General features: G+C 46.1%; 2 protein-coding genes and 1 pseudogene across 3 annotated transcripts; all 3 read right to left on the reverse strand.

Annotated features, from left to right (window-relative positions):
- Positions 1–6,793: 6,793 nt before the first annotated feature.
- Chchd6 (coiled-coil-helix-coiled-coil-helix domain containing 6) lies at positions 6,794–221,886 on the reverse strand. 2 transcript variants are annotated; one of them, XM_052722105.1, is made up of 8 exons: positions 221,711–221,886; positions 200,855–201,092; positions 197,198–197,267; positions 195,447–195,591; positions 102,075–102,158; positions 49,157–49,227; positions 8,242–8,377; positions 6,794–6,994 (listed from the first exon to the last, which is right to left on the reverse strand). In XM_052722105.1, exons 1-8 carry the CDS (start codon positions 221,795–221,797, stop codon positions 6,989–6,991), a joined length of 837 nt encoding a protein of 278 aa, XP_052578065.1. In that variant the 5' UTR covers positions 221,798–221,886; the 3' UTR covers positions 6,794–6,988. The 2 variants fall into 2 exon arrangements, 1 of the variants encoding a protein (XP_052578065.1); XR_008214651.1 differs by lacking the exon at positions 49,157–49,227.
- A 1,671-nt stretch (positions 221,887–223,557) lies between these two features.
- Positions 223,558–224,419, reverse strand: LOC128099354 (60S ribosomal protein L17-like; annotated as a pseudogene).
- Positions 224,420–244,869: 20,450 nt separating this feature from the next.
- LOC128098973 (60S ribosomal protein L26-like) lies at positions 244,870–245,369 on the reverse strand. Its single transcript, XM_052720564.1, is given in 2 exon segments — positions 244,870–245,116; positions 245,118–245,369. Coding segments are annotated over 2 exon segments (435 nt in total). The 5' UTR covers positions 245,321–245,369; the 3' UTR covers positions 244,870–244,884.
- Positions 245,370–269,118: the final 23,749 nt, after the last annotated feature.

Genomic DNA, 269,118 nt, shown 5'->3' on the forward strand with positions numbered 1-269,118 from the left:
AGCCAGCCTGAGTACTTCCCACTCCCCATCAGATGCAGGATCTGGTACTCAGCCTGTATTTCCTGGAGGGAGGACTCAGTGCAGGACTACTAGCAGTGTACAGTGGCAGGTCTTGGAGGAGCACGGTGGGGGTCACTGCCCCTTCCACTGGCAGGTTATATCCGTAGATATAAAGAGAGAGGGTAGGTGGCTCAAGAGCTGCTCATGGCCAGTGGAAGAGCTGACTTGGGCTGGTCTATCAGGCCTTTACATCATGGCCTGAGCAGACACCTGGATCAATGCTGTTATGCATCCATGTGAAAACACACACACACACACACACACACACACACACACACACGCACGCACGCACGCACGCACGCACGCGCACGCATGCACAAAAATCCTTATTTCTAGCACCAGTTCTGAGAACCACTGGGCAGCAGCAGGCACGCAAACCTTGAATCTGTTAATGCCAGTGTGGGCTTCCTTAGTCCATTCTGCAAACTTGGCTTCCTGTATTTTGCAGCTTTCATGTAAGGTGTGTAAGGGTTCCTGTGAACTGTCCTTCTATTGTCCCAAAAGTCCCTTCACATTGTCCCTTGCAAGACTCAGTCTGGAAGTATCCTCTGTCTCGTGTTACAGCCTCCTCTGCTCTCCTGGAGGCAGCTGCAGGCATATCTTTTTCTATTCTTTTCTTTTTAGTCACCCTGTGCCCTCAGAACTAGGGTGATGTGTCCTGTAAACAGTACACAGAAAGCTTTTGTTTGCTTGCTTTTTGTGAACGTGGAAACTGTTTCCAGTCTGGGGCAATGGACCCAGAGCCTGGCTGCTAGGGAAGTGCTCTACTACTGAGCTACATCCCCAGCCCTTTTGAAGGTTTCAGTTTTGAGACAGTCTTGTTAATTAAGTTGCCCAGATTGGTCTCAAACTTGCGGTCCTCCTATCGAAGCCTCACAAGTAGCCAGGATTACAACTATGAACCACTATGCTCTATGGGATTATGCATTTTATTTACTCAATTTTATATAAATGGGTGTTTTTCAACCACATATGTCTCTGTGTGCCTGGTGCCAGTGACAGCTAAAAGAAGGTGTCTGATCCTGAGACAAGAGTTACAGAAGGTTGTGAGCTACCATGTAGGTGCTGGGAATCAAATCCAAGTCCTCCAGAAGAGCAACCAGTACTCTTAACCACTGAGCCATCTTTTCTGCCCTGGGATCCTGTATTTTAAAAGACAAAGTCTGTGCATCTCACCCAGCACACTCTCCCAGGAAGTAACGGTGACCACCCTGCCGTGTACTGGGTATTGTCCTCTTGCAGCTCCTTGCACTAACTCTGGATATGCCTACTGAGGGTGACAGTGGCAGGACCAGGTGGGGCAGAACTAGTCTGGTCTCAAGGCTGCTGATACTGGGCTCAAACCTGACTCATTGTCATGGAGCTCTCCGGGCCAGTGATGCCATGTAAGGAGAAATGGGCTGCAGCCATATAGCCTCTATAGCCAACACTGGACTTGTGCCAGAGACACTCTCTGGGTAGCCAGGAACAGGCAAGGGCATTCTAGGATCAGGTTAGAGGGTAGTTCTGCCCCTGACACTGGTAGGGTCCATCTCCAATAGAAGGTGCAGTGTTAGTCTGAGGGCAGGGGTTGAGGGCCAGGCTGCTCTGGGTCCTGTCTCTGGATCTTCCTGTGTGATCTTGGCAAGTTATTCATTTTCTCTGTGGCATCCTGTCCTCATCTCTGAGGATGATTATAGTAGTAATTACCCCATATTGCTGTGTGAGGCTTTAAGCAAACATGCACTGATCTGGTTCCTGTTTAAAGTCTGCTAAGTACTAGATTTGGCTGTTGGTATCATTCTCTGCCAGCTGTCCACTACCTGCCAAGACAGTATAAAACACACAGGTCCATGTCCGTACCTGCACTGACACCCAATGCTCATGGCCATCATCTAGGCACACATGCCACCACAGAGCAGTGAGCAGCTGCTGAGCACCATTACTCAGACCCTTCCTTCTCAGCAGGGGTAGCCACAGCTCCCCCAGCTGCCTGAGCCTCTGGCTCCCTGCTGTGTCCAGCTCTGGGAGGCACGATGATGATGGGATGAAGCGCACTAACTAAGCAGGGGACTGCTCCTTCTCCCCCACAGGCAGCCCTCCCTCTGGTAGCTGAGCCTCTAGCTCCCTGAGCAGCACTCCCTACCGCACCCCCATGGTGCCAGCAAGCCTTTCTCCTTGTGTCTCTCTCGCCCTGGTGGGCCAGGCGCTTCCTGCTGCTGCTCATCTAGAGTTTATCACAACACCCAGCTGAGGTTTCCGCTCCTCTGTCTCCTTTGTGATCAGCTCTCTACCTTCTGTTCCCTCTGGCCTCAATAACCATGGCTTTCTCTGCTTTCCTGGTTGGACGGAGAGAATGACACATCGAATTGCTCCTCAGCAGCAGGAATTACCAGGACATCCTTGAGGTGCACTGTCTGACACAGCCCTCTCTCAGGCAAGGTAATGGATGTGCCAAGTATGTACACAGAAACGCACCCTGCATCAGTCTCTCTCTCTCTCTCTCTCTCTCTCTCTCTCTCTCGTCACACACACACACACACACACACACACACACACACACACACACACACACACACACATATACACACACACCCTAAAGAGACGCTTGCTTTTGCTATCAGGGAAGTCATGGAAATGGGATGAGGTCCAGGCTGGGGACAGCCTGTATTAGCAGGTGTGCTGAGGGAGGCTGGTCACCTGTGCACAGATACACAGACCTAGGCACACAAAAGCACACACAGGAGAACGTACACCAAAGACATACAGACACACACAAGCATACTCCCCTGCCCATGTGAACACAGAACTCCCACATTTGCATACTCCTGTATGCACATGCAGAAATGGACATGTGCATTCCCACACCTGCATACTCGGGCACCTTTGCATATACCATCTACACCATGTGCACATAACCTCTATGGCCCAAGAGCAAAGTGCCATGAGCGGTCAGCCACTCCTTTCTCACCCAATCACACCCATGGGGAACAAGAAGAGACAAGGAGTCTGATGGAGTTAGCTAACATACCCTCATGCTTTTGGGGTACAAAGGTTGGTGTATAGGCCTGGCTTCCAGCTGCTCTAGTGAGGAGGGTACGGCGCCTGCCAGCGCTGGCCTCTGTGCGGTGTACTGGGTGGGAACACAGGGCTTTGGTCAGCATCCAGCCTCTAGGGGTGGGCAGGATGCCGAGGTGAGGTGACGGCTCAAGTCTCAGCTGGCCTGGCCTAAACAGGCTCCTCCGAAATCTCCCCTCCCAGCACTAGCACCTCAGACTTGACTACACCGGAGTCCAAGTGCCTTGGGTGCCTGTGGAAGACGGTGTGGCCTCATCTTCTCAGACAGTATAAATTGGTGCCCTCTCTCCAGCCCGACAGCTCAGCTTGGCTCAGGAAGAAGGGGAGTGAGGATATACTGTGACAGGGTTTTTCTATAGTCATGCTCTTTCCTGGGGACTCTTCTGGAAGTGACAGAAAACCTGCTACCCACACACCTGCGAAAGGAAACAGCTAGCTGTGTTAACTTCAGCTCTGACTCCTCCGGATTCTCTGACCACAGGCCTTCCTCAGCTCTACTTTTGGGTAATCTCTTTCCCTGTGGGAGGAGGGGACAGGTGCCGTTGCTGACTGGGGTGGAGGAGGGGAGATTCCTCAGCAAACATCAGCTGTTTGTCAAAGAAAACAGAGGAGGCCACAGACATTCCCTAGAGACCCTGGACATTGCTTTAGCAATGGGGAAACTGAAGAAGCCCAGGGACTTGCTGAGCCGAGGTCCTTAGGGCTGAGGCCTCACTGGTAACTACATACTCACTTCCCTGCCCTGCGTTGGAGACAAGAGCATCCCAAAGACAAACAGGTACAGGAGATGCTGGAGACTCCGGTGATGGGCAGTCTGTCCACTCCTCAGTCCTGGCCCCTCCCCAACCCAGGCCCAGGAGCTGTGGAAGCTCAAGGACCTCAGTATGGATGAACTAGCTTTGTTGGGTGGCACTGGAGGTGGAGGTAGAGGCGTAGTGGAAAGCCTCCCCTGAAGTTCTGCTGCAATGAGGAGTGCTAGGGGTACAGTAGGAAGGGAGGGTGGAAGCTTAGGAGGAGTGCTCTGAGTTCTGGGGAGGTGGTGGGGGCGGGCAGGCCCACTTGCAGTTGGAGCAGTACAACCTGCTCTTAAGACCAAGCATCAGCTTGTCCGTGTGTGTGTGTGTGTGTGTGTGTGTGTGTGTGTGTGTGTGTAGATGCTCTGCTGGGGGGTGGGGTGGGCAGGGCTAAGAGCACAGTTACAGTTCACAGATGGCCATCTTTCAGATTAGCTTCTATAAGCCCTAGCAGACAAGACCTTTCTAGAATGAAGCTACTCCTGCTAGGTGCCAAGTCCTCAAGCTGAACTCTGAATGGACCAGTCTTCCAGGAACAGGAGCCCCCACGGTGGCCAGTCTCAAGGGAGGGTTCACTGTGCTGCCCCCCTCTGTGCTTTCTTTATAGAGAGTAACTGAAATGGCCAAACTCCTGTGTTGGGTTTCTGCTTTTCCAGCACTTTCCATGAAGTGTGCCTCCATTGTCTGCCTCCTGGACACTCATCATTTCATAGCACGAGGCGTCTTTCAGCTTTAAATGACAAGTGAAAGCCAATTAAGATCTTCCTTTCTGCTGTGATTCAGTGACTGCATCAGGGGGAAGAGGGGCAGGGTGGCCAGGCAGCTAGGCTGAGACTGTGCAGAGGGCACAGAAGGGTTGGGCATTCTGCACAACACTACATAGCTCTGGGGCCTGCACCCCTACACTTCCCTGACCTCTGGTGGAGAATGGAGTCCCCTAGGCTGTTCCAAGTCAGCTACTGAGCTCTGCTTTTTGGTCCCAAGAGCCTCTAGGCTTCATAGTCTGGGTAAGCCTCATGGCCACCTGTGGTTAGTGAAGCTCTTGTCAAGCTGCTCCTGTCTTCCATCCCCAGGGCCTCCTTAGGCAGGCCCCAGCTGAGGCTGGTCAGTGTTGCCATTCCAGAGAAGAATGTGGTTCTAGAGAGCTCTGAGGCCAAGGCAGCCTTCCCTCTCCCCCCTAGGCAGTCAGCAGTGCCACCAGGGCACTTGGACTAGAAGCTGTAGGCCAGGGGTGAGTGGGGGTGTGTCTGCTGGGGCTCCTGTTCAACTGGCTTGAACCTGAGACCAGTGCTGGCCTGCAGACGGACACTTGAAGGAAGCTGTGTGGCCTGGCAGTTGCTGGGCAGGAGAGTGAGAAGGAGATGCTAGGGGTCAGTGCTGTCTGCTGACCATGTCTGCAGACCTGTGAGCAAGCAAGGCACAGGGAAACTGGAAGGGACCAGGATAGAAGCTGTGCTCAGCAGTGCTGGAAGCCACATATGATGGTGCCATTTATGCCAGATCTGGGGTGGCCTGTTTCCCAGCAGATTGAGCTGGCACAGGCTTGTGCAGTCTAGTTCCCAGGTGCGCACACACCTGGCAATGTCTGCTGCCCAGCCCTGGAGCCCGACTGAGCTTGCAGAATAGGAGGGATGTCTGCAAGTTACTGCTGTGGGATTTCCAAGACAGACAATGTCTAGTAGCCCAGGTCTCTGGGGAAGGCTCAGAAAGGCTCATTGTTCCTAGACGGAGGACAGCTCTGGTGTCACTTAAGGTCAACAAGTCATGTGACCTGTGACCTGTCTTATCCCAGCAGGTCTTTCCCTCCCTGTAGGGCTCAGACCAGGCCATGGGTTAGCTTCCCTATGCACTGTGAGGCACTCACCCAGAACACAGAAGGAGGGTGCCACGGCTGCCTTTCCTGAGCACTACTCCTACAGTGTGGCTAAATAAGACCTCAGGCAAACCTTCACAGATGGTGGGTATCCCCCAAACATCAATTCTCCCTTGGGCTTTGAGGGAGAAGTATGGGGATGCCTGTGCCGCAGAGCCTGAGTCTGGGGAACTCAGCTCCAGATGGCTCAGGGACTCCCTGAACAAACCTGAACAGGAAACACAAGGTCACCAACAGAGAACCCAGAGAACCCTAAGCTCCACCCGAACCCCTGCCCTGACATGATGCAGGCCACAGTGTGGTCCTGGGGCTTGATGTGCAGTTATAGGGTAAGGCTGAGAACTGGAAGGCCAGTATTTAGACCTGTCCATCTCAGTCCTCACATTTGTACCACAGTGGTGCCACCCACACCATGTCAGAGACCTGGAAACTGACCATCCTGTCTTACTATCTCATATTCAGATACGCACTCTGACCCATCAGAAGGGCAGCCTCATCATCCTGGGCTGTGCACACTACAGTGCTCTCTGGCTTGGCCCTGCCTCAGTCTGCCCTTCTCTGTGAGAGCACAATGACATGGCTCTAGGTGCCTGAACAGCACTATCCCCTGCTCAAGGCCTGGCTTCCCCAGCCCTGCTGCCCCTTCCTCCAACTTCCTTTTCCTCTCATGCCCATTAACCCCTTAGCTATAGACCACCTTGCCCCTCCCCACCTGGGACCCACTCCTCCCAGCTCTGTTCTGTCCTGCAATTATCCACCACCCTTCCCGAGAGCAAACGGAAGGTCTTCTGGGAGCTGGCACCATCCCAAGAAAAAACAATTCCTTTATTCTTCTTATACCTGCTCCGAGGTGGCTTTTGTGTAGTCATGTAGTTATGGGTTTCCACGCTGTCCCCTCCCAGGCCTAGTACTCCCCCAGAGAAGCAGTCTGCTCTATGAGGCCCTGTGTCATTGGTGACCAACAGACGGCTGGACACAGAGTCAACAGAAGTGACTGGGTGCCAGTGAGTGAATGACTGCAAACAAAGACATCTGCTTTATTTGTTTTCGGTCAGTAGCACATACTGTTTCTCAAGCATGGTGGCCCCATGCTCAGAGGCATATGGGCACCCAGCTGGGAGCTGCAGGGTACAGGGGCCATGGCCTGGGGTCTGTGGTCCTATGATGGGTCCCTTCTTCCAGGCTCCAGGAAGGATGCTGCTCCTCAGCCCTTCAAAGAGAATAGCCAGAGTTCAGGTGAGCTTTCTTCTGTCCCAATGATGGCCCAGCCCAGGGCTGCATGAGGTAACAGCCCCATGCTTTCCAGGTTCTTGGAGACTGCATGGGACAGTGACCATTCCCCGGGAGCATGACTGGCTACTAGTCAGTCAGCTGGCCTGGGACCTGGACTGGGTCTCTCCTCATTGCCCAGCAGGACAAAGGACCTTTACTTACCACATTCTGCAGCAATAATAGCCAGCACCACCTCTTTATCTCCAGAGGCCCAGTTCCCTTCTCCACTCTTACAGTGGCATGCCTAGGCCCCACCCTGGTATAGCGCAACCTCACCCACTTCTGCTCTGTGTAAGCAAGGGCCTCCCTGTTCTCTAGTTTAACAACTAGGGGTTTTCTAAGGGAGCTATTGGGAGAGCGCACCCGTGCAATTGGGTTCACGCTATAGGGAGCTCTGCATACCTACAGGGCCTCAGGTGTCCCGAGCTGTCCCAAGAATGCCTCTGTCATCTAAGTGCTTTTGGAAACTTATCTTTTCTGAGGGTCCTTCACTCCTATCTCACCTTTGCCAGGGACTACGTTCAGTGAGCTGGCAGAGGGCAATGAGTGTTTTCAGTCAGTATGCCTTGGTCACAGGGAGCCCCGTGAGCCTAGTGCTGAGGCCTGTACTGTGCCAGACTGCATGCATGGTTTAGGGGTGGCTCCGGGGCCCAGCTGGCCTCTGATGTAGCGAGGAGCTCACTGAAGATTTGCTTTCCAGGAGCATTAGGTATAGGGCCAGGAAGGAGAGTCTGAGCCTGGAAGGTCTCAAGCTTCTTTTAGGCATGTGTAGTGACAGAGGCACATTGGAGCCTCCTGCAATCTGTCACCACCATCATCACATTTTCCATGTTTTCTCTTGGTGCAATGAAGGTACACTGGAGGGACATACCAAGGAGCACAGGGACTGGAATTGGCCACTGACACAGGGTGAATGGAACAGGGCTCAGAGCTGCTGCTGAGGGAAGCTGGAGGTAGAGCAGGGGAGCCTCCTCTCAGCCCACATGCTGAAAGGTGAGAAGTTGCCACTGGATCCAGAAAGGTGGACAGACATCATAAACCTAGCCAGGGAGAGCAGCACAGGGAACAGGTCCTAAGAGCAGTGAGGCATGGCTCCGAGCCAGGTGGTGGATAGGACATCTGAATGATGGGGCCCAGGCATAGACTGTTCTATCCCATGCTCACACACTAAGGCAGTGACCTCACCTTGCGGGCAGTGCTCACACAGTGCTGGTATGCCTTGACCAGGTCCGAACACAGAAGTACCTCATGCAGATGGTCACGGTAGCAGCGGAGGATCTGGGCCTGCAGGCCAGAACACACAGGCTCCACTCTGCGGGGCCTGGGGGATGACAAGAGCAGATGGTTGGCATCAGAAGGCATGGGAGGCAAGAGTTCACACTCAGTACCCAGAAAGACACTAGGATAAGCTCTGGATGTCCATCCACACTTCAGCTCACTCTACAAATAAGGAAGCGCAGGGTCTGGTCCTAAGGCCAGTGGCCAACGCTAAACAGACTAGGGTCTAGGGCTGTATGATGGCTGGCTGCTGCCCTAAGTCCCCAGTGCCACCAGGATGTGTGAGGGGCCTAGTGGGCAGAGGCCTTAGCTGGAGGACACAACACTGGACAGTCTCCCAGCTGTCTGGGTCACGCTCTGACCTGACACCATAGCCAGGTGACAGGAATGCCATTTTCCCCACAAAACCCTTGTTCTAATTTTACCACAAGCACAAGTGAAGCAGGAAACCTAGAGATGTCCAAAAGATAAAACAAAAATACGACCAGGTGGTGGTGGCACACGCCTTTAATCCCAGCACTGGGGAGGCAAAGTCAGGTGGATCTCTGTGAGTTCGAGGCCAGCCTGGTCTACAGAGCGAGATCCAGGACAGGCACCAAAACTACACAGAGAAACCCTGTCTCAAAAGAACAACAACAACAACAACAAACAAAAACACCCCACTTCTTAGAGATAACTGTAGTAATGTTTTGAGGCACTTCACTATCTTTTCTTTCTTCCTTTATCAAAATAGTTTTAGAATCTATAACAAGTGAATATGCTGACTTTCTATAACTATGATGCAAAACAAGCGATAAAAACGTAAACAACGGGCTGGAGAGATGGCTCAGCGGTTAAGAGCACTGGCTGTTCTTCCAGAGGTCCTGAGTTCAATTCCCAGCAACCACATGGTGGCTCACAACCATCTGTAATGAGATCTGGCTCCCTCTTCTGGCCTGCAGGGATATGTGCAGACAGAACACTGTATACATAATAAATAAATAAATCTTTAAAAAAAAAAAAAAAAAAAAAAAAAAAAAAAAAAAAAAAAAAAAAAAAAAAAAAAAAAAAAAAAAAAAAAAAAACGTAAACAACAGATCATACTGTTACAGGTGCTTCCCAGCCTCCCTGTGGCCATCTCTGAGCTGCCCACCACTTCCAGATGCCTTTTTCATTCCATTTAGGTCTCTTCCCCTCTGCCGCCCTCCCTGTCACACACCCAGTGTCCCCACCACTCACACACACATAGCTACACATACTCTCATGCACCTCACACACACTCCCACATGTATGGCTACCCCTCATTCATTCTCACACACTTACTCTCCTAAGCTCCTACATAGTCACCCACTCCCATGTACTCATTCTCACGCCCCTAACACATCCACACACTCCCACACATCCATTCTCTCACACTCCTCCTCCTCCCCCTCCCACAAACCTTTTTTAACACCTTTACTCAGGGTCCTGAGCACACTTTCTCATGCCTCAACCCCCAGCAGCTCATAGAGCAGCACACTGGTGAAAACAGGCCCCGTCACCTCTCCTGGCTATTTATTCTTCCCCACCTCCTTCTCCCACATGAAAACTGTGGTATGGAGAAGTTCCATCATGTAGCCAATGTGTGGGGAGGGTGTATTTATTGACATTGTGGTGGCGCCATCCACACATCAGCTTTCCAGTGGGTTTGTAACAGCTGTGGCAGACTTGCAGCGACACCTGACAGTTATAAAGCTGCAGCAAGCCACTCCCTAAATTCCTTGGCAATAAAAGGGATGGCTATTCTGCAAGCTGTGTTCCAGGCTGGCCTGCTGTTCTGCCCTGCACCTCTGAATTTAAGAGTGTCAGCCATGCAGTAGACACTAGAGAGGGTAGTGCTGTCATCAAAATAACTCAAGCAAGTCAAAGCCATCAGTTAAGAAGAGTCCAGCAGCAGAGTCATCAGGGGCTTAGGAAGTAAGTCAGCATGTCTCATGCCCAGGCCAGGGGTCTGGATGGACACTTCTAGCACTGCCATTTACTCCATAATGCTGCCTGGGGTCCTTCCTTCTTCCCGAACCAGCCCCAGACATGTGCTATCCTCTCTGTAGGCATAGTGCCTCCTTTTATCAGGCCTGACCCTTCCTAGAAACCTCACTCATCCAGTCCACATTTCTCTGCTGGAGGAATTTGGTGATGGCCTATCCTTACGATATGTGCCAGTCAAGGAGTGAAAGCCCATATTTGGCTGAGACAGTAAGGGTCAACTGAGGTCTGAACAAGTTAAGAAGTTTGCAACAGAAGTGGGCAGGCTGGCTGGGCTGCTGTGGCAAGCTCCCAGGCCACAGGGGAGAAAGCATACTTAAAGGGCAGAAGCCCCCTTATTCTCATAGTTGTGCTCAATGCTGCCCAGGGGAGCCTCAACCGAACAAGCTTCAGTGAGGTCACCTGGGGTCTTTGCCTCTGCATTGACATCCAATCCTCAAACACACGAGGGAGAGGTGCCTTTTGGATGTGGTCCCTTTCTCTTAAGCCTCTGGAGACCCCCTTGCCAGCTTTTACCTGCTATACGGAGGAAGCCCTGTGGGTACTGTGGTACCTCCTTTGTAACTTTCCAAGTGCTTGTGGAATGGCTGCTTTGTACTTTTGGTACAAAGACATCCAGTCATGGGCCTTTTGGAGTTGTATGGCCTTGGAGAACAGAGTTTTTAGTGGCCTCCTGTCTCAGACAAGTGTTCTCTACAAGCACTACTCTGAGGTCCCCCCAGAAGCACCCTGAAATTCCAGCTTGCATCCCTATCCCACTCTCTCCCCTCCTGGCTCTGTTCTGTGGCTCACACCTGGGAAGGTGCAGCTGTCCTCCCTGCATAGTGGTGCCTTTGACTGCCAGCTGTATTTGGTGGCCTGTATTGCTGTCCCCATGCCAGGTCTTATGTTCCTTAAACACAGCCTCTCACCTGCCTAAGACTCCAGGGCACAAGTTCAATCTTAAAGCACACTTCTCTTCCCCGTGTGATCTCTGAATATGGTCAACAGGTACCAGACAGACACCAGGGGCTATCTCAGCTATGAGGCTTACTGTCTTTATTAAGAAAGTACCCTAGCAGGCTCCTGGGCCCAGCCTCGACCTCACCTCCATACACTTATGACAGAGCCACTAATAGATTAGGCTGAGCTGCAAGTGGGCAGAGGAGTGGCTTCACTACTAGCCCCTTTTCTCACGGCCACTAGAGCTGCCCATCTTGCTGATGGCTGCTCTCTTGGCTTCAAGTGCCAGTAGGAGGGCCTGTGAGCTGAAAGCAAACTTCAGAGAACACACAGTGGGTTCCTAGGCAGGGAGAAACTGGGCTGTGTGCAATCTACCTCCTGGACAGCATTGCCACTGCTGAGGCCCCAGGGACTCAGCACAGCAGGAGCACACAAGGGCAGGCAAATGTCAATGGACATTTTACCCACTGTGCACAGAAGGTGCTGAGGGGAGGCAATGCTCCTGAAGTGAACCTTTCTCTGAAGTAGGGTAGGGCTAGCCAGGTCAGACCATTCGGAAGCAGGTGTTGGGTGGCTTCACCCCATTCAAGGTGACCTATTTTACCCTGAGTGGCTACAAAAAGCTCCAAAGGGAACAACAATATTGTGAATGGGTGTCAGCTTAGGTAGTTGTGGAAGCCCTGCTCAGCTTACCTGGGGCACACAGTCTCAGTACATATTCAGTAAATGAAAAGTCCAATAGCAAGAATGTCACAAAAATCAGGTTGCCAGTAGCCACAGCTCTCACCCAGAAGTGGACACCAGAAGCCAGGCAGTTTTCTGTTTCTGTAGTGCACAGCTATATTTCTGCTTAGCTTACATCAGTATGGATCCCATATGTCTGCCACAATAGAAACTGGTGCTCAAAGTGGGTGGCCTGGGAAGGAGTAAGCCCTGATTTCTTCTGCACACCTAGAGGTCAGGGGCTTGAGTTTCCTTCACTGTCCACATCCTTCCTGGGCCTTGGAACATGACCTTATTTGGACACAGTGTGGCTATGGTTACACTTAGTAAAGACAGGTAACAGAGAAGTAGAATGAACCAAACCCAGGGGTAATCTAGTTCACACTCTGATGAGAAGAAAAATGACAGTGATAGACACATGAGACGGTTTTGTGAGGACAGAGGTGGAGACTATACTACACTTCACCAGCCAAGGAGAGCAGGAGGCTACCAGGAGTATCTACAGCTCCCACACTGGATGAGAGGGCCAGAAACTGCTCACACCTTGCACCTGGACTCTCAACCTCTAAAACTGAGAGAATGCATGAGCCTTGGAAGGCCTCACAGGAGGCAGTGTGGACGTGGTGGAGTGCAGGATGGCACCCGCTTCTGAGCTATCAAGCACCTACTGTGCATGTACTAAGATAGACACCAGGCTCAGCAAAATCTTGACCCCAACCTTTGTGAGGCACTGTTCTCACTAGTTTCATGTCAACTTGACACAAGCTAGTCTTTTTGGAATAGAGGACTGCAATTGAGAAAATGCCCTCATTAAATTGTCCTGTGGGCAAACCTGTTGCACATTTTCTTGATTGATGATTGATATGGGAGGGCCCAGCTCACTGTAGGTGATACCATCTCTGGGCTGGTGGTCTTGGGTTCTATAAGAAAGCAGGCTGAGCAAGCCACGAGGAGCAAGCCAGTAAGCAGCATGCTATAGCCTCTGCATCAGCTCCTGCCTCCAGGTTTCTGTTCTCTTTGAGTTACTGCCCTGACTTCCCTCAATGATGAATAGTGATGTAGAAGTACAAGCAAAATAAACTTTTTCCTCCCCAAGTTGCTCTTGATCATGGTATTTTACCACAGCAACAGTAACCCCAACTAAGACAGATACCCTCTGCACTTAGAGGTAAACGGACTGTGGTCATGAGCACGGTCAAGAGAAGGAGCAGTATCTCACGAGCAGCTCTACAAAGAGACACTTTGTTCCATAAGTAGCCCACATTCTGAAAGACATCTGGAGTGAGGAACAGCCTAAGAAAAGAAGAAGGAAGGAGGATGTATCTATCCAGGTAAACAGCCTAGGAAGAAAAGCCAACTCACATGGGAGTGCATGTAAGTAAGGTCTTTCCTATTCTGATTAACCAGACCATGCTAGGGACTACTATGTCCCTGACAATATACATCACTAAAACTATAACATGTCCCTGAAATACAAACAACAGCTTTGTGAGCTAGGCATTACTACCTCATTCTGCACACAGGGACGAGTCTCAAAAAGCCTGAGTGGTTTTCTCAAGGGCATTCAGCAGTAAGACAGAGGCACGATAACAGCCTGATGTGTCCATTTCCATAGCCTAATGTCTTCACTCAGCGTATAGAAAATGTCACAAAATCCAAAAGAAGAGACAATCAAGAGTATGAGAAAGAAACAAAACAAAGCACAGGCTCATACCACAAGGTATGCAGGGCTTCTCAATGGGCCAGGAGACTTGCTGACTCCACATGGAAAAGGGTGTTGTAGGGAAGGCTTACATGAGAAAGCAAAGTAAGTGGTAAGCCAAGGGACATGACAAGGTCAGAGTCAACAGGAGGCCAGAGAGGGCAAGATCTTCCCTGTTCCCATCTAGGGTCACTATGGGAACAGCATCTTCCCCCGCTGCCCCCTGCACTGCAGCCTCAGCAGCAAGAGGAGTTCCTGGAGCAAATCCAGGGTGCTATCCTCCCCCAGCTGCCCCTCCTGAGGTGCACACTGCACACCTGCTCATGGAGCCCCAGTCCTCTGTGTCTCCCACTTACTTAATAAATGGAATCTCATCAACTTCTCCTTCTCCTATTACCACCGCCGACGTCAATCTGATAATATTGGCCTGGCATGGAATCCGGCTATTATCTGTCCTCCTGATATTTAATTTCAAGGAAACACTGGTGGGGGACCTTGGAGCAGGCTTTTTATTAGAGTAGCAGCAACGATATTCCACATGCACTAGACATTCATCTCCGTCAGGTCGTGTCCAGCTGCTCAGAGGCAGCTTCTATTCCATCCTGCAGCCAGGGTGCAGATACTGCTCAGACAGGCAGGTTGCAAGGGACTGGGTTAACTGGCTGCTATCGACCACGTGCCACTCAACCTGGGTAAGTGGGACCCAGGGATCTATCACTGATCAACATGCCACTCGGGATCACTGTCAGTCTGGTCTCGAGCTGCCCATCCCTCAGAGAACTAGAGCCTGGTAAGAGGCCCAGGGCTAAATGGAATGAAGAGCTGGGAAGGAAGGGGAGTACTACCTTTAGGGGTAAAAACAAAACACAGGGGGCCTGCTTCCTGTCACTCAGGGGAAGGACTGTATGCGTACTCCCCCCGCCCCACCAGATATGTGGAAGTGCAGGCCCTTTCAGGGTCTCAGAGGCTGGGAGGGAAACAGCAGGTTACTTAGTCTTTAATGTCTGAAGGTGGCTATATTGGGACAGATACCCCACAGTAGTCTCTGGCTGCAATCTGAGGCTCTCAGGCATAATCAGGAAGCGCCCTCAGTTGGGGCTGGAGAGATGGAGCAGTGGTTAAGAGAGCTTGTTGCTCTTTCAGAGGACCCGAGTTTGATTCCTAGCACCCACATGGCTGCTTATAATCACCTGTAAGTCCAGTTCCAGGATTTGATGCCCTCTCCTGGCCTCCTCAAGGAAGGACCATTCCTAACTCTGCTCCCTTCTCACTGGAGCCTTGATCATTTCCCATCTGGAAAAATCTGTCCTATCTTGGCTGGTTCGTCACATGCTCATCTGGTCTGCTCCTACAACCCAGCCATGCTGACACTAACTATAGAGGGGTCTTTCTAAAGCAAGGCTGTACTGCTGCTCTGAAGGACTATGGCCAACCACTTGGGCCTGTTTTTTGAGGTCTGCTTTAGTCCTAGTGATGAGCCCCAAAACCCAAGGCCTAACCAGCTATGCCCAGATCAAGGTTCTTGCTAGAGCCTGTGTCCCACTCAGCCTCCTGAGGTGCTTCAGTGAGGAAGTCCACAGTACAGGCCTAGAAATTTCAAGTGTTTGCTTAGTGATGCTGAGTGTGACAGGTAAAGACAGAGCCTCAGTCCTGTGCTCTGCCCCCAAGACAGGCAGGTGGCAACTTCTAGAGTGGATGTTGTGCACCTACCCACGAGTCTTGAGGCCCAGAGGCATACTTAGGGTGGCATCCAGGCTCCTCCATGATGCAGCCTGGGGTTAACCTCCTGCATGAAGACCCCAGGACAGTACCTCTCAGGGCACATGGAGGCATGCCAGAACCTTTCCCTGTGATTGTTGGGAGATCACCTAGGCTGCAGTAGGAAGCACTGCCCTCCACAAGGACTAGTGGGCCAGCTTGTGCTGCAAGAACCTGGGGTTGTACATGGTATAGGGTTCTAAGGGTTCTGATATAGAAGCAGCTCACAGTGGTTTTTAGTGTCATACTGTGCCTGGCCCTACAGTGGCTTTCACTGGTGCTGTGTGAAGGCTATTCCAAGGAAGGAAGACAAGTGCTAGGAATGTTGTTGGGAGTAGAGGGCACTAGAAGCCCTGGTGTAAGGGAGCCTTGGAATTTTGGGGTGGAGGTCATGCTCTGCAGGCTGGCTGACATGCAGATGCTACTGTTCTACCATAAGAAGCTGGGGTAGCATGGCTCTTGGAAGAGGGAAACCATTGGTGCTGGCTGACTAGTGAGGTAGGAAGACCCTCTGTATGATGGAACGGGATCTGACAGGGGCAGATACATAGCAGGCAGCCCACTTCAACCTCAGAGTCAAGCCACTGGCCAGCAGTTACCAGTATCTGCCAGTAAGAGAAATACTGCGAGGCCTAGACCAGTGCAAAGAGAAAGCCCATTCTTCAGGGCTCTGGCCCAGCAGCCTGAAGTAGACCCCAGAAGCAAGGAGAATCCTACTTTTAAGGGCCATAGCATGATACCCTGAAGCCTGGCATTCAGCAGCTCTGAGGGGCTCTTGGGAGCCAAACATTTGGCTTATAGACATGCAGGCTGGTTGAGCTTTTCAGATAATTTTGAGATATCTAGTAGCTTCCCTGAGAGCTATCAGCTTCAGTGTTTGAGGCTGAGGTCTTCTGGGTTAGTACCCCTAACCTATGACGAGATCTCCCTTGACTTCTTGTCTTGCATCTCTCCTAATGGTCCTGTGAGCCTCTGAGTTCCACATTAAACTTCATACCCAGAATCCATGAGATGGTCTGTAACAACACGAAGTGAGGCATGATCAGGTTGTCTATTTTGTTTCCCCATCTCCCCAACTCATTGCTAGCACTGGCATCATTCTAGACCCAGGGACACCAATTCTTGCTTAAATGATATGCTGTCTATCTGCATTGTATACACACCTACTTGTGAATGGTGTATGTGGGGGTACTGGCTCTATGTGACCAGTGGAGCACCCTGGTGAACAGACAAGCCCACCTCAGCTCTAAGGGAGCCATTCAAGCATGAAGTAGAGACCCCACCCTGAGCACAGCAGCCAAAGCAGTTGAGTCTGCATAGACTCTGATGTAGTGCAGCTCTGTGGAGTAGAAGGAGGGCACCTGCTTTCATAGGACTTGACCCTAAGCTGTCCCAGGCCAGGTGACACTAGGAAGGAAGTGTCCCAGAAGTCCAAACTGTAGAGAGTGAGACTGTGTTGGAGCTGGTGGATCCTGAATCTCACAGAAACCTCTTCTCACCTCTCTATTCTGGCCACCTGAATTCAGGCCCCAGATTCCTCAAGACTTTCTGGCTTCCAGATGCTGTGCTGATTTCTGCCTTCCACCCACCACCCACCACCCACCACCCACCACCCCTAACAGGGTGGGAGATCACTGGAGTACAAGGCAGCTCCCCAGCTTAGAACTGTTCACTGGTTCCTGCTGCCGGTTAGAATTTAGAACCCTTAGTTTAGAAACTGCTCCTATCTTCTAAGCTCCAGTTCCCAGGGGGGCTCTGGCTGTTTTCTCTGCCTCCAGGTCTCTAGTCACCCAAAGCCTCTGGTCACCTAGCAGATTGGCAAACCTACCTCTCTCCATGCTCAAACCCCCCTCTTTTCTAGAGAACTTCTTCTGAGGCTTTGCTGTGTTAGGAAGAGTTCTATAGATACAATGGAGGGCCTACTGTAGCTTACACCTTACCCGACCCTATGCCAGCAGGAGTGACCCACTGTGTGCAGAGCTTTCATTGACTGCACTTCTGTTTTTCTCTTCTCTGAAAACTCTTGGCATTGCTCATTTACTCCCAGCATCTGTCAGCACTGCATGTAACAGCTGCTGAGTAAACTGGTGGTAAGAGAAAGCACTATGGGTCATTCTCTTAACATGTGCTATGCTCTCCTGTGTCTGCACCATAGCTCCCATGCCCCCCTCTCTAGAACATTCTCTCTATCCCACACATGCTTTCACAAAGATCCTGGTGACTAGCTAGTTCCTACTATCTCACTACTGCCTACCCATGAAAGCCTGCACTGGCCTCCTACCTCTCTGGATCCCTCTCACTGAGAGAAGCATTCTTGAATCTGTCTCTTCTGCTCTGCGGCCCTCACTGGGCTACGGATGAGGGTCTCAGGCACTGCCTATCACCCATCTGAGCACCACACATGCATGCTGTAGTCTCTCTATTAAACAGGAGTGCCTGGGAGGCAGGAACCATAATATATTACCTTTGCTTCTGCAGTTCTGCACAGAATACCTAGCAGAAAGCAGACATTCCATATCTAAAATGGGCAAGGCATCAGTAATTAGGAGTCACAGGGGCTCTACTTTGCACAGGTTCTAGTGGCTGGGACTTGCATGGGCTCTTTTGTATGGGCTGGCTGGGCCCTGCCCACTTTCTCTAAAAGTCAGTCAGATAGTGTCTGTCCTAAGCCTTGCTCTCCTACCTTCTCTGGAGCTCTCTGTGTTCCTGCTGCTTAGCTCCTACCCTTCCTGAGCCCGGCAGCCTATGTCCCAGGTGATTCCCACTCCCTTCTCCCAAGATCTGAGGAACCTCCCAAGGTTAGAGTCTGCTATATCCTCCCGTGTGAGACCTTCCAGCAGCAGGTACCCCCTGCTGCCTGCTGTGAAGTGTTCTGGAGCTCACCTGCAGGTCCTGGACCAACTATATAGAGTAGCATCCAGAAGGTATCCCCCTGTACTACTATATGATGAAACACTATAACCAAAAGTAAACTGGGGAGGAAGGGGTTTATTTGGCTTACACTTCCACACTGTAGTCCATCATTGAAGGAAGTCAGGACAGGAACCTGATGCAGAGGCCATGGAAGGCATGGTGCTGCTTACTGGCTTGCTCAGTCTGCTTTTTACAGAACCCAGGACCACCAGCCCAGGGGTGGCACCACTCAGAATGGGCTGGGCTCTTCCCCATCAATCACTAATTAAGGCTTACAGACTTTCTAGAGCCTGATCCCATAGAGGCATTTTCTCCTTTTAGAGGATTCTAGCTTCTGTCAAACTGACAGAAAACTATCCAGCACAGAGAGTATCTGCATGACAAGACTTCCTCCACAGGCACCCATATCCACCCACTGTGTCTGGCTGAACTGCCACAGCCCTGAGCCCAGGTGCTGGGCATTCTCTGCTTGTTCACCACCCAAATGCAAGAGTGGATTTGCAGTGCCATATGCTCCTGAGAGAACACTGCCATCTCACAAGACACAAGACAGGGAGGCAAGCACTGGGCTTGCGATGTTTAGACATACCTCCTTGTGGGTGGTTTAAAGTTGGGTCTGCCTTGCAGGCACCCTCAACACAGCCAGACCCTTTCTCCTACTCTGACCTCTGGCAGCCTCGCTGTACAGTACACCAAAACCAGACTGAACTCCCCACAATCTGGGTTCCTAACTGCTATCAACACTCTAGTCTTCTACACATAGGCCCTGGGAATACTTGGAATTCTTTCAGTATCTCCTGCAGCCTGGCCATGTACACCCTGTCTTGACACCACCTGGGTGCCACCTATAATCTGTCCCCTCTAGACTTGACCCCACCAGATCAGTGGCCACATGTACCCACACTTGCAGCCATCCTCAGTCTGTCTTAATGAAGTCCAATGTCAATCTATTCTCTCATGGCTTGTGCCTTTGGTATTGAGTCTGAGAAGTCACTGTCAAACTCATGTCCTTTAGACCCTCTCCTATTACCTTCTGGGAGTTTTGTGCATTGCATTTAGGTCTGTGATCCATTCAGAGTTTGTTTTTGTGAAACTCACTGTCTCAGGGATTGTGGAAATGTTTACAGCTGACATCTCACCTGTGGTCCTGCCCCTCGCCTGTCACTCCTACTGAATACATGTAGACACTGAGGCTACATGGACACACCTGGATTGAGCTGTGTGTCATCCAGGAAGACACCTGGACACGGGACCTGTTCCACCATGTGGAGACAGCAGGGTGACAGACAGTCCACTCTCTGTCCTGTGATTCAAGAGGGACCAAAGGGGATCCTCTCCAGAGCCTTCCTCCCCCTGAACCTCAGGTGTCACTCAGGGCAAAAGGAGCTATAGCCATATGTTCTTAGTGCAGAAAGCACCCCGGAACAGTCTTATCCTCGAGGGCCTGATCTTAACTTTGAACCAGAGTTGACCTCCCTCAATACGGTCACAAGGCCATAAGCTATGGGGGTTCAGAAGAACCCCTGACACAATGACCCCTGGAGAGGAAACTAACCATCACCAGCTATCTGATGGTCACAATGGGGCCCTGGCTATTTTCTGAAACTGTCAACCTGGAGTCCTTGAAGGATTCTGGGGGAGTCCAGAAACAGAAGACAAGGCCTTTCCCTCCAATCTAACCCTTCAGCGTGAGGAGGAGAAGTGGAGTGCTGATAGAAGAAAGTGCTGATACTAGTGTGCTGTAAAGAGGAGAGAGGGGAAGTGCAGGTGGTGGGTAAAAAGGCAGCCCAAGGGTTTGGGAGAGGGCTTCTGCTGAGTGCAAAAGTTCACTGGCTGAGAAAGCTCCTATGCTGAGGACAGTAAGGCCAGGTCCCCCACTTTCTGGGAGGCCTTTTAATCATGGAAAGGGCTAACAACTCTCAGGTGTTGGGAATATTAACATGAACTGTAGACAGAGATAGAAATCCTGAAGGATACAGTTGTGTGTGTATGCGTTCACATGTGAACATCTATGTAGTCCATGCATACCTGTGTTTCCTAGCTTAGTTACTCAGAATACCCAGAAAAATGGGAGCAGCACCAAGCCCATCCAGCCCCAGATGCTGGTGTCCAATACCATTATCCAATCAAAGGCACTTGACTCCTTAATTGACAGGCTCCAAGGCTGGAACAGAGGGAGCTCAAGACTGCCCTGGAGACCTCATGCCAACAAGTTGAGATGTAGTCTGAGAGGGAAGAGATATGGGAAAGACAGAGGGGCAGTCTTAAAGGCATTCAAAATCCAGGCCATTCTGAACAACAAATAAGTGAGAAATAGACATTACAACCCAAATGAACAAATGTGACTTTTGGGCCTCCCAAACAGAACCAAGTAAGTGACTACAGAACCAGAGGTGGGTGGAGGTAAGATTCTCCTGTAATAGAACAGCAATCCAGAAACACAGGAGACATTCTAGATATAAACAATCACCCTTTAGCAGACATCACTACAGTGGCTGATTCAGATGAGTGTGTCAATACAGGGTTAAGTGAAGGTCTGAAGGATGTCAGCACACTGGCATCTTACCAGAGCACTTCCTGACAAAATGCCAGCTGGTAACAAAGGGAACATGGGGGTTTTATCACAAGCAGAATGGGCCCAAGTCAACATGGCCAGTATAGATGGGAGACTCAGGTCTCTCAATGAGACAACACCCTGTTAGAGCACAGCATTGGTCTCCAAGGACTTATGGCTTAACTGTGGTTGTGAGGGAACATTAGACAAACCCAGGCTAGGATGTCATCCTACAGATAAGAGTACTGCACTTACTTTAAATTGTCAAGGTCTTTAGTGACAAGAAAGGTAAAGGAACAGGCCCATGTGAAGGAGCAAATCAGAACACATTTGCAGATAGTGTCCTGGATCAGAAAACCAGGAAAGGCTGTTAGGGCAGCAGGTGGAACTTCATCTATGAGGTGACAGTTGTATTCAGATAGGAGTTTCATAGAGGAAAGGTTGTGTGGTAGCCATGGGGGACACATTGAGTGGTACATGAAGGGCACACTCAGTTAAAGAGTGATGGGCTATTAGGACAGACCAAGATGTGGCTTTCCTCTGCAGAGAAACAGTCCTCAAGCAACCTTGTGACAAGCAAAGCACTCAGGAACCCTAAGTGCTTTACTTGTCACAAGCAAGGGTCACAAGGCTAAGGGACGCAGGAGTCCTCCATGCTGTCCTCAGCCCTGCATGGGTTGGGAGTGCTTTCCAAATAAGCAGCCAAACAATAAGGATGGCAATTGGATAGGATGGAATGGATTCAAGAGGATGTGCTTATCCCAAAAAAAGACCTTGCCAGATTTTCTATTTCTTTTTCTAGCTAGGAGTGAGTGGGGTTGGAGAAATTTGACAAAATGATTCTAAATTCATCTTAAAAAACGAGCTGGAAAAAGATAATCAAGGTACAAGGGCTTGTTCTACCAGAGATTTAATATTTTGAATCATCAAAGTTTTATATATAATATGCTTTAAGTGTGTTTAAAACATGCAGGGCTGGTCCTGGGAAGGAGTCTAGAAGCAGATCCGTGTGTGCGAGTAGGCCCTAGTGTGTGATCGGTGAGACTTAGATCAGAACCAACAGGACAAAGGACTCCTACTCAGAGAAAATACAAGCCGATCTGTGCTCACGTCTGGTTCCCAAGTGGACCCCAGCGGGATATTTAGAGTAACAGTTGAAGGGCATGAAATGAAAAAAATCACACAAGTACTATTCCCTGAGATTACAGTCCTGGGGGAAGGAAAGCCTTTGCAATGTAACACAAATCACAACAAAAATATGAACAAAAATATATTTGGTTCTTATCTGCAAATCAACTCCAAAGGGCAATGGTGAAACCAAGCATTAACTAGAGCAGTCACGATAAAAGAGAGCATGGGCTAATAGTGACACTAAGGTACAGCCTGTAAGAACGAATACAGGAAAACATCAGCACAGGCTGCCAGTAAGTGAGCCACAAAAAGACTAAGTGGCCAGCAATGTAAGAAAAGGCTTGGTAATGGAAGAAATGAACTGTTGGAGAAGCCAGGGTTGTCTTCCCTTGTGAAACTGGCAAAGGTGTTTCTATGAGAATACCACACTTGAGAAGCCTTGAGAAAATGGACACCCTCCTCCATCACTGTGTGAGGTGGAAACTGGCACTTTTACTTCCTGGAGGGCCAGTTGATAAAACATAAGTATACTAAGATATGTGTATATGGTTCTCTTAGTATATATTTTGACCTGGAAACTTTTTCTAGATGAACTTAATTAAGTACAGGAAGTCACACAAATCCATTTGTCAGAATGTTGGCTATCTTAGGGAGGAGCTGGGACAAGCTTGATAGGATAGTCAAGAATTTCTGAAATAAGAACATGGAAGAGTGGCAGGTAATTAATACAAAGACACAAGTAGACATCTACTGACTAGAAAGGTGTCCACATGTGGATGAGGTTAGTCCACAGACAGATGTGTGTACTACACGGCCCATTTGCATGGTTTGTGGCTGTACTCTGTGAACTGAGTGATGGCCCCAATATATTAACAGGGAGATTTAGGGTTTTGTTTCGAATACTTTCTTTATATTTGTCTGAATTTTATTATATAATATTACGTATATGAATACAATATTCATATACCATTTTTATACCTGTTCAACTAAAAGACAACACTAGTTTTCATTTTGAAAATCTAAAGATGCAGCCTATCTATAACTACACACATACAGAGATACATGTACTCTCTGGTATGTATTTTGTGTTATTTGTAATTTGAAGATGCTACAATAAACAGCAAAAGACACGTACTGCAGATGGGAAGTGTTAAGCATGGGACCTGAGTGGATTTTAAATGTTCGTTGTCACAGTACTGTTTCATATAAACATACTTCATCTTTAGTAATTACAGAAGAATACAGATTTTCATGAAACACCAGGCACAAGAGCCCTGGCCCACAGCATGAGCTTAATAAACACTCATTGAATGAGAAGGGGCAAAGGTTGCCGGTGCCTCTGAAATTTAAAACTGAAGTCACAAATCATGTTGCTGAGAAAAGGTGTGAATTCTAGAGTATTTGTGAGGAGATGGTCTTGTTTCTCAGTATCTCCATCTTGTTCCATCACTGCTCAGGTATGTGAGAAACACAAGTCACAGCTGTCATAAGCCAGTGGCTACACAGCAGAAAGCCAGCTCCAATCAGTCTTCTGCCAAATTATGACCCCCACCCACATGATGGGTGTGTGTGCATGTACACAAGTGTGTATACACAATGAGGCAGTTACACAGACTAAAAGAGGCAGGCTGGAACAATAGGCTGGAATGTGCGTGAAATCAGATAGACAAATGTAATTTCTTGTACTTGGGTTTAGAAATCATCAGCCGCACAGGGACAGGATGGAAGAGTGTGGCTTAGTAGACAATACACGACTTCTAGAATTATCTCCTGAAAACACTCATCTGATCCTGTTACTTCAAAGCTCAGGCACTTTTGATGGCTTCCCAAGACAAAACCAAACCCAAGCCCCTGGCATTTGAAATTCCACTGTCAGTCTTGTGCCAGCCACGGTTCCTTGCCATACCTCCTGTGTGACAGCTGATGGAGGCTGGTTGACTTGGACAGAAACCTGCGGCTGCTACTCATCAGCTCTGTGACCTTGTGAGTGCCTTCACTTTGGCGACTCCTCATCTTACTGCCTATAAAATAAGGCAGTAAATGGGAGATAATGTATTCAATGTCATTTTCCAAGAGCATAGAAAGGGTCTGATAAATAGGACTGTCCTCATAGCCCTTTGTCTACAGGAAGACTGAAGGGAGAGGCATGTAGAAGGAGTCAGTTTTTGGAAGAGCACACCTAAAGGAGGGATGTTCCAGAAGGTGGCTGTAGACCCAGGCAGCTGCTCCACAACAGGGGCCTCTGATCAGACCCTGGTCAGTCCTGAGGAGGGGCCTAGGAACCTGCAAAGGAGTCTGAGGGTGGCCCTGCCTTGATACCTACTGCTGGTGTATCCTTGTTAGTCCTGTTATCAACTTGACAGACCTGGGAAGAGAACATCAACTGAAGAACTCTATCAACAGGACTGGCCTGTGGGCATGTCTGTGAGGGCATTTTCTTGATTGCTAATTGATGGAGGAAAGTCCAGCCCACTGTGGGCAGAACCATCCCTGGGCAGGTGGGCCTGGGCTGTAAAGAAAGGTAGCTAAATGTGAGCCTGGGAGCCAGAAAGTAGTGTACCTCTGTGGTCTTTGCTTCAGTTTCTGACTTGACCTCCTCCCTGCTTCCCTAGATGATGGTCTGAAACTTATGAGCTGAAATAAACCCCTTCCTCCCCGAGTTGGTTTTAATCAGTGTCTTATCACAGTAACACAAAGTGGCCTAGGACAGGGTCCCGCTAATGTGGCCCTAGGAGGAAAGAGGGCACAGGAACACCTTGATGATGAGCTGTCACTCTTTCTGTCATGACAGGTATTCACTTCAAAACCTTGGTGTTCATCTTTTAATGAAGTTGATGTTAAACACATACATGCACACGTGCATGCACTTACGCACGTGCAACTTGGAAGAGTCTAAATGGAGCACTGCATTCTATTGGTGGCAGTAATGAATGTACACAGCCTCCACACAGCGCATCCTCACCCTGTTCTAGACCCTGCCTGCTGCTTTGTGTGTTTGTACTCATGCCATGTGAACTCCCTGATCACTGACTTGTCCTCAGGTCCCTGTCTTCCCCCTTGGGCACACAGAAGGGCAGAGATGAGGGGCTCTTGTGTGTGGTGGGTTAGAGCTCAGGCCAGTGCCTGCACTAGATAAACTGGATGATATGGCTAACAGGCCCATAGGAATGAATGCCTGCTAGTTTCCCCAGTAGAAATAGATTCTGCTCTGGCCTTCCTCAAGTCAGGGTAGTATAATGACCTGGGTAAGAGACATTTCATGGAAACCTGAGGTCATGATCTGCTTCCAGCACCTGCACAGTGAGATAATTTGCAGCTTGTCTTTCGTGACAAATAGAAAGCCCCATTTTCTGTCACATGGCTGAGGAAAAGATACTCCAGGATTCAGCCTGTGAAATTCTTGCCTGGGCAACTCCCCCACTGTAAAAGCCCTACACTGTATGATATCCCTACACAAGCCTTCTACCCTCTCATGCTATATGGCTCATAATCTTCCTGAATTCTTACCAACATGAGCCTGCTATCACCAGTCTGGGAATGCAAAGCACACAGCAACAGCATGGTGCTCTGTGACCAACTGGGACCCAGGGCTCCTGACACAATGCTCTGTGCAGTGACTTCAAGCTCTTGGGGCAAGTGTGGAAGGGTGAACATGTAAACATGAGGGAGGTGGAATGGGAGCACCTACAGGCAGGAAAATAACTCACACAAGCTACATCTGTCCAGAAAGAGCCTGAGGTTAAAGTACAGAGGAATCACCCCAGTCACCCTTCCAGATCTCAAAGCCCAATATCAGAGCTCTGCAGCAGCACCTTCCTTCAGCCTCCTCTAAAACCAGGATTAGGTTCTAACAACTGCCCACCATCTACTGTTCAAACCTCTGCCCACAGTTTACTGTCCAAGTCACTCTCCTCTGGTCCCCAGCTCATCTTCTTGAATTCAGTATGGAGACTGTGTTCAAAGCCAGTTTAGTTCCTGCTATACTCCAACCAAGAAAACTAGTGGCCATACAGTGAGGTAGAAGTCACAGTACTCTCAGGGAGCAACTTGGGTATGGGTTCTCACTTGCCTACTGATGGTTTCTGACCTTGGCAACAATACTAAATTTTAGTGTAGGCTTCCCTATGCTCAAAGCAGAAACAGACAAACAAACAAAAAGCTGTTCAGAAGAACAGTGCTGTTCTCCATCCAACCCATTACTTGCAGGAACTAGTGCAATTCTCTCCACTGAAGACACAAGCCTCTCCTGGGCGGGGCTGCAAGCATGGTGGTGGGCATGCTAAAGGAGGAAGCATGCAGGTAGTGAGAGAGGGAAGGCTGCAGTACTCCCCAGCGCAAATGGAAGGCAAGCTACATGCACATTTGAAGTTTTCTAATAGTTACTTGGCAAAAGTGAAACAGGTGAAATTAATTTAATAATGCATTTCACTTAATAAGCTATAACAAAGTGCTATCCCAAAATGTAAGCACAGGAAAGAATTATGAGATATTACAGGATTTTGTTCTGAGTGGTTGAAATCCATGCGAACTTGGCACCTGCAGCACACCTCAGAGGGGACGGGTCACATGTCAATAGCTGCACATAGTGAGCCTGGACATCTGAACAGCCCAGAACCAACACTTTTCTGAACTGGGTACTCTACAAACATGACTATGTTAGTCACATTCTGTCACTGTGACAAAATTCCTGAGACACAGGGCTTGAAAAGAGGAAATGTTTAGTTTGGCTTGTTTCAGTCCATGGCTGCTCAGCCCTGTTGCTTTGGGCCTGTGGCTGCACAGTATACCATGGCAAGAGTTGGTGACAGAAAAGGCTGCTTGCTTCATGATAGCTGGGAAGCAAAGAGACAGGAGGAGGCTGGGATCTTCATATTAAGGCATGCCCCTAGAAACCTGACTTCCTTCCACTCTGCTCCATCTCCTAAAGGTTCCACCTTCTCCCATTAGCACCAGATAAAGGCCAGGCCTTCAAGACATAAACCTGTGGAGGACACTCTCCATCCAAGCTCTAATAGCAACTTCTCACCATCTTCCCATCCAAGCACAAGAACAGCATTATTGTCCCTTTTCACAGATGATAAAACTGATTTAGAGCAGAGGAGCCATGTGCCTTGGCCCAGGATAGGAAAGGGATGTGAAGGTAGGCTGGAGTGGCTTCAGATTGTGTTCCCAGAGAGGGAAGTCTGGTCCAGAGTGTGAGAGCCAAAGAACACCAGGTGGGTGCCCACAGGCATGAACTGTTGGGTTGGGAAGGGCTTTATGAGCCACACTGCAGGGATCAAATGTATGTGTATATGTATGTATATACACACACACACACTCTCCACGGGAGCAGCCAAGGCCTTTTCCTTTATGGCTTTCGAAGGTCATAAACTAGCCACTTCCTGACACATCAGCCCTAAGCCTGGCCTCTGCACCTCAACCAACACTGTGCTTCTGCTTTTCAAAACTCACGGTCATGCTAGTAAATCCAGTGAGAGCCATGTTAAGATCTGCTCTGCTGGGTAATCACCTTTGCATAATTATTAATTATTCTGCTACTTTTGAACATTTAAATGCAGTGTTGCTCATTTTTTTTTTTTTTTTTTGGTTTTTCGAGACAGGGTTTCTCTGTGTAGCTTTGCGCCTTTCCTGGAACTCGCTTTGGAGACCAGGCTGGCCTCGAACTCACAGAGATCCGCCTGGCTCTGCCTCCCGAGTGCTGGGATTAAAGGCGTGCGCCACTACCGCCCGGCCGTGTTGCTCATTTTTATCATACGGAAAAGTATCATACATTTTATATCCATGACTTGCTTCAAGCTTTGAATACCCTTTTTGCCCTTTATGTTTTCAAACAAACTTTGGGCCTTTGCTTAAATAAGTGTTTAGGCCAAGTGGCACAAGGTTTTGAGCAGATGTAGCAAGACTCTGTAGAGTAACAAAGCCCGAATGCAAAGCACCTTTCTTGTCATGGTAGTTCCTGGCCCTGCATTCTTGCCTCTGTACAACTTAATTGTGCTTCATCTGCAGGGCTGTCCTCACCTCTACAACACCAGCCCGGGACTTCCACAGAGTTATTGTGAAGCTTGATCTGCAAATCCCTGGAGTGTCTAGCATTCAAGGACACCCAAACCATCGGGTGTTAGAATGTGTTGGGCCTGATGCCCACTCCCGTGGAGGGCAAGAGACTCTCCGAGGGTGCAAGTCCTGAGAAGGACCACCTCTGAGACCTGCCCTGCCTCTGCATCCTGCCATGCTATCTTCCTGTTCCTTAACAACTCCAGGCTCCGAAGGAAACCGTGTTGAAGGGATTTGGCCGACGCAGGCTGTGCAGCCTGTGGGGGAGAGATGATTGTGCTCACTGGGGAAGCCCAAGGCTGCTTCTAAAGTGATTCCCAGACCAATGGTTTCTTGAAAACTGTTTTACCTAGAATCTATAGAACCACTTTTCTTGTCTTTATTCTAAAAATCCATGTTGCTAATCCATAGGTAATTTACTGAGCCAAGGAAACAATGTAAAAGACAAAAGGAGGGGACAACAGGACATGTGTTCCCAGCTTCAGCTTCCAGTGGAGCCTGACAACATGCTTTGTGACAGTGACACAGAGCCCGGAACACGGCCAACACTGTCTGTCAGGACTAATGACCCCAGAGGCACCCATCATTAGCCAATTCACTAATTAGGGCCTGTTTGCAGAGCTAATGGGAAGGGCAATCATTTGTTAATTTAAGTAAAACTCCCAGGCATTCCTGACAACCATCATCACAGAACATTCTGGAAAGCAATTCGCTATTCCAGTGAAATTCAAAGAAAGAACCTGACAACACCAAAGCATACATGAACTCTTGAGGAATCTGCTGTAGGAACCCCTTCCTCATAGACCTTCCTCAGCTGAGGGATGTGTGTGGTGAGTGTAGTAGGCATGTGCTCCTGCAGGCCAGAGCCTCCCCCATGCAAATCTTCCTGATCAGAGATCTGTGAGGACTATCCCTTCCCGCAGACTGTAGTCTAGAGACTACTAGCACCACAGAGAAGAAAATCACTCCAGAATCTCACTAGGGAATGGAGAGAGTTGGTGCTAGGCTGTGTGTGTGCATGTATGTGTATGCAAGCAAGTGTAAGAGGGCTTTGCACAGCTGTATCTGTCTCTGTGTAGGAAGGAGGTATTCTGACTCAGCTTTTGTGCAAAAGATAAAGCAGCAGTTTTCTGAAGATGATTGTGATCACCTTATATACAACTTAAAAACCATGAACTGTGAAGAAATCTTGTTGTTATTGGAAGGTATTTCAGTGATGTCTAAACCAATGCCTATTATTCAGAAAAAGATTCTGTAACCCATGGACATGGGATCTTACCGAATTAGCTCTTCTTAACAGCCCTCACTACTAGTACATAATTTAATTAACCATCTAAAGCTTCTAGGGCTTTCACCTGGATCCTAGAAATGGCAGGAAAGGAGAGATGGGGCACAGCCACCCCTTCAAGAGGAAGTAGGCCTGGGAGCAGGTGAAACTAACATTTCTCTGGGCCTCGAGACCCTGTGGTCCAGTTACGTCATGGAGCAGATGAGGATCTGAGGCCCAGGGTGGGAGGTGACTTCTTGGCATAGTAAGCATGTCCACTAACAAGGCAGGTATGACTCCTCACATTGCCTATGACAAAGCTCCCTGGGAGTCACCTAAGGGCTTGACCCTAGAACTTGGTTCTTGTTAGAAACAGTATGAGAATTTCCCTGTCAGATGTGGAATGCAGACCTCTATGAAGGCAGGAGTCCTGAGGCATAGTGCTTCTCAATCAACAGAGGGGCAGCTGCTATGTCTCCTCTCTGGTCTGGCACAACCTTTAGGGACTTCCTGGGTTCATACACCTGGCATGCCCACTTGTGCCTGGCCAGTGGATATGTGTGCACTCTGCAAGAAGTTGGAAGGCACATTCAAATGTGAGGCCCTGGGTCAGTGAGACCACAGAGTATAGGACAACATTTCCTCCCAGAAAGATCCATGCTCTCTACACTCAAGGTGCAGGCTCCAGAGAGGAGGTAGCTGCTGTCACAGGAGAAAGCAGTGGGTCCTTTCCATCTCCAGGGTCCCTGGGGCAACTCAGAAGCCAGCCTAGATTTAGTGGCTCTCCCTGGGGGACTTTCTGGGGTAGGTCATTAATATGTTGTCTGTAACACATTCACTTGGCAGCTGATCTAACTCCAGGGTATACAGTGGCCACGTGGGAGTTTGCAGGCAGTGCAAGGTTCTGAGATCTCTGCTTTTGCAGAATACTGGACTCTGCATTTCATGTGATTCTAAGGAGACTTGTTCATAGCCTAATATGAGCCTAGATCATGGTCGGCTGGCTTAAGCAGGCTATGAAGCAGTGGTGGGTTATGAAGACTACTGAGGGAAGCTCTCAGGGCAGCAGACTGCAGCAAAGGCCCTGAAGCATCAAGCCACACATTACCAGAATCTCTGGGAACTCATATGCTAAAGTTGACCTTTAGCAGCTATGAGATAGAAATCTACATGACTGGGCTATGGCCAAGATAGGCCCTGAATCCTACCTCTACCCTGTTCCTCCACTGAATGACCCAGAACAGGGGAGCCAAACAACACCTCAATTTCCTCATCATGACAATGGGGAAGGGGTCAGCTCCCTGATGTAGACAGGTGTAGTGCTTCATGAGACAAGGGTGGGTCTCATTCTTCCTTTTACTGGTGGTCTGAACCATATCCTCTTGTCAAGTGCAGTAGCACCAGGGCTATAAGCTGGAGTTTTTGGGTTTGGATCCATTTCTCCTGGTAATCGCCTTAGAGTAGACTACAGAACGGGAGCCTGCAGAGCTCTGGGCTGGGTATATACATTAAGGAGGAGGGGAGGACCAGGCAAGTTTCTGAAATGGTCTGGGATCAGGCAGATTGAGTTAGTAGGTAGGGCAGAAGAGTGAGGTCAGAGGTCCCCAGCTCCTGACCCCTAGCTTAGTCACAACTGCCTCACAATGAGGGCACGAGAGTCCAACAGTCAGTCCTTCTAACTAGGACTGTAACTCCAAGCAGGCCTCCAAATGACAGACTTCCTGGGACCAAAGACTGGCCCATAGGCTGAGGGTCAACTTGATAGACCAAAGTTGGCTTCATCAGCAGATCTGTGTGCCAGGGTCAGGGGAAGTAAAGGAAAATCTGGAATGGAATTTAAGCTTAAAAGACACTGATCACTAGGTAATCCTGTCTCTTTATGGGAAGGGAAGAGGGTGAGTCCTGCAGGGGTGAGGCCAGGCAGGGCTCCAGGTGTTGGACAGGACAAAGCTTCACAAAACCCACCGCTACTGCTGTACCAAAGCTGTCATCTGAGGGAAAAGGAACACACCCTGCCCTGCCAAGCTTCCTTGGCTGGGCCAAGGAGGCTGCACGGAGGCGGGTACCAGGCAGTAGGAGGAACACTGAGCCAAGGCAGTCCTCATTCTCTATACTGTGGGGCTCTTGGGGAAGGGGACAAGGAGAGCATATGATCAGATGGGCTTGAGGGACAATGAAATGAAAACAGACACAATCTCCTATCTGCTTTCCAAAAGAGATGAAGACCCATATCACAAATCTGAGAAGGGAATGGGTAGGATGGACTCAGCCCTCACTATAGCCCTGGGAGCTACTGAGGGTCAAGTGTTAGAGATAATACAACTGAGGCTGAGAGGGGCTACCACAGGAGAAACCAAAATTATTTGACTCTGAGTTCTCTGCTGCAAAGCCCATGAGCTTCTGCATATAGCTGGCTTCTTCCCAGCAAACAGAACAAACGCTAGAAGAAAGCACAGAAGGTCTTCGTGGGCAGGAGAATGATCAGAGGACCATGATTCTTCCCATGTCTACCACCCCTCCATCCACTAACTGTGCTCAAGAACACAGTGTGGACAGTCTGTAGACCACGCCACCATTGCTACAGCTAGCAGGAAAGAGGCACAGCACACTCCAGAGGAGCAAGTAACCCTGGTAGATGCTGAGTTGGCTTCAGCAGGAGACTTGTTTGAGAGAAGTTGGAAAGGGAACCACAGCAGCAGGAATGCACGGCTATGTTGAACACACACACCGCCATCTCACCTTGCCTTCTCTATGGGTCCTGGCTAGGAGAGTAAGCACCAGCGGCCTGACAGCCCCAGCCTCCATCCACATCCCTGGAAGAACTCCTTCACCATCCAGCCTGCCTCGAAGAGTGATAGCACATGATGGCCAGGAACTTAGCCAAGAGCTTTTAAACAAGGGCCTACATGGTAGAAGTCTTAATGGAGGTTTCCAGGCTTGGACAACTCACCAAGGTCACCAGTGACTTAGCATAAATATGAAGAAACAGTGACTAACAAGTTACTAGAAGGTGGAGTATGAGGACTAACAGATATGCAATTACAAAAACCAATCCTCAGGCTGGATTAAGTCCACTAGAGTGCCACTCATGGAGTGGACACTGGGTCCTGATCCTAGGCCCCAGCTGAACACTTCCTAACTGTATGTGGAGATGAACATTCAGGAAGTGCAGGAAGCTTATGTCAATGGCCAGTGGAGTCAGCTGAGGAGTCAGCAGGCTACAGCCAGTGGAGTCAGCTGAGGAGTCAGCAGGCATCAGTTCCCCAGGGAGGATCTGGTGGGTATGCTACTGTGACAGAGCGGTCTCTGGATGAGGGCGATGGTGCCCACACACACTGACAGTGAGAGCAGAGGGACTCCAGGAAGGTGTGTGCCTCCTCTGAGGGCTGAGGGAAAACAAAGGCAGGGGATATGAAAGCCCCTGTCACCTGACTGCAGGGCTGCATCATCTCTGTGTCTAGAGCTCCAGACAGGGAATAAGGATGCTTTGAAGGGAGGGCAACCCAAGCTTTCCCTACAGGTGCTCTTTGCTAACTTTCAAGCAGACAGGAGATGGGAGGTGTAAGGATGGCCACTGGTGACTCAACTTGTTACAGGTGAGTAGGAAGAGCTCTGAGTGGGCACCCAGAATGAGCCACCCTTTTGTTTGGAATAGTCAGTCTGCACTAAGGGAGTCAGACGATGTCAACTTATGGAAGGTGGAAGCCCACATGGCCTGGAGATATGATTTCTCCCAATGGTTTAGAAACTCCATCTGGGATACTTGTTTCTAAATCTCCATCTGTTATGAGCCATCTTTCTGTGCCATCCATCCTGGTCTCCTGAGAACTAGATGTCAGGGCCAGAGACAGGGCTCACCAGACTCCAGCCCAGCAGGTCCTGGGTAAGCAGCATTCACTGACAGCACCCAGCACTGAGGGGATTCTTCACTGACACTTTGCTACTCACTTGCCAGGCCATACTCCCTAGAGAAACAGCATGTGCACACCACAGGGCTGCATTGGATGGCCTGGCTCCTCCCATGTCAGGGGCGGTTGCAGCCTCAGCCAAGCTTTCCCCAAAGATTAGGAATGGGGAGGTGACACAACCCAGGGAAACAATCTAACAGTAACAATGCTAAGCAGTCACCTCTCTACTGATTAAAAAAGGAGAAAAAAGATTGGACTGTAATAACATTTAATCCCCAGAAGCTAATCTAAATGTAACACTCAAAAGAAAACAAAAGTGGCACAAAAGAGATGCGCCCAGCCCCTGCCTTCAGGGATACTGGCTTTATTCCCAAAGTGAGCGCATTAATAGAGCTGGGAATGAAATGCCATTTCTGTCTTTGTAAGGGGAGAGGATTACCAAACTGTTGTCTCTAAGCTCAGTTTTAAGTCATGGATCTCTGAACGTCAAGAAAGCCTGGGGCTGAGGCAGCACCTCCCATAAGCCCATGGCCAGTGCTTCCAAACCCACATGGTGGGTGTTGGCTGGACAAATATGGGCTCCAGGCCCTTGGAACACAGACTGTGAAGAACATGTCATCCTGTGGTCCTCAGACTTGTTCCTCTCCCTTTTCTGCTTAGGTGCTGGTAGCTTGCAACACAGGAGGTAACAGTGCACAAACAGGGCCTGGTCAGGTGTCCCCTGTTCTCCAGAGCCTGCATCTGTGCTGCACAGAGCCCATTCTGACTCTCAACTACACAGCCCTGCTCACTGTCTCCCACCTCACCTGTGCTGCACAGAGCCCATTCTGACTCTCAACTACACAGCCCTACTCACTGTCTCCCACCTCACCTGTGCTGCACAGAGCCCATTCTGACTCTCAACTACACAGCCCTGCTCACTGTCTCCCACCTCACCTGTGCTGCACAGAGCCCATTCTGACTCTCAACTACACAGCCCTGCTCACTGTCTCCCACCTCACCTGTGCTGTACAGAGCCCATTCTGACTCAACTGTGCAGCCCTACTCACTGTCTCCCACCCTGTCTTGTTGTTTCCTTCCTAGCACTTTGTATCATTCAGTACCAGCTCTCCAAGTAGTGCAATCCTACCCACCCTTCCCCATATTATTCTACATGTTTCCTTCATACATTGTGTGCTTCTGTCTCATTCACTGCTGACTTTCTGTTCTGTTGCCTGGGAGTAGGAGCCTAGGGTCCTGTCATTCTCTGTCCATGGAATACTGCAATCTGTGGCTGTGGAACGAGTGAGTCATTTCAGCTGGCAGCACTGAGCCCTGTCTCTGCTCTCGACACTGTCACTTTGTCCTTCCCAGGGCTGCCAGTTCTCTTTCTAAAGCACAAACCCAATCTTATCAATTCCCCCACTTAAAAGCTTATTTTATGACTTGCTGCAGCCTGAAGAACAAGGTCCAAATAGCTCTTGTGCACTGCTGGCCTTGTGTCCAGAACCACCAACTCCCAGCTTTGTGTAGTGAATACCTCAGCCACCCCAGGACTGCCTTCCTGACACCTCACCAGAACCTTCCCACAGGTTCCTGCACACTCCAGCGCTGAGCACAGAGCTGCCTGATCCATCTCTCTGGGGCTGCCTGGTGAAGCTCAGTGTACTCAGATGATCCACAGAGCTTGGTTCATGTTACTACCCAAAAGCTTAGGCAGAGACAGGTGTGCCATGGTCTCTGTTCCAGGAGAGCTTTACTCACATTTCATGGCTCCCATAGCTCCTAAGGGGCCACTGTGTCCCTGAGAGTCCCTTGAGTGCTTGAAATGTTTGAAGCTACAAAGATGAAGTAACAAAGCATCTCCCAGCAAGAGAGTAAAAAGCCACACTTAGGGGCATGGAGGTGTCCCACCTCAGGTTCTGTGGGCATTGTGCAGATTGGGCTGGATAGTGTGGAGGCCATGGGATTGCCAAGATGCTTTTGCAGAGACCTGATTGAGACAAGAGCGGTGGGTGCTGTGTGGGGAAAGGGTATGCATAGGCAGGGCTGCCTGGTATCAGAGGCAGCAAGGACCAAATCTTATCCTTAGCTGAGGAAGGAGGCCTGCACCAGGTCAGAGGTCACATCACTCAATCTCGTGTTTAGGGAGAATGGATGATGAAAATAGTAAGGGGAGGAAGTTTCTAGAAAACACACTAGCCCCCCAGCTTCTTTCTGCCAATGATAGGTCCAGGTCCCAGAACCCAGGCCATGGGTTAGTCCCATATAGTCCCACAATAAAATACCTGGCAGCTCTTCCGGGGGGGTATATGTTGATGGTTCACCAGGGAGGGAGAGACACTGGACAACACGAGCCACACTCTGAGTACACACTACACTACTACTTCTCCTTAAATACTTCTGGTAGAAGACGAAGGCTGGACATTATGAAGGCTCACTGCAAGTCAGGAAGTTCTTTCCTAGACCTCCCTTGAGTTTTCATAGCTGCAGTTTAGGTCTCAGATAAAGTTTGCTTCTCCAAGGAGTGCCAGTGGGTCTGCATGAGCTTCTTCTCAAGCCACAGACTGGTCCTGCCTTTCCTGTGAGGTAGCCAGTCCTTCCCTGTGGGGGTCTCTCAATGTCTTCACCCAGGTCTGCATGACCTAGGTCCTAACCAGGAGCTCACTTAGGACTCATCACTTAGGCTGACATGACAGAGCAGGGATCACAAAACTGCTGGCAATTCCTACAGTTCATTTGCGCCATCTGTCCCAAGTGTCCCCAGCCCCGCATTCTTAGGTGTTGGCCTTGGACACTGAGGCCCTCAAGCGTCAGGAAGACTCCTTGTACTCCACAACACCTACACTATAATCAGCGTATCTGTGCCTCGGGGTCTACAGTGGGTGTCGTTTTTTTCTGATAAAAACCACAGAGAGGGTCCAGGTCCAAGGGAGAGCAGGACTAGCCTCTGTCACAGAAGAGAGTAGCCATAATCTTTACTACCCCATCCCGCAATTCCCTTTAGTAACCTTCCTAGTTTGAATTATACAAGCTACCCACAATACACATTGTTTAAAAATGAGCACTTCAGAAACTGCTGCAGTCTCATTTGGCCCTGTCAAAAACCCTGAGCTCCCCTCAGGTGGTCATGGTCAGCACTGGTTTCTACTAGGAGGGTGGCTTTTTCCACTATCTGACACAGTCGTACTAACTTAAGCAGCACAGCTACGGTCTGCACAAGCACCTAACTGACCTTAAAGCAGGGTTGGACCCTGCTGCCTGTGGCAGAGGCTCCCACAGAGCAGTGTGTTTTCACTCCCAACCTTGCCTGCCACCCTGGAACATTGGCTCCCTCACCTACCCACCTGGTACACCTCTACCATACCATGTTTTAGGCTGGGTGGTGGGGACATAGAGCAGGGAGACCCTGGATGAGCTCTGGATGACAGGACAGCAAACAGAAAAGAGGCTTAAGCAAGAATGGTCTAGACAGAAAGGGAGGACATGCTACACACAAAGCAGGTCATGCAAGCACACATAACCCAACAGTGTCTGTTCTGACAGCAGGAGCCAAACACAGTCTCAGACTTGCAATTCCATCATTAGAATTCATCTGACCCAGGGGTGGCAAATGGGTTTCAGCTCAAATGCTTATCCAACTACTGTTACTAGGCACAGGAGGGCAATGCTGAAAGTAGCCTGGGTACCACATCCAGGTTCAGTGAGAGTGTACTGGGGTCCACTTGTGATTTCTATCCCATTACTGACTGGAGCGGGTGATCATCCAACCTTTTACCTACACACACCATGCTCTGGAGATAATTCCCTTTCATGGCTCTTTCCTTCCCCAAGAGACATCTCTTTGCCATTGCATGGGAGTAATGTCCTGCAGTTTAGAAAAGCTCAAGTATATGTACATGTGTATATTTCTCTCTCTCTCTCTCTCTCTCTCTCTCTCTCTCTCTCTCTCCCCCGCCCCTGATGGTACTGGTAGTCAGCCAGCCTGTGTATTAGTGAGCATTTTGTCCCTGCCTTGAGGTACAGTAAGGGGAATCATGTGGAGAAGCATGGAGAACTGCCTCCATGCCTACCCTGTGGTCACCCCAGCAGGTCTCTATAAAAATTTGCACAGGAAGACACAGGCCTGTTGGTTTCCACACCATGACACTGTATCTGAGAGGCCAACTAACCTGCCATAGCTGCCTTGTCTTCCACATGGATACCAGCCTCTGCCTTAGGACGAGAAAAAGATGGCAGATGGGGTATCACAAAGCACCTGTGTCATGGTGTTCACCCCCCTGGATGTACTGGTCCACCTCTGATGGATCTTTGGTGTGTTAACTTCTTGGAGGAAGTTATAGCTAAGATTATTTAAAACAGGGAATTGAGCCACTGCACGCTTTGAGTTCAGACGGAGCTGAATGCTACCTGGATTAAGAATGTTGAAAGAATGCCACTTTATTTGGTGTTCAAATCAATCTGTCAAAAGCTCACTAAATAGATGCAAACTCAGTCTGTGTAGTAATTCCTGTCTTTCGAGGGGGGCGGGGAGGGTGGCAGCTCAAACAGCAAGTTCGAAGGGACATTAGTCAGAGATCCTGGGATCAAAGTCCTAGAAGCACAATGACTCATCCAAAGACAGCTAATAACTCTCTTCTTCCTGGCCTGATTGTTCTAGACTCTCTAAGGCTGGCTCTTTGTGCTCCAGGAGGACACTACAAGCTTCCTGACAATGAGAAGCCAAGGCAGGCTGTGAATGAATCCCATGGGAAGAGGACTGAAGGTTGTCATAAAAAATAGATGTGACACAATAAATGCAGGATGTTCCCTGGGGTCTTAATCTCTTCCTTCAGAAAACCAGAGCAATCCTGCCCACGGTGCTTGAGTGAGGTGGAAGGGCACACACACTTTGGGTATTCTTATCTACACCTACAACTCAATTCTTCCAAAACAAAAGTCCCCAAACTGTAACTGTCAGCCTCACCAACAAGAGTCTTCCACAGACCCGGAGGCCAGAGTCATCAGGCCCTTGACTCAGGGCCTCGGAGACAGCAGGTTTCTAGGACCGTCCCCTGTGCTGGGGTAGCTCTGCCAGATTTGCTTTGGACTTCCTGTTTTTTGAACTTGCAAGGCCTTTCTCTGCTAGCTGAGTCTAGCCATTCCTCAGAGGTTGTCAGCTCTGCCTCAGCAGCAGTGGAGCAACAGAGGGAGACCTGCATTCCCTTCCCATAAAAGCCAGGCCTTGCAGGTATCGAAGTACCAAGGAAACCAGGATGGACAGGCCAGGACCTGAGAAGGGAGCCATGCAGAACTGGATGTGCATTCTTGGGCCACTTTCCCCATAGCATTTCTATCAGCTCATGGCTTCAGCAAAGGCCAGAAGGTCAGGAGGGTGATCTCATGGGGATGCAGAGAGACAGCATTCCTTGGAAGGCGGCCACACAGCTAGCTCAAGGCCCAGAAGTCTAGGTAGGAGGCTAGAAACATGCAGTTTTTTCTTCTTTAAAACACTTATAAATTCCTGAGCCACTTTAAAAGTAAGAGGCTAAGAAGCTCGTGGAAAGGCCGCAGAAAGGCCAAGGGTGTTTCCAGAAGGTTCCCATGACTGAGGAAACTAAAACCATAGTTCAGAGTTTTAAGAAGGAAACATGCTGGAGAGCCACACCCTGAGTATAGGGTGACTCACCTGACTGTCAGGAAGACTAGTCAAGCTTAGTCAAGTCAGCTGAGTCCCTGAGAATAAGAAGACCTGCTTCATCCAAGTGGCCACCAAGGACATCTCTGAAAAGAAAACATAGGCAAAGCGTCTACGGTGTGGACATGTAGTTGAGAACCACCAGGAACACAAAGAGACTGTCTAAGATGGAGAAGGGGGCAGGAGCAGACCTCAGATGGGTTCAAAATAAGCATAGCTAACATATCCAAGAAAAAACACATCAAAGGGCAGATGCTCATCAGACTGGACAGCCTTTAAGAGGGGCATCACTAATTGGGGAAATGTGATAACTGATTCAGAGCTCAGTAAGAGGCAAACTTGTCCCCATGAAGAGGGGACCAGCGAACCCAAGCTCAATTGGAACACCAGGCTACAACAATGAGATTTTACAAGATGGTGAAAGCAGAAAAAAGACTAAGAGACACATGCAGTAGTAATCCAAATCTGGAAGCCTAGAGAGGAGAATATAAGACAGCAGAGGTGAATATTTGCCTAGAGAATGCCAGAAAACTCCTAAGACTGACAAGGGTGCTAAAATCCAAAACATGAACCACCAAAAAAAGAAAAAGGAAGAAAATCCATGCCTAAATACGTTCTTATTAACAGTGCTAAAAGTCAAAGACAGAAATCATAAAAGAATGCCAGGGTAATGATGGTAGCATCAAATCAACAGAAGAAGACATCAACCTAGAAATGTCCTCAGAGGTGAAAATGGCTGCCGATTCCTTCCCAGGGACCATAAAGCACAGATGCCCCAGACAGCTACAAATAGAAATTTTTTTTTTTTTTTTTTTTTTTTTTGGTTTTTCGAGACAGGGTTTCTCTGTGTAGCTTTGTGCCTTTTCCTGGAACTCACTTGGTAGCCCAGGCTGGCCTCGAACTCACAGAGATCCGCCTGGCTCTGCCTCCTGAGTGCTGGGATTAAAGGCGTGCGCCACCACCGCCCAGCAGAAATGTTTTTATTAGGAAATTTACACTAAGAGAAACACTAAAGGAAGATTTGGGATTTGTGTGTGTGTGTGTGTGTGTGTGTGTGTGTGTGTGTGTGTGTGTGTGTGTGTGTGTGTGAGAGACTTTGTAGACCAGGCTGTCCTCAAACTCATGCTCTACCTGCCTCAGCCTTCCAAGCACTGGGGTTACAGGTGTGCACCACCAGGCCTGGCACCATCAGTTCTTCAGTCAGAAGGGAAGCAATCTCAAAGAAACAACCAATGAGTAAGTCTAGACAGCAGCGACAGCAGTGATCTACACGAGACCTAAGAACTTGACCCAGTGGATGAGTGTGGGGCATGTCCACTGCAGAACTTCCTTTTAACTGCACACAAAGACTGTATCAGCTATTCCTCCCTTTTTCTGACTAGCTGGCACTTAGAGCACTTTCTTTTTTTTCTTTCTTTTTTTTCTTTTTTTCTTTTTCTTTTTTTTTTTTTTTTTTTACCCACTCCACATTCCCTCCACCCTCAGCAGGCAGGTCTTGGTTCTTTACCTAGAGGGGTGACTCACACTTCATTCCTGAAGGGTCTGGGACATTTATCATCCTTCCTGGATTGGGCTGTTGTGGTTTCCTCCTGACCTTAATCATAAGGCATGGAAAGACCAAGAGTTATCTTAAAGGATTTCCTGCCTTCCAGGCACATTTTCCTTACCTCCATTGAGGAGAAACAGTTCAGTTTCTCCTTTGGTGATCTGGATCACCAAACAGTAATAGTAAGTTGTGAAGGACAACCACAAGCCCAAAATGGCCAGGAAAATTTGAGCTTCTAATACAATGGGATTGTTGTACCTTCTGGCAGAAACACTCCCTGCTCTGGAATCAAGAATTCTTCCCCAGAAGAACAAGAGGTTGCAGAAACAAGAAGCAGAGATATGAATGCTGGTACTCAATTCAGTTTTCCAGTTCAGGGGCCTATCCATGATGATGGTACTGTCCACATTTCGGGCAAGTCTCCCTCTTCAGGCAGATCTCTCTGCAAACACACAGAGGGTGTCCTAGGTGACTCCAAATCCAGTTAAGCTGACAGTGAAGAGTAACCATGGAGGGCTACCAAAACAGACCATATACTGGATCATAAATCAAGCTTCCAGACAATTTCAGTTTCCTGCTCTCAAGTCACTAATTAGCAAATTAAACTAAAAAGCAATCATACCAAAAGTAGAAAATCCTCCAATGTTTGGAAAATCATCAATATATTTCTTCAGCAGATAAAATCAGAATTAAAAGCAGAAAAAGATTGAATTGAATTGTAGTGAAAATATATCAGCCCAGAACTTAAATGTTGTAGCAAAGCTATATGCTCAAGAGAGAATTTACAGGCATGACTGAAGATAAAAGAAAGGAAATAAAGCTGGGCATGCAAAGTCATCCACTGCTTATCCACAGTGAGCTGTTCTGAAGAAATGTGTTGTTAGCAACATCATGTGAACAGCAGAGCAGCTTATTATTTATCCCTTAAATCAGCCAAATCACGCAATACAAACCTAGATGGCATGTGTCAATATCTTGGTGTGGCCTCCTGATGCAATTGAGACATAGTACCCATAAGATGTTGGAAACCACGGTCCATGACACACAGCAGACTACCTTACAGTTGCTTTTTCCTTTGTAAAGTGGAATGAGCACACACTAAAATAATGACAACAGTAGTATGGCACATTGAACGCTAAACTAGCAACATGGCCACATACGATCACCAACATGGTGTGCTATGTACAACAACAACAACTATGTTGTTTCACAGGACTGGCTGCTGGAGGTCTGTGTGCACAGATCACCACACAGTGATGTGCAATGCTGTGGAGGTTCTCAGCCCCACTGTGATCTTCTAGGGTCACCGCCCATGCAGTCCACTGTTGGTTGAGGTGTTGCTAAATAGCACATGGTTGCACTTTGCATCTTTTTTTTTTTTTTTTTTTTTTTTTGGTTTTTCCAGACAGGGTTCCTCTGTGTAATTTTGGTGCCTGTCCTGGTTCTCGCTCTGTAGACCAGGCTGGCATTAAACTCACAGAGATCTGGCTGGCTCTGCTTCCCGAGTACTGGGATTAAAGGCATGTGCCACCACTGCCTGGCACACTTTGCATTCTTACAACAAAACTAAAATACGCCATGTAATGTCAACCTGCTTACTTCTAGGAACTTCATTTGTGTCTCTCTTCCTGCTCATTACTTTGGCCACACTGATCGTCTTACAGTTCCTTTAGTGGACTACATGACTTCTTGTCTCAGGGCTTTTGCACATGCTGAAACTAGCTTCCCCTTCCTTTCTCTGGCAGCTCCGCATCTCACAGGAGTCAATTCAAACATCATTTCCTCTGCTAAGTCCAGCCTAGGTCAGGTTCCTTGGCTGGGCATTTCAAACTTGTGCCCTGTCTTTCACAGTACTATTAGACCATAGTGAACATTTGTCTGGGAAGTTGCTTTCTCTGCAATACCGTTTTCTGTATCTCAAATGTCAGTAGGCTCTTCTTGGCAGAGGCAGAAGCTGCCCTCTTCCTAGCTAGAACCTCAATTCTAGCATGCCATCAGGAACAGGAGCCACACCACATGTGGTAAACGAATGAAAACACGGACAGAGTTTATCATCTAAGTAATCATTCGGTTTACTCGGATCTGTTAGCAATGCTCCGCTGTCTTGGAAGGAAACTCCCACCGTTTCTGCCACCAGCAGCTGGCATTCATTCCTGTGACATTTACAATGCAATTTGCAATCATTTGCTAATCCGAAAAATCTCACAAACATTTTTTCCTTTGATATTTAAGGAAAATACTTTCTAACTTTGCACTGTTTACTACATGAGGGAAAAGACAGTGTTCTGGAAACTCTATCAAATTTTTCTCCACCAAGCCAGTGCTGTGAAGCAACTCAATGACTGCCATTATTAATGTCTCTTAGTACTGGCTGGAGCTGGACTCACAGACGGTTCACAAACAACATCTACTTCTTGAACTAAGTCCTGAAGGCTGGAGAGTCCATGTGGCCCAATGGTAGGCAGCTCCTGAGGAGTGAAGTCCACCACCCTGCTTCATGGACCGCACCTTTTCCCTTTGTCTTCTCGGAGTAGGAGGGACAAGGCAGTGCCCTGGTGTCCCTTTCATATGAACACTGATCCCACTGACAAGGACTCAACATGTATGACCCAATCATCTCTCAGAGACCCAGCGGAGTTTCTGAAGAATGCTGACTCAGCCTCTAGCCAAAAGTCATGCTGCTACCACCACCAGCAGCTGACGACATCCCACGGGTCCCTTTTGTATGCAGACTTGCTGTACCATCATGTAAAGTATTACGAAGTGTGTCCTATTTGGAGTTGAGGAAATGGAGGTCTCTCAGAGTGGAGTGATTTGCTAGTAAGTACAGGGCTGAGGGCTGAGCCAGTCTGCCAGGCCTGGTGGCTTAATGTCCCAACTACCTACCCTAGGTTCAGAGAGGTCTTAGAAAGGCAGCAGAGGGGCTAGAGAGATGCTCCATGGTTAAGAGCATGCAATGTTCTTGAAAAGGACCTGAGCTTGGTTCCTGGCACCGATGTGGGTGACTAACAGTTGTCTGTGACAGACAGACAGACAGACAGACAGACAGACAGACAGACACACACACACACACACACACACACACACACACACAAATAATAAAATAGATTAAAAAAAAAGAAAGACAGCAGAAACACAGACATAAGGGAAGGACAGAGCTCTGAAGCAGTCTGAGTTAAACTTTAACCCCAGCCCCACCATACATTCACTGTGTTGGTCAAATCAACTTAACAGGGAAAAGGAAAAGTCTACTTGGCTTATAGATTCGGAAGCTTTAGTATGTGGTCACTTGATACTGATGTTTTGGGCCTGTGATAACACAATAGACCATGTAGGGAACTTGTGTTAGAGGAGCCCTATTCACCTCATAGCAGCTGGGAAGCAAGGGCAAAAGATGAGGGCCAACATCCTCTTCAAGATCATGCCCCTAATGTTCTATCTCCCTTTTTCTAGATTGTATCTTTTAAAGGTTCTACCATCTACCTTATGGCTGGTATCATATCTTAAATATCTGTGACTTTGGGTGGGTGGGGCAGGTAAGATACCAACTATATCACCAACTGAGATCTCAGGCAAAGTAAGGGTCCTTGCAACCTTTTCCAGATCCCTCTCCACGTGTACACTGACAGTAGCAATAGCACACTAGAGAACCAAACTGAAAGTGGGCAAAGCTATATACTATTCAATATGGCTCAGCAAGCAGCAGTGGTTATCCAGGCATGCTACAAACATACACAAGGCCACTGACTTTCACCTGGTAAAAACCATGCTGGTCCATTTCTACCTTGTCTTCAGAGGACAGGAGGATGTAAGAGTGGCCTGTAACAATGAAGTCAGGCTTACAGGGCATATGACAGGGCACCAGGTCCTTAAGAGTGAATCAGTCTCAGCTTCCCACAGGTGAAGAGGCCCCCCATATGGCCAGAGGTTGCACTGCTGCAGTGGCTGTCACCTGGCTCTCCCTACCAGTCTGACATGAGGGTTTCACAATCCTGGGTGAAGCTAGTGTGCAAGAAGAGCCTTTCTGAAATGTTTTGCTGTCCCTCCATCAAGGCAGGGACGCCTGTAGGCAGATGACACACACTTAGAGGGCATCTGAATACCCTCTATTATTCAGGGGACATGCAATGCTCAGGCCCGTGGGGGTGGTGGGGAAGGGGCAATACACCAAAGGCTGTGTACATACCTTTCCTTATCTCCTTCTACCTGATTTGGAAAACCCTGTCCTCCCACATTTCCACATTCCCACTGTCACTCTAGGACTTAAAGTTTTAAGACTGTTATTTCCTGTCCCCAAACTGTTTCTTCCTTGGTGCTGCTTGCCAGCACTCTCCTAGCTGCAAGTGCTTCAAACACGGGAACAGAAGCCCAACACAGTACCTTATGCCATTCCACCAAACCCTCGGGCCCATTCTGACTGTACATCAATCCCATCCCATTCTCCTGGCTCTTCACAAGGTTATCTCTTTGTACACTATGAATATGTATTATTTTCACTGGCTTTATTAAGAGCTGATAACCTAGAGCTAGGCAGGATTTCTGGGGAGAGAGGATGCTGGGAGGAGGAAGGGTAGAGTCAGGAGGGTCTCAGAAGTCTCGAGAAGATGCAGAGGAAACAGATGAACATGCTGCACTAAGATAAGGCACCAAGCCACGTGGCAGAATATAAATAAAAATATGGGTTAATTTAAGTTGTAAGAGCTAGCTAATAACAAGCCTTAGTTATTGACCGAGGATTCATAATTAATAGCAAGTCTCTGTGTGGTTATTTGAAGAGCCAACTGGCAGGACAGAGCTGACCAGTGGTCTTGAAGAAAAACTCTGCCTACAAATGGCACCCAACGTGGGGCAACATATAGCCACATAAAACCCGAGAAAGCGTAGAAAAGATTCCAAACACACAAAATGGAGTCAAATGTAGCTTCCTGGTAACCACCTTCTCTCGGGTAGGCTCAGGGCTAGTGGCAAACAGAGGAGCAGCTCTTTTAAGAGGCCCTGCTACCGAAAACTTAAATGGGATTCATGAGCAGCTGACGGCATGCTACTTGGTGGCAGCATGAATCCAAAACCTTCCCAAAGTCGGGGCAGTTAACATGGCTCCCTGGTATCTCTGCCATGAGCAAGACTCTCAGGGAACTGAGTGGGGAGGAGCCAGCCACCAGCATGCCATGAGCTAAGTTGCATAGCAGTTTAAGTTTTGCTGTTACAGACAAAAAAAGATTTCAGCTGCACAGTAAAGACAGATCCAGACGAAAGAAACCTCTAAACTGGTTATAGTATGTTTAAAAATATACATAGGCTAGAGAGAGAAAGGAGAAAGGATATATACATATATATATGTACATATATATAGTCATAGAATAAAAATAGTTTAAAAGTGATAAAGTCCTTAAAAAAGGAATAAAGTAAAATAAAAAATACTAATAAGCCACATAAAGATAGGAAATACACAGAGAGTCTGGATCCTATATGTTATTGCGTTTTCTTTGAATTTTTTGAGTGCTGATGAATGATCAATAGCTGCTAAGAGATATTGGATTATGAAAGCTGCTAGATTAAACCAACCTTCATATTTAAAAAAATATCTTGACTTCAAAATGGAAGTCAAAAGGTATGTTGCTTAGGGGAAGAGGTTATGCTTTTATTTCCACAGGAAATGAGAGGCTGTGGAGTCATTCCAGGTTGATATGAATCACGTTTGATCAAGGAAAGCTCCCTGAAAATCCTGGCTACAGATATAAAGAAATAAACCTAGAAAAACTACAAAACACATAACATATATTTTACATGCCTAAAAATAAAACAAAAAATCATCTTTGACTAACTTGTGTACAATACACAGCCTATACTTGTATTAATGTAGATATGTATGTTACCTTCAAAAGTTTATATATTTTCAGAGCAAGGGAACCAGATACCAATAAAGATGAATGGCCCAGGTGATCCAGCATCTCAAAATGCCTCTGTTACAGTTTCCTCAGAGTTCTGCATCTAGAACAGCTTCAAGGCTGCTGGCTGAGATGGTCCACCCTCACAAACTACTCTAGCCAAGACTTAACAATTATCCTACATTTTCTCAGGATCCCTCAAAGATGCCAGTGCCCCCAGACAACAGGAAGCTTTATAGAGAAAACAATGCCCAAATTCTCAAAAGATTGGTTATGAATGTTTGTCATCATTTAAAGGAGTTGGTTACAAGTTTTTATTGGTCTAGTCAAGAAAAAAACTAAACAAAGGAATTAAATTCAAAGATTTCTTTCTAAAGGAAAAAAAGGGGTATATGATATAGAAATGAGATAAAAGGGTAGACTATTGATTCTGCTTTAATCCAAAAAACAAATATTTTTTTAAAGATTTATTTATTTATTATGTATACAGAAGAAGGTGCTAGATCTCATTACAGATGGTTGTGAGCCACCATGTGGGTGCTGGGAATTGAACTCAGAACCTCTGGAAGAGCAGTCGGTGCTCTTAACCTCTGAGCCATCTCTCCAGCCCCAAGAAACAAATATTAATGTCAAAATATTTTACATTGGTATGGACTCTGGTTTATTGATACAAATTTAAAGTTAATTTGTTATACAGGATGTATGTTTCTATTTTTGTTTAGGGTAATATGCTTATGTAGCTCATTTAAACATAATGTATAATTACGAAATGCAGGTTAATAGTCATCTATAATCAAATTTGTAGTCATATTAGGTATGTTTTCAAGGTTAAACAGATACATTTAGATAGAGAGATGGTCTTCAAACACTTCAAAGATCTACAGAATATGGCATTTAAGGTGTTTAATAACCTAAGGCTTTTTATGACAGTGAGATACATCTGCTCCTGACAGCACCAAATTACTTCAAAAAAGATGATGCGCATCAAAGAACCTCCATATTGGAGTTTACTTTTTTTATGGCAAAAGCTAGTCGTTTGTGCTTTTGCCCTTGCAAAGCTAGTCCCTTGCCTCAATTGCTGATAGTATACTGTCCAAACTGAACCAGCAGGATGTTAAAAAAAAAAAAAAAAGACGGCCAAACTTTGCAAAGACAAAATAGGACAGCCCTTCAAAATTCCCTGCTTCTCAAAAATGTCTGTCAGATATATTAGACCTGTAGGCCAAAGTCTGATGCCCCAATGTTGCAGAAGAACTTTGGGTGACTGTCCAGACAGCCAGATGTCCCTGTGGTTAGGTAACATTATAATCTTTGTCTTTGATGGAGTTAAAGACTAAATAATTTTCTTAAAGTTTTCCTTAGTTATGATAAAAGGTAAATTAGGTATAACCTTAAGGCTCACAAAGATAAGATAAATAAGAGAAATTTTCTCTAAATTTGCCAAATATAAATCAACTGGATATTGTAACTATAATTCTTACTTGATAACTGTTGTTATATATAGTTTTACTATGTTAAAGTTAAAACCCTCTTTTTTAATCTGACAAAAATAGGGAAATGCTGTGGAACAATTTTTTTTGTACACTATGAATATGTATCACTCTCATTGGCTACTAAAGACATGAATGCCTATAGCTAGGCAGGATTTTTGGGGAAAGAGGACACTGGGAGGAAAAAGGGTGGAGTCACAAGAGTCTTAGAAGTCTTGAGGACGTGCAGAGGAAGCAGATGAACTTGCTGCCCTGAGATAAGGTACTGAGCCACATGGCAGAATATAAATAAAAATATGGGTTAATTTAAATTGTAAGAGCTAGTTAGTAACAAGCCTGAGCTATCGGTCAAGCATTTATAATTAATAATAAGACTCTGTGTGGTTATTTGAGAAACTGGCTGGTGGGACAGAGCTGACTGGTGGTCCTGATGAAAAATTCTGCCTACAGTTATTCATAGCATTTTCACAAGTACTCTGTCACCTCACAGCTATTCAAACCTTCTTCTCATTTTGCCAGATCAACCATTTTGTACCATGTTGGGCTTTCCTGGTGACTCACCCAATTTTCTGGGAGAGAGACTGCCAAGGGAGCAGAAGGGGTTGTAGGAGTTCATTGGATAATTCTAGTCTCCTGGCACAGAGACCATTTTCACACTTAAATGAGGCTTTCCTTCCCCAGGGATCTGCACCCAAATGATTCATAAACAAGCCCACACCTCCCTGCTTCTGATGTCCTGGTTCAGAGTGTTTGTGGACAACACAGGAGCCTGGCAGATGGGGCAGAGAACCGGCCTATGAGCTTTTGACCTCTGTGAGTCCTTTTCATTTGGAAGCACAGTATGGAGTGTCCCGAGTGTGAGTGGCCTAGGCTAGAAGAACATTGTGTGTTCAGCAGGAGCAGGAAGCTCCCACAGGGAATATGCTGAGATACCCCCAGCCCTACTCTTTACAAAGTAGAGGACCAGGATGAACCCCCAGGTCCCTTGGAGCCTGTTTACTGCCCCTTACCTAGCTAGATAACAAAGCAGCTGCTGCCCCAGAGAAAGACAGTGGCTGCAGTACACTGCAACATGCCAAGGAGCTGGGAAGAGCTGTGTGCTAAGCTGGGCAATTACTGATGGCCAATGGCTACCTTCAGCCCAGCTGAGGGGCTGAGGAACAGATGGCTGTCTTGTTATTAGAGAAATTTGCCATCAGGCAGGTGGTGGCAGGTTTCAAGCCACACAAGGAGATTTTCACAAATGTAGGCAAGTTTACAAAGAACAATAAGCAGATTCTTACTTTATTGTGCTCTCTGCTTTTGAAGCCGCCTCATGGAATTGCTGGGAAGACAGTTTATATATCTCGACATTCTACAAAAAGAAAACACAGAAATGGTTACCAAAGATTGCCATCTCCTTCTGGAAGCCTGTGGGACAAAATCACACTAGAACTGGACAGATGCTAATATCTTAACTGGTGTCAGCACAGCTTAGGTCCTAGCTCCCACAGCATGCTGACCACTGTGATGGAAACCCAGAAAAGTGACTTTCTAACTTTTAGTTCAGGGCATGGCAAGCTGCAGGCTACAGGTCAAATTTGCTGGCCACCTTCTTTGTAAATAAAGTTTCATTGGCCCATGACCATATACACCCATGTCTCTGGCTGCTTGTATGCTATAGGATCAGTGGAATGGCTGTGGTGGAGCCTGCATGGTCTGAAGCATTTATTACTAGTAAAGAAAAATGTGTTGAATTTGATCTACTCCAATCCCTACTGGACAAGTGGACCATGGTGCCTAAAGAAGTCAAGTGACAAGCTAAAATAGCAAGGGGGCAGTGCCAGGGCTATCCAGTGTCTTAATTCCTAGGCTCTGCTGCTTCCCATGATGCACTGTGGGAGGTTCTGAAGGCATGTATCTTGTCCTTCCTGAAGTTATCCATTGCGCATATACTTACACAGCCAGGCTGGCAGGGAAAGCCTAGGAACAAGAACAAGCCAGCTAGGTTTGATCCTGGTGCCACATTGTGATGATGGGTAAGTTGCTTAACTTGTTAGTCACTCTGGTCACACAGGTCTAGACTAGCACTTTCTTTTTTCTCTAAAGCTCCAGCATCTTCACCTGCTCTCAGAGACTAATACTGACACCCCTTCTAGCCTTAGGACATTGCACTTCAGGTGGGCATGCTCACACCCATGCATGGTTGGATAGACATATAGGGGTGGGGGAAGGCCAAACCTGGAGGCTGAGACAGAGTGGGTCAAGTGGCCCCTGTGCAGAGGTGTAGGGTGAGTGGTCAAATGTCTTGAGTAGGGTATGAATAGCAGATGCCTATGTGTGGTGTGCCAAGGTCAGGCCCTTTGCATAGCATTCACTCCTAAGAAGGGACTCTCCCGGTTTCACAGATGAGCAAACAGCTTCAGGTTCATTAGTCAGTTCTTGCAACAAGTGGATGTGACAGTGACGGGACTGTGAAGTCTCAGAGTTGTGTTTCCGTGCATATCTGTCAGGCTCAGCCTGGCTCCACCTACCGACCTGCTGAAGAAAAGCCAAGCCAGTCCCTGGATGGACAGGAAGAGAGGTCTGGATCAGGGTTGCTAGGAGAGCACACCTTGTGGTGTGGAGCCCAACAATATCTAGAGGGAAGGGAACTAAGACAGAGGACTTCCTCTAGGGGACCACAGGTGTGCATGCAGGTCTGGGCTGCAACCAAGCTCCACTTTGACCTGCTCTCTGACATTCCCACTGTCTACACTTTCAGGGAAGGTTGACTGGGGGGTCAGCATGGAAAGGAGACTCTTTCAAGGGAGCTTAGGAACACAAAGTTCCTAAGCGGGAGGTCCTTCTCCAAGGCATGCCACTAACTCCAGCACACAACGGGCATGAAGTAAATACAGGTCTTCCTACAGCCTGGCAGTGGAAGATCTATATTAATGTTGTGCCCAAGAAGGTTTTCTGCTTCTCCTCTGGAGTCCTCACATCAAGAGAGTCAGCTCTGCTTTAGGATAGTGTAACATTCCCTGACATGGCTATCCTGGCTGAGGCTAAGGGCAGAGGTAATCTGATCAGTATGTGCCTGTTCCTCCAGCAGATATGCTTTTGTGTCATGCTTGGGATCACTGGGACTCTCTGCAGGAGCCTTCTGAGGATGTGGCCTCATCCATGGACCCACAGTATGATAGCACTTTGGCGTGTGCTGGCCACAGTCTCTGGGTAAACCATTTACTTCCTCCAAGCTTTGTTTTCTTAACTGCAGAGTGACAGAAAACCAGGAACACAGATCTCCCTCAACCCATACAGCACTGTGTAGTTTCTGAAGCCACAAAGAACCTCATACTAAGTTCCTTCCATGGAACCTGGTCTTTCTTCCCCATAAGAAATCTGCCTGGTTCAACTATCTCTGAGTTTCTTTTCTCCTATATGTGTTCACAGGGTCAGGTCACAGGCTTCCAAGCCCAGCCACCTGCTGAGTCCCTCTCAGAGAGAGGACCCAAGGGCTGAGATGGGGCCCATCCACTGTGGGCAGACACAAGAGGAGCTACTGCTCTGTATGGTAAGCAGGACACATCTGTCCCAGGGGACATGGAGCCAATTATGTGGTCAGTAGGATTTGTCATAGGAAGTGTCCACAGGCCAAGAAGTGGTTATGGCCACTCCACTGTAGCTTCCTCTATTTTCCTCAGGATGACTCAGTGAAAATCCCCAGCTGGTCTCATCCTGTCTGTGCAGACCCATGGCAATGGGCTTTGTCATAACCGCTGGTCCAGAAGCACAGGAAGGTCTCCCAGCCACAATGGGGGTGCATCATGTCACTACATTTGTTCATGAGCCCCTGGTTCTCCAGCCTTCTTCCTTGAGGACAAGAACCCTGTAGACTACTTGCCATCATTGTGGGCTTCTTGAGGACTGGCCAACTTGCTCATCCTGAGAACTACTTGGTATTGGGAGTGGGTCCAAGGCGAGTGGAGCCTGTGCCCTGGCCATGTGGGGTGCTCAGACAACACAATGTCACAATTCCAAATGAGCATGAGGCCAGCAGTCTGATGCTCTGTGGGCACCTACCAAAGCAGCCTGCAAATTTGATCAGATTGTCTTCTTGGAAGCTGATACCTGAACTGAAGCAAATCAAGGTATCTTTCTTGCTCCCTCTCATTGCCTCTGGTGGTTCTGACAATGGAGCTCATGGCCTAGTTCATGGGAGACTGACACTCCAACTTTAAAGGCACTATTTTTGTCACACCAATATTTTCCAAAAGTGAAAGCAGGGAAGGGGCCATAGTAAGTGGTGAGCTTGCTGAGGTTTGTACCCCAGCCGCCCCATCCCACCTTCCTCTTTACACCCCCTTAGGTGAGGTCATGGCACACTTGTGAGCACCTTGTTGGCAAACAGTTTGTGGGCAAGTACTTTAATTAGAGAGCGTTCTGTGAGGCATACTGTGGGTGAGCACACAGAGAGGGAGCACTCTGTGAGCAAACACACTGAGTGAGCACACTCGGTGCGGGGGAGCACAGTGTGGGTGAGGGTTCTGTGAGTAAGCGCTCTGCACCTCCCACCATGTCCTCTAGGCCAAAAAATTCTCCTACTGTTGTAAAGAGTGCTGAGGAGAAGTGCCTACCTGCAATTCTGTGTGTGAATGAGCATATCTACAGGGAACATTCTAGAAGTCAGGTTCTTGAGTTAAAGAATATATTCATTTCCAACAAACTAAAGGGTGAGCAGATATGAGCCAAGCGAGGAGGAGGTCTCATGAGGAGAGACAACAATATGGATGGTTTTCTGAGGGCAATGTGGGTATATGTGGGAAGATGGGCCTGTCAAATGGTCAGAGTGAGGGCAGGGAGGAGCCAAGAGGAGCCCTGGGTGAAGTAGTCTCAACTTCAGGCTCAGAGCCTGGGTTGGTTAGCTGGTTTCTTTTGTGTATCTGAAACAAGATTTTGCTCTATGGCCCAGGCTAGCCTGGAACTCAATATGTAGACAAGACTAGATTTGAAGTCGGATTTTCCTATCTCAGCTTCCTGAGTGCTGGAATTACAGGCCTGAGCCACTACACCTGGTCAAGCCCTGGCTTTTTAGGTGAGGGAATAGCAGAGAGCCCTATTTTTAAAAGGACAGAGGTAGCAGTAGGTGATGGATTCCTGTCCTCACAGACAGCCATCAGCAGTGGAGGGTCCTCGACCACTGAGGCCCAGGGACTGGGAGCCACAGACACCACAGAAGCTCATGGGCTTCTGGATGCTCTCTGATGGGCCTGCACTGGGCCCACATCATCAGTCCTCACCATCACTAACTGTTGTTAGTTTTGGAGACTTTTCTTCCCCATAGATTCCTCAGGTTCCCACTTCTGGATTGCATTTTTCCCTGCTCTAGACAGCTGCCCCTCCTCCTGCGCCTGCAGCTGCTTCTTGAGCACATCTGAAGGCAGAAGACCTGATCTCCATTAATTAAATCTGCCATTAAAAATTAAATAACGTGAGTAAGAAGGTGTGAGTATTATCTCTGTGGGTTTCAAAAGTCGCAGTGTTTCTTCAATTACTTCCCAAGCAGTTTTCATATTTCATACTGTCTGATTTCTCCAAGGGCCTGGATTTGCAAGATCAAAAGTGTGTGAGGGTGAGAGAAGCAAGGTGGGAAGGCGGGGAAGGCGGGAAGGCGGGAAGGGAGGACGGCAGTAAAACACGTCATGGGCAGGAGACATCTACTTGCTGTCCCCAGGCACAGCCAGGAGAAGCAGAATGGGAGGATGCCGGGGCATAGAGATCTGTGGCAAGTCTAGCAAGGGCAGATCAGGGTAAGGCCCATGTGTCCATGTATATGATGATGGTTATAAAGACAAGAGCTTATTCTTCATGCCTAGAAAAGAGCAACTCCTGGGCCAGAGCCCCAACACAGACAACTAGGCCAAAGGCATTCATGAATGACCTACTAAGGGAAGCAAGGCTGGGTATCATAGAGACCCAGCTTGAGAGAGCCCACAGTGTTAGAGAGGACTGAGGTTTCCCCAAGCTGACCAAGCACTATGGAGATACAGAGCAGGGCCATGGATGAGTCACAGAGTGAGGCTACAGGTGCTCAGGTCAGGAGCCCTCCTAATGTGTGTCATGGGCAGGACTTCCATGCCACCTCCTCTGCTTTTACTCTGCACAGTGAGAACAATGGTGGAGTAGCCGGCACAGATGGTGGGAATGAGGGGGGCAATACATTATAAAGTACTTATACAATGCCTGCCATATAGTAGACACTCAATAAATGTTTTAAGAACTTAACAAACATCCCTCGACTTCATGCATATGAACCACCAAGGCCAGCAGAGTGTCTGGAAGAGTTCTGAGTGCTGAGGAGTGAAAGAAGGCTCTTCAGGGGGCATGACCTCCACCACCAAGGGCTTTTAGTCTCTTTTGCTCATAATCTATCCCCAGAGCCTATGAGAGGGCCTGGCACAGGAACTGCTGAATAAATGCAAACCAAGGCCAGAACCACATGAGTGATGCACAGGCTAGTTAGGAGGCAGCCACTGGCTGAAGCTCTAGCAAGACAGTTTCCTAAGCTCCAGCTCTGCACTGGGCCTGCACTTAGGGATCTGGCAGGCTACTGTAGACCAAGTTGGGGTAGCACATGGTATGACCAGGGCATAGGATACTAATGGCATGGCTTATGGGGGAAGAGAAGGGGGGATTGAAGTTCAGGAATCCTTCCAAAGTAGTGGGAGTATTTTAGCACATGCTGTGGGAGGATACAAGAAGCAAGAGTCACATGTGTGCTGGCTCTAGCAGCAATGTACACAGAATTGGTATCCAATGGAGGTGAGAAGCATGCCCTTTCAGAAGGTTCAGGGGCCCTGCCTGGCCAGGCACTATAGTATGAATAGCCCAGAAGGCCAATTCCTGGAAAGCTCATAATAGTTAATCTTGAGGTAAGAACTTGGCAGATGAAGAAACTGAGGAGGCCCAGGAAGGCAAAGGGACAGCCAGGGTGAAAAGACATCAAGCCAAAGAGCAGGATGGGACAGTCACAGGTTTCTCCAACAGTCCTATACTTCCCTGCTGTGCCTAGCTGTGACTCAGGAAGAAAAGTAGTAAATAATGGGAGTACTGATACAACATAGATCTGAAGCAATTACAACCAAGAAAATATATTCGAGGCTAGAGGTGAGGTGGGGTAAGGAGCATTCCTAGCTATATCAGTATAGGCTGGAAGGGGCCCAGAGCTGGAGGCCAGAGGGAATACCAGAACTTTGAGAGATTGAACACAGGACAGTCCCAGGCCAAGGTGCTGCCAGAGTAGCCAGCACTGGCTGTCTGGGGGGGAAATCTGGAACCTACCAGCCTAATTGTCAGAAGCTTTTAGAGATGGAAGGAATGCTAAGAGAAGTAAAGATGATTAATGTATTCAGGATTTGGAGTCTCTAACCTGAAAAGAGTATACCAGCCTTTTTTTTTTTTTTTTTTTTTTTTTTTACTGGTCTAAATCTTTAGCATAATATATCAAGAGTGCAAGTGCTAGACATGGAACCACTGCACTACCCAGGAGTACTGAAAGTTAATTCTTTTAAGTGGCTGCACAGCTGATCATAGCCAGAAATACCCACCCTGTAGAGAGGAACCCCCTTCCTGGCTTGCTTCACTCTCCCCTAAAGCCTGCCTCCAGCCCCAGGTATAGGCCATCCCAAGACCGACTGTGTCCCCATGTCAAAGCCACAAGGTTCTATCTTTTACCCTCACACTCTCTATTTCTTGCCTTCAGAACCTGTCTGTGGCAACCTAGCCCTCCCTAGGCTAGACTCCAGCCTGCCTTCAACATAGTTCACAATTCTTGAGGCTCTGGGCTGGTTTCCTTGTCTATTCTCCCTGTGAGCCACTCAGCCTCACATGTCCCCAAGCTCTACATTCCCACTGCCAGAAGATGATTTTGTCTGACTCAGGATACCATTGGGTACCCCATTCCTGCCATAACACTTTCTTCCAGTGATGGACACACCGATATCTCTTACCCTTAGAGGGATACCTGCCACACATCTGGGGTGCTAATCCCAGTTTCAATGGATACAGAATGGCAGGTACCATCCTTAAGTCTGTTTACTCATGAATCTAGTGGGCAGTGATTCCCAGTGATGCTTAGAAATGTACTGAGGACACAGCCATGAATGGATCCAAATATGCCTTTCATGCCTAGCTCAACACACCATAGTTCCAGGTGTGAGGGGATGAAGTCCTTGTTCCACAGAGCTAACAGTCTGGATATGGAAGAAGTAAACAGATAATTTCACCCAGTGGCAATGCCACTTAAAAGATCACACAGCACTTAAGGGGCTGTGGTTTTCAATAGCTGTCAGGGAAGGCCTCTCCCTCTGCCTGGTCACTTCAGGCAGACAGCTAACAGACGTGAAGTCAGGGTTTGAGCAGAAGCTATGGGGTGACTGCACTTGGTGAATTCTTGATAGCACAATGAGCACAGACAGACTTCTGGGGATGAGAAGAACGGATACTGAAGGTCATCCAGGGCTGACCAAACATGCAGAGCCTAGTCTAGGGACAGTAGAAAGCCACTGGAGGGTGTGCTAAAGGGGAAATGGCACCAGAGATCCCTTCTGGAAGGACCATGCAGCATGCAGCAGCCTAAATGGAGGGCAGTGGAGGCAGCCTGGCTATCTGGAGGCTACTGCAGTGACCTTGGTGAGATGGCCAGGTCACTTAGTGGAGGACAAACCATCTCTAACAGCAGTGATGGAGAATGAGGCACAAACCTTAGCTTTGGTCTGTGGAGGTGACCAACTCAGGACAAGGCTGGCATTTTCGTCAGGGTCTATTTGCTAAATCTTGGCTGAACATAGAAAGCCTATGTCCTTATTGTCTACAATAAGTATCCTACTGACTATACCCTGTTCCCTCTTTCTCTGTCCCTTCAACAGTTTCCTTCTAGAGAGCCTCCCCAACTCTCACACCCCACCCCTGGTATTTTCATTACAGTCCTGCACTAGAGAATGCCACCCTTCCCCCAACTCTTGGAGATTAACTGTCAATTATCACTGCTTCCTGTTCCTGGGGTCCCCATGTCAAGCCGCAAGTGAATGCAGATGATGACTTTGCCTCCTGGTCATCTTAACTCCTCTCCTTGCTCCCCACTGGGCTCTTCTCAGTGGACTACTGCAGACTGCACTGTATGCATATGCCTTTGATGTCCCCTGTGGCTGTATCCTCTGCCTCCAGCTCACCATCCAGGCAGTGGTAAGAGTGATCTTTACAGACGCTCTGGACTAGGAACTTCCAAAGACCCCTAAGATTCCCTCTGGAGACATGGCCTTCTGCTAATGACCTTGGTACTACCCTCAGTCTCTGGGCTTCACTTGCAATGCCTTATTCTCAAAGCCTCCAGGATGTTCTAGACATTCCTTCCTCTGCTAATTCTTCCCTGTCCACCTGGGAAGCTCCTATTACTGCCTTGAGGCCCAGTAGCATCCCCTCCACTGAATGAACACTCTTCTTTCTCTCTAGTCAGACTTCTCATAGCCTTCTCCATGCTCTGTATTAAGATATGCTTTTCAGTAGCATTTCTCACTGTGTATTGCAATCATCTGCTAATTATCTACCTCCCCTGGGAATTGTTGAGCTCTAGGGTAGCTTTGTATCTTTATTGTCAATGCTTGGGCAAGCCCTGGGCCTAACCAATTTTTATTTATTTGTTTGTTTATTTATTTATTGAGACAAGGTCTCTCTTTGTAGCCCTGGATGTCTTGGAACTCGTTATGTAGGTCAGGCTGGCCTTAAACTCACAGAGTTCTGTCTGCCTTGGCCTCTGAGGTGCTGGGATTAAAGGTGTGTGCCATCACACCAGGCCCAACCAATGTATGCATGCTTGAAGGATGGCTGAAAGGCATTTTCAGTTCATTCTGGAATGCTCTGTGCTCATCACCTTTGGCCGATATGATTAGATCTAAGTCCCTCAACCAGCAGGATCATTCTGAAACAATTCTATCATACCCTCTCCTTCCTCTTCCAGGGCATCCCACCCTTACCTTTCAGGTACCCCTCATTCCTAGGGCATTAATCTATGCTCTTATTTCTTAACATACCTGCTATCTAAACCCCCTATACCTTTTCAGGTATGAACTGCTAATTAGAGTGGTGATGTGGTTTAGGTGAGACCCTCCCAGAAGTATTTGCATTTGTGAAGAGGCAGAGGGAGAGGGAAACCATACACACACACACACACACACACACACACACACACACACACACACACACACACTCCCTGCCATTTTGCCACTCCCTGTTGGCTCTATAATCTCAACTGTGTCTCCCAGCCTTTCAGCCACTTCTGGGGTTGTGTGTGCTTTGCTGGGTGTGTAGCTGGGGTGGAAGAAAAATTTACTGTTTTATCCTTGAGCATGTTTGCTTTTATATATGTGTACATAGCATACATATACATCATACATAGTAACCAAAAACTTGCAAGGCTGTATTAATTGACAATAACTGAACATTTTCTTGAATGACTTGCACTGAATACTAAACGTGAGCCACCAGACATTCAGGTGTGAGAGGCTTCACCCAGAAACTCCTTTTTATGTGAGGGCAAGATTTGGGTCTGGATGTGAGTAATCCTTTGGCATTTTGGTCTGGAAATGACAGAAGGTGTACCCTGTAGCTCCTTGGGTAGGGCAGACACCACAGAATTTATCAGAACTGAAGGAAAGATGACCAGTTGTGTCTCTGGCTCCTTCCACCAGAGCAAAACAGCCTGCAACAATAGGTAAGAGGGTGTTCCCTGACCCTGACCCTGACCCAGCAAGAGAGAGCCCAAGAATTCTCAGAAGGTTTTGTATTTGAGTTCGTGAGAATGGGTCTGAAAAGGTGAATTCAGGGTTGAGAGTTTGCTACAGAAAAACTTCCCAGAAGTTCCTGCTAAACAGTCAAGAATAAAAAGGTCAAAGTCCTGTTTGAAGGGATGTAAGAACTAATCTCTGAGATTGCTGCAGTACTGAGAGGTCAAATTCACTTGTCCAGACCTGAGTTTATGGCCGGGGATTGGAGTCCCTGAACTTTTTGAAGCCAGGGGACGGGTATTAGGAAGAATGGCTAGCACAGAGCTTGTACCCTGTGAGAATGGAGCAGCCCTTAACCTGGATATACAAAAGCCAAAGCAGATGGAGGGAGTTTAAGAGTGTATTTGGAGTAAGCAGGAATGACAAAATAATCTACCACTGTAATCACTCCACCGGTGGGGGATGGGGAGGAGGCCATGCAGCAGGGAGTGGTGGCACTCCAACAAACACCAGGCAGCCAGCCATGCTTTGGGACTGCTGGTTAGGTGGTTTTGTTTTTGTTTTTTGACATTTGAAAACATAATTGAATAGTGAATATCCAGAGTATGAAAATAAAATGCATAGCCTGACACAAAGAGTGTGAGTCTTAATTCTAGCTTTGCTACTGATGGGTGATGTGACCCTCAATAAAATTACATAGGGTCTCAATGCTGTGGCCTACACTGACTCTCTGTAGGAAGAAAGAGCACAAATTCTCAAGGACAAATCCATAGCTGTAAAGTTGGAGGCTGGAATGCCATGGTTAAGGAACAGCTGTAGGCCTTGGGGATCTAGCCTGCTAGTTCAAGCTGAGGTGCACAGAAGGGCTGTGCATTCAGGCCATAGAAGACATTTCAGCTTTTTGTGCTGATCCTAAAGGTTCCATTTGCAGAGGAATTACAGAAGCAAGGCTGGCTGAGACTGCACATTCAGCAATTCTCAGCCTTTTGTGACAGGTCCCTTCTGGGAGACTCCTGAGAAAAGGTCTTATCTCTCTTAGAAGACTTCTGTAAGAAGGATGTGCCCCAGGCAGGCAGCTCTGAGGATGTCCTGCCCCTTTCCTCACTGAAGCAGCCTTTCTTTCCACTTAGTTTCTAGCTGGATGGTCTTAGGCAGTGGTGGCCTTGCAGCGTGGAAGGTTACTGCAGAGCCACTAGGATCTACATGGCCCAGGAGTTCCATCAACACGGGATCCCTTGGGTCTCACACACACCCACTCTTGACAAGATTGCAGATTCATGTGTATCCGATGCCTGAGATACAAGGGAAGAAGAAGCAGGCCTCCCAGGACTCTGTCTTTAGAACATCGCGTTGCTTTAAAAAAAAAAATCTGAGTCTACTTGGTTGGGTTTTGTTCTTCGGCTTACCTTGGTTCTTATACGCTACTGTGTTTTCATATCTACAATTTCATGCGCCTGACAGCCCCACAGGGCTCTAAAGGCAGCTGTGCTATGGCCCTCAGCTCAGCCTTTCCAGTGTAGGTCTATGGTTCCCAATCCTGGCTGTACTCTGGAATCGCTTGAATCATTTTCATAAGCTGTACCTGAGTCCACCCGCAGAGGTTGGGTGCTGGTGCAGGCTGGGTCCTGTGGGCACAGGGATGTAAAAAAATGCTCTCCTCGGGGATGTTAATGTGAAGTTAAGGTGGAGAATCACAACTCGAGCTTATATCCTAGGTCTTCCACTTACTATTGTTGTGCCTTCAGGCAAGATGCATAATTGTACTCCATCTTAGTTTCCTCAACTATCCAATGACAGTGGGAAGAAAACACCTAGCAAGTTTCTTCCCTTCCTCAAAGTAATGCAAGAATCAGGAGACCTAAAGGTGGAGAACATGGTACAACTGGCAATGCAGTTGTCACTAAGTCAGTGTGACAGTGGTCACTGGTCCACCTTCACATGAGGTCCCATAGAAGAGCTAGAACATACAGTAACTGATGCCATTGAGTCTTCACTAAGTACACAACTCTTCCTCCTCAGGAAAGCTGCTTTCAAGCGATCTCCAAATTCTGCTTGCACTGTTTAGAAAAAGCCTAAGTCCCAGAGAAGAAAATTAGCCTGAGCTAGAGTCTGGAACCCGCTGCCTCCTCTTGCTTGCAGGACATGTTAGGATGTGACATGTCCCTGCAGACTCATGGGCTGAGTATGTGGTCTCCAACTATGTTAGGAGGTTCTAGAACCCTCAGGACATAGGACCTAGCTAGAGGAAGTAGGCTACTGAGAGTGTGTCCTTCTCCCTTCCTGTCTCTCTTTTCTCTTTGCTTCCTGTTTGCCAAGGAGAAAAAAGCCTCTACCACAAGCTGCTGCCACTATAATGTTTTGCTGAAGCGCATGGGGCCAAGTGACCATGGAATGAATCCTCCAGTCAGCTAAAGGAAATAATTACACCCTTAGGTTTTTTTTTTTTTTTTTTTTTTTAACGCCAGGCATTTTGGTCACACCCACACAACATCCAATATAATGCCTCTTAGAGACTATGAGCTTTCAGGGTGGGTGCACCTGAGTCAATCCATTCCCCATACTTTTTCTTCCTCTCTGACTACTCTGGATTTCCTTTGGGGAATCCACATGGGTCTACAGAGGCGAAGGCTGGTGTGAAGTGTCCATGGTCAGGCATCCAGTACATCAATGCCCTGGTCCCAGTATGATGAGTAGCTGGTGATGGTCCAGCCCAGATAAACTAAACTTAAGATGCCTGCTGGAATTCCAACCCAAAGCACAACTTATGAAGTGAACTGTATGTCCCCCACCCTGCTCTGATTATATGTTAAGTTAGCATATAACCTTACTAGAAAATAAAGGTCACTACAGATGCAGTTAGCTAAATGAGGTCATCCTGGAAAAGGGTGATCCAATCTAGCATGACTAGCATCGTTATGAGAAGTGGAGATTTGGATGTGAGACACATGCACAGGGAAACTGTCATGTAAAAACTAGAGCTGCACCTCCTCCACAAGCCAAGAGACTACCAGGGTGGAGAGACAGACCTAGAGCAGACCCTTTCCTAGCACTTTCAGAGGCTTTATGACCTGCCACATTGTGACTTGCAGCTTCCAGCCTTTGTTTGAGCTTGGGGTCCTTTGTTCTCGGATCCTAGCAAATATAGACACTTGGTGCTGCCATGGCAGATGTCATTTACCACTTAGCTGATGATGCAGCAGTACCTCCTTAGTACCAGGAACTGGCTCAAGGACCACAGTGACCTAAGACAGAAAGAGGGTCTCTTTAGGGGCCTGTGGGCTGGAGGAGTGCAGACACGGTAAACTGGCAGGGAAGGGAGGAGCTTACTGCTGCACTGCAGATGAGAAGGGACCATTTCCAAAGGGCTGAGACTTAAGTGATAAAGGAAGAAAAGGAGGAAAAAAAGTCAAACAATCCAGGCTTAGAGAGCCTGCTCCTTCACTTGTTATCGCTATTGCCATGTGGAGCCAGGCAGCAGCCCAGGCTTGGCAGGCCTGTTCCATCTCTTGCTACCCACATGACTACGTGGAGTTGGGTAGGTCAGGCTCAGTGGCCTTGTTCCCTGTTCACTTGCTCCCTGGGTATCTGTGTGCAAGAAGTATGGTTGCTTATCATGGGGTAAGGGCATGCTGCCCAGCACAGTGCCTGGTATATTCAAGTGCACTGTGTATTTATAACCATGTCTGTTAACTAGTAACTTTCCAGTTGAGGAGAAAAGGAAATCTCAGAAGGGATGAGCAAGTAGCAGACAAACTTTCCAAGTCTTTACCTTTCAGCTTTGCTAAGGAGGAAGTGGGAGGCCCAGTACCAGGTCTGCCTGTCTCAAGAGGAAGCTAGCCCATCAGGAAGTGAACTGGGCTGGAGAGGTGGTGAGTTCAGTGCTGAAGCTGTAGACCTGAGGAACCTGGCCTGACACTGCCAGACCTATATCAGCCACATTCACAAAGCTTCATCCTGACAATTGTTTAGGAGGGAGCTCTCCATGTGCCCCCCACCCTGTGGTTCTCCGTGAAACATACGGTAGACTCTATGTCCCCTCCTACAGACGAAGACTGAGGTCACCATCTTCCTTTAGAATCTCAATGGCACTTGGTCTATACAAAGCAAGTTCCATGCTCATGTTCTAATTGAGTCTACAATGCCAGGCAGCTGGAGGAGAAGAAGGTATGGAGGATACCTCAGGCAGAGGCCCCATGGGGATACCCTGGGAAAAGTTCAGAATGGCCCGAGGTTCTCATCACTCAAGACACAAGAGCTCCTTAAGATCCCTCAGCCAGAGGCCAGGGCACCATCTCTATATAGATTCGAAGAGATTCAGACAGATGGAGAAATCTGCACAAGGTCACAGATCCTGTGAGCAGCAGAGGCAAGGTGGATATTCAGGTCTGTGTGACTCCCCACATCATGCACCATGCCACTCTCCATCACACAATACTGAGCGAGTCCTTCAGTGAATAAGCAGAGAGCAACAGGGACAGGATGAGTCAGATGAGAGACAAGTATGCTCTGTTCCTAATATCTGTTAGAGGAACACCCTATCTCCAGCACGTTAACCACAGTGTTGCCACTGTGTTAGTCCACGAGAAGAAGAAAAATACTCGTGAGTTGCTAGCTACAGATAACACGACAGTCTTATGATGAGAACCTTATACATATCATGGCACACAGACACACAGGAGGGCTAATGACACTAAAACACAGCCGGCCTCCACGACAGAGATGCCAGCCTGCTGGAACAGCTGATCCATCCATGGGGCCTGTCAGCAGATCTCCTCTACCAATCAGGGCCTCCTCACACTGAGTCTCTGCTCCCTCACCCCTTCCTCCGGTTGCTGGTGACACTATGCTCTAGCTTGGCCTGGGGTGAAGACTATTTGGGCAAGCTTCTAGGAGGAAAGCCATTATGGCCACTTGTGCAGCAGTGGGCAGGCACTCCTTGTAACCACAGTGTACTGTGGTGAGGACGGTAAGGCAGGGAGGCCTGGGAGAGGATGTCCATGGAGTGGGTAGGATGTGCTAGGGGCAGAGAAGCTCACTTCTCTGGGAACACACTGGACTGAAAGCATCACCAGTGCACACACCCTTCTAGAAGTCATCCCAGTCTGCTTACCAACACAGACAGCAGCTCAGGCAAGGGTGTCTTTTAAGGTGACCCTGGACACACAGGAGCAGCCAATTCTCAGCCTGGCCAGTATTCTATGAGCATATCTAAGGAAATGAGATGAGCCAACCAGATTTCCAGAGGGATAAACAGAGAAGCAGGCCAGTAGACAATGGAGGTGACACAAGAGATTGCCATGGTGGCCAGGGCCAAGGTAAACCAAAGCCATTCGAGAGAAATGCTAAAGAGGCCGGAGAAAACCTATGCGTGCACAGACACCGGGCAGTGGCCAGCTGACACAGCCCAGTACAGAGGAGAACCATGGCCTGCCTCTTCACTCCTAAGATAAACTTCCACTTTTGGGGCAAAGGACTTCAATCTAACTAATGCACTTCTAGTCAAGTCCCCATGAGCAGAGTGGAGCTAGCACACGCCCTCCAGGGTCCGGGGGGGGCGGGGGAGCCTGACATGCCTGAGGCAAAGAAGGACAAAATTTCTTTGAAATTGCCTCTTTTATCTTGAATTGTAACTTGAATTTTCTGTGCTATTCCATAATATCAGTGTTTGCTTTAATATAAAAATAGCATTTCTCCTCTCAAAGCTTTGTGTCAATTGGATATACCAGGAAGACATGCCCTTTTTGGTCTGTGGTTTCACATCCCATATCCCAGGAGTGGGAACACATACTGGTGGACAAGTACCTGGAGGGACAAGCTGGGCTAAGGACTTGCACCTACAGATTGGGTACCAGAGCGCTCTGCTGCATACAAATTGGTCTGGATATGACCAGGGCCATTTAGGGCCAAGAGACCCAACTTAGGCCTGGCAACCATGCAGCTCTGAGCACCTACAGTTCTCAGAAAGGCTGTGGCTCAGCCCCACTCCCTCCCACCTATGCCATGTACATGAATGCCAGAGGGGACAGTAGTGTGTGGGGGATAAAGCCAGGAAACAGCGAAGGGCCGTGTTTGGAGAGAGGAGCCACATCTTCCTGCCACGATGCCCTACAAAAACCATGGAAGAGCACAGTGAAGACCCAGAGAGTTTCAGGAAAATGCTTAGATAATGGTGAGTTAGCTGCTGACCAGGACAGGAATGGGAGACCTACGCTTATGCAGCCCACAGGACACTCAGAATCCTATGAGCACCCCCTTCAGCATGTGCAGAGGGCAGCTCTGCCCTCTCCGCTGCAAATGGGCAACTGGATACGGTCACTCCTAATTGTCATCTCCAGTGTTGGCCCTGGTGAAGTTCTTCTTTCTAGAGGACTCTCAGAGGAATCTATTCCTCTTCCTATTACTCTGTGCCCTCCGGCAAGTCACCTCAGTCCTCTAGGTTGTAGCAAAATGAGGCAATTAGATCACATTGATTTGGAGGTTCTTTCCAGTTGGAAGAATTTATTATTTTAGCTAGGTTACAGTTAACAAGAATAAAAACAGCTTCTCCATCCCAACAGAAGGAACTGTAAGACATATTATTAAAGTAGAAAAAAAGCAAGTTACAGAACAATATAGTGTGATTCCATGTGGGTAAAATATATGCTTGAATATGCATTAAAAATCTGAAAGATATGCAAGAAAGCACTAAGAAAGGTGACTCTCTGCTGAGTGGGATGGGGGCTGGTATGAAGGCAGTGCTCAATTCTACAGTGGCTTGAGTGCTGGACCACATGGAGACATGACTTCTAAATGAAATAAATAAATGCACAGAGCATACCTATCATCACACGTGTTCTGGCAGGGCTCCCCATCTCTGCTTGCCATCTCTCCTGCTGGAAGCACAACCCAGTGCCCTTGCTTGTGTGGCCCAGCTACACACATCTTGTAGCCCTTTGTTTACAAAGGCGTGGGTTGTCCAAGAGAGCAGACAAACTAAGCTGCCCAGCTTCAGAGGTATTGCTCCTGGACAGCAAGCCCTCAGAATCCCCCATGGGCTCCCTGTTTAATACTGAGGAGAAGCAGAGGGGACAGTAGTGTGTGTGGATAAAACCAGGGAGTTAGGGTTAGGGCCTGAAGCATCTCTCCCAGTTTGTGTTTCAGGGAAGGGGAACATGTATCCTCAAACCAAGGTACTCAGCAGAGTGGGACCCTGAGGTGTGCCTTGGACATCTTAGGGGCAAGAATCACTGTGACATAATCAGAGGAAGGGATTGCAAAGGTGACATAGGAAATATAGTGGAGTGCCAGTCAAGCACAGCCTCCCAAATTCCCTCAGCTCTTCCGAGCTGGTCCTGGGAGGCTTTGTTTACTGCTCTCTCCTGCGTTCGCTACTTCTGTCACTGTAACCACAATACCTGACAGAAACCACTTAAGGGAAGACTTAGTTCAGCTCATGGTTTCCATCACCAAGGAGGAAGGCAGAGTGGGTAGCAGATGCCCAGGAATCAGGGAACAGGGGCCTGATGTGACCCTTTGAAAGGTCTGCCTCCTGGGGAACTACTTACTCTAGCCAGAAAACAGCCTCCTGAAAACAGTGCCTCTAGTTGGGACAAGCACTGAGCACACGAGCTCCATGGAGACATTTCAGATTCAGCTGTAACACTCAGTAATGGAACAAGGTATCTAAGAGCACAGCAGAGTCCCAGGCAGGATCAGCGGTTATCCTCTGCTTGTTCCCTAAACCCTCTGTATTTGAGGGTACTGGGACCCCTATCTCAGGAATAGCCTGCTTCTCCCACAGCTCTAAGGTACCTATTTGGGAGGATTCTCTACCAGGCCCAGGAACAGAGCCATGCTGGACACTGGTATGGCTACAGCATCTTTACTTTACTGCAAGGGTCTGGCCCCTCAAGTTATGTTTTTATCTACCTCCCTCAGGGAACTTCAGTACCTGTCTCCAGAGATCTCTGCCAACTCTGGGGCTTCCTGTCACAGACTCACTCTTCCTCTGCAGCCCTGCTCATTGTATGGCCTTACTTCATTTTTTTTTTTTTGGTAATAATAATAAAGAACTGGACTCACTGTATTAATGGCCTTCGTGGCAATTCCTGAGCAAGACTTGAGAGCTGTTAGGCATGCTTTAACATCTGTGTCGACCTCATTCAAGGTAGGCCAGAGCATGGGAAGCTGCATCACCAGCCCACAGGATGGGTGAGATGAGGTGGAGAATATGAATGAGTTACTCAGGGCCAACAGACACCTCACTAACAGAGCAGAGGATGATACTCCCATCCCAGGAATCAGATCATTACACACTGCTCTGTCAGATCTCAGAGATCACTCAATTAAACACGAATCATCTTGAAGTGACTTTCAAGCAATAAGAGCTATTTGAGAAAGGTAAAGTCAGTCCTAATCAGCATTGCTTTCACCCGAGACACAGGAAGACTGAAGTGTGGGTCAAGGAATGGACATGTGGCCTTACAGCAGAAGGCTTGAGTTTGGCATGTATCTCAGGGGAGCCAGTATGACGGGTCCTGAGGCAGGTGATAACAGGACCAGGAGGTTTCTAAACTGGTATTCCATGGAAATAAACCCAGGAAGTCAGAGACTGGAGCATCAGGGCTAATGCACAGATGCAGGGGCATGAATGCCACTATGATGGGTTATATTGTCAACTTGGCAGAACCCATAATCACCTAAGTGACAAATCTCTGGACAGGTCTGTGCAGAATTTTCTAGATTAGGTTAATTGTAGTGTAGAGATCCATCCTAAATGTGAGTGATACCATCCCATGGACTGGGATCCAGGATTGCATAAAAAGGACAAAGTGAGCTGAGCACTAGCATTCATCTCGGCTTGACAGTAAATGGCACGGAACCAGTGGTCTTACTCCTGTGTCACTATGCCACCTCTGCCAGGAGACACCATACCTTCAAACTATGGGCCAAAATCAATCCTTCCTGTCTTAACTTTCTCTGATGAGATACTTTGTGACAAGAGTAAGAAAAGTGATATTGTCATCTCCAAATCAGATGTAGACTAGGGACATATTGTGCTAAGAGTTCAATGTAGCCTAAAGCAATGAGCTGTACTATGGAGCTGGAGCCCTGGGAGAGAAAGGTTGGGGTCAGGGGCTTTTTCTGGGGATGCTGTAGGGGATATTCTGGACAGCATTGGAGGCAGAGATAAATGGTGTCCATTGATGAAGGTCAGCTTGACTGTGTTGTTGCTGTGGCTTCCAGTCTCAGGTTGTAGTTCAGTCTCTTTAGACACTACATCTACTCCATGAGAGACTTCCAGGCTATACAGCCCAAGGGCTGAGATGGTCCTGAGGTCTCCATGGCAGTCCTCTGAGGGAGGAGTGGCCACAAGCATAGGGAACACCCCTCATACTTGGTTCTGAACAGAGGCCTGGGGTCCACATGAGGAAGCAGACAACTACAGAGGAAGGTGACAATGGCTGGGCTCCTGTCCCCTGTGATGTCTAGTGTGGACTCTGCAGCATGCTTCTCCCAGGTGCTCTAGTACAGCCTCATGTGTAAAGCTTCCCAAATGCTTGAAAGCATCACCACAAAAGAGCCCAGATGTCCCAGGGGCTCTGGGCTGGATGTTCCAGTAGAAGCCTAATCTCCCTGTTCCCCACTCACCCAGCAGTCCAACACAAGAGTATCAAGACATCCCTGAGCTATCTCTTCACTGTAAATGAACCCTGGAAGCCTTTGGTATGATGTTAACCCCAAACACAGTTCAAGTTCAACTACGTCTTGGTCCAACACCCTCAACCCTGGCTCCTGTCATGCTGTTTTCACACCAGAATGACAAGCAGCTGCCTTCTAACTGGTCTCCAGCTTCTAGGCTCACTCTTTTGGTTCCTCCCAGAAGATGCAGCCATCTTTTCCAAAGCCACATGATACCTATAAAAGCATCTCATTTAATGTGTCCAGACCTTCAGAAGAACAGCGAAATACTACCCATCACTCTGTGAAGCTATTCCACAAGCCTAGCTGATGTTCCCTCCCTGCCCTTTCTGACACTACATCTCTGATGGCCTTAGGACCCCCATTAACCTCAGAAGTACCTTCTGTAATGTCTGGCTACAACCCTCCAAGGTCTGTGTGTCCTCAGGCAGGGCACTGTCCTGCTTGTTGCTAACCTCCACCACCCAGGGCATACAGCTGCTGAGAAACTCAACCTCCATCCCTCTGCAGCTAAATCCCAATCTCAGTACAGTTCCACCAACAAATCTCACACAGAATGGGAGCTCTGGTCAGACCCTTTGTCACTATCCTTGCTTCCTAGGAATTGCTGCCAGATCAGCCAGTGCCCTATGGGCAAGATCGTTGTCTTAAGGTGGGTTGGGAACAGGAACAAAAGTGAGGTTCACGGATCAGCAGCATAGTGGGAGAACCACAGTAGCAAAATGAGATGGGCCTCTAGCTGCTCGCCTGATGGTAGTGCCTCATCTCACAATCCTGACTCAGCAGGTGCTGGGCAGCATCACCCAGAGGCCTTACAGGTTAGGTGGCAAAACTACCATGCAAACAGACACTCTCACATGGAAGCCAGATATATCTGACACTCCAGGGTCTGCTGCTTTGTGTGAGCATGGAACAGGACTCAACCTTAGCTCCTATTCTTATTCCCCAACTCTGCTGTCCTAGGGCCTCAAGAAGCTTTGGGGACATCCATAGGGTCCTCAGGGGACATCCACAGAGTCCTCAGCAGGTCTCATTTGTCTTCATTTCAGGTGGAATGTTTCAGCTGCTTAGAACCCCTTGAGGGACATGGTATGCCTATGTAATTCAGCATTACAGGAGCACAGCAGTTAGCGAAGGAGCACAGCCAAATCACCTGCTATGTACTTACCTGGAATGTGGCTGAGCACAAGCCCCTACTTTACTTAGCACACCACAGCCAGCCTTGTGCTGCTGAGCTACATTTTACCCAGAAGAGTAAAGCATTTTCAGCCTTCTTAGGAACTATTTCCTCCCAGAGCTGTTGAATCCTGGCTCTCCTTGTTTCTACAGTTCCCAAGAAAACCCACTCCACTTGCCAAGCAGCTGGTGTATGAACTAGGAAGCCTCCCCTCCCCACCCCCCAAAGCTAGCATGCTACTGAGGTCAATGCATTGTCCCTTACTGACCTCTCTGTACAGGCTAGGCAGGTCACAGGGAAAACAGTGGCAGCTGTAGCAAGCATGGGCACCTGTACAAACAGATTGCCAATCAAGTGGCCTTGTGAACTGCCCATTCAGGGCAGGTGTGGCCCCTTTCCCAGCTTCTGCATCTACATGAGTGGCAAGCTATGAACAGAGAAGCAGGGCCCGGCTGGCTGTACCCCTCCCTCCATGAACACTTTCTGTGGACCTAGTTGGAGACTGCAGACCAGGTAGCAGGAAGACCGCTGGGTTGCTGTGGCAACAGGCTTCTTCACATAAATGATGTTCTTGACACTCAGAGTCCTCAGCCTCAGAGAATCACACAAAGGAGGTGGAAAAGACAGAAGGAAAGTAGGTGCATAGTGGTGATACATGGAAGTACCCAGCAGAAAGGGCCACTGAGTTACAAGGATGATGCTGGAATGCAGTGTTTCTACCACATGGAGGAGCTGGGATGATAGGTTGGCTCTAGTGGGCACCTGCCAGGACAGGGGCTCATCAGGAAAAGGCTGAACCACAGAGTCTAACAGAGCTGTGGGCAGGGTCCATTGGCACCAACAAAACCTGTTTTCCTGGGCAACATGTTCCCAAACTGTTGAAGCCTATCAGGTTACCCCTGGGGCAGGGACACAGCAAGAGAGGGACTTGTCCTCTGCAAGACACTAAGGAAAACAATGTCCCGCTGCTTCCAGCCAAGTCTAGGCTCCTCGGTGCCCTTGGCTGCTTTGCTGGGACCCCCTTCTCCCCACAGCACATCTACAGGTTACCAGCTCTGTTTCACTTGACAGCCTGGCCTCTTTTCCACGTCCTCTGCAAGGCCAATCCCCAAAGCTTCCTTATGAGTTGCCACCACACTGTCTCCTTCAAGAAGCTTCCTCTGACCTGACAAAATTAACCAGCAACTCTAGCCTGTTAGAGCCTAGTGCTGCTGGCAACAGACCCGACCTGATGCTTTCACTAGGTTGTGAGAGTCTAGGCTGTGCAGGTAGAGCCCGGTTGCCTCTACCTCCTGAACAGTGGGGAGGTGGAATCTGTCTGAGAGACGATCACCATGAAGGATCACTCATAGAGATAAGGGGTTGGCTTGTCTGCTCTCTTCTTGGAAAGAAAGTCCAAGAGAATCCCAGGGTCTGCTGGGGCCAGGGTTACAAGTGGAGGCATAGCCACAAAGGATAGACACAGCTTGTCCTGCCATCAAGAATAAGCACATGGCCTGAGATGCAGGCCAGAGAGGGTGTTTTCTCTTTATGTTTACTCACAGAGGAGTAACATCTCCTGTCCCTGGGTGTGATTGCTCAGGAACTTTCCCACTAACATTCAAAGCACATCTGTTGCTACTGCAATGTATGTAGTCCCATATCTCAAAAACCTCTAGCTCTTGCAGCCTCAGTTTAGAGGGGCTGTGGCCTCTAAAATGGATATTGGGGGAGGAAGATAAGGGCACAGGAGTATGCTGCCCTGGAGAGGGGGCACAGTAGTATGTAGGCTTTTTTTTTTTTTCCCTGTGGGGCACCTGCTTCTGGAGGCAAACTATCAGGCCACGCATAACTCCCCCACAAGCCCCATCCTCAATCTGCAGCCTATGGGCAAGAGTCCCAGTATTGCCTGAGGGCTGCATCTCCTCCTCAGCCCCAGACTCAAGGCTTGTCCTGCCTGTTAGCTCTGTCTAGTCCTCTTTGGCAGGGGGTGAGGGGATGTGCAATCAGAAAATGCCATCCCATAAGATCCAGTAGGTTGTGGAGTGGGCACAGTGGTGAGAGAATCTCCTGTTTCAGCAGTATTAATTAGAACAGAGCCATGGCATGGGCCCTACAGACTCAAGAAGGAATGGTTCAGTGGTAAACACAGGCACAGCTCCTGTCCGTGTGCAAGCTCTGTGGCTAGATGAGTGGTTAGCTATCTATCTGATAGGGTTAGATTCAGCCACAGATAACAGAGCTCGCAGTAACAGTGGTTCTAACCACAGAAACTCTTCGCTCTTTCTACAAGAAGCCAACATGTAGGTCCTGTAGTGACATGCTGATCTTGCAGGCAGCATGGCCTCCAGCTGCATGTCCATGTGACTGGCTTCAGCAAGGTCACTATTTCTGAACACTATCCCAACTCTGTAGGCAGAGGAAGGCAGTGGCCTGCAATCAGCAGTACCCTGCTCCTGTGCCTCTGTCTTAAATGAAGTTGTGTGGGCTCCGGGTGGCAGAGAGGCTAGCAAGTGGTTCTGAGCAATATTTAGGCCTCCCCAATTGCAGCTGGGGTTCTATCAGGAGAAAGTCAGAGTGGATAGAGTTAGCAGCTTACAGCTTGTTCTGTGTGACTCTTTCCTGGTAGCCCCTCTGTTGGAGCGGTGGAATTCAGAGGCCATGGTCAGAGGCTAGACTCTAAGCCCTAATCCAGCCCTGCCCCTGGACACTCCCTGGACATTCCTGGTATAAGGACCAATTCAGGTCTTCTCAGAAGCCCTACGAACGCTAGGATAGCTCCACAACACCCAGAGGCTGACAGGAATAGCAGCATCCAGGTTCAAGAAGTCCAGTGTAGGTAGAGTTTTCCTGCCTGGCCCACAGTCAGGACAAATCTCTCTCACCTGCCAGTCCCACAGCCACTCAGACCCAACTAAGTAAACACAGAGACTTGTATTGGTTACAAACTGTATGGCCGTGGCAGGCTTCTTGCTAACTGTTCTTACAGCTTAAATTAATCCATTTCTATAAATCTATGCCTTGCCACATGGCTCGTGGCTTACCGGCACCTTCACAGGCTGTTTCTCATCATGGCGGCTGGCAGTGTCTCTCTGACTCAGCCTTCCACTTCCCAGCTTTATTCTCCTCCTTGTCCCGCCTACACTTCCTGCCTAGCCAATGGCCAATCAGTGTCTTATTTATTGACTAATTAGCAACACATTTGCCATATAGAACATCCCACAGCAGTCCAGAGTCCCTACATGAAAGAAGCGACAATAATGACTACAGCAAAGACAGTCAGTGTGTGGTAAACACTTGCCATGGCCACACAGAAGAGCAGCCCACCTCACAGCTGGAAAAAACCACCCTTGAAGGAAGTGCTTGCTAAACTGGGTATTGACCAAGTGGCACTGCTAGGATCCTCATCCAGGACAGCCAGGTGGCTGGTTGTCCATCTTACTATACCAAGTCACAGCATGAAGCTCAGGAAGAAACACAAAGCTTAAACTTAGAGCAGATATGAAACCAAGAGACCTTGGGCAGAAGGCTCACTAAAGTCTGCCCTAGAAGTAGGGACAACTCCCAGGGTCAGTTCTAGGTTATGAGCTGGAACGTCAAGACAACCAAGAGATGGGAAAAAGACAGTGAGCTTGGGGGGGGGGGGTGCTGGGAGGGGCTATGGCTTCTGGCATGGTAGACTCCCTAGTGCTTTGGAAGCCACAGTGGGAGGCCTCACTTGGCAGGCTTCACTGGGAGAAGCTGGGTGAGCTTCTGGGAGTGGTCTGAAGAATAGAAATTTGGGCCCAAGTGGCACCTGCCTCTTCCCGGGGTCCTGAGGCCTCCTGACTCTGCCCGCAGGCTTTTCCTGCAGGTCCCAGGAAAAGGTGGGCTAGGATCCAGGAAACAAACAAACACTGAGAGAGCTGAGATAGGGAAACAGAGTCAGTATTATAAAGACCTCATCAACTGCCAAGCTCATACAAAGTGGGGGTGTGGGAGGGGTGCTATTGGCTAGTGACAACTCAGATTCCACTGGGAGCCAAAAAGAAACAGGATTCTGCCTGGAGTATACAGTCCCTCAGGGGCCAAGGGCTCTCCCACCAGCACCCAGGACCAGCAGTTCCAAAGGAGGATGGGGACAACTAGGACTTCTTTTTGCTACTTTTGACCTGAGTAAGCTAAGACTATCTTCCTATGGTTTCAGTCAGTGTGTCACAGCAGACAGAACAGAGGCAGATGGGAGAGTCCAGCCGCCTTCATTAACCCAGACACCATGGGACCCACAGGCACCAAAACAAGGCCCTTCATATTACTTAAATATTTCTTTAGAAAAAGTTATTTTCATTTAAAGTGTTACATATATTAGCATAATAAAGTTTTATGCAGTTATTTTTAAATGTTTAAATATAGCATTTTAAAATATTTTGTTCTAAGATATTTTAAAAATTCACACAATATTTGTACATAATTATGGCACAGTGCAGTACCCCAGTGTGTGATATGTAATGACTGAACCATGGAATTACCATTTTTGTCTACCTAAACGCTCATCATTTCTATGTGTTAAGAACCTTCAGACTGGGCTATTCTGAAACACACCATAGGTTGCTGTAGACTACGATCATCCTACTGTGCTACAGAACCCAAGCACAGTTCCTCCTGCCTGTTCAGCAACATTACTGACAATCTGTCCTGCCCCCCCCCCCCCATCCCCTGTCTTCTATAACCACTATTCCACTTTTCTGGGAGAGCAGCAATCTTAGCTTCTACAGATGAGAACACGTGGTTTTCATCCTCTGGTATCTGGTTTGATTCACTCGATGTGGTGCAGCCAGAATGAAGAGCTGTCACCCATAGAAGCACACGTTTATGCCCTTAGTAATTCCTGAGTGTAAATGGTTCCAAACCAAATGGCTTGGGAACTACTCTTTGGGCATTCTTGGAACCAGCTTGTGAGGCAGGCTACTGGCTCTTTATTCCTAGTACACTAAGCATGGGGATACTAGCAACGTTCATAGAAGCACAGAGAAAAAGGCAAAAGTACAAGATGTCAAGGTAGGCACTTCACATGGATTCTTTAAAAATGTATTATATTTATTTACCATGCATGTGTATGTCAGATGTATTGGAAGACAATTCTCTGCAGATTCTGAAGATCAAACTCAGGTCATCATCATGTTGGTGGCAAAGTGTCCTTGCCTGCTGGGCCATGTCAGATGTATTGGAAGACAATTCTCTGCAGATTCTGAAGATCAAACTCAGGTCATCATCATGTTGGTGGCAAAGTGTCCTTGCCTGCTGGGCCATATAAAGACCTCTTGACATGGATTCTTAATGAATTCGACTGTAGGAGATATTAAGCATTGGCTGTCACTGACCCCAATATCCCAGTCTTAACTGACTCTTGAGTCCTGTGCTAAAATTACATATACCTAGTGGATATGGTCTGGGCCCATATAATCTGTTAAGGTCACTGAGACCCTTCTATAATCTATGAACTATAAGTGATACACACACACACACACACACACACACACACACACACACACACACACACACACACAATGTGCCTCCTTCCCTCCCTGTTATTTTCTGCCTATGTCATTCTAGGAGTGTTAAGCCTCATCACCACCACCCCTTCCCACCCCTCTTCCTCTTGCTTCCTAGCATGCCGTGAAATGAATGGGCTCCTCCATCCCATATTCTCACCATGGTATGCTATGCCACTACAAGCTCAAAGCAACAGGACTGAGTTGTGTGGCAAGAGACCTCGGAGACCAGCTGCTCTGCCAGGTATTTAGTCCCAAGCTGGAGAGCTGGGATGCTACTCACTGTGGAAGGTCAGCACAGCACTATGGCTGAGGCTGCTGGCAGCTAACCCAGCATTTCCCTTCCTGCTTATTTACATCCTCTGCTTGTCTTTCTCCTTGATGTCTCATACTGCAGTGTGCTGAGCCATTCCATGTCCACATGTGCAGGTCCCAAGTGACACTCCAAGCCTCAAATGCTCCCTAAAGAAGGCCTCCCAATTCCATGTACCCTTACAGGTTCCAACCAAGCCCTCCACCTCACCTCACACTACCTTTAAGACTCAAACCTTAGCTTCCCTGAGTGTCATTTCTAAGTGGTTATTTGTCCAACTCACACCAATCTTCCAGCCTGAGCTGAGGAGTAAAGACTTGGAAGAGGGTTTCTTCTGAGCCACTCCTGCCCTGATCCAGTGCTTTGCCTATACCTGTTCATCTTCCCTGCAGGCAATGAGAGGCAGAGCAGGCCCTGGATAGATCTCCAAGGCTGATGAACCCAGAGAACTGAAGATGATCCTGTTACTTCTAGTCAGTGCTGAAGCAGGGTGAATGTTGCCAAGAGACTGTTAAGGTCAGCAGGGCCCCCACCTGAGGTGAGAAACTCTCGGCCCTGAAAAGGAGCAAGGGCAGTAGAGAAATAGGCCATACCCTCTTTCTCATATCCTTAGGGTGGGTGCTGAGTTCTGGGGCTGGCCCTCCAGCCCAGACCCCAGGTGTGCTCTGGCTTGATGGTCATTTGCAGACTGAGCAGTGAGCACGCAACTACCAAGCTGTGTTGGAGGATGAGCCCGGGACACTCATTCCCTTTCAGAAACCCCCATACCAGAAGAGCAGACCATCTTCACATACTACACTTAGGGCTAAAATGTAACCTGTGTCTACCAAACCACATTGGATATAGGGTTATCTCCCCGTTTCTTTCTTTTCTTACTTTAGTGCTGGGGACCAAATCTGGGGCCAAGTACAAACTCAACATATGTTGTGCCACCGAGCTACCCAGCCCTTCCTGGCTTTTGAACACATGGACAGAAAGAACTCACTAGACATCCTCAGACCACCTGTGAGTCCACCTGTCTGAAACTTAAGGCTGAGTGGGCTACTTGTCCTAGAGAAGGCTGACATGCTTCCATGATGGCACACAACTATACTTGTAAGGACATCTGTTCATGGAAGGGCTTCATGGCCAGGTGTGGGGATGTAGGCCTGAAGTCTCAGCAACTGAGAGGCTGAGGTAGGAATGTTGCAAGTTCCAGGCCACCTGCAACACGGTAAGACCATTCCTCAGAACAAAACAAGCAAAGGGAATGATCTTGAACCAGAACAGGCCTTGATTTCTTGGTGCTATTTAAGTTTGGGTGCTCTGACAAGCACAACTGATCCACGCTTAGCCATCAACACCATCAGGCAGCCTCTCTAGCTCTGTTGTCCTCATGCATGGTAAGGCCTATTCCAGAACTGCCTATGCTTCCATCCACCCCACCCCCACCATGCCTTCACTCTGACGTGGAACTGAGCTCCTAGGGACTCAATCTTGGGGCACCTACCCTGGCAGCCAGAGCCCTTCTCCTGCCTCTCCTTTCCTCTTTCTATGACTCCTAGGGTCTGGCTCCTTCCTCTGCTTCTCACTTAGGAGTAGAAGAGAGACCGTGGCAAGGTGACAAAGCACATGCCAGCCCTCCCCAGTTTCACGGTCCACACACAGTTCAGTAGCTTTTGCTTCTGTCTAAAGGAAAGAGATTTTCTGCTGCAAATGCATTCTGAACAAGAGGTTTTACTCAAAACATTTTTCAAACCATAATTTCACTGGCTTTGAGATACATGTCTCTGAACCGCTTTCTACTGAGGTACTCTATCTTCAAGTGTGTACAGCTCAGCATGAGGCATCCAGGAACCTCATTAAACTGGGGTGCAAGTTCTCACAGCTGAGAAGGGGAAGAAAAAGGAATATGGCAGCTATTGAGGAGTCAGAAGGAGGCCAGGAACTCTCAGCATTCTTTTATCTGAATCCTCAATGACCAACAGCTTCTCTAAGGAGCAAGGTATGCAGCACTTGGGGCTACAATAAGCCCAAGTGTCCACAGTCCTGAGCACCAACTGTCTGTCAATGCCTCTCTGCCCTGCTCTCTCTTTTTCCAAATGGAGAGTTACCTGGGTGAGGGTGCCATGCTGGGTCTGGGAATGGGCCTCAGGAATGGCTCTTTGCCTAATGGACCCAGACACTAGGCAAGTCCTGTCCAACTTTATGGTCCCAAGAGGGCTGCTTACCACTTACCACATGTGTGTCTATTCCAGACTGAAGGAACAAGAAGTCAGGAAGTGTGAAGGACGGGCTCTTCCAGGGGCTCCAAGAGTCAGAGTTCCAAGGGAGCCCACAAGAAACCCACTGTACTATGTGTGAAACATGCCTTAAAGACCACTGTCGGTCTAAGAATCTAACTTTTCAAAATGTGGAATGGAAGATGGGGTACTGTAATGTGGTCCTTTGTATTTAGTTTTCCAACTGCTAGTTAGGATTGGACTTTCTTTTTTAAATCTATGAAAGAAATTTAAAAAAAAAAAGACTAAAGCCCCCACTAGCGCACTTTCCTATCATTCCAACCCCACACTCGCCTCTCATGGACCCTCCCCTTGCTGCTGTCAATTCTCAGGAGAACGGCAAACTCACTTGTTTCTCTCCTTCACAGGACGGCTTTTCTTCATGGTTTGTCAACTCCTACAAATTCCAATTTCTAATTTTAGAACAGTTTCAAAATGTTGGTAGATAGTGGGATTTTGTGGGATAATATAGTTCACTGTGTATGCTGTGCAATTTATTACCTGAGTTAAAAATAATTCTCTTTTATTGCCAAAATTACCAATATTAAGCACACAAAAGGTTCTAGTTTAATGTGTATTCAAGGCTGTAAGACTCTTCTAGCAAAGAAGATTGTTGGATGCTCCCTACTACAGGCCTGGGGGAGATAACCTGCACTATTCCTAAGGGCTTCCTGCAGCTGGAATCTGGCTGGGCACAGCAGACTCAAGCCCTGTGTTCTCCCTACCCAGCATTAGTATCCATCATAGATAAGAAACAAAACAAAAACTTGTTACAAACCAAAGTAACAGACTCAAGTATTTTGCTCCTAAAAAAACTAAAGAGCAGATGATCCAAGCCCTGAACTATGCAATCGAGAACAGGAACTAAATCTGTAGCCCCAAGTGCATATTTGCTCTCCCTGCTGTGCAAAGGCAAACAGGAAATGTCACTGAACTGAGAAAACCGAGAGTCTTTAACATAATCCTAATGTTTGGGGGCTTTGAAAAGGTATTTTCTAAAAGGTTCCATTTTCATATCCACAAATACAGTCCAGCATTTGCAAAGACAGCTAAGAAGCATTGCTAACTCATAAATAAAACAGGACAGGGTGAGAAGGCACAGTCCACAGCCCTCTTGGATGTTTGACCCTCTGTTGATACAGCTCAGGTGGCAGGAACTGTGAGCCTAAGGGTGGAGGGGACAGTATGGCTGACACACCTGTCTTCAGGTGAGGAGAGAGCTTGTCCCCATGAGCAGCCTCCCACAACTCTGGGCAGTGCTAGAAATTTCAAGCTGCACTTATATAAAATGGAAGTAACTTATCTTCCTTACAGATGGCTGAGAGGAGTACAAAAGATCGTTCATAATACGTGTCTAATACAGTGCCTGGCCTCAGTAGGTGTCGAATGAATTATAACTGTCATGATTATTATTATCAACACTGATTGGTGAAAAGAAATCCATTCAAGAGAAAATGAATTAAAGAGGGAGGCCAATTAAAGAGGGAGGTGAGGAGGGAAGGCCTGTCAATCAGTACCACAGCTAGCATCACACAGCACTTTGCTTCTGTTAGTTGGCACATTCTTCCTCTGTCCTGATAATAGCTCTGAGATGTCACATCTGCATGTTTGACTCTGAGTTTGGAGAGGGGAGGTGTCCATATACCTTCCTACTTGCCCACTAGCTAAAGATGCAGGAGGAAAATCCAGGCTGGTACCTAGGAGTTTGCACTTTCCACTGCTCTATACTGCCTCCTGTGGGAGAGTGGCTGTGTCACTTTCAGATCCCTGTAAATCTGGAAGCTTGGGCAGAAGCTATAACATACTCAGCCTGTGAAACTCTACCTAGTCAGGCTCCTGCCTTCCTGTGAGGTGGGCTGGCAGTTAACTACAGATAAAGGGGCAGCTGGAGACATGAGAGGCAGGAGGAACAAGCTCCATAGGTGGCATTCCACTGTTCAGGATTGAAGCTTCACCAGGGGTCACATTTGAGGTGATCTGTCTGGTCTAGCCATATGTCCCCACAAGGCATCTCTCAGCCAGTCACACCCCAGGTCATCCTCACAGGAGAGGACATCATTCACACCTTGTCACTCAGAATTGGGGTGGGGGTTTCTTGAGATAGTTGCCATAGTGTCCCCAAAGCTGATAGCATAGCCTTCAGAACCTACTTCATTGACAAATGACCAATAAACTCAGGAATACACTCTCAGCCCTACTATTAATTGACAAGAATCCTCAGAAGACCTAAGATATGTTGTGCTGATCAAACTGGCTGAGATGAAAGGCCTGCTACACTAGGCATAGCCCTTGAGGCTGTCACACACATCCACGCAGCCTTTCTGGAGGAGAAGCTGGGATGTGCACTGGCATGGCTAACGAGCACGCTCTGTCTTGAGGAGCATATAGGGTACAGAGATGTAGATTAAAGGGATTCTGCAGCTGTATTGTTTATAACAGCAAAACACTAGTAACTGCCATGAAGGGAGTATGTAAATAAATTATGGTGTGCCCCAAGAAGGAAATGCCGTGCAGATTCTTGTATAACTGCCAATGAAAGATGTCCAGGATACGATACCAAGTCAAAATAGCTGGTTGCAAAACATCTGCTCCTATTTATATAGAAGTAAGAAATATATTCTTCAATAAAAAGATCAGGAGTCTGTTGGCAAACACATTGGTCTATGGGGCTAAGAACCTCCTATAGGCCTTCAAGATCCCACCCCTCGGGGCATTACTTCCCCAAGGACTCTGAGTAGCTGGTAATCAGCACAGGCATCTATCAGCACACAGTCTGGGAATAGTAAGCCAGGAGGGCAGACAGCCTGGAAAGAGGACAATGACTGATTGACACATGGCTGCACCTCGGATGAGCCTTGACCAGACCACTTTCTGCCACTCAACCGTCCTCATGCTCCAGAGTCAGTTTCAGGGGATAAACTAGCTGCAGGCAGATGAAGCCTCTGCTCTCCAGATATGGATACAATAGCTCTTTTTAGACTTGGGGGTGACCCATCTCCAGATCCATGTGCCAGCTTGTTTTGTCAACATGATACAAGCTAGAGTCATCCGAAGGAGGGAACCTCAGTTGAGAAAATGCTTCCATAAGTCCTGGCTGTAGCACATTTTCTTAGTGATTGATGGGGGAGGGCCCAGCCCACTGTGGGTGGTGCCACTCCTGGGATAGTAGTCTTGGGTTCTATAAGAAAACAGGTTGAACAAGCCATTATGAGCAAGCCAGTAAGCAGCACCCCTCCATGTCCTCTGCATCAGCTCCTGGGCCTGCTGCTTCCTGCCCTACTTGAGTTCCTGTCCTGACTCCTTCAATGATGAACATGGAAACATAAGCTAAATAAACACTTTCTTCCTCAACTTGCTTTTGGTCATAGTGCTTCATCACAATAGTAACCTTACTAGGACAATCCATAACGACCAGGTGACCAGTTCGAAGGCTGACGTATTACCTGTTCTGGTTTGGCCTAGGTTAACCTGCCCCATGTCTTCTGAGGACATCAGTCCTCCATGGATTACCCTGAAGCAGTGCCACACAGTGGGGCTGACCATTCACTTTAAGGCTTGCCATCCAAGAGGGTTGCTTTCCTCACTAGAACCATGAAAAACTGAGAACAATTCAGGATGGAGAGGAGACCAGAGAGGAGAGAAGGGGGCCTAGAGCTCTGTGGTTAGTACTTGGGGAACCTTACCACCACCTTCAGACCACAGATACATCTCCCAACACATATACCACATGTTACTTTTTTGAGTATTCATCTATGAAAAAGTGTGGTGAGTTTCCATGCTAATCAAAGAAAGCATGCATAGTAAGATCAAAATCCAGCAGTACTCTGCCCCCACCCTAACATCACCACCACCTCTCAGAGAACCCATTTTCCTCTCCTCAGCACTCACTCCAGGTCTCTAAATTGCTGTTTTTACAGCGATTTCATGATTTGTCAACTTGCAGTATCAGAGATGAATTTCCTATGACAGCGGTGAGGGTTCACTTTCCATGCCTCTTCCCACAGAAATGTGGCTGTACACTTAGCTGATATTTGCTATTGTGACAACATTTTGTCCACTGCTGAGCCACTCTGTAACATAATTGCATCCGTTTCCCCACAACGAATATTCCCCTCATTTAAGGATCTATTTTCTTCAGCCCTAGCTCCACTTCTTCAGTTCTCTCTGCAGCTCTGTGCCATTCTGCATCTGCCTGGATCTCTGGTCTTGGCCAGCAGTGTTCCCACTCCAGAGCCCAGGGCAGCTCCCGGCCTACAGCCTGGCCATCTTCTGAGCATCTCTTTAGCACAGCTCCTGCTAAAGAACCATTCCCTAGTTCCTGTCTGTCCTCAGTACAGCTTCTGCATCCTCCTAATAAAGGTGTAAGGATAAAGCAAATCTGAACTGTCTGTTCTCACATTCAATTAACAATTTGGCTGCAAAGAAGACTGTAGATTGAAGCCATAGCTGAGTACTTGATGGCTCTTCTGGCTCCCTCCCTCTGCATTCAGTCTTTGCTTATGATTTTCACATCTCATTCCCTTAGAAGGGTCATCACCTGCCTGAAGAGATGTCAGGAAGAGGGCAGGACACCCTTCCCACCTAGGCCTTCAACTCTGACTACAGTACAGAGACAGGTCTCCTTATTCTTGTGCAGACTCAGTTATTACTGTTTCCAGGTCCCTTCCATACCTGCCTTCTAGGAGGGTTGCAGCTTCATGGCAGTCTTAGATCCTGCATGGCCTGCAGCATGGCAGGTGTCCTGGGCAGAGCCTGGCGGTGGCTTGCCTCTTATCAGTACTGCTCCCAGCCTCATACTACACATTCCTCCACCCACTCCTGTCTTTCTGTTCTAGTGTTACGGATGTCAACATTTTGCTGTGGGTTTCAAGGGAAGTAATAAAAGTAGAGGTAAGTCACTAGAAGTAGGTCTTTGAAGGAACTGCCACCTTGGTTCCTTTTTTTTTGGTTAAGGAGGTGATGGCTGCAAGCTCTCACCCCTAGGAATGGACCTACACAGCCACTATGGTTTACTGCTATTTACCGCTAGGGTGGAGTATACTATCTCAAACTGTGAGCCAAAATAAACCTCAGGTATTTTGTCACAATGCTGTGGAAAGTAACTAATTTATTTTATATCCTTATTTGTCATCAGGTGAGGACTTCTTTGGGTTTATGTGATTCATGTTTGGTTTCTGGAATCAGAGGCAGCACTGCACTCTCCGGGTCCATCTGGGCCATCAGAGGCCAGTGGGTTTCCTGAGACCCGAAAGGTGAAAGCCACGTCCCTGTGCAGGGAAGAATGCTTCTGTTTGTGGGTTTTGAAGGGGACCCCTGTCAGTGTCACAGCTCCAAGTGTTTCAGGTGGAGGAAAAGAGTACTTCTTGGACACTCTGTTGTGGTAGCATGCCCCTGCTGATGTGATCCAGTTAACAGCTCTAGGTAGAGAATGGAGTCTGGTCCATAGAACAAAGACTGCATTCTGGCCAGAGTGTTCTTAGCTCCAAACCACAAGCTGGGGCAGGAGGTGTCTGACCTGTAGGATGGAGAGTTACTTCTGTCACTTAATGTCACCCCCTACCCCTTGCTGGTGCTTCAGGACCCACCTAGCTTTGTTGGTATGCCACTTTCAATGCAAAGGAGCACAGGTGCCTGACTCCATATGGCACTATACCAGGGTTAGGAGATGCTGGGCCTCAGACACCTGTGCTAAGTCTTGGGTCTCTAGTTACCCTGGACTTCCGCCTACCTTTCCGAGCTCTGCTTTGGTTGTCCTGGAACACTTCCAGGTTCACAGCTGTTCTCGGAAGGTAAGAGTGGGGAGAAATTAGTCTAGTCATCTTGCCTTGATCAAAAGCCTACTGATACTGTCCCTTTCTCAGGGTTATGGTGTGCCCTTGAAACAGAGAGATTTATTTCTGTCTTTGTTGATCTATGCTCTTGTTTGCTTGTCTCACTATGTAGCCTAGGCTGGCCTAGAACTTCAATATCCTCCTGGCTCATCCTCCCAAGTCCTAGAGTTTCTGGTTATGTGCCACCACACCAGCTACTGATGTAATTTTAATTCATTTTTTTATTCTTTGATAGTTTCACACATACACACACATATAACGAATTTCATTTTCACCTCCTATTAATTTATCTCACTGTCCTTTCTGCTGAAACCTTTCTTTCTAACAAGTACCCCTACTTTGATGTCATGTGTGTGTGTAGGGGGTGTGTGCATGTGTGTGTCCTAGAGTTTAATCAGGGCTGACTGCTGGAACATAGGGGGAGGTTATTTAGTGATACAATTTCTGAGTAAAGAAAACAAAATATGGTTCAAAATTCAAACTACATATAAAATTTCCACTCAGACAAGTGCACCCCCCCACGTCTTCCTCTTCCTCTTCTCCAGCCTTGTCAGTGAAACATCAGTTCATGACTATTCTTCCTGCATTTCTTTTTGAAAAATAAGCAGGTTCATATCCTTGCATCCTTGCTGCCTTGTTTTAGCAGAGGCCTGAGAGTCTGTTAGCAGTTGATGATTCACACCCCAGAGACTCCCAGTCCTCACAACCTGGAAGCATCTCCTGTCAGCACCCTCAGAGGCCTGTGCTTCAGCATAAACCCCTTCCCTCCATTCTGCTCACACCCCTCAATCTGTTCTCATGCCCTGGCTGCTGCCATCCCCCTTCTGATGTTACTGATGCAGGGTGTTTTCTTCCCCCAGACTTCCTTCATAATTCTTATTCTTCATCAATCATTTACATATATGAGTCCCTTGCACAGAAATGAGGGATCTGTGCATTCTAATGCAGTCTCCGTTAGAGTTGGCTGTGCAAGGTTTCCAGCGACTCACATTCTAGTCCACTAATAAGAGTGGCCGGAGGATACCCACACCGGGTGCTCATGTGCTGCTTATGGTTTAAGATCATGTGCTCAGGAGGAAAGTGAGATAGTTTTCACAAAACATGGTCGATAAAACATGAAATGTTAACAATTATACTTCACCACTTTTTAAAATGTCACCAAATAGAAACGACACCCAACACTGTCACAGTGCTGGCAGGCTGCTCTGTTACCTCATACCCAGTTCACAGAACAGGCAAACATCCCTGGAGGTTTGGAATTGACTCGGCTTCTTCTCACTGGAGGCAACACCCTTTACACCAGCTCTTTCTTGGATCCTCTGAAAAACCAGGCCTCTTTCCCGTTCCCTGCCCTCACAGTATAGCCTCGGCACAGGGATGGGGAGACCTTGCTTGCTTACTGAGTTCACACAACAGGCATTTCTTGAGTATTTGCTGATCTGCAGGCTGTAGGAGCCAATACTTATGAAATACTTGCACAGTGTCTACCACACACAGGAATGCAGTAAATATCAGTCTTTATTCTAGACAGGCAAAGTCACTGGCTAATATCCAAGAAGCACCAGCAAATTAGCAGATTCTACATTTTAGTCTCTTACTTTGCCAGAAGCTGGTGTTCTCATTAGATGCCATTAGAACAGCAAAGATACTTGCCAAGGCTGACCGTTTTAACAAGCGACAATGACGTGACCTACATTCCTCCAGGAGCTACAGAAAGCTCAGTCGCCTACAGGTTTTCAGGCAGTATTCCTTAGGGAAAGTCTGTGATAGTATAGGAACTTTAGAATATTCTCAATCATCTGAAACAGAAACAAAACACAGTGTGCACTCCTAAGAAGGGCTTTCACATACCCTATGACTTGGATAAGTAACTTGAACCTCCCTGAGCTTGAGGCTATAACCTGGGCTTTCAGATTTGGAAAACATTGTCTGCCTTTGCACTAATTTGCTTTGCTTAGACCAGCATGAAGTATGACGTCAATAGTCCTTACCTGATGCCCAGTACTCCTTAATGAAAACACTATAAAACATGAACACACCTCATATGGGCCTCCCTCCAACTTCACTGGCTTCCTCAATGTCTAAGAAAAGCCTCTCCTATGGTGTTTAGGTGCCACACTGCCACTGCAGCTGGGCAGTATACACCTGGCCAGCTCAAGGCTCCACTTCCAGTTTTCCTAGGCTTCCAATGGACCCTGGCAGTCTTCCGCAGCCAGTGCCTTGCTGGGTGTGCAGGCACACAAGGCATGAATCTTCCCAGGACCTGTACTGGGTCCCCACAGGACATCCATCTTCTCTCCCTCTTTCTCTGCCTGAGATTCTGGTATCTGCAGCGGTGATGTATAAGGATCACTTTTTCTGGCCTGCAGAGTTTGGGACAGGGAAAAGACTAACATGTGGAGGCCAGCACAGGACTTCTCCAGGAAGGTTCAGGGGAGGTGTCAAAGTCTGACTGGCACAGGTGGAAAAAAAGACACTTCCAACGAGGCTCAAGGAACAGAGAGGCCTGTAGGAGCATCAAGTGAACCCAGAAGCAGGTCAGTTCTACTGGTGGGAGTGGGCAAGGCTGGGGACTAAGAATCAACAGCCATGTGATAAAAGCATCCTATGAGCACGGCATAGGCAAGGTTACCTTGTGTACTCATTGGGGCTGGAGCTAAAGGCCAAGAGGCCATTAAGGTCCAGTGAACAGATGCTGGCAGCAGGGATGAAGAGAAGGTCTTCCATTTTTTACAAAGTTCAGAAATAGATTGACATGGGTAGGAGGAGGAAAGGCCCTACTAGACTCTGAGTTTCCTGATATCTGGAAGGTAACAGTATATATAGAGCACATGTACCTGGAGGTGACAGAGTGCCCTCAGGGTGTGTGGTCTCACACAGTAACACTGAATCTTAAGTGAACCTGGCTATCTTGTGTCTCTGATGACACTGGTTCCTTATAGCCCAGTCTGTACTCCTAGCCTATGGGCACAAGCTTTCATGACATTTTTCTTTTCAACCAATGACTCAATCCAGGTTCTTAAGGCTTATTTAAGGTTATTTCACTATGAACAGTTGAATCAATTCAAGAGTGTAGTAAAACTGTAGGCAATCACTTTGCAAATAAATTTCTACGATAAATGACAATGTAGATGGAGTGAATCCCACAGGCACCTTGAGAGGGTCATCCTAAGGAGCCATGTGCACCTGGGACTAATTTTTCCCAGGTGACATAGAAGCAGTCTAGAGGGGACATGATTGGGCCAGAGAAGCAGAATAATTAGAACAAGGCATCTGACTCAGCTGGCCTCAGGGTCATTTCTCATTCCTTATGGCTCAAATTCCTGCCACTGAAAAAGAGAAATTACAGATCAACATAGAGGCAAAAACAAAGACTTCAGATCAGTGAGTGCTACATTTAAACTCTTATTTCCACCACCTACCAAGCAACTCTGTGCACCAAGGCCCCAAGTTTCCACCATATAATGAGAATGTCTGTATACACTCACAAGACCTGTGGTGACTAGAGATAAAGCCCCTGGCAAAGTGCCAAGGACTGAGGCACTCCACAAATGGCAGCCAGAGAAGGTTCCCCGAATGCTGGACTAAAAGGAGACCACAGAAGAGAAGCCCTCCTCCCCATCCATTTGAGGTGATGTTCAGGCAGGCCTGTGGAGGCCCCAGAAGCAGCATGGACCAGCAGGTCTTATCACTGCACTGCAGCAGCCCTGGCTCTGTGGATTAGGTTCCCCTGGCTAGCCAACCCAAACCAAGTCCTGGCTGAATTGGCACCCCATGGTGTCATGAGCAAGTGGCCATAGGGCAGAGGAGGATACTGTTAGGATCCTGCCCTCACTCCAGCACACGCACAGCTTGGGGTCTTGTGCCTTACGTCATCAGGGGGCACTGGCAGCTACGCATGTGCCTTAAAAAGCCAGACGTGGACTCCCACCCTCTCTCTGTGTTCTCTCTCTGTTCCCTCTTTGCTCTGCTCTGCTCCCTCCCCCCAGGCCTGACTCCCCTCCTCCCCTCCCCCTTTCCCTCCTAATAAAGCTCTAAAAAAGTACCACTGGGTTCTGTCATGACTGTGACCTTTCCATGCAGTAACCAGCGCCATCACCAGTGCCACCACCAGCGTCGTTTATCATAACCATCAGATTACCCTGGAGTCCTTCTGTCATCAGATGTTGAAGCCTCCCTTCCTCAGCTCTTACTGGGCACACCCTGCTGATACCTATGAAGCACACCCTGAATTATGAGCTACAGTGAGGTAGCAAACAAAGAAAGGTAGAGATGTTTCAGGGGACAGTAAGGGACTAACTCGTATTTCAGGCATAGGGCCATCACCACAGCACATTCCAACAACACAGGATGGGCAAATAGTCCTGTGGTCTCTCTTGGCTCTTGCACTTTCTTACCCACAGAAGGTTCTTGACAAGGCTGATGACTGAGCGATTCTCCTGCCTCAATGCTCCCAGTTACAGGCATGTGTCATCATGCTTGGTAAAGCCTACAGCCTTCGGTAAACACCTCAGGCTGATGAGGTGTTGGAAGCTACTCTGCATTGGGGTCACCGGGCAATTCTGGTACCAATTGCTGTCTCATGCTAAGTGACTCCTTGCCATGGTCTCTGTCCTGAACTGTAAGGTGGAAAGCAACACCCTTGGACCCTCACTAGCTGCCCAAAGTACCATCTCCTCAACTGTCTCCAGACGTTACCAAACATCCCCTAGAGTCACAAACATCCCTGAGGGAGGACCACACTCTGTGAGGGTAAGAGTGAAAAAACAAAACAAAACAAAACAAAAACAAAACCTCTTGAGAAATAAAACGAGCACTCCTAAAAGGAGGGAGGTGCTTGTGAGATCATGAAGATCATGATACCCACCGATGCAGCTCACAGGGTGAGAGATAGGTGCAGGGCCCAGAGGAACACATCAGTGTGTAGAAAGGCAGTGCAAGGGGTTCCACCATATGCTAGGAGAGACCCCTAAGGAGATGACCTAGCCGTCACTTCCCCAGAAACACCTACTTCCAACAGAGAGCAGAGCACTGACTAGAGACGTTAAGGAATGGCCCAGGCCTGTGAGGAAAGATCAGGAAGGCTAAGGCTTGGAAAGTTGAGCCTTAAAAAAATGTAAAGGGGGAGGAAAAAGCTTTTAAAATTGGATTAGGAGTGATAAGAGCAGGAAGGGCTGGGCTCATACTGGGGTGAAAGGTGGCCAGTTAGCAAGATGGAAAGAGAGAACTCCTAAACTCCCTCCACTATCAAAGAGAACAATCTCCTGGCTGAGACCGAATCAAGACTGATATGAGGGAATTGAAACTCAAGGCAGGAGAGAGTGCAAGAGAACATCCAGTCACACTAAATGAATTCAAATCTCCCCATCCAGATGCATCCAGTCTCAGAGTGGATTCACTCACAGGACAGACCTTGGGGCTGCAGCACTCCTGGGGACTCACAGTAAATAGGAAGATGCCCAAGACAAGCAACATCCAATTTAACAAAGAAAAAAGAAAAAAAGGACAGAGCATCACAAATGACAGATAGGGGAGCAGACGTAGGATGTCAGATTCTCCCCAGCCCAGACCCATTTCCCTGCCTTTTGTTTTCATGTATTCTAATGAGAGGCAGGAGGATCACGAGTTCAGGATAAAATGGAGGCTGAAAAGCAGTTCTTCCCAATTCTTGACACAGCACACATGGCCAGATGGCAGGGGAGGACCCTGTGGCTCTGTAACAACTTCGCCATTCTTCAGGGTGGAAGCAAAACCAGTGGCCATCGTGCACTGGAAAACAGAGTTGAGTTTCATGTAACAACAGTGACTCTGAGCATGGAAGGAAAGAAAAGAAGACTGTTGGCTATCTAGCTACATCCTGGCAGGCCTGGCCACCCATGACCTCATCTGCTTGATTCCCCAAGAACAAGGACTCTAAGCTCAGCAGAGGTGACTCATTGACCTAAGGTCAGTTAGCAAGTGCCAGGGAAAAAGTCAGATCTGGGTGTGGCCATGGATTCCATCAGTGATTAATCACCTGTGAGGAGACAGCAGGAGGGTTGCAGCATCTGTAAGAGCTCCTATACACAAGAGCGTTTATGATAAGGAATAGAGTTCCAAATAAAAAAAAAAACGAATGGAACCACATAACTACTAATGAATATGATTTCAAAATGATATGATTTCAAAATAATCATAAATGACAAAAAGAGTAAAAATGAGGAAGGAAGAGCATTTCCTTTATCATAAGAAAGGTAGATTACTAATATCTAGCTGTCCAAACAGCCTGTCATCTCAGCCACTGAGGAGGCCGAGGTGAAAGGATCATTTGAGCCCACTCCGGACAACAGCATCTCTGTAAATCATAAATAAATATCATAAATAAATAAATTTCAATAAATAAATATCTATAAGGTAAACAGACCAAGAAAAAGAAATTTTTTTCTTTTTTTTTTTAAGATTTATTTATTTATTATGTATACAGTGTTCTGTCTTCATGTACCCCTGCCCGCCAGAAGAGGGCACCAGATCTCATTACAGATGGTTGTGAGCCACCATGTGGATGCTGGGAATTGAACTCAGGACCTCTGGAAGAGCAGTCAGTGCTCTTAACTGCTGAGCCATCTCTCCAGACTCCCGAAAAAGAAATTTTTTTTAACAATAAATAGTTTAACTGCTCACTAATAAACATATCATATAAAAAAGACCTATAAATCACTTAAAAAAGACAAATGACTTATAGGAAAATGTCTGGTTGATATAAAGAGGCTACTCTCAAGAGAAGAAATACAAGGGATCAAAACACTATTTTAGAAAAGGTTATTTTTGTTAACCATTGTAAAGTGCAGTCATTCTTACAGAGGATAAGATGCTGCAATGGCACAGGTATAGGGCTGCAACCTGAACAGCCTTTTCACTGGTATTATTCCTGAAGAGAAATCTGGGTGTAAGCATTAAAACCAATTGTCTGAAAGAGATGATACCCTTCCATGTCATCAACAGGAAAATGCCAAATAAAGGAATTCCCATCATGCACTTGTCAAAAGGAACACGTGAGATTGATGTGGTATGTAAAGTTCTTCAAGACATTCTGTTATGTTCAAGCTACAAAATAAGTTGCAAAATAAACTGTAACCCCATTTGTGAAAATCCATGTCTGTACTGCTGCAGGAAGGCACCCAACAGACAAAGCATCTGCAAGACCTGTCCCAGGGCTGAACTGCAGACAGAAAGCCATGCTGTCCATGCTCTCTGGTGTTTTGGCTTTCTGCAAATACACATTATATTTGTAATTCATTTAAAACGTGATGAGGAAAATACCCCAGGTATAAAGTCAGGAGAGACCAGCACAGGAGAGTGAGCTGCGTAAGCCCCTCCTGCATGTGGCAGTGTAGAATCTGAACTCCCCTGGAGATGTAAGTACTTATGACCCAGTAATTTTAGGTCTAAATATGCGTTTTCCTAGAAAACCAGTCCAGATAGTTCTAATGATGGAAAAATGTGGAGCAACACAATGCAATGACAGGTGACAAGGGGCAGGATCTTGCTAGTTAGATCGAGATGGACTGGATGTGAAAGAAGGTTGATGGCAGGCTGAGAACTGAAGGACACTGAGACACATGTGTGCTTACGGTCCCACTTTCGCAATTACTGAAATATTACAATACTACTGTAACAGTCTCTGGTCTGAGTAAGTGAGAACTAAGGTGAACAATTGTCATTTCTCTTAAGGGCAGGCTGATTCAGTCAATTTCCTTTTATTCTTTGTGCTTACCTGTTTTTTTTTTTTCTTCTTACTATGTACACATTTCAGAAATTAATAATAGGCAACTTAAGAAAAAGGCAATGTTACCCTATGGCTGGATAAGCTCCAAGCAGATGGCCCAGTAATTCCCATGACACAAGTACCCAGGAAGAGTTTGGAGACTGAGAAGGTGGCAAAGAACACTCAGTGACATTCAGAGAATACTCTTCATCTCATGGGGCCACCTTGGCCTGGCTGTGTATGCTGCTGTCTACTGACCACAGGGTCTTTCAGGCACTGAGCTGTACTCTGTGGGGAAAAAAAGAATCTGGGGAGGCCAAAAGTGAATTAGGTGAGGCCGTGATAGGGAACAGCTCTATTGGGATAGCCATCACATGCTGGCAGCACAGGGAGTCAGCAGGGGCTTCCAGATCAGGTAATGCTTGCCAGGCTGGGGAAGGGTATAGAGACATAGGCAGAACCCAGACCAGAGTCCTGCAGCCCAGGCTGAGCGAACTTGGCCTTGTCCTGACTACAGTGAAAAGTCAATGAAGAACACCAGAAAATGTGACTATACAACTGGATGTTGGATATCCAGAAGAAAGTACAATAGTGGGAGGAAGGACATGGCAGTTCATGAGAAACGAAAGGCTGCCATGATGGAGGGAGGATTAAGGTGGGCCAGCAAACACTAGCTCAGTGATATGAGCAGGACACTTGGGTCCCAGCACTAGCGGCACAGTATATTGAATCCTGATTGTCAGTGTGTCCCTTCTTGGCTCCTACTACCACACCAGCAGGAAATACTAAGAGGTTTACCTGGTCACACCCAGATGATCTAGGCCTGGGAGGGGAGCACTAAAAAGGAAAGGGTGGGAAAGGTCCTGGAGTAGTTATCCACCTAAAACTATCTGTTTAACCAAGTCTTCCCAGGTGGAATGGGTGGCTCTCCAACCTGTAAGTGTCCATTTAAGAGACTTAAAGTGCTGGGGGGACCACCATACAATGCACGTGAGCAAGAAGCACTGCATATTATGGCTACTGCAGGAATGCACAGAAACCACCTCCAGAGCAGATTCTGAGTGAGTCTGGGCTGAAAAGGACTCTAGCAACACTAAAGGGCAAATGACATAAATCAGTAGCAGCAAGCAGCAGTTTAACCACAGGGCTAGCCCTCGACCTGGGAGGGAACTCCCCTTTGCTAACAGGCTCTCAAAGCATTTATTTTAACGTTTCTAGCTCAGGTTCTATGCACTGAAGGAAGAAAAATGGAACAACTCATTGTCATGAAAAAGCCTGAACTACATGATGATGCCCATGAACTTCAGAACCAAGAATCAACTTCAATGTGACTGTTGGATACAGACTCAAACCCCAAACTAATAGAAAACCAAATATCTTGGAAGAAGATATTTTTGGAAAAAAAAAAAAAAAGCATAAGCATTAATGTCACTTCTCTGAGGTAAGATGAGGACACTGTAGTTACATAAGAATTACATTTTGTGTGAAGTACATGGGGAGAAAGGCCACGGCTGCTGGGAATTGGCTTAAGGTGCTTAAATAAACAGCTATGGCACAGCCATAAGCAAACATGCTACAGGGAGGGATGCTTGCTCTACTCCTCTGACTCCATTCAGGAGCGCTCCCCCACGAGCAGTGTTGACTCAGTCCTGCAGCAGCTGGCATGGTGCCATCAGCTGCTGAGTACTGAGCCCTGAATTCAGGTGGTAGGGTCTTAGGGCCGAAAACTCTGACTGCTACTGTGACCCCACCCAACTCATGGTACCACTGCTGTGGATGCCCATGCCAGTTCTGTATCTGCTGCCCAGTAGGCTGGTGAAAGTTCTCGCTTCCTGGAGTTGTCTGAGGCTGGAACAAATAGAATGGGAATGACCTGCTGCTTTCCCAGCAAGCACTCAAGCCAGGGCAGCAGTCACTGCTGTCACATAGCTTTCAGGGTCACTTTGAAGGGTAAAGGAGACGGTCAATGTTTTTGCATGCAGAGTGCACTCAATAAATATTAACTGCCAGGTACCAGGAAAAGCAGCTTTAGAGATGGGTTTAATTTGCTGTGTATTAACTCATGCAATTGCCCAAGTTACCTAGGAGGTCAGAGCTGCTAGTTTCCTGAGGCAGATTCTCAAGGACCTGGTTCCATCTTTGGTTGTAATTTGACAGCTAAGAAACCTCGGGCTGTCACTTAGCCTCTCTGTGTCTTCATTTTCATATGTGACAAATAATCCTACCATTCCCAAAGCCATACAACAAAACCTAAGCAATACAAGTCAGGTATTGCACCGAGCACAGAACAGCTGTATAGGTGTGTCAGTGGTCCTAGACTTGGACATCTGTCCCAAAGAATGGCTGCAAGGTTGGGGAGCAGCAGGCTTCCAAGTGTGTAAGAGGTTGTAGTTTCTGTATTCTTCATCTTGGGGAGGTGTCAGGTGGAGGGGTTCTGGCAAAGCAGGAGATAAGACTGTATGGCAGGGAAGGGAAGGGGCACAGGGACTGGCAGCAGTAATGTAAGTGGTGACAAGGGTGGCAGTGCTGGTGGAGATGCAAGAGTGGAGGTGACAGGTAGAGTGAGTGGGTGGTAAGGAGGTGCAAGCGGAGCTGACAGAAGCAGAGGTGAAGCAGAGGGCAGAGGAGGTAAAGATGGCAGTGCTGGAGTTGGTACAGGACCTGAGAGCAGAGGTGAAGAGAGATGGACATGGCGATGAAGAGGTAGATGAGATTAAAGGTAGAGGAGGTAGAGGGGTGGAGACAGTGAAAATACTGGGTTGCCTCATTCAGCCTTAATATGACGGGAGGTAACTAGTCTTATTGCCACTTGATATGCCATGTTTAGTTGATATTCCTGGGAGGCCTGCTCTTTTCTGAAGGGAAACAGAGAATGAGTGGATCTGGGGGAGAGGGGAGGTGGGAGGGGCTAGGAGGAGAGGAAGGAGGGGAAACTGTGGTCAGGATATAATATATGAATGAATCAACGAATCAATGAATGAATGAATGAGTGAAAATGGAGGTGATGGAGGTGTAGTGGAGGAGATGGTAGAGGTGGTGGAGGTAGAAGAAGCATAGGTGGTGGATGATGTTGAAGTAGGGTAGAAGGGGTGGAGGGTGGAGATGGTGAAGATGGAGGTGATGGTGGTAGAGGTTGAGATAGTGGAGGTGAAAATGGATCAGGTGGTAGAGATGACAGAGGTGGTAAAAGAGATTGTAGACGCAGTAGAGGTGGTGAAATGGTACAGAAGTGGTATAGGTGATGGAGGTGATGGTGTAGAGGTAGAGGTGCAGATGAAGGTAGAAGAAATGATGGAGGTGATGGAGGTGGAGGTAGTTAAAGGTGGAGAGATGGAGGTGGAGGTGGAGAGTTGTTAGAGATGGTGATGGTGGTGGTAGTGGAGGTGGAAATGGTAGAAATGGTGGAGAGGATGGAGAAAGTGGAGGCAGAGGTGATGGAGACGATGAAGGTGGAGGTAGATGTAGGGATGCCAATCTTGAGTGCCTACTGAGAGTTAATGCTAGAGGAGCACTTAATATGGGTTATATCACCTCTTCTCTTAATGACCCAATGAAGATACCTTATACAGAAAAGAAAATGAAGTTTGGGAAGGCCCACTAACTTGATCCTTGATAAGGTGGGTTATGGCTTGAACGTGAACTCTTGCCAACAGACTTGCTTGCATACTTGGTCCCCACATGGAAGCACCACTTTGGGAGGTTGCAAGCCCTCTGAGACAAAGGGCTTAGCTGACAGACACAGGCCACTAAGAATGGACCTTAAGGGTTATATAGTCCAGCCCTGCTTCCACGTCATCTCTGCCTCATGAGTGGTCAAGATGTAAGTAAGTTGTGCCACACCCTCCTAACGCTATGCCTTCTGTCACCACCAGAAATGGGCTGGCTGTACTCTGAGCCATGAGCTAAAATAAATCCCCACTTAAGTTGAATCTAAAAGGTTTTTGTTCACAGCAAGGAGAAAAATAACCAGCATGATTAGTACATATGGTAAGAAAGCACCTAACTCCAGAGACTGGGAGCTTAGCACTCTCCTCATACTACGACAGAAAAACTAGAGGGTCAGTAGACAGAGACCTGAGGACAACAGCCGTTACACTGTTCTATTATCCCTAGCTGGGATCACTAATGGAGGCTTCAGCTAATGCAGGGATACAAGGCAACAGGCTCTAGGCAATGCCTTCATTATGTAACCTGTAACCAAAGCTAATAGTGCTGTCCCTGTTAAGATGCAGACTCTGAACATTCAAGGTCTTCTGTGATTTGGTAACTCCACAAAGATGTCAATGGTGCTGAAAACCCAGCACTCGATACTGCACTGCATGGTTCTCAAGCCACCCAAGTGCAGGGCTATGTTCTCACAAATGGTAAGAAAAGGCCCAGGGTGTGGGTTTCCAGCTCCACTGTATCTTCTGTCTCTTACAATGTGCTAATCCATTTCCATTCAAGGCTCATGAGAACATCCAAGTGAGGCGCTGGTGGAGCAGCTGGCAGACAAATGCTTTCACCTAGCCTGGTACCGAGGTAAAAGACTTCTGGACTCAAACATTTTCAGATGTCTCCTTTAGACTATTAGCAGCAGATTCAGTGGGTGACACGTGCGCCCACTTGCTCTGGAGACAGGCTCCTTTCCTCTGTGGCTGATGTCCCTATTTGCCACTGTTCTGGTTTCAGGTCACTGTTCTGTCTTCTCCTCTGTATCCCCACTCTGGTTGCATCTCTCTCAAGCCTTCCCTTTTGGGGTCCTTGGTTTCATCTCCACAAAAGTGCCCTGCTCTGCATCTCAATGGCATCTCTGGGCCTGACACAAAGTAGGCCTCCTGTGCTCAACAGAGGAGTCTAATGGACATGCCTATACAGCTGTTCTTGCAACAAGAACAAGCTTACTCACCATGTGGACCAAACCTTCACTCCTAGAACCTGTAGCAGACTCTGAAGAAGGCAGCCGTTTGTTTACTACATGCCCTCTTCTAACTCTGGACTGGCTTCTGCTGGATTCCTTTCTAAAAGGTGATAGGAAGCTTCCTCCTTCCATATCGACAGGCTTTCCACTCCTTTCTCAACTACCAACATATTCTCCTTGATGAAACTTCTTGAAAAAATGGCCGGCCAACCTGCTTCCTGTATACATGCCAACCTCAACCCCATAAAGTCCAGTGCTAACCTCCCTTGAGATGCTGAAGGGCTCCCAGGCTGTGGTTCACATGTCCTTTACAACCTGCAAACATAGGCTTTCTTGGGCTTGAGCTCTCTGCCCTGCAGCATCAGGCCTGCTTCCCACATTCTCTTCCAAGCTGATGTAGAAAGGCAGCATGGTGTGGTAGAAGGAGCAGACTCCATCTATCAGCCACATGGCTTCTGGCAGCTTGCTCAGCCTGCTTCTGAGTTCTTCCATTTGTAGAACACATGTAATATAATCTAGTTTGTAGGGCTGGTGCCAGGACTAGTGATAACTTATGAAAGGGGTCTGGCACATGAAACAGACTGGTCTTGTAGGATCTATACTTCCTGCTTGACACTTCTCAATCATCTGCTGGTCATCCTGTCTCATATACACGTCTAGAATTAAACTCACCACTTTCCCTAAGAGCAATGGCTCACCATGGCTTTCTTTCCCTAGATGGCACCATTATTCTCCTGGGCTTTCAAGCTCAAATCTTTCTCCAGTTCTCAGTACTTGCAGACCTTAAACTACTGAAGGCCACACTTTTCAGCCAGGTCCATCAAAATCACATGCCAGTCTCTGTTCAGCCTCATCTCCATGGCCTCTGTGTGAGGCACCTCTGCTGAGGCTGGGGCCTCCACCCAGAAGCCCCCGCTGCTCCTTGTCCCGCCCTTCAGGCTGCCATGGGCATCTTGGTTATTCTCCAAATACTGTTTCCACTAGGCAGCCTTCTTGGCAAAGCTCCCCTTCTTCCTCTCCAGAAACCCGAATGCATTTGTTTCCTGTTTATGTGCACACACTTTCCTTTCTTTATTCTGGAAAATACTTACTGAGCACCTACTATATGCCAGACACTGCATTTCTGGCCCCCACTAATGAATTACCCTCTCTGAATGACACTGGTCAGGACTGTGCTCAACAATTTTTACAGGAAGAAGGGGGGGGGTCCCATAGACACTAGCAAGTACTGGTCAGCATGGTATATGCTGTGCTACGTGCTAGAATTCATGAGAGGGTCCCAGGCCCCAGAAGAGGGGGTGGGGCAGCAGAAGGCACCAGGCACTTCCTGGTAACCTGTCCTCCTCAGTGGCATCCCCTTGTTTCTAATGTCTAACATACTGACAGGTGAATCCTTCCCAGGTCAGAGAGTGACTTTTACCCAATCCATGCATCTTCTTCCAGTCAGGGCTTCTCCTCAGGTGACCAGTGTCCCACCCCTGTGCCACATAGCCTCTCCAGTCAGGGCTTCTCCTCAGGTGACCACTGTTCAACTTTGTAACCCACAGACTTGCTTTGCTGCTTCTGAATTTTATGCATATAGATCACACACTTCTCTTCCACACCTGGCCTCTTTTGCTTCCTTCGTAGGGTTTACAGTCTTCACCATTGCTTCCTGCAGATGTAGGCTGCTTATACTCGCTCCTGACTGGATAAATGAATGGACTCCATGATTCTGGTCTGAGGTTCTCCTAGGCACGGATGCTAGGAATTCCATATGGTTTCTTCTGGAGAATCTGCTGGGTCACTGGGAATGTCCGTCTCTGGTTCTAATAGAACTGGACCTCAGTTTTTCTGAAGTGGCTGTGCCAATGTACTCCAATAGCAGTGTCTGAGACTTCAACTGTTCTCGCCTCTCCCATGTTGGCCCTTCTGCTGAGGGCACAACAGTTTCACCCTGTGGGTGAAGGTTACGGCTCCCTGGTATGTACATGCTCACTAGCAAGTGGATACACTCATCAACACCCCAAGAGACAAAGATACCTATGCATGGATCAGGCAGGCTTCAGGGAGAGCAGGGACAAAGTGCTGACCATTCATAGGAACAGGCAAACAGGATGTGTACACGGGGAAGATGGGAAGAGCCAAAGTCCAGGAAGAACACAAATACTTCTGAGGTTTTCTCCCAATTCAGTCTTGGAAGCTAGCCTGCAAGCTTTCTCCTCTGTGCAGCTGCTGAGTTTGGGAAAGGTAAGATGAGGTCTTACAGAACCAGGAGGTCTTTGTGCCCCAGATGCCAGAACACAGGCATCATTTCTCTCTACCCCAGGGGACTCTACAAGGTGGAGCCACACCTTGCCCCAATCCCTACCCCCCTCCTCTATACCTGAGGCATCCATGAAACAGAAACACACCTGTCTGGACTATCTCTGCTCCTGGCAGTTGGCCACCATGAATTGATGTGTGATTAATAAATGGTTATATATTTAAAATTAAAAAGAGGGGAAGGGTGGGAGTAGCATTAAAGAGAATGTATTACTTATGTCAGTATGCATTCTGTCGATTGCTTCACACAAATAATCACTCATAATAAAATAATGGGCAGATTACCACCCCACCCCACTTCAAGCGTAAGAAAACTGAGACTGGAGGATATAAACATCATCTCAGCTCAAGGCTGTTCCATTACCAAGGCAGAACCAGATGATGTCTGGGGGGCCTTAAAGCATACTTGTCCCCTTTCTTACTCAGTCCCATGGGTAGCCACGGTTAGCCACAACCAAGAGGGCTTTTGCCAGCAAAAGCAGTCTATGGGCTTGGAGGTCATTTCAGCCTTTCACAGGAGTTCCTGCCAGAAGAAAATAAAATTCACCGGTTGAAGAGACACTCCAGCCCTGAGAGAGCCAATTCCAGGCACAGTAACTATGGGGATCCTGCCCCAGTTTGTTCATCTCCTAAAAGTCAGAAAATGACAGCTGAGTGCATGCATGTTCAGTGGGAGGGCAGGGAAGATGCCAAGAGGTCCCATACGCAAGACTCTGAAGATGGCTGAGGGTTTCACCTTCCTAGTGCATGTATCCTCGCACAATAAAAGTGTTCTTGGTGTGTGAGAAGTGCTAGTGTGAACAGGAATTGGCTCCAGCCTCCTGCCCAATGCCTGACCTGTGGGGCTCCTGGCAGGCATTCGTAAAAAAGCCTTATGAAGCCCACAGAGGAGGCTTCTCCATCCCAGAGAACAGGAGATGGGGCCAGATTACCATCAGTAATGAAATTCACCCCAGCCTACATACAAGCTCACAGCATGCATGGACCTATGCTCATGCATTAATCCCAAAGAGAAGAACTCACTATGATACCATACAGGATCCCAAGTCACTGGCTACAGGGCAACACTTCCACAAGCACTGCCTACATCAGTCTCCACAGATGACTCCATCTTAAAGACGAGGAACTGGAGACAGAGGGAGGAATGGAGACTGCAGCGCAGCAGAGACACCCGAGCCCGTCAGACTCTGACACCCAGGCTCTGCCAGCGCGGCTGTACTGCTGTCCCCTGGGACTAGTATGCCTACAGTTCTCCCTTGGGTGCACGGGAACCTTCCACTGGCCCATGTCCTCAGCAATTCACTGTTCTCTCTCCCTGGCAAAATTCAACACTCTACACTTATACCTTTCCATGTGGGCACAGGGAGTAAAATTCAGAAAGATTTGAAAGTACAGCAGCCTCCATTTCCACATTAAGAGACTATCATGGCAGAATAAACATGGTGGTACAAAAGCACCACACATCTCCTGGACTGTGAGCCTGAACCATACAGGCTTTCCTTTCCTATCTGTCCCTGTGGCCAGGGGAGGCCCACATGGAGCCCTGGGACTGATCCCACAAGTGGTAGGTGGCAGGATTCTAGCCTGAGGCCTCCACCATTCCACCGTACTCCTGCCTTGCCCACCCTGCATTGCTCAGAGGTCCAGAATGAGCCCATCTTTTCCTGGACAGGAGTCCATTCTCCACACTAGCCTACCTTCCCCAGATGAGGTTCCACTGTCCATGTCTGCTTCATTCCCTCCTAGATCTGGCTCTGCTGCCAGTATCTACACTGAAAGGAAAGAGAAAAGGAAAAGAAAGAAGAGAGGAGAGAAAGAAACAAGGAAGGGAATGTTGAGAGAGGGGGAGGGGAGATGGGGAGGGAGAAGCACGATGGCTGGAAGGTCTGGGAGCTGCAAATGTCAGGGTCTGAGCGTGCCCAACAAACAGAAGTGGAACTGAGGAAAAGCAGCAGCTGATAACGAGATTGTCAGGGGATGTATTTTCCTCTTCCCAGCCATTACCAGAATAACATTATCCACGGGAAAGATCGAAAACCCTTTTCAGAACTAGTATAGCTAAGCCTCACTCTTTGGCCTCTTCTGTCTTTTGTGGGCTCCCCACAATCTTGCTTCCTTCAGCCTGATCTCCATCTGCTGGGATGTGGGGTGTTTTCCCCTCTATTATTGCCAGCAAAGCACTATCAGAAAGAAGAGCATACTTTAACACCTCCTGAAAGTGAGGAACTATACACAGGCATGTAAAACTCTCCTCTTTCAAAAGCGCCCATCTCTGTGTGTAAGAAGCCAGACTCCCCTTTACTAGCAGCAGGGAGGAGGAGAGGATGTGGAAGAGCTAGGTGGGAGAATTGCCTCTCCCTTGGCAGAGCACAAGGCTGGTCTTATGGAGAAAACTGGAGTGCAGGTGGAAGGGGAGAGTGATGAGAGGAAAACAGATTTAGAGGAGGAAAACTGCTACAAGACCATTTCCTTCCACCCTACAGAAGCATGTGCACATGCTCTGAGTAGCCAAGCCCAAAAGAGAGAAGAGAGCACAGCAGGAGACAGAGTACTGTACATACAACTAGAAAGAATAGCTCCATGCCTGAGAACATATGGGCGACGGTGCTAATTAGAGCCATGGCTGGTGAATTTTTTTTAAATTCCTTTTTGTAATCTCAAATCACAATTCATAACATGGCAAGCTACAGTCAAACCTGTGCACAGGCTGCTTTGAGAATGCTGGCTTCTTAAAGGCCTCTTGGCACTGCTCAGGCACGTGCCTAGGACCGCAGGGTGTCACTGTCAGAGCTCGATCCTCAGTGCTGGCTTTCCTCTACATGCCTGGCAGAAGTGGGCAAGCAGGTGGCTGTGAAGCAGGGAGCCACCACCCTCTTGTCCCCATTACCTGGAAATCCAGAAGCCACACTTCTGCCAGGCTTTGCTGTGGCATGCTATAGGAGAAAACCTCCATGGAAAGCAGGCCCCCTCAAGCAAACTGTCACTTCTAAAGCTCCAAACCCTGACGAATGACAGGGAAGACTTGCCTACAATGGCTGGTGGCTCAGGTTGCTTGGTATGAGAGAGAGTACTTTTCTCAGGCAGGAGAGAGAATACTTTTTCTTTTTTAACTTCCCAACCATCTTCTCCCACATTATAAGCCATTTCTTTGGAAAAATCTGTCATAATCAGCAAATTAAAGCCCCCAAAATAAGCACATTACCAAATAAATTTCAATCATCCACTGCCAACATTTAAACAGGTAGAATGCCTGTGACTCTCCTGCATTCCTGGGCTCATCCTCAGAACAGCAGCAAGCGTGCAGCAGCAGAGCACTTTGATCTTCCCAAGTCCCAGGAGAAAATCGATGATACAACTTTAATGCATTTGTACAGCAAGGCTTCATGTTACTATTTTTACCCAATGCAGCTTAACTCAAGTGAAAAAGGTGTACTGGGTCTCAGCACCGCCCTGTGGTGAAAGTGAATTATTTTTCTAAAACTGGATTGTAGCAGTGCCAGCCACATTCACAGAAAATGGCCAATTAAAAAGCAATTATGTCTGTGATTGCAACTTGTTGAAAGGCTGGGATCGTGGTGCTCCTGCGGAGGCAGGAGGATGGGCATGTCCACAGGGTGACTAGTGTTGGGGTAAGCCGGCATGCAGTCTGCTGTTCTTCCCCTACCATGGTGGTGGTGGGGTTCTGGTCAGGTACCTTTGGGACCTACCTGGTGGGAACCAGGCCTGAAGGAACCTTACCTTCTCCTGGATGCGTCCCTGCTGCTCCTTGTAGAAAGTGTCCCAGTGGCTGAGCTCAGCCTCTCTGTTCTCCAGTTCCCTGGCCTAGTTGGAAGAGAACAAAGCCTGTGTTAGCTGGCAGCAGGGAGAAGACGACTGACATTTCTGTTCACAACAATGCTCAGAGAGAAGAGCAGTGGTAATGCACAGAAAGCCTATGCTGTGGCAGGTCATGCACATGTGTTACGCTCAATTTTCACAACAGCCCTTCAAGGTGGGTAATTAGCACAACCATTTTGCAGATGATAATCACTAACGTTTACTGAATGCTTACTATCTGCCAAGTCCTGTTCCACATGCTACTTGGGCATTTCTAGGTTCCTTCCACTGCTTAAGAGGAAGGTAGAATGTAATTAAGCTAATAAGGGTCGAGAGTCACAGTGGATCCCCACGATAGGAGACACAACAGAGGGGCCAAGTTATTCAACAGCCATGCAGAGCAGAGATGAACTTGGGTCTGGCTAAAGCACCAGGCTGCCTCCAACTTCAGTCTGGAAAGAGCAGAGCCTGGCACTGGTTTTGGAGTCCTGATATTGGGTGGTACAACACAACACGGCCTCATATGCTAAGCTGTCATGGCAGGGGTCCCTGTGGACAGCAAGAGAGGCAGAGTTCTAAAGAGGAGGGGATATAGTCCCCTAGGTGGCTAAAGGGTGTGTGTGTGAGTGAGTCCTTTGAAGCCAGATTAACAGAACCTCCCTCCTTCAGTCATGGTAAAGATGTTGGCTCAGTTAGCCAGGGTGAACAGCCAGGAGCTAACAGCCTTGGGATACAGTCCACGACTCTCTTTAAGTAGCTATATGACTTTGAACAACTTCCTTGCTTGTACAGAACATCTCTCTGGTGCAATAGCTAAAACTGAAACAGAAGTGTCCTCTGCTCCCTACACCTACAAGACTGTTTGAAGGCCTCTACAAAGGTTCCCAGCAGTGGAGCAGCTGGGAGCACATGCCCCTTACTGGAATACCCACATCTTCATCCTTTTAGGGCTTTCCAGTACAAGGTATCAAGTTCCAATGCCTCTGTCTTCCCCACACAGATGCAGCCATCAGGGACCCAAGAGCTTGGGACAGTCTGGAGTACCTGGAAGAGGGATATCTCTCCTAATTGCTATCTACCCATATGAGGGCTGTGTGCCCAAGCTCCTGGTGGTACTTACTCTTACCATCCCCAAGAGCACAAGCTTATCAATGACTGAGGTCCACTATGAACCTGAATCCACAAGATTTCCAAGTCCTGAGCTTTTTATTTTAAGCTACCCTATGATAATCTGCAGATGAGTCTGAATCCCTCAGAAATACAAGGGAAGAAAAGAGGCAATGATTCTGAAAGCCCCTCTCCTTGGCAATGACATTCCTGCTGGGCCTAGAACCTTTTAGAGCAGCAGCAAACTAAGCAGCAGTGGGAGCTACCTGCATACCGGTGTGAGCATGCATGTGCTGAAGGACTCAAGGAAAGGGCTACGGCTCAGGCAATGTAAGGCCAGGGGCTGGGCAGCAGTATGTCTGAGAGTGGAATTCTGATACTGGCTCTGGCCAGCGGCCTCTCTAGTCTTGGGTAAACTACCTTCCTTGTATATTTCTCCTTAACTGTCAAGTGGAGCAAAGAAACAACTTGTCTCCCCAGAGGCTGAAGAATCTAAAAATCCCAAGAAGGTTCTGGAATGCCAATGCTCCAGCAAAGCCAAACACAGACAAGGGACTACATGAAGGGATTTCTCACAGGATCTTTCAAGAAGGCTCCTGGAATGCCTCTGGAATGCCAATACTTCAGCAAAGCTAAACATAGGCAGTGGACTGAATGCCAGGGATTTCTCACAGGATCTTTCAAAGCACCATGATGAGATGATGAGGCTGTGTCCCAGGCACACAGGCATAGCTAATCTGTGTGGGGCCTCTCAGCAGCCCAGAATCAACTGTGAATGATCTCTGGTGCCATCAGAGGAGAAGTGCATCTGATACAATTAAGCAGCCAGTATGGGAGTATCTTGCAGTGCTCAGACCTGCCATTTTCTGACCTGTAGCTCCAGTCAAGCAGAAATATGACATCTGAAGGCAAAGCTATCATGAGACTCTTCAGCTGCCATTCCCTAGGGGCTACTGGGGCAGGAAGGACAAGGAGGCTCATCCAGGCATGTACCCACCCTCCAAATGGCATACTGTGATTCTGCCTCTGGGCAGAGGCTCCTGGAATACTCAGCCAGCAGCCTCTAGGACACACATCAGCAAACAGCTGCAGAAGTAAAGCTCCAGGCAGAGATGCCTCACCATAGACTTACTGCTAGAGACTGGGGCTGACCAAAATCTGCAGGAAAAGACAAAAGCAGGATCAGGGAAGGATGTAATGGGAATTCAGAGAGGGAAAAGTAAGGACAGCCCACTTGACTGGAAGCTCGGTGGCTTGTGCACTTTCTCATGATGTCCCTACCATAGTGCCTACTCTAGTCACCCATGAGGCTGGTAATGAAATCTCCATGGGCAATAATGGACAGGAGGTAATGCAGGGAAGAGAGCCCACAGCAGGCACCCAAAGACTTGATCTTGGTGAATGAAGAGTGGATCAGATAATAGGAGCTCTACTACAAGGCTTACAGTCAACAGGTTTCCTAGAAACAGGCATCTCTCCAGGTGACACTGGAGTGGCCATCCTGGTCCCAGTAACTGGCTCAGTAATTCCTTGGCTGCTCCCAAGTATCTGTTATGAATGAGCATTCCTGAAAAGGGGCCTTGGCTGTATCACACATGTTCATGGAACTCAGTCCTGGTGGAAAAAGCAAATATGTGTGTAGATAGTCAGTTTCAGAGTCTGATGTGCTGGGGAGACTATTAACCAATAACCTGTGAGCTAGCAGGCTGCTATTTTGTCTAAAAAAATTCCCAACCAAGTCTTCTGGGAAAACAAATACTAAATCAAACCAAGTATGTTGCTTCAAATACACAGGACAAATATCACCATTATGACGTTGTGCACAATGGAAGGGAGGCTTTGAGCAGGAGTGGAGGGGCTCTTCAGTGGATTAGTAGAGGATCTCCTTCCATCAAGACTATACTGTTAGTTCACACTGTGATGCATTGCTGCCGCTCCACACACACAGAAGCAGAAAAAAAAAAAAAAAAAAAAAAACCAAAAAAACACGCATGCCTGAAAAGGCACAGTCAGGTTCAAAACTAAGATTAAAGAGCCAACACAGAAGGGACCCACAAAGCAGTAGGCGGAGTGGGAGCCACAGGCCTGCTGGGCTGGGACTGGAGCAGGCCAGGGCAGCCAGGACCTTCCAATCCTGGAGGATAAAAATAAACCCCATCCTACAGAGTAGGGGCAGGAACCAAGCTGGACATCTGGGGCTGAGGGTGAGTCCTGAAGCAAAAAGGAGGCATTACAATTTTCCATAGACCCTTCCTAGCACATGGTTTTCTGTTTGCTCAATGTAAACAGGTGAGAGGCCCCAGACCCAACCCAGGACAAGCCCAGCACCTGCTTTCTAGGGTCTCTGCAGTTATCATCACAGCTATGCAGACAGAAGGAAGATCTGGGCCTGACCTGGTAGGTACAGGCAGTTAGAAAAATGTCATCAATGTACAAAGGCCATACTGAAGGTGAGCAGGGAAAGAAAGCAGCCAGACAAATCTCACACTGTGAATCTAGACTCACTTAGGTAAGGAAACATCATGGCAAAACCAGTAACCAGACAGATTCACCCCAGATCAAACTAATGTCATGGGACAATATCACAAGGATGAAAAGTTTTTTATTGTGAAAACTTCAAACACAAGACAAAATGATGTAATAAAAAGTCAGATGACATCAGTAAGCTTCAACAACCAAGAACTTAGACAGGAGTGTGCACATACACATGCTCAGCCACACACAGGCATTCACAAACACCTGTCCTAAGTGTCCCAGCAAGTAACTTCATCTATGTAGATGTCAATGTTGTATTCTAAAAGACAAGAACTTTTATTCTCCTAAAAAGAACAAAAGTATCACTTAAATAAATTTGGTTCCTCATCAAACATGCAGAGTATTAAAATCTCCTACTGATAAGGTATTTTAATATACATGTTAATGTTGCCTTAAAGATAAATGAGTGACTTCTCATTTATAAAAAAGAAATTATGAGCATGAAATAAGCAAACCCCAAAGCATATAAATACTCGTCTTCAAAATAAGCACTGTAATGTGATAAGATAAACCCTAAGCACAGGGCAGTAAAAGGAAATAAGCAAAGTGGACGTGGTACAGTTACCCGCCAGAGGCAGCAGGCGGGGATGGCAAACAGGTCTGAAGGGGAAGCTGGGAACTGACCAGCACAGGTATAATGGCTACCACAGAGGAACAGCATGGACAGAATGGCAGAGGCAAAGGGAAGGGACCCCTAAGAGTACAAGGCAGGCAAGAGAGCAGCAGTGGGCATGGGCAAAGTGAAGATAGGGAGCAAGATATAGAGGTAAGGAGAGAGACAAGGGTTGGAAGAAGGTGGGCAGACACAGTAAGGAGAAAACACTGAAAAAAAATTACAGAAAAAAAAGAGAGCTGTCACAGGAAATACGTGGTAGAAAGCCTCCAAGAGGCCCAAACTCTCCTCCATTTCCACACTCGGGTCTTGTGTGGTCCCTTCTCTAAGTGTGGGTTGGACCTGGAGATAGTGCTAATCAACAGAGTATGGCAAATACAGTGTGATGTCACTTCGGAGATCTGTGTCTACAAGCCAGTAGTCTGTTTGGCTTCCCTGCTCTCTGTCCCTCTTGCTTACTAACACCCATGAGTTTCTGTGTTAAGAGCTTCCCTAGAGAGACACTCACATGATAATGAACTGAGGACAGAGAGGAAGGGAGCACTATCAGCAGCCAGCTAGGGGCTGAGGCCTGCAGACCCTCACCTGCTTCCAGCAGCCAGAGGGGAACATGCAAGGCTCCTTCTCCAGTGAGGCCCTGAGCTGCAACAGCAGCCATAGAAAATACCTGGACAGCAGCACTGGGAAGCCTGGTGCCTGAAGCACCCACTGAGCCAGATCCCTGATCCAGCAGTACAAATACCACTCACTGACAGAAGCCCCTTAAGTTTTGTAAACTGTATTTAGCAATAGATAAATATGAAAGTTAAGTTGATTAATTTCATCCTTTTGGGAAAAAGAGGATCACTTTGGATAAAAGAAAAACCAAGAAGATGATACTTCCAAGATACCCAGACACCTATACGAACAGTCACCACCAAACCCTTCACTGGATGGAAATAAATACTGTAATGTATATCACTGTTCACAGAAGGTTTAATATTCAATCAAAACCCTAAAATATGTATGAGAGAGCGAGAGCAGGTGAGAGCAAGTGCACTACCACCACCAAGAGATAAAATAATAGAAACAGATCGCCAACAGCTCCGACATCAGGCTCAGTACACTATCCTGACATGTAAGGGATCTAGCAGGGAAAGGCAGAGGTGTATGAAGAGACAAAGAATGTTTACAGTGATAGGAATGGCCTCCAACTAGTACAAATCCTCTGTTAATCTTACTGGGGACTCCTCACATGTGGCTTCCTTCTTGTGTCCTTTGAGATTGGACTTCAGCTTCTGCCAGCATGATTACCAAGTGTGGGTCTCTGCGATCTCACACATTGATACTTGTCTAATTTTCCAGGAACCTGCAGCAGAATTTCAAAGCCCTTGCTTTTCTTTCTAGACTTCTTGGCAAACAACCTGAGTGAAGACTACTTCTTATACTCTATTTGAACATCAACTATATGAGTTTCCCCAAGACTGAACCCTAAGTCCCATCATCTGGTCTACAACCTGACAAGCTGGAGCAACAGCAAACAGAGATCCAAACACCCTCTCAACAAAGGGGAAACAACGTCCGTACCAGGAAATACCAACAACCTAACTATAGATACTGGGACCCCATCACAAAACACAAACAACATCAATAACCAAGACAATAAACACTTCGCAAAAATTAGTACTCCCATAATATGAGAAAAGTGATTTAGATAGTATACAAAATAATTTCAAAATAACAATAATAAATATGATCTAGGAACTCAAAGAGGATACAAATAAATATGAGAATGAAGACCTTGAAAACAAATACTTGAATGAAATAATGACAATAATTCAAGATATTAAAATATATTTTGATAAAGAGAATCTCTGAAGATAAGCCAAAGTGAAATAAGGCAGAAAATGAAAATTTCAAGCAGTTAAAAACTTAGAGGAAAGCCCCAGTGGTAGACTGGATCAAATGGAATACTGAATATGGGACCTAGAAGACAAGGTATAGGAAATGGATCACTCAAAAAAAAAAAAAAGGTTAAATCAAAAATATAAAAAAAATATGACAGAGTATGAAGGAATTCTGAAACACTATAAAACAAACAAACCTATGAATAATAGGTACAGGAAAAAGAGAAGACACCCAAGTCAAAGGCATGGAAAAATATTTAAGACATTATAGAAGAAAACTTCCCTAGTCTAAGGAAAGAGATGCCCATCAAAGTGCAAGAGGCATACGAAACATCAAATGGACAGAACCAGAAAAGAAACTTCCATGACACATAATAATCAAAACACTACATGTACAGTACAAAGAACACTGCAAGGGATAAGACCAAATCACATATAAAGGCAGATCTACCAGAATAACACTTGACTTTTCAATAGGAATTTGGAAAAGGAGAAGGGCTTAGACCTATGTCCTATTAAAGTCATGAAAGACAACATATATCAGCCTAGACCACTATACCCAGCAAAACTATCAGTTGTAACTAAAAAGGAAGGAAAAAATTCCCAAGCTGAAAATAGATTTAAGGTACATACTACCACTAAGCTAGTTCTATGGAGACTACTAGAAGCAATGTGTAATTCTGGAGAAAGGGTAAAACATGCACAAGAAGGATCAGGGAATGAATAAATCTAAAATGTTTAATAATAAAAAGAGGACTCAGAAAACAATAAAATGACAGTAATTATTATACACTGTTGAATAGTAACTCTTAATTTTAATTATCTCAGTTTCCCAATAAAGAGACACAGACTAACATATTAGACCAGAAAACAGGGTCTATACTTTTGCTGCCTCACCACCAACAATACACACCACTTTATGATAAATGGATATAAGAAGGTATTCCAAACAAACAGAACAGAGAAACAAGTAGGCAGGGCTATCCTAACATCTGACAAAATAGACTTCAGATCAAACCTAGTCAGAAGAGATAGGGAGGATCACTTTACATTCATTAAAGAACAGAGTATTTCAACCCTAAACATATAAGCACCAAACACAGGAGCACCCAATTTCATAAAAGAAACATTATTAATTTGAAACCACATATTGACCCCATCAGGTTGAGAGTGGTGATGTCAATACCACACTCGCCAACAGACAGGTCATCTAGAAAAAAACAGAGTTAAATGACATCATAAACCAAATGGACCTGACATATCAACAAAACATTCCACTTAAACACTCAATAATACACATTCTTCACAGAAGCCCATGGAACTTTCTCCAAAATTAACCACATATTAGAACACAAAGTAAGTCTCAACAAATATAGGAAAATTTGTAGCATTCTGCATTCTATCTGACTACAATGGAATAGAGAAAGATATCAACTGCAACACAAATGGTAAGAAGTACACAAATTCACAGAAACCAAATAACACACTGGGTCAAGGAAGAAATTAAGAAAATTTGTAATTCCTAGATTATAATGAAAATGAAAATGCAACATCCAAAAACCTTGGAACACAATGAAGATAGTCCTAAAGAGGAAATTTACATCACTAAGTGCCTACATAAAATTTTTTGAGAAATCTCAAAATTAATAACTTAATGATGCATGTGGAGGCCTCAGAAAACTAAGAGCTCCTTCACAGGAGAGAGAGAGAGAGAGAGAGAGAGAGAGAGAGAGAGAGAGAGAGAGAGAGAGAGAGAGAAGGGAGGGAGAGGGAGAGAGAGGATATCAAACTCAGGGCAAAATTAATAAAATAGAAATTAAATAAATAATACAAAGAATTAATGAAGAGTTTGAAAGATTAACAATATTGACAAACCTAAATTAACCAAAAGAGAGAGAATCCAGAATAATAAAATCAGTAAAATGGAGACATTATAACAGTCATTGAGGAACTTCAGAGGATCATAAGGACATATTTTAAAATTCTATATTCTGGCATTGGGTGCAAACCCAGGGTATCCCTGGCTCTTTCATTCCTGTCTCTCCTAACTTACTCTTACTCCTAATTGCTCTAGACACAATAGCCAGGAAGTTGAAACAGCCTAGATGTCCATCAACTAATGAATGGATAATGAATGTGTTACATTTACACAATGGATTAGTATGAAGAAAAATGAAATTATAGAATTTCAAAGTGAATAGAACTAGAAAAAATTATTCTGAGTGAGGTAACTCAGTCCCAGAAAGACAAATGGCACATGTTTTCTCTTATTTGTGCTTGTTAGCTTTTAATTTTTAGGTATTATCTTTTATTAAGAACACCCATGGAGGTCAGGAAATTAGTAATGGGCCATTGGGGAGTGGGGATTAAGAGTAAAGGATACAGAACACAGTGGTAGAAAAGGTTAAAGATGAATAATGAAACAGGAAGGGTTAAGTGGGGTGCGGAGGGAAGGCAGGATAAAGGAAGAAATAAGGGCAGGGATAACTAACACTAAAGAGCTTTTGAAAAAGCCATATGAAAACTTGCTGCAAAGTTTGTAAAATATAGACACATACATATATAAAAAGACTTTAAATGGGGACTGAAGAGATAGCTCAGCAGTTAAGAGGATGCTCTTCAAGAAGACCTAGTTCAATTCCCACCACCCATATGGTGGTTGGTCACAACCATCGGTAACTCCAGTTTCAAGGGAGTCAATGTCCTCTTCTGGTCTCTGTGGGCTCTGCATTCACATGGTGCACATACACATATGCAGATGAAACACCCAAACACACTAGAAAAAGTACTTTAAAAGAGCTTTCATATGATGAGAAAAAAAATGCTCCTACTAGACACCAAAGCCTAACAAAATAAAAGTCAGTGCCAGGAATGGGTTACCCCTTTAGGAGTTGTTGACCAGTGAGGTCCCATAGACCCCAAACTATACCAATAGCATTGGTTACTTGGCAGTAAGATCCCTCTGCTGAAGACACCACACACTTGAGTCATAGAACATGGAGAAATAAAGTGGGTACTGACCTGGAAGCTTCATACCCACTGACTACCTTTCACAGTACTGGAAGGTGCTATTCATGCTACATGCTACCAGAGAAGAAAAGTAATCACAACCCTACCCACCTGGGAACCCTATGAGCTACAATAATGACTGGCCTGGTAAGACACGTCCACTGGTACAATAGTGGCACAGACATCATGGGAATAATCAACCACTTTCTGACTGGTTTTGAGCACCGCTCTGCAAGACAAAACCCCTACGTGGGCACCACTATCAGGACAAGAACCCATGTTTAGACAGGTCAGAGGCCCTATAGGAGAGCCTACTACTATTATTCTGCTAAACGGACAGAGTAGTAAACCGACTCCTATGGTTTATTGTAATACTCACAGACTAGTGCACCTCTCAGCCCTCATCAGAGAAGCTCCTTTCTGCAGTAGATGGCAATTAACATGGACCCATACTTGGCAAGGTTCAGAGAATGAGAGATTGTTGGAGGCTCATCGTCAAATGGGACATCTATATCACATTCCTTCCCTCTTTCCAGTTCTCAGGGATCATGGCATAGGAGGGAGCACAAAGACTATAAAAGCCAGAGGTAGTAGACAACTATGAGAAACAGTGTCTTCCAGACACAGCAGAACAGCTGCATATATGAACTCACAGCAGTTGTGACAACATGTACAAGACCTGTGCAAGCTCAAGCCAGGCCAAATCCCAGAATGGAGGATGGAGGGGAACACAAAGTCCCACTTCTAACTAAGGAGCTTTTGGCAACTGCTGGCAGCTAGGAGAAGAACAGTACGTTTTCTTTAAGGATGTGGCCCCTAGTAGGTTGACCACACTCTAGTGGATAGCCAAAACCCTAAGACTATATGGGCAACACAAATTGAACTTGATGGATTTTAAAAATAAAATGAGACAAAGTTAGGTAGGTAGGGAGTAAGAGGTGGAGTGAGAGGAGTTGGGGGAGGGGTAATATTATCAAAATACATTGTGTGAAATTATGAAAGAATTAATTTTTAAAAACTAAAAAATATATAAAAACAAAGTAAAATACTTAAAAAATATCAACCAGAGAGATATAAAAGTGATCAACACAGTGGAACAGAGCACTCCAGAGCTCGGACGCAAGTAAGCACAGAGACCAAGGCTGGGAGTGGGGTGGGGTATCTCCAAATACAAATCTGAGATGTACAGAAAAACTACAAGCAAATGTTTTTGTAAACTTAATAAGTCCTGAAGAAACAGAATATTCTTGAAAGCAGACAGTCATAGAGTTGAGAGAGAAAGGGGGAGAGAGAGAGAGAGACAGACAGACAGACAGACAGAAGAATGGAATTTATATAGCAGTCCTAAAATGGTAACCAAATAAAAACAAACAAATGTCACAGATTTACAAATAAATTGATTCTTTCAGAGAGGGATGGGACTCTTGCACTCATTTTGTAAAGCTGTTATAAGAAATCTAAGACAACAACAACAACAACAACAAAATAAACAAGCCATTGTGGCCTAAAGCACATGAAGGATATGTATCCTACAGGTTTAGAAGCAGATGTTTAAGAGGGGACTACCTAGCTAAATCCATGATGTTTTCAGGGATGTGGCATTCTGGGAAGAATTTTTTTCCTTATTGTCTCTGGCTCCTAATGGATTTTAGGGTCTAGGGGCTGTACTCTTCTCTTGGCTCCTAACTGTACCTTGAGCTTGACCTCATCCCTCCTTACAACTTTTCTCATTTTCTTCCTTCTTTTCTTCAAAGGATCCTTCAGTTACCCTGAGGCCATCTGGACAATAAAGGACAACCTCTGCATCTCACAATGTCCTTAATTTGATCACACCTGAAGAGTCCTTTTGCATAAGGGATACAGTCACAGGTTCTAAAGATCTTAAGGGGCCACATTATTTTGCTCCCTAATGAAAAAGCAAAGTCCTAACAACATGCTCTGGATACAAATAAAAATGTTCTAAAAAAGATAAAGGAAGGTACACCGAGCACCTCTCTAGTGGAGGAAAGCCAGGGTGGCTGTACTAACATCAGACAAGAAAGCCTGGGATTGAAAACGTTACCAGATACAAGGAAGGCAGTTCCCAAAAAAGCAGATCAGTATTCCCAGAGAAATAACAACCTTAAATGTACATACATTTAATAAACTAAGTACACAAAGCAAAGCTGACAGGCAAATGTAGAACACAAATAATTCTGCAATTGAATACTCTACCCTGGAAATGCTGATAGAACAAGTAGACTTCTCAAGAAGGACAGGAAGGTATAAGCAGGGTCACACGACTGGACTGACAGTCTGCCTCACACTACAGGATATCTGCACCAGTGGGTGCTCAGTGCTCAATATTCACATGGAGTGGAGTTCCTGGGAGGCAGAGGCAGCAGGAAAACATCTGAGTACCTGAGAACAAAGGGTGGACACCTCTAGATGTGTGAAAAACCAAAACCAGGAAGCTCACTGACAAATTCACAAATAACACAATGTGATTAAAATAATGACAGAAATATAAACACTGTGCACCTGATCATCTAAAACAAGCCATTTTCCTGGAATTCTAAAAAATCAAGTTCATCTGAAAGGTTTCTCACTGACCATCTGTACTAGGTTCTTAAGGGAGAAGTGCCAGGACTAGGCAAGTTCTTTCAGCAGAGAAGGAATGTTTACTAGCCTTTGAGAAGCCACTGTAATTGTGATATGAAACCAGACAAGAACATGACAAGAAAAGACACTTACAGACCAAACATCCAAGAAAAGTGTGGGGAAAATCCCAAACAACAATGAGTTGGCAAATCAGTACTACTCAGATTAAAAATGAAATACAAGATAACACCCCATGACCTGGGCCTTGTAGCAGGAGTGCAAGGTTACTTCAGTGAGTGTGTGTGTGTGTGTGTGTGTGTGTGTGTGTGTGTGTGTGTGTGTGTGTAAATCAACTGGGGACTTACTTTGCTTTAGCACAGGGACCATGAGCCCAGCTGTGACAAATATGGTACATGTTCACTTATATGAGGATGTTAGCTATTAAGTCTTTGTTCAGTAAACAGGCTACAATCCATATAACCACACAGGTTAGTTATAGAGAAAGGGACTAGGGCAAAAGGATGGATCTCCCTAGGAAGGGGAAACAGAATGAACAATTATGGATGGATGGTGTCTTAGTTAGGGTTTTTATTTCTGTGAAGAGATACCATGACCACAGCAACTCTCATGAAGAAAAACATTTAATTGGGATGGCTTACATTTTCAGATGTTTATTCCATTTTTATCATGGGAGGACATGCAGCATGCAGACAGGCATTATACTGGCTATATCTTGGTCAGAAGGTAACAGGAAGTGGACTGAGACACTGGGTGTCGCTTGAGCATATATGAAACCTCAAAGCCTGCCTCCACAGTGACACACCTGCTCCAACAAAGTCACACTCACTGCAACAAAGCCATACCTCCTAAGAGTGCCACTCTCTTTGAGGGCCATTTTCTTTCAAACCACCACAGATGGGGTGGGGTAGGACTGGAACAGGAGAATCAACTGGGAGGAGAGGGAAGAGGGGATAAGAGGAAGGGCCGCCAAAACTAAGCACTTTTTGAGTGGTTATATGGAAACATAATACAGTAGATGCTTTCTAAAATATAAACATGTATGAACAAGATCTAAATGGAATCGCTAAGAAATGGTGGGGACAGAGCCCCCAAATGGACATCTCTACTCACCAAATGAAGCTTCCAGTTCTGAGGACAGGTTACATCTAATCCAGTCATTGGCCAAAGGGGGCCTCCTGGGAAACCTCAAACAAGCCAGGTTATTGCCAAAGCTATTGGTTGTCCTCCACAAACTAATGGTAAGGCCCTATTGCTGAAGACACCTACACAACTTACTGACCACAGAGAAGTCGAGCTGATGCCTACCCAAAACCTTCACTCATACTGACTAGTGATCATAGTACTGGAAGGTACTCTGTATTTTACCAAAGGAGAAGGTAAACACCAACCCAGGTACAAACCTTTAGACCTATAATGATGACTTACCTGCAGTCTGTGCTAGTGTAATGGTGACCCAAAGTTTGTGGGAGTAACCAACCCATATCTGACTGGATTTAAGGCCTACTCCCATGATATGGAACCCATCCCTGACACTGCTTGGGTGGTCAAGAACCTGAGACTAGAAAGACCAGGGCCCTAGGGAAAACAAAATACTACATTTCTGCTAAGGAAATAGCAATAAAATGACTCCTAACAACATTCTGCTATACTCATAGATCAGTGCCTTGCTCAGCCATCAATAGAGAAGCTTTCTCCTGCAGTAGATAGGAACAAATACAGAAACCCACAACAGGACTATGTGCAGAGAGTGAGAGACCTTGGAACACTCCATCCAAAATGGGATATTTCCATCAAAATTCTACCCAGGAAACCCTATGGAAGAGAAGGTGGAAAGACTGACTGTAAGAGCCAGAGGAGATGGAGTACACCAAGGAAACAAGGCCTTCTAAGCACAGAAGGACCCAAACCATATGAACTCACAGAGACTATAGCATATGCAGGGCTACACTGATCTGGGCCAGATGTGGTCCCTAGCGCTGAGAGGTGAAGTGGACATAAGCCCTATCCCTAACTCAGAAGCTATCCCCATTTGATAACCGCTTGCAAATGAAAACTTAGTTTTCTCAAGGGAGTCTCACTGGGTATACAAACTACTCTTAAAGGCAGGCTCCATGCACAGCAGTAAACAGCCACCATAAAATGAATTCAATGCCACTTTTGGAAGTTCTCTGTCTCATGTTTTGTCAGGGCTTGCTTATTTATTTATTTATTTATTTATTACCTTGCATCTATATTATGATTTCCAGTTTTCTGTTTTTATAGGTTGTGTGTGTGTGTGTGTGTGTGTGTGTGTGTGTGTGTGTGTGATATATGTGTGTGTATTTCTTCATATATATGTGTTTCTTGTGCTTTTTCTTTGGCTCTTTTTCTTGTTTGGTTGTTTTGTCCTCTGGTTGGTTAGTTTGTGTTTTATCTACTAATTTTATTATTTTTCAGATGCCTATTTGTTTTCTAACAAGAGAGAGGACAGGGTGTGGATGTAATTGGGAGAGGAGCTGATAAGGATCTGGGACAAGAAATCATAATAAAAATATATTGTATGAAAAATCTATTTTTCCTAAAAGAAAAATAGGAAAACATAGCTAGTTGGGGGGAAGAGAGCTAAAGTGAAGATTTGGGTATAATAAAGAGATTTTTTTTTTTAGAAGAGGAAAAAGAAAGAAAAAAATTCAGAACACATTAGTTCTCCCAAATATTATCACTTTGGTTAATCACGTTTTAGAGGGTGGAAAATAAGTGCTGTCTAGAATAAATCCCTAACTACCAGCCTTTTACTTCTCTCCCATCCCCAGAATTTCTTTTCTGCATCTCCTAGTACAAAATGGTTTGTAATGGAGGTATACATTTTTTTTGCATTCTTGTGTGAGAAGCAGGTTTTTCTGACATTTACCAGAAAGGTCCAATACCTTTAGCCAAATGTATCTAGAGAGAGGGTAGGTGACAATCAAGGAGACAAAGCAGAGTTGACTAAGTGAGGATGAAGGTTTTCCTGGGTCAACCTGCAGGAGAGGTCAGGAGGCAAGAAGCCTTTCTCAGGTCCTGCTGTGGAGAATGAAGAGCAGAGCAGTAAGCTAGCCTTTAGGCTGTCAGAAGAGTAGGGTTGTATATGTACTGCTGCTTACATGTGTGCATATAATTTTGTGCACATGTATATGTATGTGTGTGCCTTTTGAATATTTGTATTCTGATCCAATGATTAAGGCCAGCTAGAAGTCCACAATAGAGATTCAGTCATCTGGTCCACCTCTCCATCCCTCCCTTTTCCTACCCCTCCAAACAGCAAAAGCTCACCTCAAAAATTGGGAAAGTTTTTAAGAGGAAAGCCATATTTGTTTCTTCATGCGAAATAAAAAGAATAAAAGTTTTCTCTGGAAAAAAAATCAACCAGCACAGTTTACCAAAATATGATCATTTTGAAGACACATGAAAAGCATGTGACACTGGCTTGGTGACACACTTTCTCCCAAGATTAAAGAAGATAAATGAGGAAGGGTTTAACATGTTTGATTAATAAAACCAGTAAGACTGAGGAATAGACACATTTCTAGAAGCCCCCTCCCCCCCAATCCCCTAGCTGAACACTTTCCTTAGTTGATCTGACAGCTGTAAAAACTCATCACTCCTTTAGGTACAACACAAAAGAACTGCTCACTGCAGTGAAAAGGATGGCTAAAAGTCAGTTTTAGTAATGCACCTACTAAATAACTGGTGAATGACATTTTGTTTGTGTTCTAACAAATAAAGCTTGCCTGGAGATCAGAGGGTAGAGCCAGCCACTAGTTAACCACAGAGGCCAAGTGGTGGTGGCACACACCTTTAATCCCAGCACTTGAGAGGTTCACGCCTATAATCCCAGCACTCTGGAGGTGGAGACAGGAATATAAGGTTGATGGAGACAGGATCTCAGGCCCTTTCAGCCTGAGGATTCATGGAGGTAAGAAGTCTGTAGTGGCTGCTGCTCTGCTTCTCTGATTTTTCAGCTTTCATCCTCAATATCTGACCGGGTTTTTATTGTTAACACTAATTAGAATCACACTTCATCTGGCGTCCATCTTTTGGGGCACGAATTCACGAAAAAGCTGCTTGCCTGAGCTTTGTAGCCACAGGCATATGCCTCAGTCACTGCCTTGCCGGCTAGGTTTTCCTTTCTTTTTCTCCAGGCCCTCTCAGCGAGTTTTGGGAGCTAAAAACATATTACAGAAATTTCAATTACTAGACATTATATAAATGAATCAAATTACCATTGTTCTCCATAAATATGCATAATTATTCATCAAACAAAACTCTGAAATTTTGTAAAAGGGATAAAAATGTTATATTTAAAACCACAGCCAAGCCAGGCATAGTGGCCATGCCTTTAATCCCAGCACTCAGGAGACAGAGGCAGGTGGATCTCTGTGAGTTCAAAGTCAGCTAGTTTTACAAAGTGAGTTCCAGGACAGCTAGGGCTGTTATACAGAGAAACCCTGACTCAAAATGTGCTCCTCCCAAAAAAGAAAGTGCACAGCCAAGCAAATGAATCTAAGAGGTAAATTCACAGCTTTAAACATGTTTATTTAGTAAAAATTAAGATTTAAACAAATTCCTCATTGAATATATGAATTAAATAAGACTCAGATTAAGTAATTTGGTGCAGGTGGCACAGATGTAGGGCTATGAAGACAAGATCCTGACTCCTAGGCAATCAACTTCAAGCAGTCAGCCTATCTTGAGATGTGTTTAGATAAAAGAAAACCATTGACCCTCAATTTGGATGCCATGCATAACATGGATTTCAACAGTGTGTCTCAAACACTTATGTGCCCTTGAGTTACCAAGGCTTCTGATAAAGGGCAGCCCCTGAACCAGCAGGTTTTGAGATAGGCCCCAAAATGTATGTTGCTCACAATCTCCAGGACACAAGCAGAAAGTAAATGATGAGACATCTAGATTACGGTCCCTAAAGTCTCTTCTTTACAACTGTCAGAGTATTCACTAATGTACCAAAGGGATCCAGAGAGCAGGCTCTGCAGTCAGAAAAACCTGACCTGAATCTGTCTTCTGCTTGAGTGTCCATGGCCAGCTTCTCTAAGCCTCAGTTTCTTAATTTCTGCACCAAGGAGACTGACAGCAGCTCTGTCTCATGAGGCTGCAGTGAGGTTAATTAGGAGTGTGCATATAAAGCACCAACATAGTATCTGATTCAATGTACTGCTTTCAAGTTAAATGTCAGCCAAGAATTGTCTTCATGATAATAAAAGTGTTATTATTAAATATTCAATCAGCAAAAAAGGCATGCCTATCTACCACTGCAATGGGTAACCGGCTTTCAATGTAAAAAGCCAAATCTCAAAGACAAATAGAATTTTGAGATGATCTGAGATCATCTCCACTAAGGCACCAGCACAAAGGTGGCCGTGGAAGTAATGTCAGTGCCTGTACTGTAGCTACCTTTACTTTCTGACTACCTTCCTCCAGGTACCTCCTGTAGAACTGCCACGGGCTTTTAAAACACATTCTTCCACTTTAAGCATCAATATACAGTTTGCATATAATAATTACGCCGTCAGAAGCAATCCCCTTCTCTTTCCCTATATCCAGCCACCCAATGCCATCTACTAATTAATGGATTTCAAATGCAGAGCTTCTATACAATGGGATACAATTTGTCCAAAGAAAGAAAGAAAGTCCTGATATACACAGCAACACAATGAACCTTGAAAACTACACAGTAAGAAACAAGCCATGGGTTAACAAATAAAAATCTCAGTGCCAGGAATGGGTTACCCCTTTAGGAGTTGTTGACCAGTGAGGTCCCATAGACCCCAAACTATACCAATAGCATTGGTTACTTGGCAGCAAGATCCCTCTGCTGAAGACACCACACACTTGAGTCATAGAACATGGAGAAATAAAGTGGGTACTGACCTGGAAGCTTCATACCCACTGACTACCTTTCACAGTACTGGAAGGTGCTATTCATGCTACATGCTACCAGAGAAGAAAAGTAATCACAACCCTACCCACCTGGGAACCCTATGAGCTACAATAATGACTGGCCTGGTAAGACACGCCCACTGGTACAATAGTGGCACAGACATCATGGGAATAATCAACCACTTTCTGACTGGTTTTGAGCACCGCTCTGCAAGACAAAACCCCTACGTGGGCACCACTATCAGGACAAGAACCCATGTTTAGACAGGTCAGAGGCCCTATAGGAGAGCCTACTACTATTATTCTGCTAAACAGACAGAGTAGTAAACCGACTCCTATGGTTTATTGTAATACTCACAGACTAGTGCACCTCTCAGCCCTCATCAGAGAAGCTCCTTTCTGCAGTAGATGGCAATTAACATGGACCCATACTTGGCAAGGTTCAGAGAATGAGAGATTGTTGGAGGCTCATCGTCAAATGGGACATCTATATCACATTCCTTCCCTCTTTCCAGTTCTCAGGGATCATGGCATAGGAGGGAGCACAAAGACTATAAAAGCCAGAGGTAGTAGACAACTATGAGAAACAGTGTCTTCCAGACACAGCAGAACAGCTGCATATATGAACTCACAGCAGTTGTGACAACATGTACAAGACCTGTGCAAGCTCAAGCCAAGCCAAATCCCAGGATGGAGGATGGAGGGGAAGTTGGGTATGAAGTCTCACTCTCATTGAGGAGCTACTGGCAACTAATAGCTGTTGGGAGAGGAAGATCAGTTTTCTTTAAGTGTGTAGACACTGGTAAGTCAACCACTCTTCAGTGGAAGGCCATATATCCAAGAATATATGGGTGGCATAAACTGGACTTGATGCGTAAAAAAAAAAAAAAAAAAGAATACAAAGTTGGGTGGGTGGGTAGGAATGGAGATAGATCAAAGAGGGATAGTAAATATATAAAACACAAGGCACAAAACTCTCAAAGGCGAGAGAGTAAGAGAGGAAGCGGGGGCAGATATAAATGATCACACACTACATGACCATGCTCAGGTGGGGGTTCCTGCCAAGCAAACACAGAGGTAGGAAGCAGGTGAGTATTTGTCAGCAGCTGGGATGTGATGTGACTTCTAGGGTCAAAAGAATCTTTTTCTGGGAATGATAAATGCTCTAGGCTTCAATGTGGTGATGGCTAGTATACTTCAGCAAATACACTAATAAGCATGGAACAGAGTGCTTTATCTGGATGATTTCATGGCATATAAATTTCATTTCAATAAAGATGTTAAAACAGCCAGGCCTGGTGGTGCATACTTGTAATCCCAGCACTTGGGATCCTGAAGCAGGATGACCATGAGTTCGAGACTGGTCTTAGCTGTGCAACTCTGTCTCAAAAACATCATTAGCAATAGTGGATCACCAAGGAAATGGATCATATTGGAATACAGTCCCTAAAACATCCAAGAAAAGCCAGCAGCCAAGAGGCCAGTACTCCAAGAGAATAAGGAGGAAAGCCCAATCTGTAAGGCATGGTAGCACATCTTCACAACAAAAGCAGTGTCAAAAGGGTCACCACAGGTTTCAGTTGAACTCCAGGGTGAGTTCTAAGTCAGCTGGGGATACAGAAGAAGAAACTGGCAAGAAGCAAGAGGAACAAAGAAGAGGAAGACAAAGAAAAGGAGGAGGAGGGATCAGCAGCCACCACCAAAGCAGCAGCAGTCACCCCTGCTGTTGTCCTGGGATGCAGAACACAACAAGGCCCTGGGTTTCTAGCCTGATGTGGGAAGGCACACCTGCCCATACTGTAATGACAAATGCCACAGGCAGCCTTCCTCTCCTAAGTGGCCCTCACATCATCACCACAGCCACAAAGATGGCTCAAGAACATGCATAACTGCCAAATTACTGCCAGGATTGACATCACTGCATGTGCTCTTGTGTCTGCTAGAGATAAGCTACAAAGAAGGAATGTGGCCCTGTCTGCCTGCTTCCCTGACAGTATCTTCCCTGCCAGTGAGGTCCTTATACTGTCTTCTCAGTCCACACAGCCAGTGTGTGGTGAGAGGACAGAAGGAATACAGCTCTGCTGAGAAGCTGATGTGGGGAAGACATGAGTAGTGAGGGAGAGGGCTCAGTGACTTGTCATGAGCACTGAATGGGGTACTGCTTTGCTCCAAGCCCCTTCGGTTCCTTGTAGTGCTGTTGTGGGAGACTGGTACATTTATGCTCTAGTGCCAGGGTCCTGGGCTTGCCTGCTCTGGATCTGAAGAGACACCACCTTCCAGGATCTGGTCCTCCCTTCCTTCTTGCCTTTCCATCCCATCTGGGGCAGTGAGCCCATTCTGTGGGTCAGCACTGTTCAGGAAAGGGCTACAGAGCTGCAGATCCTCTTTCATGGATTATCAGATGCCCTGGCCAAAGTGAACCCCAATGGAACAGGCAGGGGCCAAGGAGAAGCTTGTTGCTTGACAACACTGGTCAAAGTGTCAATTGCCCAGAGTTCATAAAGCAACAGGACAGGCCACTTTTCTAGAATGACATCTTTCATCTTCCAAAACCATGTACCTGAGCCAGGAAGGAGTCAGTTCATATAGGTTCTGCTGAGAGGGACACGCAAAGCCATGTCTTGTGTTCCTCATTACTCCATGTACATTCCTGAGATTCACCGATGCCTTACAGAAGACTTTGAAAAAACATTCTATTACAAGACCATCTGCTGAGCTATCACAGCCCCCATTTCCTTTTATTATCAGAGAATGTGACATGAAAATAGGTCTCATTTGCAGACTGTGACTTCTCATGCTGTGTCCTTCCAAAAACTCCATTCACAGGCTGCCATGCTAAGGGTACATCTCTACTTCCATCCAGACTGGGCATGCACTGTCCATGTTGGAGACAGGAGAAAGGAGGCTTCAGCTATGAGGGACTACAGCCAGAACATGTATCTTCCATGTGGCCCATGGAAGCAAAAAAGAAAACCACTGGAAGAAGATAACAGAAAGCTCCAGAGACAGCTGTGTCTGACACATTCTATGCAGTGTGTGCCCCTACTGGCACCTTCTTTCTCTTAATGACACTTTAGTATTGGTCATTACTGGGAACTAGGAAGGAACAAAGTAGTAGTGGTCACTGATTAACAGTTTACAAACACTCACACACTCCTTTAATTCACAGAGATCAGTCAGTGGTTAACTATTGTTAATTACATTTTTAAAGGCAACTGAAAAGGTGTTTACCTCACTCAAGGCCCTCACGGTCAGCAAGACTGCATGGCTAAACTGTTATGTAATTGGTTCCATCTTCTGAAAAAGGTCCACCTGGTATAATTTTTCAAGCAAGACTATGGTAAGAAGCCACTCATCACTCTACAGTCTCATCAAGTCTCAGGAAGGGAAACTACATGGTTGGAAACAAGCACAGCACTCCTTTGGTACAAACCCATTTGCCACAGGCTAGGAGAAAGCCCAGGTTTGCACAGAATGACAGCTACACAGGACCCCTCACACTGTGAAAGCCCCAAATGATAGCCATTTCTCCTGGATGTGGGACTGCTGGCACTGCACCCAGCCTGTTCCTGCCATGACCACAGTGCTTCCCACCTTCATCTTTGGTGTATTGCCTTCCCATACCCGTGTCCTCAGAGTATACTTCTTAGAGCAAAGAAGGAGCAGCACAAAGCAGCAAAGACCTTGTCTGCAGGAACCTATCTGCACCTACCTGCAATACCCTCTCTCCTGACAACCAAGTCCTGCTGCTCCTTTATGCTTTTGTTGTTGTCAGTCTGGAACAAAAATGCACTAAGTGGCTGCTCTCAGAGCTGGGATACCTTACTGAATGCCTGTGGTCCCAGAGTGTTCTCAGAGCTGGGACACCTTACTGAATGCCTGTGGTCCCAGACTGCTCTCAGAGCTGAGCACCATGCCAAACTGAGAAAGACAAGGAGTGGTAGAAGATGAACAGTGGATAAGAACAGATCTAGGTAGGGATAGCCCTAGCAGAAAATGCAGAGGCCTCTGAGTGGAAACAAGCACAGGCACATCCAAGGGATAGAAGCAAGAATATAACAAACACAATGGCACATGACTGAGAAGGGGAGAGAAGCAAATGCATGAAAACCAGGCGGATGCTCAGAGGTGCAGGGCCAGCAGGCTATAGTGAAAGGTTCATGCTGACTTCTGTGAGGCAAGAGCAGCAGAGTGATATGATCTGACTTATTTATTTTTTAAATCCAGTTCATAAAAGCCAAACTGGAAGGCGGCTGCCCAAGAGGATGGCCTGATTATCTCTCTCCACGCCGGGCACTTGCATGTACAGGCACACAAAATATCAACTGTGGTTATGACAGCTGTAGCTGCACAAAGGCGGCAAGGAGAAACCTTTACAGAGGAAATAATATGCAATTTTCTAGCTGAACACCTTTTAAAAAGTAATGATGGAGAATAAAATCCCTGCCTGTGAGGGAGGCAGGGGCTGTCTCTGAGTGCACTGTACAATGTGCCACTTGAAACAAGCCAGAGTCGGGCAGAGCAGAGCTCATGGGTGGACTCGAATCTGCAGGCTGGAAAGGTGGTTGGGGAGGGAAGAAATGGATGCAGTATTCAACTTAGGGGCCTGCTGCTTCACTTTGCAGCTCTAAGAATATGGGTTCAGAAAAGTTGCTTAATGTGACAGTGTGACAATCACAGCTCATTACAGAGAACAAGGGCTGAGAGAGAGGTCCGGCTCCTGATCAAAAGGATGTTCATAGCCAGCCATGGATTTCTCTAAGCCAGTGGTTCTCAATCTTCCTGCTGCAGTGACCCTTTAATACAGTTTCTCATGTTGTGGTGACCGCCCCCCCCCACCATAAAATTAATTTCATGGCTACTTCATAACTGTAATTCTGCTACTGTTATGAATTGTATGTAAATATCTGATATGCAGGATATCTGATCTTTAACCCCTGTGCAAGGGTTATTTGACCTCCAGAGGGGTCGAAACCCATAGGCTGAGAACCACTGCTCTAGGCCCAGACCTCCAAAGCAAGCCCTGGCCCACACTCAGTGTAACTTCAGACCTGGGGGCCTTGTAAGTTACTAATTTAGGAAGGGTCTTTAGAGTGCTCTGAGATTAAGAGAGTCAAAGAAGCAACCTGCAGTTGACCAGAGAAAGGTCACCTGGCCCTAGCCACCCTCAGCTCATAAAGATGACAAGTACGAGGGCAGCTGTCTCCTATCTCTTAAGGAAATCAGGAGCTATGTGGACAGCACTGTCCACAGTCTGGGCTGAGACAGTGCTGATGAACATGGAGTTTCCCCTGCACAGAGTGAACATGGGGCATCATTTTCTTAGCCATTAGGAAAGCTATGCCACTAGGGACCCAGAAGCTAATTAGAAAATGTATCACAATGGATCCACCTAGATTCCATGCCTGGGCTCTTTTCTGTAAGAACATGCACCAGAAATTGAGTATCACTTTGACCAAGCCTTAGTAGTTACAAAATACCGTCCTTTGCACACCAGAGTTTTCATGGTCCTTGCTTTCTGCTCCTTCTGTTCTTTGCCTCAAATACCTTTTTTCCTACATCTTCCTGCCTGCTGCCTAGAGACTTTTCAGGGCTCTGTTCAAATGCTCTGCTATTTTCTGCTATTTTTTCAATTGTCCAGGACCCAATCAAGCTTTCTTCCATACTCTAGTAAACTGCATTGCTGGCATTTTAAGAGAAGGAAATGCTCTGTTTGAGACAGGGACCAGATCGGTGCATGTCCTCTGCCATGGAGTGGTCAGGAGGAAACACCAGACGTGGCCCAGATAGTCATTATCCCACAAAACTATATGCTGAAAATGAGCGGGATGGAGGGACTGATGTTAAATGACTTGACAGAGCCAATGGTCATAACAGCAGCAACAGAGGCAGCTTGAGAACCCAACTGCCAGGGTGAGATGCTCACTTTCCAAGTGTGGCCCCACAGCCCCACACCCACTGGTGAGGCCCTGCACCCTTCCAATTCATTCCTTTTGTGTTCAAGATAGAACAAGCTGGTTTCTATGACTGCAATTAAGATGCATGACATTATTTTTTATTTTCTCTCCATCTGAACAGAATTGTATCTCCCATCTGTACTCCTATAGCACTTGAGTATCTTTTATAATTATTCTAATTATTATTACACTAATTCATCTATAGCTATTGATCTCCCTGAAATCCAGGTGCTTTACAAGAACCCTCAGTCACTTCTGCCTGACCTCCCACACCTGGCATGGGGCCTGGCAGGTAACACACCACACAGATGTGTTGAGCAGATTTAGATCTTCAAGTTGCACTAATTAGTCCATTCTCAGACAGAATGGTCACAAAGCAATGATATTAGCTCAGGCCACCTAATGCTGTGTTCTAATCTTCACAAATTGTATTGGGAGGTCAGATCTTTATTATTAAACAAGCAATACTCATCATTTTGACAGCTACTGTCCATCCAGCAGGTGCTGAGTAAGGACCTTGGGCCCAGACTGCACAGCTGTCAGGTGGCTAGGCTGGATAAGGACCAAGGTTGGCATGGGTGTGAAGCCTATACTCACCATCACCAAAGAATGCCCCCCCAGGAGTGCATGCGTGTACACAGAGGGAAGGGAAGGGAGGAGAGAGAGAGAGAGAGAGAGAGAGAGAGAGAGAGAGAGAGAGAGAGAGAGAGAGAGAGAACGGTGCAAACTGTTCTTACAAAGTTGCTGCTGCACAAAGCACTGTTTAGAAACTGTTTAGAATGACTACACAGAGACCTTTAACTGCAAAAGCACTTCGACCTTTAAGTGGGCTACCAAGTTTCTAGAAAGAGCTATCTTCCTGCCTCTAGGCCAAGGAAGGAGACAAGTTCACATGCAGGAGAGTGGTGATTTGCCATTGTTTCTAGGGAAATCCTGGTTCTGCTCCTAGGTGTATCATGTCCCTGTAAACCATGTCTTTCTTGTAAACCTCTTTTTAAAAATTTTATGTTAATTATGTGCATGCTCCATGGCATCCTCCCTTTGAGACACTAAGCCAAACATACTTTCTTTTACAATGAGAGGGATGGGGAGTAAAGACTGCCAATGGTTTATCTTCCTTGACTTCAGTAGTGCTTCCCCTTTACTGAGGAGACTCAGAGTGAATTGGAAGACTACACATACAGTGTGAATCAGTTTCCCAGTGTGGTGGCCACAGGGTATACTTACTGAGTCCAACAGTAAACAAGCATAAGGATTCCACACTATGAGGTGCCATGCTAGAGCTGTCTGACTGCGGTCCCAGGAGAAAAGTGTGGTGACTTAAAACATGTCCACGGAGCTCTGCCCTGTGTAGGGTGCCAGGGCACTGAGATGAAGAAGACATAGTACCCACTATCACTTAAACTAAGTAGACATGAAACTAACCAAACCAACACTGAAACTGTCACTGTAAAGGAATCTGAGGAAGCTGCCTGGCTCTGCTTGGAAGGCTCAAAGAAGACCTGGGTACAAGGCTCAAGTCTAGCTAAAGCCTGGAGGGCCACCAGACAGAGAAATGGGAGCAGCATACAAGAACACAGGCAGGTCCCAGCAGAAACAGGCATATGTTGCTTGGCTGGAGCCCAGAACCAGTGAGGCAGAACACAGAGAATGAACAGGGCTAGAGAGGGCAGCAGGGCAGAAGACCAGAAGCCATGAGTGCTATAATGTGGTCAGGATCCAGACTCCATCCTCCAGATGATAGAGAGGTGGTCACAGTTTTGCTGTTATTTACACTCAGTACACCTTTTCCTGAGATCAGTCTCTGTCCACATGAAGAGCAGATGACTAAGCGGAGAGAGACAAGGACAAGAAGACCATGTGAACAATGTATGGCGAAGACAAGGTCCTGAAGCTTGGAGCTAAGCAACGGCCATGGTAGGGCTCCTTTACAGAGAAGAACTGAAGGACAGAAAAAAAGTGTTTCCTCACCAAAGAAAGTGAGTGGAGACACAGGAGAGAAAGGAAGCAGTCCAGCTAACCCTGCCTGTATATATGGCTGCACAGGAATCAGAAAGGGCTCCAAGATCCAGCACAAATGAGAAGACTCTCTTCTCATGTGGGAGCACAGACCCAATCTAACCCTCACTTTTTGTTCTGGCTGTAAATGAACACAGCAGAATGGGTGGCTTGACAGGGAACACTTCTTCCTCCAAATCTGGTTGCTGCAAGTCCAGTATCAAGGTGTCAACACAGTCAGTGTAGAAACAGAATGCATCCTGGTGAGCACAGAGCCACCTTCTTGCTCTAGCCTCAAATGAAGAGACAGTGCTGGAATCTTTCTCTTCCTGGGAAGGCAGAAAGGAGATCCCAGGGCCCAGTGTCCCAATCTTCTGCAACCTGACAAGGGCCCTTCTCCATACCATCATACTGGGAATTAGGACTTCAATCTGAGTTTGGGAAAGACACAGACATTTGCTCCATAACATTTCTTGCAGAAAATAAATGATAAAATTTTGGGGAAAAAATGCAAGACCATACCATGGACCTAACGATGGTAGAGGTTGGACAGTTGATGAATAAAAAGAGAGAGCATTGGTTGAGCTCACTGTTGTTATGGGTTCCACCTGAGAACAGGTCTCATCTGGTGGCATACCAGGAACTCAGAAATCAATCCAAACATCCAGAATTTCAGTCTGAGGTACACCAAGAAGACAATCCCACAAAGGAAAGTCCTACTTGCCACCTATTGAAACTTGCTAGCCCTGAACTACACACAGGCAGGATTTGCAAAACACAGTAGCAAGTACTTAGAGGGAGCATGCAGTTGAGCCCCAGGTACAGAAAGAATGCACCAAATCCACACCCTGTGAACTCACTCTAGGAAGCTCAGAAAACCAAACAAAAACCAAAGAATTAAATTTAAAGTAAAAAGCAATAAAAACAAGGGTGGAAAACAAAGGAATAAACCAAATGGGGAAAAATGAAGTCAAAGCTGGTTCTTTGAAAAGATCAATGAGATTGATAGATTCCAAACTGGACTGATCAAGACAAAGAATGCAAACTATCAACGCCTGAGACAGAAGAGGAACAGCACCATGTGTCACATGTAAAGAACATCGACAATGCATGCCTGAGACCATAGAAGGACATCACCGTGTCCCAAGTAGTGTAAATCATTACACACAAGCTAAAACTAGTAGTAATAAAAACAGAAACCAGCACAAGCTCCTGAGGCTTGAGCAGGACACAAAGGACTTTGTTGCTAGAGATATTTGAGGACGGTCTCTCCTGAAAGGCAGATAGGGCCTGAATATAGGGATTGGGGGCTGAAATAAACACTTAAAAGGCTTTGTCACCCACACACTCCATAGGCTAAGCACTCTTCCTTTTATTGCTAGAGGCCTCAAGGAACCTTTGAGGGCTGCTGTAAATTGAAGTGTTTGAAGTTAAAATGCTGGCCTCCTGTCCCACCCAATGGGTGTGCCAGCAAGACAGAAGCTCCCACTTCCTAGACTCTAGGGAAGACTCCATTTAGGCCAGTTCATCAGCTGCCTGTCAGCTGTGAAGCCCCAGTGTCCTATGATCTAAGCTAGATGGTTTCTACTGTCTCCAACTAAGGAATCTCAACTGATAGCAGCAGCTCAGCATCCCTGGTCAGGTCACATGGCAGATATCCATAGATGGCACTGCAGCCAGAGGGACTGGGCAACAGACAAAAGGTCCAGCTAAGCTTTCACTTGGCCAAGAAGTAACAGGGAGAAAAGCAACCATGAGAAGCCTCTTGGAGCCAAAGAGCTTCTGAAATGTAGATGCAGCAATTCTTCCGGAGGAGACTTATGGCCTTTACCAAAGTTCAAGATCCAGGCAAGAGCCAGGTGTAGTGGTATACATCTGTAATCCCAGTATTCAAGAGGCTAAGGCAGGAGAATTGTTTTTTGTTGCCCACAGGATAGAGCACAATGATCTACCCAACACATCAGAGGAGATCCTCAGTTCATGGCTTGGTTGTGTTCAGTGAGCTTGGCCAATAACTTGCTCATTTGCCCAATTAACTTACCTATTTATTAGGTCTGGATGCAAGAGGTGTTCTCTTTTACAGACTTGAGAATGAGAAAAACAAGAGAGAGAAGTGGGGAGAGGAAGGGAGAGAGGGGCCAAGACAACAGGCTTAACAAATTCATAGTTTATAAGAAGGGAAGGCTGATTCCCTTCCTGACTAGGCAGTTACCTTCATTTGCTTCACTCCCTTGACATTTCTTAAGCATGTACCCGGTGCCAGATCCTGAAGCAGAAAACACATTTCCTGATCTCAAGCTCACAGTTTAGCTAATGAGAATGGCAGATAAACAGCTAACTGCTTGTGTATTTAGTCATCATTCCCTTGTCACCCAGAGCATGAGAAGTTCAAATCCAGTCCAAGGCACTGGGTGTGGGATCCCAGTAAGCTATACAAGCCACCAGAGCTTTGGCTTTTGCAGGTGAAGTATGGCCATGGCAGAGGATTCTGTGGAGGTTGATTTCCAATTATTCCGATTAGCACACTACTTAAGAGTTAAAAACTGCAAGGAGACAGACCATGGATTAACACACTACTACATAAAATCTCATAGAGAGCTTTGGAAGAGAGAGAATGATCCAGACAGCAAGGAAATGTCAGGAGCTTCACCACCTGTGGGACAGGTGGATGTGCTACATGGCTCTGAAAGCAGTAGCACAAAGGGGAGCAGACCCAAGGCAAGAGTGAAGAAAGCAATTAGGAGCAAGAGGTATTAGTCACAGGAACAGCCCTCTGAACACAAAGGATGCGGGAGAGTGATTTAGCAAACACTAAAGGAAAGTGGAATTGGGCTAATGCTACACCAAGAAGACTTGAAAGACATCTTTCTCCAACATAGGAGAATATGTGACTATATTTACATATTTCTTATATTAAAAGTAAAAGTCTGTAATAGTAAAAGGGGAAATAGACAAACCGTCAAGCATGAGTGGAGACTGGACATCAGGAACTGGCAGGAGGAAGGAGTTCTTTTTTTCTTTTTTTTAATTTTATTTTTTATTAAGAAATTTTTTTCATTCATTTTACACACCAAAGATTCCCCTCTTCCCTCCTCCTGCCCCCACAGCCTTCCCCTCCCAACCCCCCCCACCTCCCCCCACAAGAAAGGAGGAAGGAGTTTTAATATCAGTGAGGACAGACAGCAAATTTGAGGACAGACAGCAGAACTGAGTTAGTCACCTTGGTAACAGATAGATAGGGAGCAGACAGTCAATGACCAAAACCCAAAACAAGACACACTGCATCCATACACAAGGAAAAACTTCCCAGAATGGACCATGGGCCATAAGACATGTCCTAACACATGACATGAACTGAAATCTTACGAAACACCCATGACCACTAGCAAACGAGATATCAATATCAGGACGGCAGCTAAGCAGCTGGGAAGTTCCCAACTGTTGAAACCCAAGGTTCAAGTCAAAACACCAACAATTACAGCAGAAATAGAAAGTAGCATGAGCTATATAACAATAAATATAAAATATCAACTGTGTCTAGAGTAGCATGCACAGCTTCGGAAGATGGCCAGAGAAAAGCACTTCAAATCAACAGCCTGAACCCCTACCTCAAGAAGCTGGAAAAAAAGAGAGCACTTTAGCCCAAAACAAGAGAGTTAACAACAATAAAGAGGAGCAGGTGAGGCAGAAACTGAACTGCAACTAAGCAATCAGGAAAGTCAAATGGGAGTCTTGAAAAATATCCTAAGCAACCCTGAGACACAAACCCAAGCCGGCACCTGCAGGAACCCGTAGCTCAGCACATGACAGTCAGATACTGACACCCCTCCATGGCTGCCCACTGTGGTAATTTCTACTCAGACTGTACTTGAGGCACAGACAGTGCAACAGCCCAAGAAAAGGAGAAAATCTTTAAAAGTTCTACCTTCAGACCAGAAGGAAAGAGTAAGCTTGCCATGACTTGCAGATGACAGGAAGTAATAAGGCAATTTATCAAGGTTGCAGGATAAGGTCAACATACAGAAATCAATTCTTTTCTATTTGCCAGCAATAAACAAAACTTAAAATGAGGAAATGAAGTTAAAAAAACAATAGCATTTTGGTGTGGGGTTATAGCTCAGTTGATAGTGTGCTTATCTAGTCTGCAGGAGGCCCTGGATTTGATCCCCAGTACTACATAAATCCTGTAATCCCAAGACTAAGGAGAAGGAGGCAGGAAAATCAGAAATTCAAAGTCATCCTCAGCTATATAACAAGTTTGAGGCCAGCCAGGGATACAGGAGATTCTGTCTTTAGAAAATTAGCATTTTCTAAAATATCTGGAATACATCTGAAAAGAAAGTTCTAAGATACTGCAGAGAAATACATGAAGCATTGCTGAGAAGGCTAACACAAACATATACAAACATAGAGACTATACACAACATATACAATGTAAACTCTACTATATATATGTGAATGTGCATTATGTACTGTACATACAATCATACATCTTAGAGCAGTGGTTCTCAACTTTTGTAATGCTGTGACCCTTTAATACAGTTCCTCATGCTGTGCTGAACCCCCCAACCATAAAATTATTTCACTCCTACTTTGTAATTTTGCTACTGATATGAATCCTAATGTAAATATATTATATACAGGATATCTGATATGTGACCCCTGTGAAAGGATCCTTTGACTCTCAAAGGGGTCACAGCCCACAGGTTAAGAATTGCTATTACACATGAAAACTAAAACTGAAAAACCCAAGAATGTCAAGACAGTAATTCTTTCCAAACTCATGTGTGGATGATAATTTGATGAGCTGATTCTAAAACTGATACAGAAAAGATAAGGATCTGCAAAAGAAAAGACAATCTTGAAGTACGGCAAAATGAAGGATTTACACACAAGGTACAAGGCGTACCATAAAGCGAAAATAAAGAGTATCATTCAGTTAAGAAAAGAAACATAGACCACCTTAATACCACTTTAACAGGACACAGTCCAGAAGCAGCCCAATCATGTGGAATGATCCACAAGGCCTCCCTATAGTACCATGAGCAAAAGAATGGTATAATAAGTGAATGGACATTGCATCAAACACCTTACATTAGGCCTAATTCATAGTATAATTGACTGAGACCAAAGAGAATTGTGCAAGAACAATCTGTAGGTTCAGTCTGACTGCCATCAAGAGTTCAGTTACCTATTTTTTCAGAAGTAGAATAAGCCACCCTAAATTCATACTGAATGTCTCAAAGGATATCAAACAACTAAGTTAGGAAAAGAACAAATCTAGAGGTCTTGCATTTCTTGGCTTCAAAACACAACAAATAAAGACAGTGTGGTACCGATGTAGAAACCTGTATTTAATATTTAAGTCAACTGATTTGCAAGGGGGTGCTGAGTCCATGCCAGAGTGATGCTGGTATACATGACTTCTTCTCCAAGAGAAAAAAATGTAGATCCCTACATCACATCATATATGAAATCTACCTCAAAACAGATTTTAAAAAACCTAAATATTAAAAAGGCTAAAACTATACAATTTTTAGAAGCAAATCAGAAATCAACCTTTATGATCTTGAATTTGGCAATGGGTCCTTAGATACAGCACCAAAAGTACAAGGCACCCCCCAACAAAACAAACAAAAAACCAAACTTGATCGAACTGTAAAACTTTCCATGCTTCAAGATACCCCAAAATGTGAAAAGACAAGCCAGCATGGTGGCATGTGCTCATAATCTTAGCACTTTGGAGGCTGAGGTAGGATCACAAAACAGCCTGGGTTACACAGTGAGACTGTCTCAAAATTAACCTTAAAAGACAAGTGAAAGGAGACTGCAGAATGGGAGTAAACATCTGCAAATCATGCATCATAAGGAATGTGTGTCTGAAATATGTAAGAACTCCTCAACTCAAAAACCAAAGGGCTAATAATCGGTATAGGCAAAGGAAGCAGACATTTCCTTACAGACACAGGTGTCAACAGTACGTGGGAAGGTGCTTAGCACCACTACTCCTTAATACAGTGCAAATTTGGGCTCCAGTGAGACACCACTGCACCTTGTTTTGATACATCACCAAAGAGACATAGTAACAGGCACTGAGGGAGGCATGAGGAATAGGAACCTTGGCTCCTGGTGGGAATGGAGAGAACACAGGAGCTTAGAAATGGATTGGAAGTGTCTTGAGGGGCTAAACCTGAATTGCCATGTCAGCTATTCTATATAACCACTACACAAAAGAATTAAACACACAGTCTTTAACACATGTGATTCTTATAAGCTCTACTCATAAAAACTAGACAGCAGAAACAACTCAAATGCTGATCAGTTAAGGAATGAATACAGTATCATCTATCCACAAAGTTAAATGCTCACGATACATAGATGCACCCTGAACATGTGTGCAGCCAAAGACAACAGGCACAAGGAGCTAGATGATTGATAACAAGAGATGATTCCATTTCCATGTCCAAAATGGGAATATCTGCAGAGATAGAGAGTGTATCAATTTTTCTACAGGCCAGACAAGGGCAAGCATTATCACTTGTAGTGTAGGCTTGAGGGATAGAATGGAGAAGTCCTGAGCTAATGATTAGTGTTGGGGGATGGAACAGGTAAGTCCTAAATTAGATAATGATTAGTGTTTAATCTCTCCTAAGACAATAAACATCAAAGCTATCAATGTTAGGAAGAAGAACATGGAGTAAATGAATTCTTAGACATTAGGGGAGTGAAAGCTGGTACAATCACTTCAGAAAACTACCAGTAGTGTCTATTAAAGCCACACACACAAACTTGGATCCAGCACTTGTGCTTCTGGGTGAGTACTCAACAAAAATAAATGCTTACACCTATCAAAGCTCATCTATAAACTATTCACAGAAGGGCTGGAGAGATGGCTCAGAGCTTAAAAGCACTTGTTGCTTTTGCAGAGAATGTAGGTTTGAGTTCCAGCACCACACAGTGGCTCACAACCATACAAAACTCCACTCTCTTCTGACTACTGCAAGCAACAGGCAAACATGCGGTGCACATACATATATGCAGGCAAAGATTCACACATATAAAAGAATAAATCTAAAAAGAAGTTTAAAATTTCATAGCAGCATTATTCCTAATAGCGCAGTCCTGGGAACAGCCTCAATATTCACATGTACTAGATAAGTAAGCATGACCCAGTCAGATAACAAAATGTTGTGCAGCACTGGAAAGGAACAGAAAGCTGTTCAATGCAACCCAGGTAAACCCTGCACGCACAGCAGAGAGCCAGAGGCACCAGCGAACAGACCTCCACAGGAGTTAAGTCATGATCCCAAACCAGTTGGCAGTAACAGGGTCTCTTGTGGCCATCTTGGGGGGTCATTAGGAAGGGACCCTTCTGTGATGCCAGAGATGGTCTACATTTTGGGCCAGAGAGTAATTATGCCCATGTAAAATTGTATGGACTGATGGCTTCAAATTTACATGTTTACTGCCATACCTTAAAAAAAAGTTTAAAAACAAACAAACAACAACAACAACAAAACTGAACAACCACTGTGGTTAGGGAGACCAAAGCAAAAAGATAACAGTTCTCACCAGAAATAAGTGCCTTTGAGAGAGTTTGTGAGAGTTTGCTGGAAAGCAGGTGGAGCATAGTTACAGCCTCCAGAGGCATTACTTGGGAATGGATGTATCCCTCAAGCTGTACCCACATCAACACACAGATAGCAGGTAGCAAAGTGGGGATTTGAATCCAGGCCTGTTTCTAGAGCTGGTTCTTTCCATCATGACTATCGTTCCCTGTGACAGAAGAGCCCAGGCAGCTGTCCAAACTAGACTCCCAGGCGCCTTCTGTTAGCCTTTCCTCAAATATCCTTATCAGCAGAGAATTCTTTAGAACAAGATCCAGCAAGGTCTCATACACTGGTAACCAGGCACAGTTAGAATCTCAGCTTAGGTATACTGTCCTTTGGTATACTTCATGCCCAAATGGTTCCAAGACTTGCATGCCCAATCTCCCCTGGGGGCCCACCATCAAAAGCTAGCACTCTAATGGGCATATGGGCCTCCATCTGACCAGAGACCTCTGTCAGGTGTGGCCACTTAAGACCTCAGTCAACAAAGAGCTGCTGAGAGCCAAGGAAAGCAGGTTTCTGGTGGACTGCAGCCAGCTGGCTTCCACACCTCCACCGTGGTCACTGCCTGGCTATACTGTGGTCTGACACTGGGAGAGAGAAGCAGTGAAGCCTGTCTTCCTGCTATAAGCACCATATCAAGGGGTGGACTAGGCAGCTTCCACCCAAGCTAGAGTTGCATTCATACAGCATGCAGAACCCCAGGTGCCACATGGCATTCTGGGCCTGAGTTAGCCACTCTGTTCTTCTGGATAGCTGCTTGTCAGATTTATACTTATGCCTGCAGCTGGCTTTAACATCTTGTTACTGCCCTCCCCTAAAAACAACCAAACCAATCCAAACAAACAAATAGAGAAAAGACTAGAAACGGGTCTGCCTTTCCATCATGACAGAGTGGGATGGTGAGCAGAACTTCAGAGGATAGGCTAACTGACAGAAAAGGATGCCTGTGCAGACATGGTGGCACACACTTGCAATCCTAGCACTCAAGAATTAGAAGCACAAGGACTAAGAGTTCAAGTTCAGCCTAAGTTACACACTGAGACTCTGTCTCAATGAGGAAGTAAGAGAAGCTGGCACCCACCACTGGGATGCTAGTGGACAGGGAAGCTGCTGAGAGGTGTAGTAAGGCTGCTGGCACCACACTGGAAGTGTCAAGCTGATCTGCTATATAAACACCTCAGAAATATCTACTCCCACCTCCCCATGTTCTCATGGGCCTAGTGCAGAGGTAGCAGGTATATAAATAAAAGTCATATGGGCCATTGCTCATCCCAGGCCTGGTTTAGACAGTACTACAAGGCCTGATGCAGGAGGGGGCCAGAGGAAGACACGAAGGGCTGAGGCTGCCAGGTGATAATCCCTGCTGAGGAAAGGTCCCTGGTAATGAGGTCTGCTGGCTTTCAGGAAGACTTGCTGCACAGAGCACTGGGTAATGGTGGCCAATCCGGTTGGATCTGTGGGCAGAAGAGTTCATCTTCTTAACTAGTGAAATGTGAAGGCTACCATGTTGCCATGGTGATCTGCATTAGAGAACACTGGGCCCCACACTGATAGACCATCCCTTTATAGGCCTTCACTTATTTTCTCTTTACAAATACATTTTAATACAGAGTCAAAATCAGTTCAGGTAATAAACATAATGAAAGGCAGAGAGGAAGGCTGCCTGTCTCCATGGGGAGCAGCCACCTCTGAGAGCCTGACTCTGGACCTCTGAGTTTAGTGGTACATGTTGTTCACATACTTATGGAGCAAGGCATCCAGGAAGGGCTTGAGTGGCTTTGTGGAGGATGAGCCCAACACAGTCAAAGAATTGTTTAAGGAGGGAGAAGAAGAGCCCTTCTGCAAACAACTACAATACATATAGAAATGTTATTTCCACCTGTCAGCTGCCAAGGCACGAGCATAGAGAGAAGTCCTTTCAGGCAAGAAGCTCAGGAAAGAATCATCTAAAACAGGCAGATGCCCACAGGCATGTCCCGCTGCTACTCTTCACTCTATAGGTCACCTTATTCATTCTTCCTACCAAGGCCACCAGGGCAGTCACCCACTCCTTACAAGGAAGAGCTCTGTGGAGAGCTGGACTGTCCACAGGACACAAACCCTGGCCTTTCTGCCTTGTCCTTGGCATATTCTACTGCTTGCAAGTGGCATGTAACATGATCTGGACACACTGCACTTCTAATAGAAAGTGGGGAAGAAGGCATATGAGAATGCTCAGAGCAGACAGTAAAAGAGGCAGCAGCATAGCACAGGACCAATGGGAGAAGGAAGAGCAAGCTGAGGCAGCAAATGAGGAGTAAAGGAGAGGCCAGATGTAGCCAGATCCTACAGGGCCTTGAACACCACGAGAGATGTAGGGATACAGCAGGTTCAGGTCCAGCAGAGGGAGGGTGAAAATGAGGTCATAAACCACTAAGCAGGAGGGACAGCTCCATGCTGGGGGTGGGGGACACAGCAGGCATAGGCCAGGCCTTCACCAGAGCAGGCACTTGCAGGTTCAGCCTTCTGTGGAAGACAGCACAGATGTGGGGCAGCAAAATGCACAGTCAGCTGGCGGAGAGAGGAAGCCAGGGGCTTTTTTAGGTAACTATCAATGCCCTAGAAGTGGCTTTACGACATCTGCCAGGAAAGCTTTTCATTTAGGAAAAAAAAAAAAGGCAAGAGGAAAATCTATCTGGCAAACCCCCAACATACTTGATTGTAAAGAGCAAACAACCCAACCACACTCCTCCCTTGCACTCCTCCTCTGCTGCCTTCTGGCTTTCAGGCATTAGCACAGATAGGCAACAACAACATTTTGCAAGGCTGCTGGAGCCCATATCTCACAATGTGCACTCTCCAGGAGGAGGCATGAACACCAGTGCACTCTCCAGGAGGAGACATGAACACCAGTGCACTCTCCAGGAGGAGGCATGCACACCAGTGCACTCTCCAGGAGAAGGCATGCACACCAGTGCACTCCCCAGGAGGAGGCATGAACACCAGTGCACACTCCCCAGGAGGAGGCATGAACACCAGTGCACTCTCCAAGAGGAGGCATGAACACCAGTGTACTCCCCAAGAGGAGGCATGAACACCAGTGCATTCCCCAAGAGGAGGCATGAACACCAGTGCACTCCCCAGGAGGAGGCATGAACACCAGTGCACTCCCCAAGAGGAGGCATGAACACCAGTGCACTCTCCAGGAGGAGGCATGAATACCAGTGCACTCCCCAGGAGGAGGCATGAACACCAGTGCACTCCCCAAGAGGAGGCATGAACACCAGTGCACTCCCCAAGAGGAGGCATGAACACCAGTGCACTCCCCAGGAGGAGGCATGAACACCAGTGCACTCCCCAGGAGGAGGCATGAACACCAGTGCACTCCCCAGGAGGAGGCATGAACACCAGTGCACTCCCCAAGAGGAGGCATGAACACCAGTGCACTCCCCAGGAGGAGGCATGGACACCAGTGCTCTCCCCAGGAGGAGGCATGGACACCAGTGCACTCTCAAGAAATAAAGGTGATCATGGCTCCTGTGAGAAGCACTAATCCTGCTCATTTTCTCTAGATTCAAGGTCACCTGTGAATCAAACACTTGGACCCGGTCACATGGAGTAGAGGAAGGTGTGATGGCTATCCTTGGATGTCAACTTGAATACATCTGGATTTAACTAAGATCCAAAAATAGAAGGTATACCTATGAGGAAGTTTTGCCTAATCTGAAGTAGGAAGACACACTTCTAATTCAAATCTTGAGGTGGGAAGACCCACCTCTAATATGGGCCACATCTTCTGCTGGACGCCTATATAAAGACATAGGAGAAGGAAGATTGTGCTCTTTGTCTGTCTGCCCTTGCCTTAACTAGTGAGTCCATCCCTTTACTGGCATTCGAGTCTACTTCTTTGGGATTCCAATGTCTACTGAAGACCAGCTGAGACCTCCAGCCTTGTGGACTGAACAACTTCCGGTTCTTGAACTTTCCACACATAGCTAACCATGTTGGATTAGCTAGACCACAGTCTGTAAGTCATTCTAATAATCCTCTTTCTATATATAGAGATTCATTCTATAAATTCTGCTACTCTAGAGAGCCCTGACTAATACAGGAGGCAAATCAGATTTGTGCCTCCAAACCTATACACTGAAGCTCTCAAGAAAGTGACTGAAAAGATTCCAGGAACCCTAGTATGTATAAGACTTCACAGAGGACTGATAATATGCTTGAACAACTTTGAAAAGAGTCATTGTGATGTTTGTACATACTAAAAAGTAAACCCTATTTACTGGGGGATTCACCACACAAGCCTGATAGCCTGAGCTCATCCCCAGAACCCAACAACAACAACAACAAAGCTAGATTCAGTAGTACACATCTATAATGCCAGGATTCCTAAGGAGAGATGGGACATGAAGACAAAAATCTGGAAGTTCTTAGGCCACCTGTCCTGGAGTACATAGTGTGGCACAAATGCAAGAGAGGCCTTGCCTCTATAAGGTGGAAGGAGCAAACTGACCTCCCTCCCCCACAATGTCACCTTCTGATTCACATGTGCTGTGGCAAGTGTGCATTTGTACGTATGTGTGTGCATGTGTGTGAACACACATACAATTTAATTTTTTAAAAAGTCTAGAAAAACTGTCATCCCACCAGCTTCATTACAGAGTTTGCATTTTTCTCTTCTAATACTAAAAGCTACACTCTTTCCCCTACCATTACCAGCAGGGCAGAGATGGAAGTAAAACAAAACCTCTCTGCACACACCAGAAGGGACTTTGTATGCTGAACTATGGCTGAGTGGAGGACTAGCCTACCAGGCTGGGTTGGACTTCAAGGCTAGTATAGCAGTCCCACAGGTCTCAGGACCACACTGTCTCTCTAGGTAGAAAACTAGACCCTGTCCCCTATTATATGGCAATCAAAGGTAAGGGCTAGTATGAGCTACAGATCCTAAATAAAGGACTAGCAGTCTAGCCATATATAGTCTAGCTGTATCTGTGTGACTGAGGAGGCAAGGGGGCTTCATAAGCAGGAATGTGTAGGAAAACGTACTTGGTTCAAATCTGTCAACAACTTCATCAAACACTTGGCTGCTAGGCTGTGGAAGTGGTGTCAATTAAGGTGCAGAGCAAAGATTGGAACAGGAAAAAGAATGGAAAGTGGCCACAATCACAGAAATAAATGGAATGGAGATAACAGGCCGTGTGCAAGCCGCCTTTTCAACAAACATAATCTGCTTTGATAATAAAGTTAAGAAAGAATTAACTACCAATCTTTACAACATTCTCAATTTCTGACTAGGAAAATAAGGAAATGTGTCAACAGAAAATCCTTTGATCTTTTATTATTATATATCCTCATATGGCAACAATCCATCAAAGCTGGAGCCACCTCTCTGGTCAAAGCACACACAATTTGGGTTATCACAGAACACAACACACTCCATTACATACAAGACAAACTGCTCAAACCTATACAGTTTCTAGAAGTTTGGGGGCTAGTGTTTGATCAGAATTATGTTATTTAGAATTTCAATGACTAGTCTCAAAACATCACTGCAACAACAGAAAGAACTATGGGCATAGCTCAGGGGCCATCACAAGTTCTGTTCCAGACCACACAATACAGTGAGCATCACAGGGAGGGAGTCGGTGCATACACTCCTGTAGTCTTTTTGGTGGGAGTGCAAACTTGCAGAGCCACTTTGGAAATCAGTGTGGTGGTTTCTCAGAAAATTGGGAATTAATCTTCCTCAAGACCCAGTTATATCACTCTTGGGCATATACCCAAGGAATGCTCAATCATACCACAGGGACACATGCTCAACTATGTTCATAGCAGCATTATTCCTAATAGCCAGTACCTGGAAATAACCTAGATGCCCCTCAACTGAAGAATGGATTTAGAAAATGTGGTACATATACACAGTGGAGTACTACTCAGCAGAGAAAAACAATGGCATCATGAAATTTGCAGGCAAATGGATGGAACTAGAAAATATCATCCCGAGTGAGGTAACCCAGACTCAGAAGGACAAACATGGTATGTACTCACTCATAAGTAGATACCAGATGGAAAGCAAAGGATAACCAGACAACAACCCACAACTCCAGAGAAGCTAGCTAACAAGAAGACCCAAAGAGGGATGCATGGATTGCCCTGGGAAGGGGAAATAGATGAGATCTCCATGAGTAAACCTGGAATGGGGGATGGGCAATGGAGGGTAGGGGATGGGGGATGAGAACATAAGGGAAAAGGATGGTTGTGCTGGAACAGGGGTCGAGTGGGAAAGCAATGAAAGAGATACCATGATATAGGGAGACATCATGGGGATAGAGAGAAACCTGGTGCTAGGGAAGTTGCCAGGAATCCCCAAGGATGACCCCAGCTTGGACTACTAGAAATAGTGAAGAGGGTACCTGAACTGAATTGGCTTACTCCAGTGATCAGATCAGTGAATACCCTGTCATCACAGAGCTTTTCTCCAATGACTGATGGAAGCAGATGCAGAGATCCACAGCAAACACCAGGCAGAGCTTCAGGAGTCCAGTCAAAGAGAGAGAAGAGGGATTCTATGAGCAAGTGCACCAGGATCATGATGGGGAAACCTGCAGAGACCACCAAACCAAACTAGTGGGAACCCATGAAAGTTGGATAATGGCTGTGGAGCCTGCATGGGCTAGGCCCTCTGCATGGGGAGACAATTGTGTAGCTTGAGCTGCTTGACGGGCCCCCTGGTGGTAGAATCAGAATCCATTCCTGGTGCATGAGCTGGCTTTTTGGAGCCCACTACCTATGATGAGACATTTCATGTATCCTTGAGGCAGGGGGAAGGGCTTGGACTTGCCCCTACTGGATGTGCCTCCCCATGGGAGGCTTTGCCTTCTTGTGGGAAGAAGAAGGGGTGGGTTGGGAGGGGGAAGCTGAGGGGGCAGGAGGAGGTAAGAAGGGGATCTTTGATTGGCGTGTAAAATGAATGAAAAAAATTCTTAATAAAAAAAAAAGAAAAAAAAAAAGAACTCAACAGCACAGTCTGAAAAGCACTGTGTATACCTTAATTAAAAAATCTTTTGTTGCTAAAAAGTGCTAATGATCACCTCAGCTTTCTGAGAGGCCTAATCTTTTTGCTGGTGGTGAGTCTCCCTTCTATACTAATGGCTGTTGGCAAATGAGGGAGGGCAGTGGCTGCTAAGGGCTGGGTGGCTCTCCTCACATATGGCTGCTTTAGGGCACACTTCTGTCTGACAGCATTTTACTGGCACAGCACTTCGGCCTACAGCTAGAGTTAGCCTCTCAAGCCTTGCTGCTGCCTTATCAACTGTACTTCTGTAATATCCTAAACCCTCCATGTCATCTCAATATGGATCACAGCATCTCTGCAAGAAGCAGATACTATCTCGAGACCACTTCCTTTGCTCATCCTAAGAAACAACTCCTCAATTGCATTTCTCGTGAGGTTATACCAGTTGGCACATCTTCAGGCTCTACTCCCAGTTCTGGCTTTCCTGTTATTGCTACCACATGTATAGTCACTACCTCTATTTCAGTCCCAACTCCCTGCAAGTCATCCATAAAGGATGGAATCAACTTCCAAAGCCCTATTAACGTCACTGCCCCTGTGACTCACACACGTTCTTAATGACACTGAGAGTGGTGAATCCTTTCTAGAAGGTTTTCAGCTGAACCTGACAGATCATCAGCAGAAATAAAAGTAGTTCTTAAATGTGAGACTTTAAAGTCAAAATCACTGCCTGATTTACTGTTTGGGGAGTGGATACCATGTATGGAGGTGTGCCAACACTGACATCACCATTCTTCTCCATCAGAGCTCTGGGGTGACCACAGGAATTGTCAGGTTGCAGCAAGTCTTAATAGCAAGCTTGAAATACCCAGTAAACCATGCTGTAAACAGATGTGCTATCACATATACTTTACTGTTTCATTTATGGAGCATAAGCAGAATAAGACAGGATTTTTGGAATGGCAAATGAGCACTGGATGGCTTAGTCATCCACCAGCTGCATCACAAGAGAGTCTGCTTGTCCTTTGAAGCTTTGAAGACAGGCACTGGCTTCTCCTCACTAGCCGTGGAAGTACTGGATAATACTGTCTTCCAACACAGGGCTGTGTCATCTGTCCTGGAAGCCCATCATGGTGCATAGCCATCTTCACCAGTGACCTTAGCCAGACATTCTGGGTCACTTGCTACAACCTGCACATCAGCCCCCTATCCCCACCCCTCCCCCACCCCCGTTGCTCTCCCTGCACTTTCCTATTGTGGAGACACTTCCTTCCTTGCACCCCACGAGCCAGCCTCTGCCAGCATCTTGGCCTCCACAGAACTGAAGAGAATTAGAGCTGTTCTGGATGAGGCTTTAGCTGCAGGAAGTGCTGTGGCTGGTTTGAACTTCAATCCATCTACTAACACTTTCTCAGCAGCAAGGCTGCTCCACTCTCTCCTCATCCTGGGTCCCTGTATAGCACCAGTCACTTCTCATCATTCACAATTAGCTAAGTCTTGTCTTTGGCCCACCATAACTTCCAACAACCTTCTTTTCTAAGCTTAATCATCTCTAGTGTTAGACTGAACACATAAAAACCACTGCAGAACTGGTCTAATACTGTTGTATCTTAAGAAATAGGAAGCCTGAAAAGCAGAATGCAGTGTGATACAATACCTACCAACTAGATTCGCAAAGTTATGTAGACATAGTTCAAAATAATTATAATCATGACATCACAGATCACTATAAGAAATACAATACTCATGAGAAAGCTTGAAATACTGTGGGAATCACAACATAACACAAGGACAGATAGCAAGCATATGCTACTGATATCAGCTGGAGGTGCTGCTGATAAATTTGCTAGATGCAGCCTGACACAAACCTTTAGCTGTAAACAAGCAAGCACGCAAACACAGGCAAGCACAGGGAAAAAAGGTACGCCTGCACAATTAGCAATAAAAACCAAGCAGCAAGAACAGCGTCCCCCACCAGTGTTTTTGGTACTCATTAGTGCTGTCTTAATTCCTCTTCGCATTTCCCACAGACACAGCCCATCTGCTCCTGACCAATTATCCATGAGCTGGTGCCTGACACTCTGTCTCGAACTTGAAGTCCTGCCTATAAGGACATCTGATATGCCTGGACACTTAAGCTTGAGGTGTCCACAGCTGAGCCAACCTCTCCCACAACCAGCTTGTTCCTCCTGTGTCCCTGAGCTCAGGAGGGACCCACCATCCCCTTAGTTGCTCGAGAGCATTAATACAGAGACACCTTCATCTTGTGTGTACCTATCTCTTTAAATAAGCTTTCTGTTCAGGAATACTTGTAGACTCACATAAAAAGTTGTAGACACTGCAGAGTACATGCCCACTCCCCACTTGGAGGTAGCATCTTACATTACGAGGGTTCCTCTGACATACTGAGCTCACTTTATCACCAATGTCCATTAGGCCTAAGTTTTTCCACTACCATCATTTTGTTATTGTTGTTCCAGAATCCAAGATAGGAAAGCACTTTACATTCTGATTCTCTCTCTTTGACAAGTGGTTTTTATTAACATTGAACTACACAAGCTGAGTTCTTGAGGAGCTTCTCTCCACTTTTCCTAGGCTGACTCAGACCTGTTAGTTGCTTCTCAAGCATTTGCCTCCATGTTTCTAATCCCACCAGTTACTGACTTCTTTCACACAGACGCCTCTCCACATGTCTGTAGCCCTCATCACTTGTAGAACACAGTGTGCTATGACTGAGCCAGTATTATTCACAGCTGAGCCATGGAATGTTCTCAGATTTCTTTTCTAGAATAACTGTTTTCTGCAGAATCAAATTGTGTTCTCCTTTTGGAACTTTGGAGAGACAGCTCCACTATCCTGTAGCTTCCAGTACTCTGAGGTCAGTGTGATTTGTTTTTTCTTTTCTTTCTCTTCCCTATTCTCTCCCTCCCTCTCCTCCTCCCTCATCTGATACACAACCTGCTAAGATAGCTCCAGTGATCTCCATCTTCTCCATCCATCTCCATCATCTCCATTCCAGAGTTCCGACTTGTAACAGCACTGATTGGTTAAAGTCAAAGTATGTTAAAGCCCCCACACCTTTAATGGCAGCTTCTTCTCTGACTGCAGGTTGGACTTAGGATCTCACTTCTGAAAACAGGCAAGGTAAAAGTGGCAGGACACAATTCTAGGATGAAGCTTGGGGATGGATTGCTGTCTGCCCATTTTGCCCTCACTAACAGAGCAAGCTGCCATGTTATAAGCTGCCTCAAGGAGAAGTCCAAGAGGCAAGGAGCCAAGACCCTCCATCCAGCAGCCCATAGGAACAGAAACCTTCCAACAACCATGCAATGAGAGAGGAAGAAGATGTACCCCAGAAAGGCTTGCAGATGACTTAATAACCTTGGTTGAAGACCTTGAGGTGACCCAGAGCCCACAGATCCAGGAAAGCTACAGAAACCCTGAGACATGAACACTAATGTTCTGAATGCAGTGTCAGTGAGCCACAGTCCTGTCCCAGCTTGTACTTTCAGCACAGTTTGGTGGGAATGGCCACAGCCATTGTCCCAAGTATTGTTTGTCCCAAGTCATTGTCCCAAGCATACCACGGCAGAGATTTCAATGACTCTAGGTTCTGGAGTGAGTTGATGGCAGCAGCAGATACTACCATGCTCCTTTCTGTGGATGCTTTCAAGGGCAGCTGAGGTCCTTCCATAGTCTAGAATTTCATGAAGTGAACCTTGTATAGACCTGTTTTCAGCAGCTAATGGGCTACTCCATCTGCAAGGTCTGGGAAAGGTCCTGCAGTTACTTTGCTAACACTGCTGTCTGCCAGCATCGCATCACTCCAATGCTTAACTGCCTAGGCAGATGCTCTCATTTCCTGATGCTTCTTTTGCGTTTTCTGTCACTTGTTCTCATTTCTGGGCAACTTCTTTAGCTCCACTTTCTAACGTTTCAATGAAATTTCCTATTTCTGTGATCATATATTTAATTATAAGAGCTCTTTTTCTTTTTTTTTTAATAGCTTTCTGCTTTTCAGGAATACAATATTTTCTTTATCAGAGGGCTTTTCATCTTATTTTTTCTTCTGCTTCCATACATTATTTCTTTCTATTTTCAATTTACAAACTCTGTACAGAGCTTAAATGTGTTAGTCTTAACATTGGCTTATGCTTTGGCTACCAAATGATCCTTCTGTAGAGGTGATTTCTCAAAGTTCAGAGTGAAGCAGTAAGTAATTCCAAGTTCTGTCTCTCTAGTAGGACTTGTTTGTCACTTGCCAGATGACCTGTCAGAACATTTCCTAAGGAACTTCACACTGTCAGTGTTTACAGGCCTCCTCCTCGATCCTTCTGTCTCCAGCCTGAGAGAGTTAATCCTGTACTTTCGGAGCAAGTGAATAAAGAGAAGGATCACAGGGCAGAATGGGGAGTCCCCTCCTGCTCATAGGGCCACCCTTCCCATGATGCTTGGGGGTTCAGATGCTTCCACTTCTACCACATTAGTGACAACCTCAACAATAAAGGACTTGTTTGCTGGTGGAAGGAACTTTAAGGAGGACAAGATTTGACACTTCTTATACAACTTTAACCTAACTCCGATTTTTTTTTGTTGTATGTGTGCTGTATGTACACACATCTTTGAGAGAGAGAGAGAGAGAGAGAGAGAGAGAGAGAGAGAGAGCGAGCGCAGAGCAGAGAGACTGATGCTGGGTGCCTTCTTCAATCTCTTCTCCACCTTATTTTTTGAGATAGGTTCTCGAGCTTCAGGACCCCTGTCTTAGACAGGGTTTTTATTACTGTGAAGAGACACCATGACCACAGCAACTTTTACAAAGAAAACATTTAATTGAGGTGGCTTGCTTAGTTTTAGAGGTTCAGTCCATTACCATCACGGTGGGACATGGCTCTGTGTAGGCACACATGGTACTGGAGTAGTAGCTGAGAGTCCTGCATCTTGCAGGCAACAGGAAGTCACCTGAGACACTGGGTAGTAACCTGAGCATAGGAACCCTCAAAGTCTGCCCCCACAGTGACACACTTCCTCTAACCAGGCCATTCCTACTCCAACAAAGCCACACCTCCTAATAGCTACTCTCTGTGAGATTATGGGCTCAATTACATTCTAACTACTACAACCCCATCTGTCTCTACTTCTCCAGAGTTGGGATTATGCCTGCACTGCTGAAGTTGGCTTTTCACATAGACACTAGGGACCAGAGCTTAGGTCTTTGTGTACTTTACTGACTAAGCCATCTCTCCAGTCCTTCCATTCTTTACTCTCTTTGAACCCCACAGGGTTAGGGTTAGGGTTCCCTTCAATTCTGAAGCTCTGAGGCAGACACGAAGTGCGATCACTGTCCTGATTCCACACTGCAGGCCTCCTGTCAGCATGGGCAATCACTCCTGCCATCTAAGCTCCCAGCTTCACGGTTCTGCTGCTGCCCTGTGTCTTCACTCATTTGAACTGGACTTGGGGATGGAACCAAGGAACAGAGCTGGGTTCATTACACCATTTACAACAGACAGCCTGGCGGCTCTCATCCTCACATACTATGATCACTGAGCTCTATGATTCTGTTGTTATGTATCTTCTTAAGCATCTGTTCCTCCTCAAGCCAATGTCATTTCTCCAGGCCAGGCCCTTATCTTCCATCAAAGGACAGCCAGTTTCCCAGTTTCCTTGACCTCCAAGCCATTCCCCATGTTGTCAGATTAAAATGCAAGTCAGATAAATTATTTCCAACGCTTGGGGCTTTACTCCCATTACTCCTAGAATGGGAACTTATTTGAAGCTAAGCTATTTATATGGGGTTATCAAGTTAAAATAAGGTCACTCGGATGAACCCCAACCCAATATATGGCTGGGGTCCTGATAAAATAGAGAAAATATGGAGCCATACACACAGTACTTGAAGAATGTGTGAAAGATACAGAAAGGACCAAAGAATACTTAAGGCTTCCAAGACAACAAAGAGTGGCCTGAAAGAGCCCCCCCCCCCTTTTTTTTTTATTTTGCAAGAGAGGGTTTCTTTGTGTAACAGTTCTGGCTGTCCTGGAATTCACTCTGTAGGCCAGGTTGGCCTCATACTCACTGAGATCTGCCTGCCTCTGCTTCCCAAGTGCTGGGGGTAGCCTTTTTTTAAAGTGTGTGTGTTGCTGGAGAATTTTTCTCCAGCTCCCACCACCAAGTCCCGCCAGTCCCGGAGCATACTTATAAAATAAACACACAGACTCTTACATTATTTAAACTGCTTGGCCATTAGCTCAGGCCTATCATTGTCTAGCTCTCACTCTTATATTCAACCCATTTCTATTAATCTTTACTTTGCCACGTGGCTCGTGGCTTACCAGTACTTTACATCTTCCTTGTCTTGGCAGTGGCTCCAGCTGGTCTCTCCTTCCTCCCTCCTTCCTCAATTCTCCTCTCTCTTTGTCCCGCCTATACTTCCTGCCTGGTCACTGGCCAATCAGTGCTTTATTTATACAGTGCTTTATTTATACAGAGCGATATCCACAGCATGTGTGTGTGTGTGTGTGTGTGTGTGTGTGTGTGTGTGTGTGTGAGTGTATGTGTGTGTGTGTGTGTGGTGTGTGTGCGCGCGCTCGTGTTATGCTTGCATATATTTTCTGTGTATCATGTTCATTCCTGGTGCCCACAAAGGGCAGTCAAGTACATCAGATCTCCTGGAACTGGAGTTACAGATAGTTGTAAGCTTCCATGTGAGTGCTGGGAATCAAACCCGGGTCCTCTGGAAGAGCATCCAGTGCTCTTAACCACTGAGCCATCTCTCCAGCTCTCAAGACATCTAGCTTTTGTAACTACCACATAATAGATATCACTTGTTTTAAGCCACTTGGTTTGTGGTATTTGTTATAACAGTTCTAGGAAATGAATATACTGGTTTAAATTATTTTTCCTAGAGACTTTTCTTAGAGAGTGAATGAATAAGAAATTCTATGCTTAGGAATTTACCCCAAAGAAAACAAGAAACTGGACACACACAAATGACGCATGGCACATAGTCAGTTTTAGCCCTGATACCAAGAAATAAATATATAACAATAGGAAATAAACTAAGTTAAATAAACTAAGCACATCCCATTACAAAAATTATACAGCCTTTTAAAATTCTGGTTTCAATCTTTATTTGCTGACATAAAAAACCCACAATATTTTGTTAAATATAAAATGCTGTTTGCAGGCTGGCAAGATGGCTCAGTGTGTAAAGGTGCTTGCTGCCAAGCCCAAGGATCTAAATTCAATCCATGACCTACATGGTAGAAACAAAGAACCAATCCCCATAAGTTATTCTCTGACTGCCATATGCACATCATGGTACATATGTACACCACACACACACTAAATATTTGCAAAGAGAAAGACCATTTACAAATGTTGTACGGTGCATCACCTAAAGCTGAAAGATTATAAAACAGAGGCCAAGACTCTACAGTCTTCTTTCTCCTGCAGAACTGCAGTCCTGGTTTTTGTTTACTTTTGCTGCTTGTGAGGGAAAGGACATGAGGCAGATAAGCACAGTGGTCATGCACCCACAAAATGGGCTATGGCTATGTCATGATGCTGCCCAGCGTGCTCACAGAAGATGGGAGCCAAGGCCAGTGGGGCTACTACTACCACAAATTCTCAAGTCAGGAAAAGTTGGCTGGCATCGGTTCTGGTCTTGCCACTTTGGACAGCCATTTCTGCCTCACATTTTGTCTCAGTCAAGGTAAGATGAGCCACAATTCATCAAACAAACACTATGAACATGCATAGACCACTAAGAAATGAATGAGCCGTATGACACAAGTACAAATATCCTACAGGCCATGCAACTTCCAGCCCAGCAGTTCCAGTCACAAGACCTTCCCTCTGGCTCTCTTGCATATGTATTTTACAGCCCCTAGTGCTCCTACCTATCCACTGAAGACAACTAGAAACAAGACTCCTTCAGCCACCACGTCCCTGGCCCTGGGCTACAGACTCAGAGATGACTACATCTTCAGGGGCTCAGAAAGAAAAATGACAACGTAAATGATGAAATCAGGACCAAGACAGCTAACCAACCAGTTCTGGGGACATCAGCAACTTCCCTTTGACATAAGGAATTTATATCTGAGGGTATGGGAGCAACCATCCACAGAACAAAAGAACCTGGATTGTTCAAAACTTAGAATCTTTCTGGTCTAGATGACTCAAGCACAGGGACCCACTCAGAGTGAGAAATAGTGTTGGCCATTCCTGGGTCCTGCGTAAAATCAGCAAGGGTCTGTGTCTAGCAGTCAAGCAGTTGCTTATGAACCTCATAGATCCTCCCTCTGTTGGTTAAGATCCACAGTAGAGAGAGGAAAAGATGGCACAGTGGTTAAAAATCACTCTTGCAGAGGACCTAGGTTCAGTTCACAGAACCCACATGGCAGCTCACAACCTTCTGTAACTCTGGTTCCAGGGGGTCCTCTTCTGGCCTCTGTTGGCATTACATGCATGTGGTGTAGGCACAGAACATTTTACATGTAGGCACATAAAATTTTAAAAACAAAAACAAAGACTCCAGAGGACAAGCAGATGGCTCAGACTCAGCCTTTGCCTTCAGCAGCAGCCTAGCCATGGGCTTTGGGCACACATAACAGACAACAATGCTGTCAGGGAACTTGGAGAAACACTGGCCTGTGACTGCAAGTAGCTACGAAGAAAAGCAGGGAGATGGGAACAGAATGCACTAGGAGGCATAACTAGCTTCCAGACCTAATGGCCCAGGTGGTCTTAGCAAGCTGAAGCTCTCTCTACACTGAAACCACTTTTTGTGGTTTTACTGGGCTCACTCTCTCCCTCGCTGTCTAAACAGACAAACGAAAAATAAAAGTCATTTCAAGAACCAGCTCCTTTTGCTTGTCTTTGCAGAGGAAGCAGGAACCTTACTTCTCAGTGGCCCTCAGATCTTACACTGGGAGCAGGGGACTCTCTACACTGTCACTCTGAGCTCATCTCTTCCCCTGCCATCAGGCTACTTGGCTTTTCCTCATCCTGCCCTCAACTACAATTTTGTGATTTAAACTATAAAGCATTTTTTAAACAGAGAGACACATTATTAAATGCACATTAGCAGCATAGGTGTGAGAAAGAAAAAGCACCACTAAGCAGAGTGTCCATCTTTCCCCAGTAGCCTCCTAACAGAAAGCAGGCACAAGCCCGGAAGTGCCCAGACACTCCCCCACACTCGGTTCCTGCACCACATCTGGCATCAAAGAGGCACAGGAACAGAAGGCCCTGGTGTTGAAGCTCACATGGTAAAAACAAGTCCAAAATAATTCTCAGAGATCCATCCTTCCAAGCCATCCTGGGGTGACATTGGGGAGGGGGGGTACACATACACAGACCATCACTTTCTATTTTAAGCTTTCTGGGCATTTTAAATGGTGTTTATGGGATATGAAGAGAAAACTCGGCAGTTAAGAGTATGTATCACTCTTGTAGAGGATACATGTTCAATTCCTAGTATCCACCTCCAGCAGCTTACAACAGCCTCTAACTCCAGCTTCAGGGGATCTGTCCTCTGTGGGCACCTGTACTTACTTGCACAGTAGGTACACTGACATAGACACAGACGCAGACATGCTCGCGCGCGCGCGCGCGCGCACACACACACACACACACACACACACACACACACACAAATGCACACATTAGAAATTAAAAAATAACCCACCCACCCCACCTGACCCAACAAAGGGTTTCTTTGTGTAGCCCTGGCTGTTCTAGAACTCACTCTGTAGACCAGGCTGGTCCTGAACTCACAGACATCTACCTGTCTCTACATCCCAAATGCTGGGATTAAAGGCGTAAAGTGTACACCACTACCACCTGGCTTAAAAATAAATCTTAAAACAGTGTTTAATGAACATGTGTTATGGTTTGAAAGCATATACCGTATTTGTAGTTAAAGAATATATTTGTGAATAAAGATCTTCAGGTAAACAAAAAGCCTGAAGCCCTAAGGTAGACTTAGACTCAGGGCATCCCTGGCACACCCCATTTTCTGTCCACAAGCAAGTAGGAATGATAAACCAGAAACAGTGTGGAGATCACCTCCTCAAACCAAGAACATTTATGTAACACTAACTTCTTCTGAAATTATACTGTTACCTGTGGCAGGATCTGGTTTTCTGCCCCATCCTCCCATCCTAGACAGGCACATTTATTCCGGTTGTCTTTCAACAATCCTCTCCTAACCCTTGCCTCCACTTAGTCACCACCAGCATCCTTCTTAGCATTTGTGGCAAGAGGAACAGGAATGGGAGATTTTCTTAGAGCCACTATCTGCCACCTCCTTCTCCTATACACCCTGAGAGCCCCAAGAAACTGAGGGGCCCACCATGACCTTCCACCTTCTAGTGAAGAAGCCAAGAGGGAAGAGCTCAGTCATGGAGCCTCCAACAAATACTAAGAGCAAGAGACAGGGAAATGGCGGCAGTAGTAAAATGTCCAAGAACACCAGCTTTCCTCAGGCTCACTTGGAGTTATGCTCAAAGGGGCTCCTAGCCCTACTGCCCACTGCATGCAGAGTGGGCCCTCAGCATGGTGTGCATGAAGGCAAGCCCCTCTCTGGATAGACAGGGAGGCCAAAAGAGGGCAAACGTCAGGGGCCTTTCCCACAGAAAACTCTCACGGCATACTGTTGCCAGGATTCTGATGTTCCCGTGCTACAGCCTTGCGCACGGGAACATCCCAGTCAACCAGACACTCCACAGTGTGCTGGAGACTACGGTTCTGCTCAGAGAACTTCCCTCTAAAATTTTTCAAGTCATCCCAAGAAGATGGTAAAATATTCAGCCAGAAGTACATCAGATTCTACACTGAGGAAAAGGGGAAGGAGGAGAAGCAGTCAAAAGAGAGGGGAGCAGACGGAGCAATATCTTCCTGGAAAGTGAGAGGCCATCTAGAAACAAGAGGCAGGAAACATGCAAGCAACTTCTAGCCTTAGGGGAGCCCACACCTGCCACCCATGAGTGAGCTCTCACCTGTGCTCCACCTCCATCAGGTGTGTACAGACACACAGACATAACAAGCATGCACACACACATGCACAGGCACATTCTCAAAGACCCTGTGATCGTAAGTGACAAGCCAGAACAGGAGTTGGACTATCTCAGCTTCCCTAGGGGCACTTGATCTGGGAGGCGAAAGCCGAGAGGTGTGTGCTGGGTTTAATGAACACCAGTGGTGGCTAAAGCTGGGGACCTGACTCCTTGGGTTGCTCTTCACAGAATGCCTGGCATTAATACTTAACACCTGGGGCGGGGCGGGAGCCCCCCCCCCCCCGCGGGGGTGGGGGGAGGGGAGGCTCATGACAGCTTACCTGCATGATGACATCAAGACAAAAAACTTAGAGATGAAGCACTTGTGCAAAGAGCCAAACAAAAACTAGCTTCTTAAAATTCTGGAAACCCAGAACCAAGTAGGATCTTCAACAGCTAACTTCTGTCCCCTTCCTCTGTTGTAATACAACAGAAAACAAATGTAGGCAAATGTGTTACACTCAACTCCTAGTCAGAAAGTAATTCTCCAGCCTCAGACAAAAGAGGGGGGTGGGGGACAGAGTCTGCTGAAGGCCACCTGGATGCCAAAACTAGACCTGTGACATCCTGATTTATTACTGGATAATCCCCTGGCTGGGGTGCTTCTGAACTCATTTCACATTAGAGAAACAGAAGTGAAATGGAACAAGCTCCCCTGCCGGCCGGGCCGCACCTGATGAACTGCAGAATTAGGGAGGGCTCAGCTAACAACCTGGCACTTAAAGTCCATCCACGTCTTTCCATCAGGCCCCCAGCTCTGGTAAACAAGAAATGGGCAGAGACTCACTGTGGGCAAAACTAACCCCCTGCCCTTGAGACTGTGTAACCCTCTACCCTCAGGTATGACATGACTGTGTAGCTGAAAATGACATGAATATGGTCAATCAAGAAAGTAGCTGGCCAGCTTCAATGTTTTCCTCACACCTGCTTTTAACATTTCAATATCAAAGCCTTATTGCCACATAGTAACAACTTCTTTTCTTTTCTTAGGTTTCCTTTTCTCTTTCTATCCTTTTTTTTCTTCTTCTTCTTTTCTTTTCACAGAATAGGGATCAAACAACCAGAAACACACTTTGGTAAGCCAAATGTTTGTTTCAAATTTCAGACATTGCTTTGAAGGAAATTAAGAATACTAAGTACTTCGCTGTCCGTTTTTCACACCTATACATATGTATACATATATAAATACACACTCTCACACAAAAGTTTATTAAAGCATTGGATTTCTTTTTCCCGTGGAAATGCTTATTATACCAGGATTTTAGAAGGTTAGAATATTTTTTCAGGAGAACAAATGGTACTCAAAATAATGAAAGGTGGTCTCTTAACTCTTTCTGTATTTCATTACTTAAAATTTTTTATTTTATCCAAGAACTGCAAGTAACATTTGAACCATGCTGCTGTTGTACCTTAAACAAGAACTCAGTGATAACCAGTGTTTAGTCTATTAAAACACTCTTTAAAAAAAATAAAAAAAAAAGAAAGAAGAAAGTAGCATAATAGTAATAATAAGCAAGGCTAGAATACTAAAGGCACAGGCCAAGTTCCTTGCTTGACAGCTTCCCACATTCCAAACCCACATGAACTATCCGCTGATTGTCTGACTTACTAGCTCTATCTAGCAAAATCATCATTTTGATTAGTAGACAATACCCCTGCTTCCAATCACTCAATGGGGGCCCTAGAGTGTGAGGTTTGCTATGGGAATACCCACAGTAGGAGGATGGATGGTGTGTGTAAGATCTCGCTGGCCAAGCTAGACACCAGAAGGCAGGGGAGAGATTCTTCAGAGAGAGGACAGATAAAATTCACAGTACCCAACTGCAGAATCGTAACTGAAAGCATTATTTAATGGAGTGATCTAGGAAAATAAGTGATCAAGTAAAAAGAAGAGGTGTCTGGAGATTGTTCTAATCACACACACACACACACCACACTCACACACACTCGGATGCATACACACATGCTCACAACCACGCCCACTCTCTGTCTCTCTGTCTCTCTCTCTGTCTCTCTCTCTGTCTCTGTCTCTCTCTGTCTCTCTCTGTCTCTCTCTCTCTCTCTGTCTCTCTCTCTCTCTCTCTCTGTCTCTCTCTCTCTCTCTCTCTCTCTCTCTCTCACACACACACACACACACACACACACTCCACCTGAACTTCTACTTGTTTGTTTTTGAGATGGGCTGGCTTCAAACCTATGATCCTCCCATCTCAGCTTCTCACTGCTGGGATCACAGGAACATACCGTCAAACCCGAAAATTTGATAGTAATCTTTGGCAACATAAATTTGTATAAATAAGCCACATACATATATACATATACAAATTATAATTTTTGAAAATAATATTTTGTAACAAAAAGGTGGACTATTTCAGTCCCAAAGGAAAGGAGAAAAGTTTTCATTAAAAAATTACAAAAGTAACAGTTTAAAATTTCTATTTTCCCTACAAATTTAAGAGCTGAGCAAGACTTAGAAAGGGAGAGCACACACACCCCCACACACACCTTGCTTCAAAGGAACTCTCGGAGAAACTATAAACAAAATTTTTAATATTAAAGAGAAATAAGAATTCTTAAAAGTGGCTAGACAGAAATATCCTGTTATCCCTAAAACGAGGGTACAAAAGACAGTGGGTTTTCCAGCAGGCTCCATGGAGGCCAGCAAGAAGTGACAGCACATTTTCTAAGTACTGAAATAAAAGAATTGTTAACCGAAAGTCTGACTCCAGTGGAAATGTCTTCTAGAAATGAAGTTCAAGTAAAAGGAAAGAAGAGGCTGTTCCCAGAAGATCTGAACAGTTGTGAAGGGAAGTTCTTCACACAGAAAGGAAATCATTTTGGAAAGAAAGAAAGAAATGGCTTTGGGAGGGAGGGGGAGGTTACTTAATGCAGTGGGGAGGAGAAGGAAATCTGCCAATGGGGGCTGCCCTGGGAACCAAGACAGAGGAGACAGGCTAGGAGGCTGAGGGAAGCACTGGGAGTGCAATGGAAGCAAAGAGAAGGCTCCACAGGAGAGCAGAAAAGGAACTCTACTGCCTAAGGTTGTTAATGGGAGAAGCCTGGGTCACTCAGGCAGGGGGAAGGAGACAAAAAGCTTGAGCTATGCATGCATGAATGCCTGTGTGCATGTGAAGGAAGTCCACAGCTAACCTTTCTGTAGGGCATGCATCTCACAGGCTATCTCTGAAGTTACCTGCAGGCCCCTTGTAAGACTTACAAGGAGCCCCTTACAAGGTTCTTTGTCTTCCAAGGGAGATGGAGAATGGTGATTAGTTCTGTGCTGACCAATGATTTAAGTACTTTGAGAAATGTGCTGCTAAGCAATCACATCAATCTGTGGGCATCACAGCACAGGGCACAAACCTACAAGGTATGAATCACCGGACACAACTGAAAGACACAGCAAACACAAGACACATGTGCTGTAGGTGTCCAATAACAAACACACTGTCTTACCATACCATCTTTTCTTCAGTAGGCAGAAGGAACACATTGAAAAACGAGGTGAGACACAATATAGTAGGGAGCTGGACAGAGACACAGGTACTCACTACATTATGGGTTTTACTGTGCAGAACCACAGCACTCTGATTCATATGACTAGCATCAGCATCATTCCAACAGGTCAGGATGTGGTTACTGTGTGTGTGTGTGTGTGTGTGTGTGTGTGTGTGTGTGTGTGTGTGTGTGTGTGTGTAGGTTTTAAAGGCTACACCATCATTAGGTAGCACTATAATTGAGCTCCATTACAATTTATTCTTCATCCACAAGGTCAAGATCATGGATCCCACCTTTGTGTCCCACACCACATCTAAATGGACAAAAAATGGTCTAAGAGGCTTCAGAATTTTTTTCGTTTTTGTTTTTTGTTTTTCGAGACAGGGTTTCTCTGTGTAGTTTTGGTGCCTGTCCTGGATCTCACTCTGTAGACCAGGTTGGCCTCAAACTCACAGAGATCTGCCTGGCTCTGCCTCCCGAGTGCTGGGATTAAAGGCTTGCACCACGGACACCCGGCCAAGGCTTCAGGATTTTAAACAATAACAACAATAAAAAACAGTCTAAGAAGCTCCAGGCCAAACAGTTTCAATCTTGGAAAAAGTTCTCAAAATCTAAAGGACTTTGCAAGTAAGATTCCCTGGCTTTTTAGAAAGATCACTGTAATCGTACAAAAACAGTGATTGTGTGTGTTCACATCTGGTCCTGTCACTTTACTAAATTTGTTTGTTCCCACACTGTCTGAGGCCATTAGGACCTTCTGTGAATGACATCATTCTAGCTGCAGAGACTACTGAACCCCGTCCTTTCATACATAGATGCTTTTCTTTCTTTTTCTTGCCTAAGCTCCATGGCTAGCATTTCTAGTACAATGCTGTGTAGAAATGGTGAGGTTCAGTGGGCAACTGTATGATTTTTTCCTAATGAAAGCTTTCAATCTTCATCACTGTGCCAGCTGTAGGTTTGTCCTACAGGCCCTTGTGTCCTCAAACAGCATAACTTCTAGAGTTTGTATTATAAAAGAATGGTACACCTATTGAGGTGATTATATGCAGGATTTTAGTGAAATAAGCCAGTTAAAGAAAGATGAATTCGACCCGTGTTCACTCACATGCAGAATCTGGAACAGACACTGTTAGAGAAAGAGTAATGACAATTAGGGCTGAGGGATGGGGACAGGTGAGATGCTGGCTGAGGGTGTGTATGAACTTTTACATAAGCCAAATAGGTTCTGGAGACCTAATATACAACATGTGACTAAGATCAATAATAATGTGCTAGATGCTGGAAATCTGGGGTGTTCTTACCACTCCACACCAAAGTAATAACTGTGGTGCCAGTGCTTATTAGCCTGACTGTGAACACCAGAACTCCAATTAGAGACTCCTTAACATTGAACTTCACCGTCACTAATAGGTTAATCAATAACACTGAAGGGAGGAGGGATGCCAGTGATGCCAGAGCTAGCGGAGAGTGAAGGGGTTTCAACTGGACACCTGTGGTACCCATCCCAAAGAATGTGACTTGTGCATTCCTACACCCGAAGGTCAGCAAATAAAATGTCAGTTCACAAAGGAGACTGTAATGTGAGCCCAGAGAGAGTAAGAACTTTGAGCCCCATATGATGCTGGCCTTTCTACCCTGTGGACTCGCTTCCTGTGGAGATGGGAACACTTCTCCATGTGACAGGACAGGAGAGGTGACTACCCCAGGGCTGGGGGTGGGGCCTGCAGGCCTGTGCAGTATCTGCCTGCTAGCATCCTTCCCCGCTCTGGTTAGGAGCCCACTGGTGGGTGGGGGATGAAGCATGGCAAGAGAACCACTCCCCTCAGAATGCCTGAACTGCTGGAGAGACAGCTGAAGTGTCCACCCCCTACTGCCAGGTTGTCTCAGTGTCTGGATTAGGAGCCTGAACTGGCCAAGTGTGAGAAGGTAGACTGCAAACATGGAAGCTGGTTCTCACACCAGTAGTGCTGTGGTCTGCCTGCTGACTGGTGCCTGTCCCCTCCAAGGCCTGTTTCTTCAGCTGTCCCTTTGCCCCATGTGAGCTTCTCATCATGCTTCCAAGAAAGGCTTCTGGCTCTCTGGCTAGAGTTGACCAAAGCAGGCTTTGCTGCTTGAAGAAAACTTAGTAGCATCAGATGGGCTTACAAGTGACTGGCTTCCTTTCCTCTGGCACATACAACATCAACCTGGGCCTCGCTTGCCGTCAATGGATGGCAGTGCCAGGCAGCCACAGTCAGAAGACTAGAATAGGCACTGAAACCTCCAGGGATGTGAGGCACATCCAAAGACTAGAGACAGAAGGGCCTGGCATGGTGAGAATGCAAGGACAAGAACAGAGCCCAGCAAACAGGCAGCCCTTCATTATCCAATTACTCCCTGTGCAGATCAAGAATTAGTGTTCACAGGTTCTGGTGAGTGACATAATTACAATTTAAAAGGGGCAATTAATCATCGCCTTGTTGTGCACTGCCTTGCAGGAGCTGCAAACTCCATGAGAACCAGTAAAGCCACAAAAGCAGTGACCAAGTGAGCCCCTGTGACCACCGAAGTCCAGCCTCTGGCCCCTTGGTCTTCTCTCATTTCACCACTCGAGCCCACGCCTGTCTCTCACGTGCCTGCTGCACTCCTCTCTGCCCATCTCCACCGCAGCGCTCCTCCCTCACTGCTTCAGGACAACAGGGCTCCTAACACTGGAGGCCTCCGGGCTCAGCTCAAGGACTCGGGGATTGAGTGGGACAGGAGTGGAAGACAGGTTGTGATGCAACAGAAAGGCAGAAAAATGGATGGAGTATGCGGGACCAGAAGAACCAGGGAATGGCAGCAGCACAAGCGCAGGATGCTGGCACTTAGAAAGCAGGGCTGGCCAGCCAGAGCCTCTCTAGATCAGCGTCTTTCTACAGACTCCAGCTGGCCTATCCCCACTTCTGACCCCTTGGCCAATGCCCAGCTACTCCCTCTGACCCAGTCCCAGGTCAGGACAGAGGCCTTTTTGACTTCTTACAGCAGACTAGAACATTACCTCTCTCCACAGGAGGCACTTTGGAAGGCACTTCCCCGGGTCTTCCTCCCTCTGGGTAACCCTGAAAGTTCTACTGGGGAGCCTCCAGGCAACAGAATTACTCCAGTGCTAAAACCACCTTAGCCTGGGTGGATCACACCATTTCTGCTTCCACCGCTGAGCTATGCAAGGCAATGATATCTGAGGTTTTTCAAAGCGAATATCTGCTTGGGCCTTTTCTGGCCTTTTCCATGGTCCAGCTGGATAATCTGTGGGGTGCACTGTTCTCTTGCCCTCTGGCAGCCTCTGTCCAGAGCATCCGTGTCCCTCCACCATGAAAGTCCCATAAGAAGGTCTGCAGGAGGTAGAAGGCTCCATCTCAGAAAAGGCAGCCCTCTGGCCACTGTGAGGAAGGCTGTGAAATCCAGCTCAAATCAGTCCAGCTTAGAGACGCTTATATGTCTCAAGTGTAGTCAATGCGGCCTATGCATAAGCTGCTGGTACCCCTTCCTCCTTGCTCCTTCCTGCTGAAGACACCATAAGGAGCTGCAAGAGGAAATGACCACAGCACCGTGGGAAAGACACATCATTTAACTCTGCTAAGCAGACACACCCACAGCACCCATGCTGTACCTGGTTCTGCACCAGAAGATACAGTGGGTGTGGGCTGTAAAGCCTCTGACCTTGTGCCAGGCGGTGGTGGCGCACGCCTTTAATCCCAGCACTCGGGAGGCAGAGCCAGGCGGATCTCTGTGAGTTCGAGGCCAGCCTGGGCTACCAAGTGAGTCCCAGGAAAGGCGCAAAGCTACACAGAGAAACCCTGTCTTGAAAAGACAAAAAAAAAAAAAAAAAAAAAGCCTCTGATCTTGTGCCTTCTGCACGTTACAGCCCATGACAGCCCTAATCCACAGCAGCATTATGAAAGCCTCTAGGCTCAGCATTCTTAAGGATCTGGAAAGTAGGAACAAGTCCAGAGCAGGCCAGCAGGGTATGGAAGGAGCCATTCTGACCTCCACAAACCCAAACCAGCCAGCCAGGGCAAGAAGATAAGCTTCCATGGCAAGGGAGAGTGAGGCCCAGAATAAGAGCTCATCTGGATAAAACAAGTGGGAGAGGTTGAATGGGATACTTTCTCCAACATGACCAAAGGACCACTAGATGAACACAAAAGAAATGAATGCCAATCTTTTCCCAAAGCAGGGAGTCAGGCAACTAGAGGACTTGGTTAGTGTGCCTTTTCACTATAAACCTAAGTTCTTGACTTGGCCATGTCAGTGCATTAGCTGCTCAAGAATAAAGTTAAAAATGGAATTGGCAAACAAAGAAGGGAGACTCTGCTATGGGCATTACTCAAACCTTTTTACACGCTACCTGCTGAGGTTGCCAGTGTATGTCCCATCTTATTTGGTAGTTTTGTTGTTGTTGTTGTTGTTGTTTTTAATGTACCTTCACTTTTTTTTAAAACCTAAATTGGTTTTAGACTTGAAATAACTAGCAAGAATGAAAACACTGTCACTTGCCATTAATAGAATGTAGGCACGACGAAAATAAACCACTCAGATTCTAGGTGGGGAGCCCCAAGCTCCTGAGTCTGTCACATACTTTCATTAAAGAGGAAGATATGCTGTAGCACATAGACATTGTGCTTGCTTTTCTATGTAATCAGGAGGTAAACTCAGAAGAAAAATCTCAGTCACTACATAACCTGCCTAGTGTAGCCAGTGACTCACACTGGCCAGCAGAGTCTGGGACACCCTGTGGCACAGAGATGATGGCATGTGCTCATGGGTGCTTTCTCTTACTTGCTTCTAATCACTCGGAAGTCTGATGTGTATTCTATACTGAGCTGGATGCTAAAGGAAAGTAAAGATAGACAAGGCATCTCTTTCTTGTACTCTAGAGCATTTACAATCTAAAACATAGTCGAAGTGTTGCTTATTAATGCTTCTGACAAAACAAACTCAGTAAGACCCACTGCAATTTTTGACAAGTGTGCCAGGGTAACTTGATGGGGAGTGTGGCTATTCTTGGTTGTCAACTTGATACATCTGGAATTAAAATACAAGTGGCTGAGTACACCTGTAAGGGATTTTTCTTGATTGTATCACTTGAGGTGGGAAGACACACCTTAAATCCAGATCTTTTGAGGTGGGAAGATCCACCTTAAATCTGGGCCACACCTTCTGGTGGCAGCCTATACAAAGTACTTAGGAAAGGAAGTGCTTGCTCTTTGCTTGCCCTCACTCTCACTGGAATGTTCATTCTTCACTGGTATTAGAGCCTATTTCTTCTGGCTACTGGTGTATATTAAAGACCAGCTGAGACAACCAGCCTTGTAAACTGAACAGCTACTTTCCATTGGTAAGCTCTAAAGCCAGTGAAAGGCTAGAGTTGCTAGAGTAAGCAAGAGCAAGCAGGCAAAGAGAGAGCAAGCTTTCTTCTTCTATACCCTTTATACCCCAGTAGAATCTGTGGCCCACACTAAAGATAGATCTTCCCACCTCAAAAGAACTGGATTAGCTGGGTGATGGTGGTGCACGCATTTAATCCTAGCACTTAGGGGTGGGGGACAGAGCCAGGTGGATCTCTGTGAGTTTGAGGCCAGCCTGGTCTACAGAGTGAAATCCAGGACAGACACCAAAACTACACAGAGAAACCCTGTCTTGAAAAACAAAAAACAAAAAACAAAAACAAATCTGGATTAAAGGTGTATTTTCCCAGCCAGGCAGTGGTGGTATACACCTTTAATCCTAGCACTTGGGAGGCAGAGGCAGATCAGTTTCTGAATTTGACACCAGCCTGGTCTATAGAGTGAGTTCCAGTACAGCCAGGGCTATACAGAGAAAACCCGGGGGCTGGTGGGGGCTTGGTGTATCTTTCCACCTCAAAGATCTGGATTAGAAGTGGATCTTCCCAATTCAAATGATTTAATTAAGCAAAAATCCCTCACAGGTATGCCAGTCATTTAGGTTACAGTTAATTCCAGATGCAGTCAAGTTGACAATCAAGAATGACCATCACAAGTCCACCCCTTGTCAGCTTGATACAAAATCAAATCTCTTCATGTCATGCTTAATTTCCACATGAAAACAATAACCAGGTCATAATTACACCTAACATTATTAAACTATCCCTCGTACAACTGAAAAAGCATTATAAATATAGAAAAGGTGGAATGTCCCTTGAGGGACATTCTTTTAGTATCTCAAATATGATAACCACTGATACTCTTAACCGATGTTACATTACATGATAAAGAAACTGAGGAAAGAAAACACAAATATCTGTACAAACACACTCTTAACAAAATACCACAAACATATATGTCAATTATAATCCTCATTTCTGCAACTGGTCAGTGGCCCTAGCAGGTAATTTATAACTAGCCTCCTCTACTACCCACTCTGCATTTCCTCCACCCTCAGCAAGCACCTCAGCAGGTCTTGGCTCTTTTCCTGGAGGAGTGACCCACACCTTCATTCCTGAAGGGTCTGTGCCCTTTGTCATCCTGCCTGGATCAGGTTGTTATAGGTCACTGACTTTAATCACAAGACATAGCATTGAGAAGCCCTAAAGGATCTCCTGCACTCCAGACATCTTTCTTACCTCCACTGTGGAAAAGCAATCCAATTTCCCCTTGGTAATCTAGATCAATTACCCCCCTAACACTGTTACTCCTTTCTTAGCCTGTTGGCTAAGGGCATCAGAAGCACAAAGTGGCCTGGGAGAAGTCTGGGTTTCCAGTTCAAGGGAATGTTTGTTGTGGAATGGAAGAGTGTTGTGTGCCCTCCCCACTCTGGAACCAGAACTTCTAGGCCAGTAGAAGGGGAAAGAAGGTCCCAGGAACAGGAAGTAAAACTTTACCTAGTGGGTACTAGGGGTGACAGTGAATGGAACGATTTCCTTTTCCACCATTTGATTCCTGGACCCATGGATCCTGGCTATTGGAGAAACCGTACCATATATTGGTTGATGACTCAAAGCATATGCCGCCTTCTGGAGAACCCTGCCCCAGCCCTCGAGGCAGCTGCCACCTAATTGGCACTGTAAATGTGTCTTCAAAAGGCCATTCCACCTTTCTACAAGGCAGCTGCTTCAGGATGGTGGGGGACATGTTAAGATCAGTGGATTCCATGATCGTGGGCCCAATGTCACACTTACCTGCTGTGAAGTGAGTTCCCTGGTCAGAAACAATACTGTGTGGAATACCATTAAGTCCACGTATGGTGGTTTTGGCAAAAGCATTACATGCAGGAAAGACAAATCCATAACCAGAATAACTATCTATTCCAGTAAGGACAAAGCATTGTCCTTTCTTTGGGGTGCTGACTTTAAACATATGGATTATCCTGCTTCAATCTCCCAGGCACTGGATTAACAACGTACACTATCAGGATGGTAGTTTTATTTTTTTATTTTTGGAAAATGTCAATATCATCTCAATAAATAAAGTCTTGGAGCTAAGGGGGCTTTCAGGATTGCCAGTCAGGCTGAGCCTGAGTATAAGGTACTATAGCACTGTGTACACAGAAAAGGTTTGTCAACAACCTCAGTTCCTGACACTCTTAGAGGACATCTCTCCAAACTCCCAAGTCTAGCATTTGATGATCGGAACTCTTCCTACAACCTGCCCCCAAACACAAGCTGCTGATTCTACCTGCTCTGACCTCCTGCTGAAGAAATCACTGACCTGGTAAGTAACAATCTCCTGTTGGAAAAGTTATCTGATCTGGTCCGATCTTCTGCTGAAACAGAGATTCTCCCTACTTGCCTTGCTAGACTTCCTTCCCAGAGGCTGTCATGGTCAGTTGCACCATGCTTGGCTTTTTACCTCACATGCTGATTTGGGGCCTCAGTGCCTTGGGGAGATCTGACTCTACTTAAACAACATAGAAGCCTAGCAAGGTATGATCCTTAGGAAATGGGTGGGTCTCAAAGGAAGAGAGAAGAGAGCTGCCTGCAGCTCTAAGCTAGATGTGGCTGGTGGAAAGGCAGTCAGTCAGCCAAAGCAGGCAGGTGACAGGCAGCCAAAGATGAAGGCAGGAGGGACTCTGAAACTTGGGGAAGGTCTGCTGCTTTGTTTATAATCACTTCACCCTGTCCTAGGTTTCCTGGTTTATGAACTAGGAAGAAGTGAACCTAAGATGCCACCAACTGTAAGATAACCAGCATTTCATCACCATGAAGAAAAGGAAACACACCACGGACAGGTAAGATGCCGCCAACAAAAGTCAGTAGTGAATGACTCTGAAGATAAAGCTCATCTCAGAATCCTAGATGCCGTGCTGGCCACTACTTACCAACTGGCAGGAGGTGAGTGTTAATCATATAGAACAGATAGCTATTGCTATTAATACTTAACAAATGTACCCACTGGCTTGTAACTGGAGATTTGCCTTATGACTGAGGAGATTATATATAACAGAAACATCAGCCCTAAAAGCACAGTCTCTGGGTGAGATGTCTGAACTACACAAAGAACAGAAATCTCCAAACAACTCATTACACAGCTCATTCAAGTCTCTCATCCCATGTGCCCACAAGACAGCACCCATCAGGGGACAGCATTGAGTTCTTAGGCTGTGGCTCTTGTATACACTGTTTTCTGCTGAATTCTATGACCTGGTCTTGGATGGTACCCTGCAATTCCCAGTTCAACTTGTCCAGCTGCCTCCTGAGGCTCATTAACAGGGACACTGGAGGGATCTACAGGAGAGAGAGAGAGAAAAGAGACCTTGCCTGCTTCCTTCCCCACCTGCTCTGAGAAGCATGACTCAGCAACGCTGTGCTACTGGGCAGCAACTGGTTCCAAGCTGAACTTTCCAATCCCTGCAGGTCTGATTGTTATATGTCTCACCACCAGAGATAAAAGCCCTGGCCAAGTAGTGACCCCTGAACCTGAGTGCCCTAGGTCCTTCCCTCCACTTCCCACTTCTCAGCAACTGCAGCCTCTTCCTTGATCCCAGCCCGACAGGCTGCAACCCTCAGGAACCTGCCTGACAACCTGTCCCCATCAGTTCCTACTACCAAATTCTCTCTGTTCCAGAGATGGCTGTGGTTTCTACCTCCTGACTAGACTACTAGACTGTAACTGACAGATAATACATGACCTCCCTACCCAAGTGTGTGTGTGTGTGTGTGTGTGTGTGTGTGTGTGTGTGTGTGTGTGTGTGTATAAAGTCTCCTATTGCTGCTTTATATTGGGAAGTCTGATGGTATTTGTCCCAAATCTTTACAATGTAAGTAAAAAAAAAAAAAAGAATGCACTGACACAGTAGACTCCCACCTTCCTATTTCTTCTGTGAGTACAGCTAGAACCACAGAATAAGCATACACAAAGCAGCATAAGATGACTCTGTGACTTGAGGTAGGCCGTCTGGTCAGAGGCCTCATGACTCAGCACCAAGTCCTTTCAGCTGTCTGCTTAGGAGCAGCCCCGCAAGAAGGCTTATACACGGGGTTTCTACTGCTTCTGATTTCAGAATACCACCAGGACCCAGCTGCTTAAACTGTGGGTCACGACTGCATAAGGGGTGGTACAGTGAAAGGTCTGCAATGACCAAAAGTCAATTCAAAATCAAATGTACAATGAACCCAAGACAGCTTGGCAGCACTCAACTGTCTGTCACACAGCATGACTTCACTGCAGCGTTGGTTCTGAACACACAGAGTCATCACACCACACCACCAATGAACAGTGTCTGAAATCCCTCAGCTCTTTACTGCTCTTACAGGTGCATAATGGGTTAGTTACAGAAAACAACAGCTTTTAATGTTTTCCTACCAGCACTCCTCAGCATATAAGTAGCAAATCAGTATGTCTTTGGATTGAATTGTATTCGAATGTTTGGGTTTAAAAACTGCTGTCTAAGTTGCTGACTTGAATTTCCTAAAACACTGTTAAAGGAATTAGGGCACAGTCTTCAACAATTTCAGGAATGGCCCTACACGTAATTCTGGCATTTTGTCCTGTTTGCACTATTTCAACATTGACAGTTATAAAACCAGAATATTGGCCAGCTCTAAAAACACTACAGATGCTTTGTGTCCTGCAATACCAAATATTCAGCCAAAGTTCAATTCTTTATGTAAAAAGCACTATAATCCCATAACTACACTGTTTTCATTTGTTTGTGTGTGTGCACGGGCAGGAGAATGTACACACTGGAAAGTGTATGGGTGCATGTGTCTGTGCACATACCTGTGGAGACAAGGTCAACACTGTGTGTCTTCCTGATCCCTTGCCACCTTAGTTTGAGATGGATCTCTCACTGAACGTGGAGCTCACCAACTGGCTAGACTGGCTAGCTGGCAAGCCTCCAGGAGCCACCTGTCTCCACCTCCCAGTAGTGGGACTACAAGGACATGATGCTGCCCACCATACCAGAATTTTTATGTGGGGGCTGGAGATCCAAATTTGGGTCTCCATGTATGCACAGCAAACTCTTGGGCCAACTAAACCATCTTTTACTCTCAATTTTGCTTTTGTTTTTAATAAATAGTAAACTATTTGTGTTCCAAAGGTTTTCAAATAAATTTCTCTAAGGTCTATTATCAGTAAATGTTTGATTTATATGCCTATTTATATATTTATATTTATATAAATAGTCCTGTGTGCCCAGATGGAAAGGAGTCTTGCACTGCATCCCTCGGGAAGGAAGGCCTCCCACACTCACTCTCTGTTCTCCTGGGCAGGTGTGTGGACAGCTGAGAGAACTGCATAAAGGGCAAATCTGAGGAGATTTTCTCCCTGAAGAGATGCACTTCCTTGAGGAAGTGAAGGTCCTGTCTCCCCTCAATGTGGATGGCTCATGACTGCTTCAAGTGATGGGACACGGTAGAGGTGGCACCATGTGAGTTAGGAAGTCAGGTACCAGACAGACAAACAGTCCTACTGGTTTTCACTGAAGGCTTTCTTCACAGACACCCTCTCCCAAATCACACCTCTCCTCTCCCCCAGCTAGCCCTTCCCAGCAACTGTGCATGAACTGCACTCCCTCTCTTCTACCCCTCCCAAGACCCATGGGAGGTCAGAAGGGTTTTCCTCTGCCTTCCTGTCATCCTGCTTAGTGGGAAGAACCTACACACTCCAGCCATCAGCATTTGAGTCTCCAGCTGAGGCCCGGCCTGTGGTTATTGAGTCACCATCATCATAAAACACCAAGGAATGATCCACTCAAGGAAACCAATGTAATGGACAGCACGTGTCTTTAAAGCCCAGACAGTAAACTTTCTAAACAGATATACTTAAAACAACTATTTAAAATATGCTCAAAAAGCTAAAAGCGAAAAACAGTCCAAACTTTAAAAATGGTATGTAAGTGAGAATGCTGACAAAAGAGCAGAATTGACATACCGGTCAGCAGCAACTCTGTGACTACAAAGTCTAGCTGGGGAGGTCAGGAGAAGAATCCACCATCCACCTCAACAAGAGATGGTGGGAGGGAGAATTACAGAAAACAGAGATGCAGCCGTGAGAATGACGGCATCTCAGGAGCAAATGGGAAAAAACGACCCCCAAAAAGGGAAGACAGCACAGAGGGCTAGGTGAGAGCAACACACTTCACAAAAGTTCCACAAAGGAGAGAGGGAGAGGGAGGGAGGGAGGGAGGGAGGGAGGGAGGGAGGGAGGGAGGGAGAGAGAGAGAGAGAGAGAGAGACAGAGAGAAAGACAGAGAGACAGAGAGAGAAGGCAGGAAAGTACATGTAAGAAACAATGACTGAAGACTCCCCAAATCTGATGGCATATACCTACAAATCCAAGATGCTCAGTAAACTCCAGGGAGGTTGAACTGGAGATCCATGCTCATACACAATAGCAAACTGCTGGAGCTACAACACATCCCCAAAGCAGCAAGGTAGTGACAAGCCATGTGCAAAGCACCCTCAGAAAGACTAATAGCCTACCAGGAGCTCTGCTTGATAAGAAGGCTTGGAGACAACAAATTTAAATACTAATGATTCTGATTCAACCAAACTGTAAACCTCATTCAAAACATGAAGAAGAGCCTAGGACACTCCCAGTAGACAAAAATCAGAGGGGTTTGCTTCTACTAGACCTGTGTGGCAGGGAATGTGTACCAAGAGGTCCTCCCACCTGGAGCAAAGGACCCCAGACAAGACTCAGCTCCTCAAGAGGAAATCTAGGTAAGTATTGTGTTTTGGGCTTTTATACCTACTTTTTTATTACTTATGGTTTATAAGACAAAGGCATAAACAGTTACAAATTTATGCTGTTAGGAAAAAATGTAATTTGTGACAGTAACATAACTGGGGGGGTCTAGTTATAGTGACATTTGAACCTTTAATATAGTAAAATATAAATTACTTAAAATTTACCATTGCAGCTATTTTTAAGTACATGATTTCAGGAACCTTAAGAATGTAAAGGGAAAAAAAATGTAAAGTGTTGTAAAGCCATATCCATTTCCAGAATGATGCCATCATGTGACACAAAGCTATTGTGTACCAATTAAACAATAAACCATTCTCTCATCCTCCAAAGCCACATTATTTCCAGCCTATTCTCTACTTCTATGAATTATCAGCAAGTTTTTATAACTTTGAAAAATGTTAACTACAATCTCCACTGTGAATGAAAGAGACTGCCTAAAGAATATAGACAAAAATAACTGAAAAGAGAATTGATAAATCACATAAAAAGCAACTCCACACAAAACAAAGTAGTAACAGAAGAAATGGGGAGCAAAAGTCACAAATCCAAATTATAGAAAACAGAGCAGGAAGCAGAAATAATCCTTCTTAATCATTACTTTAAATGTAAATGGATCAAACATTCCAATCAAAAGGCAGAGACAGGAAGAATAGATGGAAAGCAGTATCTGTTTGCTCTGCTTCCTGCAGGTGGATTACTTTAGTATCAGGCACACGGGTTGAAACCGAAAAAAATGTTTTAAAAAATTAAAGCAAAAACTAACTAAAAGGGAACTGCAATAATACAAAGAAATACAAGTGCTTGACTTAAAAAGACGACATCAGCTGGGCAGTGGTGGTGCATGCCTTTAATCCCAAAACGAGGGAGGCAGAGGCAGGTAGATCTCCGTGAGTTTGAGGCCAGCCTGGGCTACAGAGCAAGTTCCTGGACAGGCTCCAAAGCTACACAGGGAAACCCTGTTTCAAAAGCCCAAAAACAAAAAACAAAATACAACAACAACAACAAACAAATCCAACAGTCTGCATTTACACACACAGGGACAAGAAAGAGCAAACTTACAGCTGGGGTGTAGCTGGTGGCAGAGCACTTACCTGGCATGTGTAAGGCAGTCGACTTGATCCCACTACTGGAAAAAAGTCACAAACTAAATCCAAAGCTAGCAGAAGGAAATAATGAAGAGAGTGGAAAAGAGAAAAATAAGAGAAAAGGGAGAAACATCAATTCTTAGAGGTCAAGAAATAGACAAGTCTTCAGCTGATCTGGCACAAATGAAAGCAGACAGAAACATCAGAACAACAGAGTGGGTACACTAGTGACACTGCAAAACATAAGCACAAGAGCACTCTGCAGACATCACAGAGCAGGCTAATGATCTGGACAAAGTAAGATCCTGAGAAACTCACAAATGATTAGACTAAAAATACACAACAAAGCTTAAATAGATATTAACACATGAAGAGTAACTAAAGCCTCCCACAAAGAAAAGTTCATAAACAGATGGCTTTAGTGGTAAATTCTATCAAACCCTTAAGGAATCAATACCAACCCTTCTCAGACTATTGTAAAAAAAAAAAAATTCTCATTCCATGAGACCAGCATTATCCTAAAAGCAAAGCCAGCTAAAGACAACATAAAATAAAATCACTGACCAGTCTCTCTTATGAACACAGATGTAATATCCTCAGCAAACTACCAACAAAACAAGTCTCAGAAAGATCACCACCCAAGTGGGATGTAACAGAAGTATGTGAGGCTGTTCAATACTAGGAAAACCACTAGAACAACACATTCAATCACACTAACAGAAAAAGAGAAACACAAACATGAGATCATCTTGATATAGAAAATGCATTTGACAAAATCCAGTACTGTTGTGGAATAATCTTTTTATACACTGTGAAGATTTGTTGCTTTCATCAGTTTAATAAAGAGCTAAATGGCCAATAGCTAGGCAGGAAGAGATTAGGCAGGATTTGGGGACAGGGAGAGAGCTCCCTGAAATTAAGAAGGGTGGAGTCTCAAGGAGATGTGGAGAGAAGCAAGATGAATTTGCTGTGCTGAAAAAGGTACTGATCCACATGGTAGTACATAGATTTAAAAAAAATGGGTTAATTTATATTGTAAGAGCTAGTTAGTAACAAGTCTAGACTATCAGTTGAGCATTTATAATTAACTATAAATCTCTGTGTGGTTATTTGGGAGCTGGCTGGCAGGACAGAAAAGTCTGCCTACACAGTACCTTTACATGCTAAAACAAAACAAAACAACAAAAAGCAAAACCCTTCGGACATGTATTAGTCAGTGCTCTATTGCTGTAAAGAGAGACCATGACAATGACAACTATTATAAAGGAAAGCAATTAACTGGGGCTTGCTTAGAGTTTCAGAGGGTTAATCCATTATTTTTATGGTGGGTAGCATGGCAACATTCAGGCAGATATGGTACTGGAGAAGTAGCTGAGAGTTCTACAACCAGATCAGCAGGCAGCAGAAAGACAGAGCCACTGGGCCTGGCTTGGGCTTTTAAAACCTCAAAGCTGCTCACTGATGCACTTCCTCCAAGGTCACACCTACTCCAACAAGGTCACACCTGCTAATCCTTCTCAAGTAGTTCCACTCCTTAATGACCAAGCACTCAAATATATGAGCCTATCAGAGCCATTCTTATTTAAATCACCACAGGATACTTATCATAAAGATCATATGAGGAATAAGCCAATGGTGGAAGAGGAAAAGCTTTCCCCTAGAATTAGGAATGAGACAAGAATGGTTTTAAACTGGACGTTTCTGATAGATCAATTAGATAAGAAAAGAAATAGCAGTTTTCAAATTGGTAACAGAAAAATAATACTATTTGCAAGAAAAAACAAAAAGACGAAACTTAAGAGTTGGGCACAAAGGTTCACATCTGTAACACCAGTACTCAGGAGGCAGAAAAATCCGAGAATTGAAGGCCAGTTTGGGCTATACTGGGAGACCCTGTCAGAAGAAAAAAGGAGAACAAGGAGGAGGAGAAGGAGGAAGATGGGAGAAGGAGGAGAAGGGGAGAAAGAAAAGGAGTAGGAGGAGTGAATAACTGTATGAAGATGGAGACAGAAACTAGATTACTCAGGTACAAGCCAGGGCACAATAACAACTTCCAGTCAATGCTAGATGCAGGAGAAAAGCAAGGGCCAGACCCTTCTTAGATCCTTCAGAGAGACGGTGCTCTAGCAACACCTAGATTTGGGACTTCCAAGCCCTAGAACTGTAAAAGATGGCTCAGAGTTAATTATAGCCATGCTAGTCATGATACTGTCTCAGTATCCCTGGAAAGTGAACACACTACCCAGAGCAATCTTAAGATCCAATGAAAACACCACCAAATTCCAAGTCTTGTTTTGTAGAAACGCAAAAGCTGATCAAATCCATATAGAACTGTGAAGGGGATCAAAGAAAAAAGATTGGTAGAGGATCTATGATGGGTAATCTTTGTTGTCACAACTTAGCTAGATCTAGAATCAACTACAAAACAAGCTTCCAGATATACAAGGGATTTCTGGATTAGGTTAACTGAAGTAGGAAGACTCAGCCTAAAAATGGGCAGCACCTTCTGGAAGTGGTCCAGATATAGGGAGGTCCAAGCAAAAAGCTTTTGCTCTTTGCCTGCTTGCCTTCACGTCTTGCTGGCAAGTTCATCTACCCTTTTCATAATTTCATCTGTGCTGCTCTGCCACTACCATTTTTTCTGCTGCTGCTGCTACCATCCTTTCCTAACATCAGATCTTACTTCTTCAGCCTGTAACATGGACTGAAGAACAGTGGCTATCCAGGAATCCCTCAGTCTTACAATTACAGATAGAGATTACTGGGGAACCTAGCTTTGTGGGATGAGCAGCTACCACTTCTCAGCTTCTTCAGGTTAGATTATCCAGACCCAATTGTGAAAGCCAACCTAGTAAAGCCTTTAATACATATCATTTGAGCATCTGTTCCTCTAGAGAACCCAGACTAAAACAACCCCAGTTTCAAAGCCAACTACTAGCCTACAGTCACCAAAGCAATGTGGGATTGGCTTAAGAACACACATACATAATGAAACTGAATGGGAAGTCTAGAAGTAAATCCAAACAGGTATCACTAATTTACTCTGATAAGAATACCAATACCTTTTGTGGGACATGGCAGTCTACTCAACAGTGATGCTGGTACAATGATATTTCCCAAGTAGAAGGATAAAGTGGACACTGACTTCACATTATATACAAAACTTAAAATAGATAAACAGTTCCAATGTAAGAGCTAAAATTATAAAGCTTGGAGGAAAACACCGAGGTAAATCTTTGCAACCTTATGTTTAGAAACAATTCTTTGATACAGTATCAAAAGTACTGGGAGAGGGAGAGTAAGTTGGATTTCATACAGATTAAAAAATTTTACGTCTAAAGATATTACCAAAATATGAGAGAAAAATATTTGCAAACCATACACCTACTAAGAGATTTGTACCTAAAAGAAAGAATTCCTACAACTTAAGCTGAATGTGGTTGCTCATACCTGCAATCCCAGCACTTGCTAGGTGGAGGCAGAAGGATCAGGAATTTAAGGCCAGCCGGGGCTATATAAGACTCTATCTCAAAATCAAACACACAACACACACACACATACACACACACACACACACACACACACACACACACACACACACACACCATGATTCAATAATAAAAAGATATCAAATGGGCAAAGAATCTAAACAGACATCTTTCCATGAAGACATACAAATGGCTTCTAAACACATTAAAAGGTGGTTGCGATCATTAAAGAAATGCAAGACAAAACCTCATTGAGGCTACTTTGTTCCTACCAGGGCAGCAATGGCTATAATATTCAAAAGACAAATAATTCCAGCCAAGATGTGGGGAAACTGGATCCCTCAGAAACTACTACTAATATTTTAAATAGATAAAGTGGGGCTAGAGAAATGGCTCAAAGGTTAAGATCACTGGCTGCTCTTTCAGAGGACCTGGGTTCAATTCCCAACACCCACATGGATGCACAAGATGATCTGTAACTCCAGTCCCAGAGGATCAGACCTCTCTTACGGTCTTTGCAGGCACCACATACATGTGGTATACAGACATAAAAATACGCAAAACACCCATACACATTTTTTAAAAGGTTAAAATTTTAAAATGCCACAGTATTTAAAAATGGACAGCAGTATGACAGGTCTTTAAAATATCAAAAATAAAATTATTGTGTGGTGGAGAAATTGTACTATGAAGAAAGATAGCTATGGTATATCTATCCATAGATAGATAAGATAGATATAGATATATAACTGGAATATTATTCAGCTTTGAAGAGGAAGGAAATGTTGACACATGCTGTATACCATGGATGACCCTTGGAAACTGTTGATTGAAATGCGTCTGTTACAAAAGAACCAACTGCATTACACCCTTGCAGCAGTGGAGATTATAGACACTAAGAGTAGAATGGCAGTAACCAGTGACAGGGGAGAAGGAGACAAGCGTCCTAATGGCTACAGTCCAGAATGACACTCCATGTGTGAGTGTAACTAGTGCCTCTGAATCATGCACTTAAAATGACCCACATAACAAATTTAGCAACCTGTGTTAACCCAAGAAAAGAATTATGTTTTAAAATTGGTACTATAGCATGTGCCTGTAATCTCAGTTACTTAGGAGGCTGACACAGGGAGAATCATGTAAGCCCTGGAGTTCTGGGACCCTCTAGGCAATACAATGAGACCCCATCTCAAACATGAACACATCTATGGGTAGAAAGTCACCAATGAAGGACTATTTAGAGGGACAGCATATAGTTTTATACTACTTATTCATTCAAAAAGGAAAAAGAAACCTTCACCACCTTAACCAAGCCACCAAATTTAAAGTCACCAGCAGTCAGATAGCTAGTGCCATGTGTCTCCTGATGCAAATGCTTGGAACTCCCAAGCACCTGGTTAGCACCTTGACCCAAATCTAGGGACAGGAAAAGGTCAGATAAATGCAATGAGAGACAATCTCCAAAACCAGTATCCCACACTCTTCAACAATGTCTATGTCATAAAGATCCGAACAAGACCCGGACAACCTTCCCATTAGGCTCAAGAACCCAAGAGTTATAATAACTACACAGCTTGTATGTCCTCTGACTGAATTCTAGAATTCTGGAAGAACTTCAACAGGCAGGGTGGGGCAGGCAGGAGGACTGTTTGTGGCCTATACATTAGATGTGCAGCATGTCCACTGTTAGGAAACAAGACTCATGCTGAAGTGTTAGGATAAAGCGACTGTCTCAAGCCACCCTGCCATGACTCAACAGTCATAACACTGATGAAGAGAGAGTGGGAGAAAAGCACTGCATGTGAAGGGCAAGAAAGGCACCCAGAGGATCATTCCTGAAGAGTAATGAGGCTGGCCACAGATTAGAAAAACTGAACAAAGGAGTGAACAAGGAGAGCTGAGGGCTGCTGCTCAGGTAGCTGGGAGGAAGCAAGGATGCTGGAAAGAGGGGAGCAATCAGATGCTCACTGCATCCCAGGAAGAGAGGCAGCAAGAGCAGACAGATCAACAGGCTCATAAGAAGCAGCCCGATACCAGGAGAGTGAAGCCTGGCCTCCTCATGACCATCCATCCAAGACAGCAAGTGAGATGATAACCTGTAGGCCACAGCAGACAGCAGAAAAAACCTCCTGGGGAACACAACTGTCAAAGGGGTAGTGGAAGGAATCCCGAGCCCTTTCTTAAGGTGACCGGCAAAGGACAGTCCTCCAGGCCCCAATGACCCTTCTCTACTGTCCAAAGCCTACACACACACACACACACACACACACACACACACACACACACACACACACACACACACACACACAAGCAGTGGTTGGAGAATTAAAGCCAAAGACTGAAAGTGCATTGGCAGGGAACTGGCACAATGCAGGCACACAACCACTCTTGAGGTAAAAAAGTTCACGGTGAGCCTATGTTCATCCCATGGGAACCCTGTACACACAACTTTCATTTTTCCCCATTTGTTTTTTTGCACAAGCCTCTGCTGCATCTCCCTATGGATGGAGTGGACAGCCAACAGGGCAGCATATCATACTTTGATTTGCCGTGAGAAATGAGTTGTAGTTCAACACCACTGTGATTTGTAATGTCATTTACATAATTAAACATAAGACAAGCAGCACGAGGAGGTGGATGTGGTTAATGGAGTTACACAAGAGCTAAAAATAGCAGACAGCTACAGGCTTCGGGGGACACTGGGGTGGCACCTGCTGATGGGCACTGATGGCCATGGAAAGACTGTCAGTCTGCCAGGAGCATCTTGTTTAGCTGAGCCCTCTTAATCAAGACTTTACCACTCCCCAGACATGGAACAGCTGGTGATGGCCTGCTTCACAGGTGACAAACTGAAGGTTATCAGCAGGGCCTCACAGAGTTGCCCCAGAGCTTAGTCAAGTCCCTGGACCCCCAAGCCTGACAGTGAGTTCACCTACCCAGCTTACACCCCCACAGCACTGGGTCACACTGGCCTTTGCTTTTGCTTTGCTTATATCACGTTACTTCTTCCTCTTCCCCTGATCTTTCTTCCCCTTGTTTTCAAAGCTGAATCAGATGCTGATATTTAAAAGTTCACGTAAGAACCCGTGCCTGCTCCTCAGTACCCCTGGGCTCAACTAGCACAGGCCTCACTTCTTGCCGGATCTGTCGCTTTGTCACTGACTCTACGCCCACCCCTGGAGGGAATTTCAGTTTGTAACTCTAAGTCTTCCCGACCGTGTGGGGTAGCCCTATGGCCCCACCTAATCCTACACTGTCAAGTGAACTGTTGAGCATCTGTGTGTCCTATCCTGCTACCCCATGAGCAGCAGGCAATGATTGAGTAGAAAGGAGGTGAAAGAGCAACACCTCCCTCAGTCTTTACATTCTGTAACTTCAACGCTATAAATGAGCCACCTGAGGCCCCGGGGACTGGGCACATGCCCAAGATGGTCCATGACCAGCACTCTACAAGGTGGATGTGAAAGAGCATAGGTCATTTGGATGAGACTCGGAGAGAATGAGGGAGCCACAACACCCATTAGCCCCACTGCCTCTGGGTCAAAGGACCCCCTCTCTGGCCAGGGGTGAGGAGGAGGGTAAGGTAGACATACAGCAGCATGGCCCTCTAGAGCTCTACTAGACATAGTGCTTTAACAGTGCTCTGATTTCTCCTTTTACAGGGACTTGATTCTCAGCAGTAGGCATGTTTAACAGAACTACCCTGGCATCTGCAATCTCTACTTCCTGTCCCTGCCCCCAAATTCTAATGCATGGGCCAGGGAGGAGTCAGGTGAGATGGCACCCAAAGCCAGAAACTCTACCCTGTGATCTAGCCGCCACATCCACTTGGCTCTCCAATGCTAACATCTAGATAGGCATCAGCTGTAGCAGAGCTTCACTGTACAGTTCTGCATGCATCCACTGTGGCAGTCAGGACAGCCTCAGAATCAACTACAAAATGGGGGTGATGCTGTCTCTGTCCCTACCTGGCAGGGACTCTAAGGATCAAATAAGACCAGGATCTAGGCCCAGGCATGTGTCTACACACACCTACACCTACACACACACACACACACACACACACACACACACACACACACACACACACACAAACACACACACACACACCAAAAAAAAAAAAAAAAAAACCACCGGTATTGGTGTGTACAAAGCAACAAATATACAACACAACCACAAACACCTGGATATTGACGAAAAGAAGGCACCCATGATGACTTCATTCCTACTTCCTAAATTTAATGACAACAGATTTTGATATACTGAGCTTAAGAATAAAAGGGGCTACTGGTATTTTTTTTACAGACTAATGGAATGTTCCATTTTTTTTCAAACCACACAAATACATCCATATCTAATGAGACAGTTGTGCCTACCTGTCAAGCCTAAATAATCAAGCTGCCAAAAAAAGAGCTTCAGTGACTCAAATGTAGATACCCTGCAGAATCCCTGGGGAGTGCACACTCACAGGGTTTGGGGAGCAAGAGAAAGATACTTCCGGATGCCTGCTGTACACTGGAGTGCCAGAAGTAACTGACCCTCCAGATAGAGTACCAAGCCAGGGCCCAAGAGCCTGTAGACACAGGCTACCTCACCTCCCATGGGCCTGACTGCCCTCTGCTAAGACTGAATGCCCACTCTGAAGCTCTGCAGTGGTCCACAGATCTGCTGCCAGCCAGGAAGGCCACTGTGGAGAGCCCCACCCTCCATCCCTGGAAGCTGCTCTCCTCCCCATTTCTGGTTAGCACTACCAGAATCTCCTGTCATAGAGCTTAGGGGAATCAGGGGAACTAGCCACTCTTCCAGGACATTTTCTGCATACACTTAGGAATGTTCTCTCAGATTCTCTCTTTAATATCCATTCTCCAGGGTATCTGATTATGACAGATAACTAGCACTATTGAGAATATGCCAGGGACCCAGGAAGACTGGCAGTGGCTTGCTCCCTCCTGGTGCCATCTCCCCTACTACTGGCCAGCTTCTTAATGTACGGACTGCTACAAGGCTCAGCTGAAGGTGCCTAACATTTCATCTCTGGGGTTCCATCTCCGAAGTGGCTGCAAACAGAATGCATTTGGAGGTACGTGATCCCTAAGGAAAGATACCGGGGTTCCTAGCAGCATCACACAGACAGAAATCAATCTCTCTGCAAACCAATTAGGGGCAGCACACAGGCTTTTCACTTTGGCAGTGGAGCTGTTAGAAGCAGTCTGCTTTGGAAGGAAACGTCAGGAAGAATGTCCCTGGACAAGCTCACCTCCCTTCCTCAGTTTGCTGCATCCCAACCAACAGCTAACACCTTAACAACAAGGAGCCATTGGGTGTCTCGGCAGGCACAAGAGTCTACAGACCTGAGGTCTGAAGGAAAGCATAGTTGACCATGGCTAGCTGATGGCATCATCTCCCAGGGGGATTCCTACTGCCTTCCACTCCTTCTGAGGTGACTGGAACACAAAGAACCAGAACACCAACTGCTAGGATACTTCATGGACTGATAATGCATATTAAGTCCCTTCCTCTCTCTATCATATCAGCACTGCTCTGAACTAGAAGAACTCATGGGGACAAAGGAATGTGGTCCCCTTCTTCCACCTGGAACTTGCACATCCACACCACCTTCAAGGTTGTATCTCCAACCCCCAAAAAGGCTAAAAAGCATAGCCCTTCCTCCCCAGCCCCTGAGGAGTGACAGCCACTATGGTGCCTTGTGGGTGACACCAACTTCCAATGGGCTAGGAGGAACATAAGCTGTGCCCTTGGAGCCACTAGAGTACAGGAGCCTGCAGGACAGTAAGAACAAACCCACAGACCTTTCTTCACCCACTGCTACATAAAAGACAGCTGTGAAGGCTCCGCACAGCTGCCCAGGAAGCAACGGAGGTGGAGGCAAGGAGGACAAGAGAGGTGGGGGGCAGCGATCAGTATCTGGGAGTGGCTGCCAAGAACCTGAGAAGAATAAAGCAGGGACCAGCTCTGAGGAAACTATGCCCACAGAGGCCTTCCATATTTACATGAGACTCCACCCTGCTGTGAAGTCGGCAGCAGCCAATTTGGGGCAAGCCAGAGCTATGGTAGGCATGCAGACCAGCTACAGCATGCTCATAGGAATGTCATGAGATGATCTACACCGTGGTGCCATGCCGGCCTCCTGGTTAGTCTCCAGGAGGACACAAGGACAGTAGGGCTCCTGCCGCTGGACCCTGGCTTCCTCAGAGAAATGAGCAGCAGTGGCTGCACTGAAAGCCAGCATTAGGATCCTTAAACCCAACTGGTTCTCACCACAGTTCAAGTCACTGCTAGGTTAGCTGAGTTCCCTGCACTTCTTCTCTGGGCCTTGAAAAAAAAATCTCTCCCTGGCTGCCAAAACTGGCAGTCCATCCGCCTACAAGAAAGTCAGAATCTGCTTGTTTTGCACAAGGAAGCCAAGAAAAGGCACTTGAAGGATGCCACCAGCTCCAAGGGAAGATGGTGCAAGGAACCCTCTGTCTCCTGCCATCTGTCTGGAGACAAAGTCCACAAAGCCGCCCTTAATCCCACCCTAATTTGGGGTATTAGGCAAGAGCAGCCTTGGACTACACAGCCTGGGAAAAGAGTAACCTATGGTTGAGAAGGGAATAGCCCAGCCCATCCTTAAGCCCCAGCATTTCTCACACCCCATCTACGCCCAACTGTGCCTCTATTGTTCTGGACTCAAGCCAAGCTGCCACCTTGGGTAAGGAGCAAAACACAGCAAGAAGAGGGAGCCCATTCCTCAGCCAGCAGCACCACCGGGCGGGAAGAACCCCTCTCTGGTCCCCAGGGGCAGCACTTGGACCCCTGAGCTACAGCAGTCCCAGGGCAGCCACAACAAAGGGAGAGCACAAACAGCAGAATAAAGAAACAAAAGGTTGGGAGAGGTGGAAAGTCGGCCAGGGGGTAAGGCCTCTCTAGCTTCTGGACCAAGTTCAGTGTCTCTAGAATCCACAGTTACAGGCCCCCAAAGGAGCACACTGGAAAGGGTTACCCTTGCTCTCCATCCCACTGGGTCTTTTGCAGCATTCCACACCTCCCCACCAACAAGTGGCCCAGGACTGCCACCTAGTGGGCTCTGCTCAATAAGCATGACAGAGAGAGGCCAGACCTTAGAGGGGTTGGGAGTGAATATACCTCCCAGCAGCAGTGACACCTCATTCCCAAGGTTCAGTGGGAATCTCTGGCTGTGCAGTAATTCAAACTGTTGAGGAAACAGTTACCCAGGAGACAGAGTGAAAAGCAGGAGGAAGTCTGTTATGAGCCTGTCCTTCTCGACTATTCCTAAGAGCAGGCAACCAGCTTCCCTGCCCACACCTGTCCCCATGCAGATCAGGAAGCACTTGAAATAGGCACACCAATTCCAAAATGCCCTTCTAGGATGCCCCTTCGAAACACATAGATTCTGGGCTCTGGCCTCAAACCTGACATGACCATCTTAGAAAATACTTTACATGGCCATGGAGAGTGGCTTACTGTGGACACAAGACATATCCCTGAAGGCAAGATAGGGGCTTAGCAGGAGTATGTCTGGTAAAGAGGAGAGGGTTGCACAGACATATTCAGATGAGAATAATCCGGATGGTGACACACTGGCAAGGTAAACACAGAGAACTGCTGCATGCCATGTCGCCGGTTGCTGAACTTGGTCCATGTATTCTGTCCAAGAGCCCTCACGATGTTCCAGGAACAAAGTTCCATTTCCACCTTATTCAGCAGAAGAAATATGAGAGATACCACCACTTCCTCAAGAACACAGAGGGAAGGAGGATCAGATCCAGGCAGCCTAGCTCCTAAATCCCACCCCACCCTATGCCACTACTCACATTTCAGTTGCTGGAGAAATAAAATCCTCCCCAATGCCCTAAAAACTCAGATCTGCTGTGGTACAGAGCATTGAAAAGTGCAGAATCCTGCCACTCCAGGGAAGCCAAAGAATCAAGGAATGCTAAGCAGGCAAATTCTTACCAGGGAAAAGCAACTTCGTTCAGAGAAGTCCAAGAAGGGAGCCAACCCCTAAGGCTCTGCTGAGCCTGGACAGCAGATAAAACCACACATTCCCTCCCACTGACAGTGACTCTAGGAAAAAGAGAGAAAGAAACACAAGAACACACTACCCCTACCCTCTTCCTCCTTCCAACCCTCTGGGGTCAAGAGGGCTTCACCGGGGTCAACAGAGAGCACCAACTGCCTTTGAACAGCTGTGTCTTCCTAACAAGAGCTGCAGACCAGGCCTACAGCAGTGGCCCAAGTTCCTAGAAGGACTCTGTAGATACCTCATTAGCCTGAGAGAACTGCCTGTCCACCTGTTAGAACTGCCCATCTACTGTCAGATGACAGATGGAGCAGCTAATGTCTGGCTCTAGCTGAATAGGGAAGCTCAGGCTCACACATGTGGAATCTACACTGAAGCTGAGGGGTGCCCACTTATCTGAAGGGCAGGGAGGAAGCAAGGGGATTCACCTGGGGCTCACAGGACCAGTGGTATACGGTTGAGTCTCAGACTAGGAGGAGCAGTGGCCTCAATCAACCAAGACCAGACCCCCCAGCAGCTGCAACACCAGAAGCCAGCTGCCTAGCCCCATCTCATTCCTCATCCTGATTACATTCCCAAGGGGGAGGTCCCAGCTCTGTATGACTTGTCTCTATTCTGCCTCATACGCTGGAAAACGCTGGCCCTATGAGAGGTCTGGCCAGGGCTGACTGTGGACAGATGGCTGGGGGAAGCTGTGTATTGAGCTATGGTCAGCATCTTTACAGAAAATCTTTAGAATAATAGAGACATGTGTCTGAGACCTCAGTGGAAGCCCAACATTGCCTAGAAGGCCAACTGACTACTAGAAAGACAAAGTCAAAGGGAACTCAATTCAGAGGAATAACCCTTAGAAGCACCTTAAAGAATGGATGGATAGGGTCTAGGGCCTCATTACTACTAAACGTGCTTCAGCTTGATGCCAGCTGTACACAATTCCTAGATAGCCTATGGCTGAGAGGCCACATGACCACCAGCCAGCCAGCAGGATATGTCCAGAAATGGGAGTACTCACTTGTGTTCTTGCTTTTAAACTGGCTATGAGCTCATCAGGCCCCCTCTTCATCAGAGAGAACGAGCAACCATCCAGAATCCACAAATGCTGAGGCTGACAGCCCCCACTAGCCCAGACCACCAAGTCACAGAAAAAGGAGCTGTGTCTTTCTGTTTGTGCCACTGTGCCTGTGGGCTCCCAGGCAATACCCTGCCTATCTACTCAGTTCTCCAAGACCATCACTGTCCTGTCTGGGGCATCACAACTTCCCCTGGGATTCTTGGTGAGCCTCCCACTAATCTGCCTTCTCCACTCTGAGCCCTCCTCCACCTTGACAAAGATCTACCAGAAGCTCCCTTACATCTCAGACCCTGGTTTTGCCCCTGCTTTAGAGACCTTGTGATTTGAGGGCTCCCTTGCTTGCCCCTTTAAGTCCCAGCTTTCCCAGCCTGTGCCCTCAGGCTCTTGAGCAGGCTATCCTCTGACCTTGTCTGTAGTGCTGCTGCTCCTCATCCTCATCCCTCTTTCCCCTCCTTCCTCTGTCTAACTCCTACTAACCCCTCAGGACTTGGCCCAAATGTCAGCTTCTCAGAGAAACCTCTTGCTTCCCTTGGCCTAAATGAGGTCCTTACTGTTACTCTCTCTAGGCATTTTGTTCTCCAATAGCATCACTCTAGCTCCGTTTGTAGCTCAAGAGTGTTTACTTGCTTGATGTCTACTTTTCCAAGGGGAGTCTAGGTGCCAGCAGGCCAGGTTCCATGTCACACACGGTGAGATAACAAAGCCCGGACAGACAGCTGCAGCACAGAGAAAACAAGAAGTGAGTTCAAAGGTCAAATCCACGTGCAAGACAGTGAAGCTCAATAGACAGATTTGTTGGAAAGATCCTGGAGGTGTCAGGAGGCATTCATGGAAGCAGAAGCCAAACTGTAATGAGTTTGAGAAGTGAGATCATAACTTTATCACTGTACCTCCAGGACACTCCATGATAGAGGGAAAGGAGGAGGAAGGAGGACCTTAGAAGAACTGCTTAGAAAGGGGGTATTGATTTCAAGAAGGGAGCTAAGTATGAAGAGTGGGGCACTGGAGAGGGGCAAGGAGCTAGGTCCAGGTCACCTGAAGGTAAGGCACCTCTGAAGCAGAGACTTCTTCCACACTCAGAAACTAGGAAGGAGCTGGAGTTGGGGCTGGTGTAGCAGGGAGTCTTTGGAATGGGGTGCAAGGAAATGTGATCTTCCCAGACTGTCAAGGTCTCTCACAACCCTTGGGAACAAGACGCAGCTGTGGAGGAGCACCTAACTGGTGCTGAAGTCCTATGTGGCAGGCCGAGAGGAATGGCCCAATACAACAGCATGCAGAAGCAGCTGTCAACACAAACCTGTCAGAGAGAGAAATGCCCAAGACCAGGAGACACTGCAGGCCTTGGGGAAAGCCGGGAAGGAAGTCAGTGGGACAGGATGGAAAAGGTGAACGCAGTTTTTGACTTAAGAGGCAGCCCAGAAGACAGACGCCCTAGGAATTCAGGAAGACTGAATGATGAATCTAGAGAGGCAATCAGGAGTGCTGTTGCAGGGCCTCCATGCTAGCCTGGCTATCAGAACCCAAGGGCCACTGTTGTTGAGGGCTGGTCACCCCATTATCTTTCTGTCACAGTAAGAATGGGGAGTGTGCACAGGGCTCATATCCCAGAGTCATCAACAGTCTAGCAGCTAGCTCCCATGCAGCACATCCAGAACTCTGAGTCCTTCACTGGGGTTGAACTCTGATCAGAAGGACTAGGGCATCACCTCTGCACTTGAGGAGAAACAGGAGGCAAGCAAAGGGGAGAACACCAAGGGTTTTAGAGGCTAAGTATGGCTGAAAAGGGAAGCGGCCTGGGGACCTGGGCAGAACCCTGGGCTGAACACCTCAGGCAGGGTGCAGGCTTTCCTGCTGTCCCAAACCACCCCAAGGATGCTATACCTGAAAACAGCCAAGGCCCCTGGGCCATAGAGTGTGAGCCTGCAGCAGTGGATTAAATAAAACTCGTGAGGCAGCAAAGCCAGCTCTCTTGAGGGAGGATTAGGGAGGCACTGTGAAGAATGAAGAAGAGCTAAGAAAGGAGGGAAGGAAGCCTGCCATATCCCAGCTGCCGAGTTAACAGACTCACTTATTTCTCATCAAAAACCTCTTCGGCAGAGGTTAAGCACACAATGGACATCAAGAGCAATGGCCTGGTGTGGCTGCTTGAAATTCCATCCACGCACGGCTGAGTTGTATTTCTATTAATGTCCAGTGTGTGTCAGAGCGGAGATAAGGTGCTGACATCGTGTCCAACCAGTCAGCTAGAGAATGGGCCCATGTTCGACACTGCCTGACACTGGATGCCCGTGAATGGAGGCCCCACTGCCTGTGTGTGCTTTAGCACTGGCGGCCATCACCACAGGGTGGCAGTATGGAAGGGAGCAGCTCAAGGCCAGGGTCAGGCAACCCATTCCACATACCACAAGACAGAGGTGCAGATGGCAGCAACCCACGGATCAGAAGGAAAGAGGAAGTACAGACAAGGAGACCCAGGGGCAGGAGTAGGGAGGCAGTCCAGCCATGGATGGTTCTTCTCAGGCGGGAGAACAATATAAAACCATAGAAGCCTGCACTGCACCACTAACATCCCCAGGGCATTTCAACCCAGTGGCATTAAACTTTGTCACTTGGGATGTACTACACAAAAGGCTTGCTCTCCTCAACACCGTCTACTCTCCCTCAGGCTCTAGCCAAGGACACCGCAGCAGAATGGCAGGGAAGTCCTACTGTGATGTGGCACTGGGAGAGGGGCTGAAGAGTGCAGGGCATATAACTGCCAGAGAGGACGCAGAGGTGGCCAGGGAACTGAACACCTACACCCTCCTTCCTCAGCTTCACATGCGTCCACAGCTGACAGCAATCCTGGAGCCCTTGTGTCCAGATGGCTGCAACTAAGAGTGTCAAGTACTGGAAGCTGTGTCTCCTCTCCAAATTCAGGTTAATCTGGGAGCACCAACAGAGTAATGGATGGCTCTGGGGGAACACAGGGCCACAGGAAAGAGGAGGAAGTCGAGGGGAGGCGGAAATACTCCAGTGTTCCAATGCAGTCATCATTCTGCTCTCAGGAACACTCTATGACTGCCCCTTCTTCGCTATACTGAAACATGACCCACCTGAATCCTCCTGTCCCCTTTTAGTTGCCTGCTCGTCTTCTCTCCTACATTTTGAGGGAGCTGGGCTCCATGCAAAGAATTCTGACTATTTCTCCTGCCAGAGCACACAGGATGCTTTGTATCTGCCCTCCTGTGCTAAGGCACCCTGTTGACTCCAAGGGAAGTGTGCACATGACCAGAGAGGAAGCTGAATCTCACAGAGGCTGAACAACATGCACAGGTCACAGTGACAGCACCTGCAGAGTCTTGGAGTCAGAGTCCAGAGGTCAGTCAAGTCGAAGCCACATTGTAGAAGGTGATATCACCAGCCCGCTTCTTGAATGACATAACCCCAATGACTCTGTGTCAAAAAGTCATATGCCCAGCTAAAAATGACTCACTATCCCAGCCCTCCTTTCAGCCTGGGTTCTGCCAGAGGCTTCCAAGATCTTTTCAATATAAAGAAATAAGGTTTCACTAGGAAATGGGCTTCAGAACAGTCCTTTCTGAATTAGAAAATGATGTGTCAGCTAGAGTCAGGAGCCACTCTACATCCAAGAGGAAAGGGACACTGAGGATCAGCAAGAGACTGCAACCCTCCTGACATAGAAAGCTACTGTATCTGCCTGGACTATCTGCTCCTGGATATCTTAAGCATGAGATAAATATGACCCACTCTTCAGGCCACTGCCAAGTGGGCTTCTATGACAGCAAAACCTCCCTGAATTTGGTGCACATGTTGGTCTATCAAAACACGAGATGAGCAGGTAAGGCTCAGCCACTGAGTGGACACAATACAGGAGAGAACCTGGAACTTTAAGGCTCTTGTCCAATTGATGGGTCAGCATAATAACCTTTTTCAATTCTTTGTCTTGCCAGAAACCAGCAATGGCATCTACCCAAGGAGCAAACAATTTGCTTAAGTGACAAGAAGGCAAAGGAGGCACAGTGAGCCAATCATGGACATCACACCCAGCTCGGCCAGCCTCTCAAAGGCAGTACAGAGGTGGGCACTGGCCCTACTACCAAGCAAAAAGGCACACACCATCAAGATAACAGGAACAGCAAGACACAAGGGTGAGTGACTTCTACCACAGGAAGAGGGCAGAGTGGACACATTACACAGACAAGGAGGGTGGCCCAGTGCTGAAACCAGATGTCCCATAAGCTCTGCTCAAAACACAAAGCCCAGAGTACCAGCTGGGCCTGGGCCTTCCATAAGTCAAAATATGCTGGAACCCAGGGAGGGCATCTCTTGCCACTCTGACACCCCCATAGCAGGCAGCTAGCAGCTTACTTCCTTGGGGACCCACTGGATGTACAGAGGCCAGGGGCCTGACTGTGGTTGACAGCCTGGTTAGTCTTCAAGAGGTTGAAGAGAAAAATGCGTCCTTCATAGTTTTCTCCAGGCCCCAGCCTCAGCTGTCAGCCTGCTCATTTGTCTCTAGTGTAACATAAATTTTCATAGACACACGATCTGCTAATTAAAAGTAACGACATCAGGAATGGAACCACAATCAGCCACTTGCCTAACAAAGTTCGCACTAATGAGGACTTACTGCTTCTGTGGGCCCACAGTAGAGGGCACCAGGGTGCCCCCAGACAACTCTACAAGGCCACACTGGAGGCACCTATAACCCTGTGATGGGGGCCAGACTGGAAGCATACCCCAAATCCTTACCTTTTTATTAGAATACATCTTATGCTACCCAAAAGTGAGGTTTCCATTTAATGTGAATCTGAGCAGGACACAGAGCAATAGCTTTCTTTAAACAGGTCCTCAGACCCCCTGCTTCTTCCTAGGGAGACCACCATTCATCTCTACCTTGTGTAACTGGAACAGCTCAGGCCACCTTATCCACACCAATTTCTATCCTAGCATTTCCCCCCAGTCTCATCCCCCTGTTCTCACACTACACTTCCTGGACCTCTACCAATGGACCACTAGTTGGCTGACAGCTGCTAAGGAGAAAGCTAGACTTCATGGCATGGATGCTGTTATTACACACCTGATTAGGGTGAGAAATGGGCTTCCCAGGGGAATTGCTAAAACCTCTATCTGTAGGTTTATTGGGCCTGTCTCAGGGTACAGCCCAGTAACCTATCAGTGATAGGACCAGCAATACCTCATGTGCCCCAAAATGCCTTATAAAGGGTCCTCTTTGTTCTGGTCCTAGCCTCCCACGTGGCCTCAGCTGAAGTTGCTGCTCAGAGTCCAGGGATTGCCCTGGGATGACCAACATCCATCATTTTGTGACTCCAGCAAACCCTGATGATTATCCCCTACAAGGATGAGCTCAGAATGTCTGCATTCCTCCTCTAGAGACAGCTGATTATTTTCCCAGGCTAGCCTGGGCAGAGGAAAGAGAACCACCCTGTGCTGTTCTTCTGCAGATGATGTCCAGAACCACTTTAAAAAATCACAAGGCAAAGAAATCTATAGAAAATGGTGGCTTGTTATCAAGAAGAAAAAGAAAAACAGCCAATAGAACTATGAAGTGGAAAACAGAGGAAGCCATTGTTTTGGACTAAACGCCAGCATGGATTAGGCTAAAATCAAAATGGAGTCACTCATGCTAAAGTTCCCCACCTCCAAACTGAACCTAAGCTGTTTATCCAGACTTTCCAGAAATGGGATTAGAAAAAGAATAATCAAGCTTGTACACAAACCAGTACGAGCCATTTTGACCATGAAGCTCCTGATGTCCAAATCCTTACACAGAACACAGCACTCTCAAGAAAACTAACAGCTAGGTCCCATTGTCCTGTCTCCCTGTCCTCACCTCAGAAACTTTTTAAGCTTGTTTCTACTGTCTTCAGAAAGTCTTCCTGGTCAGACTACTCAGTCCCCTTGTACAGCATCAGAACACGGGTCTACTTCATGGAACGAAGTGTTGCCCATTTCTAGAACTGAAAATTAAGCCAAGTAAGCTCTTTAAGCCAACATATTAGAATTTGGTCAAGTGACAGAACCAATTCTAGGTGTACAAACTACAGTCTTCTGGATGGCTAACAGGTGTGTTCAGATGATCCACAGAAAAGGGTGGCAGTGTGTAAGGAAGGGGCACTTTTTCACTATATAAAATGGCAAAAGAGAAACAAACCAGGAATGAAAGGAGATTTTAGGACTTTCTCCACAGAGATCACTGTGCATCTCACTGCAGATGAGGAGACTAGGGCTCAGATGCCAGCCAACACAAAATCCTCCCACTAAGAAGTTGGCCACCCAACTCCCAAGTTACTCCACAGATAAAAAGACTAAGGTTAGAGAGATGGCTCAGCGGGTTAAGAGTACTGGCTGCTCTTCATAAGGATCAGAATTTGGATCCCAGTTCCCATATCAGATAGCTCACAAATGCCTATAACTCTAGTCTCAAGGGCTCTGATGTCCCCTTACAACTTCTGCAGGTTTCTGCACACACACAAGTTCATTCTCTCTCTCTCTCTCTCTCTCTCTCTCTCTCTCTCTCTCTCTCTCTCTCTCTCTCTCTCTCTCTCACACACACACACACACACACACACACACACATACAGTAACAATAATAATTTTGAAAATAATTTTTCAAAGATTGAAAGACTGGGTGGGGCCCATCAACTAAAAAGCTGAAGCGACCCAGCACTGGGTACTTGGGGACATTTTTAGGACTAACATTCAAGCTGGGTGTAATGCCCATGCCTGAAATCCTAGCAGTCTGGAGGCTGAAACAGGAGGACTGCCCCAACTTCAAGGCCAGCTGTGCCATATAGTAAGTTAAAGAGACCCTGTCTCCAAAAGCAGAAAAATGAAATAAAATCCCCAGAGGTGAATACTGTCACTCAGAGTTTTTCCAAAATTTAGTCAAATCCAGCCCAGGGGCTCTTTTGGTATGGCCTCTGATTCAAGGATGGTCCAGGTGTATTTTAGTATCATAAAAACAACAAAGACAGGCAGAGACTGTGTGTGGCCTATAGAGCCTGGAGTATTTCCTCTCTGGATCTTTACAGAAAACAAAGCCACCTCTGATCTGATCTAAAGACCAGGCTCAGCAGACAAAAAAAACAACAAAGATTTAAGGACTTTAAGGACAGAAGGGAGGAACGTCAAGGTTGTCTTCCCAGTTTACACCTTTTATCAGCCTTCTGGGGGCCAGCAAAACAGACACGGGTGGGAATTGAAGATGTCTAAAAGAGGCCTAGTTGTAGACAAGGCCACCAAACTGCTCAGTTAAATGTCAAGTCCCAACTTTAAACCTGATTTCTGTACTCCCAAAAGCCACTTGTCCTGTTACCTAGCAAATGAAGCCAGGAAAGTCTATTAAGTCACTGGCTAGGAATCAACTATATATCTTTTTGTTGATTTTCTTTTCAACTTTTAATTGCATGTATTTATTCTCTGTGTGTTTGTACCATGGCATACACATGCAGGTCAGGAGATAACCTGCAGGATCTCCTTCTACCACGTGGATCCTAAAGAATAAACTCAGGTCATCTTTTAAACCAGTTGTTGCTCTCTACAAGTAGATTCAATAATCTACCCTTTTATTCTATCATATCTATATTATCCCCCTGGCTTGCAGCAAACACCTTTCTTTACTCACTGAACCATCTTACTGTACCACCCCCACCTCCCTTTTTGAGATAGGATCTTGCTACATAGTCCTGGCTGACCTGAAACTTGTAGTCCCAGCTAATCTCAAACTCATGGAAATCCTTCTACCTCAGCCTCTTGAATGCTGGGATTACAGTGTAGTACACCACACCAGGCCCTGATTTGTTGTTGTTGTTTTTTATTATTTTGAAAGAGCTAGAACTTTATATTGCTATCCATTCTAGTGATAGTTGTGATAGGCACTTGCTTCCCACTCATAGAAGAGGCCTCAGTGAGACCTTCAGGAAAGCTAGCCAGTAGCCTTCCAGACCTGCTATCTGCCAGCCATACATTGTCTATTTGTATGCTGAGCACTGAAAAGACCAGCATGACCACCACACAGCTCTTACTCTCCAACAGTTTGTCTGAGGAAAAGCCTACAAAAATGGAGGGGGGTATTTGGGAGAAGGGCTAAACCTTCCTCCCTCATTAAGTTGTGAAAATTCCAACTTAGAGCCCGTCGTAGTATTTTCCTCACATCATAAGCTATTGACTCATACAGATCATGTGGCAGTTTCTGGAAGCATTCAAACAATGCAGGAACTGTGACAATGACCAAAAGAACCTGCCACCTAAGGAGAAGACAGGACAGCTACTCTTTAGGTGAACGTGTAGGCTTAGACTGCCCACCATCTGAGAATGGAGTGGCCCACCAACCCTAAGAACATCTGACCCTATGGCTGGATATGCAATTGAGCACTTCTCAGAGCTGATGCTGAGCTCTCTCTTTCTGTATCTTATGAAAAGAAAAAATCCCTCCCAAGCTCTCCCTCCACCGTCCTGAATGTCACTGCACACCATTTTCTTGCCCTCCTTGCCTGGTGCACCCTCCACTCACCTCCACCCTGGCCAGAGACTCTACCCCCCCACCAGCCCTCGTCTCCAGCCTCCCTCCTCTATCTTCCTCACGGAGCACCTTCACTCATTCTTCAGATCCAGTTCACCTGTCTCCTCCTCCAGGAGGCCTTTCTCACCCTCCAGCATCTTCCAGTCCCTCCTTTCAACTCTGTACTGTCACAAGAATCTGTCACTCTCCTAACAAATACATCCACTTAAGGGCAGGAGCAGCCTATTTATCTCCATCTATTAGGAAACTAGCCCAGTGCCTAGCATGCTATGCTCACTCTGTGTGTGTGTGTGTGTGTGTGTGTGTGTGTGTGTGTGTGTGTGTGTGTGTGTGTGTGTGTGTGTGTTGCTCACAAAAGAAGAAGAGGGGAAAGCGGAGGAGAAAGAGAGAGAGGGAGGGAGGGAGGGAGGGAGGTGACAGAGAGAAATGAAGGTGTCTGTGGTCTGTCAGGTGCGCTGAGATCTCAGATACCTATTAATCCCCACAAGAAAGTAGCAGGCAAAACTGTGATGCTCACTCTGCCAGGACTTCATTTCTCAATCCACTATGCCTCAGAACCGATGACCCTAAACCACTTCATTCTCTCCTGTTTCTATCAGAGTATTTGATTTGAATTCCAGACTTCCTCCGCAAATCCCAAGGGAATTCTTGGTTCACATAGGCTCCAGTGACACTCAAGGCCTTCACCTGCAACAGAGCTGGGGCTAGGCCCAGCTGCAAGGACAGTAGCATGTAGAGACACAGAACTGTCCATTACTGCTGCACTAGGATGGGAAATGTTAACACTTCTATCAGCAGAAGCAAGTTATAAAAATTATTACCTTTCCTTCTCATTAGCTTTATGAACTTTTCCCAATAATGAGCTCAATCACTCACTCATGCAGAAGAGGATGAAAAATCAATACTGTAAAAGCGAGAGGCAAAGAGAGCGTGCAGAAGAGCACATCAAATACCTAATGCCTCTCATTATGTCCAGACAGGGTTACAGACAGGTCCAAGGGTGTGGGACTTAGTCATAGAGGCACTACGGACGCTTGGCAGCCAGTTCACTCCAGCAGTCACCAGGTGTGCCTCAGGTTCACCTGCTCCTAGTCCAAGAAGAAGCTCTGATCCACACACATCCCAGACTACCAGGCCCCTGGAGCTCTGCCTTGAAGGTTGCCAATCCCCAGCCTTTCAGCACTTGTATGCAGAAGGCATGGAAGGCGTGGATGGGGAAAAACATCTCCATACTTAGTTCAAGGTTTTTTTTTTTCTCTATCTTTTTCTCTCTCGTTTAAGGATTTTTCCACTCATTTCAATGTTCCAGAGTTAGAGTTGTCTACAGAGAAAGCACTTGCCAACCCTACCCATCCAGAGCGAGCTGTTTCCTTTGCCCTGATGGCAACAGCACCTGCCCAACACTTTAACTGCTGACACAAAGAGGCGCCTTAGTTCCCTTCTCCTGCAGGAGGCTGCAGGTCTCCAAGACCACCTGCTGTGGCATCCCTTCTAGAAGGTTCGGCATTGCATCTGCTGCAGGTCTTCCTATGAGCGGTGCACCTGCTGCAGCACCACCCAAAGAAATCAACTACAGCAAATTTTAAAAAGAGTGAACTGGTAGCTATCAGCAGATGACATGATCTTCAAGAAGGCAGGAGGACCAGAGAGAAAACAAGGGTATCGTGGAGGGTTAGGAAAGAGCAAAAGACATAACCTAACAGCATAAGGGGCCTCACAGCCCACCCAAGCTGTAATAAATAACTACCACCCTGGCCTCCCACTCTCCCTCTGTACTCAGTTCAAACTCAAGTCCCTGGGAAGGGGCTGTCTATCCCTGGCTGAACTTGGGACATATGCCCAGATCTAGTCTCCACCAAGGCACTGAAATTAGAATCTTACTGAGGCTGCAATCACAGGAGACAGGAAAGCTCCTGAAAGATCTGAACTCTAATCCTAAGGAAAAAAGGATGTTGAGCAGCCAGAAGTGGAAACACCTACAAAAGTAGATTAAGTATTTCCATCTTGAAGGGACTTGCTCTACTATTCCCTGAAAACTCTGGTTTGCAGACATTATCATCCATCTAGGGAAGCTAGGAGAAAGCTAGTAGGGGGATATTCTCTTCATTCTAAGGTAGCAATTCATTATCAAGCACACAAACAAAAATCCACACACCTGCACCTAGAGGCATATGAGCCCCTCCCACTTGACCAGCATAAGTACTTACACGAACTGTACTGTAGGGCCAGTCAGAAGGGGAAGGCAGGAGGGAAGGCCTAGCTTCTCCTTTGCAGGTGGAGGGAAGAGAGGCTGTGAATCCCCCTTCACTGTCATTAGCACCTTTCAGGTGATAATGAAGTGAGAGCACACTTGTAGGCTGCCATGCTCTTCTCTCTAGAACTGTCCTGGGTGAGATGACTCCTGCCTTGCTCAGTCCATATGATTAACCTTTAATCTCGAGAAAGTGATCTTTTGTCCTGCTACAGTGGGGCTTCTTCAGGAAACCTCCAGTTCTGTTCTAAAGCACAAGTCAGATAGCCCGTTCCCATCCTTACAACTGTCTCTACTGTTTCAGAGGCATGGAGGGCTGCTCTGCTGTTAGCTCCTCAAGCCACAGAAAGCCTTCTACAATCTGGCTGCAGGCTCTGATCTTCTCATCCTGTATCCGACCACTTGTCATAACTGCCTCCTAGTCCTGGTGGCTACCTATCTTCCAGGGTGAGGGTCAATGTCATCTCTGGCCTACCAGCAGCTTATAACACTCCCAAATAACTCATCTCTGCCATTTAACACTGACTGGAACCAACTCAGCCTCTTTCGAAGCTCCCAGGTTAAGCCTGTCTTCTCCCCAAGAATGAAATGTCCTGAGGGTCAGGAGCTAGGGGCTTGTATCTTTCACCCACCGAATGCTTTGAACAGCTGTGTGATCATCAGGACAGTTAGCTTATCTTTCTGCCAGTCTCATCACAGAATTGCAATCTCACCCAGTTTCTGCACCCTCTGTGTGCACAGGATACTGACCTAATGGAGGCAAAGCTGCCCGCTAGTCTCAAATCCATGGTCTCCAAAGCAAATGTCATTAGATGCTGCCAACAGCCAGACCACCCCCCTTGCCATCAACCTGGTTCTGTCTGTCCACTTCTCAACCGTGGCAATGAAAGAATCCTAGTTGCAGACAGCACAATCTCCCTAGCCACTCTAGGTTTGAATGGTTTAACTCTGGACACCCAGTGCAATTCAGGCCAATGGAATGGTAGAGAAATGCCGCTGGGGGTGGCTCTGGGAAACCTGTCCTTGCTGACAAAGACAGAGGCTGACACAGCTTTTCTTCTGCTGCTGAGTTGTAATCATGAGGCAGCAGCAGCTCTTACAGAACTGTGGCAACAGTCAGCCTGAGTGTGGCTAGTTCACTGGGGAAAACAGAGGGGAGGGAGGAGGAGCGCCGAATCCCTGATGATGCCAGTGAGCTGCTGAACTAGTCCCCTTAGGAGTGCTCCTAGACTCCTTACTTGTAAAATAAACTGCATTAAAGCAGGAAGAATCTGACGAACAGCTCCGATCAATTAGATGCATTAATAACTGTAGCAGCAGTCATAGCACTCCTTCATTATTTGCCAGTTCGTGCTAAGCCCTGGGTAGCTATTATCCCTGACCCCTGGGGCAATCCTGTGTGTGAGCATCATGATGCTCCAACAAGGCTCAATGTGCTGAAGCTGTAAGTAAAGAGCTAGGCTTTGCACCTGGGTTGCCGTGCTGTGAAAATTATGCTCTTGGTGTCACACATTGCGTGGCCCAGAGCCCCACCCCTATGCCCTCCTGACACACATGGCATTGCAGCCCTTACACCAGCGATGGCTATGACAAATGAGACTCTCAGTACAGGAATGGACTTCGACAATGTGGCAAAGCAAATCGGTGAGTCAAGAGTCTGAAGACTCCATGTTCCCAGGGCCTGGAAAGCACTTTCCCCCAAGCCACACTGATATAGCTAGCTGCGGAGCAGCTTGGGACCCAGGGCCCAGGGGTACCAGGCTCCAGGGCCAGGCCTTTTCTGCCCATTATTACACAAGCTGGCAGATGGGCCAGCCCAGGAAGATGCACTCACCAGCCGCGCTGACTGCTGTTGCTCACGGCTGGGGCTGGCCCGCTTCTTAGGCAGTGATGACTTCAAGTGCTTCTCAGCTGCCTCTTTCTCCTTTTTCGCCACCTTGACCAGTTCATCCTGGACTATAGCCTGCTCCTGTTGGAACCTAGGCCAGAAAGAGACAGAGAGAAACTGATGCAGAAGGCATGACTATAAGAACATGGGCAGGAAAAGACCTGCCTGCTCACTGTACCTGACTAAGCAAAGATGGGGTTCTCTGGCCCTTAGGTGCCCAGAAGCACAGGACAATTCTTTCACCTGAGGGGAAGCCTCGGTGACAGCACCCACAGAAAGGGGACAGTGACACTAGGGCAACATAGCTCAAGAACAAGAGAGCTAGTCATAGGCAAAGAATCAAACAGTCACCACCTGCCAGAGGGAGTGAGTCAGGGCAAAGCTGAACCCATGAGCACCATCCTTTCAAACAAGTAAGCAGGGTGGGCCATGTCCTTGTTTGGCTGAGATCCTGAAGGCTTTAAACAGCAGCAGTTTGGGGTTTTAAACATCTAACTTTGTCTTGAGTATAGCCATACTCTTTGACCTATCCTGTCATTCTGCTAGTATGTCCTAGTAGATAAAAGTTAGCAGGACTAAGATGCCCTCCATGTTGTTCATGAAAGTAAACAGTGCAAGCAGCATCAAGGTCACCATAGAGGAAATGCCACAGCATCATGAAGCGCTATACCATAGCCCCAACTGCTAACTTGGATTTATCTGTAATAAGTTCAATCTAAAAATTGAGAATGAATTAGCAATAAACATGCTTGAAAGCAGGTGTAACTGATAGAAAGTAATTATAATAGTAAGTAAAGCAGCAGGATATGAAAATGCCTATGACGTTAATATACCCTAAGCTAAGGTAAAGACATGGAGTGCAAGAGACATCCCAGAACAGCCACAGCAGTTGCACTGAGATAATGAGTCTATGGGGATTTGTTTTCATTTTATATATTTTTCTAAATCTTTTATCAGCATGTATTACTTTAAAATTGTTAAAAGTTACTGAGGGGAGAGAGGAAATTGTACATTCCTGGAGATGCCTTTGGGATTCAGGAGGGTACATTTGAGAACACAGATCTTTTACCTAGGGCTGTCCTGCTGGAGGGCAAGCCCCAGCCATGGCTGACACTGTCCATGGGCTGAATCTGGGCTCTAGGACCATACAGAGCCTGTTTCCTCAAGGATGATGAGAAAGCCCATCAGTAAAGGCCACAGAGGACAGTCTCTGTGAACTGTGGCCAGGCAACTATGTTCCCATTAAGAACATAAGAGCATTCTCCTCTTACTCCTTCTTATGTAGTGATTTCTAAAGGTGACAACTAGTGGGTCAAAGAATCAGGAAGCTGGCCTATACAAAGGGTCCTCTGTGCCTTAGCCACTGTTCTATACATCCTGTTTCATGACTGTGGTGAGCTCTCAGGATCATGGCCTATGCTGGCAGGAAGTTCACCACATAGAACTGGGTAAGCTCCACTTCCTTCATTCCTGTAAGAACCTGTCTCTTCAGTGCTAGGTTTTAAAGATGGAGTCTTAAGAATCCATCTTTGGTAACCGAGTTTCCTGTGACCTTTTCAGGTTTTTCATCTTCTAGTTAGGATCAGGGCCATCTGGAGTTGTGCTTTAACACAAGTAATATAAACTATGAGGCATGTGCTGCAGGGCCTGGTGGGGAGTGGGGGCGGGTGGAGGGAGTTGCAGTCTCTTGGGCTTACCTCTTGAGATCCTCTTTCACTGATGAGGGCTTCTGACCACCACCACTCTCTGCCCTGGGCACTTTAGAGTCTGCAAAGGAACCAGAGGAAAAGGGCCAATCAACAGCAAACAGGATTGATGACGAAAGGGTACAGGAACACAGACACAGACACGGAATGTACTTCCTCAGGAAACCATGCTCTGCATGTGGACAGATGTCCCTATGGAAAAGCATACCCCACAAACAGACTGCAGAGTCCCAGAGGCAGATAGAAGCAGAGTCTCAATTCAATCAGTCTGCAGAGCCAAATACAGGAAGCTGCTCTGCCCACAGGCTCTGCAGCAGGGCACCCTCGATGTGGGGCTGGCAGCAAACCACCTGAGTGCTGCTCTCTACCTTCACCATTACTTGACGTAGGTGAGGTGAGGACTTGGAGGTTACCTCTTAAACACAGGCCAGACATGGCTGAGGGCTCCACCCCTCTGTCATGTGTGTGCAAGAGGAGGGTAGAGGCTCTTGTAGCCTGTTTATTTTGGTACCTGCCATGGTTTGAATGCTTGCCCCTCTAAAACTCAGGGTGAAACATAACTACATCCTAACAACAGTAAGAGGCAAGGCCTTTAGTAGCAATTAGCACTAAAAAGCTCCCTATCATGGATGGCATTGCTAACTTTATAAGATGATGGGAAGTCTTAAGCTCTCACACTTGCTCTGTCCCCCATGTAAGGCCTTATGCTGGGACTCTGCCCAATTCTCATAGCAAGAAAGCCCTGACCAAATGCTGCCCTTGGATTTTGGATTTCCCAGCCCCCAAACTGTAAGAAATTGACTTCTTTATAAATTATCCCACCTATGGTATTTAGTTATAGCAACCAAAACAGCATCCGTGTCTACAGATTCCTAACGCTGGTGTGGCAGTCTCTCCATATTAAACTTACCTTACTTCTATAATTAGCTAGAACTATCGGTTTGTTGGGGAATTCTCTCATGATGACAATGAAGATCTTGTCACTCCTCCCCTCCACAGCTTTCCAAACTCATGTGTCCTGAGTCCCCCACTGCTACCTCAGGATTCTAAGGCAGGAGCACCTGCACCAAATATTAACAAAGGGCTGGAGTGGAGGAGCATGCACAGGCCTGCTATTCCATTCCAGAAGGAAGGCATGTCCAAAATGGCCATACCCGCTCGTGTGAGGACAGTGGCACAGCTAAGGTCTGAGGAGGGCACACCACATGCTCCTTAGTAACATACTAGGCTCTCACCTGGGACTGCAGCAGAGGAGAACCACTGCTGGGGCCTGCATTTCTACAGTAATGCTCCTCCTACTCATTTATAAAAGCTTTGTTTAGGTACAAAGTGTGGTTTGTTTTTTTTTTGATAGAAAATTCTCCTTTTTCTGTACTGGGGGTCTAACTCAGCTGGTAGGGTGCTTGCCAGGCATACAGGAAGCCATGGGTTCCATTCCCAACACCACATATAGCAAGTATAGTGCATCCCTGTGACCCTAACATGGAGAGCTGGGACAGGAAGACCAGGAGTGGAAAGTCATCCTCAGCTACATATAGAATTCAAGACCAGCCTGGACTACATGAGACTGACTCGAAAAAATAATAAATAAAATTTTTCCTTTCCCAACTTAAAAATAATACCCTTCCCCACTGCAGATAATGTGGCACTGACCCACCAACCTCCCTCCTGTGGGGGCCCACTTAGGTCCATGCCTCCCTCAATACTGAGCACCTTCTAGAATCTTTCTGCAAGTATCAGTGAGAGGGGCTTTTACAGCAAACATCTGTCCATTGTGACATTGGACATTGAAAGATCTTTCAAACTCTCCACAAACCAAAGTGAGAGCACTCTGTCAACATTCTAGTCTCCCCTTTTATCAACCTCCCTCAGTTATCTTTCTTCTAAACTGACTGGAATTTCTTAGCGTTTCCCACCTTCCTTTCTAGTCTGCTATGGTGGCTGGAATCTATTCATCTCAATGGCCTTGGCTCCTACACCTGAGCAAGATGTGAGGGAACAATTTAATTTTAACAGTGTTTTCTAACTTAGTTCTCCCACTAACATGAAGGCAAAATTGTGTTAAAAGATGCCTTAAAAACCAGACCATTTCAAGCTGGTCCATTTCTGCCAAATCTTTTCCCACATTCCAGAAACTTAAAACATACTCTACAAAATATTTTGTACAAAAACTAAGTGACAACTGAACTCCCATTATTCCTTTCAAACAGCTGAAACTTACTGAAATGGAAGCCAGTGCTTATTCTCCAAAGCTGAGATGACAATACATTGTGACAATCTTATTTTCCCATCACTCTCTTCCTCTTCAGTTAATCTGCTTAGTAAAGCTCACTGGGTTAAACTAGACCCCTTTCTGTCCCTCTCATCTCTAGGCCAAAAAACTCCTAGGAAAGAGGCATGCTGGCTAGGTTGGAGTGGGGGGGGGGGGGGTAGCTTACCTACCCAGCCCCATTCACTAAGATCTCAGAGTGAAATCTAGGCTCTGATTGGCTCTAAGGCCTACGGGAAGCCCTGAGGCCTACAACACAGTGAAAGGAGTGTCAGAGCTCTCTAGCCCCTATTGGAGGTGACCACAACCAATGTCTCCCCTTCCTTTAGACTTTGTAGTCTGGAGACAGCAAACTGCTTCTACATCTTCAACAGGCCAGGCTGTACCCTACGTCTAAGCCTCTGCTCCTACTGTTCACCTGCCTGAAAATCCTACCCACCAACAGCCCTATCTTCCCACATTCAGGCAGACCCTGTCTAACATAAGTAGCCTGTTCTGCACCATCCCTGGCCCTAGGCCCCTGGCATGAACTCCTGATGCTATATGGTTACACCATGTCATGAGTTCCAGGTTGGATATATGGCCTTTAACCAGAGCTGTGTCACCCTCAGAGTGGGGGTTGTCTACATGCCTTGTGTTCCAGCAGTGCTACCTGGACAAAAGTGAGCACTCCCAATCTCTAATCTTACACCCCTCAAAAAAGATGGGTACGAACGGCAGCAGCAACTTGAGGCCACACACCAAAGCACCCACCCAGGGCACAGTCTACCCTCTGTAGTGGCTTGTTTAAAAACAAATAATCAAATTTCAAGTAACAGACCATATTCTCACAAGGGTTCGTTAACTACAACAGCAAGCACTCCAAAGCCTTCTGAAAACCCTGACTCCAGTATACCTTGCAGGCCTCTCTTGAAGGTTTTTTGTTTCTTTGTATTTGCTACAAGCAATTGTTTGAGAGGAGTACAAGAGAGCAGCATGGGTGCCAGCTCCACAGTGGCCAGGGTGTCTTGGGAGGGTCAGATCAGGGTGGCTGAGGCTGGTGCCAGCAGCATTACTCAGGTACCCCACTGGTCCATTTTCATACACTTCATTCTCTGACTGGCAGCTAGGGTAGAGCTGCTATAGCTGAGTGACATTCTGCGTCTTCTGGCTCCTGAAAAGCAGACGACTCCCTACCTGAGCTGTCAGACCACGACCTTCTGCCTCATCTTTTACATGTGCAGTCTGGCCCACACCTATAGCCTACACCACACCAGACAGTGTCTGCTGCATGGAGTGCCATTGTCCCAGAAGGCAGTGACTCTCATCACTCAGAAAGGCAAGCCCAGCCGCAGCCAGGCAAATCTCTCACAGCCTCTGTTCCCACTCCCCCAACATACCTGTCTGAGGGGCTTTAGAGGTGCCTTCTGGGTGGCCACGTGAAGAAGGTGGAGGAGCCATAGGCACAGGCATGGAGGGCACAGGAGTGGTAGATGTAGGGGTGGTGGGTACAGGAGTGGCTGGTGCAGGGACAGTGGACACAGGAGCACAGGGCGAAGAACCAGGACCAGGAGCTGGCTGCTGCTGTGCTGAAGGCTGGCAGGAATCCTTCATGCGGTTCACCACACTTTCAGACAGCTTTGGGAAGAAGTGAGTAACAGGGAAAGTTACATCACAGAAACCTTAAAAATTCATCCCTGGAACTCCTGAATGAAGTTTTGAAGACCAGCTCCAATGATATAATTCTACTCCAAAGCCTCTCACAGTGGTCCAGTGCCAAGCCCACCTGGAATTCCCAGTCTATCCCAAGAAGCCCCCACTGGACTCTGCAGCTTTTTCTCCCATCTTGTCACCCTCTACACACACCCTACCCTTGGGGTTCCATGACTCACATCCCCTACTTCCCTGACCCTCTCAACCTCACAAACCCCATTGGTCACTCCTGACTATCATCAGTGGTCCATTCAGGACAGTTCAGTGTTCCCTTCCCAGGAGCCTTCGGATGCACTCAGGTGAAGCACCAGCTCTCCCCTCCGTGCACCCACTGTTACAATGCATGCCAGGGAAGCGCATGCCTCCACAGCCTCTGCAGGCCTGGCCTGTTGGTGTGTGGAAAGCTCCAGCACTGACACTCTTTCTTCACCTGCTCTAGTCACCACACAGGGCAGATAATCAAAATACTTGATTCATTTCACCTGATTCCCCTAATGAGGCCTTGGTAACTGAACCGCTCCCTCTTTTCAAAGGAAGTAAAATGGGCATGAGGGTGTCATAAAACAGTTTACATAGATGAAGTAGTGAGCTAGAGATAAATCCCAGATAAAAACCCTTAAGAGTTCACTTCAGTAAATATTTATTAAGTGCCTAGCATTCACAGGCTATCATAAAGCACAGTTGAGGGGAAGACACTAAAAATGGCTTCAGGACAAAAGGCACAATCAGCAGTTCTACTTCCAGATACCCATGGAAAGAAAGCAGTCCCCTGTGTGCACAGGGTTGTGCTAGGATGCTCAGTGGGAGACAAACAAAACCAAAATGCTATGGCAGGGCCAGGTGTGGTGGTGCACACCTTTAATCCCAGCACTTGAGAGGCAGAGGCAGGAGGATCCCTGAGTTCTAGACCAGCCTGGTCTACAGAGTTCCGAGACAGCCACAGCTAAACAGAGAAACCCTGTCTTTAAAAACCAAAGTGGGGGTGGGGAGTGGGAGGGTATGAACATCCAGGTGGGAATGGGTTAAAGAACTCAGTGCACACGTTCTGTGAATCACCAAGAGCCACCAAAGAAGACTGAGACAACACACGCATGCACTGTCAGAAGGAGCATGACACGCTGCTGGCCACTAGCAAGCCTCAGGACTCTATCTCAAAGCAGTAAAAAGACACCAATTATCAAGATGCAAACAAGTCTAACTAAACCGAATGTGCATATGTATAAACACAAACCTACAGTGAATTTTCACATCTCTGCACAGATTTGCACATAGGTTCTGCTCAGAGGGGCAGGCCACATGGCTCCTCATCAAAGCCCTGGGGAGGAAATGAGCAAGGTACATATATATGTATATGTGTTTCTATGAATCTATGTGTATGTGTGTTTATGCCTTACTTTTTTCTTGCCATAATCATTTCTTTGACATCTAAAGAGTATGTTAATAATTGAAAATATATAAAAATCAAATAACTGATGATACAGGGCAATCCCACCAATCAGTAGAAGAGAATGAATCTGTATGTCTATGGCCAACTGATGGTTCAAAGGGTTATGTGGCTAAGTCTGGTCCCTAAGGATTTGTGTTGGAAGTTTGGTCCTCAGTGTGGCCATGCTGGAAGGTGATGGGACCTGTAAGAAGTGGGCATGGGGACAGCCATTACCCTTCTCCACTCTTTGGCTTTCTGTCTGAGATGTGATGTCTCTCTAACATGCTGCCACTCTTGTGATTTGCCTTGAGATAATGCAGTCAGAAGATTCCTCACAAGAGTTAGCATCATGTGCTGTTGAACTCTCAGCCATCAAAACTGGAGTTAAGCCAGGCATGGTGGCACACACCTTTAATTTCAGTACTCAGGTAGGCAAAGGCAGGTGGTTCTCTGTGAGTTTGAAGCCAACTTGGTCTACAAAATGAGTTCCAGGACAGCCAGGGTAGTTACACAGAGAACTCTGTGTAGCTTGAGTTTTCCTGCCTGGCCCACAGTCAGGGCAAATCTCTGTCACCCGTCAGTCCCACAGTCACTCAGACCCGACCAAGTAAACACAGAGACTTATATTGCTTACAAACTGTATGGCCATACCAGGCTTCTTGCTAACTGTTCTTACAGCTTAAATTAATCCATTTCCATTAATCTATACCTTGCCACATGGCTTGTGGCTTACCGGCATCTTCACATGCTGTTTCTCATCATGGCGGCTGGCAGTGTCTCTCTGACTCAGCCTTCCACTTCCCAGCTTTATTCTCCTCCTTGTCCCGCCTACATTTCCTGCCTAGCCAATGGCCAATCAGTGTTTTATTTATTGACTAATCAGCAACACATTTGCCATACAGAACATCCCACAGCAACTCTGTCTTGAAAAACCAAAATAAAATAAAGCTGGGAGCTGAATAAGCCTCTTTTCTTTGTAAAGTTCTTGGCTTCAGGTATTTCAACACAGTAGTAGAAAACAGACTAGCAATGGCACAGGTACCAACATACTTCAATGGGCAAAGAGTAGCCTCATCAGTAATAATATATAGCCAGCCTGGTATCACACACAAAGTAACAGAGTTTGGTCCCCACACTAAACTATACATTAAAAAACTAATTTAAAACATATCAGTCATCTGAAAGAAGAAAAAAAAAAACTCCTAGTAGAAAACTGAGGCAAACTGAATGATGTGTGTTTTGGCACAGATTCTTGGATGTGGCACCAAAAGTAAAGGCAACCAATTAAATGGATAACCAATTGACTTCATGAAAATTAAAGTTCTGTTTATCAAAAGACATTCTAAAGCAATTGAAAAGATAATCCACAAAATGGATAAAACATTTGTAAATCATACCTAACAGGGGACTTGTAGATAGGATATACAAGGAGCTCCTACAACTTACAATAAAAATAAAAATGGCCCAACTGAAAGAGAGTGGTGTGGTTTGGCTCAGTGTCCCTCAAAGGCCTACACACTGAAGGCTGGTCCTTAGGGTGACACTACGGGGAGGTGGTGGAAATTTTAGGCAGTGGAGTCCAGTAGAAGGTCCTTAAGTCACTGGCATGTGTCCTCATAGGGGTCAAGGGACCCCATTCTGTTTTCACCTTCCTTCCTGTTTTATGAACAATTTGTTCTGGTGCATGTTCTCATGATGTGCCGCTCTCAGTGCCCAGAGCAATGAAACCAACGGTCATGGAGCAGACTCATGAGCCAAAGTAAAACCTCCTTTCACCTTAACTACCTCAGGTATTTGGTCACAGCAACCCAACGTTAATACCATGGAGGAAAGATCTGAACAGAAAAGTTCTATAACATAAAGAGACAAAGGGCCAAGAAGAACATGAAAAGATATTTAACATTATCAGTCATTACTGAGATAAAAAATCAAGGCACACTGAGAGGACACTTCATATCCATCAGGGTAACTGCAATACAAACATCACACACAGTGTTGCAAAGCTAGGAAGATCAGAAGCCTCCTACACTGTGGAGTATAAAACAATACAGCCAGGACAGGGAAGAGTCTGAAAAATTCTCCAAAGGTTAAACATTGAGTTGACCATATGATCTAGCAGTTCGAACACCCAGGACAAGCCAAGGAGAAAGGAAGCAACCCCATACATACCTCTACACTGATGTCCACAAGCGCTTATCCAGAGTGGCCGAAAGGGACCACCCAGATGTTCAACTAATACATGAATAAGTAAAATAAAAACATCTATACAATGGAATACTATTGAGAATAAAAAGGAATGAAATGTTGATGCATACCCTAGAAAACATGCTAAGTGAAAGAAGCTAGACATAGACGACCATAGCCTGTATAACATAGACCTACATGGTCCATTCATCCAGGAAATTCTCCAGACACAAAAAAGGGATTATCAGTAGTCTGGGGCTAGGAATAAACTGTACATCATGTTGATCATATTTCATAGCAGAGAGAGAGAAAACACAAACATGAACAACCCAGGAAGGATGCCCCAGTGGTAGGCTCTGAAAGGCAGACACAGCGCAGGCAAGAGAAGCTACAGTGCCTTGGCAGTTTGTTATGGAGGTGGGTCTAACATGCACTATGAGTGGGAAGGAGAGACTGGCAGACAGGGAGAGAGCAAGGCTACTGCCACCTATTCTTGTAGGAGGACATGGCTACAAAAGTGGGCCTGAGAGCACATACAAAGAAGCTTCTCTGGTGAGGAGCCAAACAACTGTAAAAGCTATGAGCAAAGCAGGAAGTTCAAGGAAGGCTTACAGAAACAGGACACAGGAGCAGTGTGGCAGGGAGTGCCTGTGCTAGGGATGTGAGAAAGGCCTGCAGGATGAGGGAAAGAGTGCGAGGGGCTGCTGCCCTGACTGGTAGGAAAGAATGAGAGCTAGGACTTGAAGAAGAGAAAGGAGTGTGGTCCTCACATTCCTAGAAGAACATGGGTAAGAATGAAAAGGAAAGAGACACCTGTAAGAAGGTAACACATTAGTGTGCTGAGACCAGAAGAGGGAAAGAGCCTACAGAGGTCAGCCAGTTTGTTCTTTCTTTGAGCTATAGCAACTGAACACAATCAGAAAAGTGAAGGTCAGCTCAGAGCAAGAGGAACCAGCCACATGCTGAGGTCAAGGCCAGACAGGGTATATTGAGTAGAATATTCCTGCAGGGAGCCTCCACTGTGGGAACATAGGAAGATGGGAGAAAACGTAGGCATCTACCGCTGTTCAAGAAAAAGCTCCTGAAAGCTGATTTTTCATTTTTCAGAAAATTTAGCAAACTGATTGGTTTCATGAGGGCCGTTTGAAATTGACCCTGGGAGGGAGTATTTCCACTATGGAAATTCAGAAATCAGAAAACACTACCAGTAGGGCTCTTTCTGAGGGGTAGGGGGGAGCAGACCAGGGTAAGAGGTCAAGTCTGACTTCAGGGCAAGAGGAAGTCAAGATGAGGGCTACTATGGGTGCATCACAGGCTCTGATTTGCCAGTCCTGGCATAGGTGGCATCAACAGAACCACACTGCTTGGTGAGTGAGGGGTTAAGGAAAACATTGGCACAGTTCTTGTTGGTGGTAAGAGATTTGTAATATTTTTTAATGTTGCTACAAAATACAGCAAGTAATATTTTTAATCAACAAATACACACACACAGTAGTCATGCGAGAATAAACACCATCTGGGCAGTGCTCCCTGCACCAACAGAACCAGAACAGAGGCCTCCAGAGCCAGACGGGGCTGGGTGCTCAGTGCCACCAGCCCTCTGGTCGCTGTTCCACCAGAGCTGGCCAGAAAGTGTCCAGTGTGGCCAGCAGAGAGCTGTGGCAAGGGACAAGGATCTCCTTCTATCTCTGAGCCTCCCTTTCCTGACCTAAGATAGGAGTATGCTCAGGCTGCTGGCTTCAACACAGCTCGGGAGAAAATGCCATGCAGTAGGCCCCACCCAGGTCTGAATTCCATCTAAGCTCCTGACTAGCCTCATGACCTTCTCATCTCTAAGTTTCTTCTTCTGTGATAGGGAAATAATTAGCGGTGGCTTCAGGTCTTCACCGAGGACTAAATTGCAGAAAGCAGTTGCACAAAGAAAACATCAATGTGAGCTATGTAACTGGCACACACCAGACCAAAACCAGTTACAGTCCAGGCCAGCCACATGCCAGGCATGCACAGGTGTATGAAAGGATCGAGCACAGGGACTATGAAAAGTGGTGTGCCCAGGCTCTCCTGGCCTTGCACAAGTCTCTTCCCACGGCGTCCAGACTCACCACACGACAATGATGGGTTCTAGTTAAAGCACTTGCACGTCTGATTCCTGGACCTGCACCCATGCTGTCATAACAGGATGGTAAGGAAAAGGGGTCTGTTCCGGCCACTGTGGCACGCTTGGCTGGCACCTCCACAGTTCCCCAGTGTGAGGTAAAGTCCACGAAGACCCTCTTTCCTACTTCCTCTAGCCATACAGCCCTCTTCTAAGTCCCCTGGTGGTGGTGTGTGGGAAGACACACAGCAAGCAGGAAGGCCAGACAGCAACTGCAAGAGGCCAGAACTGAGGCCTCAGACTGAGTCACAACCGAGACCTCACCCCTTCCTTCATCACAAATGCTTCTAGAAACCCAGATTCCTCCAGATCCTCAGAACCAAAACACTACCTTCACCCAAGAGCAGCCACAAATGTACAGTTCTCTAAGAGAGGACAAATAGCCGCATAGTCTGGGCAAGTCATGTGACCGCCCCACCAACGAAAACTGTAGGGAGCTGGTGCTGCTTTACCAAATGAAATACCCAACAGAAGTGTGAAAGATGAGCTGCGTCCACTAACCCAACTGCAGATCAGTCAGAGGAAGTACAGCGTATGCACTAATGCACCAGTGAGCAAACACTTGGCACTCACCACAGCCTCCTCACTACTCCTCCCACCACACCCAGCTCCCAGCCCTGGAAATCAAGGTGCTGAGCAGGTGAAGAAGCCACCCCTCCATAGAGCAGGCCACTGGTCTCCTGGGCCCATGCTCTAGCCTGCCCTCCTCTGTCCTGAGACAATGGATTATTTGTTCTCAAGAGCAAGAAGACATGTGCTGGCCATGCAGCCCTTGCCATACAGCCCTCAATGCTGAACAACCCCAGGGACAATTGTCACAGGCAGGAAGGCAGTAGTAAACTGAGGGGTCAAAACAGCTAAGAAAACAAGGAACACAATGGAGTCCAGAGTGGGCTAAACAAAAAGGAAACTTAGCACATCTCCCCAACCAAAACCCTGCCTCCACTCCCTACTCTCTCAGTTCTCTGCCTAGTTTCTCTTCACAGAACTTCACAATCTGACACAATACACATTTGATTCCCTGGACACCATCACCAGAACAGAAGCCCCATTCAAGGCAGTCAGGATTCCACTTTGATCTCGCTGCATCCTCATGCCTGAAAAAGTCCCCAGGCACATTAGAGGTGCTAAAACACTTGCTAAATTAAACATGTAGTAAAGGTTCGGGTACATAACACTGCATGCATGCAACAGAGTATTATTAGTTAGATTCCCATTACCATGACAAAACAGCTGAGATACTAAACTTCAAAGGAGGAAAGGCTTATTCTGGCTCATGGCTTCATTCAGCACATGGTCCCTGGCTCTACTGCTTTGAGCCTATGGTGGGTGACTCAGTACATCCTAGCGAAGGAAGTCTATCCTATTTGGCTTTTATGATCAAATCGACTGAGGAAAAGGCCTAGACCAAGGAATTGCCTAGATTATTAGATTGTTGTGTGAGTATGTCTGGGGGGTGGGGAGGAGTTGTCTATAATATTAATTATTTAGGGGGCCCAGCCTCCTGTGAGCAGCACCATCCCTACATGTGGTCCTGGTCTATATAAGAAAGCTAGCTAACCATGAGCCTATGAGCAAGCCAGCAAGTAATGTTCCTCTATAGTTCCTGCTTCAGGCACTTGCTTTAATTTCTTCCCCTCAATAACGGACTGAGACCTGAAAGTGTCAGTTGCTTTAGATCCATATTTTATCACAACAGAAAGAAAACTAGGGTAAGGCCTGTTCACTTCCAGAGCAGCTGAGAAGCAAAGACCGAGGGGTAGGCTTCCAACAACCCCTTCAGAGGCACACTTCCAATGCCCTAAATTCCTTCCACAAGGAATTTACACTCTACCATCTAAAGGATCCACTTCCCAGTACTACCATAGACTATGGAAGCAAGTTTCAGCACATGGCCTTGGAGGCAACATCCAAACCAAAGAAGCATGCCAAGTTCTTCACTATCAACATCTCAACAAGCTTGTCATCAGAGAGGGGTGAGTGAGAAGGACAGACGGAACATAGTCACAGATACACAAGCAGTTCAGTTAGGTGCCCAGGAGCTTCAGCTCCCAGGGAGATGCCTAAATGAGGCCCTGAACACATCCCACATCCAGGGAAGAACAGAAATATACTTTGCAATCAGGGGTGGGGTGGAGGGTGGCCTGCCAGAGCTGGGAATGGCACAAGCAAAGACACACAGGGAAGGAATGCAGAGGTCCTGAGGTTCAGTCACAAAGATCACTGGTGGGTATATTTAAAAATTAAGGTACAGAGGGTTGCTGGGCTCCCCCTGAGAGGCTTCTGAATGACAAGAAGTTAGAGTTCATTCTGCCATCAACTGGAACCACTGCAGCTTCTGAAAGGGACTTAGCCAGGATTTTCTCTCCACGAAAGAGTCTGGCAAAGGAGAAAGAGGTACTTAAGATAATGAAAGCATGGAGGAAGTGTGGCAACACAGGGGTGCAGATCAGGAGTGGAGGCTGAGATGTGTACTTGCTGGAGAGTGGACAAGGGAATGGATACTGAAGATACTAAGGAAGAGAGTTAATTAAGACCTGTCTGAAGGCACAGACAAATGAAAGAGCAATTAACACAACAGCATATACAACACATCTCACTGCACAAGCCAAAGAAAAGAGCACGTTTGTATATAGGCTTGGGGAGAGTCTGAAAGGATTCACGAGAAATTGTGAACAGTTGGCATTTAAAAATAAGATGCATTCTGCAAGAAGAAAAAAGTCATAAAGTAATGGAGGAGAGAAAAGATGTCAGTAAGGCTCTCAGCCTGGCTTGCTGTAAAGAAGGAGGTGTCACTGCTGAGCCAAGAACAGCCAATGTGTAAAGTGTTCCGAATGCATCCAAGTAGCTCTGACCCTCTGCCACTCCAGAAACAGGTGACTGCACACAGGGAAGAAATCAGGGAGTGACCCTGTGAGAGAGCCCAGGGGCAGACTGAAGAAAGGAGGTCACTTTTCAAACTCCAGAAAGGGGCAATTTTTGGCTATTCTTGGTTGTCAATTTGATGACATATGGAACAAAACCTCAAAATGGAGGGTACACCTGTGAGGGACTTTTGCTTAATTTGAAATAGGGAGATCCACTTCTAATCCAGTTCCTTTTAACCCATATCTTGAGGCAGGAAGACACACCTTTAATTCAGACCTTTCGTCCAGATCTAATCTGGGCCATGCCTTCTGCTGGGAGCCTATATAAGGACATGAAAGAAAGAAGATTTTTCTCTTTTCTGCTTGCCCTTGCCTTGCTAGCAAGTCCATTCCTTCACTGGCATAGAGTCTGCTTCTTTGGGATTTCAGTATATATACTCGAGACCAGATGAGACATCTGGTCTTGTAGACTGGACCAGTTACTGGATGCTTGTACTTTCTGTTCTCAGCCAGCCATTGCTGGATTAGCTGGACCGAAGCTTGTAAATCATTCTAATAAATCCCCTTTATATAGAGAGTGAGAAAGATTCATTCTATAAGTTGTTACTCTAGAGCAGTGGTTCTCAACCTGCTCAATGCTGTGACCCCTTAATACAGTTCCTCGTGGTGTGGTGACCCCTAAGTATAAAATTATTTTCCTTGATACTTCATAACTGTAATTTTGCTACTGTTCTGAATTATAATATAAATATCTGATATGCAGATGGTCTTAGGTAACCCCTGAGAAAGGGCCATTTGACCCTGAGAGAAGTCACAACCCAAGGTTGAGAACCACTGCTCAAGGCAGACAAACCCCAGCATCAGACCCAAATGAAAAAGCACTGTGCCTTACAGGGACTCCTTGAGTAAATGCAACATGTCGGGTTCCAGCTAAGTGCATTTTCTGTGCCTGGCTATTTTACATTAGTAGAAAACAGTCAAGTAGGCCAGAGAGTCACCCATGATCACAGATGACCTAAGTGCTAAGACCAACACTCAAACTGAACCCTAGCAATAATAGTGACACCTGTACAAAGGAAGGCAGGAACATGGTGCTCCCTGGAGGGGAGGAAGGCAGGAATATGGTACTCCTTGGAGGGGAGAAAACCATGCTATGCAAGGGCTCACTCAGGAATTTGCAGCCACATTGCCTTCACTGATGAGCTTTATGGAGCCGGAAGAGGAGGAGCAGTAACTGGGAATTCAGCAAGCAGTCAATATGAAAATTAGTGCATTTTCAACCTCACAAATCTTACTGTCTAGACACAGTTGAGAAGTCACAATGTGGAGGCGGCTTTGGCAGTTCATGAAGGTGTCAGCTCCCTTGTGGGCAGGAGAGGTGTCACCATGGTCACTAGGGATAAGAAGTGGCTTGCAGGCCCACCAGGCCTATGTGACCATGTTCTGCCCACGCAGTACCATGTTTTCCAAGGTCTCTTGGGTGCCAGGCATTGTGCAAACCTAGACAAGTAGGAGACCAAATCTGTTTTGTGCCCTCTCCCTGTCTGGGACCATGGCTCCTGTGGGCAGGGGCACTGGCTCAGCTGTGTACCAAGGCAGTGTCAACTGGCTGATCTCTAGAGGAAGCAGTTTACCTGACATCTCATTGAGTCAAGCTCTTGGGGCCCAGACACCCCAAACCTTGAAGAGGCACTGCCTAATCTTGCAGTGCTAAAGACTCCTCTACTTACTGGGGCTGTTGCCTTGGAGACAGCATTCCTAGTCCTTCAACTTCTTATGGGCTGAAATTAGACCCACCGGCTGCTCAGCACAGATGTAAATCCCAGAATGTCAGGACAAGAAAAGCCCTCGGGGACCTCCGACACCAACCATGGCACATGACACAAAGCACAGTACACACAAGTGCCTGCCTGCTGGGACCAGGTGGGTGACAGAAGCAAACAAAACAGGCCTAGCAAAGAAAAGCAAATCATGTAAGGCTCTGTGGTGGGAACAGTAGAAAGGGCAAAAGGGGGACAGCCGCCTTGTCGCTCACACAAAGTGCTGCCATACGGAAAGACACCAGACTGTCAATGGTTTTTTTCCCCCCCTTCCAAAAAAGCTAAGAATCAAATTATGTAAAGCCGCCCAATTTTTAATTGGTAGCAATTAATTCAAACCTATTAATAACATAAAGTTTCTGGGCTCACGGTTGGGGGCAAAAAAACCAGCCAATGTCTTCAAATTCTATCTAGCTAGTATCACACTGATCTGTAGCAGACACTGAGCCATATCTAAGTGACTCCTGCTCACCAGGCAGAAGGGAATGGGCAAGTAAGAGATCGTGTTTGGCTCAGGGCAGGAAATAGTAGGAAGTGAGAGGGTCTACATGTGCCACTGAGAAAGGCTCCTACAGAGGGCAATCCCTTACCACAGTCTTAAGGGAGAAGGAGATTCAGCCAATCAAAGGGGGAGAAGAAAAACTGATCCAGAGGATGGAGCCACAGGCCAGACCAGGAACAGCGCAGAGCATAGCAGGAGAGTATTGCCCACAGCCCAGCTGGATGAAAGGGTGCCAGAACATGGAGCTCCCAGTGAGTCTGGCACAGCAACAGGCCTTTAACCCAGAGGCAAAACTTGGCTGTGACACAATCAGCCCTGACTCTGAACAGTCTGACAGAAGAAATGGAAATGGGCTGCTTCCAAGAGGAAGACAAACCAGGGCACAGGGATGAAGTTTTCCTGGTCTGTCTCCTTTGACTCTAAGTTTTATGACCATTTGACAGAAAGCTGCCCAGAAGTCAGATGGAGAGGAGGAGGTATGGACCTGAGCTGAGGAGGAAAGTAGTAAGACCAGGGCTGGAGATGTGGCTCAGGGGAGCTTGCCTAGAAGCAGGCCCTTTGACCCATCCCAGCACAGGCTGTTTGGGGAAGAGCAGTAAAGACAAGGGACAGAGAAACAGAAACTGCTGGCAAGACTTGTCACTAAAGACTGAAAAAAGCAATGAGGGAGACTGCTGACTTTACAGATGAGGGGCGGGAAGGCAGAGCCATTAACCTAAGGAGCAGGCCCTTTCTAAGGGAGGTAGGGGCAGGCGCAGGCAGGTCCCATATGGACAGTGAATTAGATGCACACACAACACGTGCTACACAAGGGGACATAAACAGGCTGCTTGTAAGAGCTCTGGGCTGGAAACTCAGACTCCAGAAGTTATTAGCTAATGACTGAGGATAGTAGAGAGTGACTGGGGCTGGGGTACAGGAGGGGCAAAGGGAAGAACCAGAAAACGCTCTGAAGCATCTGTCAGACCCGGGCAAAAAGCAGTGTCCTGGATTGCTTTCTGTTGCTGTGATAAACCATTCTGACAAAAGCAACCCAGAGAGGAAAGGGTTTATTTCAAATGACAGGGCAGGAACTCAAGCAGGGCAGAGGCAGGAAGCACGAAGGAAGGCTGCTTACTAGCTTATTCAAGGCTCAATGTCAACTACCTCTCTTGTACAGCCCAGAGCCCACTTGCCTAGGGATTCTACCACTCAGCATCACACTCCTACATTGGTTAGCAATCAACAAAATGCCACACAGACATGTCCACAGGCCAATCTGATGGAGGTAATTCTCCAACTGAAGTTCTCTCTTCCTGACAACTAAAATCATGCACCACAGACAGAAACTGCAATTTTCATCCTAGACCCAGAAATACTAAGAAACAGCAGAGCTCTCCCTGCCGAATGGCAGGACTTGCCATCCTCAAGGATCAAGGATGCCTCCGGAGCTACACCTTTATTTCCCAAATGAAGGTATCAGCCTTCCAACAACCACTCCTACATCTACATTTTTTTTTGGGGGGGGGTTTCTGTGACACAGTTAAGGTGCACTACAAAACTTCGTCTTACACGAGGGTAGCACCCCCAACTCAGAAGGTCAGATGGAAGTCCCTGCATCTCTTTATGCTGTTTAAATGTTACTACTGGCTAACAGGGGTCAAAAGAAAAAAAAAAAAAAAAAAGAGTCTCAAACTGTGTGCATAGTCCTCAACTGTGATCTCATACACTCTGAATCTGGGAACTAGGAATCAGGAGGGAGGGTACCAAGGGGAAGTCTGGGCCTTCATATCCTCTGCCTCCACAGGTAAGGAAGGACAGAAAGACCTAAAGTGCTCTGCCTCCCAACAGAACATGCTCTTCCAACACTTCACAACTAGCCACAAGATGTGACTAGTGTCAGAGCGTTAATCAGAACCGCACATGTGAAGCACTTAGCCCAGGGACTGGGGTACAGTGTGCACTCAGGCACTGTGTGCTGGACTCTACATTCTAACCCAGACAGCCTTCACTGGAAAGTGGAAGAGAAGCTAGCTGCCCGTCTCCTGGCTTTCCGAGCTGGCATTTCCTTTTGTGGCTCCATCAAACTATACTCACCTAACTCACAAGTCAAGGAGAGCTTTACAGCTGAAAAACACTGGAGGGGACATATGCTCAAACCCTTGAATGCACCTGTGCTAAATGGGTGCATGGAAATGCTACATCCTATCTGTCTCTCTCCAGGGTCAAGGCCTTTGTCCAGGTCTTCCTAGATAGATCGCTGGTTTGTCTCAGACTTTAAGCAAGTCAAACTAAGACACAGGACACAACCAGAGAACAGACATGGTAGACTAGACAGTCTAAGCACAGAGTAACATCTATCAGGACAAAAGAAAGACACAGAACAAGGAAAGAGGATAATATAGAACATGATTACAGCAGATGTGGGACATCTGAGGCAAGCTCAACACTTGACAATAGCATGATGAAAAGAAATCTGCTGCACAAATGTGAAGTAAGTCCATAAGGCCTTGGAAAGGTATGACTCTCATGCTCAGCTGCCAGTGTCAGCTTCGATAAGAGAGCTGTCAATTCATTAAGTCAAGTTTGAAATCCACAATGTACAGCATAATAAACCAGACATTCCAACTTTTACAAGTTAATCTTTGTCCTCTCAGAATTTCTAAGAGATAAACAGTACACAAGAGCTGGAAAGAAAGGGAGACAAACGACTAAAAAGTAAGAGCACCAAACCCTTAAAGGAACCTACACACAATCTACAGCTACCATGCTTAACAAGGGAAGACTCAGGCTTTCTCCTTAACCTCAGGCAAGGACATTACTCTTACCACTTCTATTCAACATACACTGCTGAGTCCAGCCAGTGCAAAAAGAAAAAGAGGGTTGGCAACATGGCTGAGAATAAAAGCACTTGGCATACAAACCTGACCCGAGTTCAATCCCCAGGACCCAAACTGGAAACCGATAACCAACTCCCAAAAGTTGTCCTTTGACCTCCATACACTCACCACGAACCTGAACACATGCATGCACATGAAGATATATATATAAAAAAAAAAAAAAAGGAGAGAGGTGGGCATCCAACTTGGAAAGGAAGAAGTAAAAAGTCATTTGCAGACATTATCTTAACCACAAAATATTCTAAGGAATCAACAAAAAAAGCTGCTGGGATAAAGGAACTAAACAGTCTGCAAGATCAATATGCAAAAATCAACTACATACAAGCAAAGGAAAACCCAATGATAGAATTAAGAAAATACCTCCACTCACAATAATACCAAAAGAACAAAACCCTTTCGAATAGACTGAAGGAAAGAAGCGCACTACTGTGCACTCAAAGCCAAAAGTATTGCTGGGAAAATGAGGGGAGACATACTAACCGGAGACAGTCTTCATACCCACAGGCAGGCAATGCCACTGTTAAACAAATGTGATGCCTGGGGAGATGGCTCAGTAGATAAAGCACTTGCCCCTCAAGCATGAGGACTGAAGTTTGGAACCCCAGGACCCACATAAAAGCCAATGAAACATGGGGGCCACCTGTTTTCCCTGTATTCCCAGCAGAGACAGGGGATTCTGGGGTATGGTGACTGTACAGACTAGCTAGAAATGGCAAGTGCCAAGTTCATAGTGAGACTCTGCTTCAGTATAGGAAAATGGAGAGCAACTGAGGACCCACAGTCCATTTTGAGTCTCTACAAGCTCATGCACACATGTACATATCACCCATACACACGTACACATGCACACACACTACACACATTCACATGCAAAAACGAAAATAGCAATTCCCCAAAGTGGAGTATAGATTTAATCCCAACAGACTTCTTTGTACAAAAGTTGGCAAACTAATCTTAAAATGTACATAGACACACAAAAGGTTCAAGACAATTTTGAAGAACAAGGCCAGAAGTGTTGTACTGCCAACTTCTGAAACTATGGAGCTATAGCGATCCAGACAGAGTGGTCCAGGCACAAAGACAGACACAGGGATCAATGGAAAGAACTGAGCATCCAGAAATAACCTCGTATTCACTCAATGCATTTTATGAAGGCTCCACAGTAACTCTGTGGGAAAAACAAGTCTTCTCAACAAACAGTATAGTAAATAAGTATCTCAAGCAAAAAAACAAATATGTATTTCTCAGGGTTCAGTAAACTGATACTTGAGTCAAGTCCAACCCACCACTTGACCTCCTACACAGGGTTTCGGTGGCACATAGGTATACTCATGCATTGATGGCAAAACTGGGCAGTTATGGTAGACTTTCTGGTTTATAAAACCCAAGTACTTACTATATCCTTCCCAGGATGATTTTGTCAATCTCAATTTTAAAACTACCTCCATATACACCACACACAAAAACTAACTCTAACAGATGATGGACCTAAATAGCAAAAACTATAAAACTCTAAGCAGAAAAAAAAAAAGGAAGACATTTTCATGACTTTAAAGTAGGCAAAGTTTTCCTAGAGACAATACCAAAAGTACAATCAATGGTTTTTGAAGTTTAAAATTATAAACACTTGCACTTCAAAGACTGTTATAAACACAGAAGCAAGCCACATATTGGAAGAAAAAAAGCTTCAAATTGGAATGTAAGAAAGGGTTTGGATCCAGCAAAGAGAAAACATTACTCAATGATTAAAAAAGACAACCCAATTAAAATGGGAAAAGGCCTGAATAAACATTTCACCAAAGAAAGTATGTGGGCAGCAAAAAAGCCCATAAAAGATGCACATGGATCCTTACTAGAGAAACACAAATTCAAAGGGCTACATGAGTGCTATTTCACAGCACTTCTAGTCACTACAATCCAAACAACAGCAAGAACAAATGTGGGAAGGACATGAACTTGAACACTCAGGTACTGCTAGTAACACCAGGAAATGGGATAGTCACTTGAGGAACAACCTTGAAGTTTCTTAAAAAGTTAAACTTAACCCTTTAAGAATGACCCAGAGAATAGACTCTCGGGTTTCTATCTGTAGGAAATGACAACAATAACAAACAAATGTCCACAGCAGCTTTATTCATTATAGCTCAGAATGGAAACAATACAAATGTCCACCAACTGATGACTGAAAAAATGAACACACTATATATCCATACAATATAGTAGCCTTCAGCAACTAAAACTTTCACATGACAGGCATAGACCACCAACAACCACAACAGAGCACTGCCCAAAACGTTTAGCAGGAGCCAGAGAGATGGCTCATTAGTTAAGAGAACTGGCTGTTCTGAGGACCTGGGTTCAATTTCCAACATCCACATGGTGGCTCAAAACTGTATGGAACTCCAGTCCCAGGGGATCCTACACTCTCCTGCCCTTTGTGGGCACTGCACATATGTGACACACAGATACACATGCTGGCAAAATACTCATACACATAAAATTTTAAAAAAAGGAAAAAGAAGAAAAAGTTTAGCAAGGCTGGGTGTGGCTTAGTAGTGGAGCTATTGCCTAGAATGCACAAGACTCTGGGTTCTATCCCTACACTACAAAAAAAAAAATTACACTAAGCAAAAGAAGCCAGGCATCTAAAATACACAAACCCACCTACACGGATTATCCAAAAAAGGCAAACTTACAGAGGAAGAAGGAATAATTGTCACCCAGGGTTGGGGATAAGCAATAGGGAGTGTACTGGACACAAGATAGCTTTCAGATCTCATAAATGTTCTATAAGTAGATTAGGTGACAGCTGCCCAATTCTGTACATTTACTAAAAAATTTTGAAATGGTAAATTTACATTTAAAATACATCTCAGTACAGTTTAAAAAAGAGAGAGAGAAAGAAAAAACAAAAATCGACATCACCCTTGAAGGCCGCTCCTGATTAGAGATCTGCAATGTGGCCTCCAGACTAACATGTTCACAGCCTTGCCTGGCATCCAGGGTCCAGGCTGATCCTGCCACATGGCAAGCCTTGTAAAGCATCTTTACCCCTCGTGGAGGCCAACCATTTTAATGTTGCTTCAGAGTCAGAGCTTGAGCCAAGTCTTGCACTAATTCACTATATGACCTTTGGGTTACTTCCTGTTGCTGAACCGGCCTCCTCCTTTGTGAGATTCAAATGACATCTGACTTCTAAGATGGATGAGGACAATGACATAGTACAAGGTCAGCATGTGCAGAAGAAATGTCCTTAATACACTTGGCACAGCATTAGCACAGTAAACATATGTATTCTTCCCGGGGCTAGCTCAGGTCATATCTAATCTGTCATCTCCTCAGTGAGGCATCTTCTCAACAACCCACCTCAAACAAATATAAGTCCTACTATTCTTTGCACACTTTTAACTCCTTCTCAGAACCTGCAGCTTTTAAAATTTTTGCCCTTTTGTTTTCTCTCTAGTCTCCAAGATGGCAGAGCACTTGGCTTTGTTCCTCATCTTTGTAACACCAGACCAGCGTCAGGTAAATAATACATTGGCAGCATTGCTGAGTAGCTCCGCTAGTGCTCTGGCAAGTAGCCTCCCTGGCATCTGAATGTTTGGGGACTGTCTCCTGTGTATCTGACTAATCTTTCATCGTATTTCCCTTCCCCAGTGGTCCAGAATCTGCCTCATAGGTGTAATGAGTAATGATAAAGTTTATCTAGCCAGAAGGATGGAATGAGCCTTGAATGAGCTCAGGCAGCCGGCTGAATAAGTGGGTTCCTGAAATGTGTGGTGTAATAGGAGGTGAATAGCTGAAAAGGAGAAGTGGTTTGGGAACTATGAGGAGTCTGAATTTCAACAATCAACCAAGTTCAGCTGAATTACTAGGATGGCAGCTTATACAGGTGGAAAAGAAAAAAATAGGCATTTATAAGATATTGTTGCCTTCTCTTAAAAGACCACGAGGTTCAATGTACTGACCGAAACAATCTTCATGTATTTCATGCATGCTTGCTCTGAAATCAGGAGTTGAATATAATTGCAGCATTTTGCATTAATTAAATTTCTTTTACCTTCCACAGAATTAGGGCTTGAACTCACTATGTAAATTTATTCAAATTCACATGCAAATGAGCAAGGCCCTAACACTTGATTTTAAGGAAACAAGAGCACTGGGATCAAGCCCCAGGGATTAAATACAAGTGGTCTCTAAGAATTCTTAATTTTTTTCTGAAAGAGCTAGGGCAGACATTCTCTTTTGGAATCTACCTCTTATTGACTTCTCATATATTCACTAGAGCAACTGCTTTATTGATCTGATTTTTAAAATATTTATTATTGATTTTTACTTATCTGCCTAAAGACCAGGTAAACTCCTCAACCCTCAAGTAACTACTAATAACAACAGACCCTTCACCAAATATTTCTTTACCTTAATGTCCTTTCATCCACCTTCCTCTTTAAAACCAGGCACACTGGACACGGCTTTCCCAACATGGGGCCAAGCACCTCACTGACTACCCCTAGACAAGCCATTTAGTCTCTCAGATTAACTATAAAAGGAAGCTAACAACTATTGAAGTTCCACTCAGTTTAATTGCCTGTAAACTAAATAGAGTACTAGCATCCGTGTCAGGCCAGGCAGAAGCAAAGTCAAAATTTCAGACTGCCAAAACATGTATCATCAGGCTGGAGGAAGTCTGATAGATCTTAGTTAGTCCCAAATGCTACTCAAGTGGTGCCTTAGGAAGTCCTTAGCATCTCTAAGCTTGATTTTCTACCTTTAAATTGTTTATACTAGGATGTGGAAGGATGATTCAGTGATTAAAAACGCTTACTGCTCTTCAAAAGGACTTGAGTTTTGTTCCCAACACCCAGAGCCGGCAGCTCACAATAACCTGTGACTCCAGTTTCAGGGAGTTTGACACCTTCTTTTGGCCACCCTAGGGACCTGCATGCATGTGGGACACATACAAGCAAGCAAGCATGTGCACATACACACAAAAATAATTTTTTTAAAAAGGAGAGAAAATGATTTTAAAGACTTTTTACTCTACAGAATTATTATGAGAACAAGAAAAAAAAAGTCAGAGTCGCCTCCAATGGTACTTCTCTAAACCTGTGAAGACTCAGGCCTGCATTACCCCCCTGAAACAAGAGACCCAGTGACAAAGGTGAAAAATATCCTGAGCCAAGGCTATCTTCCTCAATTCTACCTCAACTTCTTACCTCTCAGCCTTCAACAGAAGCCATCTTCTCCCATTTAATTCTTGCCCCAAGCCAATAACACCTGGGCAGGACCTAATATGCTACATATTCTGAGAGGCCCTGACAAAACATTCTGTATGTCTTCTCCACAGTTTCCTTGGTAGTACCCAGGATAACCTGCTCCCTTTTATCTCAAGTGGGGGCAAGTGAAACTCAATAAACAACTCATTCATGTAAAGTCACACAACTAAGGAGCTTAGATGTCAGACCCCCGGAAGCCTTTTTCTGAACCTCTTCTCTAATTCACCAAGACTCAATTCAGAGTATTTTGTTTATTTCATTGAGTTCACTCATGTAAGCACTTAACAATTATTTGCCAAGGACCCACTATGTGTCATGCACAGGTGTAGAAGGAGGTAGAGCACAGAAGTTTCAGAAACAGCTCTGGAGTTGACCTACTTCAGTACTGGGCCTCTTCCTTTGTTAACTATGAGACCTTGGACAAGTTAGGTCAATATCGCCTCACTTCTCCTTAAGTGACAAAATGGGCTCAGAGACCAGCCATGTGGTGGTGTGTGACTTTAATCCTAGCACTCAAGAGACAGAGGCAGGCAGATCTGGAGTTCTTGGCCAGCCAGAGTTAAATAGTGTGACCCTATCCCAAACCAAAACAAACGGGTGGCGGGGGAGGGGGGCACTAACAATTCTACTTCTCATAGGTCTGTTGAAAAATAAATATCTGTAAAGGGCTGTCATTCTGCACTAAAACAGGAGCATTTATTCTTCTAAGTTCTGGGGATAACGTCATGAATCACACAAGAACTTCAGCCAAGGAAGCAGCTAGAGCTCTAAGGGGAAACACAATTTGTTTCAAACTGTGCTGAGTGCTGTGAAAATCATAAACGTGTGACAGTGGCGTGGGAAGCTGCTTGAGACTCTGTGGTCAAGGAAGCATTCTTCGATGACATCTGAGCTGTAACATGATGACAGCCAGATTAATAACTGAAGAAACATCAAACAGCTGGGATCTTCTGGGAAGAACAAGGAGGTCCTGAGGCAAAATAAGAGTATGTATGAAGGTGAGGAACAGGCCAGGGAAGGGATGCAGAGGTCAGTGGGCACTATGACACCTTGTAAAAGCAAGTGAGGTGCTCCCTCTTCTTCGACAAGGTAGACACTCACTATTAAGGTTTCAGGTAAAGGGTGGATGAGGTATATGGTAGTTAAAATTCCCCCCTGTGGGGGCCTCACGAAGGCACGTGATCAAGGTTGGAAATGGAGGAACACCTTCAAGAAGTGCTACAGCACACGCAACCAGACGCACACGCCAGTCGAGATGGGGTGGAGTGCGGAACAAATCCGGAAACCGGAGAGTCAAGGCAGTGGAAAACGACTTGAGGCGGCCGGCTGCCCCTGGGTGCCGGCGGCCTCCCCCATCTATCTGGTCCCCGAACGGCGGCTCCCGCTCCCGCCCACACGCCCCTCGGGCCCGCGCCCTCCCGCCGCGCCGCTCACCCGGATGCCCTGCAGCACCCGGACCCGCTCCTCCTCATCCATCTCGAAGGACACCCTTCGGGCCTCGGCGCTCTCGGCGCTGCCCATGACAGAAGGCGTGCAGGGCGTGCGGCCACGCGAGCCGGCTCCACAGCAACCAGGACGCCGCCGCTCAGAGCCCTACGCTCTTCACTCGGGACACAGGCCAGCAACACCGCGTTCTATTGGCTGCTGCTGCTAGCGCGCGTTGCCTTGTGGGAGTTGTAGTCTAGCATTCTAGCGCCATAAGAGGCTGAGGTGGGGGGCGTGGTTCTCAGAGGCTGAGGTGCTTTGGGCTGGAAAATTGGATGGAGGGCATAACAGACACTGAGGCAAGGTCAAGGTTTCTTATAAATGTTGTCCCGAAAGCAAAGCAAAGGTCGTGTTCTGAGAAGAAACTAGCAAGAATGCTGAGGCAACTGTCCATTGTCTGTGTTCAGGATAAGAAGTACTCAGCTGCCAAGTACTGAGCAATAACTTACCCCCACTCCCTCTTCACTCTCACCTGCACGCCCGGAGACCTGCCTTCCTAGGCTTCAGTCATGAAGGAAACAAATTCCAAACACAAGTGAATTTAGTGTAGTACGTGGGAAACTGCACTGTAATGCCGTAAGACAAATTAGTAAATCATGGTAACCTCATAGAGGGGGCATTTGAGACCTAAATGTGAATGTAGTCATCCATAAGAAGGCCCAGGAAAGACTGTCCTAGGGACAAACTGTTAATCCCAAAGATTCCAGGAGAAAGACCACCAATCCAAATCATCATGGCCAAATTAATTAAAGGAAGCAATTAATTATAGCAAACTCTTTTATTTGTGTACACAAACTGCTCTCCCTAAGGCAGGGTTCAAGAGGTCAGACTTGGACATGGGAAAGATAAAGATTTTATAGCTCAGGGGTAGGGAGTTTCCAAATGGGAGGTTGGGCAGGCAAATAGTTGGAGTTATAAAAGCACCTCTTGTGAAACAAAAACATGGTTGGAAAGGTGGTCCTAATAAGATAGTCATAACAAGACGATCATAACAGCAGGTAGTCATAATAACCTTTTGAAACAAAAGCATGGTTGCTGTTTCCTGGCACAGGCAGTACAGAACCATTTGTAGTTAAGGTTACAGGTGGGGCATAGCCCAAACCTTGAAAAACAGAGATTAAATCATAAACAGGAATTAGCCTAGTTTTTCTTTATTATAAGATAGCTTTGAAGCCTAAGATAAAGGCAGGCTGGTTCATCATTCCCCTCTTATGATCCTGTCAAATCATTGACAGGGTCTTAGCATTTTTTATCTGGGGGGAAAAAAATTTGTAATGCACCGAAAGATTAATAGCTTATTTATAAATTACACCTGTTTGGTTAGCATAGAACAAATTTTATAAGGCCATATAATCTTGGTATGCCAATAGGTACTATAGGCAGCCATTTTGTCCCCTCTTGTTCAAATCTTAGATGGTCTTTTAATAAAAAAAACTCGGAGCCAGATATATGGTGAAAGCTGAAAGATCAGAGGAGAAGAATAGCCAGCCACTAGTTCTTACCTCTATGAGATCCTCAACCTAAAGAGAGAGAGTTCCTGTTTTCTCATGCCTTATATACCTTTCTCTGCCCAGACATCACTTCCTGTGGCTAAAGGTGTGTGTGCTTCCCAGTACTGGGATTAAAGGTGTGTACCACCACTGACTGACCTCTATGTCTAATCTAGTGCCTGGCTCTGTCCTCTGATCCTCAGGCAAGTTTATTAGGGCACACAATATATCACCACACTCTCTGCCAGGGAGTTTCCTTTTTTTTTTTTTTTTTAACCTTTGATCTGCATTTATTTTAAGCTGAATTTATTCCTGTGCTGTAAGTTTTTGTTTCCTCGGTTTCTTCAGAGATACCTTTTTCTTCTGTAAAACCTCCTCTTCTGGCTGTGGAATAATTTGTTCCTTTTCAGTGAGGATCATCTTGATGTGGCAGGGGGAGCACACGTATGGGTTAATCTGGCCATAAGCCTTGTAAGTTTGTCGGGACATTTTTGGTGCTTTGTTCACCTGGATGTGTTCAATGACTAGAGAATCTACATCTAAACCCTTAAGTTCAGCATTACTCTCTGCATTTTTAAGTTTGTGCACCAAAAATTCAGCACTCTTTTTTGGCCACTGACCCTGTGTCCAGCTCCACCATTTGACCTGGGCACATCTACTGGCTGTTAGGATCCTGAACATGTGCAGCTCAGGGTCTTGCATCTTACATCATCAGGGGTCGCTGGTGACTACGTGGTCACGCAATCTGCGCCTTAAAAGGCTGGACCCAGACCCCCACCCTCTCTCTCTCTATTCCCTCTCTGCTCCATGCTCTCTGCTCTGCTCTCGCCATTTCTCCCTCCCCCCAGGCCTGGCTCTCCTCCCTCCTATCCCCTCCTTCCTTCTAATAAAGCCCTCTGTAACTCTAGTAATTGTGGCCATGGCTTGTGACTTTTCTGCCGGTAACCAGCGCCACCAACCAGCACCATTACCTATCACTGGCTCTACCATTATACTGCTGGAATAGCACACGATGCTTCTTTAAAGTGACATCTTTCAGATACTTGTGAATTTTTGGATATGCATACCCTTGATGGCCTGGGCAGTTTCATGGATGTTCTTAAAGTGAACTCGAAGATTTGCACCTCTTGATTTGCATGATTTTTGGGTTAAGAGGGTAGCAAACCATCTTCACAGGTCTCCTCGGGCCACTAAGAGAAAGAGTTGGAGTTTCCTTTTGATCTAATATTCCAGCCTTTTGTTGAGGATAAAGGACTATCTGTTCTCTTTTGTAACTACATTTGCTGAAATTAGGATGCAGTTGTCAGGACCCAGGAAGGCTAGAATGTTAGTCAAAGGCTGGGAGGGGATTAGGGTAATGGGGTGTTCATCAGAAGCATCTGGTTTGCTGGTCTACCTGAAGAGGCAGGGAGCAATTACATCATCTGTATTGGTTGATATCAGTTTTCAGCAAGTACAGGGCTTTCCAATTTTGTAGGTCTACCTGGGGGCTGGTGTGGTGTAGATCATGTTCGGAGTGATTATGTCAACCAGGCAAGTGGAACTCTTCCAAGACAGATACAGATGAGGGACAGAAGTTAAAGTTAAGGAATTTAAAGGAAACTTTTATATTTGGAGATTCCCCCTCAGGAATAGGCAATAGGCAGGGGATCTTAGGCTGTTGGTTGACAGGAGTACTAATCTGGAGTCTATTTGACCTCTGAGACATGGATCTAAGTCTTTTGACTTTCTCAGTTCCCTGAAGCTTACATTATCGTTGTTTGTAATCTGTTCTGAAATCCACATTGTAGAAAAAGGAAGCTAGCAAGTGTCTGTAAAACAGCTGGAGTAGATTCATGCCTTCTAGTCATAGCAAAAGCTATGGCTTTGGGTTAAAAGAATTGGCAACTTTTTTTTTCTGTCCAGAAGATTGAATATATAGAGATTGGACAGAGATGGTTTTTTTTTTCTTTTTTAGCATGATGAGAAGCATCTTTAAGTATAGAAGACACTCAGAGGAAATTTAAAATCATGAGCTTGTGACTGATAATAGTAGTCACTGCTTTAATAGTTTACCAGAACTTCACTGATTAATGTTAAAACTTTGAACTTTTGAAATCTTAGTATAGCAACAACATAGAGTAACTTGTATTTGTAAACTTTAAATCATTTTAGAGCCTCATTATTTATTTACATTTTTATATCCTCAGACATTTATAATTTAAATTATTTTTAGACCTCTATAATTTATATAAAACCTTAAACTTTTTATCCATTTATTAAGTGGTTGATTAATGAGAGTGGTCTTTGCAAAGCAAGTTACTTTAAGTAGTAAAAGTTTATTTTGTTTGTTTGTTTGTTTGTTTTTGTTTTGCTGTTGTTTGGTTCATTAGTTTTGTTTTTTTGAGACAGGGTTTCTCTGTGTAACAGTCCTAGCTGTTCTGGAACTCCCTTTGTAGGCCAGTCTGGCCTCAAACTCATTGGGATCCACCTGCTTCTGCTTCTCAAGTGCTGGGATTGAAGGCTTGAACCACCACTGCCCAACAGGACTTGTTTTTTTATATGTGAAATGCATTGACCAGGCAGCTGCTGATAAATTGATAAAGCTATAGTTAGCTGTCAACACCATTAGAGATCTGAGAAGGCTAAATTATAGAGGAAATATAATCTAAATGGCTTATGTATCAATTAAAATAACAGAGACTTACCACTACCTGGGTGGTTACCCTAGACTTCCATGGTCTTGGTGGCTTTGTTGGGGGCAGAAGTAGTCTTTAGCTGTCACACAGGACAGCATTATATCTTCAGTTGCTACACAGGACAGCATAGGCCTCTGACTGCTAGACCTAGAAGGTCTGAGACATTTTCCTCTAGAGGAGGAGCTTGGAAAAACTGACATACTGTGATGAGGCAGAGCAGGGCAGTTAACCCAATAGTGTCCACAATGTGGGCAGAGCCTTGGTGGCAGGGATATTTTTTCCGCAGTGGATAATGTCACCATAATTCAGGTGGAGTTATCTGTGCCCTATCCTCTTTTTTTGGAGACCCTATGGTCACTGCTAGGAGCTGGAATTTCTGTCTATCATAGGGAGCTTTTCCTTTATACATTTTAAATGCCATAGTCAGCAGATCTCAGAAGGGTTTTGAAGGCCATCTATTAAGTATACCTGATTTTAAATAAACTTTACTTGTTTTTAGTTACTTGTTTTAAGTTTAACCTTGAAAACATATCCAGGAGACTAAATAAAACTTATCAAAATAAAACTTTGAATCATAAATACAGTCCATAGGGATACTGGCAACGTTATTTTCCTGGTCTTTTTATAGTGCACCATTGCAGAATATCAGTTTCTTGTATGATTCAGTTTATCAAAATAGCTAAAGTTTAACAAAGTTAGCAAAGACAAGGAGGCTAGACATACATTCTTAAGTCAATCCCTGCCAAGCCTTTCTCAGGGTGAACTTTTAAGCATAAAAACCATGTTTTAGGTTGACATATTTCAGTTAACAAGAAGTGTTAGCGAGAAGCTGGACTACAGTGTTTAAAAAGCAAGATTAGTTCATTTGGAGACTTTCCAGAATTACAGACATTGACGAATTAGATCTTTTTTGTTTTGGCTGGTGGTGCTGTTTTTGTGCCGAGCTTTATAGCCTGAATGGTAAGATTACCTATGTATAAAATTTTATTTATTAACCCTGTGTTATAAGTTTTAAGTCAACTTTTGTTATGACTACCTGTCATAACAAAATAATCATGTCTCTGTTTCACAAGAGGTTTTTATGACCAACTTGTTATGTCCTGCTTCTGTAACCCTGCCTACCCAAACCCCCATCTGGAAACCCCTACCCCTGAGCTATAAAACCCTTATCTTCCCCATGTCCAAGAACCCTGCCTTAGGGGGAGCAGTACCTGTACACAAATTTAAAAATTTGCTTTAATTAATTGCTTGCTTTAATTTGGCCATGATGATTTATTGTAGAATATTATTTTAAGGTGTCTTACTTTTGTTTATGTTGCATTTGTTTAACTTTTGTGAAGCTGTGTTACTATGCTTGTCTAAAACACCTGATGGTCTAATAAAGAACTGAACAGCCAATAGCAAGGCAGGAGAAAGGATAGGTGGGGCTGTCAGGCTGAGGGGATAAATAGGAGGAGAAAGGAGATGGAGGAGTGAAGGAAGAAGTAGCCAAAGAAGGAAGAGGACATCAAGGGCCAGCCACCCAGCTACACAATCAGCAAGCCATGGAGTAAGAGTAAGATTTACAGAAGTAAGAGAACGGGAAAAACCCAAAGGCCAAAGATAGACAGGATAATTTAAGATAAGGAAAGCTGGCAAGAAAGAAGCCAAGCTAAGGCCAGGTATTCATAATTAAGACTAAGCCTCTGTGTGTGATTTATTTGGGAACTGGGTGGCAGGCCCCCCAAAAAGAGCAAAAACAACAACAATGATTTGAGTCGGTGGTCTTTCTCCTCACATCATTGGAACTAACAGTTGGAGGGCCCATGAGATCAAGACCCCAACCCAAATTCAGACCCCAACTCAAAGCCAGACCCTTCCCTCTGGCCCTCTGAGACTGAAGAAATGCTCTCTCAGAGGTCAGAGGTGCTCACTCCGGAGACATTCCAAGGCCCCTCAAGGCACACCTTTAGTTTGATGGACTGCCTGAGCTAATGGTAGAGAAAAAAAAAAAAAAAAGCACCTGTCTATGGAGGCCTCCTCCTCAAAAACTCCTTAGCCTTGCAGCTTTGGGGCTAATATAAACCCCACTTTCTCCTATGTTCAACGCTGTTCTTTCAAATGCTGCTTTAGAGAGACAACCCTGTCTGACAGAAAACTTGCTTAATTTGACTAAAAGAATTTGAGTAATGGTCTTTACTCTCATTCAGTGAGATTAACAAAAACTGATATTGATGGAGGATACTGTAGAAAACATAAATACAGTATCCTATGTTCATTAATTAGAAGAAGGATGTTGTTAAAATATTTATACTCCCTCAGATAATCTCAGAATAACCACTATCAAAATTCCAATGGTGTTTTTCACAGAAAGCTATCTTTAAAAAAATATTTTATGTATATGTATGTGTGCCTGATTGTACCACGTGCATAAGGAATCCATGGAGGTCAGAAGAGGTGTCTGATCCCCTGGAACTAGAATCATGGGAGGCTGTGAACCACTCTGCTGGTGCTGTGAACTGAGCCTGGATCCTCTGCAAGAGCAGCAAGTACTCTTAGCCACTGAGCCATCTCTCCAGTCCCAACTATACTATGTTTTTGAGTTGCCTCCAGGTTTATAGAAAATAATACAGAACAGATTCAAACAGCTCTATGCAGTGTGTTGAAATTCATCCCAACCGTAGCCTAGTGACCTGAAGGTTGGAGGGGCTGCCAAGTCCAGAAGCTTCTGTATGTCCCTGGTATTACAATCTACTTCAATGACCTGATCTAGGGCTGAGCAACCTTGGGAACATAATTATCTCTCCTCTCTCTCCCCCTGCAACTTGATAGAGCTCCCTCTCACGGCACCTCTCCGAATCAGATGCATGACATGGCTGGCTATCTTGTTGCAATTTCTTGCTTCGAATAATGGTGAATTACTCCAAAATGAACTTGGACCAGACACATGTAGTACTTCTCCATGATGACCCAGGCCACCTTCTTCAGTCTGTGCAAACACAGCTCATGTTGACAGGTCACCAGAATAAACTATTTTAAGAAAGAAGACTAAATCTAGAGCCATCACACTCACTGGTTTCAAATTTATTGCAAAGCTAATGTAATCAAAACAATACAACACATACACTAAAGCCTAGAAAAAAACTTCTGTATAGCAGTCAGCTAATTTTTGGTGCCAACACACAGTGGGAAAATAGAAATCTTTAATAAATGATGTTGGGGAAAACTGCTTTTTCACATTGGACCCTTTATTTTTCTTTTTCTTTTTGGTTTTTTCAAGACAGAGTTTCTCTGTGTTGATTTGGTGCCTGTCCTGGATCTCGCTCTGTAGACCAGGCTGGCCTTGAACTCACAGAGATCCACCTGGCTCTGCCTCCCGAGTGCTGGAATTAAAGGCATGCACCACCACCACCCGGTCAACCCTTTCCTGTGCTGTGTACAAAAATCAACTACAAATTGGACCCTTTCTTGTGCTATGTACAAAAATCAATTACAAATAGGTTAAAAGCTTAAATGTAAGCTCTAAACCTGAAATACCTCTAAGCATAGCATATATAAATATAAGTATAGAATAAAAGCTCCTTAATGTTGATTTTAACACTAATCTTTTAGATATCACACCAAAATCACAGTCAACAAATGCAAAAATAAGCAAGTAAGACTACATTAATGAGAGATGGCTCAGTGGTTCAGAGAATTGGTTGCTCATTCAGAGGACCTGGGTTTGATTCCCAGCACCCTCATGGTGGCTCACCATCTGTATGTCCAGCTTCAGGGATCTGATGCCCTCTTCTGTGGGAACAGGCAAAAGATTTGTACACATAAATAAAACAATCTAAAAACATTTTTTTAACAACAACAAAAAAAGCGTTTTACAGGCTGGTAAGATGACCCAGCAAGTGAAGGTGTTGCTGCCAGTGCTGGCAACCTGAATTTGATCCCTGGGACCTGCATGGTGGATCAAGAGAACTGCTCCCACAAGCTGTCCTCTGGCTTCTACATGAATGCCATGAATGTGGCTCCTGTACACACACACACACACACACACACACACACACACACACACACACACACTGATAAATGTAATTTAAGAATTCAAAAGTTTCACATAGCGAAGGAAGCAACTAAGAAAGTGAAAATGCAAGCTAAAGAATGAAATATTTACCAGACATATAGCTTATAATAAAGGCTTAATAATATCCAAGATATTAACTCAAAAACAATAAAAAGTAACCCAATTTTAGAATGTGCAAAGTACTAAAAAAGACTTTTTCCATATCAAGGAAATAGCAATTAAATAAATGAAACAATGCTCAGCATCACCAGTCACCACAGAAATGCAGATCAAAACTACAATCTGTTAGGATGACCGATATCAAAAAGGCAAGCGGTAACAGCTATTGGCAAAAACTGGAGGAAGGGGAGCCCTTGCACACAGCTGATGGAAATATAAATTAGTACACCCATTATGAGAAATGGTTTCTCACACTTTTTAAATATAGTGTATTTAGATATCTCCCAAGGGAATATGTTCAATGACTCGAAGAGGTAAGCTGTAGCACCATGTTCTTTGCAGTTATCCGTAATAGCGACAATGAGAGCGCAAGGGTCTATAACCCACAGATTATCCAGTCTGAGGTGAATAGGGGGTTGTTGATCAGCGGCTATACCTTAGTTATAAGATGAAAAAGCTTGGGGTCCTAGTGCACAGCTTGAGTTGTGAATGACACATTGACTAATTTGATTGTAATAAGCATTATACAGCATGTAAGCGTCAGATTATAGCCCTGTACACCTTGAATGTCTATTATCTTGGTTAGTTAACTATATGTAACTGGGGTGAGTTTTTTGGGTTATGTTGTTGCTTGAAACAGAGTCTTACTATGTAGCCCTGGCTAACCTAGAACTTACTATGTAGACCATGCTGGGCCTCAAACTGGCCTCCTGCGTGCTGGGATTAAAGGAGTGCAATCTGATGCCCTGTTCTTGCCTCCTCAAGCACTGCACACACATGGTGCACAGACAAGCATGCAGGTGAAACAACCATACACATAATAAATATTTAAAACATACTGTCATAGGATTAAAATTTGATCATAACTACCCACACAGTGGGAACCAGGGGATAGACTACCTTGATTATGGTGAACCTGTCACCATTCATCAAGCCATGTTGTATACCTTAAATATAGCTAATTTTGTCATTTATTTCTTAATAAACTGAGGTGGGGTGGGGATGCTGTGGTGATCAAACCTGAGCACAGTTCTGATGTAATTTGTGCTCCAGAGCTCCTGTGGGACCAGGTTGAAGCAAGTTACCAGCTTTGACCATGTTATGTCAGTCAACCAGCCATTGGAAGCTGAGGATAGCTCCCTAGAGAAGGGGGCATCTGTGACTCATCAGTGTCTTACACCCATAGCGTTGGGGATAGCATCAATGGTCAGTAAACAAAGTTTGGGTGAGAGACCTCAAGTATCCATTACATGCCCCCAGATATTTCAGAGTCTCCAAGGAGACCCAGATAGATTATCTGTTCAGGAAATTCTGGGTCAGATGATGAGGTGATTAATACAATGGCTGCCCCCCCAAAAAAAAGTCAGAAAAAGTGAGTCAGAGTCAGAGAAACCATGAGACCGTGCCCTCACCATTGCTGTGGGAAATCCTGGAGGACCTTGGGCTTCCACAAGCCTTCCAGTGGGGTGTGCACTGAACAGCAGCAGCACAGGTAAACCACTGAACACTCCAGCAGTGCCTGTATCCCCATTTCACAGATAACTGAGCAGCAAGCAGGTAAAAAATACTGTGTTATAAATCAAAAGTAAGCTGGTTGTTTCCGGTGCTGGATCAAACCTAGGGCCTCGTTGCTAGGCAAGCCCTGTGCCGCTGAGCCACACCCCTAGCTCGAGACAGCGTTTCAGTAAAGGCAAGGTGATGGGAGTGAAGAGGAGTGGACGTGGCAGAGTGATTATAGCTGTTCACATTAACCATGACCAATTCATTGAGTCTGAAACACTTCAAGGCTGTGATCTCACCTAAGAACTGAGGCTCTGGAGGAAGTCAAGTGTGACCCTTCTTAGTGGCTGCCATATACTTATCCCTCTCCCTGCAACAGAACCCTAATTTTCTTCTTGTCATGTGCCCCATTAGGAAAAGGGGTCTGGTTTCTGCTGGTCAAATTTGGGTCAATTTGAACATCACGAATGAGAGTAAAGCAAGCTAGAGAGAGGAGTCAACAATTAAAAGCATTTACTGTTCTTACTGAGGACCTAGGTACATTTTCCAACACTAACACGGCAGCTCATAAAGCCTCTAACTCCAGTTCCTGGAGATCCAACACCTTCGGGCCTCTGTGAACTGCTACGTACAAATAGTGTACATAACCTAATACAGGCACATGCATATCCACATAAAAATATCTTTTTTAAAAAATGAATGATAAAAGTAATGGCTTATAAGGCATTTAATATTTTTTTAAATCCATCAGCCCAGTTTTTAAATTTTGTGTGTGTTTGTGTGCGTGTGTGTACTGGCTGGTTTTGTGTGTCAACTTGACAAAAGCTAGAGTCATCAGAGGAAGGAGGCTCAGCTGGGGAAATGCCTCGATGAGATCCAGCTGCAAGGCTTTTTTTTTTTTTTTTTTTTTTTTTTAGTGATCAATGGGCAAGAGCCTAGCCCATGGTGGGTGGTGCCATCCCTTGGTGGTTGGTCCTAGGTTCTATAAGAAGGTGGGAAGCAAGTCAGTAAGCAGCACCCCTCCATGGCCTCTGCATCAGCTCCTGCCTCCAGGATCCTGCCCTGTTTGAGTTCCTGACCTGACTTCCTTCAGTGATGAATAGCAATGCTGAAGTGTAAGTCAAATAAATCCTTTCCTCCCCAACTTGCATTTAGTCATGGTGTTTCTTTGCAGCAACAGAAACCCTGACTAAGACAATGCGCATGCACACATGTGTAGAAGGGGCTCGCGCACCACTTTCGTGAGTTGTCTCCTTACACCACGGGTTCTAGGAATCAAATTCAGATTGTCAGCCAGGCATTTTAACCAGTTGAGCCATCTCATCAGCTCCATTATTCCATTCCAATGAAGGAAAAGGAGACATAAAATTATAAAAAAAATGCAAACTTTCCCTTTTAAAAATGAAATGTGTTTGTGTGGATGGGCATGCACGTGCCACAGCAGTTATGGAAGTTAGGAGACAGCTTGTGGAAGTAAATGTTCTCCCTCTGCCCTATGGGTCCCAGGGATTAATACCAGGTTATTATACTTGGCAAAGTGCCTTTGCCTGCTGAGCCATCTCAGTGGCCCAATATCTCTTCTTTATAAATAAAAATACCAGTTAGTCAATGCCAAAGAAAATTAACATTTTCTAAACTGCCATTTTTCCATCATCAGTAAAATTTAATGAAGTGAGCCCAAATCATCAAAAGATATTAAAGCCACTAGATGGAAAGTTAAGAAGCAAGCAGGCTAGTCTTCTAGTTTCGACAGATTTCTTACCATTTACCAGTAAAGCTGTATTATAATGAGGAGGCCTGCTGGTCACTACCTTTACCTAATGGCCAAGCTTTGAAGATGTTGGGAGAAATAGTGTGGCTCCCAGCAAGCTGCTGTAGAGTGTCCCAGTCAGTGTGTGACCTGAATGTACTGGAGTGGAAAGAAATCCTGAAACAAATGAACAAAGACAAAGACAAAACAAATAAGCAAAAACAGCCCCAAGAGATTTATTTTTAATTATGTGTGTTGGTGTATGTCTGTGTGGGTTTGTGCCTGTGAGTGCAGTGCCCTGAGAGGCCAGAATAGGGCATTGGATCCACCCAAAGTGGGTGTTGGGAATGAACCCAGGTACTCTGGAAGAGCAGTCAGTGCTCTTAATTACTAAGCTGTCTTTCCAGCCCCTTGGGAAGTTGATATACAATATAATATCCTAGAGTTCTTTTGTTGTTATTGTAACTGGGATTAACACATGGCCTCCAACACACTGAGTGTGCATTCTTCCACCGAGTGACACCCCTGGCCACCTGCATGAAGTAATATTGTCCAGTGATTATTATTGTATCAACTTTAATTTTCTGTTTAAAAAGCTTTTCTTTACTTAATTTTATGCGTGTGATTGTTTGCTTGCATGTTTCTATGCGTAGCACAAATGCACAGTGCTGGTAGAGCCCAGAAGAGAACAGCAGATTCCCTGGATCTTACAGCAGTTGTGAGTTGTCATGTGACTGCTGATAACTAAACCTATGCCCTATGCAAGACTGGCAAGTGCTCTTAACTGCTGTGCCATCGTGCCAGTCCCTCAATCTTCATTTTCTTGTTCTTGGGAGACGTGTGCCAAAATATTTAAGAATGCTGTGTCAGAAGTATCTGCAACTTACACTCAAATGGTTCTGGGGGAAAAAGTGTCAGTAGATGATTCTCAATGAAATATATATTGGAGTCCATTATACTGCTCCATTGTTTGAATGAGCTTGAGATTTTTCAGAATCACACTGTGGTAGTTTGAATGTAATTGGCTCCCATGAGCTCATAAGGAGTGGCACTATTAGGTGTGGCTTTGTTGGAGTGGGTATGGCCATGTTGGAGGAAGTGTGTCACTGTGGGGGTGGGCTTTGAAGTTTCCTGTGCTCAGGATACTGCCCAGTGACACAGTCCACTTATGTTGCCTGCGAGATGTAGGACTCTCAGCTACTACTCCAGCACCACATCTGCCTGCAGGCCACCATACTCCCTGCTGTGATGATAATGGATTGAACCTCTGAAACTGTAAGTGAGCCATCCAATTAAATATTTTTGTTTTTGTTTGTTTTTCGAGACAGGGTTTCTCTGTGTAGCTTTGTGCCCAGGCTGGCCTCGAGCTCACAGATATCTGCCTGCCTCTGCCTCCCGAGTACTGGGATTAAAGGCGTGCTACACCACCACCCTGTTGTTTTTTGTTTTTGTTTTTGTTTTTTTTTTTGTAAGAGTTGCTGTGGTCATGGTATCTCTTCACAGCAGCGGAAACCCTACCTAAGACAGAAGTCATAAATAGAAAATAAAATTCTTAACTGGGCCAAGGGAACAATTCTCCAAGATGTGCTTGTCTCTTGCAGCTTTAAATGACCTGGTGACCTAGTTTTGACCAACAAGGCTCCTGAGCAGTGTGGTGCCTGGAGGGCAGAACAGGAGAGTGCTAATGACAGTCTTTGTTGTGGCTGAGTGCAGCTCCTAGAGCTGAGCTCTTGGGCAAGTTAGGGATGCTCTCAGCAAATGAAGCTAATGTGACAGAGTGTTTAACAACCAAGGCCCCATACATAGGGAGCTCATTCATGACAGGGTGAATGGCTTGACTTTCGGAATTAGCAACTTTGGCATACAGGTTGGAGGGTTCCCTGGCAGGTTTTCTGTGAGGCACCTTGTCTTAGGTTGGGTCCTTCAGAAACAGGTAGAAGAAAGGGGCTGGTATAGAAGCTACTGGCTTTGTCCATTCTAGAAACGGACTGGCAGCTTCCTGCCCTGGCCCCGTTTCTGCTTCTGTTTGTTGTGGTACTAGAAAGCCCAGGCAGGTCAGCGAGGCAAGAAAAGGAACCCAGAACATGCAGATGATTGGAAGGGAAGAAGCAGTCCATCCCGATTTCGCAGGTAATGTGGTCTCACAGATCGAAAACCTCAAGGGGTTTGTTCAGAGAAACCTGTTGGAGCAGGTTAAGCAGGTCACAAGATAACTGCGTTCCATTTCTATAGGAAGAAGAATCCCAAACCACAAAGTGTGAAAGCATACCCCCAAACGACACAATACCACTTCCTGGGGATGGAGGTGGAAAAGGAAGAGAGTGTCCTGTTTCGTGGGTTGACATGTCTCTCTTGGTGTCAAGGCCACACCGCTTTTGTCACCGTGGCTCTGTAGGACAGTTTGTAGGTGAATTTTTTGGGGAGGTGTTTAATTTTGGAGTTATAGATTCCAGATGTTAATCTATTGTCTGTGTGCTGTTTGGAGTGACTGTGGTATCAACATTTACCAATAGTCACCATGCTAACTATAATATTTTATTTCCCTTTTCTTGGGGTTTTGGAAGTTTGTTTTTAGTATATTTACTAATTCTTTAGGAATTTCCTGCATTGTTGTTGGCTCATATTCACCTCCCTCGAGCAGCTGCTCCAGATTCAGTCCCCCATTTCATGCCCACTAAACTTGATGTCTTCATTTTTTTAACCCATTGGATCCAAACTGTGTTGCCCATAACCTCCTGGGTGGTGGTGTTTGTTTTTTACTCTTTTTTGGGGTCCCGCCACCCAGCTCCCAAATAAATCACACACGGAGGCTTACTCTTAATTATGATTGCCCAGCCTTAGCTTGGCTTAGTTTCTAGCCAGCTTTTCTTAACTTACAATTATCCTGACTACCTTTTTCCTCTGGGCTTTTCCCATTCTCTTACATCTGTAAATCTTAGTCTTATTCTGTGGCTTGCTATGTACCTGGGTGGCGGGCCCCTAAAGTCCTCCTCCTTCTCTGGCTCCTAGAGCTTAGCTCTTCAATCTCTCATCCCAGTTTTCTCCTTCAATATATACTCTCTGCCTGCCAGCCCTGCCTATCCTTTCTGCCATTGGCCAGTTCTTTATTAGACCATCAGGTGTTTTACACAGGTACAGTAACACAGCTCCACAGAGTTAAACAAATGCAATATAAACAAAAGTAACTCACCTTAAAATATTCTACTACACCTGGGTGCGTGGCCACCCACTGGAGCATGGGCAACCTACCAGGGTCCACACCATTAAAGGGAACTACCTTTCCCTCTCCTGGTAGCTATTAATTACTAACAGCTTCTCAGCTAGGGGTGGGACTTTGTGTCCATCTCCTCTCTCCATGCTGGGAATTTGGCTTGATCTTGCTTTTGTTGTTGTTGTTGTTGTTGCTGCTGTTGGTGGTGGTTAGATATTCTTAGGTTTTGTTTGTTTTTGTTTTGTTGTTGTTGTTTGAGACAGAATCTCACATAATCCAGCCTAGCCTGGAACTCACTCTGCAGCTAAAGATGATCTTGAACTCCTGATGCATCTACCTCCATCTCCAAAGTGCTGATATTACCTGTGTGTACCACCATGCCTGGCTATTGCTCTATTTTTATTATTAATTTTTCAGTTAGTATACAGAATGAGTTTTGTTATGACACTTTCCTTTAAAAATGTTTTGCACTTATGTGTTGGGCAGAGGACAACTTGTGGAGTTACTTCTTTCCTTCCACCATCTGCGTCCTGGGGATTGAACTGAGGTCATCAAGCTTGGTGGCAAGCGCCTTTCCTTGCTAAACCACCCTGCCAGCCCATCACAAGGACACTTTCATACCTTCATACCACTGTACATTTTTTTTCATATTTGTCCAAGTACCCTCTCACATAACCACCGGTCGTCTCTCCATTAAATAGTCCTCCCCTTGCTTCCATGACAGATAAGCAGATATATCTGGACCTTACGTAAAAGACAAAATACATTATTTTTTTCTCCCCTCATTATCCTCTTGTCTCTCTCTCTAGACTCTCTCTCTGCCCCCCATAGTCCCTGCTCTTCTGTCATGTCATATGTAAGTATGTATGTGCGTGTGTGTTCTACATATGAGGAAAAAATATTTCTGAGTCTGCCTTAGTTAACATGACAGACCAGTTCAATCTATTTTCCTGAAAATGACATGATTTCACTCTTTTTTATAACTGACTAAAAGTCCACTACTGTGGTGGTTTGAGTAGGAATGGCCCCCATTGACTCACGTGTTTGAATGCTTGACCCATAGGGAATGGCATTATTAGGAGGTGTGGCCTTGTTGGAGTAGATGTGGCCTTGTTGGAGTAGGTGTGGCCTTGGAGGAAGTGTGTCACTGTGGGAGTGGGCTTTGAGGTCTCATATATGCTCAAGCTATGCCTAGCACACAGTCTCTCCTTCTGCTTCCTGTGGATCAAGATATAGAACTTTCGCCGGGCGGTGGTGGCGCACGCCTTTAATCCCAGCACTCGGGAGGCAGAGCCAGGCGGATCTCTGTGAGTTCGAGGCCAGCCTGGGCTACCAAGTGAGTCCCAGGAAAGGCGCAAAGCTACACAGAGAAACCCTGTCTCGAAAAACCAAAAAAAAAAAAAAAAAAGATATAGAACTTTCAGCACCTTCTCCAGCACCATGTCTGCCTACACGCCACCATGTCCCATCATGATGATAATGGACTAAACCTCTGAAACTGTAAGTCAGTTCCAATTAAATGTTTTCCTTTATAAGAGTTGCCAAGGTCATTTTGTCTCTTCACAGCAATAGAAACCCAAATTAAGACAACTAAGTGTGTGTGTGTGTGTGTGTGTGTGTGTGTGTGTGTGTGTGTGTGTTTATTTCACATTTTCTTTATCTAGCCACCTGTTGATGGGCATCTAGGTTGGTTCCTTATCTTGGCTATTGTGAACAGTGCAGCAACAAACATGATGTACAGATATCTCTGTGGTATGCTAACTTAGATTCCCTCAGATATACTCAAGCATAGCTGTGTTATATGCTGTTTCTATCTTTAGATTTGTTTTGTTCATTTAAAATTTTTTATTATTTTTGTTTATGTGTATATGTGTGTGTGGAGGTGGTATATGTACATGAGTGCAGTGCCCATTGAGACCAGAAGAGGGCATCAGATCTGGAGCTGGAGTCACAGACTGTAGTAAACGGCCACGAGTGTGCTGGGAACCGAACTTGGGTCCTCTGTAAGAGCAGTAAATGCTCTTAACTACTGAGCCATCTCTCCAATGCCTCTCTTTAGTTTGTTGAGGAAGCATCATACTAACAGTTTACATTCCCAACCACAGTGTGCAAGTGGTCCTCACTTCACTGCATCCTCACCCTTGTCAGTATTTGTGTCTTCATTTTCTTGATGGCAGCCATTTGACTGAAGATTGTATCAAGGCAGTTGTGGTTTGAGTTTCCCTGATGGCTAAGGATATTGAACATTTTTTTATATGTGTATATTGATTGGCCATTTTTATTTCTCCTTTTGAGAACTCTCTGCTCAATTCATTTGACTATTTATTTAACCTTTTTTGGTGTCTAATTTTTGGAGTCCTTCATAGCTTCTGGATATCAATCTCCTGTCAATTATAAATTTCACAGATTCTTTCCTGTTCTGTGGTTCTCTCTTCACTCTGCTGGTTGTTACCTTTGTTGTGCAGAAGGTTTTTAATGTCATACAATCCAATTTGTCAATTTTTGTCATTTCCTGAGTTAGTGGGGTCCTTTTCAGAAAGGGCTTGATACCTGAATCTTGACATGTTCTCCCCAACAGCTGTTAGGGGTATTACACTGAGGTCTTTGATCAGGTTGGGATTGGTTTTGTTGAGCATTAGAGACTAGTCCAGCTTCGTTCATCTTCACGTGGATATCTAACCCCACTTGTCTAAGAAGTCATCTTCTTTCCAATGCATGTTTTTGACCCTTTGTCGGAACTTAGATGGCTGTAGCTACAGGACTTATTTCTGGGTCCTCTGTTCTCTTCTGTGGGTCTACATGTCTGACATGTGTTGCTTCTGTCGCTGTGGCTCTGTGGTAGTGTGTGAGCAGATATAGGGTCACCTCCAGCATAGCTCTGAGGAAGATCCCTTTGTCTACTTGTAGTCTTTTGTGATTTTTACATGAATTTTAGGATTTTTTTTCAAGTTCTGTGAAGAATGTTATTAACATTTTGGTGAATGTTGCACTGAATCTGAAGATCTCTTTGGTAATATGACATTTCACAATCCTGTTTTATTTCTCACTCAAAATGTGAATAAATAGGGGTAGACAATCCTGGCTCACAGGGCCCCATCATGCTTTAATTACACCATTGAAAACACATGATTCCCATGGTCAAGTCAGCAGGAAAGGTGAGGCTGAAAGCCTGGAGGGACCATACATGTCCCTGTCATTCCTCCGGTGGGATTTGGTCACAGTCCCCTGTCTGCGGTGGCTGAGAAGTGCTGTCTGCCCTGAAGAAGGAAAGAGGAACTGACCAGTAGCCTCAGGCACAGTCAACAACTCACTGACCTCTCTCATCCATCTGAGAAAACAGATGGTAGCAAGCGGGAGATTCCTCACACTGAAGAGCGAGAAGAACCAAAGCCATTTCAGGGGCAGATGTGTGTGGAAGAAGTGTCTGTGTATGTCTCCAATGAAAGTGGCCCTGTCCCCGGTTGTCCCCGCGATCTTCTACCTCAGGAGGATGCGTCACTCGGTCAGGGCTTTGAAAGACATTTGCTTCCACATTCTGCCTTTGTGCTTCTTTCATTTTATTGTTCACTAATTAAAAAACAAACAAATTTCCTACACTGAAGTTTGAAAACTACTGGTGAGTAACGGGCCCTGCAGGGAGGAGGAGGCAAAATGAAGATTGGGTGGACCCCAGATCCACAGCCACTGGAGAGAAGGAGCTGGAGAAACAGGTCCCGGGGGGGTCAAGCATCTACAATCTCCTGCAGCTCTTCCCCTTTCTGAACCTCAGGTTCCTTGGCCATGCAGTATGGTTGACTTGAGCGTCAGTTCCCACCCCCACACAGTACAAGAAGCAGCTGGGTTGGGGGATGGGGGTTGTACCTTTGAGGCTCTTCAGGATGGGGTGATGCCTCAGTCCATAAAGTGCATGCTGCACAGGCTTGAGGACACAAGAATCTCTCGCCACACAAAAGAACTCTTTCCCAAAGCTGTCTTCTAGAGTCACACAGGCCAGTCCTGGTCACACATTATACCCCTAGACCAGACCCTGGCAGAGGACTTTAGAGGGATATGGCTGCTTTAGACCAGCATCACTCATCCCCCTACAATGCCAGCCCACTCCACCTTTGTTAGCAGCCCTTTTATCCAAGCCCTGATAAGCCCCCATTTGCACAGCCATCTGTTCCTGCCAAGGCTGGATTGTTAGCTGGTTGCTGTGTATGCAGCGGGAGTGTGCTGCGTCTGCGCCAAGCTCGTGTGTGTGTGTGTGTGTGTGTGTGTGTGTGTGTGTGTGTGTGTGTGTGTGTGTGTATACAGGCTTGTATGCTAGTTACTGCAGACAAGGAGCGAGTCAGCACAGACAATGAAGCTTTTCAGTCCATTGTTCCAAAGCCCGGTGCTGGGGTCCCCACCTGCTTTCCCCCAAACCAGGAAATTCTTAGTGCAAGGCAAAGCCTCCAGATGGGAGGAATTAGCCAAGCGGTGTTAGCGGCTCAAGCAGAAAGTCAGGAGCAACCTCCTTGGCCCCAATTTCCTTTTTTTGCCTTTCAGACTTTTAAGCTTCAGCTTTAGTCCTGGATTTGACTGTTTAACTGAGAGGATGGCTGCCTAGCAGGGCTGCATAGGGCCAGCTTCCCCTGGGGCTGGGCCACAGGAATCACCTTGTCAGAATGCTCCCAGACAGGGATGCCTAGGTGTGGGAGAGGACAGGGAACACAGATGGCGGAAAATTTCAGAGAAAAAAAGAGAGAAGTTGGCTTAATAAAGCAAATGGCTCAGAGCTCCCAGAGAGAGGCTGAGGTTGCTGTGAGCTTGGCTTGTTCAGCCTGGACTCTGTTTCCTCTCCATATACACATGTACACACACACACACACACACACACACACACACACACACACACAGAGAGAGAGAGAGAGAGAGAGAGAGAGAGAGAGAGAGAGAGAGAGAGAGAGAAACAGACAGACACTAAAACAGATCTAGCCTTTAGTGGATAAGGCTGGGCTTCCAAGTCTTTGTCAACTAAGGTCTTACTCTGCTCCGGGGCAGTATCTGATGAAAACTGCATAAATATTAAGCACACCTGGAACAGGCCCAGGCTTGGGTGGCCATAGCCAGACCAAAATTTGGGGTCTAGCCTCAAGAGCAGCCCTGAGCCCTGCCAGAGCTCACAAGGTCTAAAGAGCTGGGACTGGGACCAGCTGAGCTATTGGCTCTAGACCTAGTACCTAGGATAGCACCTGGTGCACATTGGCATTCATTAAACAGTTGAATCGCTGATTGGGTGAATGTGGGACTTACGTAGGAGTAACTGGTTAATGCCCTACCTGACTGTGACACTCCAGGCCCAGAGCACTGGAAGGAACGTGGGCATCAGGGCTCCTCCCTGAAGAAGTGTGCTTCACTAGCCCAGCCTGCAATGGGCCTCCCTCACTCTCCGCCCTCAACCCCTCATAGGGTTTCTGTGACCACAAGCAGTTAAGCAAATGTATGGTTACAGAATTGCATCCTGCCTCCCCACCATGAGATCTGTGCAGTTAGAGTTTTATGAATTCATTAAACGTGCTTGCAAACTTGTAAGGAAACAGCGCTACCCTGCAAGGAGAGCTACAAATTGGCACAGTCCCTGTGAGAGCTCGGTGGTAATTCCACTTGCCTCCTAGGCCAAATGGTTTTCCTGCTTTTCTTGCAGTTCCTCAGCCTGAAAAGGAAGGTTAGGGCCTCTGAGTACCCTATGAGTTCTGAAGAACTGCATCATGTCTTCCTCAGGGACCTGGGGTGACCAGAGTGAAAGGCAGGGAGAGTAGGTTCCCTTCTCAGCATTCAAGGCCACTGGCTGGATCACACATCCAAACAGGCTGTCCCAGGGGCATTTGGACTCTCTGTCTCTCACCTCTTTTCAGCCCTGCTAAGCAAACCAAAGCACACACCCTGTGTTTCCAATGCAAATGAGAAGATTGGCCCTCTGTGTCCCCAAGCCCTCTACAGGCCACCATGGGGTTGGCATAATTGTGCTCATTTGCATCTGTCTGCCTGCCCCCAAAAAACTTCACGATGGACCCCTGAAGTTAAAAATCCCATGTGTGCAGGGTCTTCAGGACCCTGGAGAAGTTCTGTAAGCCTGCAGCAAGGGCTGAAGTTGTCTCCTGGATGGATTTGTACTCGGAGTGAACTGGCTTCATCTCCTCTCAACCTCCTGTCCTCCAAGGAGCATCCCACCCACACAGAGACTTTGTGTCCCACGTTTGTGGTAGAAACCAGGTGAGGAAAGAGTGGACTGTTTGGATGTGGTCTGGCAGCTGTTTCCTGTGTCAGCGAGCATTCTGCTCCTTAACACACATCCAGGACAGTCTGCCTGGAAGGTAAGGTCGTTCAGCCCCAGGTCTGGAGGCTTGGGTCCACGATTTACTGGCTCCATTGCTTTTGGGCAGTGGAGGGACTGTGTCATTGCAGGAAGCATTTGTTGGGGGTGGGGCTGGATTCCGCCATCTCCTCTTCCCGTTCCCTTCCCTCCTTCCTTTTTTTTACACTCCACAAGGTATCTAGCCCAGGCCGGCTACAAACTCCCTATGTAGCTGAGGATGACCTTGAACCTCTTGTCTCACCTCCCAAGTGCTGGAATTACAAATGGGCATCATCACACTCTATTCATGTGGTGCCTGAGACTGATCTCATAGACAGATGGCCTCATGTATGCTTGATAAGCACTCTAAAACTGCTGTATCCCCAGACCCCCATCGTCACATTCAGTGGTATGTCCCTAGTGACCTGACTCTCTCTCGGCGTCCCTACTTTGTAGTGTTCTCATGACCTCCAGGAGCTCCGTGTTGGGAACTAAGCTTCAGGAGGCCTTCCAGATCCAAACTACAGACTCCCCACTGCAGAAATGACAACCTTGGGGGTAGGAAAGAACCAACCTGCCCATATCAACACAGCTGTAACCAGTGAGGACAAGACAGCACCAGGACAGCCCACCCTGCTGCCTGCCAGGGGCTGGTGTGAGAGAACGCACTACACTCCAGGATCCTCTGGGTAGGAGCGGCTTGTGAAAGTCGGAGGAGGCAGATTTGGCCCTGTAGTCCTCTCTCACCATGCCCTTCTCTCCACCTTACTAGTGGCTCATAGTCATGAGCACCAACCTTCCTACCACCAGAAAAACTGCTGAAGAACAGAACTTAGGAGTGGATTTGCTCATTCATATAAATTCTTTTAGCTTCCATAGATGTTCCTAATTTTTCCATCAAAAATGCTAGATGGATACTCCCATTAACCAATAAAGTCTGAAAATGCTCATTTCCTCGCATCTTGACCAACTCTAGGTATTGCTACCTAATTTTCTGTCATATGATAATAAAAAAAAATGTGTTTCAATTTCAGTTGTAATTCCCAAAATACCGTGTCTAAACTTAAGAGTCTTTTACATTTGATTTTTGGCTATTTATATTTCTTCTGTCTGTGGATTGTCTTTTTATAGATTTCACCTACTTTAATCATTAAATTTGTCTTCTTGGAGGAAGAAGTCATCTTGCCGTATATGATTGACACGTTAACTGAGATTTCAGGTGGGGTTCTGTTGGGCCCACAGGTACATTCATGAGAGATGTGGTATATCTCACTCTTACAGAAGCCTGTTCCATATATCTTGATTGCTTTCTTTATATAGATCTCGGCTTTGCTCCCCCAGCCCCCGATCCCTCTGCCTCTCCTCCTCCTCTCTCTCTCTCTCTGGGTTGGTGCTTTGTCCTTTTGGTTCTGTTTTGTTGTTGCTGTTGTTTTGTTTTGCTTTGCTTTTGAGACAAGGTCTCATGTAGCCTAGGCTGGCATTGAACTCACTATGTAACCAAGGATGGCCTTGAACTCCTGATTCTCCTGCCTTCACTGTCCAAGTAGTGGGATGACAGACAGGACTGCATCACTATGCCTAGCTTAGTTTTGACTTTTTGAGACAGTCTTCCTGCATAGCCTGCTCCTACCTTTCACCTGCTGGGATGCAACATGAACCCCTGTGCCTGGCCAGTCTTAGGGTTTTTGACAAGGCTTCTTATTAGGTATTTAGGAATGTGTTGCCTTTATTTATTTATTTTTTTTAATTTCTTTTACGTGCACGTGCGTTTGCCTGTTTGTGTGCAATGCCTGCAGGGGCCAGAAGAGGGCATCTGATTCCCCAAGCTGTCTTGTAGGTTGTTGTTTGGCTCCTTTTTGGGAGGCCTGCCACCCAGCTCCCAAATAAATCACACATGGAGTCTTATTTTTTTTTTTTTGACTATTTAAGCAGTCTTTAATGAAAGCTGTGTAGGACACACCCCTACCCCTGCATCTTCTCAATCGTTTCTTCCTTGTATTTGCCCTTTTCCTTTCCGACTTGTCGAGACCTGGCTTTCCTTTCCAGGATCTTTTTGCGGTCTTTGTCTAGCTTTAGCCTGGTGATAACCACCTTGCTGGGGTGGATGCCCACATGGACGGTTGTGCCGTTAGCCTTTTCTCGCTGCACTTGTTCGATGTAGATGACGTATTTCTTCCTGTACACTTGGACCACTGCCAATCTGCTGGCCTTTGTAGTGTCCTCGGACAACCTGAACTTCATCATCCTTTCGAATGGGCATAGACCGAACATTGTACTTCTGCCTCAGCTCTTTGGAAAGGGGGGAAGACATGATCTTCCTCCGAATGTGAGAAGGTGCATTGAAATGCCGTTTGCGGTTCTTGCTTCGGTCCGAAGTCACAAAGGGATTGAACTTCATTTTGGCGGCTACGATCCAGCGATGGCCGCAAAAGGCGGAGTCTTATTCTTAATTATGAATGACCAGCCTTAGTTTGTTTTGTTTTCTAGCCAGCTTTCCTGATCTTAAATTATCGCATCTAGGCCGGGCGGTGGTGGCGCACGCCTTTAATCCCAGCACTCGGGAGGCAGAGCCAGGCGGATCTCTGTGAGTTCGAGGCCAGGCTGGTCTCCAAAGCGAGTTCCAGGAAAGGCGCAAAGCTACACAGAGAAACCCTGTCTTGAAAAACCAAAAAAAAAAAATTATCGCATCTACCTTTTGACTCTGGGCTTTTCCCATTCTCTTACTTCTGTAAATCTTACTCTATGGCTTGCTGGTTGTGTAGCTGGGTGGCTGGCCCCCATGTCTTCCCCTTCTCTGGCTCCTCCTCCTCCTCCTCCTCCTCCTCCTCCTCCTCCTCCTCCTCCTCCTCCTCCTCCTCGATCCTTTCTCCTTCTATTCATTCTCTCTGCCTGCCAGCCCCGCCTATCATTTCTCCTGCCTTGCTATTGGCCAGTTCTTTATTAGACCATCAGGTGTGTTAGACAGGCACAGTAACACAGCTCCACAGAGTTAAACAAATGCAACATAATAAAAGTAACACACCTGAAAATATTCTACTACAAAGCTGGAGTTATAGGCAGTTGTGAGCCATCAGCTCTGGGAACTGAATATGGGTTCACTGAGTCATCTCTTCAGCCCCATTTGTTGCTTTTAAGAATGAGTTTATTGTTCACTGTTCATTTCCTCATCTAACTGACTTTTGCTAGTGTATAATTAAGCCTCTTGATCTCTCCTCGTTGATGATGGTGATGGAACCCTGGGCCCTGCTCATGAGAGTCAGGCACCTTCCCACCCAACTGCCCAAGCTATAGCTCTTGAGTGTTAAGCTGATCATAGACCTGCTGGCACTGCCAAGCTTTCTTGATTTTTGCCCATTGGTTCCACTGAGCATTCCCAAGGTAGATCATCACCTATCTACTTTGTAGATACCTACGATTGTGCTCAGTAGTATATGCTTGCAGATACTCCTGGTGGTTCTGTCCTTTCATTTCTGGTTTACACGGCATTTTTCTTCCATACTGTGCTAGTTAGTTTTTGTTTTGTTTTGTTTTTTGGTTCTTTTTGTTGTTGATGATGTTTGTTTTGTTTTGTTTTTGACAACTTGATACAAACTGGGCATATCTGGGAAGAAGAACCTCAATTGAGAAAATGCCTTCATCAGATTTCCTATAGGCAAGTCTGTAGGGCATTTTTTAAAATTATTGTTTGATGTGGAAGAGCCTAGTCTACTGTGGGTGGTTCCACCCCTGGGGAGGTAGTCCTGGGGTTTTATAAGAAAGCAGACTAAGCAAGAGTAAGCCGTATTCCTCCATGGTCTCGCCTTCAGTTCCTGCCTTAGCTTCCCCGATAATAGACTGCAAGCTGTAAGCCAAAAAATCCCCTTCCTCCCATTGCTTATGAGATCAAGAAAAACCCTAACTAAGATACATAGTATACAGCTGGCTAGACTCAGCTAGTACTTCCTTGGTGGTGAGCAGTCTATGGCTTTGGACAAATGTATAAAGACGTGTGTACATTGGGGTCACTGTCCAGAGACTGCGGGCCACTGTTCCACTCTTCCTTCTCCTAGGAGCCCTGGCCAGCACAGGTCCTTAAACTGTCTCACAAGGGCTTCTTCTTTCACAGTGTGTCATGCCGCCAGAATCTCCCTGTAGCGACCTTTTTAAGTTGGCTTCTTCCGTCAGCTCATGTATTTAAGGTTTTTTCATATCTCTCCATTGGTTCGTAGCTCATTTGTTTTTGGAGCCACAAGATACTCCATTGCTTGGATGTGCCAGAGTTTATTTAACCATTTATTCACTGGGATCACTTCTTGGTCACCTTCTGTCTTGGCGTTTATGAAGTATCTGTGAGCATTTGTGTGCATATTTTTAGGTAAACACAAGTTCTCATCTCCTCTTGGTAAAAGCAAGGAATACATTGCGATCATGTATGGTAACTGCATGCTCAGTCTTGAAACAGGCTGCCAAACTGTCTTCCTGTTTCACCTTCCCACTAACACTGAGTGACAATCCTGTCACTCCACATCCTCACCAGCATCTGAGGTTGTCATGTTCTAGATTCCAGCCATTTTACTAAATGTGTTGTTTGAAGCTTTTTCAGAAAATATGAAACTGTGCATATATATATATATATATATATATATATGAATATTTTCAAAGGTATTTTTATACTCCAAGGAAATTATGTAGTTCTTGGACTCTAGTAAGAGTGATTTAAGTTGGTAGATTCTTCTAAAATTCAGCACACACTTGCATTTCTAAAATGTCTTTCAGTATGCTACAGAACTAAGTTTGCCAATTCTTAAAAAATAAACCAATCAAAATTTACCTTAGAAGACAATAATATAAAATGATCTGTTTGACAAGTTAAAATTAAGAACAAGACATGCATTCAATTAAAGAAATTTAAAAATTGTGTTGTTTTCTGTTTTCCCCTTAATTGGAAAAAGAAAAAAAATCAAGATCAACACAGAAAGGAGAGTGCTCATGTTCTTAGAAACATCTTGACATAAAGAAAGTAACAAATATGTAAAACTGAAGAAAAAGACAGATTAGAAAGATCCTAAGATTTAGGTGAACCTAGGAAGAAGAGGCAGTTCCATTAAAGATGAGCAAGCTAGTGTGGTAGCTCACACTATAATTGAAGCACTCAGGAGGCAGAGGCCAGAGGTTCAGGGTTCAAGGTCAGCCTGGGCTACATGAGACTATGTCTCAAACCTTTTGTATTCTAGTTTTATTTCTATTGCTTTGATAAATACTCTTGACAGAAAGCAACATAGGAAGAAAATAATTTGGTTGGATTATAGTTCCAAGTTATAGTCCATTGTTTTGAGAATGTCAAAACAGAAACTCAAGCAGCTAGTGATATCACACCCACAGTCAGGAACAAAAAGAATAAACACATGCATGCTTGCTTGCTCTCAGGTAGCTTCTCCTCTCTTATACTGGTCTAGATCCCTTGCCTAGGGAATGGTTCCATCCACAGTGAGCTGGGTCTTCCTACATCAATTACCAATCAAGATAGTGCCTGACAAGCATGCTCACAGACCAACCTGATCTATATTAATTCCTCATTAAGACTATTCACAGGTGATTCTAGATTGTGCTAAGTTCACAGTTAAAACTAACCAGCACACCTCCCCCAAAATAAAAAAAAAATAAGGAGAATAAAAATGAAGTGTAAGTCTCTGTGTACACAGTCAGAGCATGTAGGGGTCAGAAAATAAATCCAGACTCAGGAAATAAAGATTCTTAAACAATGTTCCAGGTTAACATCCTTGTTCCCTGGGTAACCCTTGATGCTCTCTTCTAGTTTATATTCTATTTACATATGTCCTTTGTTTTTATTGCCATTTTCATCACTTCCATGTCATTTTCCTCCTCAGTTTTGGTAGATGTGCACTAGCTAACACACATGTAACTAGATGTGTTTTTATTTAACCATCTTTTTCTTTTGGTTAACAAATTTAGCCTACTCATATATATTGTAGTGGCTGATATTATAGAAATTGTTCATGCAACTTCTATTTTCTATTTAGTATGTTTTTAAGTCATCTAAGTATTTGTTTTGGGTGGTGCTAAGGATCAAACCTATCGATTTGTGCATGCCGGGCAAGTGCTCTTCTACTCCTAAGCTACATTCCCAGCATTTACTGTGCCTTTTAGTTATCTCTTTCTTCTTTTCTTATAGTTCAATATATCAAATTTTCAGGGGTTTTGCCTTTTTTAAATAGATAAAGTTATATTTAAAGCAATTCTGTGGCTATTTTGGCCCAGTAGTCAGACAGCACACTTTCACTTCCTCTATTTCATGTTTAACATGTCTCTAGATTTTTTTTGTTCCAGTTATTTTATTTTATCTAAATTATCACACACACACACACACACACACACACACACACACACACACACACACACACACACACACACAGAGAGAGAGAGAGAGAGAGAGAGAGAGAGAGAGAGAGAGAGAGTCCCTCACACAAATCTTCAGTGTCTGGCTTGGTGAATTCTCCCAAGGTGAATACATCCACACAAACACTCCCTAGGTCAAGATACAAAGCATTCTCAATCATCCAAAGGTTTTTCTGTATCTCCTTTTAGACTGCAATTCTGATTTCCATCACCGGCCATTCATTTGTCCTGTTTTCCAATTTTATGTGTGTATCTGACATCTGCTAGCCCTCTGAGCGTTCCCCACAGATGTGAGATGGTCCTACTTACCCCCCACCCATCGCCCCCGCCCCGTGGTATTCTCTGTTATGACTGTTTGGTGAGTTTTCTGGTCTCCTATTGGTGAACATGTGTGGGTACCAGGCTATGGGTGTTGTAATTGATGTTGCAGACTCTACCTTTTGAGTTCAGGCATCTTCGAGTTCTTTTTGGAGCCACACCCAGGAACAGACTTGCTAGCCTAGGAACGCATATATGTCTAGCGTTTGTGGCACAGTCAGCTTTTTAAGCCGTGCCCATACTATTGCTTAAAACGTCATACTTTATCGTTAACACGGGTTGGAGAGATGGCTCAGCATTTAAGAGTACTTGCCACTCTTTCAAAGGACCTGAGTTCAATTTCCAGCATCTACATCTGGTAGTTCCTAACTCCAGCTCCAGAGAATCTGACACCCTCTTCTGGTCTCCAAGGCCACTGCACTTACATGTACAGACACACATTCATCCACATAATTAACAATACATCTTGAAAAATATTAACACTCAAGTTTTTCCCCCAATACTAGGGTTTGAACCCAGGGCTTTCTCCATGCTGAATGCTGTCCCTCTGAGCTGACCCCCCAGCCTCTCCACACGTATTCTGGCAGCTTCTGCTGTTGTATCTGGTCACCAATGTTGCTTGCACTCCCTTCCATGCATCTTCACTTCTCTTCTTGCTTCAGAAGCCTTCTAGTGTCTATTTTAGGGAAGTATCTGTGAGTCCTGAAATGTTAGGTTCCTTTCATTCTTGGAAGATCTTTATTCTGAGTGATAATGTTTTATAACAGGCTGAGTCTATAATTATAGATTCCAAATGATTTTCACTCTGAACCCTGAGGATACTGCCCTGTCATCCTGCTTCTCACATGAGGAATCTGTCAGTCCCAGAGCTCACACCTTCTTCTGAGGGGGAGAATTGCTTCTACAATTACTTGGGTGATAGTTTCTTCATTCTATCTGCTCTCTCTTTCTAGAACTCAAGGCCACGACATTTTCAGTTTCTCTCTGTTTTGTGCTCATTCCCTCCGTCTTAGACATGTTACCCATGTTGGTCTCAAGCTCCTGAACTCATGTAATCATCCTTACTCAGCCTCCTGAGTCCGGGGGTTACAGGTGTGTGCCACCCATTTGCTTATTACTAAGTTACTTCTGTGGCCTTGGGATAGAACCCACAACCTCACACATGCTGGGTAAGCACTCTGCCCCTGAGCCCAGCCCCAGCCGCCAGCCCATGCTCTTATCTCTTTTTTTGTTTTGTTTTGTTTTGTTTTGTTTTTCAAGACAGGGTTTCTCTGTGTAGCTTTGTGCCTTTCCTGGAACTCACTTGGTAGTCCAGGCTGGCCTCGAACTCACAGAGATCCGCCTGGCTCTGCCTCCTGAGTGCTGGGATTAAAGGCATGCGCCACCACCGCCCGGCTTATTTCTTAATAAAATACCTTCATTTTAAAGATTTATCTTACGTGTGTGTTTTGCCTGCGTGTGTGTGTGTGTGTGTGTGTGTGTGTGTGTGTGTGTGTGTGTGTGTGTGTATGCATCCAGCCCAGTACCTGCAAAGGCCAGAAGAGGACACCACATCCCCTGGAACTGGAGTTACAAATGGCTGAGAGCCACCATGTGGCTGCTGGGAACCAAGAGCAGCCAGTGCAGGAAACCACTGAGCCATCTCTCCAGGGCCTCTTTTTTTTTTTTTTTTTTTTAAATGTTCTGTTCTGGCATAATGCCTTAGCACATCTTCAGGTCACCAATTTGATCTCTGGCTATATTCATTTCACTTCTCAATCTGCCAGCTAAACCATTTTCCTAGTTGAGGAATCGAAATTTTTGAATTTGTATTTTTATGAAGTCAGTATCCTTGACCAGCATTCTTCAGACATCCCTTATTTGAATTCAAGATCCCTGTTCTTTATATTAGGTCTGATTCCTGAGGGACATGTCCCTGTTGACTGACTCCGGCAGCTGTTCCACAGTGTCACCAGAAAGACTAATGCCCAGATTTTCAAACCAGCTTGCAGATTTGCAAATAGATCTGTGCAGTTAGCAGCACCTACAGCTACCTGGGCTGAACAGGGGCATGGGTAGGATTAAGGTAGGGGCAGTAAGCCTACCATGCTCCTTTCTTCCAAGTCTCCTGGACTTCCCTGTTCTAGGCACTTCTTGACAGGTTAGCTTGGTGTACTTTAGTGGGGAGGTAGTGAGTCCTTAGGAAGCGAAGCAAGGTGGAGGTTTCCTCCCTGGTGGAGGGCAGAGGAAGAGGAGAGAGTCAAGATGTGTTGCAGTCTCAGGTTGTGCTAAGGGTTGAGTCAGGAAATGAGATCAGTTGTCCAATGTAGAAGTGGTTGAAAGAGGAAACCAAGGCTGGTGAAGAACTGGAATGGACCACTCTGAGTGTGGTGGTAGGCGGTGAGTCAGCACTAGGCGGTGTGATGTGCTAACCTTGCTGAACCGTGGGGGTCTGTGTGTCAGCCCACCTGGGTGGCCCAGAGACAGAATCTCACTTTTTAGACTTCCAAGTCTTCTTAATTTTGCTTTTGGCAAGAAAAGCCATGGCTCTAAGTGAGGTGTCAGAAGGAAAGGCGGGAGGGGGAAGAAAGCCTGGAGTTATTTGTGTTCTTGTGACCTGGTAAGTTCAGGGCTATCAAAACCCCAGAGTTTGTATGTAAAACAGCCTCCAGCTCTTCTTCCGTGCCCCACCTTGACGTCTTTGGAACTCAGATTGACAGTCTTGTGGGCTATAAACATCTTGCTTGTAAGACCTGAGAAACTCTCCCACACTCCCCTGCTGCTGCGTTCCCCCGGAGCCCAGGACATCCTTCATTCTAACTTGACAAAAGCACTGTGCTTTGAGGCCTGGTTTATAGGTTTTCTGTGCTACAGGTTTGCGGTCCGTTACTATCATCTGTCAGAGTTATAAAGCAGCAGTGTGCTCACTTTCCTGTTGGTTGATTTTATTTAGACACTAATTCCTACAGCTGTTTAAAAAGAAGAAAAAGGACACAGGCAGACAGGAGCACATTCCAGTCTCTCGGCAAATTCTCCTCACCTGATCCGTACATCACGGGCTCAGGACAAGAAGCACAAATAACTCTGCAAGAAAAATGCATAAACAAAGCCACCCTGACTTTAATAACAGACAATTAGTGGTCTCCTAAGTTGCTCTCAATTTCTGGCTCTCTCCAGATACTGGCTCATGCAGAAGGCAGTTTCAGGGCCAGTAACTATTACTCTACATCTTTACCAGTAGACAGTGGAGGCCATGGAGGCACCAGAATAAATTCTTGTAGGCAAAATGATTTCTGCAAGCAGGAACCAGATCTGAGAGGCCAATGTGCTGGGCCAGGTTGCTGGAGCCGTTATTCAGTGCCTGGGAGAAGAATGGAAGGGGGAAGCACTCTGAGAAGGAGCCATGGGTATTCTTGCCCAGGTCTGCAGCCAGCTCTGTCCTTCCCAGGCTGTGACCCTGAGACAGCCATCTCCACAAAACAAGACAGCTATGCTTTGATCTGTCACAGCCCAAAAGCTGCTCGGGCAGCAACAAGAGGGATGTCACCCCAAAGACACGGTTGGTCTCACTCTTTATTTTTATTTTTCTTATTGTATAAAATCGGTACAACTGCTTAGCCATGCGTATGTCTGTTCACTGCATATGTAATCATTTATATATAATAATTTTCCAGCCCCAGCCTTAGCTGCTAGTGAGTTCTATCATCTACTTCAGACCCAAAACTTGAAGCATTTACTTCTCAAAGCAAAAGGGCTTGTCTTTTCTCCTACTCAGCCTTAGTGAAGGATGTTCATTTTAAAATAAATTTACTGTTTTTCTTAGATGTATTTGTATTTATTTTATATATGTGGATGCTTTTGCCTGTGTGTATGCATGTGCACCACATGTGTGCAGTGCCCTCAGAGGCCAGAAGAAGGCATTGGATCTCCTGGAACTGGGGTCATAGATGGGACATAGTCATACCTAATATGGATGCTGGGAACTGAACCTGAGTCCTCTGCAAGAAAAGCAAGTGCCCTTAACCTCTGAGCCACCTCTCCAGCTCCTATTTAAAATTCTATTTTTGCCGAGTAGTGGTGGTGCAGCCTTTAATCCCAGCACTCAGGAGGCAGAGGCAGGCAGATCTCTGTGAGTTCCAGGACAACCAGGGCTCTGTTACACAGAGAAGCCCTGTCTCAAAAAAGCAATAAATAAATAAATAAATAAATAAATAAATAAATAAATAAATAAATAAATAAGTAAAATTCTATTTTCTATATTTCATTTTATTTTTTGGTGTTACATGAGACTTTTTCCACACAAGTATATATGTTCTTTGAACATACCCCTCGCTCCACTACTCTCCCCTTCCTTCTTCTCCCTCTAGTCCCCTTTGTTCACCTAGAAAGTTTAATGTCTACTTTCATATGTGATTTTATGTGTCTGTGCAGTGTAGGACCCACCAGGGTGGGGAAAATGTGATATTTGTCTTTCTGAGACCAAGTTAATCTGCTTAAAATGACAGTGTCCAGCTGTACCCACTTTCCTGCAAACTATTCATAGAGTTGAGGAAAACTCCATTGTGTGTATACACTACATTTTCTTTATCCACTCCTCTGTTGATGGACACATAGGTCAGCTCCACAGCTTAGCCATGTGACATTTGCCCCTTGCCTTGTGGATCCCCTGTAGGTAGCTCTTCTGTGCAGCATGGATGGACACACCCATCAATGGGGGCATCATGCAAATAGAAGAGGGAACTGAGACCAGAAACCATGCAAACAGCATCCACAGGCTGCCAGGATCAGCCTTTCCTCTACTGCATTTCATCTGTACTAGGGCCGTGGCTGTGGGCTGGAAAGGGTCCCATATTGTCTCCCAGCTCCCTGCAGGTAAAACACATAAAATGACCCTACTTTGCCATGTGCATTTGGCTAGAAGAACATTGTAAATACTGGTAAAGTGCTGTTAATATCAACAGTAGGGCTTTAGTCTAAGTACCACTTTTAATGTTTATTTTTGCCATAAGTGAGCTAAGATGCTGGGGTGGGGGGCAGCTGTTAGACCTTTTCCTTGTTCTTGGCTGCCTGCAGTGGAGAGCTCTGGGCCTGCACACCCCCTCTGGTGTCCCCCAGACTGCCCCCACCATAGCCCCACTGCTTCCAAGTCTTCACAGCTATGGACTACAGCAGAGCCCAGCTCGGAAGGCGCTATCCCAGTCACCACTGCTTCCATAGTTCCGGGGACCTTTCTGCCATCACCAGTTTTGGTGATCTCTAACAGGATGGTGGGGAGCACTCCCCTGGAGGCTCAGCAGAAGGCGTGCAAGGGCTGCACAGCGGTCTTTCATTTGCATGAAGGAGTATGGCGACTGGTACAAACACTGACTACACCCTCTTCTGGGCAATATGAGCAGGCTGATGAGCTCACTTTTGGAGTCAGCGTGTGGTCTGGTGTTGAGACATTTGGCCCCCCAAAGTCTCCTCTGAAGGCCCCCCTGAAGGTCTTTTCTTGCTTATGTGTGATGTTTATCATTAGCAGGCCAAGATAGCTGAGATGTGAGGAGCCAACAGAGTGAGAGGGTGTCTGAGGCTCACCCAAGAGCATTTGGGAGCCGGGAGTAAAGGCCAGGGAGGGAAGGCTGAGAAAAGATGGCAGCCCTGTTTATCAGAAGGTTCAAGGGAGCTGCTAAATCCTAAGGGTTGAGGGCCCTGGCATCTTGGCCCAAGAAGTGTAGTTACGTTAGCTGCTGTGTAAGCAGAGGGGCCCACCACAGCGGCTGCTTGCTGCTGTCACTCATTACTGTTGGGAGCTAAGTATCTTCACAGGTAACCAGTGCTGGGGGAAGGGAAGCCCAGGGCAGTGAGCCACCAGTCTAAGCACCTGGAGCTCCTGAGTCTCTACTGCAGCCTGAAACATCAGGACTCTGGTTCTCCCGGCTTGAGTTACAAACCTCTGGCTCTGTCAACCCAGGCCCTGGGTCTCTGGTGCTCAGGGGCTGGGACACCAGCCCTAGGGAGCACCTCCCCTGCTCAGATTCCTGTCAAGGGGGATTCAGACATGACCAGCTGACCAGCAGCACTGGGGTCAGTCTCCTGCCCCCTGTCTTGCCTTCTCCCATGGTATATGTCTCCAGAGTCTCTCCCCACTCACATTTCTGCCTCCACACTGACCACTCAACACCATGCCACAAATACCTTAAGCCTCGGTTTCCTTGCCTGAATGCAGCAGCTCAGTGAGAATCAGAAGTTGCAATATATGGATGCTAAGTGCTGAGTAACCTAAAGTCAAGGTGCCCTCTACAGGAATACCCTTCCAGCTACTTACCCTGCCCACCACAGTGGGTCTCGGCAGCCCACCCAGGACAGCTTTTAGGAGCTGCCTCTTTCATTTCATCCCCGTGCAGGCTCCAACCTCTGTCGTTCACAGGACACGCTTAACTACCACAGCGAACCCATGTCATCCTTCCCACTGTATTCAAGAGGAAGACAAGACCCAGAGAGGTGGGGTCAACTGAACTGGAACACTTCTCCCCAGGGAGCTGCTCTGGCTGCCTGCACTGACCACGCCTGGGTGGTTGTCGCATGCTGAAGCCAGCTGGCAACGGCCCCTTGGTATCCTTTTAACAGGGCTACCTTTCTACTTTGTCTTCATCGTAAGAAGCTTTGGCACCACCCAGTGGTCACCTAGAGAACTGTGTCTTAGTACCGCAGTTTTGAGATCAACCTGGAGGGTGGCACCCCTGTCCAGCCAAGGGCTTGCCAGGCTTACAAATCCTGGTCCTGAAAGCTCATCCCTGCCTGGGTAGTCACTAAAAATGGAAATGGGTTTTTTGAGGATGCTTCACAATGTACTGAATTCACGCTAGAACCTTCCATTGATGCCAGGCCCTGTGTCCTTCAATGAGAAAGCAGAGAGACACCACGGGGTGTGGCAGAGAAGGATCTGTCTGCCAGGAATGGAAACAGGAGGGCTTCAGGGCTTCCAAGTGAGGCCAGCTGAACTGTGTACTGACTTCTAAGTGCCAGGAGCTAAGCAAAGTCACCCATGCTGAGGGCGGTTTCCTTGCCCTTATTGTTGATCCAAATCCTGAATGTCAGGCTTGCAGTCTTTCCTGTCCAGGGCTGTAATTATCAACACTAGTAACATTTGATGTGACATTGGGGATTGAACTCAGGGCCTTGCAGATGCTAAGCAAGCACTCTGCCACTGAGCTACACCCCAGTCATTCAAAGTTCTTTCCAGCGCTTGAGTTGACAACCCTTTCTGTGAATTCTTGTCTGTATGCAAGGCCCAAGCACCAGGGGTTGTCACAGAGTGGGCATACCACATGTCACCCAGGTTCTAGGTCTCTGAGTCTGTCCACCCTTCCCTATCCCAAGCCTCAGGTGAACCACACAGCCCTCAGGCTTCCATGAAAAAAACAAAAAACAAAAACACAAAAAAAAAAACAAAAACAACCCAGGCTCAGAATCCAAAGCCGCTTTCTCCCCTGAGGGCTCTTGGGGCTTGTGCAGATTTGCCATGGCCTGCTAGCTGGCTTTGCTTGTTAAGGCTGCTGGACAGGCAGGCATTTCCATACCAAAGACAACAGCTTCTCTCTACACCCTTTCTCAAAACAGCAGGGCTGAGGATGCCCTCATTTATACAACTTAAGGGGACTCCAGCGGTAATAAGGCGAATCTGTTCCAAGGTGACTTCAGGTCTCCTTTCATAGATAGGGGAGCAGCTGGCGTCATTCTAAGTTTCCGCCTGAGTAGGCACTTCCATTACCCTCTGCACCTCGATGGCTCGTTTCTGGAAGGATCGACTCCAGCAGGGAAGAAAGGCCAGGGGGGCTCCTCCTCCCCTGGAGAACCTCAGTCTGAACCCTCTATGGCTTCCATGCATCACAGCCGGAAGGCATCTCCTTCTGCAGTGCTCTGCTGCAGTGGGTGATGAACTGGATTTACTCTGGAGGCATCTGTTAGCTCAGGGGAGCCTCACTGGAACCACCCAAGGGCCTCTCTGCATGTGGAACATAATGACATAACAGCATTAAAATGGTCCATGTGTGTGTGTAAGCCCTGTGGGGAGGAAAGACCAGAACTCTCATGTAGGATGAGGGAGGGAGACTTTGTGCTACCTTAAAAAGAAGGAAAAAGAAAAAAGAAACATCTTTGCCCATGACAGAATGATTGCAAAAATGGCCCCTGTCTTGCTGTCCTTCCTGTATCTATGCCCTTAGCACTATGATCATGCAGCAACTCCTACGACTCTCCTTGTGTCTCCGACCCCTTGGATGGACATGAGTCAGCCTTGGGACTCAGTGTGGTCAACAGAGTGTGGCAGAAGTAAAACAGTTTTCTAAATGTAGGCCTCAAAAGACTGCGTGTTTTCTTTCTCTTGGCTCTCTGGGCTGGACTGGTAGGGTAAGAGGATACCCGGAGCCCAGAGAGTCAGCCCAGTTGCCTAACTGAGCCTCCAGACATGCTAGAGCCTATACAGCCATCCCACAAGGCTGCCGGACACTGCACGCTGTTGATATGTGAGACCCTGCAGAGCCCAGCTAAGTAGAAGCATCCAACACTCAGGAGAGACGCTGCATGGTGGATACAAAATGTTACTGCTTGGTGATGCAGCAATGGCTAACCAGCACACCTGCTGTACCCTTCCACAGCTAGACTTGTTCAAGTTCATCCAGCTGGAGAGCTATGCCTCTGGTTGTCTGCCTGCTGTCTTCTGGAGCCAGGCATTAGGAAGTCCTCCGCTACCGAGGAGTCTCTGTGGACTTGGAGAGTTAGCAGATGATACACTCAGCTCGGAGGATGCACCAAACCAAGGAGAGGCTGCTGGGAAAATGGGCAGAAGTTGGGGTTCAGCCTCTGTGACTTCTACTTGGTCGTCATCTAATGAAGGTGGTCCTCAGCTCCTCCCATTCTCCAGGAACAGCTTGTCATTTTGCTGATGAACAGCCTCAACAGACTTACTGGGAAACGTGTGCATGGTCAAGCTGAGAATGTCTGTGTTTTGCTTTTAACATTGGCTTGTGCTGGATGTTTGTGTTTAGAATGATTGTCTCTCAGGTGTTTGAGGGCAATACTCTGATTTCTCCTAGCTCCCAGAATTCCTGGTGAGTATGTGATGTGGAATGCATGTCTCTGGCTCTCACATTCTTTGGAAGGTTTTAGGAAGGTTCCATGCTCCCTGATAGGCTGGAATTTTGTGCTGAAATGACATCTTTGCCCCTTGGAGTAGGCTTCGGGGCTCTCGTTTAAGCTGAAGACCCAGGGCTTGGGGTGTAGCTCAGTGGCAGGGAACTTGTTTTACAAGGTGACACATGCCTTTGACCCTGGAACTGTGAAGCCGAAGCAGGAAAATCTGAAGCCCTGGAGCAAATTCTAGGCCAAACTGAACTACATTAAAAAGAGAAAGAGAGAGACTGGAGAGATGGCTTATCAGTTAAGAGCATTTGCTGTTCCTGCAGAGGACCCGGGTTCAATTCCCATTACCCACATGTCAGTTCATGACCATTTTTAACTTCAGTTCCAGGGGATCTGATCCCCTTTTCCGGTTTCCGCCTGCACCAGAAATGCAAGTGCTGCACAGACATACATGTGAGCAAAACACTCATACACATGAATTAAAAATAATTTTAAAAAATAAATTGTTAAAAATGAAGGCCTGTGTGGTTTTGTATCTGCAAACTGTCCTCTGCTTCTAGCGTTCCTTTAGATGCCTTGGCCTCTGGGCTGATTTTCTTGGTTTCTTTACTTTCCTGTTTTCTGCCTTTTAACCTATTGTTTCATGTTAGGGAACACTACCTTTTTAAAAAATTTTATTTTTATGTGTATGCATGTTTTGCCTAAATGCATGTGTGCGTACCATATACATGCCTGGTGCCTTCAAAGACCAGAAAAGGGCATGAGATCATCTGGGACTGGAGTTACAGATGGTTGTGAGCCATCATGTGGGTGCTGGGAACCAAACCTGGGTCCTCTGCAAGAGAAGTGCACTTAACCACTGAGCCATCTCTCCAGCGCCAAGGGATTTTCTTAGACAAAGACATATGCATACATGTATATATACAATAAAAGCATACATTTACTACTTTTCCAAATTTTGCAGTATTTACAAATGCATACAAATGAGTTTTTACAGCACTACTTCAAATCTGTCCTAGTCTTTCTTGAGTTTTATTAATCACTTATTTTTCATACCCTATTCTTGCTTTGTTTCCTTATTGCTTTCAGCTCATGGCCTTACAGTGGACAATTAAATAGATTTCTGTATATTCACTGAGTTTTTCACCAATCAGGAAAACCAAGTCTCAAGTACCTTTGTTACACATTTAAAAACCCCATGCAACCCGAAGCTATTGCTCGAATCCCCAGCACCCTATATCCCGTGTCTCCTCTTTCTGCTGGCCTCAGGCAAACCCCATCTGCATGTGCACAGAGTATTCTTGGCTTTATAGTCTGATTTTAATATATTTCTTTTCAACTAATTAAGAATTTACAAGGGATAAGAGGGGATTAATTAGGCCGTATCCATCCTAAGCGGCATATACAGAAGGAAAGGACACGTAAGTAGAAAGGGAAAAGAATGGTGTTGCAGTTTGGAGCTTACATGTGTCTCAAAGGCCAGGGCTTGGAAGCTTGTTCCTCAGCCTACAGCACTAATGAAAGGTGGAGCCTTTGGAGGTAGGGTGTAGTGGGAAGAAGTTAAGTCGTTGGAAACACCTCCATGGAGTGGGTATTGGGACCCTTAACGATTATATTTGAGAAAAGATGTTGTGTTTTTTGTTTTTGTGTAGCTGTGATCAAATATCTGACAAAGGCAGCAGAAGGAAGGAAGGAAGGGCTTCTCTGGGCTCTCAGCTGGAGGGTGGAATCCATACGACTGGAAAGCATCATGGCAGGAGGGTGAGGCAGCCAGCAGATCACGTTGCATCCATATTCAGGAAGCAGAAGGCAGAAATGCTTGTGCTCGGCTCACTCTCTCTTTTTTGGTTCAGCCCCAGACCCCGGACCATGAAATGGCAATGCCCACAGTTGAGGTGGGTCTTCCCACCTCAGTTAGCCTAACCTAGAAGCTTCTCGTAGACATGCTCAGAGGATAGTCTCTGAGCTGATTTTAGGTCCTGTCAGACTGAGAACATTCACCATCACAATTACAGCTCTGTGTCTCCTTCTATTGTTTAAAGGCCTGTAAGGATAGCTGGAAGGATGCTCATCACACGGACAATGGTTTTTATTTTTCCAGAGTTGGCATGACGTTGTCTCACAGTTGCGTTTGTCCTTGACAATTTCATGCACTGCATGAGATTGTTGAGAAAAAAAACCAGCGAGCACATGCTATTGCCAAGCAGGTGTTGGTGTTATAAAAGGGAACAAGCTGTAAATGAATTAAATGCAACTTTGGAAATAGGAAAAAAATACAAAATGATTATGAGGAACAAAGAAACTAACAGGTCAAAGCAGAAACTCACGGTTTTGAAAGAAAGCCATGTGAATTTCATCAGTAAAGTAGAAACTATGACAGGCAGAGAACTCTGGTGGAAACAGTTCAACAGATAGTATTGGTTTTTGTGACTATAATGGTGACAAAATACTTGAAGCAATCCACTTAAAGGAGGTAATATTTATTTTGGTGCATGGTTTCTCAGGCTTCAGTCTGGTTGCTTGGTCCTTGTGCTGTGGGCCCCGTGGTGAAGCAGAACGACATGAGGGGAATGCGAGACGGAGCAAAGCTGTTCGCCTTATGTAGCCAGGAAGAAGATGAGGGAGAGAGGATGGGGGGTGAACAGAAGAAGGAGTGGGGGGGAGAGGAGAGGAGAAGGGAGGAGAGCAAAAGGGGTCTGGGGAATGAATACACCTTTAAAAGGCACATCCTCTGTGGCCTCCTCCCTCCATGCAGCTATGAACTCATGAATGAATTGAGCCACTGAACAGGTTGGTACCCTTGTATTCCAGTCACCTCCCAACAGCACCACCAGCTGGGGGACAAGCCTTTAACAATGAGTGTTTTGAGGGGACACTTTATATACAAACTACAGCAGAGACTAGAGACAAGACAGAGTAACGAGAAGAGTGGGGACATCCCTTTCATTCTGTTACCTTCCTTCCTTGCTTTCCCCAAACCCTAACTCCTATTCAGTCCACAGGGCCGTCACCTTTCTGATGTCTCACTTCTTTGCATTAGGTTCCCATTTGTTCCCTGGAGACTGTACAACAGGTCACGGGCCTCCACCATCTGCCCCGCTTACTCTGTTGGCATTAATTTTTCCCTCACTGCTGCCCACTTTTGGACTCCCAATGTGCCCAGCTGTGCTGTCTCTGCTTGGCTTGTGTGATAGCATCTTGGAATTCAGGGGGCATCCTTCAGTGTGTCAGCACCAGCTCCCACGTACCCTCTCTGTGAAGCTGCCTCTCCAGTCTTGCCCCTCAGTTTGGGCCTCTCCCTTAAGGGCTCTGACTCCTGAAAACAGGTGCTGTCATTAAGCCTGTGTCCTAAATCTGACCATAGCTGGTTGGCATTGTCTGTGGAATAAAGGCATGACATGGGTCACACAGGCCCTGGACAGGGGTGGGGGTGGGGGGCAGCTCCTAAACACATGGTCTATGCCTGATTTGTTCTAGATAAGTGCCTGATTTGTTCTAGATAAGTGAGATAAGGAGGAAAAGGATTTGAGCTCCTGACCTGTCATATAGGGATAGGAGGGTGGTGTGGACCATATGGTGGATGGCACAGACCCCATGGCGACCATTGCTGCTTGACTTTGCAGCTCACACTTCTCCAGCACCCTTCTGTAGCTAGAGTTTTCCTGCCTGGCCCACAGTCAGGGCAAATCTCTCTCACCTGCCAGTCCCACAGCCGTCAGACCCGACCAAGTAAACAGAGAGACTTGTATTGGTTTCAAACTGTATGGCCATGGCAGGCTTCTTGCTAACTGTTCTTTCAGCTTAAATTAATCCATTTTTATAAATCTATACCTTGCCACATGGCTCGTGGCTTACCGGCATCTTCACATGCTGTTTCTCATCATGGCGGCTGGCAGTGTCTCTCTGACTCAGCCTTCCACTTCCCAGCTTTATTCTCCTCCTTGCCCCGCCTACACTTCCTGCCTAGCCAATGGCCAATCAGTGTTTTAATTATTGACTAATCAGCAACACATTTGACATACAGAACATCCCACAGTACTTCCCCCCCTTTTTTTTTTTTAAAAAAAAGGAAGGTTTTAACCTTAACAAAGTAAAATTACATATAATTTGGGAATTTGGGCGTAGCTTCTCTTACTACTTCCTGCTGGAGGGGGGCGCTATATCTTATGGGGATACAAAGAAAATTTTAGGATCATGGAAAAGTCCATGAGGGTGTATCGTCTGAGCCAGTTGCCTTCAAACCATTCTGGATGTTGGATCATCTGGGCCATGGTGTCATCGGAGACCTTTCAGGGGGTCTTGGCTGGTCAAACCTGATGTATCTTAATCTGGAACAAATCCATAGCCTCTGGCTTTCTGTGGGAACAAAAGCAGAGTCTCCTTTCCAAAGTAACATATCCTTATATTCAAATTTTGAAGTCAAGGTACCTTTAAAATATACATATTGGCATAACTCAACAGCTTTTACAATCAAATGTTTTTCTGCAGTTAAAAGTCCCAAAGACAACACAATCCAGATTCTCTGTGTAATATTCATCTTCACGTGGCTTATTTTTTATACTACCTTTACTGTCTCTTTAAAGACTTTATTTTTTAAAACTATGTATTTGTTTCTATAACTCTATATATCACCTTTTTTGTCTCTTTTAAGCCTACGTATATTTTACACATATTGTAAACTATTACATCTGAATCTGTCTTATTGTGAATCTATTGCCTTAAACTGCAGCAGCTGTAGCTGCTGGCTCCACCCACCTTAGCTTCCCAACATGGCATTTTCCACCAGCTCTGGGAGCTATCGGGGGTCTCTATGCTTTTATCCAAGCAGCGTGTAGCCCAGAAACCTCTTTTTTTGTTTTGTACCTGCAAAGGCTAAATCCACCACGCAGCTTAATGTGCCACTTGCAGAGGCCTCATTCCCGCCATACTGCAGGTCGAGCGCGCACGCTAGGAACCCGCCAGTAGCTCAAACCGGCAGCTGCCGCTCATTTGAGAGAGACAATTAGGAAGCTGTTTTTAGCTCCGTTTTAGAATCTTTTTTCTCAGTTTTTAGGTGGAAACTCTTGCCACCACGTTGGACGCCATTTGTAGGTAGAGTTTTCCTGCCTGGCCCACAGTCAGGGCAAATCTCTCTCACCTGCCAGTCCCACAGCCGTCAGACCCGACCAAGTAAACAGAGAGACTTGTATTGGTTTCAAACTGTATGGCCATGGCAGGCTTCTTGCTAACTGTTCTTTCAGCTTAAATTAATCCATTTTTATAAATCTATACCTTGCCACATGGCTCGTGGCTTACCAGCATCTTCACATGCTGTTTCTCATCATGGCGGCTGGCAGTGTCTCTCTGACTCAGCCTTCCACTTCCCAGCTTTATTCTCCTCCTTGCCCCGCCTACACTTCCTGCCTAGCCAATGGCCAATCAGTGTTTTAATTATTGACTAATCAGCAACACATTTGACATACAGAACATCCCACAGCACCCTTCTACCTCCATTTTTAGTAATTCTCACTATGTGTTATGGGAGTTCCCTTATGCCTCTTCCTTTGGGAAATTTTGTGCGGGCTTTGAGGGATGAAAATGGATAAAACGGCGGCGCTCCTCAGATCATGCCAGTCTCCTCCTTCCCTTCACCAGCTCCACACCTCCTCTTTAGGACCTGAACCCCACTGGAGCTGGACTCCGGCAGGAGCAGAAGCAAAGTCACCCGGCTTCAGTACTGCACACATTGATGATTTATGATCCAGGTAAATCACTCTGTAAACTTCACAGCTTTCCTGCTATGAGCCAGGCACTGTAGGGCTAGAGCTGTGAGCCCAAAGATAAGGAAGCCCCTCCCTCATGGAGCTCACATGGGATAGAGGCTGGGGCATAAAGAGCAAACCATTAAGCCAACAAGGTGGAGCTCAGTAGTTCAGCACTTGGGAGGTGGTAAACAGGAGGATCTGGAGGTCAAGCTCATTCTTGGCTACCCAGTGATTTCAAGTCCATTCTAGGCTGCTGTATTAGTCATGGTCCTCTGAAGGAACAGAATTGATGGAATGAAGACAGACAGACAGATTAGTGGTATGTTGGATGGGGATGTATTAGAGTGACTAACTGGCTGTGGTCTGAGTAGCCCAACAGTGGCTGTCTCCTGACACAAAGGCCTATCGATAATCTGTTAGTTGTTCAGCCCATGATGCTGGATGTCTCAGCGATCCCAATCTGGCGTGGAGTCCTAGAGGATTCCTAGAGAGCTGGTTATCTTTAGTCTACCTATGAATTTCAAAGACGTTAGTTCTAAAACTGGCAAAGGAATGTCTCAGCAACAGGACAGATGGACTCGCCTGTGGGAGCGAGGGCAAGCAGGTAAAAAGCAAACATTCCTTCTTCTGTGTCTTGGATCTGGGCTGCCACCAGAAGAGGTGGCCTAGATTTAGGGTGGATCTTCCTGCTTCAAATACTGTGATAATGAAAATCCTTCACAGGAGTGCTCAACAGCTTGGGTTGATTCCAGATGTAGTCAAGCTGGCAGCGAATATTAACCATCACAGCTGGGTAAGAGCTCATCTCAAAACCAAAAAAACAGTAATCAGAGCATCACCATCAACTGCGTGGGCTCCTTATACTCTCCCCAAACAGACATCATCAATAGGCCAGGAGAAACTCTAGCCATGCTGTGTAGCAGAAAGTGGTGACGGTTAGGCAGGTGGGAGCAGCCGCAGGTGGCGCCCCCTAGTGTTACATTCCTCCTGCAGGTCACCCATACTGGGACCCTTAGCATTACGGGCACCCAGAGCTTGTGTGGCCTGGGGTGGTGGTGTTAGGATTCCTCAGCCTTTGGCAGAGGCCTCTGTAACAGTTCTGGTGTAGGTCTGGAGGGCAGTTGAGCTTCCCTAGTCTTAAACACTGGCCACTGTTAGAGCTCAGTACGGAGCCGGACACCCTTGGCCCTGTAGCTCTCTGGAACCCTTCTGGTGACTAGCGCTGCAGCTTACGTTCCTGGCTCCTTGCTGCCTTCTTTCCTTCAGTGTCAGCTCTCTGCCTTCTCTTGTGGCCTCTCTACATCGACCACTGTTATGGTTTGGATGTGAAATGTCCCCAGAGGCTTGTGTATTTGAACATCTGGTCCCCAGCTCTTGGCACAGTCTAGGGACATGTTGTACAGCTGGCTGACCCAGGGCTATGGGGATAGAGCTGCTGGTTGTAAGCTGGCCTGAGTTTCATCTGGAGTCTCTCTGTGTCTTGGATGGCTGAGATGTGAGAAAGCCGCATGCTGCCTCAGCCACCTGAAAGCCACCACACCTTTCCTGCCATGAGTCTGTGAGCTAAAATAAAGTCTTCTTCCCCTAAATTGCTTCTGTTAGGCATTTTGTCCCAGTGGCAAGGAAAGTAATGAACTCAACAGCCCTTCCCCTTCCCTAGCCCCCTCCCAGCTGCCCTTCCCCCTTCCCTAGCCCCCTCCCAGCTGCCCTTCCCCCTTCCCTACCCCCTCCCAGCTGCCCTTCCCCCTTCCCTAGCCCCCTCCCAGCTGCCCTTCCCCCTTCCCTACCCCCCTCCCAGTTGCCCTTCCCCCTTCCCTAGCCCCCTCCTAGCTGCCCTTCCTCCTTCCCTAGCCCCCTCCCAGCTCAGCCTGCAGACTGCCCAGCCCTTGCAGCCACACCCCTTGCTGTGATGCCACCAGCTGCTTCTTTCTGCATGTTACCGCTCAGTCCACACTACCAAGCGTAGGCAAGGAAAGACCACTCTGGGGGAGCCTGGTGCTGCAACGCCAGGGGAGGCAGCACAGGAGGGCATCTCCCAAGTGAGCCTGAGCAGCCTGCTTGTGTCACCCAAGAAGGGGCATTTGGATCAATCACAGCCATCGGTTTATGTGTGTACCAATCACAGCCTTGCCACTTAACAACATTGGCCCACTCCAGGAAATGGAACCCATACCTGACACCGCCAAAGTGTCCAAGAACCCGAGACCAGATAAATCATGGAACCTAGGGGAAAACCTACTACTACCGTTCTGCTAAAGGAACATAGCAATAAAGTGACTCCTAATGACGTTGATATGACTGTTCACAAGATCAGTGCATCTCTCAACCCTCATCAGAGAAGCTTCTTCTTGCAGTAGATGGTAATTAACACAGAGGCCCACAACAAGAATGTGCAGAGAGTGAGAGACTTTGGAGCACTCAGTTCTAAATGGGATGTCTTCAGCAAACTCCTTCTCTCGGGGCTCTATGCAGAAGAGAAGGCAGAAAGGTTGTAAGAGCCAGAGGTGATCATCTTCCAGGCACAACCAAACGGATACACAAATGAACTCACAGAGGCCATGGCGGCATGCACAAGGCCTGCAACAAGTGCAGACCGAACAGATCCCAGGTTCTCAAGCTGTGGGTCGTGACCCCAAATGGGGCTGAATAAAAAACGTGGGGTTGTGAAAAATTTGACAACAGTAAAAGGTTTCTCAAGGGGTCTGAAAAGATGGCTCAGCAGTTAAGAGCATTTGCTGCTCTTGCAGAGGACCTGGCTTTGGTTCCCAGCATGTACATGGTGGCTTCCAACTGTCTGTAACTCCAGTTCCAGATCTGACACCACTTCTGACCTCTGTGAGCTCTTGTGTGCATGTGGTGCACACACATGCACTCTATACACACATGTTTGTGCACACATGCACACACTCACACACACAAAAAAACCAAATTTCAATAAAAGTTTTCTGAAAGTCCAACAACCAATTCAAAATGAAAACATAATGAATCCAAGGTGATTCTGCTAGGCAGGGCTTGCCAGTGTCGATTACCTGACTTCAGTGGGACAGCCTTGGTTCTGAACACACAACACATGCATGCATGTTGTCCTGTGCATCTCCTCAAACCTACACATGGCCCACGAACAGTGCCTGAAACATGTTGCCTCAGAATGGAGACTATGGAATGTCATGCATTGCAGTGTTTTTAAAGCTACAATAATTTTTTTTGTTGCTATAAAAATGAATGATTTAATTACAGAAAACAAAGACTTTTAATATTTTCCTCCCAGCATTCCTCAGCATGTAAGGAACAAATTAGTATATATTTAGACTTGTATTGTGTTAGAATGTTTGATTTCAAAAATTGCTATTTGAGCTGCATACTTGAGTTTCATAAAAAAAAATTGTTAAATGAATGTTGGCTTGGGATTAGGGCAGAATTTCCAACCATTTCTGAGATAGCTCTAAACATTCTTTGTATTTATGCAAAGCAATAGTCCCAGCATTGACAATTAAAAAATTAAAATATTGATCAATTATGAAAAACACTGACAATGTTCTACCTTCTTCGGTATCAAATTTTCAGCAGTATTTGTTTTATGTAAAAACAAACAAGCTCATCCATTTCATTAGAATGCAAATTTGCTCTCATCTTTAATAAATGGAGGAATTATATAGATACCTAAGATTTTCTTAAAAATAAAATTCATTATGACTTATTACCAGCAAACATTTGGTTGGTGTATCTATTTAGTGTACATACACATTTGAGTCATGTGAAATTGTTCAGGTTGAAAGGGGTTGCAAGTGAAAAATTTTGAGCTTTGGCAGGGTCTTCCAGGACTGAAGCTGGCGACAGCAAGGCTGGTATAAATGTCTGAAACAGTGGAGCCTGCGCCTTCAGACGGGGTAAGCAGCCATGTTTGTTGTGCAGTTTTCTCAAGTCCTCTGTCGAGTGAGGGTTCCAGACCACGGGTGCTGAGGGTAGTCTAGCTAACTGTCTGACTAACAATGGCCACTAAGTAGAGTCAGTGTCTTTGCTTATTTACGTTTACAGGAAGATGAACTTCAGAAGGGGTGCTTACAGGAAGAACGTCATAACTTGAGCCTGGGGAGAGGGCTCAGTCGACAAAATGTCGGCACATCATGTGTCCTTATTTGACTGAGAGCGAGCCAGTTAGCCCTCTGGCCTTCTTTCCAAATGTCGCCCATAGGATTTGTCTGGACAAGGGTGGTTTAGGGGTTCATTTGTTGGGGGTGGCTCCGGAATACTATATTCTCTAGTTACTTTCTGTTGCCACGATAAAACACTGATTAAAACCAACTAAGTGGAGGAAAGGGTTCATTTGGGTTGCAAGTCCCCAGTCACAGTCCATCATTGGGGAAAGGTGGAAAACTCAGGAAGGAGCAGAGGCCCAACAATGGAGGAGTCCTGCTTACTGGCTTCCTCTTGATGGCTTGCTCAGCCTGCTTTCTTACAATGTAGGACCACTTGCCCAAGGGTGGTATCCCTCCACAGTGGTCTGGGTGCTGCTACCTATTCAATCATTAGTCAAGGAGATGCCCCATAGGCTTGCCTACAGGCCAATCTGAAAGAAGCATTTTCTCAATTGCGTTTCCTCTTTCCAGGTGATCCTAGTTTGTGCCAAGTTGGCAAA

The sequence above is a fragment of the Peromyscus californicus genome, unplaced genomic scaffold, assembly GCF_007827085.1.
Source record: "Peromyscus californicus insignis strain IS unplaced genomic scaffold, ASM782708v3 Scaffold_6__1_contigs__length_162567912, whole genome shotgun sequence".
NCBI classification, from domain to species: domain Eukaryota; kingdom Metazoa; phylum Chordata; class Mammalia; order Rodentia; family Cricetidae; genus Peromyscus; species Peromyscus californicus.

Coding starts and splice junctions, on each gene's coding strand:
- Chchd6 (XM_052722105.1), bottom strand. CDS start 221,797: ATGGGCAGCGCCGAGAGCGCCGAGGCCCGAAGGGTGTCCTTCGAGATG. Junction 201,093..221,710: donor GGGTGCTGCAGGGCATCCGG/GTGAGCGGCGCG, acceptor TTCTTCCCAAAG/CTGTCTGAAAGTGTGGTGAA. Junction 49,228..102,074: donor AGGGACGCATCCAGGAGAAG/GTAAGGTTCCTT, acceptor TTCTTTTTGTAG/AATGTCGAGATATATAAACT.